Source organism: Taudactylus pleione, unplaced genomic scaffold (assembly GCF_031769625.1).
Source record: "Taudactylus pleione unplaced genomic scaffold, aTauple2 ptg000497l, whole genome shotgun sequence".
Taxonomy (NCBI): domain Eukaryota; kingdom Metazoa; phylum Chordata; class Amphibia; order Anura; family Myobatrachidae; genus Taudactylus; species Taudactylus pleione.
This window is the reverse complement of record NW_028284899.1, coordinates 2,162,049-2,428,305: the sequence shown is the minus strand read 5'-3', so window position 1 is coordinate 2,428,305 and position 266,257 is coordinate 2,162,049. Positions and strand designations below refer to the sequence as shown.

Genomic DNA, 266,257 nt, shown 5'->3' with positions numbered 1-266,257 from the left:
TGTGTATCATTACAGTGAACGGACCTTACTCGGGTATGTGTTGTACAGGTCACAAATTAGAAGAAAGGTAAAGTCACGTCTGCTGTTTGTATATAATGTTAGCCGACCCATTCCCTGATACTTCTGCATTGCAGGGAGTACTGTCGGACCGAATGAGAGAGTGATGAATAGGTACAGAGTTTGAGAAATAGAGAAATATGTATACATATGGGTAAACGCAAATCTTAATTCTTATTTTTTTATAATTTTTTTGGATGAAGTAAAATGGCATTATAGTTATTAAATGATCCCACATGATTTGTTCAAAAACCAGAGAATATAGATGATAGTGATTAAGGATAGAAACGAGTAGAAATCCTGTAGCCACAGAGCCCTTTCAGTCTGTGTGTGCAATCACATTGAACAGATCTAACTCAGGTATGTGTTGTATAGGACATCAAGAAGAAGGAAGATAAAGTCACTTCTGCTTTTCGTGTTTAGTTAACCGACTAATCCCTGATGAAATATCACCTACTGTACCTGGTATTCCTAGGTGGTCTCCCATCCAAGTACTGACCAGGCCCAACACTGCATAGCTTCCAAAATCAAACGAGATCGGGCATATCCGGGATGGTATAGCTGTAGATATGAAACATTGCAAGGTATACAGTCGGACCGAATGAGAGAGTGATTATTGGTGAATTATATCAGATCTCAGGATATAGATACCCTTTAGGCCGAGGACCTACCTAACATTTATAATAAATTCAGTACAGTAGAATTGGATAGCAATTCCTTCAAAATTAATTATTCATTTGAGTCCATATGACATTGTTCTCATAGAAGGATATCTTTGCAAAAATCTATTTTTATGTATAGAGCAGAAGAGAGAAGGATAATAGAATTAAATAGTAGTTCCTTCAAATCTGATTATTCCTTTTAGTCCATATAAAGCAGTTCTAATAAAAGGACTATTTTGGAATAGTCAATTTCAACAATTGTATAGAACAGAAGGGAGAGGAATAAACACTTATACTTTCATAGTACCATAAAGACCTGATGCATCTATCCATGATTGAATAAATATTTTGAAAAATAATAATATTGTACCATTGGAGCAGAACATAGGCTCACAAACACTCTTAGGATATACATGTGTCAGTAAGAATGTGTGACTAATATCGGGATTATTTGTCCCTACATATATAAGTGACTTGTGAATGAAACAAAATTCAAATAAAAATATGTTAGATGATGTGAAATGTGATAATGAAAGTGAAAATATCTAATAAACATACGTAGACCTTTGATATGAAAAAATATACATAAAACAATTGTAGTTATTTATTGATGACCTATCAGAAGGTGACAAATATTAAGTGAACATAAGAGAAGAAGAAATGTGATGCAATCAAACCCACATAAGAATCATAAAAGATAAAAAAGTCCATGTGTAGTGAATAAAATGTGAGAGTAAAGAAATTAAGTGAAATAAACTAGAGTCAAGTATATCCTATAATAATTAAGTCTTCTCTCATGATGGTAAAAAAATTCCATAATTGATTTGTTCATTCAAACCTCTGGGTGCTACGGAGCTAACCTAACGATCCATTGACATTCTTTTTTCAAAAGTTCTCTTGTAATGTCTCCCCCTCTGATGCCCAGTCTTATTCTCTCCAGGCCAAAGAATCTCATGGCCTTACTTCTCTCTGGATGTTTAGTATAGAAGTGTCTTGTCTTTTTTCTCTATTTGTATCCTCTGTCTATATGTCCATTATATGATCAGATTTATTTATATATATTTTTATATTTTTCTTTTTTTATATTCAATACAGAGAACAATAGAATCATATAATCATGATGTTATATGTTGATGTGCAATAACTCTACATTTAAACTACCACTCTGTGTTCTATAAGGTGTGCCTGTGACTTATTAAGTATGACAGGAGAATTCCTCCCCATGGTAATAGGGGATTCCCGATGATGCACGGGGTAAACAGGAACTGTCCCCTTGACAACCCTTCCTTTTACTACTCCCACTTCACGATCTTAAGTGAGGGGCGGAGGTTACCATAATATGCAGCCTATAAAGGAGCTGCAATCGGATAGCTCTTACACTTGGCCCCCTGTTGGACAAAGCCTGCATGGTGAAACGCGCGTCACAGGACACGTGAGTATCGGCTATGCCTAGCTGATCTTCCGGCCGGCGTCTGTATAGCCCCGCTATACCTCGCGGTGACAAGGACATGTGAGTATCAGCTGTTCCCAGCTGACCTCCCGGTTGTGACACAACTCTGGAGCACATTGCGGTTACACCATACAGACATTACACATGCTTCCCCTTGTTAATTAATAGTTCACTCCTCCTGTGTACATTGCGGCCACTCCGCACAAACACTATACATACTTCATATGGAAAAATGGTTTTAAAATATGCGCAAATGACGCTGCAGTCACTGATACCTATAGAAACTCCCTACACGTCTCTTAATAACAAACAATACATAAATTTATATAGGATCTCAGTCCAGCGCTGTCAAAGATGGTATAAAGGAAAGACTCTTACATCAGGCTTGAGCCTGGGAGCCTCTGACATTCTTCTGCTAACAGAGGAGGGAGGCTTGAAGAGTTAATTTCTGGTTGAAGTTCAGGATTGTCCATAAAATCGTCACTGTAAAAGAAAACAGAATCTGGTTTAAGGATATTTTCAAGTGATGAGAAGAAAAGATTGAACTATATTTGGGATTATTTAATTTTGAACACCCCATCAGAGCCTTTGATGTAAGAGTCTTTCCTTTATACCATCTTTGACAGCGCTGGACTGAGATCCTATATATATTTATGTATTGGACGATACATACTTCCCCTTGTTGTTGAACAGTCTGTTCCTTTTTTGACATCTGTGACTCTTGTCTCATTATTGGACGAGCCAGAATTGGTCTGGCTAATATATGAATACAATTCTCTGTCACTTGAGGGGTTCTCTTTTCCTTGAGCTATACATCTGTATATATACCTTTTAAATTACTCCAAGTGTGCATTGTGGGAAGAATTGTATATGCAAGGTCTGGAGCTACAATAAGCTGGGGCTAAGTTACAATACTATTAGAATTACAGAGGACCAACAAGTGAGGGAATTAGTGCTGATTGTAATCTGTTTGGTACATTAAGTTTAGTAACTCACACCCAGGTATTAATATTACAAACCATGCAATTATAGGTATTAAATAAATGATGCTAATTACTATCTGCAAAAGGGTTTAGTAAATGTAATTTAGGGTTATGATATCAGACGCCGTTTACCAGACATAGCTTGTATATATAGACTATTAAGATTGTTAAATACTATCATTTATTATCACAAGCATATCCAATATTTCGCCTCTCCCCTTCACTGCTAACAACAGGGTAGGAGATATACCAGATATAAAAGGGTGATTACATTTCTGCATATACTGCGGTTATATTCTGGTTTATTTAAACCGCAGCGCGGATATCCTTTATCATTATTTTTAATTTTACTATGCTACAGTTATATATGATACACAATACTGTGGTGCTGAGTATTTTATAATGTAAGTGTTGTGGTCTGTGTCTTTTGTCTGTTGTTGGTCTTTTTAAGTGCATAATAAAATTAAAAGTTATGTTTTAATTTAAATTTGAGGAACATTTATCAAGAGTGCCCCCACAAAGGAGTGTCTTTCTGTTATCCTACTTTATAGGATAATTTTCTCTAGATATATACTGTTGTACTCTAGGGGAGCACCACCAACCGTGTTATGGGATAGGGAGATTTCCTCTTTTTTTCTCCCGTAAACTAATGAGTATTAGATGTTGGTTTTCTGAATCTTATGGAAATTATGATATCCTGTGCGGAGTCCTCTGTGTTTTTTGTAAGAAAATCATTCATAAAATCGTCCAGAAAATCATTGGTAACAAAATCGTTGTGTGTGTATGCACCTAAAGTGTTATGGTGCATACACAAGGTCAGATTTTTCTTCAGATCTGAACGATAACGATTTAAAAAATTGTTCAATCGTTCATATCTGAAGGAAAATCTGCCATATCTGATATGTCTGAACGATAAACGATGCGCTTTCCGGATGGTCAGATAACGATATCTGACATCTGATGTGTTTGCAGTCAGATTTGGACGATTCCATTCATTTTACTGCAGTCAATAATCGTTCATAGTTCAAATCGTTCATCAAATCATTCAGATCGTTCAATCGTTTAAATCGTTCAATCGTTCATCTGACACATCTGACAAATCTGACCGTGTGTATGCTCCATTAGGGATCCAAAGGAAACCTCATTGGCAGCAGGAGGAGTGGTATAAACAGGTAAAGTGAGCCAGGTTAAAAATCGGATATGTTTTTGGCTACTAATGTAAAGCTAGGGTGAATCACTACTTTGTTGTGCCAACCATGGTTCTTTTTTGCTTACAGACAAATTTGTGTTTCAGATTTCAGACCTGTCTTTTGTTGCTGTTTTATAGTGATCTTTTGGTCTTTTCTCTCCCCACCTTCTCACCTCTCTCTCCCTGTTCTTCCCCTTCCTCCCATCACCCCTGTTCTGTTCCCTCTCCTTCCATCCCCTGTTCTTTTGCCTTTCCTCTGGTCTGTCTTCCCCTGCTTTCCACCTGTCTCCCCCTGTCCTTCCCCATATACCTCCCTTGTGACGCACCCAGGGAGGGTTTTTGAGTATCCAACCCCCCCTCCCCCCGATGGAGCAATGTTTTATTTCTGAGGCGGAGACAGCTTTGTCCTTGTCTCTACACTGTATGCGATTGGAAGCCTCAATATACCCTTCCACCCTTTCTTGTGGAGCACACTGGAGGGAAGACGGGGGTGTACACGGGGGAGTACACAGAGACCCCCTCCAGATGGATTTTTTTTCTTCTTGGATGGAGACAGCCTTGTCTCTATACTGGCCACGATTGGAGCCCCAATATGACATGATTCCTCCTGTCCTTCCCCCAGTTACTCCCATTGCCCCCTGTACTTTCAATAGCATTGTCCTCCTTACCCTATGTTTCATGTCTGCACTTAGTCTGTTGTTCTATTTCCATATATGATTTGTTTTTTTATATAATTTATTATACTAAATATTCAGCACTGTACAGTAGAGACTGGTGGAGCTTTATGTATGGTTAAGAACTCTCTGTGTGGCTTAATAGTCACTCTCACATTCCACTGTGCACCTATTGTGACCAGCACCAATAGCAATACCAATATCTTATAAACAAACAATGATTATGATGATGATAATGGTGATAAAGAACTTGGTCCATAGGGACAGTGAAGTCTGTACTCCAATGTCACTGAAGATAGGCAGAGAAGTCGTTCAGTCAGATACTCCTCCCCCGGCTCTGGAATTTGCTGCAATCATTGTCTGTTTTTACGGTATGCAATCAATCACTATGTTGACATTCATAATGTCGGCACCACGATGGTTAAAAAGTCGACATCTGGCAAATGTCAACATGAGCAGAATGTCGACATATGAAATGACAGAGAAAATATTGACTTTAGTATTAGAGGTTGAGGTTAGGGTTAGCTGAAAAAGATATTGCTGACATTCTGACCATGTCGACATTATAGCAGTGGAAAATGACATTGCAGTAAGCAGACGTCTTGATGACCGATTAGCTCCTCTGTACTCCCATCATGGATGTGCCTATGACCTGTGCCATTTGCAGAATAGGAACCAACAGAAGACCAGCTGATGCGGTTACCCACATTCACCCCACGTCTGCTCATTGAGGCACAATCCGTAGGCTACATTTTAATTTAGATTCCACCTGTAGATTGATTAATATTTATTGTCATCCACTTCAAATAAACAAAATATATTTCCTCTCATATTCGATACTAAAGGTTGTGACGTGATATCTAAAGAACCAGGATAGAGGTCACAATGGCTGAAACTTCCACTGTATCCATCTGCCCACTAGTGGGAATCCTGCTGCCAGAGTCGCCGCTTGACTACTTTTATTGTCTGGAGCCACGGAGCAGTAGAGTGGGGCCCCGTTGGAATACATCACATAAGAGAGCCTGCCTATCATGGTACGAAATACGCCTAGATTCCTGTAGCGCCTGTCTGTGTACCCCATGCGCATTTCTGAAGACTGCTCACTCACTACCCAGGCAACCGGCGGTCCTACGCCTCCTTTTCTGGCACACACGCTGGGGAATGTTTGGATGCACCGTCTCACGTAGCGTTCACTGCGTTCATTTCCACCGAGTGCCCAGACTGCATTAACATGGCATGCTTCATCAGGCTGGAGTGTGGAAAACTGCAACTCGCTGTGTAAACACAGAGATCAAACATGAAGAATTTAAATTAATAGTCAGCAGTGATAATCGAACTCGGGAGATGCATGAGTATTTTGACGTATCCTTGGCTCCATACAAAAAGCATATAAATCACTATCTACCAGTGGCGGCTCCAGAGGTGAGCCTGCAGTGAGGTCCAAAATTCAAACAGGGGAGCCACACCAACTGCCACTCCAAATGCTTCCAAACATTGCCGGTCAGGACTAACTGGCAGTTGGTGTGGCTCCCCTTTTTGAACTTTGGACCTCACTGCAGTCCCACATCTGGAGCCTTCACTGATACCTACATATATCCAAATATTACATACTATGGATTTGAAAGAGAAATATAGTTGTATACAGCGGGCGGCTTCTATCGATAAGTACCGGGGGGCTGCCATCATGAAATGTGCGCGTGTACGGGATCGCGATCCCATACATGTGCACAAATCAACCATACTTCTAGGGTCTGCATTAGCTTCAGGCACTAGAAGCCAGATAGAGCTGCCACTATAGCTGGGTAGTGGCATCCCATTGCAAGCGATCTCTCTGCTAATTGCAGTCTGGACTAGCAGTACCAGGGGGAGAAAACACCTCCCCTTTGGACTGATTGTCTGGCCATGATTAGCAGGGACCGCTGCTTATAGGAAGCTACTTCCACTGCTAGCCAATCCCTTTGGGTGGCGGATTTTACTATCAGGGGCTGCATATCAGTAACAACAGAAACAGGAAATGAGAGAGAAGGACTGATATTCTATAGCTTTAGGATAAAAGAAAACTCTGAGATACTCTTGTTTGTGTAGGGTATCTTGTGTGCATTTCAACAGAAGATTGTACTGCACAAAGCGAATTCCAAGTGTCTATGGATATGAAGACCAACATAGATCAAACCTTACGACCAGACAGGTAGAATGGGGAGGAAAGCTCTTTTTTGGTGCTTGTCTACCTTAAACTGATACATATATATTATATATATATATACGAGGGTGAGTCAAAAATATCCACACTCCACTTATATTAAAACTTTTGCTGGCCGCACTGTCTTATCAACGCTTTCCGTACTAGGACGTTGTCTCCTCAGCAGGTTTGAACGTGTTACGTAAGTTCATTTGTGACTGCAGTGAAAGAAAAAATGGCTGCCCCACATGTGATTTCTACAAAAGACGAGCAGCGTGCAGTGATTCGTTTTTTTTGTGGTCTGAGGGTGTGGCTGGTGCTGATATTTATCGAAGACTTATAGGGGAATTCAATATGAAACGTAAACTTCGCTGTCGAAGTATCGGGCGCGCGCCCGCTTATCCCCGTATTCAATATGAAACTAACGAAAACGGGACCTGGCGAAGTGGGATTTGCGTAAAGTTACGAAATTTTAATTCAAAAAATTGTAGGACCCCCCTAAAGTTGTAAAAACATGGGGGATCACTATGGGTACCCCCGTTTTAGCCTGTAAATGAAAGTCGGGGATTTAAATAGCCGCAGCAGGTGTTGTTTTTTACCCGACATTGAAGAAGTGATGCAGAAGAGCACTTAGGTTATTTTTTTCATTTTTTTAAGTGGTCCCATCAAATTTGGGGTACATGAAAATGGGTACTAGCATATTTTGATGTCCCTAAAGTAAGTTTTTAAAAATTCTGCATTTGTGCACCTGCCGCTATAATTCTATTCTAGAAAACACCTGTCGCATACTTGCAGAATAGCCCTGAACCTATTTCCCTATTGTTAAACATTTTTTTCCCATTTTTTTTTTTCACCCCAATTTTTAAAATAATTTTTTGGGGTGTCCCTGTTTTTTTTTTTTTACTTTTTTTGACACAGTTATTTTTTAAATGTCATTCCCAGGGGTGCAGGCTATTTTGTTTAAGCCTGCACCCCTAAACCCCAATTCTGCACTTTTTTTCGCCACCTATTCAGTGGTGAAAAGTTATCCCCGTTTTTTTTCAGACTTTTCGAACCTGCGAAAAGTCATTGAAATTGAGGGCCTGATTCAGAGCCGGACGCTATTTGCGGACAGTTCTGAAAAAGGGGCCGGATATTTAAATTAAGCGCTCGCTCTTTGCGGTCTGTTGACGCCTCTATGTCTGAACGAGCGAACGAAACATGCACTCGCTATTTTGAAAAAAACGCCCCCTGGCCGCTCGCATCATACGTCATCTCCGCTATTTATTAGATTAATCGAGTACATCGAAAGGCGTATGAACTGCTCGCTATTCTTGTGGTAGCATTTTCGTACCGCAATCATGCGAGCAGTTCAGGCTAAAGACAACCAAGTGACGTGGCCGATGACGCTGCTTTGTTAATTATGCACACCCTTAAAACACCCGTTTTGACCGTTTGGCACGCCTGCGTTCGGATCTCCACTCCCCGTTTTCAAGCACCTTCCCCTGTTACCACCCACAAACTCCTCATTCTGTCACTCAAATTAGCAGGCATTCGCTATATTGCAAGCACACGATTTCCGACCGCACTGACTGGTTGGCGCATGCGCATTATTATAACCCATACGCATGCGCAGATGTGCGAACATCGCTCAGAGCGAACGAGCGGCCGCTTACGAGCGGCTCTGAATCAGGCCCTGAATACGGTGTAAAACCAAAACCTGCGATAATGACGTCATAGGTGCGATAATGACGTCATAGGTGCGATATTAACGCAAAAAACTGAGTTTTCGCTCCATATTGAATTCCCCTATTAGTGCACAGTATGGAGAAAGTGTTTTGTCGTGAAGAAGGGTGTATGAATGGATAGAGAAGTTCAAAGAAAGTCGCACAAGTGTCAGCCATGAAAAAGGAGGGGGATGCCTGTCCACATCGTTTTGAGGAGGGTAAAGCATCCTTCCTAGAGTCCTGATCTTGCCCCAATGGACTATAAACTGTTTGGTTCCCTTAAAGAAGCCCTAAGAGGATGAAGATTCACGCCTGATGAAGAGGTGAAGACAGCGGTGCATTCGTGGCTCGCAGCTCAAACGTTTTTTAATGAAAGCTTGTTGACAGATGGACAAGGGCCCTCATTCAGAGCCGTACACTCTGAGCAGAGCGCACGCTCTGAATGAGGGCCGGGCTCCATTTTCATGGAGCGTCCTCCTGGACGCTCGTATAGCTGTGGGTCACCACCCACAGGCTATACGAGCGTGCTTTGTGATGGCCGCGTTGGTCGAGACCATCGCGACCATCGAAATTGCGAGCCGGAGCCTGCGGTTGAGGTTTTCAACCGCAAGCTCCGGAGTGATTTTGGCTCTATCAGAGCCAAAATCACTCCCACTGACATCACTAGTGATGTCAGTGGGCCGGCTTCTGACGGGAGGCGTTCCCGTGGGAACGCCCCCGTCAGGGAGGCACGCCCCCGGCACGCCCACCAAAGGGGGCGTGCTGTCAATCAACATTGACAGCACGCCCCCTTTGATCGGACACAACGAGCGAAGGACTTTCCTTCGCTCGTCGCGTCTGGCGCATGCGCACGATGGAGCTCCCTCCGTCGTGCGCATGCTCAGTGCATAACATCGACCCACTTGCGAGCGGACAGCCGCTCGCGAGTGGGTCTGAATCAGGCCCAAAGTGTATTGAGTATTGAGTCTGTTTAAATGATATATTGCTAGTATATACACTTTAGTTTACATGCTTTGGTTTTAAGCAACCTGGGTTCAAGCATATGAGCCACAGTATATTGTAAAATGTTTATATTATCATTAGGACTGACATTGTACCCTCAGTTTATATAAGATGTTGCTCTATGATATATACTAGTTTGATGATATTGGTATAAGTGTATACTTATGTGTTTTCTATTTATATACTGTCTGATATTGTTTGGAATTGCTTTAGATAGTTATGCACTCTGGGTGCTTTGTCATATAAGATGGTGTTTATTTGTTTGGCACACATATATGTGTGTTTGAATATATGAACACCTGTTTGGTAGATATATAGGTTCATGTATTTTCAGATTCACATCAGGTGCTTGCATGACCATGTATGTATGTGTTCACATATATGGGTATATACATGTACATTTATATTTGCATATATCTTCATTTGTTCTTTATAGGTGATGTTAACACGTCCATATCCTCATTGTGCCAGGCAGCGATTCTGATACAGTATGTTGAACATACATATGATTTTGACGTATGTAATGATTATTTGCTCATTATCTTGTAGGATGGGGCCAGATAGACATTGTCACCATTTCACTTATTATGTTTTTTTGTTTATTCATTTGTAGATCTATAAACTTGTGATTTGAAAGACACTAGTCTTGAAAAAGGTCATAAATTGGACCGAAACGTCGACACAACCAAATATGGTGTCTGACTTTAACGTCTAAAAGTTTTTTGAAGAAAAATGTCTCAATAAAATCAATAATTTTTAAGTGAGTGCCTTCATCTGAGAAATTCACAGATATTTCTTATATTTTGGAACCCAAGGGTTTGGAGAGCACCCTGAACATATAACTTTTTAAGGTGCTAGTGCAGTATATTGGACTATATATATATATTATATATATATGGAGGCTGGAGTGAAACCTGTGTGTTCTGCATTAGTAGTGGAGGTATGGAATTCCAGGTTTTCACAATTATACAGACCCAGCTGGAATAATCACTGGAGCACAGGAAGGGTTTAAAACTCTCACACACCTGATGCTCCTTGCTCCTGATGCTGGATAAACTGGCCAGGCGATAGGCCGGGAGTGGTGGTTAGTATTAGGGTGCCAGGACCTGGAAGGTCCACAGATATTGTGACTGCTGACCAGGGCTGCCATCAGAAATTATGGGGCCCGAGACTGGCAAAATAGACATGGCCCCCACCGGGTAGGGGGGGAGGGCGTGGCAGAGGTGGGTGGAGCTACAACAGGGGCTGGTACACCAATTTGTTTAAAAAGCCAGTGAAAAAATGCTGTAAAGCAACGTTGATTTCTGATTTTATATTAAATATATATATATATAAATACACATACAGTATATGCCAGAACCACATAATACATTGAAAAAGTCAGATCCTGGATCCACATATCATGCCAGAGAGGGCTGGCAGGACTAGGAGGGAGACATAGAAGGCTGGCTGGACTAATGGGGGAAGCACAGTGTAGAGAAGGCTGGCAGGCTGGACAGGGAAGGCTGGCAGGACTAGGAGTGAGACAGGGAAGGTTAGCTGGACTAAGGGGGAAAGCACTGGAAAGGGAAGGATGGCTGAAAAGGAGGGGGAGAGGGAAGGGACTGCTGGCTGGACTGGGAGGGAGCACTGGGCTAGTGTACCTGTAGAATTTCTTCAACTGGCTGCACCAGCGCAGCCAGCCAACCAGGATCAGAGCCGAGAGAGAGCCTGGGTGGATCTGGCAGCAGTGTTACATCGGTGACGGCATTTCAAATATGGCGCCTGCTGCGAGCCAATCACAGCTCGCGGACGGGCAGCCAATCAGGAACGGCCGCTTCTGATAGGCTGCCGTCCCGCAAGCTCTGGCCAGCTCGCGGCTGGCACCATAATTGACATGCCGCCGGCGGCCCTGTAATTATCAAATCAATTCTAGGTTGCTGCCAGCGCAGCACCGCTGCGTCCGGGCCCCCCTCTCCTTCAGTTCTCTCCGGGCCCGGGACTCGAGGCCCGGCGGTCCCCCCCTGATGGCGGCCCTGCTGCTGACTGTTAAGCACAAGGAGTGCTAGGACATTTACTTTTATGTTTATTTGCTTATTTTCTTTTATGTGCCTGTGTGCATCTAGGTAGAGCCGTAGCTAGACTTTTTGGTGCCCTGTGCCAGAGACAGCATTGGAGCCCCCCTCCCCCCCTTTTTTAAATGGGGACATAAGATAGTGCACCTGTAAAAGGGCCATGGCCTAATGGGGAAGGGCCAGGGAAGAGATATGGGAGGACAGGAGATGCTGGGGATAAAAGAAGAGGAAGCTACAAGTGAAAATGATAATAAACAGGAAAATTGGCAGCCCAAACAGCGCCCCCTGCCCTGTGGTGCCCTGTGCCATGGCACTGGACGCACTACCCTAGTTACGGCCCAGTATTGTAGGCCTATGCTCACGTATGCTAAGGTGCAGTGTTTGCTGCTATTAAAAGACACTGCTTTACCAAGTACCTGCCTGTCTGGAGTCCTCGTTTCTATACCCCGTGTTACAATATATAATCCAAAAAGTCCGGCACTCAAGCAGTACAATATGAAGTAAATGCCCAGGTGCCTTCCTTGAATAAGCATACAGACAGACTTTTAGCCAAACACAGCACACAATGTCACAGCATGTACTGGACCATGATGATTGGTGATCATCGATGTCCCCGATGTGATCCATTCAATTCTGGGATTGTAATAGTTGCCACAAGTACATGTTTTTTTTCGACTATTAATAATGTCCATTCTGCTGCCGACACCAGTAAAAGGAAACACCGTGCAATGGCAGTAACAAACAAGCAATGGTTAAATCATTGGTTACTTTGCAATGGCTACATGCCATCATTAGGCATATTACTATGACTACAACACCACTATGGATCATTATTTATATATTTATTACCAGTTATTTATATAGCGCACACATATCCCACAGCGCTTTACAGAGATCAGGGATCCATGTAACAATGACCACACCATATCAGGCTTGCCTACCCTCCCGATTTGGCCGGGAGCCTCCCGATTTTCGGGTGCCGCTCCCGGCCCCCCGGAAAGGCAGGCAAGCCTCCCGGAAGTCCCTGACCCTCCCTACCTCCCTCCTGAAACAACTAGAAACCCCCGCAGCGAGGGGGCCGGTGACGCGATTCGCGCTGAATCACGTCATCGTGGCCCCGCCCCCTGCTTCACAACACTGAAAATAACGGCATTGTGAAGAGGGGGCGGAGCCACGATGACGCGATCATGCGGCCCCGCCCTGGCTCCACCCCCAATGGGAAAAACCTGACCAGCCGTGCCCCGGCTCCGCCCCCAATGGCCGGCCCCGCCCCACGCTGTTAGCCGACAATCAGCTCCCTCCCAGAAGGCTGGAGCTGATTGTCGGCAAGTATGCACCATATATTAGATCAAATAGGCACTTTATTAAAACTTCTAAGGGTATTATTGTCAAAAGATGCAGACTGGGAGATCATTCTGAAAGACTTGTATTATGGACGCCATCCCTTTCATTGAATGTGGTGTAGTAAAATGTATTAGTTGAATGTATGAGCCATTATGGTTGCATTTCATTTAAAATCAAATGAAACTTGAGATACACTGGTTAGAGGTCACCGAGGCCAGGGGAATACACAGGGTTTTAGAGAGGGACATTCAAATGCTTAATTTAGGAATAATGCAAATAAATAAAAAAAATTAAATATGGTTGCGACAAAAAAAAAAAAGCATGACTAATAATTTGTGATACAATACCACACTGCAATCTTACAAATACTTAAAATTGGTAGTATAGGCAGCACAGACATAAAAATATATCCAGAGGATACAGGCAGGATGAGCATTACGATGGGGAGGTTCCTACCTGTATGTCACCTGATAACTACTTTGGCCTGAGGGATATTCATAATTTCATATATGCACATGAGCTTGTTTTAGAGTTGGACATAAAACATGTGACTTGTGTAATACATTGAGCATTTGCTTTAGTTGTGGCGGTATTTGCAGTCATTAACGCCCCATATATGGGCCTGATTCAGCTTGGATCGCAGTTGCTAATGTGCATACAATCGGACGAATGTTGCGTACTGTGCATGCATCGCAGTGCGCTTGTGCGGACCGGCCACTGCAATAGGGACTGTGGGCCTGATTCAGACCCGCTCGCGAGCGCACAGCGCTCGCAAGTGGATCGATGGTCTCCCACTGTGCATGTGCACGCCGGAGCCGGCTTCGGCGTGCGCATGCGCGAGACCCGGCCCTACCACAAGGGTCTCGTCGCAAGCCCCGATGGTCGTGATGGTCGTGACCATCGCGACCATCACCTGGCCGCTCGCTAGAGCTGTGGGTGGTCACCCACAGCTTAGCGAGCGGCCCGGAGGCCGCCTTTAAAAAAAAACAGGAACGCCCTGATTCAGAGCGACAATCGCGATCATCACCTGGTCGCCCGCTAAAGCTGTGGGTGGTCACCCACAGCTTAGCGAGCGGCCAGGAGGCCGGGTTTAAAAAAAAAAAAAGCAGACACCCTGATTCAGAGTGAGCGCTCGCTATTTGCGAGCGCCTCTGAATCAGGCCCTCATATCGTGCAACTGAAGTAAGCAATTCCTGAGTGAGGTCTGACCTGCCTTAACTGCATATGGGTCCGATGTTACTCGATGTTACCGATTGTTTAGTTGTTGTCAAAGTATACGGATGTGAGTAAGGGGAAGTTGGCTGCGATCGCGATGTCCGGGAGTGTGCAGGAGTTCAAGGGAAATCGTTAATGAGATTGCATCGTTAACTACATCGTACCATGTGTACCCACCTTAGGAGATGCATCCAATTTTGGAAGCTTATCTTTGTGTGTCCGTTAGATCTGGTGTAAGTCTCCATGTAGATGATGATGTTGACGAGAGCCAAATTGGACCAGTTCAACATCACCTGAAGGACATCATTTTTCCTTACTTACGCACCAACAGACCAGGGTGGAAAGTAGTGGTATGGGCACCCTCTAAGGGAGCAGGGACCAGCCAGGAAGACACAATACAGGATGGCTTAGCACAGCCTCTGTAAAGGGCCCATGTATTAAAAATGTGGCGTTGTCATGCCCCCACATATATTGTTACACCCCATCACCTTTGTACAGGGGCTAACAGATCTCTTAGTGAGCCTGAGAACTAATCATGTAATTGAAGGACGAAAAGGGATACTGTCCAAACAGGACGTCCCCTCTGTACATGGCTGCACATATATAAAAGTTGCCAAAATGTTACAGTTAAACTATAACTATATGAAAAAGAGAGATTTCATTTATACTTGTGACATCATTCTGTGAACCCCTTTGTTCTGTTTTATCCAACTTAGTATAGTCTTGTATGTCTTGTAGGGATTATTATACCTTATTGTGAAGTTCTTCAGTTCCTCTTTGTCTATCCCATCCCTCATGTATAACAGGATATTTCTTGTATGCATTTCACTTCCGTAAGTGGAACTGACCTCTTCAAGCACCTTCCCCAATTGTGGCTGGCAGCCTAGGATAGGTATATTGATAAATCAGTAAGAGGAATACACTAAGTTATTTACATTAATAAGTATTATTATTAGGGCTGTGCAGTTTCCTAATCATTATCCCACTTCCGCAATGATCATGGATGGGATGGATAATCGCAAAATGTTCAGAGACATAAACGATATTGCCTGATACCTGTATGTACGTCTATGAAAAGTGGGTAAGGTAGTGGTCTTTCTATTCAACTTCCTATTCATCTAACCCTCTGCTGTTATTGGCTGAGGAATTCTAGTACTCTCTACCATGCAGCTGTCTTCAGTATATCAGAATTGGGCAGATATAATATGTCATGAACACAGGGGTGTGTTAAGAAAGGAGGGGGCCTGTGTACAGTCTCCATCTGGGCCCCCCTCCCAGTGCCGGCCCTAACCAGTTTGATGCCCTAGGCAAGATTTTGGGTGGTGCCCCTAGCACCATCATTAGTTCCGCCTCTAACCCAGCACCCCTCTCCCATCACAGCACCCATCAACCAGTAGTACAGATCACAGCAGCAGCCAGCAACATCCATCACCCCTCACCCATTGCAATCCACATCCACAGAGCTGTAACTACACATTTTAGTGCCCTGTGCCAGCAAGAGCATTGGCGCTCCCATTCCCCCTGTTTTTCTCCCTGTAGACAGGCCCAGGTTCCTGGACTCCACAAAGGTCCATGGGTGGAGGAGCTGCTGTGGCTGGTTATGCCCAGCAGCCCTCCTCCAGCGGCTGCCAGCTGTATGAGCTGCTACCCGATCAGAGCTGAGCTAGAAGCTCCAATCGCATTAGGACATCAAGAGCAGAGGTGTGTCCACCTGTCCTGGTCCCATCATTGCCCACTGTCAACCTGAGTTGGCCCTAGGCTTGGAATGCATGCCCCTTGGCATTTGAAATGCCCTAGGCATTTGCCTAATTTGTCTATGCCTAGGGCCGGCTCTGCCCCCTCCTCTCTATCCGGCGGCCAGCAGCACACTGAGCGCAGTACCGCAGCAGTAGACTCTGGGCACTAATCTGTGCCCAGAGTCTACTGCGCATGTGTAGGTCACCGGAAAAATGATGCGGCAGCCATTTTTCCGGCGACTTCCCTACTGCACATGCACAAAACACAGGGAAAGCGGCCGTGGTGGCCATCTTCTGGGTGATTTTCACAGCGCTGATAGTGTCGACGTGGGATTCCGGAGAGGTAAGTATTAGAAATATGGGTGCAGTGTGGGCCGTCCTGGAAGCAGGGGCCCATGTGCCCTGCACACAATCACAATAGATATGCCCTTGCATGAACATCTCATTACTGTAGCAGAAGGTCTGGCAACATGAACATTCTAAATTAATGGTTTCTTAAATGGCAAGTGAAGAAAAGAGACATTAGTTGATGACCACTAACTGTAATTGACAAGGAATAGGGAACAACAGATAGAAGTGGTGGTAAGGGGTAAATAGGTCAAAACCTTTCTTGAAACATTAAAACACCCCCCCAATTTACCAAAACCACACCGATCAACCCAAATCCCAATGGTGAGTATTAGGGTTAGGTTTAGCGTTAGGGATTGGGGGAAAAGTTAGGGTTAGGCTGTAGTAGGGGACGGTGAGGGTTAGACTGCCAAAGAGGATGGTTAGGGTTAGACTGCGGAATGGGTGGGTTAGGGTAAACTTGTCGGGATCGTGCTGTCAGGATGGTCACCATCGGGATATCGTACCCAACCGGTTAACTGGCCTGGTCTTAGTACAACTCTGGATTCATTACTTTTCAAAAACTACTGTCCATGGAGCACTAAAAAATGGTTTGAATAGTCTCTTGGGTAACAAGTATTATTACATGTGATAATGAATAAGGATGAGGGGTGTATTAGTCCCTACAGTGTACTGCAAAACAAGACTGAATCTCTACCTTAAAAAGACTTTCACATAGAAAAATGACTCTGGGTATAGCCACGCAGATAATTCACATGTTTAGTGGACAATGACCAACTATGGAAGGAGGGGGGGGGGTTCTCCCTCTTTCCATAGTTGAAAAACTAACAGTAGGCCGAAGCCCTGTACACACTGTGCCAATGCATCTTCCAACGGGCAGATCTGTCGACACAGCGGCCGATCAGGTAGGCTATACAGGCTTACCAGTCGGTCACTTTATGTGCATTCCATGACATCACAACTGGAATTGAATTCACATGCCCACCAAATTTAACTGTCAGTCACCAGCAGCAAGTGTATGGGCGTTTGGCAGACTGCCTGTACACACAGCCAGATGCACCATAAATCAGCAGATATATCAACCTTCTGCTGTGCTGCAGAGCTGATGCTATATGTCTGTCATTGACGTCTTTCACAAAGATATCGGTGTGCTCGTGGTATATCGGCCATTCGATTGAACGGCTGATATATCGCCCAGTATGTACCCAACTTTAGAGTGACTTTATGTATATCTCATCATCATAAGGCAATAGATGAGATTTAGTGGCGGCTCCAGAGGTGGGTTTGCAGCACAGTCCAAAATTCAAATAGGGGAGCTACACCAACTGGCACCCCAAACGTTGCCACAGCAGCAACAGTACCCAGAAACAATGGCAAAGAGATAAGAAGGTCAGCAGAAATCAGTGTCTGGACTATTTTCCTCTTGGCTGGATCTGTTCTCCACCTGTTTCTCTGCTGATGAAAGAGTCCCACTGGGACGAGAAATTTGCTCTGATAGCCTGGCGGTTAGCTCTACCAATCTTGTAGCTCTCCCTGTTTCATTGGCAGCTTTTTTTTTTAAAAATAAACTGGCAGCTTTGTCTGTAAAATTTGTATCTCTGCCAATATACTTATTAGTATTTGATTTTCTGGGACCTGTATTTTAATGGATGGTGGCAGGAAAGTACAGGCGTAAAGGTTTTATGGTTACTTGGGCACCCAATGTTAGTGTGACACTATTATGCTGTTAGACTTCCTGAACTTGATCTACGGCCCACTTTGCTGAAGCCACACCAGTTGTAAGAATTCTACCCAATGAACTGATGACAAGGTCTTTGTTAACAAACAGCTATTTACCTAAATGTTATGTTTTTGGTACCAGGAGAGGAGGCCACGTTTTCAAGCATCAGTAATATGTATTTCTTTTTGCTGTACCCATCTCACCTAGTATCTGTAACTCCTGCTTCCAGTTTACAGCCTGGGGATTTTGCAGCATCTGGTGTAGACTCAGTGGGTCCTTACTGAAGAGAAAGTACGTATTGGTGTAAGGATCCAGGGGATCTGTCATTTCCTAGGGAGAGATTCAGTTTTTAAATGATCACTAAAGCCCCCAAATAAAAATCATCCAATATAAACCATGCTGCCTGTATACATTGTTTAGACTGACTTCCCACTGCAATTCTGCTAAAAAGTATGGTATTACCACTCTACTCCATTATAATAGCTGAAGCTCCTCACATGTCTTTAGGACAGTATCCTATATAGGTCAAAAAGCTGACAGGATTATGAGACACTGAGGGCCTGATTCAGAGCTGAACGCTCTGACCAGAGCGCTCGCTCTGAATCAGGGCCCTCCTACCTGTCTTTGGAGCGGCCTCATGGACGCTCGCATAGCTGTGGGTTACCACCCACAGCTTATGCGAGCGTCCATGATGATGGTCGCGATGGTCAAAGACTATTAGAGCCAAAATCAATCCCACTGACATCATTACTGATGTCAGTGGGGCCGGACTCAGACAGTAGGCGGTCCCATGGGAACGCCTCCGTCTGGCAGCCACGCCCCCGGCACGCCCACCAAAGGGGGCGTGCTGTCACTCACCATCGACAGCATGCCCCCTTTGGTGTGAGACCCCGAGCGACGTATTTCTCGTCGCTCGCTGGGTCTCGCGCATGCGCACGACGGAGCTCCCTCCATCGCGCGCATGCGCATTCGCCAAACATCGACCCGCTTGCGAGCGAACTTCCCTCGCGAGCGGGTCTGAATGACCCCCTGAGTTCACTGTCGCTGTGTATGAATCCACCAGTGTATGCAGTGCACTGCTGCAAAACACATTACAGAGCTATCACTAACTGCCTGCTTTAGGAGAATATTTACCAAGGTGAGAGTTTTTAGAAGTGGATATTTTGGCCATAGCAAATCAGATTATGGCTATTATCTTCTAGAAGGTGCTAGTTAAATGTTAAGTAGAATCTGAATGGTTGCTATATGTAATATCTCCACTTCTAAAAACTTTCACTTTAGTAAATAATATATACTTTAGCATCACTATGATACTGCCTTGTGCAGGTACTAATGGAAACCATTGATATTTTTGGTTCATGGTTTCCTGCCATCAATGTAAAATACTGAAGACACAATAGATGGAGGCCATCGATTGCGAACTGTTCGATGGCCATCCCTACTGGATGGTACTGAATTAATGAACCATTGATACAAACCTCTTCCTTTTTTTCGACTTACCTCTAGTGGGGGGCGACATATGACAGAAGTGAACTCTGGCCACTGGTCCACCAGAACCTGTAGCCTGAAAGGGTTATCGTGGATGACATGATGCAAAGCCCCACACACCTGTGTGATGGACACAATGAGAAGACATGCAGATAGGAATCATTTGCTGTATTGTTACATACATATACTCCACAGAGCTTTAACATTTGGAAAACACAGTAATAAATCAAGTCGGAGTATTACTAGACAGATATGAAGTAAAATGATCCTGCTCCCTAGGATTCTATGCGTACTCCTTGGATAGGTCTTTTGAAAGTGTTACCGGTTTACAGCATTTGGTGAATTTCCAATGAAACTACTGCTTGTAAACCTGCTTTTTCTTAATTGCTTCTCTCTACGTCCAGATTTTGTTCTCCGTCTTTCAGTGGTAACTATCAGGAGGCATGTGCGCATCCCGATGTCATAAAGAAGTTGGATGATGCGACTTTACCATGGATAATACGAGCATGGTTGCACCAGGGATAGAACCTGTCAGTCTCCCCTGAAGAACGTAAGGAATCTGCAGCTTTAACATTACCTTTAATGACTCTGGAAAGCTGCTGACCAGTAGTCTTCTCAGAGTGGCAAGCTTTGAGGAACAGGTCAGGTAAAGCATTCTAGAAACAAAATAAAGCATGTTAAGTTTAAAAAGTTACATTGAATCAGCAAAGAGATGTACTTTTGAGATCAATGAAACTTGACGTATGTTCTCCTATGCACCATGGGTCAGTGTTAGCCTACAGGAGAAATGATTCACTTGGGTTACTACAAGAGATCTAGGGTGTGCACCTTGGCTCCATCTGATATTCACGGTTTTGAGATGGTCTGCATTATAAGGCAATCATAAATCTGGAGTATAGTCATGCTTGCAGACATTTTGGATGTCTTCTCTGGGAGGGGGGTGACAGGTGGGAGGTCATGGGACGTGGTGCCATGACCTCATCATCATAGCCCCAACCCCCTGCTAGACAAAGTCATAGTTCTTGGTATTGTAAAGTGTGTGTGTGTGTGGGGGGGAGGGGAGAGTCTTTGGTGGAGGAGCAGGGCCACAATGATGCAATTCAGTGAAAATTGTATAATCAAGCCACATAGTCCATCCACTTTGTTTGGGAAGGAAGTGGCAAGGGACCTCCGGGAGACTTGCCAAAGTCCATCCTAGTTTTGAGACTACCCCTGGATGTTCCCCGAAATTAGGTTAATGTGGGTATAGTAAAGCCCAAGAGTTTTGGGGTGGTTTGTATTATAAAGCCATCAGAAGTTTTAGGGGTTTGCACTCTATTACCATTAGAAATTGAGGGGGCTACATTGTAAAACCACCAAAAATTTTTGCAACCTGCATTGAAAAGCCAACAGAGAATTGTGGGTCAATGTTTTTTAGTGATCACAAAGAATTGCAAAAAATAAGAGTCACTAGTGTTGTGTTTTGAGTAGTGATCACGATAATGTTCTCTGTATTGAAGAGGTCCATTAAATGTTCTCTGTATAGTATATTGCTTATAAAGATGCTCTCTGTATTGTGTATCAACTTTTAAAATGCTCACTGTAAATCATCCCTGTATTCTATAGTCAATCGAAATCATTTCAATGTTGTCTGTACATATCTGTTGTATAATGATCACTAAAATGTTCTTTTTATGTTAGTATAAAATTAATATAATACTTTATAAATTGTATAGAGGGCCTGATTCAGACCCGCTCTCCGAGCACTATGCGGGTCGATGGTGGCACAGTGCGCATGCGCACGACGGAGCCGGCTCAATTGTGCGCATGCGTGAGACCCGGATAGCGTCGGGCAAACCGTCGCTCCGGGTCTCGTACCAAAGGGGGCGTGCTGTCACTCAACATCGACAGCAAGCCCCCTTTGGGACGAGACCTTTTTGTGGGCGGGCCGGGGGAGTGGCTGCCCACATGTGAACGCCTCCGTTTGGGGGCGGCCCCACTTACATCACGAGTGATGTCAGTGGGAGAGATTTCGGCTCTGTCAGAGCCGAAATCTCTCTGGGGCTTGCGGCAACGAGACCCTACCACAAGGGTCTCGTCGCAAGCCCGATGGTCGCGATGGTCTTGACCGTCGCGACCATCTTCCTGGTCACCCACAGCTATGCGAGTGGCCAGGAGGCCGCTCTAAAAAACAAAAAGGCCGGCCCTGATTCAGAGCGAGCACTCTGTCAGAGCGTCCGGCTCTGAATCAGGGCCAGAAGTCACCATAATGATCTTTGTTTTGTATTGTATATTGTATAAATGTTCTGTGGTAACTAGAAAAGACTACTTTTTTAAATTAGAGATGAGTGGTTCAGTTTATACAAAAACCAAACACACCCAAACTTAGGGGATCTGAGTGTATCCAAGTACCGGCTCGGGTGTCTCTGCCAAGCTTTGGATACCAGAACAAAGCAAAACATAATTTTCCCATAGTCGGATCTCGAGTATTTTGGATTGCATATTTCACTCAAAGTGCTATTTCAGTGAAAGCGGAGGGAGAAAGTGTGGGTCTGTGGGCTCTGAAAAAAACACACCAATTTCCTACCATTAGGGTGGCATTAGGATGAGATTAGGAAGAAAGAGAGTTTTATTATAATAGTAATATTAGGTAGATAGAGTAGGTGTCTGGAAAGGGTGACTGTAGGCATCATTGCCAGTGTGTTTGTTTTGTTTGTCACACAGACTGCACACTCACACACTGCCAGGCCCGGCGACAGGAGGGGACACCAGTACTGTGCCCCGACGTCCAGGGGGCCTCAAGGTCCAGACGCAGTGGCGTAACTATAGATGGTGTGTGCAGTGGGTGTGATTGCTATGGGGACCGGCGGCTTAGGGGGCCCACCGAGCAACCACCCTGCACCCTTCTGATTTTAACTTTTAAACTTCCCCGGGTGGCCAGGCAAGCGTTCAGGGGAAAGGGGGGAGAGGACGGAGGGCTCCTTACTGATGTTAGATGCTCAGGCTCCGCCCCCGGTACTCCCTCCTCACCTCGTGCAGCCCATGCGCCCTGTTCGATTCCCAGCAGCGCCTGGCCAACATCAGCAGAGTTCCCGGCAGCGGAAGCCTGACAGCGCTGGAAATACCGATCATGGATAGGTAAGTATTCTCTAACCTAACCTAACCCCCTAACCCTCCTTAGGGGTGCCTAACCCTAACCACCCCCCCAAGTGCCTAACCCTAAACCCCCCTCCCCCGCTGCCTAAACCTAAGTCCCCCGAGGGGGGTGCCCAACCCTAAGTCTCCCCGGGGGTGCCTAACCCTCCCTCCCCCTAGCCTAACCCTAACCCTCCCGGGGGGGTGCCTAACCCTAAGTCCTCCCCGGGTGGCCTAAACCAAACCCTCCCCCCCCCGTGGCTGTCCACTCGCGGTGCCCGGCATCCCTTCGATCGGGATGCCGGGCGCCGGTCTCCCTGCGTCGGGGAAATGCCGGGATATGACAGTTGGGAAGCTGGCTGCCGGTATTAAGGCAGCCGGCTTCCCGATTGTATACGCTACAGTCTGCATTATCAGTGACAGAGAAACAGTGTGGTAAGTCATAGTGTATTTTTACTTTATTTAAAGTCTGGCGTATCTTTTAGTTAACATATCAAGCTTCGCATATCATTCATGCAGGGTAGGGATGTGCGGGATCGGGGATGGTGGCGAGAAGGTGGGGCCCACAGAGACATCAGTGTACTGGGCCCCGAGATTTCTGTTGCCGGCCCTGCACACTGCAAGCAAGTGGTGCTGCAAATAAAATAGATTTAGTGAACCTGCACTTTATTTTTTTCTCAAGGAAATCTGAAATATTTTGCAGACAAGATTATCTGTCCGAAAAATACTCTGCATTGTCTGCCCCGCACCCCAGGAATATCTATTTTGAATGTCTTCCTGTTATAAAGGTGAGCTGTTCCATTCCCGGTGTGTGACAACTAGGGATGTGCAGGCTCAGATTAGTTTGAATTTTCCCGCCAAGTTCGGATTTTTCCAGCCAAAAATCGGGTCTTAGAAAGAGGCAAAACATCATCTTTCATGGACAAACATCATCTTTCATGGAAATTAGAGATGTGCATGTCCGAATTTGTGAAATCCGAACACACCCGAACTTAAAGGTTCCGAGTAGGTCAAGCACCCGCGCACGCAGGGGGGGTTTCCGAGTACCTAAAAACCCCTACCTGCCCGTTGCTCCATCATCGCCGGCCCGGCGAGCATCTGAACAAAATAACTTAGATAGATAGATAGGTATGAGATAGATAGATAGATAGATAGATAGATAGATAAATAAAAAGTTAGTGTACCCCATGTTATTTTTTTTACTATTCACCTATACAGTATAATAAAATCAAAATATTCAATACATAAAAAACAAAACACACATAAAATTGATATCCTAAAACTGCCTTTTTCATTGTACCCTTAGGTGACAGTTTAGGCATATGAGCTCCCTGGAGTAATCCACAGTTTCTGAAGGGGAAATATACCTTTTCAATCCGTGATGAGCAGGCAGACACTGCCAGCCGAAGCCATGCTGCAGCCCTGACGCCCCCATTCCTGGTGTGATCCGCCGCGGGGGGAGGGGTTGGGTATTGGACGGCCACTCACAGCCTGCTAGGGGGGATGCTCGTATCCCACAGTCGTTGGGGGCGGGTCTTCGGACCCCACTCTAGACAGACACTCTCAGCCTTCTGGGGGGGTGCCTGTGTGTCGCGGTCGGAGGGGCGGGGCATCGGACGGCCCCTCGAGACAGCCACTCGCAGTTTGCTAGGGGGAGGTGTGAGTGTGCTGCTGGCAGAGTGGCGGGGCATCGGACGGCCACTCGAGACAGCCACTCGCAGCCTGCTGGGGGGCGTGGGGGGGTGTTCACCTCCCGCGGATGGGGGGTTGGCATCTGATGGCCACTCGCAGCCTGCTGTAGCAGCTTTAATTAAATCCTGGCTACAGCAGCAAAGCACATATGCCATGGACCTATTTTGACAGGGGGCCTGGAGCTGTAGCTCCATCCGCCCCATTGTTAATCCGGCCCTGCATACAGTACAGAACACCCAGTATGACATGCACAGGAGACCACCACATACAGTACAGAACACCGAGGATGACACGCACAGGAGATCACATACAGTACAGAACACCCAGGATGACACGCACAGGAGATCACATGCAGTACAGAACACCCAGGATGACATGCACAGGAGATCGCATACAGTACAGAACACCCAGGATGACACGCACAGGAGATCACATGCAGTACAAAACACCCAGGATGGCACGCACAGGAGGTCACATACAGTACAGAACACCCAGGATGACACGCACAGGAGATCACATGCAGTACAGAACACCCAGGATGACATGCACAGGAGACCACATACAGTACAGAACACCCAGGATGACACACACAGTAGATCACATACAGTACAGAACACATAGGATGACATGCACAGGAGATCACATACAGTACAGAACACATAGGATGACATGCACAGGAGATCACATACAGTACAGAACACATAGGATGACATGCACAGGAGATCACATACAGTACAGAACACCCAGGATGACATGCACAGGAGATCACATACAGTACAGAACACACAGGATGACATGCATAGGAGATCACATACAGTACAGAACACCCAGGAAGACATGCACAGGAGACCACATACAGTACAGAACACACAGGATGACACGCACAGGAGATCACATACAGTACAGAACACCCAGGATGACACACACAGGAGATCACATACAGTACAGAACACATAGGATGACATGCACAGGAGGTCACATACAGTACAGAACACCCAGGATGACACGCACAGGAGATCACATGCAGTACAGAACACCCAGGATGACATGCACAGGAGACCACATACAGTACAGAACACCCAGGATGACACACACAGTAGATCACATACAGTACAGAACACATAGGATGACATGCACAGGAGATCACATACAGTACAGAACACATAGGATGACATGCACAGGAGATCACATACAGTACAGAACACACAGGATGATATGCACAGGAGATCACATACAGTACAGAACACCCAGGATGACACACACAGGAGATCACATACAGTACAGAACACATAGGATGACATGCACAGGAGGTCACATACAGTACAGAACACCCAGGATGACACGCACAGGAGATCACATGCAGTACAGAACACCCAGGATGACATGCACAGGAGACCACATACAGTACAGAACACCCAGGATGACACACACAGTAGATCACATACAGTACAGAACACATAGGATGACATGCACAGGAGATCACATACAGTACAGAACACATAGGATGACATGCACAGGAGATCACATACAGTACAGAACACATAGGATGACATGCACAGGAGATCACATACAGTACAGAACACCCAGGATGACATGCACAGGAGATCACATACAGTACAGAACACACAGGATGACATGCATAGGAGATCACATACAGTACAGAACACCCAGGAAGACATGCACAGGAGACCACATACAGTACAGAACACACAGGATGACACGCACAGGAGATCACATACAGTACAGAACACCCAGGATGACATGCACAGGAGATCACATACAGTACAGAACACATAGGATGACATGCACAGGAGATCATATACAGTACAGAACACATAGGATGACATGCACAGGAGATCACATACAGTACAGAACACACAGGATGATATGCACAGGAGATCACATAAGTACAGAACACCCAGGATGACACGCACAGGAGACAACATACAGTATAGAACACACAGAGTGACATGCACAGGAGACCACATACAGTACAGAACACCCAGGATGACACGCACAGTAGATCACATACAGTACAGAACACATAGGATGACATGCACAGGAGATCACATACAGTACAGAACACATAGGATGACACGTACAGGAGATTACGTACAGTACCGAACACACAGAATGACATGCACAGGAGACCACATACAGTACAGAACACATAGGATGACATGCACAGGAGATTACGTACAGTACAGAACACACAGGAAGACACGCACAGGAGATCACATACAGTACAGAACACCCAGGATGACACGCGCAGGAGATCACATACAGTACAGAACACCCAGGATGACACGCACAGGAGACAACATACAGTATAGAACACACAGAGTGACAAGCACAGGAGATCACATACAGTATAGAACACATAGAGTAACATGCACAGGAGACAACATACAGTATAGAACACACAGAGTGACACGCACAAGAGATCACATACAGTATAGAATGACATGTCCAGGATGCCACATGCAGGGCAGAAGATATAGCAATATGCACAGCACAAAACATAGAAAACCCATATGGACAGGATACTACACATAAAATGACAAGCAGGACACCAAACAGGAGAGACCACACAGGATGACATTCAGAGAACAGCAGAAAAACATGGGCAAATACAAATCACAGCATTTTCACGTTACCTCTGCCACTTCAACTTTACACCAGGTCACTTCGGAATTGATCTAGATTATATTCCACCAGTGTTAATAACATGCTGAATTGATATCAGTTGTGGTAAACCGTTCAGGGAAGATTGTTGAATAATTATTAATTTCCAAAAACACTTATAAAATATTAAACCACTTTCAGGATTACGAAATAACAAACACGGGATTAATTCAACTCTGTGCTGGCAGCCAGACTGTAATCTAAGTAAAGCTATGGGAAAATTAACTTGCTGATGTGTGTTCTATGGTTAATTTTTACTGTTACTTGGAATAATACCAGAGTTTTTTACCTTACTTTTAATGTCTTAGGCAATTATCCACAGTTTCTTTTTGATCTCAGGGGTCGATTCAGACCCAGACGCTAAGCTGCGCTCTCTCGCTGCCAAAAGGGGCCGGGTATGCAAATTTCGCAATCGCACTGTCTTGTGTAAGGACGCCCTCTATGTCTTAGAGAGAGTCGGCAGAGCGAACGCACGCCTGTATAAAGACGCCCACTTTTCTATCTTAGCACATGTCATCTCCAGGAGGTGTATGATTAATCAGAACCATCGAGAGCCATCGGAGCTGCAGGCAGCGCTTGAGGTAGACCCTACTCCACTGCAAGCACTGCGATCACTGCAGGCTGACATACAGCCAAGTGACGTGTACAATGACGCTTCCATGCTAATTATGCCCACCCATAAAACTCAGTTTTTACAGCCAGACACGCCTGCGTTCGCAGCACCACTCCCCCGTTCACAAGCACCTTCCCCTGTTACCACCCACAAACAATCTGTCACTCAAAATAGCGTTCAGTCTTTGTGTTAAGAGCGCACGATTCCTGATTGCAATAGCTGGTTCATGCACGCGCATTGCAATGCATACGCATGCGCAGACGGACGGCATTCGCCCATAGCGTGCATCCGCGGCTTAGCGTCCTGGTCTGAATCGGGCCCTCAGTGCCCACATTTTCTAACAGACTGTGTCATGGGAAGGCTTAAAAGGGTATAAATCACAGTGGATAACTGAACAATCCTCTGTATTTTTACACTTTTCTTCTTCTTTGACCAGGAAACCCCCCTCCTGTGTGCCATCAATAAAGCTGGGTACACACCTGACAGATATATCTGCAGATTGATTGATTGATGGTTGCTCATACACACTGAACAACCATCATCTGTTATCTGGCCACGGGTCCTGCTGGCCGGGCCGTGGGCTGGTCGCACCCCCTTCCTCGCGGCCTCTACAGCAAGTGTACAGAAGGTCGGCAGACCACTCGAGCACACAGCACGATGTGCAGCTATATCTGCCATCGGTTGTGCAGCACAGCCTATGCGATATGTTTATGAATTACGTCATTCACAGATATGTTTGTGAATGACGGCATTCATCGTCTGTACACACATTATAATGACCGTTCAATTGAATGGCCGATATGTCATTTGTGCTATTTCTATTATATATTTGAATTTTGTATTATATTTTTGTATTTTTCATATTTTGTGGGGTTTTTTTTTACATTGTCTATACTCATTAAATTAAATAATTTATATTTTAGCATACCTGCAGCATATTTATTTATTACCTTGTTTTTGTCTTTTATTGCACAGATCACCGGAACTCATTATACTTACCAGTGTGTATACTCGCAGAGCTGTTTTCCCTTTTGTTCATTTTTATCAATTGGCTTGCATCCATCAAACAGCAGCTTGGTTCATATGGTGCATTTTTTATTTTTACTTCTTTCCATTATAAATAGCTGTATGTATATATATATATATATATATATATATATATATATATATATATAGGTTCATTCCAGCGACTTGGGTTATTTTTGCTATTTTTTGTTAACCCAGATGGGTAAATTTACTAAGAATCAAGTCTGATAGATTTTTCATTTTTTCAACGCAATTAGCATCGCCGAAACTCGGGTGATTTGAGGCTCCTGAAACTCACAAATGAGATTGCCGATGGTGAAGCAGATCGAGATATCTCCCCTGAGTAGCACGTTTTGTAGGAGATTACTCATCCGAGATTGCAGTATTTTCTCTCTGCAGAACTCTCCCAAGCAAGTAGCCTGCACATATCAGTGAGATATGTAAAGGCTTCTTGTGTGTTGTAGCTATAAAAAATTACGTAGGGCTCCCCCCCCCCAAAAGCATAACCAGCCCCGGACTGCACAGCCAGTCCTGGTTCCTAAAATTACAGGGAACAAAATGTGGAGGGTTCCCCTGTAATTTAGGAACCAGAACCTGGCTGCAGGGCCTGTCCTGGTTTTAAATATAGGTGGAAAAAATGCATAGGGGTACCCCTATATTTAAAACCAGCACCGGACTGGACTAGAACTGACAAGGGAAGTAACTAGACAATGATGTAAAGGAAAAAAGATTATGTCAGTGATTAGGTACACATTTGTTTATTTTATCTTTATCATAAAAACAAAAAAGACTTAGGGGTCCCCTGTATTTTCATTAACCAGCACCAGGCTCAGTGAGCCAGTCATGGTTCTGGACATATGGAGAACAAAATGAATAGGGGTCCACCGTATTAGCCACCTCCAGTAACGGACTCTTTCTAGCGGAGGTGTAATTCCATAGCGGTGGGACCTGCCTCATAGGGTCCCCCGGCTAAAACATTATCAACCCCTGCTAGTCAGCTGGGAACCCCTGGGGATCCACAAGTACCAGCATGTGGGGCATTAAGGTGTTGGTGCTTCTAGTGCACCTGCAAATAAATATAAAAAAAAGACAGGACACAGATATGTAAGATTTTATTATTTTATTAGACATGCACTCACTCACTCACTCACTCACTCACTCACATTCACATTACATACTTTATCCCTAGCGCTGGTCTGTCCCCTTGTTCAGTAGAATCCTGATCGGTACCTGCAAAAAAACCCCCTAAAAAAACCATGCTCACCTACCCCTTGGTTCCGGTCCTCTTTGTTCCATGTAGGCATCCTTGGTCCTCTAAGGACGGCACTTCATGAATGTAATGACAGCCACTGCATTTCACATAGAAATGCATTGGCTGAGAGAGGCGACCTTCGTCCTCTCTTAGCTAATGAGCGGTTCCCACCATTGTCTTCAATGGTGGAAACCGCTAAGTTGCTAGAGTGCATTCACAGACTGAGGGATATGGTCTATCATGTGAAAGGTCTATCAAGTGAGGGGTAATCATGTTCTTAAATGAATTCAATGTTAAGATGGATTTTCTGGCTTGATGTTACATACCCTAAGGGGTTGATTGAGTAACTAGCTTTATCAAGTTTACCAATTGAATGGGATGTAGTTTTCTATATGTTTCTTATATGTTAATCTTTTATTGCTATGTCTTTGTATTTACTATTTTTTTATACTGTATAAGACATGTTTTCTATTATGAGATCGTTATCTCTGGTTTGTATATTGTTCTGCTCCGTATGGTTATGTTGTTATATAAATATTGTGATGGTTTCCACAGCAATCATCATCAAGCGGGTGCATGATGATGTTGTTTGACCGCAACGCCGGGTGGGTGTTTGGTCCCGGACCGGGAAGAGTCAGCATCTCACGTGGTGGGCCTTATGGATATAAGGTGTGTTCTTGAACTGTTCTGTTATCCTGATGACAATATGACTTGAATATTGAAATGTTTCTGACTATATTAGTCTCCTCAGTAATCATTATGGCTTGAATGCCGCACCATGCTTGCTTCTATATATATATATATATATATTTATATATATATATATTTGGGGGGTTATGTACTAGGCTGTGAGTTTACAGAACCAGCATGATTTTGACGACTTTGCTGTTAAATATAAGGTGCCAATCAGTTATAAGGCTGGTTTTTAAGCACTTTTTGAACCTCAACTGGTTCCTCATGGGGGGTTTACAAGACATAGCTTTTCTACTCGATCAAAATAGTTATTGTATAAAGATAGATCTACAAGATTCCTTTCTAATTCATCCAAACCACAAAATTACAGTTTTATTGGAATTGTCAACATTACCAATGGTAAAATATGGTAAAATGGTAAATGGTAAAATAACCTATATTACAAAAGGATCCCGTTACATCATCCCCAAGAAACCCAAATGCATATATAAAAAGCTCCCAACTTAGCTAACAAGGTAGTTAGGAGTACCTTGCCACCCAGCAAACCCCTTAGTAACATCATATGTTAGTAAAACATTAGTGATAAGCCACAATTGGAAGAACTGGAGATCAATGGGTTGAAATATACCACAGATGACTTTGGCCGGGATATACTAAGGTTGCGGTGTACTTACCGCCAGTCATTGCAACCTTACTAATCACATATGTACTAACATATGCGATTAGTATCGCAAAGTACAGCTCTTGCGATAAGAGCTGCCCTTTGCGAAGCAGTCAACGCCGGGTGAGGGGTCTCCGTGGGACCGAGCCCCCTCCGAGTCCCGGGAACTTCCTGCTGGTGACCTGTGCAGGTAGTCCCGGGCTCCTCCTCCTCCTCCCTGCACCCAGTAGAAGATTAGAAGGAGGCAGAGGACCCAGGTGGAGCACGGCTAGCAACTAAGGAGAGTCAGGTGAGTGGGGGCCATTGCTGGGCGACGAAGCATAGGGTGTGGGATGCGGTAAGAAGACCATAGGCTTCTATAGGGTAATGCCAGGTTTTTCTGATAAAAGGGCGGCCGGGACTTAGTACATATGAAAATGCGGTAAAACCCCCCCAAAACTGGGGTTTTTTACATTTTTACTTTAGTACATCCCGGCCTTTATTACATGTAATGTTAAGAATGTTATCTATATAGTGAAATGCACTTACAATTTGTTTCATGTTAGCCACACTTCAAGACCATTGAAGGTCCACTTAGGAGAACATAAAAGAAACATAAAAAAATGCCTGGAGAATTATGCACTTTCATATAATTTTTAAATGGTCCATAATTGTTCAACTACTTGTATAAAACAGTTTGCAGGCATTAAATTAGTTAAGGGAGATTTTAGAATAAAAAAGCATCTGGCTGCACAGCTGCCCAGAAGTGCGCCAAATGCAATAGGGTGAGAGTTTAGAAAATGTGAGAGTTTAACAGTAAACTCTCACACTATTACATTGGTTGAGTTGTATTTTCAAAATGGGAAAACATCTGGATGAGAGTTTAAATCGTGAGAGTTTTTTGAGTCTGAAAAACACGCAAGTTTGAATGCTCTCATACTCTATTACATTGGCCAAGTTTGCATGTTCTCATGCTCTATTACATTGGCCGAGTTTGCCTGTTCACGTACTCTATTACATTGGCCGAGTTTGCCTGTTCATGTACTCTATTACATTGGCTGAGTTTGCCTGTTCACGTACTCTATTACATTGGCCGAGTTTGCCTGTTCATGTACTCTATTACATTGGCTGAGTTTGCCTGTTCACGTACTCTATTACATTGGCCGAGTTTGCCTGTTCACGTACTCTATTACATTGGCCGAGTTTGCCTGTTTATGTACTCTATTACATTGGCCGAGTTTGCCTGTTCACGTACTCTATTACATTGGCCGAGTTTGCCTGTTTATGTACTCTATTACATAGGCCGAGTTTGCCTGTTCACGTACTCTATTACATTGGCCGAGTTTGCCTGTTCACGTACTCTATTACATTGGCTGAGTTTGCATGTTCTCATGCTCTATTACATTGGCCGAGTTTGCCTGTTCACGTACTCTATTACATTGGCCGAGTTTGCCTGTTCACGTACTCTATTACATTGGCCGAGTTTGCCTGTTCACGTACTCTATTACATTGGCCGAGTTTGCCTGTTCATGTACTCTATTACATTGGCCGAGTTTTCCTGTTTATGTACTCTATTACATTGGCCGAGTTTGCCTGTTCACGTACTCTATTACATTGGCCGAGTTTGCCTGTTCACGTACTCTATTACATTGGCCGAGTTTGCCTGTTTATGTACTCTATTACATTGGCCGAGTTTGCCTGTTCACGTACTCTATTACATTGGCCAAGTTTGCATGTTCTCATGCTCTATTACATTGGCCGAGTTTGCCTGTTCACGTACTCTATTACATTGGCCGAGTTTGCCTGTTCATGTACTCTATTACATTGGCTGAGTTTGCCTGTTCACGTACTCTATTACATTGGCCAAGTTTGCATATTCTCATGCTCTATTACATTGGCCGAGTTTGCCTGTTCACGTACTCTATTACATTGGCCGAGTTTGCCTGTTCATGTACTCTATTACATTGGCTGAGTTTGCCTGTTCACGTACTCTATTACATTGGCCGAGTTTGCCTGTTCACGTACTCTATTACATTGGCCGAGTTTGCCTGTTTATGTACTCTATTACATTGGCCGAGTTTGCCTGTTCACGTACTCTATTACATTGGCCGAGTTTGCCTGTTTATGTACTCTATTACATTGGCCGAGTTTGCCTGTTCACGTACTCTATTACATTGGCTGAGTTTGCATGTTCTCATGCTCTATTACATTGGCCGAGTTTGCCTGTTCACGTACTCTATTACATTGGCCGAGTTTGCCTGTTCACGTACTCTATTACATTGGCCGAGTTTGCCTATTCACGTACTCTATTACATTGGCCGAGTTTGCCTGTTCATGTACTCTATTACATTGGCCGAGTTTTCCTGTTTATGTACTCTATTACATTGGCCGAGTTTGCCTGTTCACGTACTCTATTACATTGGCCGAGTTTGCCTGTTCACGTACTCTATTACATTGGCCGAGTTTGCCTGTTTATGTACTCTATTACATTGGCCGAGTTTGCCTGTTCACGTACTCTATTACATTGGCCGAGTTTGCCTGTTCACGTACTCTATTACATTGGCTGAGTTTGCCTGTTCACGTACTCTATTACATTGGCCGAGTTTGCCTGTTCACGTACTCTATTACATTGGCTGAGTTTGCCTGTTCTCGTACTCTGTTACATTGGCCGAGTTTGCCTGTTCTCATGATTGGCCCGAAGTGGGAGGAAAGGACAAATAGTTAGGTGGACTCTGTATAGCTAGGTTGAAATATGAACTGCCACTGATTGGTCAATTTGTGCTATAAAAGGGCAGCATTAAGATGACACACTTACTTACCTGCTAGGCCTTGAAAAAGACCCAAAGTTTTTGGTGGAAACGCATTGGTAATATATTTGGAGATATCCTGAGTGGTGGTGTAGACCTTTGACGGTGGAGGTATGCAGTGGAACCAGGGGATTCCTGGAACTCCATAGGATTTATACATCATGCTTAACAGAACTGGTGTTTACGATTCTGAAAGCACAGCCGGTAATTGTTTTGCTCTGCCAAATAAGGCCTAGTCATTTTTGTGTCATTTTCTATGTAACATCTTGTTTTTAATCTGCCTGTTTGGATTTTACCTTATTAAAAAAAAGAATTACACTATGTATTTACTTTCCATGCTTTTCTTGAGATACACAGTCATTGAGCATTTAAGGCATGAAAGTGTAAAATAAGAGACAGGACAGCAAGATACCAGTTATTCGTTTACACGAATTGGGGACTTTTATTCACGGTTTTGGTAGAAGACTCGGACATAGTAGATATTCATTACATTTATCCTTGTGTAACAAGGGAGGTAATTCTATTCATTTGTTTCATCTAATAGTTTTATTGAGCATCAGTGGGTAATTTTTACCTTATTTTCTTTTGTTAATTGTTTAAAACAGAGGTGTGGGGAGCACCCCAAAATGGTTTATGTGACTTATAGGCTGCTCTATGCACTTGGAAATTGACCAACAATCAGTACTATAAAGAACCAGAATAGATTATTTATTCAACAGCTGAAACTTCCACTGTATCCATCTGCCCACGAGTGGGAATCCTGCTGCAATAGTCGCCGCTTGACTTCTTTTATTGTCTGGAGCCACGGAGCAGTAGAGTGGGGCCCCCTTGGAATGCATCATAGAAGCAAGCCTAACTATCATGGTACGAAATACTCCGAGGTTCCTGTAGCGGCTGTCTGTGTACCCTATACGCTGTTCTGAAGACTGGTCACTCACTATCCAGGCAACCGGCTGTCCTACGCCTTCTTTTCTGGCACAAATGTTGGGGAATGTCTGGATCCATCGTTTCACTAAGCGTTCGCTGCGCTCATTTCCACCATACATCCAGGTTGCATTAACATGGCATGCTTCTTCAGGCTGGAGTGTGGAGAACTGCAACTCGCTGTGTAAACACAGAAAACAGGAGGGAATTAAGTTAATAGTGAGCAGTTTGAGTGTTGTGATATACCCTTGGCTACATACAAAAAGCATATAAATCATTACCTAAATATATCCGAATATTACATACTATACATTTGAAACTAAACTATAGTTGTACTCAGTGGTGGCTCCAAGTCCTGGGGGGGCTGACAGTCTGAAGTGTGTGCATGCTCAGGACCGCGATAGCACACGTGCACCAACAACCAGGCTTCTAGGGTCTGCGTTGGTTGCAGGCCTTAAGGCTCATACACACTAGATGATAAATTGAACGATATAGATGATAACAATATCGTTATCGTTCATATGTGTTCAGATCGTCCAGTGTGTATACACAATATCGTTAACGATGCGCTCTCCTGCGGATCTTTAACAATGTCTTTCATCGCCCATACTTGCAGGGCAACCTGATGATGTAGTCAGGTTCTGCAAGTAAGGGTATGAGGGAGGGTGCCGTCACTGAACGGTATCGTTCAGTGTGTATGCTCAATGTCGGGAATGACACTGAGCCCCGGAGTTTAAACACTTCACGATATTGCTCATGGAGCATATCGTTAAGTGTGTATGTGGCTTTAGAAGCAAGATAGGGCTCCAGTTATAGCAGGAGAGTAGCTTCCCATTGGAAGCGCTCTCTCTGCTAATTGCAGTCTGGACTAGCAGTCCCAGGGGAAGAATGCACCTCCCCCTTGGACTGCCTGTCCAGCCATGATTTGCAAGGAGCACTTCTGGGGCCACTGCGCAATAGCTTTATGTAACCAGGAATGGTTAAACCATTGAACAGTTACTTTGCAATGGCTACATTGGCATGTTGCTATGACTACAACACTATGGATCCATGTAACAATGGCCATGCCATATTTTAGATAAAATAGGGACTTTCTTTAACTTCTAACGGTATTCTTGCCAAAAGTTGCCGACTGGGAGATCAATCTGAAAGAAATGTATTAAGGCTCCTGATTGGCTGCTGGTCCTGGAGCTGTGATTGGCTCGTGGCCGGCTTATGAAACGCCGTCAGAGCTGTTTATGAATTCTCCTGGACTGCTGTTCCTGGCTGTCATTGCAGCACCGCTGCCACCCGGGCTCCCATCTCTGAAAAGCAGCCAGCGCTAATCCTACCTGGCTAGCTGCACCAGCACCAGTGGCATAACTAGGGCAGGGCGAGCGGGCCACGGTACCAGCCCACCCTAGTTATCCAGTGTAGTGCCGACCGCAGTGTGTGTGGTCAGCACTACACATTTACACAGGACCGGCGCTAGGCTTCCCAGCGTCGGTCCTGTGCTGCACAGCTGAGCCCCTTCCCTCCCCCTGAGCGCTTGCCCAATAGCGCCAGGAGGAGGGTGGCAGGCGGGCGGGCTCAGGCTGTGCTGACACACACATCGCTGCCAGCACTGGCGGGGATGTGTGTGCTACCCAGCAGCCAATGAGAGTCAGACGACTCTCATTGGCTGCTGCTACTGCACACACATCACCGCCGAGCGTCAGCAATGTGAGTGTGAATCAGCAGCCAATGAGGTCAGACACAGTCTCATTGGCTGCTGCTGCTGCACACACATCACCGCCAGTGCTGGCGGCGATGTGTGTATTAAACAGCAGTCACTGAGAGTCAGATAGACTCTCATTGACTGCTGCAGCCGCAGCACCCACTGCAAGAGCCGGCTCCCCTCCAGCTCCTGCAGTGGGTAATGGGAGAGACGTCATGACATCATGACGTCTCTCCCATAATGCAGAGTGCGCCAGCCCGGGAGGACTGACGTGCGGACGGCAGTGTGGATTCAGGTAAGAATTTTTCCTTTATTTATTGTTTCATTTCAGTGTGTATTTATCGGGGAGGGGACTACTACTGGGGGCACTGCTTTTTGGCGGGTTCCACTACTGGGGACTACTACTGGGGGCACTGCTTCGGGGGGGGACTGTTACTGAGGAGGTGACTACTACTGGGGGCACTGCTTCGGGGGGGGACCACTACTGGGGGCTACTACTGGGGGGGACCACTACTGGGGTCTACTACAAGGGGCACTGCATTAAGGAGGATTTCTACTGGGGCCACTATAAAGGGCACTGTATAAGGGGGACTACTACTGGGGGCACTGCATTGGGGGGGACCACTACTGGGGACTACTACTGGGGGGGACCACTACTGGGGGGGGACTACTATTGGGGGCACTGCATCAAGGGGGACTCCTACTGGGGCACTATATAAGGGGCTTACTACTGGGGGCACTGCACAGGGGGACCACTACAGGGGGCACTGAAAAGGGAGACCAGTGGAAGGGGGTACTGCATAGGGGGGATAACTACTGGGGGCCTGCATAAGGGGGACAACTACTGGGGGCACTACTGGGAGGCTGCATATGGGGGATCACTACAGGGGGAACTGTGTAAGGGGCACTGCATATGGGGGATCACTACCGGGGGCCTGTATAAGGGGCAATAATCATGGGCTGCATAAGGGGGACCACTACTGGGGGTACTGTATAAGGGGCACTACTGGGGGCCTGCATAAGAGGGACCACTACTGGGGGTATTGTATACTGGGGCTACTATATAAGGGGGACCACTACTAGGGGCACTGCATAGGGGGGACTGTATAAGGGGCACTGCATTAAGGTGCAAATGGACAGAAATGTTCCCAGTGACAAGAAAGGGGTGTGTGTCATGTTGACACGCCCCATATTTCAGTGGCCACGCCCCTTGCGACCACGCCTATTTTTCAACGTCCGCGCCTGCGGCGAGTGCACATAGTGGGGGGGCTTCATTTTCAAATTTACCCTGGGCTCCAAATACCTTAGTTATGCCACTGACCAGCACAACCAGCTGAAAAGACAGGTACTCCCTGACCTTGCCCTGTGCTCTTCCCCCTGTTCCAGCCAGCCTTCTCTGTCCACCCGTTGTTTCAACCAGCCTTCCCTGCCTTGCCCCCTCTCTGTTACAGCCTTCGTTGCCCTGTGCTTACCCCCAAGTCCAGCAAGCCTTCCTTGTCCCCCCCTAGTCAGCCAGCCTTCCCTGTACACCCCCTAGTCAGCCAGTCTTCCCTGCCCTGTCCCTACCCCCTAGTTAAGCCAGCCTTCCCTGTCCCCCCCAGTCAGACAGCCTTCCCTGTCTCCCCAGTCAGACAGCCTTCCCTGTCTGCCCCCTAGTCCAGCCATCCTTCCCTGTCTCCCCCATAATCAGCCAGCCTTCCATGCCCCCCTAGTCAGCCAGCCTTCTCTGCCCAGTCCCCCCCCAGTCCAGTCAGCCTTCTCTGCCCTGTGCCTCCCACCCTAGTCCAGCCAGCCTTCCGTCCCCCCTAATCAGCCAGCCTTCCATGCCTTGTGCCTCTCTCCCTAGTGAAGGCAGCCTTCCCTGCCCTGTATTCTACACTTACCCTTCTTCTAGCTTTTTCTGTGGATCCAGCTTTTTCAGTGTAATATATATATACTGTATATATATATATATATATATATATAAATATATTTTATAGCATGTCGATCTAACAACAACCACAGCACAAAGTTTGTGAATTCTTAAAGGCACCAATTGATGTCCCACCCCCCCAGTGTAGCTCTGCCCCCCTCACCCCCGGGGGAGCTGCCTATCTTGTCAGTACCGGGCCCCGCAATTTCTGATGGCAGCCCTGCTTGCAATTGGTGGTATAAGCAGCACAGGCATAAAAATCCAGATGATACAGGTACTAGTACTATGATGTGGAGGTTCCTAACTGTATGTCGCCTGATAACTACTTTGGCCTGAGGGATATTCATAACTGGATAACACAAGCTTGTTTTAGAGTTGGACATAAAGATGTGACTTGTGTAAAACATTGAGCATTTACTCCAGTTGTGCCTGTATTTGCATTGAGCATAACCTATAGTGTCATTCACTTTGACTTGTAGAGGAAGACTGAACAAAAGAAGAAAGAAATTCCTTTAGTGGGGCACTCACGGATCAGGATTTATTATCAACGATGTGCATACTGCAGCTAAATAGGGGAGCCATCTAATGAATAAATAAAATATAACTTTTATTGTTTCATGTTTAAAATAAAAATTGCGAAATTTAAATAAAATTTAAAATGTGCGAATAAAATTGTGTGACCACTGTTATTTATGTTATATTAAATCATTAATTAGGTACTCATCATCATGTAGCGTAGTAGCTTTTTATGAGTTTATCATGGTAGGGTGTCTGTATTCTAAGGGACAAAAACACACTTTCACTTTATCCAGATTACTGAGATGTAATATATCATAGACATTAAATTCACAGAGTTAGGAGAGTAGGGAATACATTGGGCGGAATTCAATTGTTTCTACCCCCCAACGTGCCCAACGCAGCTATTCAATTGTTGCTTCTGTCAGGCGCGATCAGCTGCCAGCGCTCCATTTCAGCTCGCAGCCCCAGAGGGGTGACAGCTGAAATGTGTGAAAAGTGACCTGTTTGGGCGCCCAAACATCACTTTTCGTGGTCGCGCCCAGCACTTTGGTCGGGGGTAGCGTAGCTGCTTTACGCGGCTACCCCCGACCACTTTGGGCGCGATTAGCGCGAAAAATGGCAGCAATTGAATAGCGGCCCGCGATCTCCTGTCACTTTAGACAGGAGATCCGGACCGCGTAAACAATTGAATTCCGCCCATTGTGTCAGCATAAATGTGACAGGGATGCCTTAGGATACACTGTTTGGTGTGATTTGATTTGAACAAACAGATTGCCTGTTAAGGCTTATTCTTACCCCTGGATGGAATAGGGGGAATATATTCAATATATAAGCTACAAATATTGAACAACGGGGCATTATACCCATATCCATCTAATAGTATCCTCTTTCTCTTGACAGTGATAGTGAAAATACACTTTGATTACATCACACTGTGGGCTTCATTCAGAGCCGCTCGTAAGCGGCCGCTCGTTCGTTATGAGCGATGTTCGCACATCTGCGCATGCATATGGATTGTAATACGCATGCGCGAACCAGTCAGTGCGGCCGAAAATCGTTTGTTCGCTAAATAGCGAGTGCCTGCTATTTTGAGTGACAGGAGGAGGCGTAAGTGGGTGGTAACAGGGGAAGGTGCTTGAAAACGGGGAGTGGAATTCAGAACGCAGGCGTGCTTAAAGGTCAAAACGGGCGTTTTAAGGGTGTGCATAATTAATACAGCAGCGTCATTGACCACGTCACTTGGTTATTTTATAGTCAGAACTGCTCGCAAGATTGCGGTAGGAAAAACCAACTCCAAGAATAGCGAGCAGTTCATACGCTGTTCGATGTACTCGATTAATCTAATAAATAGCGGACATGACGTTTGATGCGAGCGGCCAGGGGGCGTTTTTACTAAAATTACGACCGCAAGTTTTGTTCGCTCGTTCAGACATAGAGGCGTCAACAGACCGCAAAGAGTGAACGGTTAATTTGAATAGCCACCCCCTTTTTCTGAACGAGCGAGCGCAAATAGCGTCCGGCTCTGCATCAGGCCCTGTGTTAAAATAAAGGGCATTTTCTGACATCTTTAATCTCATATGATATCACTGTGATTGGCCATATCTATTTGTATTATCAAGTGGTGAGTTAATAGAGTTGTTCTCTTATATCTTGAATTTAATGTCTATGATATATTACATCTCAGTAATCTGGATAAAGTGAAAGTGTGTTTTTGTCCCTAAGAATACAGACACCCTACCATGATAAACTCATAAAAAGCTACTACGCTACATGATGATGAGTACCTAATGAATGATTTAATATAACATAAATAACAGTGGTCACACAATTTTATTTGCACATTTTTTTTTTTATATTTCTCAATTTTTATATTAAACATGAAACAATAAAAGTTATATTTTATTTATTCATTAGATGGCTCCCCTATTTAGCTGCAGTATGCACATCGTTGATACTAAATCCTGATCCGTGACTGCCCCACTTAAGGAATTTCTTTCTTCTTTTGTTTAGTGTTCATATGATCTATTCCAGGGTGCACCTCCTTTGATATATTATAATATATTACAAAAGGAAAGATTAGGAAGGATAAACAATTTAATTAATCTCTGTGCGGGTCATCGTGCCTCCTTAACTTGTAGAGGAAGGTCAGGAGTGTTCAATACAGGAATGGCACTGAGACGCAAGTCAAGCATGTACTTAGAGATGCTTCCATTTTCGGAAGCTTATCTTTTTGTGTCAGGTAGATCTGGTGCAAGTTTCCAGTTCAACATCACCTAAAGGACATAATTCTACTTAGATGCATGGCGTCCCAACAGACAGGGATGGTGAGTAGTGGCATGGGCACAAGGAATCCGCCCCTTTGAGGGGGCAAGGTCCGGTCAGGAAGCCATGGTCACATTGCAGGATAGCTTGGTACAGGGCCCTTGTATTCAAAATGTGGCATGGTCAAGCCCCTACATATATTGTTACACCCCCATCCCCCTAGTACTGGGCCGGACAGATCTCTTAGTGAGCCTGACAGCTAATCATATTTTTGAAGGATGGATGGGGAATCTGTCCAGACAGGACAGGGTGCCCTGCCCCTTCTGTACATATATAAAAGTAGGCAAAATGTTACTGTTAAATAACAAGTTGCTGTAGTAATTGAAGTGAAATTATATATATTGTAAGTAATAAACACGTTCTTCTTTACATGATGAGCTGGATCCCCACACCTGACCTACAGATAGAGAAGGAAGATGGGTCCACGCAAACGGTTATTCAGCAGAGGACTAGTTTATTGAGGAGGTCTGCAATCTCAGGAGGTTCACAACTAGTATCTAAACACAAGCTATTTACTAACACATTCACTTGACAATAGCCTGGTTCACATCAAATTACTCAAACAATAGCCTATGCAAAGATATCACCACAACAAATGCAAGTACAGTCGTTCAAGTAAATCTCAATTACTAATTTTTCAGCAAGTAAGGTAAACATTCATGTACTACAGTTAATTTCTATATGAAAGACAGTTACCATAACGATCAGTGCTTCAGAACACAATACATAAGCACCTATAAATGAAAGTTTCATATGATATATTATTGCATCATATAGCTGGCAAGAAGCACTATGGGGCTGATTCAGAGCCGCTCGCAAGTGCACAGCACTCGCAAGCAGCTCGGTGTTATCGCTCTGCGTATGCGCCACCTCCGGCGTGCGCATGCGCGAGCCCCAATGTGCGACTGAGCTTCAGTCGCTGCGGGGCTTGCTAAAAGATGGGGCGGCTGTCAATGGTGAGTGACAGCTTGCCCCCTACCACAGGGTCTCGTCGCATGCCCGATGATCGCGATAATCGCGACGGACTCCAGGCCACTCACACAAGCTGTGGGTGGTCACCCACAGCTTTGCGAGCGGGCTGGATAAAAAAAAAAAAACACGCCCTGATTCAGAGCGAGTGCTCGCCAGCAGCGAGCGGCTCTGAATCAGGCCCTATGTCGCTACTTAGTGAGTCCAGAAAAAGTGTCTCTAATCGTCACTGATCAGTACTTAAGACAACCCGGGTATTAAACTGTACTTAAGTCCTTGAAATGGTTACAGTCTTTGCAGAACACCCACTTCCTTTAAGATCAGTCTCTATAAATGTGCAGTCCTTCACCTGACATGTATTACAATGCAAATGGTACCTGTCCAGATGCCAGCACTTGTCTTTTAGCATGCAGCACTTGACTTGCACAGCTTCTCCTCTCCCTTGGTGCTGTGGTAAGTTCACTGAAAACTGACCACTTTCCACCTCACAGCCACTGTTACCCCGATCAGCTACTGATCCCCACTCTCTGAGCCCTCAGTCACGGCACACTGCAGCACACACACACTCCTTGCAGCTGCTTCTCTCCATCACCGTCGGCGTACACCACACCACTCCTGTTATGCTCCACATGGCAGCCTGCATCTCCTCTGCCTTCTCTAGTTTCACTTTCAATCCTGAGCTGTGAAGTGCTGCTCATAGTTGGCTGCTCCTGGGTCCTAGAGTCCCTCCTCACTGGAATTCACTTGAGAGGTGAAAGGGAGGTTAACTAGGGATAGGCGACGGTGTTATATAGCAAGTGGCAATCGATAGTTACCAACTATGCAATGGATGATCCTCGATTGTTTCACCAACCGATGGTCATCCCTGTTCTTTTACTGACTGGCACGGGGGGTGGGGCTTGGCAGGTGTCATGGGCGGAGCTATGCTCCACACCCTGGCATCTTGTAAAAAAACCCCATTTGATTATGCCGTGCCATTGATAGAAGGAAACCATCTGGTTCTACCCCATTGATGGTAAAAGCCTTTGACATCGGCCATAAACCATCTATGATTATGAATCATCGATGGTCAATGGCCATCCCTAAGGTTAACTCCTCCAGTCCCAGAACATTCTCCAGCACAGTGCAGCACATAAAAGTCCACATATATGGGGGTCCTTATGGGGTATCACACTTGCTGCAATACATATTTAGAACGGGGGCACATTTTATAGTACAAAGTGAATGCAAAAGTGTGGCAACCACTATGTGTTGCGAGGCTGAAATTTTATGAAACATGGAAGTGGGTTTTCATTTATACTTTTTTGTGACATCATTCTGTGAACCCTTTTGTTCAGAGTCTGTTTTATCCAACTTAACCATTGTATTGTCTTGTACAGTATGGGTTATTATACCTTATTGTGCAGTTCTTCAGTTCCTCTTCCTCTATCCCATCCCTCATGTATAACAGGTTATTTATTGTATGCATTTCGCTTCCATAAGTGGAACTGACCTCTTGTAGCACCTTCCCCAACTGTGGCTGGCAGCCTAGGATACACATAGTAACACTCAATTATTTACATTGATAAGTATTATTATTGAGTACAAAGTGCCCTCATTCAGAGCCGTACGCTCTGAGCAGAGCGCACGCTCTGAATGAGGGCCGGCCTCCATAACTAAGGAGCGTCCTCCTGGACGCTCGTATAGCTGTGGGTCACCACCCACAGCCTATACGAGCGTGCAGTTTGATGGCCGCGATGGTCGTGACCATCGCGACCATCGAAACTGCGAGCCGGAGCCTGCGGTTGAGGTTTTCAACCGCAAGGCCCGGAGTGATTTTGGCTCTATCAGAGCCAAAATCACTCCCACTGACATCACTAGTGATGTCAGTGGGCCGGCTTCTGACGGTAGGCGTTCCCTTAGGAACGCCCCCGTCAGGGAGGCACGCCCCCGGCACGCCCACCAAAGGGGGCGTGCTGTCAATCAACATCGACAGCACGCCCCCTTTGATCAGACACAACGAGCGAAGGACTTTCCTTCGCTTGTCGCGTCTGGCGCATGCGCACGACGGAGCTCCCTCCGTCGTGCGCATGCTCAGTGCAGAACATCGACCCACTTGCGAGCGGACAGCTGCTTGCGAGTGGGTCTGAATCAGGCCCAAAGTGCGGTTTCCTAAGCATTATCATACTATAGCAATGATCATCAGTAGGGACAAGTATGAGGGGACCGAAATACAGTTTGCAAGAGGCAAAAAAAGACAAAAACACTTATTGGGGGGCACTCGTATCGTAGATGAAAATTATTAATGGCAAATGATGGGTATGACTATTATAAACTTAACCTTTATTAAGGAAACCCTAGGATAAAAAGAGTAATATTAGGTGTAATCTATATGTTAGAAAGAATCACTTATAGATTCAACGTAAAAGTTGTGTCCAATCACAAAAATAATTGCTTCATTGCAAATATATTGTGGCCAAAATTTCTGAATCTCTTATTGGAGGTCAAAGGTGTGAGGGGGCCATATGTTCCAGCATGATATGCCAGGGGGTGTGAGGGAACTGTAAGTCCTAGAATGATGTTCTAGGGGGTGTGAGAGGATCATCAGACCCAGCACGACGTGCCAGGGGACCATAAGTACCAGCATGACGGGCCGACTCTGTGATGTTACAATACAGGTTAGGGGTTAGGGTTAGCCACTAGGGGGAGAGTTAGGGTTAGGCACTAAGGAGCAGGTTAGGTTTAGGCACCAGGGAGGGAGTGTTAGGGTTAGGCTAAGTAATCTTACCTCGAGCCATCAGGATGTTAACCTAGTCAGGATGCTGGTGTCGGGATTCTGACCGCCGGGATCCCGAACGCCGGCATCCTGTACCCAACCCGTCAGGACAACTCCCTCCATGGAACATGCGCATTAGAAAATGGACAGAATAGTCTCGTGGGTAAAAGCATTATTAAATGTATATGACAATGAATAAGGATGAGGGGAGTATTAATTGCTACAATTGAGTGCAAAAGCTGCATCTCTGCCTCAGACAGACTATCACATGGGAAAATGGCTCCGAGTATAGTGCTAGGCAGATAATTCACAGATTTAGTGATCACTGACTAACTATGGATAAAGGAAGGCCTCTCTAGCCATAGGCTTAAGCTGGGTATACAAAAGAAAATGCGTAAGGCTGCGCTTAACCTGTTAGTCTAATGGTAGCTGCTAGGAAAAATAGAACAGGGATCCACCTACCCTATTAATATAGAAATAATATTAGAAACAAGGGGGTATGTTTCAGCGCTCACCTTTAGAACTATATAGTTCCCAGTATAGGAAAAAAAATAAAAATAAACGTCTCTGACACATTTAAAACGGTGACATTAATTTATTCTAAAATCAATTAAATACAGATTAATAGTTCTATAAGACAATTTTATAAATAAATATATGGTTCCTAATACCGGTATACTAACATGACATTACAAACAAACAACATAGAAAGTTTGTATTCCAACTGATTGATAGATTTTAGTTGGAATACAAACTTTCTATGTTGTTTGTTTGCAATGTCATGTTAGTATACCGGTATTAGGAACCAAAGTTCTAAAGGTGAGCGCTGGAACATACCCCCTTGTTTTTAAGCTGGGTATACACCTATCAGATGTATCTGCAGATAATGGTTGTTCATACACACTGAACAACCATCATCTGTCATCTGGTCGAGGGTCCCGCTGGCCGGAAGGTGTGTCGCGCCCCCCTCCCTGTGGCCTCTGCTGCAAGTGTACGGGTGGTCGGCTGACCGCCCATACACACAGCACGTTGCCAATATATCTGCATATATATTAGGCATCGACTGTGCAGCACAGCTAACATGATATGTCTCTGAACGATGTCGTTCACAGACATATCGCTGGTACACACTGGCCGATGCACACCGATCAATTGAAAGGCCAATATATATGCCAATGTGTAGCCAGCATTAGAGTGACCTAAAGTATATCTCACCATCATAAGGTAACAGCGCACACTGTCGGCCATTTGTTGCATACTGCACATGCGGATGCATTGCAGTGTGCATGTGCGACCAGTGAACTGCGATCACGCATGGAAAACCATCGCAGAGTTAGTGACAGGCAGAGAGCATTTGGGAGTGATGACGTGGGGGGTGGTCAGAGAAATGCAGGCATGCCTGACCATTTGAACGCCGTTACATGGGCGTGCATAAATCAGCCACTGCGATGGCATAAGCAGCTTGTGTACTCACTAAGGTTAGCGATTTCTGAGTAAGGTCTGACCTGCTGTAATTGTGCATGAGGATCCGATGTTACTGTTTTTGTGGAATTGCAAGGTATTATGGATGTGAGATAGGGGAAGTGGGCATCTTTATGTTGACCAGCAACGGCTTTACAATTGCAGACATTAGTATATTTTTGCAGCATAACTGCGTGCGTAATTTCAGCCGCGATCACAATAGCAATCCATGCTGAATCAGGCCCATAGATATTAGTAATTGATTTCCTGGGAACACTGGACCTGATTCAGACACGGTCGCAAGGCTGCGTTCGTACATAGCCTGATGTTTGCAATCTGCGCATGCGTACAAAATGCAGTGGCGTGCGCAAACCAGTCAATGCAATCGCGAAGCGTTTGCAGCCTGTACACAAAGTATGAGTGACAGGATGGGCCATTTGTGGGTGGTGACTGGGGTTGTCTATGGTAACGTTGGTGTGGTGGTGCGAACGCAGGCATGTCTGTACTTTGGAACGCCATTTCAGGGGCATGCATAATTAAGATGCATCGTCAGCATACACGTCACATGGCTGAATTAAACACAGCAGCACTCGCAGTACTTGCGGTAGGGTATGGTCAGCCACAAGTGCTGTGTATGGGTCCGATGTCACCTGATGTTACCAATTGTTTAATACACTTCCTGGAGATGACGTATGTTACTAAGGGAAAGTGGGCGTCTTGTGTCAGGCTAGTGGGCGTCTAAATACATACCGCGATCGCACGGCGAGACATAGTGGGCGTGCTAATGTACTGCTAGCGATCGCGGGATTTGCATACTTTGGCTGCTGATGGCTGCGTGCGAATGCAGCTTAGCAACCGGGTCTGTATCAGGCCCCGTATTTTAATGGCTGGTGGCAGGAAAGTACAGGTGTAAAGGTTTTATGGTTACGTGAGTACCTAATACTAGCTTGATACTATCAGACTGATAGACTTCCTGGGCCTGACCTAGTGAAGTCACAGAACTAGTTCTGCACATGCGTAGATCCCACAACATCGAAGAAGTACGTTTACCATCGGGTTTGCATACATTTCTGAATCAGGCCCAAAGTGCAGTCATTTCTAGGAGTTTCCACCACAAAATGATGCAGTTTTCATGAAAATCTGTTCATTAGTTTTTGCGTCAACAGTCAGACAGAATCAATGAGTCCTCTTTCACCATGACTTTTCCTGGAGGGCTGAAAGTACCATATATACACTAATATAGGGTCTGACTCAGAGTTGTACGCTATTGCATTTTCAGCTTCAATCGCAATTGCAATTTTTGTGACAGACTCACCACCTGACATAGGGCCTGATTCAGAGCCACTCGTAAGCGGCAGCTCGTTCGCTCCGAGCGATGTTTGCCCAACTGCGCATGCGTACGGATCGTTATACGCATGCGCGAACCAGTCAGTGCGGCCGAAATTCATGTGCTCGCAAAATAGCGAATGCCTGCTAATTTGAGTGACAGGATGAGGCGTATGTGGGTGGTAACAGGGGAAGGTGCTTGAAAACGGGGAGTGGAGATCAGAACGCAGGCGTGCTTAAAGGTCAAAAGGGGCGTTTTATGGGTGTGCATATTTAAAACAGTAGTGTCATTGACCACGTCACTGGGTTTTTTTTTAGCCAGAACTGCTCGCAAAATTGTGGTAGGAAAAAGCAACCACAAGAATAGCGAGCAGCTCATACCCTGTTCGATGTACTCGATTAATCTAATAAATAACAGACATGACGTAGGATGCGAGCGGCCAGGGGGCGTAGTTTCCCAAAAAACGACCGCAAGTTTTGTTCGCTCTTTCAGACCTAGAGGCGTGAACAGACCGCAAACAGCGAACGGTTCATTTGAATAGCCACCCCTATTTTCAGGACGAGCGAGCGCTAATTGCGTCCGGCTCTGAATCAGGCCCATAGTGTGCAACGGACTGAACAACTGTTGCCATGCCCACTTCCTCTATCTGCATTGTGTGCAGATCCTTTGAGGGTTGAGAACACACCACCATCGACACATCAGATGCTCTGATTCCAGGTCAACTTTCTATAAAAATTTACTCTAAAGCCGCATACACATTAGGCGATTTTTTTGAACGATATCTACGATAACAAAATCATTGTGTATGCAGTGAAAGACCAACGATGCACGTTCCCGCGGGTCGTTAACGATGTTTGCTGTCATGCAAACATACAGGCCAATCTGACGATATCGTCAGAAAGTGCCTGTTCAGGGATGTGGCAGGATGACATCACTGAAATTTATCATTAACGATATCGTTCAGTGTGTACACTCAATATCTTTCACCAATATCTTTCAGCACATTGTCTAGTGTGTATGCCCCTTAAGACTGTGATTGGGAATGCAGACGCGATCGCAGACACATCCTTGGAACTCTTCTCAGGACCTTGCGATCACAGAGACATTGCGAATGCCATTTAAAACTACAGCTCGCACGTGAGCATAAAGACTATCATTGGCGTTTTGTGCATGTACAGTAACAAAAAGTTGCTTAACTGCCAAGACTTCCGCATAAGGAACAACTATAAATCAGGCACATAGGGCCTGATTCAGACCCACTCGCGAGCGGCTGTCCGCTCGCAAGTGGGTCGATGTTATGGACTGAGCATGCGCACGACGGAGGGAGCTCCGTCGTGCGCATGCGCCAGACGCGACGAGCGAAGGAAAGTCCTTCGCTCGTTGTGTCCGATCAAAGGGGGCGTGCTGTCAATGTTGATTGACAGCACGCCCCTTTTGGTGGGCGTGCCGGGGGCATGCCTCCCTGATGGGGGCGTTCCCACGGGAACGCCTCCCGTCAGAAGCCGGCCCACTGACATCACTAGTGATGTCAGTGGGAGTGATTTTGGCTCTGATAGAGCCAAAATCACTCCGGAGTTTGCGGTTGAAAACCTCAACCGCAGGCTCCGGCTCGCAATTTCGATGGTCGCGATGGTCTCGACCATCGCGGCCATCACAATGCACGCTCGTATAGCCTGTGGGTGGTGACCCACAGCTATACGAGCGTCCAGGAGGACGCTCCATGAAAATGGAGCCCGGCCCTCATTCAGAGCGTGCGCTCTGCTCAGAGCGTACGGCTCTGAATGAGGGCCATAGTGTATTGTTTCCTGTGAGTATTCTGATAGAGAATGAGAGGAAAGAGTAGAAATTGCTTATAGTTTAGGTTAGTAAATAAAATCAATTACTGTCAGGGAGAGAGAATCCTGGAGCAAGTGAGGGGAAAATAAGGATGAAATAAATACATTCATAAACAAATAAAGGAACCATTTAGGAAACAGCAGAAATTGACATCTTCTAGGCTGACGCATTTCGTAGTAAACCGTTCACTTGGTCCTCCTGACTGGTATCTCTCGGAGAGGTCCATAAAGTAGTTAAGTACGAACTGGAGGCTTTGTAAAACCTCTACCCAATGGGCTGATGACACTTCATTGTTAACAAACTATTTAGCTAAATTTTATTTTTTGGGTACCAGAAGCAGAGGACACATTTTCAGGCCCCTCATTAATATGTATTTCTTGCTGTATCCTACTCACCTAGTATCTGTAACTCCTGCTTCCAGTTTACAGCCTGGGGATTTTGAAGCATCTGGTGTAGACTCTGTGGGTCCTTACTGAAGAGAAAGTACGTATTGGTGTAAGGATCCAAGGGATCTGTCATTTCCTAGGGAGAGATTCAGTTTTTAAATGACCACTAAAGCCCCAAATCGTCAAACATAAACCATGCAGCCATTATACATTGTTGAGGCTGACCTCCCACTTCAAATCTGCTAAAATGTACAGATGTGCGGGTCTGGTTCTCAGTAGAGATGTGTGCAGAACCCCATGTTTTGGTTTTGGTTCTGTATTAACTTCGTACTTTGGTTTTGGCAAAAACGCCCTCACAGGTTTTGGATCTGTATTTTTTTTTTAGATCATGAAAACTGCTAAAATCACATAATTTGGGCCTGTTTTTGTTCCTACAGTATTATTAATCTCAATAACATTCATTTCCAGTCAATTTTGAACACATCACAGCTCACACTATTGTTTTAATTCAGTTTAGGCCAAAAGGTTGCACCGAGCTAGCTAGCTGACTAAGCTAAGCAACAGCAGTGGGCGGTACAAACACGTGGCAGTTCAACTTACAACATGGCACTGCAGTGGCAGACAGGATGGCAGTGTAATAAAGTATACGACCCCATAGAAAGAACCCAAGTATGTTTTCATTATCAAGAACTAGATCAGAGGCCCAAGGGAGATGGGGTATGTACTGTATGTAGTTAAAGGCACGGAAAGAAAGGAAGGATTTATCTGTAGTCAATTTGATTACATTTTTGGATTCCAAATCAAATTTAAAGGGAGGAGGGGGGTAGTATGGCCAGCGGGTCAGCCTCTTAAATTATTTGATATATAATCTATATTACACAGACAGTGTAATTGTTAGCATTACTGCCTCACAGCATTGAGGTCATGGGTTCAATTCCCACCATGGCCTTAACTGTGTGGAGTTTGTATATTCTCTCTGTGCTTGTGTGGGCTTCCTCCAACACTCCAAAAACATACTGGTAGGTTAATTGGCTCCCAACAAAAATAACCCTAGTGTGTGTGTGAGCATGAGGTAGGGAATATAGATTGTAAGCTTCACTGTGAGCAGGGACTGACATGAATGGCCAAATATTCTCTGTAAAGCACTGTGGAATATGTGTGCGCTATATAAATAACATGTAATGATATTACGTTAATTTTGTATGTGAGATAGACTGATTTGAAGTCTCTAGCTCTGCAGTGCAACAATTAATTTTCTTGACTTCTTGTCAACCCTTGTAAAGATTCCTTGGCTATTAGCAATGTTTTCTTTTCTGGTTAAAAAGTGGGCCGCACAAAGATGTAGCAGTTCAAGATCCAACATGGCACATCTAGGAAAGACAATGGCACTGCAGTGGCAGACAGGATGGCAGTTTAATAAACTATATGACCCCAAAGAAAGAACCCAAGAATGTTTTCATTAATCAAGAACTAGATCAGAGGCCCAAGGGAGATGGAATATGTATGTAGTTGAAGGCAGGGAAAGGAATGAAGGATAGCTTGGCAGTAAATTTAATACAAATTTTGAATTCCAAAGCAAATTTATGAGGGAGGAGGGGAGAGCAGTTATAATTATAAGAAAAATCAGATCAGAGAAGTGGAAAGGATTGTTAAAAAGCAAAAATCCCAAATCTCAATAAATATTGATTGTTGATTGATTATTGCGACTGGACGAACATGCCCCATATTTTGCCCACAAAATTAACTTGGTGGTTCATAATTAAAAATGAAATAAAAAAATTAAGGGGGCATGCAGGAGATGCTATCTGTGGGCAGAAACATTTCTGATAATTTTCTGCATTCATTAACCGCATGTAGAAGTTTTCAGCTGCTGTAGTAGTTCAACTTCAAACATGGCACATCTAGAAAACATAATGGCACTGCAGTGGCAGACAGGATGGCAGTTTAATAAATTCTAAAAAGGTATCTCATCTATGCAAAGACATTTAGCAATGCCACAACCAGCATACAGTATAATGCAAAGAAAAGAGGTGCAAGATGACATTGTCCTTGGGAACATGTTGTATATTAAACAGGACATGCACATTTTAGCCAACCAATCACAAGGACTGCCACTTGTGGCTGGAGTGATTGGTTTGTTTGGGCCCAGACAAAGTAGCTACTAATAGGCAGCTGGCAATGATCTCTACGTACAAAATGGTTTTACAGAGGCAAGATGTTGTTGCCATTATCATCCTTATCATTATTATTCTTCTTCACACAATATTAATTAGTCCCCGCTGGAATCCACCATTACAGGTGCCTCTGGACTTTGTCGTAATTGCCGGTAAAGGTCTTCCTAATGGAATTTGTAGTTCATTTTAATGAAAATCATCTTTTCCACATTTTGAGGAAGTAGCCTCCTACGCCAATTGCTGACAAGGTTCCCGGCTGTGCTGAAAACTCTTTCTTAGTACACACTGGAGGGTGGCCAGGTTAAGTAAAGGAAAGTCAGTTCATGCAAGGGCCTCCAAATTGCCTGTTTTACCTGCCAGTAGACAAACGGACTGTGTGACATGCCTATTTGGATGCTATGATTAAAAATATCTTCAACCATTCTTTGAATGGTGACCGTATCAGATGTAGTCGCGGTAGCGGTGACTGTGTCAATAATTTCAGGCAATTCTTTTAGAACTGACCAGATGTCAAAATGTTGAGTTTTTCCTGGCAGCCGCAGTTGCCAGAGAAACTGAAGGAGGAGATGTTGCCGTATCATGTGCGCTTGAGCTGACAACTTGCTTACTATCAGCTCTTTGCATCTCTTCAGATCTGTGTCTATTGGAAAAAAAGACACAACGTAGAATTTAAACCTAAGAGCAAGCACGGTCGCCAAAATGTATTGATCCAATTTTAAGATGCTGACAACACTTGGATCCCAGTGAAGCGAATAAAGGACTTGATCTACAAGTCCGACATACTTAGCGGAATCGCTTAGTTTCAGCTCCTCCTTCAGTTTCTCGAGCTGCTTTTCCAAAAGTCTAATTAGGGGAATCACCTGACTCAAGCTGGCAGTGTCTGAACTCACTTCACAGGTGACAACTTTGAAGGGTTTCAGCACCTTGCACAACGCAGAAACTATTCTTCACTTCGCTGGAGTAAGGTACATTCTCCCAATGTCATGGCTAGTTGTGTAGCTATGGATGGCTTTTTGCTGTTCCTTCATTCACTTCAGTTGGTAGCAGGGCAAATGAAACTGTTCAGTTGCTGCTATCTTCTACATGCAGCTGCTTAATGCTGAAAATGTCCCAAATTTTTTTGGGCCACAGATAGCATCTCCTGCATGGCCCTGTCATTTTTCTAAAATTCTGCACCACCAAACTGATTGTGTGAGCAAAACATGGGACATGTTCAAAATCATCAAGCTGTAATGCTCTCACAATATTTGTGGCATTTTCAGAGTCCAAGTGGGGTAAGCCAATTTGGATTGACTTCCCTGAGTTTTTCTAATACGTTAACATCTCTATGCTTTTTAATGAAGCCGGTGATATAGAGAGTAGCCTGCCTCTGAATGAGCTGCGTTTGTTAGATGTTAGATGTTGGTGCTGCTGAAGGCATTACATCCACCCAGAGGGCTGACACAGTCATGTAATCATTAGTTTTACCTGTACTGCTTGTCCATATACCTGTGTTTAAGTGGACAGTGGGTACAACGGCATTTTGGAGGTCACTAATTAAGTTCTTTTTAACCTACATATACAGGCAAGGAATTGCTTTTCTAGTGAAGTGGAAACTAGATGGGACACAGGACCTCATATAACTGTCTAAACCCCACTGCATTAATGGCAGATATTGGATGCAGATCTAATATTAGCAGAGCTGTTATAGTGTAAGTGATCCACTGTGCATCTGGGTGACAGCTGTCGTACTTGCTTCCTCTATCAAAGGATTGTTTTATTGTTTTACAGTAAAACATTTTTTAAACTACTAGTAGTAATCTTCTTGGTCCCCTTCTGGGATGAAGATCCTCCTCCAGCAACAGGCCGAGCGCTCAATGATTCTTTGGAAGAATCCAGGATAGGGGAGGACTGAGGGCCTGATTCAGATCCGCTTGCGAGCGCTGGGTGCTCGCAAGTGGGTCGATGTTGGCCCAGTGCGCATGCACACGACGGAGGTGGCTCCGTCGTGCGCATGCATGAGACCCGGATAGCGACGGGCAAGCCGTCGCTCTGGGTCTCGCTACAAAGGGGGCGTGCTGTCGATGGTGATTGACAGCACACCCCCTTTTTTGGGCGTGGCTGCCCAGATGGAGGCGTTCCCATGGGAACGCCTACCGTCTAGGGCCGGCCCCACTGACATCCCAAGTGATGTCAGTGGGTGGACTTCTTGCTCTGTAAGAGCAAGAAGTCCACTGGGACTTGCGGCAACGACACCCTACCACAAGGGTCTCGTCGCAAGTCCGATGGTCGTGATGGTCTTGACCATCGCGACCATCATCCTGGCCACTAGCACTAGCTGTGGGTGGTCACCCACAGCTATGCGAATGGCCAGGAGGCCGCTCTAAAAATACAATAGGCGGGCACTGATTCAGAGCGAGCGCTCTGAAAGAGCGTCCGGCTCTGAATCAGGCCCTGAGTTAGCCTTATCAAATTGGATGCAGTCTCGATCACAGTGGCCGGTTCGCGCACGTGCACTGTGATGGATACGCATGCGCAGAACACAACAATTGGCCGTTTGTGTGCGTATAAGCAACTGCGATCCTTGCTGAATCAGGCCCATAGTACAAACAAGAATAGAATTTTCTTTTTTCAACTACAATTTGCAGCTCAGCTCACATTGCGTGGAGAGACAAAGCGCTTTTATGTGTAGGTGAACAAATGTACTTGGGGACAGCACACACAGGGCCTGATTCAGACCCGGTCGCAAGCGCTGAGCGCTCGCAACCGGGTCGATGGTGGCCCAGAGCGCATGCGCACGACAGAGCCGGCTCCGTCGTGCGCATGTGCGAGACCCGGATAAAGACGGGCAATCCGTCGCTCTGGGTCTCGCACCAAAGGGGGCGTGCTGTCGATGTTGAATGACAGCACACCCCCTTTGGTGGGCGGGCTGGGGGGGTGGCTGCCCAGAGAGAACGCCTACCATCTGGGGGCGGCCCCACTGACATCACAAGTGATGTCAATGGGAGAGCTTTCAGCTCAGTTTGAGCCGAAAGCTCTCTGGGGCTTGCGGCCACGAGACCCTACCACAAGGGTCTCGTCGTAAGCCCGATGGTCGCGATGGTCTTGACCATCGCGACCATCATCCTGGCCGCTCGCATTAGCTGTGGGTGGCAACCTACAGCAATCCGAGCGGCCTGGAGGCCGCTCCATAAAAAAAAAAAGATGCCCTAATTCAGAGCGAGCGGTCTGTCAGAGCGTCCGGCTCTGAATCAGGGCCACAGGTTGTATAAAGAAAAACATTTTTTTTTTCTTATTAACTTTTTACGCAAATGACAACTGCAGAGTCACACTGCTTATATCACAGTGGGGTATGGCCTGCCGAGTCACAGTGCAGCACTAGTAAGTAACACTATAATTATTCCTGCAATATAAAAAGAATAAACAATGATTTGCTATCTGCCTGTACTGTAAATCTAGCTTGGTCAATATTAACAGTTTAACACTAAGGAGACTGGATTGGAGAAAGCACAACAGCAGCCACTTGAGGTGGAGAGGATGGATACAACACAGCAACCACTGGACACAGGGAGTGGATTGACACAGCAGCAGCCACTGGACACAGGGGCCGTCATTTAGAGGTGGTCGCAAGAAGCGATCGCTCTCTCTGAATGAGGACGGCCGCTTGATTTTTTAAGTGCGGCCTCCTGGTCGCTAGCTAAGCTATGGGTTACCACCCACAGCTTTAGCGACCGACCACGTTGATGGTCGCGATGGTCAAGACCATCTCGACCATCGGGGCTTGCGACGAGACCCTAAGGTTGGGTCTCGGCAGCCGCAAGCCCCTGGGAGCTTCCTGCTCTGATCGAGCAAGAAGCTCTCCACTGACATCACTGCTGATGTCAGTGCGGCCACCCACAAAACGGCAAGCGTTCCGTCATTTGTGTAGCCACGCCCCCGCCCCGCCTATAAAACGGGGCGAGCTGTCGATCACCATCGACAGCCGCCCCTTTTGTAGTGAGCTCCGGAGCGAGAGAAATTCTCGCTCGCTCCGGGGCTTGCACACGTGCAGTGCGGCCGCTGTGCGTGCGCAGGGCCTTAACATCGACCCGATTGCGAGCGCTCAGCACTTGCGGCTGGGTCTGAATGAGGGCCAGGGAGTGGATTGACACAGCAGTAGCCACTGGACACAGGGACTGGAGTGGACACGGCACAGCAGCAGCCATTGTAGGTGGAGAGGATGGACACACCAGCAAAGCAGCCAATGGGCACAGGGAGTGAATGGACACAGCAGCAGTGACTGGACACAGCACAGCAGCAGCCACTGGAGGTGGAGAGGATGGACACAGCACAGCAGCCACTGGACACATTAGCATAGACTGGAGTCAGTGTGAAATGGTGCCTGAATCACCGTGGGAGGGACCTATATAGAAACCAAAACCCAGGAGAGTCTGACTCTGGGATGATGACGTTTTGCCTCAATTTGGAATCCGAGCAAGGTAGGAACACCCGAGTCGCCGCTTGGAGTGCACAGGGATTGAGGAAGTTTGGGTGGGCTCGGTTTTCAGAAAACCGAACCCACAAATCTCTAGTTCTCAGAGTGCCAACAACAACCGAATATTTAGGGGCTCTGAGTCGAACTGAGTCCAGGTTTGGATCTTCCCACGGTTCGGAACTCGGATTTAAAAACTTGGGGTTTGGACTGCATACTAACAGGTCAAAATTACAGAATTTAACTGTTTTTTATATTTATTTAAATAAAAAAAAATGTAGATCCAAAACCAAAACCAAAACACGGAGATGAATCCGGATCCCAAACCAAAACCAAAACACAGGGGTCAGCGCACATCTCTATTAAAAAGTAAAGTACTACCACCCCACTCTACTATAATAGCTGAAGCTCCTCCCACTTATTTAGGACAGGGGAGCTCATTCAGACCTGCCCGCTAAGATGCAAACGCTCGCTGCTGCCGATGGTATGCATTGTGTATGCATTGTGTGCATGCATCGCAGTGCGCATGCGCATACCTTAGCGAAAGTTCACAATGCATTCGCTCGCTGCACATAGACAGCCCAGCAGAGTGAGTGACAGGGGAAGCCGTTTGGAGGTGGTAACAGGGGCTGACCATTAAAAACGGGGGAGTGGAGGTGTAAACGCAGGCGTGCCTGAGCATCTCATCGGTGTGTTAGAGGTGTGCAGCAAGACCGCATCATAGTACACGTCACCTGGCTTGTTTTTACACTGAAGTGCTTGCAGTGCTTGCAGCAGGGTATGGTCAACCTCAAGCGCTGCGATAGCATCCGATGTACCGATGGTTGCATACACTTCCTGGACATGATGTGCACAAGTGGGCGTCTTAAAACAGGCTGGTGGGTGTCTGCATACACTAAGTGATCGCTCTCTAAGAAATACTGGGCATGTTAATGCATTGCTGTGCGGTAGCACTGTCTACGCAAATTGCATACACATTGTGTGAGCTATCGCATCTAGTGAGTGGCTCTAAATCAGCTCCAGTATCCAATATAGCTGTTCCACCTACTTCCTCCCCACAGCCTTTCTCTGCCTGTCTTCCTTTCCGCTCCACCTAGCTCTGACTCCTACAGAGTCTAGTAGCTGCAGGATGGCCCCTCCTCTGGGACCAAAATGTATATACACACACTGCAAATGGGGGGCATTTGCATATATATATTGTGATAGGATCACTGGTAAAGTGGTTCTGTGGCAGGGACATTTATCCCAGATTCCTGTCCTATGTGTTTAAAATCCCCAGGAGAAAGTCTGCAGTGTAGCAGGCTTGAGTCTCGGCTTTTTGAAAAGCCGGTTTGGGACCTGGGGGAAGTGGGTGAGAGGAGAGGGAGGGCTCCACCCACGGCCACTCCAGGTTTTGGTTCTCGCAGCCTGGTAACAGGCTTGTTAGGGTTTCCACCTGAGAGTGGCCAATATAAGCCTAGTGTGTTGAGGGCTGATTGTCTCACCTGGGAGAGCAGACAGGGAGTTTGCTCAGAGACACTTGAAAACCTAACTGTAAGTGTTGTGCTGTGCTTTTGTTGCTGGTGAGGGCATTAGGCCCTGCCAGGTTCTGGTAGTGAGGGAACTACCTGTGAAGTTAGTGCCCCAACAGGGCTAGGATTTATGTTTATGTTTTCTTTGTGTTATTTCTGACATTGCACAATAAAGACTGGCGCCGACCAGCTTGTACTTGCATCCAGTCTGGCGTACTGTTTCCCAGCTGCTGTGTGTGAAAGGAAGGAGTCCTCTACCCAGGAGAGGGACCCCCTAACCTAACTGTGTCACAATATATATATATATATATATATATATATATATATATATATATTCCAAAGAAAAAGTTGGAAGCTCTCACCAGGGACTTCTGCATTAGGTAGAAATGTTATTACTCACAAAGGAGACACGTGCATGTGCAGTATGGGTCTGTAATACCGCAGACAGTTCGGCAGCACATCAGTTATTGATAGTCTGCGGCAGTTCCTGGACGGGGAAGGGTAGCTATGGCCTTCGTTTCCTGAAATGGAGGCATGTTGCCGCCGTTGGGGGGAAGTGGAGAGGCCTGGATCTCTGTCGGCTGATGGAGATTTCCTGGCCTCATTTACTCATATTCGACAGCCGGCTTGCGTGACCCCATCGTCACTCAGCTGCCCGATGGAGATGCAGATGATCCAATGCTGCATCCAGGAACGCAGCTCGGATCAGTAATGCATGCAGGAGACATGACGCCTACTGCTGCATTACCATATTAGTGCTATCGCAGCTGCTACCATATAAGCAGATGCGATAGCAAATGTGTCCGCAGCAGAATCACCACCATTATTGCAAAATTATGTATACAACAATAAAAATCTTTATAAAATTGTTCCGTAAAGATTTTAATAAGCAGTGAGTTGTTTAGTATAAGCTTCCCTAAAGTAAAGTAAGGAGAAGACTATCTCAGGATGATCATAGCAGAGGATTTTCATATATATTCAAATAAGCATTTATGCTATTTGGGAATAGCAGAACAATGTATTTTTTAAATATTTTGTAGATATTGCTTTTACATTTTATTTTTTTATATTTTGTTTTTTCGCATAGGGGATTTGAAAGCCCATGTCAGTTGTTCTAGTTCCACTGTGCATATGTGATAGTGTCAAGTAGGGTCAGAAGACTGTCTGGAGAAGCATTAACGCTAGGTCTACACGAGATGCAATTTATTGTCAGATATATTGTCCGTAATGGATCAGAACGACAATCGTATAGTGTGTACCCTGAATCTTCCCATCGTATGAACTGCACATCAGATGGGACGATGCCGTGGATGATGCGGGTTAGTTACGTTACACATATAACTATATATTGCACTGTCATACAGCTGATCGTGCAGTGTGTATTGTGATGCAATTTATTGTTACGTCGCTGGGTTGCTTGGTAATCCAGATGTGTCTAAGGTTATCTAGACACTCAAGAGCTCCAGCAATATTCTGGATAAATAGGTGGCTAAATCGGAGGAGTGAGGCCCCAAACTTAGGGCCCCATGGGCTCTTAATCTGACCCTGGACAGTTAATTCCACATTTTTGGTAAATTAGTGTTGAATCGTGCAAATTAACCTTTAGTACATTCCTGCCTATAAACCTCTAAGATTCACCTGCCTAGAACCTCTAAGACAAAACCTGCCTATACCTCCTAAAACCATAAGGTGTCGCTATTTAGCGCTGTGTTTTAAATATACCATTAATAAGACTCTAAGACAGTGGAATAGCGGTCCAACGCGCTAAAGATTATTATTCAGGTAAAAGTACAGATGTTACCACGCTATGATCTAACAATGAGCGCAAACTAAATTGTACAACATTTAGGTCATAAGGTACAGTCAATACATACGCGTGCGCTCTGGGACCAGATACCGGCATCAGTAATGAAACCTTCGTCGAAACAGCATAACAGGACCACCGCAGACTGGCATCTCGTTTCAGAGCACTCACATATATACCCGTACTGGGATAAGCAATACAATAGAATACGTTGGCAGGTTCTCATTGGTTCTTCTTCTTGCTTCTTCCGTTACGGTACAATTCATAGGTCAGTGCAAAGACTCAAACCAGCCTCCAACAGCCTGATTGTGTCCACTTTCCCGCTGCATAATAAATCTAGTCTAAACTATGGCATACAACATTTCAAGGAGTTATTCTCTCTATCATTCATATGTCATAGCCGCATGTTCTGATCTCCTCACCGATGCCACCGGAATGCTGTGGGAAAAGAGTAGATCAGTACGGCACCAATCACGGTCCATTTGCCATTTACTAAACCATAGTTACAGAAAACATTCATTTCTTCATATGCTGACATTGCGATTAAACCAAATAATAATCATTCCTTTCGTGCTGCGGGACCATTGCTTTTAAATGTGTATGCGGGGAGAAATGACATTAAATTGTGTTGTGCGTTTGACGGTCTGTGGGGCACTTAGCGACCAGCACTAAGTTGGAAAGGCTTCTGTGTATGTGTGTGAGCATGCCAGTATGGGTTTGGGAAAGATCACTAAAAAGCTGGCTGTGCGTCTAAATAGCTATTTTGCGTTGTCCTATGTTTAACATGAAGTGCAGGGAAAACACCACTAATTTGCTACTTTTCAAATATAAGTCTGTGATGATTTTAATGTGTTGGAAAGTTATTTTATGTCTGCTAAACACCGTCGGTAGGTGTTTGGGGAAGATTGTGAAAAAGCTGTTCGTACTACTTTTGTAGCAACTTTGCGTTGTGAGTAGCAAAATTGCTACTTTTAGCAATTTTGCACTGTGGATTGTGTACTATGGATTTTTGACAAAATGGCGCTTGTGTAAGCTTTCTTTTCTAAAATGGAGTCTTACTGCCATTCACAAGATGGTGTCTTGAGGCCAGTCGCAAAATGGCGTCATCGCGATTAAATTTTAAACTGAACTTGTCTCAGCCAATTATTCAGCTTCGACAGTCCACCCTTTGATAGCAAACAACATGCTATCACAATCTGCTATTAGCATTTAATTTAGGCTTACATTTATATATTATTTAGTGTTATTATGGGATGGCACAAGGTGGTTCTTAATCCATTAATAATGTGTCTCTGGGTGGGGACATAAAACTACTATTATACGCACACCGCGGATCTTGGGAGATCATGTGACAGGTGTGGGAATGCACCAGTCTTATAACAGCAGTCTTGAAGGGGAATTTGAGACTTTACATTTTCAGGGTGTTCTATAAATAACATTTCAATAATATCCTCTATGCATGTCTAAATATTACACATTTAAATGATGGTACTTCCTAGCTCAGGGTTATAATGCAGTTCTGTATCTACCTCGGTATACATATTATCATTTCTAACCACCATCACAGTTTCATTCCTTCATTTCACTCTGTTTTTACATTTTCCACACTTCAACACAATAGGAACACACCGGATGCATATGCCAATTACTATGATGACAATCAGTATAAGGATCAAGAATTTGCCTATGCTGGCGATCACTTCCTGGACCCATTCCCCTAGACCCGAGAACCATTTCACTGGGTTCAGCCATGACACCCATCCTTCTATCTTTTCCCCTACTTCAGCCACTGAATCATTATGGTTCTTGCGAAATTCCCACTTGAGCTGCAGAATTTCATCCATCTTCCGGTCTATCACCTCCTTAGGGTCGCTGGTATCATTGGTGACATAGGTGCAACATTTTACTCCAAATTGAGTGGCCAATGTTATGCAATACCCTCCAGTAACAGCTGTTAAATAATTCAACACTAGCCTGTGTTGCACCAGTTTTTTCTTGTACGCTTGCAATTCTCTCCCTGTGTACCTGAATGTGTCATCGTACATCTCGGTGATATTATCTATTAATTTAGCAAGTTCTTGGATATATCTAAAATTTAATGTACCCCTCGCAATTCTGGTGGGATCCAGGGCGACTAAAACTTGGAAGCCAGTTGTCTCACTGATTAACTGAGCGGCTTTATGCATATCACCAGGTATCATATTTCTCTTGCCTCTGTGTTCATATTGAGTGTGAAGATATGGTGACGGTGTGTTTTTATGTATACTCAGCATTTCAACATGTGTGAGGGTCATAACTTCTGGGACTACTCTTCCCAGGTAACACAAACCATCGGAACTCGGGGAGAGCCATTTATACGCTTTTCTTCCACATATAAAATATACATTATCAGGGAGAACATAAGGAATGGTATGCATCATTATCATTAAACACATTTCTCTTGCAAACAATCCTATCTCAGGCTCTTCCATCTGGTATATGCAAGTTTCTGGCTGTATTATTTTAGCACAATAACCATCTGGTACTTTACCAATCATTTCTTTGGTGGAACTCAATGTATACCGGTACCTAAAATGTTTCCCACTTGATTTAATTGAGCGTAGCAGATCATAGTTTATGGACTCATTATCAGCTCTTTGTGCGAAGGTCATCGTCTGATTATTCCCCGTCACTTCCCAACCTCCGGGTTTATTGGGGTTGGGTATGTTCAAACACAAAAGTGATCTATCTACTTGGAATTGATAGAGTTTGAAATGAGGTGGTTTGGATGAGAGGAATTTTCCATCCAATGTTTTCCCCTTTTGTAATTCTAAAATTTCCGTGATATTCAGCAGAAATGGCACCAACCCTACATTATGCTGTCCCTGTGGCACATGTGAACACACCCAGCAATCGGTTTGATTTAACACTTTGCCTACCATGCTGTGATAATCCTCTAAAGGATACCCTCCCCAGTACGGATTATATTTTGGTTGGCACCGTTGGATACAGTTCTCATCAACTAGGGACCCACAAAGCTCACAAATACAGGAATCCTCAGACGATAACCCTCCACACCTTCCCTGAGTATCCGGAATGATAGCTCTTTTAACAATAACAGTACTAAGATTGGAAAGACACTCCCCTGATTGGCATTGCACTCCTCCTGTCTCCACTCCATCAGCACTGCCATCAGCTCCCGTTTCCTCAATCGGTCCCCCATCACAGACACTGGATATCCCTGGACTGACCAGAATGGTGAACACTCTAAAAGAGAATATGAAAATGAACACAGCAGGCCTGTCCATTTTAACAACATGTCCTGCAAAAATTTTCTCTCGGTTCAGGTATCTCACTACGACCTTTTCAATCCTCCAGGAACAAGCTCGCGAGTGACAGGTTCACACTATCAGCCTTGTCTCCTACTTGTTTCTCCACCGGTTGATTGACCTTTTTGCAGTGAGTCGAATGGACCCAGGTATCTCTCTCGGCCACCTTCAAAGATGTAGTACTCGTCAGCAGCACCTGGTATGGACCTTCCCACCGGTCAGTCAAACAACCTGAACGCAAGAAATTTCTGATCATTACATATTCTCCTGGTTCAACATCATGACAGTTAGTTTCAGGCATATCAGTAGACAACAATTTCAGTTTCTGCTGCTGTTGCTTTAACTGCCTACTCATTGATATAAGATACTTTACAGTTACCTCGTTGTTACCCTTTAGATCTTCCTGTGGACTTATAATCAAATGAGGTTGTCTACCGAACAATATTTCAAATGGGGACAGATTCAGAGGAGGTCTAGGAGTGGTCCTTATGCTATGTAGGACCAAGGGTAATGCTTCTGGCCATCCTAGTCCAGTCTCTGCCATGATTTTACTTAGCTTATTTTTAATAGTCCCGTTCATCCTCTCTACCTTGGCACTGGCTTGCGGTCGGTAGGGGGTGTGAAGTCGGCTATTAATACCCATCAGCTTACACATATTTTGGAAAACATCACCTGTGAAATGGGTACCCCTATCACTCTCGATGATTCTAGGGATACCATACCTGCATACAAATTCCTGAACTATTTTCTTGGCAGTAAATGCAGCAGTATTAGTGGCCGCTGGGTAGGCCTCAACCCAGTTAGAAAATACGTCTGTGCACACTAGTACATACTTAAGGTTCCTGCAGGGTGGTAATTGGATGAAATCAATTTGTATCACCTGGAAAGGTCCATCAGTCGGTGGAATGTGGGACGGTTCGGTAGGGATCGCTTTCCCTATGTTCTTTCTCAAGCAGGTCAGACAGGACATTGCTATCTTCTCTGCTTGTGAAGAAAAACCTGGTGCGCACCAGTATGCCCTCACCAACTTGCACATACCCTGTTTACCCAGGTGAGTCAGACCGTGTGCTGCCTCAGCCATGCTGGGGTAATATGCCTTGGGGGCTACTGGTTTACCATGTCCGTCCCTCCAGAGCCCAGAGGACTCTTGCCCACACCCCTTGGACTTCCAAATGGATTTTTCCTGAATTGAACTCAAATTTTGCATCTCAATTAATTTTAGCATGTCAACGGTTTGGAATGACATAATTGTTTCAGTTGGAGAAAACTTTTTTAATCCTGCTGCCCATTTTGCAGCTTCATCGGCTCTGTTGTTGCCCAGTGACACCGGGTCATCCTCACATGTGTGGGCTTTACATTTAATTACTGCCACTGCCTTGGGCAGTTGGATTGCTTCTAAGAGATGTTTTATGTGTCGGGAGTGTGCAACTGGTGTGCCTGCTGCTGTCATAAAATTTCTCAGACGCCATAGAGCCCCAAAATCATGCACTACCCCGAACGCGTACCTCGAATCAGTGTAAATGTTAGCAGATTTGCCTGCTGCCAGTTCACATGCTCTAGTCAGTGCTACTAACTCTGCCACCTGGGCCGAATGAGGAGGACCGAGAGGTTTAGCTTCCATGATGTCTGTGTCATTTACAACAGCATAACCTGTACATAACTCACCTGTGTCTGTTTGTCTATGACAACTCCCATCCGTATAAAAAGTTACATCCACATTCTCTAAAGGTGTGTCATGTATGTCAGGTCTAGCAGTAAAGGTCTGATTCAGATATGTCATACAATCGTGCGTATCATTATGTCTGCCGAACTCACCTCCCGCCAGCAACTCTTCTCCTTCCACCCTTTGTACATCATGTTGTACATATGGTAGGTATGTTGCTGGATTCAGCGTACTGCAACGTTTAACAGTAACATTTGCAGGAGCGATTAGGGCTAGTTCCAATTTGGTGAACCTAGCTGAGGAGACGTGTCTGGTTTGAGCTGAGTTCAACAGAGCATATACAGCATGGGGAGTGTAGACAATCATATCATGGCCCAATACTACGTCCTCACTTTTACTCACCAATAGAGCGGAAGCTGCTACACTTCTCAAACAAGTGGGGAGTGATCTTGCTACCGTGTCCAATTGGGCACTGTAGTATGCTACGGGCCTACTGGCATCACCATGTTTTTGTGTAAGGACACCTGCAGCACAACCATCGGCTTCCGTACAATACAAATCAAAAGGTTTTTCATAATCAGGTATTCCCAATGCAGGAGCTCTTGTCAGACTATCCTTAAGATTAAGGAAAGCCTGTTCTGATTCCTCTGTGTGTATGACACGATCGGGCTTTGAGGAAGAGACTAATTCCTGTAAAGGTAAGGCCAAAATAGAAAAACCTGGGATCCACATTCGGCAATATACACACATTCCTAAGAAGGTACGAATTTGCTGTTGATTCTGCGGCAGTGTCATGTTTTGTATGGCTTGTATTCTATCTGTTGTAAGGTGTCGTAACCCCCGGGGTTAGGCAGTGTCCCAAATATTTTACTCTGGATTGGCACAGCTGTAGTTTGTCCTTAGCCACCTTGTGTCCTGTTTGTGAGAGATGAAGTAATAAAAGTTTAGTATCATTCAAACATGACATAAACGAGTCAGAACATAGCAATAAATCATCCACATATTGAAATAGAACAGATCCATTGGCAGGTTGAAAAGATTGTAAACAGTCGTGCAATGCCTGGGAGAAGATACTGGGGCTGTCTATGAAACCTTGGGGTAATCGTGTCCATGTGTATTGTAAACATCTGTATGTAAATGCGAATAGATACTGACAGTCAGGATGGAGAGGCACAGAGAAGAAAGCAGAACAGAGGTCAATGACAGTGAAATGGGTTGCATTTGGTGGGATCTGCATCAAAATGACAGCTGTATTTGGCACTATGGGGAATTGGCTCTCTACTACCTTATTAACACCTCTAAGGTCTTGTACCAGCCTATAGCCCCTCCCACCACTCTTCTTTACTGGAAAGATGGGACTGTTGGCTACACTAGCTGTACGGACTAAAATTCCTTGTTGTAACAGTCGCTCAATTATTGGAAACACCCCTAATTCTACCTCCTGTTTTAGTGGGTACTGGGGAATTTTTGGAGCTTGCCTACCGTTTTTTAAGTTTACCATTACAGGGCTTACATTTGCCATTAATCCAGTGTCCTGTCCATCCTTAGTCCAAAGGGAATCTGGAATTAGGGACAACATTTCGTCTACTTGTGATGGGGTTTCATTTACAACTGTAGAGTGATACATTATCCTTTGAGGAGTATCTAACATATCCCGCACCTCGTATACCATTCTCTCTGGGATATCTAAATATACCCCATCAGGGGTGCAATATATAACACATCCCATCTTACATAACAAGTCTCTGCCCAGTAGGTTAGTAGGAGCCGCAGCAGCCAGAAGGAACGAATGTCTGGTATGCAACGGCCCAATAGTAACCTCTGTGGACTTTGTTAAAGGATAACGTTCCACTCTACCTGTTACACCCATTGTTGGTACTGTCTCATTGGTCACCTGTAAATTAACGGGAGATTTCATCACTGACCTGGTCGCCCCTGTGTCTCCAAGAAAAGGATATTCAGTACCAGCTACATCAACCATCATGACCGGTTCTTCCCTAGTACTTCCCGTTAACCTGACTATCTGTAGACTACAGGTATGACCTGACCCCTAGCGTTGGCTACCGTTCTCCAATAAAGCATTTACGGCTACAATTGGAGCTGATGCCTGTTGAACATTTGCTGGCCTTTGTGCATATCCTTTATGGGGATATCTAAATTTTCCCTGATGTGGGATTCCTACTCCTTTTACTGTGCAGTTTCTACTTAAGTGTCCTGTTTGTTTACAGTTAAAGCATGTTCGCGTTTCGGGTGAAGACATGTGGTGTTGTGAGGTTTGCGCAGAGGGTAAAGGTGGTGGATATGGGTAAGGATAGGGAGGGTAAGGGTATTGTGGGGGATGAGAAGTTGGTGGATAGCCTGGGACCTGTGGTTGCATCGGGTTAGTGGGATAGAGTTGCGTTTGTTGTTGAGTGGGGTTAGTGAGAGTGGGTGTGTGTGCAAGTGCAAGCGTGTCTGTTGGCTGTGATGTTACCGTCATTCCCTCCAGAGCTTGTATACTGACAGCCATCAGTTTCTTGCTCTGGGCTTCTCTCTTTTTGGAGATGTTCTTATCATGTTCAATGGCGGTTTCTATGAGGGTATCTATTGTAAGTCCCCGCCAGCCAGGCTGTGAGGTCTGTACCCGAGTTTTCAAACTCTCTTTCAGACCGTCCACAAGTACTGTGACTATCATTCCCCGGTGGTGAGTGCTATCTTTAATATCCTCTATCCCAGTGTACTGGGTGATAGCCTGCAGAGCCCGATCGCAGTAATCTTCTGCAGTCTCACTCTCTTTCTGTTTAATTGTGAAAATTTTGTTCCAGTTAACTACTACTGGAAAATATATACCCAATTGAGTTACTATGCGGGAAATGTTACCTTGGTTTACTTGATCTGTTAAGGGGACGTCACCATCCAATACACAATCCGTGAGAAATTTTGTCACATCGGTATTGCGTGGCAGACAGGCCCTTAACACCACACGCCAATCTTTATTAGTGGGCTCATGTGAACTACCCAAATTTCTCAAAAATCTTTGACATTTGGCTAATTCCTTTTTGGGATCGGGGAAATCATTTATGATGGAATTTAGTTCTGCTCTTGTCCAAGGACAATGCATTACTACTTCCCTCGTGGGCACTATACCATTTGCGTCTGCATTTCCATTTGGAACAGTTATTGTCCGAATGGGATGCAGACCGGTAGCGCTGCTACCTTTGACCTGGTTACCTGGCTGGGGGTTTTAGCGTCACCGGCGCATTGCCCGAGACTGTGCCCGCAACGCCTGCTTGCGTCGCGGGTACCTCCTTCAGCCACATTTCCCCCTCGTGCTGCCACAGTCTTAAACATTCAAAATATTTAATCTTTTTCTCTCGGGATCGCATCAAACTGATGTGATCCCGGACATTATCTAACACATTTTTATCAAAACTACCAATTCTGGGAAACGGTCTGACACTCTTCCTCGTCATATTAAACCATAAATCACAATACCTTATTGCATAAGTACCGTATTTGGTATGCATGATACGACGGGCCGATCCGATCGGCGCCTCCATTAGCAGCACATCATTGCCTAACATTTCTACTGTTTGCATGGCTCCCATTCTGGGACAACTCCTACGCTTTCCAATAAAAATTTAAACCGGTGAAAGACAATCAAGATACTTTCACTTACCTGCGGACGATTTAAGTCGGCGGTGCCCACACACCTGGATAAGATTTAGTAAGGCAACTTCCACACCTGGATAAGATTTGAAACAGGCAACTTCCACACCCGGATAAGCTTTAGTAAGGTAACTTCCAAACCTATGAGAGTTTGTATGTCGGCCACTCTCACGCACCTCTATACAACAAAGACAACATGTACACCTGCTACTGTGTTTAGAACGGTAAAGCTGCTTACCAAGCGACTAGGCTAACCCTTGCACCTAGCCCTTAAGGATCATATGATACCCTTAACTTTAGGGAATAAATTACCCCTATCAACAATACACACACTGTTACACACTTTTTCCTGCGCAGAAAAATACACGTTTAACCCAGATATTGGTAATAGAAAAAAAAATGTAAACCTCAATGGCTTTGTTCAAACACGTGGCAGCACAACCGGAATTATGTGTACACAATTGTGCGACTAGTCGCATACACAGTGATGCGACAAGACTCACGTGTTATTACCTTAATGCTATTATGCTACTCCCTCTAAACTTTTATCAACGAGAGAAAATAACTTTTCTCTCCTTGTCCCTGGATTCTGATCAGCGCTTCCTCTACACAATAACCAGCAGTACGCTCTCAGCAACACTGTGGTAATGAAAGACTAATGCGTCTCTCAAAAGGCGCCTCCACCCTTTTGCTGAGAGGGAACTGACCGAGTGTTACCGTGTATCAGATAACGTGATAAACCTACGAGCCCCCAACTGTTGAATCGTGCAACTGAACCTTTAGTACATTCCTGCCTATAAACCTCTAAGATTCACCTGCCTAGAACCTCTAAGACAAAACCTGCCTATACCTCCTAAAACCATAAGGTGTCGCTATTTAGCGCTGTGTTTTAAATATACCATTAATAAGACTCTAAGACAGTGGAATAGCGGTCCAACGCGCTAAAGATTATTATTCAGGTAAAAGTACAGATGTTACCACGCTATGATCTAACAATGAGCGCAAACTAAATTGTACAACATTTAGGTCATAAGGTACAGTCAATACATACGCGTGCGCTCTGGGACCAGATACCGGCATCAGTAATGAAACCTTCGTCGAAACAGCATAACAGGACCACCGCAGACTGGCATCTCGTTTCAGAGCACTCACATATATACCCGTACTGGGATAAGCAATACAATAGAATACGTTGGCAGGTTCTCATTGGTTCTTCTTCTTGCTTCTTCCGTTACGGTACAATTCATAGGTCAGTGCAAAGACTCAAACCAGCCTCCAACAGCCTGATTGTGTCCACTTTCCCGCTGCATAATAAATCTAGTCTAAACTATGGCATACAACATTTCAAGGAGTTATTCTCTCTATCATTCATATGTCATAGCCGCATGTTCTGATCTCCTCACCGATGCCACCAGAACGCTGTGGGAAAAGAGTAGATCAGTACGGCACCAATCACGGTCCATTTGCCATTTACTAAACCATAGTTACAGAAAACATTCATTTCTTCATATGCTGACATTGCGATTAAACCAAATAATAATCATTCCTTTCGTGCTGCGGGACCATTGCTTTTAAATGTGTATGCGGGGAGAAATGACATTAAATTGTGTTGTGCGTTTGACGGTCTGTGGGGCACTTAGCGACCAGCACTAAGTTGGAAAGGCTTCTGTGTATGTGTGTGAGCATGCCAGTATGGGTTTGGGAAAGATCACTAAAAAGCTGGCTGTGCATCTAAATAGCTATTTTGCGTTGTCCTATGTTTAACATGAAGTGCAGGGAAAACACCACTAATTTGCTACTTTTCAAATATAAGTCTGTGATGATTTTAATGTGTTGGAAAGTTATTTTATGTCTGCTAAACACCGTCGGTATGTGTTTGGGGAAGATTGTGAAAAAGCGGTTCGTGCTACTTTTTAGCAACTTTGTGTTGTGAGTAGCAAAATTGCTACTTTTAGCAATTTTGCACTGTGGATTGTGTACTATGGATTTTTGACAAAATGGTGCTTGTGTAAGCTTTCTTTTCTAAAATGGAGTCTTACTGCCATTCACAAGATGGTGTCTTGAGGCCGGTCGCAAAATGGCGTCGTCGCGATTAAATTTTAAACTGAACTTGTCTCAGCCAATTATTCAGCTTCGACATTAGATAAAAAATCCCAATTTAAACTCACTTCAGGATAACAGGTGGCAAGAACGAGTTGTAAGCTTTGTTTGATAGCTCACAGATACAGGGGCCTATTTATTTATAATGATTTAAGTCCCCAGAGAATAACATTCCATATAGCTGCAATGTAGAATGTTTTAGATAATGTCTATATCACAGTGGCGGTTTTCTCCCACTCAATGGCAGCCTAACTACTGGGGAGCAGTGCCTTGAGTATGAGCAAACGCAGCAGCGGGTTGCTTATGTGGAAGCATGTTCTACCGGAGAGGGATCCAAAGAGTTCATCTCTGAAAAATGTAGTCTATAGGCCAGAGGTTCCCAAACACTGTCCTCAAGTCACCCTAATAGTCCGGGTTTTAAGGATTGTCATGCTTGAGCAGTTAATTTAATTAGCCCCTCAGTCAATCACTGGAGATCCTTAAAGCCTGGACTGTTAGGGTGCCTTGAGGACCGAGTTTGGGGACCACTGCTATAGGCTATAATGGAAGTAACTAATGGGACCAAGCAACAAAAAGCTAAAGCTTTTTATAGCTTGGTAAAAAGGCTCAGACTGCAGTCACCATTGAGATTGTGGTCATGCCTGACACTGCAAGGCTTTGACTTGTGATCACATTGTCAGATATTTGTGCATGCATATATACATGCATAATTATAAAGGAAAAAATAGTACATTCCATCTAGAACTTCAATAAGGTACATACAACGTTGGCATAAATATAATATCCAAGTTTTTCACTTAGTATGTTTAAAAGAGTGGTGATATTTTGTAATGATGGCTCCACAGTCTAATGATGCAAATCAAGCCCCTGGCCACATCACTAAGGGAAGTGAGCGGGACCCAGGTTCATTTGCCACTGATGGTTGATGGTTTTGACATTGATGGCAGAGGTCTAATGTTTCTCTGCTGCGCTGTACTTAGCTTCACCTTAAATGAATGCCACTCAACTCTGCCTCTTTCCTGTTTGGCCTATTGCTTTCCTCTTGTTAGGAAAGTGAGGGTAATTAAGTCTGGATAGAGTCTGGTGATGGCCTTGAGGGCTGATTCACCTGGACTAGTGGTGGCCTGTGGGGTAAGTTTTAGATGCAGCCTTTTGGGCTGTGTAGCAGCCTGGAGGGCTGGAATGCCTTGGCTTGCTGCATCCTGAGGGCTGAGGATGAGATGCAGCCTTTGGGCTGTGTGGCAGCCTTGAGGGCCGGTTAGCTGCAGCCTGAGGGCAGAGGAAGAGATGTAGCCTTTGGGCTGGTGAAGCGATCTTGAGGGCTGATTGGCCTTGGCTAGTTGTGGCCTGGGGGCCAAAGATGAGATGCAGCCTTTGGGCTGGTGAAGCAGCCTTGAGGGCTGATTGGCCTTGGCTAGTTGTGGCCTGGGGGCCAAAGGTGAGATACAGCCCTTGGGCTGGTGAAGCAGCTTTGAGGGCTGGTTAGTTTCTAATGGAGTGTGCACACTGACTTTATGAGATTTCCCAGTGTCGCCGGGTTTACACTGGTGGTGGTGTGCAGGGTGACGCACTTTGGACGCTGAGTTGCTACCAGCGCCATCGGATTGACACTGGCATTGGTGCTCCAGATGGTGCACTTTGGACGCTAAGTTGCTACCAGAGCCACCAGGTTGACACTGGCGTCGGTGCGCAGGATGACACACTTTGGAAGCTGAGTTGCTACCAGTGCCGCCCAGGTTGACACTGGCGTCGATGCACTGGATTTCACAGTAGGAACACAAGGATGTGACCAGTGTCACCGGGTTGAGACAAGCCGCCTGATGCTGACCTGCATCTAGGATGGTAGTGGACTCCTAACCGCTGAGATGACACATGCGGCTGTGGCTGGAGTGCACACTGTCCTGCCTCGATGACACCAGCAGCACACGGCAGATGAAAGGCAAAGCGTGCCACTTGGATGGAGCAAATGGCAGAGAAATAACACAACAGACTGGACTCTGGAACTCGACTGTAGAACAGGAGACTGACACAACCGGAAGCACGAGTAACTCTATCACCGGCAAGGAGTGAAGGGCTGGCTGGAATTTAACAGAAACAGGGCTCAACCACAGCAAGTTTCCATAATGATAGAATATTGAGCACCTTGGCTGTGTTCAGACTGGAGAATCAATCAGTGTGCACCTGATAGTGCACACAGACAGGCAGTAATTAGTGCAGAGGCTCAGCAGCAACCAAAACTGGAACTGCAACAATTTGCTGCTAACCACAGATCCTAACAGGAGGAAGAAGGAGACTTCAGCGAACGCTTGTCCCGCGTTCACCCGGCACAGCATTGGCAGCACGGCGGCTTGTGACACAGCTGCCCATCAATAGTAATGCCCATCCCTGGTTCAAATCATTGATATTTTTGGTTGATGGTTGCTTGCCATCAATGTAAAGTACTGAAGACACCATTGATTGAGGCAATCGATGGTGAACCGTTTGAAGGCCATCCCTACTGGATGGTACTGAATTAATGAACCTATGATACAAATCTCTTTTTTTTTCAACTTACCTCTAGTGGGGGGCGACATATAACAGAAGTGAATTCTGGCCACTGGTCCACCAGAACCTGTAGCCTAAAAGGGTTATCGTGGATGACGTGATGCAAAGCCCCAGACACCTGTGTGATGGACACAATGAGAAGACATTCAGATAGGAATCATTTTGCTGTATTGTTATATACATATAGGGCCTGATTCAGACCCGCTCGCGAGCGCTATGCGCTCGCAAGCTGTCGATGGTAGCCCAGTGTGCATGCGCACAACAGAGCCGGCTCCATCGTGCGCATGCGCGAGACCCGGATAGCAACGGCCAAGCCGTCGCTCCGGGTCTCGTACCAAAGGGGGCGTGCTGTCGATGTTGAGTGACAGCATGCCCCCTTTGGTGGGCGGGTCGGGGGCGTGGCTGCCCAGACGGAGGCGTTCCCATGGGAACGCTTACCGTCTGGGGCCGGCCCCACTGACATCACAAGTGATGTCAGTGGGAGTGCTTTTGGCTCTGTTAGAGCCAAAAGCACTCTTGGGCTTGTGGCAATGAGACCCTACCGCAGGGTCTTGTTGCAAGCCCGATGGTCGCGATGATCTTGACCATCGCGACCATCATCATGGCCGCTCGCATAAGCTGTGGGTGGTAACCCACAGCTATGCGAGCGCCCAAGAGGCCGCAACAATTAAAAAAAAACGCCCTGATTCAGAGCGGGCGCTCGTTCAGAGCGTCTGGCTCTGAATCAGGCCCATACTCCAGAGTTTTAAAATTTGGAAAACACAGTAATAAATCAAAACTGAGTATTACTAGACAGATATGAGGTAAAATGACCCTGCTCCCTAGGATTATATACATACTCCTGAGATAGGTCTTTTGAAAGTATTACCGGTTTACAACTTGGCGCATTTCCAATGAAACTACTGCTTGTAAACCTGCTTTTTCTTAATTGCCTCTCTCTACGTCCAAATTTGTTCTTTGTTTTTAGGTGGTAACTATGAGGTGGCATGCGAGCATCCCTACGTCATAAAAAAGGTGGATGATGCAGCTTTGCCATGGAAAAGTTATGTGTGGTTGCGACCAGTGTAGAATCTGTCAGTCTTCCCAGAAGAACTTAAGGTAAATGTAATCCTGCTGTAGGAATTGCAGTCTTATGTTACCTTTAGTGACTCTGGAAAGCTGCTGACCAGTAGTCTTCTCAGAGTGGCAAGCTTTGAGGAACAGGTCAGGTAAAGCATTCTATAAACAAAATAAAGCATGTTAAGTTTAAAGATTTACATTGAATCAACAAAGAGATGTACTTTTAAGGTCAATGAAACTTGACGCATGTTCTCCTGTACACCAAGGGACAGTATTAGACTACAGGAGAAATAATGAATTTGGGTTACCACAAGAGATCATGGTTGTGCACCTTGGCTCCAACTAAAACCTGCGGGGTATGGGGTGGTCTGCATTATAAGGCGATCATAAGTCTGGGGTATAGTCATGTTTGCTGACATCTTGGATGTCCCCTCTGGGAGGGAGGTGACAGGTGGGAGGTCAGGGGGTTTGGTGCCATGATCTCATCATCATAGTCCCACCCCCCTGCTAGACAGAGTCTATTGCAAAAACTATTGGGTATTGCAGAGTGTGTGTGTGCATGGGGGAGGTGGAAGGGCCACAATAACTCAATTTAGTGTGAATTGCATAAACAAGTCACACAGACTGTCCACTTTGTTCAGTAAGTTGGTGGCAGGGAGTCTCCAGGAGACTTGCCTACTTTTCCATACGTCCATTATAGTTTTGGGAGTCCCCCTGGATGTGCCTGGAGATTAGGTGGGTATGGGTATAGTAAAGCCACAAGAGATTTGGGGTGGTCCGTATTATAAAGCAATCAGAGGTTTTAGGGGTTTGCACTCTAACACCATTAGAAATTTAGAGGGCTATGTTATAAAACCACCAAAGATGTTTACAACCTGCATTGTAAAGCTACCAGAGAATATTTTTTTTTTGGGTGGGGAGGGGTCAACATTTTATAGGGACAACCAAGAACGGCAAAAAATGATAGTCACTAGTCACTAGTGATCACGGTAATGGTCTCTGCGTTGTACAGTGGTCCATAAAATGTTCTCTGTATTGTATATTGTTAATAAAGATGCTCTCTGTATTGTGTATCAACTAATAAAATGCTCTCTGTACTGTACATCATCTCTGTATTCTATATTCTGTATTCAATATAAATCACTTGAATGTTGCCTGTATCGTACACAGGTCACTAGAATGCCCTATCTGTTGTATAACAATCACTAACATTTTCTTTGTTTTTGTAGTATAACGATGAATATAATACTTTCTATATTGTATAGAGGTCACTATAATGAGATCTGTATATTGTATAAATGTTCTATGGTAACTAGGAAAGACTGCTTTAAATTAAAGATGAGCTGATTGGTTTTTACAAAAACCGAACACACCCAGATTTAAGGGATCAGAGTGTATCCGAATCCCGGCTCCAGTCTTCCCACCCAACTTGGATCCCAGAACGAAGGAAATATCCTTTTCCGCCTGATCTTGCGTATTTTGAATTGCATATAAAAGTCCCGCCCCTGTGATTTCACTCAAGAGATCGGAGGAGAGGGTGTGGGACTGTGGGCTCTGACAACCCCCCACCCCAATTTTCATGCCATTAGGAGGAGTTTAGGAAGACGAAAGTGTTTTATTATTATAATAGTAGTAGTATTAGGTAAATAGAGCAGGTGCCTTGCAAGGGTGACTCTTACTCCCTGTATGCTTTCCTTTGTGTGTGATCACTTGCGTCTCTCTCTCCTTTATTTACCCCCTCACCTCTCACTCTCTGCATCTCTCACTGACCTCTCTCACCTCCAACAATGCTCACTGCCTGCTTCCCTCTCACTCCTGCCCCTCTCTCTAATTTATCCTGTCTCATTCCCAGCACCATTGCATGATTACCTCTCTCACTCCCTGCCCCTCTCTCTAACTGATTCCCTCTCACCCCCTGCACCATTGCCTGTTTACCTCTCTCACCCCCTCCCCTCTCTATCTGCACTGATATGGAGCCGGGAGCATCGGGGGTGGCACAGGGATGGAGCTGGAGCTACATATTAGTGCAGTTTAAACTTAGGACTGGCCACCAGCCAATCCTAGCTTGTGGACCGGCTGCAAATTAAACTAAAGGACGGCTTATTATATCCTGCGCCGGCTGCAAGCCAATGAGAAGCTGCCACTTGGCAACTTTTCATTGGCTGGTGGCCCGCGATCCGGGATTGGCTCGCAGCTGGTACCAGATTAAAAAAGCCGGAGTGGCTTTTTCTTTTATTTGTCTGGCGGCTGGTGCTTACTGTAGTGTAAGCAGGACACATCTCCCCGCAATGCCACTGCTGTTCCAGCACTGGCATCCCATACGTGATCCTAGTGCTGGTAAATTCTCTAATGTGGCAAAAATGAAGTGGTGGCGAGAAGTGGCGGTTTGTCCAGAGCCGGCCCTAGGCATAGGCATTCTAAGCAAATGCCTAGGGCGACTGGAATGCATAGGGGCATCCACGTCTCTAACCCCCCCACGCTACCGCGATCGGAGCTTAGCTCTGATCGGGCAGCACAGCGGCCAGCTGGTCAGGTTGACTGCTGAGCCAGATCGCCGTTAGAATGAGCTTCTGCACAGAAGCTCATCCTTGCCTGGCTGCAGGAGGAGACAATGAAGATGGCTGCGGGAGGGCATGCTGAGCATACCCACACCCGCAGCCACTCCTCCCATGAGCCTTTGCGGAGCAGAGCCATGAGCGGCGATGTGTGTGTTAACCAGCAGCCAAAGAGAGTCAGACAGACTCTCATTGGCTGCCGCACACACATCACCGTCGAGCGGCGGCGATGTGTGTGTTAACCGGCAGCCAATGAGAGTCAGACAGACTCTCATTGGCTGCTGTGCCCACTGCAAGAGCCGGGCTGGAGGTCACTCATGAGCTCCGCCTTCCGGGTCCTGCAATGGGTAATGGGAGAGACGTCATGACGTCTCTCCCATAATGCAGAGCGCGCCAGCCCGGGAGGACTAAGGCGGCAGAGGAAGTAGCCGGAGCGGGGATTCAGTTTTTTTTCTTTCTTTTTTATACTTGTATTTGTCTGCACTGCATCGGAGGGAGGGGAGGGGGGGCTACTACTGAGGGCACTGCATCAGAGGGAGGGGGGAACTACTACTACTGGGGGGGACTACTACTGGGGGCACTGCATCTGGAGCACTGCATAGGGGGTACCACTACTGGGGGCACTGCATAGGGGGGACTACTACTGGGGGCATTATATAAAGGGCACTGCATAGGGGGTACCACTACTGGGGGCACTGCATGGGGGTGGAGTACTACTGGGGGAACTATATAAGGGGCACTGCATAAGGGGGACCACTACTGGGGGCACTGTATAAGGGGAACTAATGGGGAGCTGCATTAGGATGACCACTGCTGGGGGTAATGTATAAGGGACACTACTATGGGCCTGCATAAGAGGGACCACTACTGGGAACATTGTATACTGGGGGTACTGTATAAGGGGCACTACTGGGGTTAAGGTGCATATGGAAAGGAATGTTCAGAGTGACGAGAAAGGGGTGTGTGTCATGTTGACATGCCCCATTTTTAAGTGACTAAGCCCATTTTTTTTTCCGAGCGCGCACATAGGGTGGAGGGGGACTCCATTTTGAAATTTGCCCTGGGCTCCAAATACCCTAGTTACGCCACTGCATATAAGGTAGGACACCTGCACTGTTATGTTTGTTTGTTGTTGATATCTTGTGGGATACATCCTGAAAAAAAAGTCTAAGGACTTTGAAACGTCGATGATATTCTTATCACTGTAATGCTTTCAATACAACACTTTTTATACATTTAAATTTCGAGTGCCGCCTTGTTCTTTACCAGGACTTTGGACATTTGCATGATTTTTTCAGGAAGACACCCATAACGCTGTACAAATCACCCGGAGTGCCAGGCTCTTCAGGTATATACATAGGTGTGGTGAGTGTTTTAACCACACGTGTGCCAGGGCACTGAAATCTTGCACTTGGAATGATTTGGGATTGCTTTTGTTGATCTACCAAACAATTTGTGCAGTCAGCTGCCTATCTATTTTTGGGATATATTATCTTGTGGTACACAATACGAACTGAGGCACAGAGAGCTGAAATCCCCAGTTCATACCTGGCACTCTTAAACCATATGATTGAATGGTAAATGATAAATCAATTAAAAAGTGATCTGTTGCACAAAATACAGCGCTGCAAAACCTTATTTGTCAGTTGCTAGTCTGACATATAAAACAGGGAACCAAAAATACTATATATAAGTTGCGCTGCTGTAATGGAAGTGCAATTAACCAAAATTGATCCACATTAGAAACTTTCCCTGAATCATGAACACATTTAATAACACATACAATAATTGACACTCATAAATAACTATAGTTGTGGTCATAAAACTCTCTACAGAGAATAGTAGCAATTAATAGATGAAACAGTATCTAAGATTGCTCTTGAAATTCTGGGGTCATTCAGACCCGCTCGCGAGCAAAGTTCGGTCGCAAGCGGGTCGATGTTGTGAGAATGCGCATGCGCGAGACCCGGCGAGCGACGAGGTCTCGCACCAAAGGGGGCGTGCTGTCGATGGTGACTGACAGCACGCCCCCTTTGGTGGGCGTGCCGGGGGCGTGGTGGCCAGACGGAGGCGTTCCCATGGGAACGCTTACCGTCTGAGTCCGGCCCCACTGACATCAGTAATGATGTCAGTGGGAGTGACTTTGGCTCTGATAGAGCCAAAATCACTCCTGGGCTTGCGGCAATGAGACCCTACCGCAGGGTCTCGTCGCAAGCCCGATGGTCGCGATGGTCTTGACCATCGCGACCATCATCATGGACGCTCGCTATAGCTGTGGGTGGTAACCCACAGCTATGCAAGCGTCCATAAGGCTGCTCCACATTTAAATAGGACGGCCCTTATTCAGAACGAGCGTTCTGCTCAGAGCGTTCAGCTCTGAATCAGGGCCTCTGATACTTGTATCCAATGCTGGTTTAGTTCAATTCAATTGCTCATCGCTGAATGTAAAGTTACAGTTGTAATGTCCCAAATGATGAGCTGAACAAGAATTTCCCTCTTGCATTTGAGTTACATGTGTATCAGCGCTGGGCTGGGACTTGTGGTGCGCCGGAGCTCCTTTGTATTTAGCCCACTTAGTATCGTGGGGGAGAGTGTGTAATGCAAACACTCCACACACAACTGACATGAATGGTAGTCACTTCATAGTAGCAGGGCCGGGGTGGCAGCTATGAGTGAGACACGTACCTGGCCGTCAACGCAGTCTGACAGCGGCCTCGTGTTTCTACTGCTGGGTTGTCTGCCGCACTCCTCCGCGTCCTGATTACCGGCTGGCTGTGCTCTGGTGAGCGGCACCTTGCTCATGTGAAAAAAGTTCAAAGCGGAGTTGGATATTGGCAATTGAAGAATGAATACAATCCAAATGTATATCAGCACTGGTCACAGTTACAAAATCCCCTTCGATGCATTTCGCTCCCCTCTTGGAGCTACTATTCTCTATAGAGCGTTTTATGACCACAACTATAGTTATTTATGAGTGTCAATTATTGTATGTGTTATTAAATGTGTTCATGATTCAGATAAGTTTCTAATGTGGATCAATTTTGGTTAATTGCACTTCCATTACAGCAGCGCAACTTATATATAGTATTTTTAATTCCATATTATCTTGTGGTACTCACGTGGTCTGCTAGGATTAATTGTTAATAATCTATATTGAATGCAGCATGGAGACACCAGGAACAACATGTGATCCCACCTCATTTATAGGCTTACAGCAGTACATTGGCGAAACCCTCAATTTTACTGAGGATCAAGCCTCTGCAATTTTATTCCAGACTATCCCTCATACTGATAGTGATACCTGTTCAGTCGATGATTTATACCACAGGTTCTCAAACTCGGTCCTCAGGACCCCAAACAGTGCATATTTTCCAGGTCTCCACACTGAATCAAGTGAAATAATTAGCACCGCCTGTGGAACTTTTAAAATGTGTCAGTGAGTAATGATTACACCTGTGCACCTTCTGAGTGACCTGCAAAACATGAACTGTGTGGGCTCCTGAGGACCGAGTTTGAGAACCACTGATTTATACCAACAACTGCTGAAATGGAGAAGGAGGAAAATCGATTTTTTTTCAGCATGGCACTTCCTTGTCTGACTATTACCGTGCAAAGCTCAGTCTTTGTGGATTTTGTGTCCGAAACAAACCAACGATTGGCCGCAATAGCGCAGAATTTTGCTGACAATGGATCAGCATCTTAAACAAGTGCAGCTTCGATTTGATGCTCATGGTTATCCAGGAAGCGGGCAGGGAACTACTAATTTCAGAAACAAAGATCACTGATTTAAATATACAACACAAACCCCTTCTGGATGACAAAAAACATAAAGCAGTTGGGGAGAAATTGGAAGCACTATGTGAGCAACACAGGTTGGAATACACAAAATTCAAAAAGAATAAATTACGCACAGTCCAGGCCCACTACGAAGACCAGAGATTCTATAGTTGGCTGTCGGGATCCATGCCACGGGGGAATCAAGAACAGAGCCAACCACGCAATTCATGGCGGCAAAACAACAACAGAGGAAAGAGTTATTTAAACACAACAGCGACAGTGACTTCGTGATCAATGACTCTGATGAGTCTAGTTCTACATCCATGGCCCCTGCAGGACATGTAACAAGGTCAAAAAATGACAATCCTGTGTCAAGCCCACTAGGCGGGGTGGACAGAATAAAAGGATCCGTAAAACCACCAACCAACCGGAGAAGAAATTAATCTTTAATTTGTCATCTCGGACTTTGAGTGATATTGAAATTTCTGTCTTGGATAAGGGTTTATCCTTTATTCCCAGCAATCCTCACCAGGATCTACATAAATTTGGCCGCACTTTATGCATCAAAGAATTCTTTCAGCATAAACCAGCAGTGTTGCCAGATCCTTTTGAATATTTTTTCCGATTACATTCACATTCAAATTTCGATCCCATGTCGTCTAATGCTTCCTTAAAAACGTTCTCCCACCTTCTTGACGAATCTGTTTCTAAGTTTGAAAAGGTGTCTCAGAATCATCATCACAATCTAACACGGGAACAGAAAAAAGCCTTGCAGAATCTTGCCAAATGTGAAGATATCGTTATAAGCCCCGCCGATAAGGGCGGGGCCATTGCTATTATGGATTCTATTAAATGTCTCACGGAGATTGACCAACAACTTGCGGATGCTAGTACCTACAAAAGTCTAGCCCAGGAGCCTTAGATAATATTCTGAATATGGCTTTACAGAGTAAATTAATAAACAAAAAATTAGTTGATGCATTAACAAATGAGTTTCCCTTAGTGCCTGTAATATATACTATTCCCTAGGTGCACAAGGATGCCAAAGATCCGCCTGGCAGACCCATTATATCTGCCCGCGGATTTTTGTTGCAACCTATTTCACAGTTTTTAGATTTTTTGTTGCAGCCATTAGTTATGTATCAATCAACTTTCCTAAAGGATACTACTCAGTTTTTGTTAAAACTAAAAGAGTTAGGGAATATACCGGCTGACACTATCCTGTCTACTCTTGATGTAAAGAATTTGTACACCATCATTCCCCATGATTTGGGATTAAATTCTATGCGATGTTTTGTTACAGGTGAATAATTTCACTGATCTGGATATAGATCTGTTCCTGGAATTGCTGGAATTCATGTTGACAAAAAAAAATTTCTGCACAACAATACATTTTTTACAGTGCGCGGGCTGTGCGATGGGGTCCAATGTGGCCCCATCGTACGCCAATGTTTTTATGTTCTATCAAGAGCGACAATTTGTCTTTCTTGACTCCAGCATTTCCAGGCACATAATGCAATATATCCAGATACAAAAACGACTTGTTTCTTCTATGCACAAGTTCTGAGGCCAAACTCATTGAGGTTATTGATTCTATTAATACTCAAGATAATTCAGTAAAATTTTCTTTCATGATTAGCACATCATAAATTAATTATTTGGATGTAAAGGTTAAAATCAGTTAAGGCCGGATTTGCACTGAAGTCTTTCACAAACAAACAGACAGCAACACCCTCTTACATTTTAGTAGTTGTCACCTACCTTCCTTAAAGAAAGCCCTCCCGAAATCTCAGATGTATAGGGCCACTAGAATTACTTCAGAAATTAGGGCAGTGGCCCCTGCCTTGGACCAAGTGTCCAAACAATTTGCAGAATGAGGCTACCCGGAGAGTATCCTTAGAGATGCTAAGGAACAAGTACTTAAGATCCCTCGTGAAAACCTTTTAAGGCATAAAAGAACAGGGTCTAAAATCAATAAAATTCCATTTGTGTTGGAATACACTATGGCTAGTCAGGTACTCCCTCGTGCCACTCGAGCACTATGGCCAATAGTGTCCGGTGACCGAGAATTACCTTTTTTAAAAATAAGAAAATCATGCCCCGTTATAAATGAGGACACAATCTTAGGGATATTTTGGTTAAATCCAGATTACTACTCCCCCTATTATTCCTAAGGCACCATTCTCTATTCAAACTAAGAAACCAGGGTGTTACAGATGTGCTTCCTGCATCACCTGCAGGTATTTAGAACCAGGTAGCTATTTTTAGGACCCTCACATGGGCCGTAAGTTGGACATTAGACACATTTTGACGTGTCAAACGCAATATATCGTGTACATCATAATGTGCCCCCGTGCGCTCTACTATGTGGGCCAAACACAGTTACTGTGGAAAATTATTTTTTAGCATAAGGTATAAGTCGTTTATCAACATACCTTTAATGAGATTAGACAGTTAATATGTATCATTGAAGTATAGTCTAATACCAGGATATATTCCCTACTTGTTTTTATATGTATTAGTCAATTAAATAACACTATTTTCCATGTGATTGTCTCACATGGGGCTCTATTTACTACAATCCGCATTTTGAATGCAGATTGTAGTGTAATATTACCGACTGAATTCGCTGACATCCCATTCTGCACTGGGACCCGGTCAGGTGATGACTGGGCCCCAACGCAGGATGGGAGACCAACTGACTGGAGGGAGGACATCACTGGAGTGTGTGGTCTGTTTAGACTACACATCTGATCACTGGGGCTAGCTCCGGGCTCGGCTCTGCCTGTTAGAGCAGGAGTCCGGTAACCGGGGAAGACCCTGGATAATGCCACCTCCAGGTGGCGTTATTATCACAGGGCTCTCCCCGGTATTTTTTCACAATTTATTTTTAGTAACTTTGGCCAGATCACATTCCTTATTACAATTATGGGAAATGCGATCTGCTTACTAAAAATAAGTGATGATTAGGGGTTGGAGTAAAATTTTATGAATTCTATTCCAATTGCCCTTTAGTAAATTTAGGTGATACTAAAATAATGTGATCACTTTTGTTATTGTATGTCTAGGGCTGTCCACCGGTGATTTCATACCTGCATCTTGACTGTTTTTTAGTGCCGCCGATCTGTACATATTGTGAATAGTTGCTAGTGCTAACAGAGGACACCAGGGACATTATTGTATATCTATTGGGAGTGCTGCCACACGTGGACTTGTTATATATATATATATATACACACGACTTTGTAAGATGTGGCACTCCACGCAATAAACACACAGGAAACGGCTTGTGTTTATTGCGTGGAGTGCCACACCTTACAAAGTCGTATAGCTCATCAGTTCAGTGGGGGAAACCAGCTAAGTAATCATACTATTTTGAGTTCCGGACCTTTGGAATGTATATATATATATATATATATATATATATATATATACAGACACACACAGGACCGGCATGAAAATAAACCAAAACATTGGTGTACTGTGCAGTTTTTTTTATTTGCAAGTCCTGGAGTGCCTCATGGAATTTATATATATAAATATAGATGAGCGGTCCGGATTTCAAGGAATCCGAACCACTCAGAACACTGGGGATCTGAGACCAGACTCAGATCCCACTTTAAGGCTGCACGTCATCCTCCCGGCATTGGATTCTGGCAGGACTTTGATTCTATATAAAGTGCTGCGGCCGAACTCTGCGCCATTTCACCGTGATGCATAAACTTCATAGATCTCTGAGGAGAGTCTAATGGTGTCCACGAGTGCTATGTGTGAGCCTTACATTTCTGACACTGTAGTTGTAGAGATGCATCATTCCACCATTTCTGCATCCTCTGCAAATGTGAGGATTACTAGTAGTAAAAGTAATGATTATGAAACGGGGGATGCTACTGTGGAAGTGCATTTAGATGAGGAGGATATTTGTGTATCTGAGGCTAATGAAAATGTTGTTGGTGAATGTGTTGGACAAGAAGTAGTAGATAAATTCAGGAGGAGGATGTGTTTTGTATCAAAGTAAAAAACACAAAGTATCCCAGCGCCTGAATCAGACCTATGGGGAAATCACCTTCTGCAATCATTTAAAAAAGGGGAGTTTCATCAACAACTGTGGATTTTTTCAAGCTGAATTTTTTCCTTTTGTCGGCTAAATAAGGAGCAAGTAAGCCATGAAGCTTTTTTCCAAACACAAATTCTATTTTTTATGAGGTTCCTTAATATGTATGTGCTGAACTCAGTAATCTGATTATTAGTGTATACGTAGTGTATAGACTGATGATAGCCGCCATCCCGTTGCACAGCGGATCACTGAAGCCATGAGGGCTATGTTACAATTAGATCTGCGTCCAATATCTGGCATCAATGCATCTGGTTTTAGACAGTTAGTTGAGGTCCTGTGTCCTTGTGACTATCTCGATTCCATTTTACCAGAACAGCAATTCCTCACCTATACCAGGACATTGAAAACAATCGACCAATTCCTGGCCTGGCCTGCCATTGTACGCACTATCACTTAAATACAGATATGTGGACAAGCAGTAGTGGTTAAACTAAAGATTACATGACTGTAACAGCCCACTGAGTGGGTGAATCACCTCTAGCAGTAGCTACAGTATTTTCCACACAACGCCAACTCATTCACAGACAGGCTACTCTCTGTATCACCATCTTCACTAAGAGGCATACTGGTGTCAATCTGTTGGAAAAACTCAGGAATGTGATAACAAAATAGCTTACCCTGCTAATACTCTCGCTAAGATTTGTCATTTACGATAACGCAAATAACATTGTATGAGCATTACAACTGGGTGATTTTAAACACGTACCATTTTTGTGCACACAATAAACTTGGGGGTTCATAATAACATGCTGACATTCTGGACATTTTTGGCATTCGGCAACTGTGTGTAGAATTTGCAGCTGCAGTACCATTTGCCATACCACCAACTGAAGCAAGTGGAAGTAACCAGGTTTCTCCAGCGACTGGGGAAACAGCAACAAGCTATCCAATGTACACAACAAGCCATGATATAAAGACTGGGAGAGAGAGGCCATTTTACCTAAGTCCAGCACAGTTGTACACAACAAGCCATGATATAAAGACTGGGAGAGAGAGGACATTTTACCTAAGCCCAGCACAGTGGCAAATACTCTCCTTTTTATGCTTGATACTGAAACCATTTGAAATGGTAACCAATGAAGTGAGTTCAGACACTGTCATGTGATTCCCTTAATTAAACTACTGAAAAAGCAGCTAGAGAACCTGAAGGAGGCGATGAAACATAGCAATTCCACTATGTACGTTGGACTTGTAGATCAAATTCTTTATTCACTTTACCAGGACCAAAGGGGGATGTAGTTATTAGACTGGTGGACACAATGCCGCCGGTCTAAATACCGACACTTCCTGCCCGACACAGGACTTAACATAGGTGTGGAAATGTTGACACCTATGTTAATCCCGACGCCGGAAGACCAACACCACGATCCTGATCGTCATCTGATGGTTAAGTAGAACACTTTGCCCAGAGAGGGGGGGTCAGGTTTAGGGACCCCCGGGGAACTTAGGATTAGGAACCCCCCCAGGAAAGGTTAGGGTTAGGCTAGGGAAAGGGGGGGTCAGGCACCACTAGGGAGAGGTTAGGGTCAGGCACCCCCCAGTAGGGTTAGGGGTACGGGGTTTAGGCACCCCTGGGGGGAGGTTAGGGTTAGGCACTAGGGGGGAGGTTAGGGTTAGGCACCCCTAAAGAAGAGTTAAGGTTAGGGGGAGAGGGGAGGGTTAGGATACTTACCTCCGCCCGTCAGGATCTCCTACCTTCGGGTTTTCACTGTCGGCCGCCGGTATTTCAATCCCATTCCACCAAAGGGTTTGCAACATCTTATAATTGGATCAACACCTTTTGGCAACCATGTCTGATCTTAGGTTTAAATCATACATAAAGTCTTTCTTTCCAACTGACAGATCGTGAAAGATTGCAATACTAGTGTTTTCTTAGATCAACCTAATAGTTTTTCACAGGTGCTTGTAAAGGGAGGAGTTGATCTGAGCAACTATTTGGTTGACCTGAGCAACCACTATTGTGTATTGCTGTTTTGAGAGACATGGATGGGACCTACATATTGGGAGGGTGTGCTGGTTCCTGTAGTGCTATTTGGAGGTCTATGGGTACTTTCAGATGAGAGTGCTCTCAACTTAGATACAGTATATCAATATATGTGCTATTATCATGTGGCAAAACAGTATGCAATTATATGACCCAGAGTGGGTATTATTATTATGTAGCCTTAGGGATGCAGGTATAGAGAAGCCTTGACGTGACCCAGTGCTTAACCATATATTTGCAAACATATGCAACAAAGATCTCTGAATTTCTATTATCATGTAGTATTCAAGTCTTTTTTGCAGGTTTTTTGCAGTGTGCTGGGGAACATTTTTTTCTATTTATTTCTTTTTTACTAGATCTTAAAAAATGCAAAGAGCTCCCTGTGAGCAAGTTGTCAGCTCAATTGGCAAATGACATGACAATGTCTCATGCTTCAGCTTCTCCTACAAATGCTGCTGCCAGGAAAAAAAAAATACATTTTCCAAGAGACCCACTGGTGATGAGGATGAGTCAACTTAGAGCACCAGAGTGAGACATTATGACATCTGGTCATGCTTAAAATAATTGCCCACAATTTTTTACACTGCTATCATGACTCAATCTGATAAAGTAAGCATCAATAGAATGGCATGGAATACAATCAATGGAATCATGGAGGATTATTTTAATGACAATGTACAAATCAGCATGTCACACAGTCCCTTTGAATACTGGGAGGAAAAAAAGGGAATTTGAAGCCCCTTGTACAAACTTGCTTTGCTTTATTTAAGCTGCCCACCCTCCATTGTGTACGCGGAAAGAGTGTTTAGCTCAACCTTGTGAATGATTTGTGTAGGAGGCTTCTTCCAAAATATTTGGAAAAACTGATGTTTATAAAAATGAACTACAATTTCTATGAGGAAGACTTTTGCCACCAATTCCAACAAAGTACAGAGACTTATTTATTGGTGGATTCCAGTGCGGATAACCTAATATTGTGTGATGATGATATTAACACTGATGAGAGTGAGGGTGAGGATGATAATGATGTCTTCCAATGTGATGATTAACAACACTGTTAGCTGCCTTAAGCTCATTGGAAGCTTGGTTTGTGGGGGCCCAAACAAACCAAGCACTTCATCCTCAAAAGCATCAGTCACCATAACTGAAGTGCTTGGTTTGTTAAACTGTGCATGTCCTTTTTAACATATAACATAAGGGTGGGTGGAAGGGCCCAAGGACAATTCAATCGTGCACTACTCTTCATTATAGGATTTGCCAAGATTGTGTGTGTTTGACAGGCAGTGTACTGTATATTACTGTACTTTACTGGGGCACTCATGTCCTTTTGTATCTTTCCATGTCATCCATCACCAACTTCTAATCCAGATGTATAGGCCCCATTTCCTGCAGCTTCTTAGCAGATACAGACTAGTATCATCAAATCATATAATTGATATTCTGCCTTGAATCCTGAGACCTACCGTGTTTCCCCGATAATAAGACCTACCCCAAAAATAAGCCCTACCCTTACTTTTGAAAAATTGTCCAAAATAAGCCCTACCCCGAAAATAAGCCCTAACAAAAAAGGAGGAAAAAAAATAATGGTAAGTAAAGAATTGTAAAGCAGGACTGAGGCCATGATGGGGATAAAAGCAGGACTGAGGGCATGATGGGGATAAAAGCAGGACTGAGGCCATGATGGGGATAAAAGCAGGTCTGAGGGCATGATGCTGTCAATGTTAATTAAAATAAACCCTACCCCGAAAATAAGCCCTATGGAGTATTTTTGACCAAAAAAAAAAATAAGACAGTGTCTTATTATCGGGGAAACACGGTATTTGCTGTTTGGCACTTTTTCCACATTAAAAACCTCATTATGATTTTGTAAGCATGTTTTTAAGTGTTTTCATGATTCCAATTTGTTTTTGTTTTCTATACTTATATTAGTACTGTAATCCATCAATCAATCAATCAATTTTAACCTGGCTTCCACTAAATAATACGTCTATTTACCTGTGCTGGCCTCGGGCCTCTGAACTAGTTCTTGATTAATGAAAACATTCATATAGCATCGTATAGCTTATATTAAACTGCCATCCTGACTGGTATTGCAATGCTACTATGTACCCTAGATGATGCCTTTGGCCAATATGGGTGAAAACAATATTGTAAGTTGTGGTGTTTCAAATTGACGGGAAATTAATGTTATTTATGTTAATAATACTGTAGGAACAAAAACAGGCCCAAATTACTTTAGCTGTTTTCATCGATATTAAAATAATACAAAACACTTGAGGGTGATTTTGCTAAAACCAAACAAGGGTGGTCCGCGCACATCTCTACTTTAAATAGTAGACCAGTGGTTCTCAAACTCGGTTCTCAGGACCCCACACAGGTCACATTTTCCAGGTCACCCAGCAGGTGCACAGGTGTGTTCATTATTCACTGACACATTTTAAAAGATCCACAGGTAGAGCTAATTATATCACTTGTGATTCTGTGAGGAGACATGGAAAACATGCACCTTTTAGGGTCCTGAGGACGAAGTTTGAGAACCTGTGTAGTAGACAAATGTTGCTGGTAGGTGCATTTATTATACCTATTTGGCATGATAATATTCACACCTCACCCTCATTAAACAAACTTCATAGTAAATTCCCACTAAAATTGTAGTATTAGTAATCATTTAAACAACATAGATATATAAATACAGGTTGAGTTTCCCATATCCAAAATGCTTGGGAACAGGAGTATTTTGCATATCGGAAAATTCCGTATTTTGGTATATTTGCATAAAATAATTAAATATCTTGGGAATGAGCCCCAAATCTAATCACATAATGCATTTATGGTTTATATACACCTTATACACACAGGGGCATATTCAATGAGGAGCGAAAAGTCCATTGCCGGAATTTTCGTCGCCATCGCCGCTTTTCAGAGTGAAAATGTATCACGCTTGTCCCCGCGTATACCCGTATTCAATTCCAAATCAGCGAAAACAGCACCCGGCGAAAATGAAATGAGCGAAAAGTGCTGTTATTTTTGGGGAAATCAGCCTGACACCCCCCAAAAGATGATCTGACATGGGGTTTCACTATGGGTACCCCAGAATAGCCCTGCTGCAGGTATTTTGGGTCTTTAAATGGTCTACGACTTTGAATAAGTGGTGAAGAATAGTATTTAGCAAGTTTTTGGGGAAAAATAAGTAGTCCCATCAAATTTGGGGTACCTGAAAATGGGTGCAAGCATATTTTTAAAGTGGGTAATGTGAACTTTTAAAAAACTTTAAAAATCCACCTTCCGCAACCACCTGCAAACTACAGAACACCTGGCATCTATTTAGCTGGTTTAGAAGTTTGTCCCCCAAATTTTCTTTTTTTCACCCCCAAAACAAAAGTAGTTTTTTGGTGTGTCCCGTAGTACTTTTATATATTTTTTTCTACACAGAATACCTTTGGGGGACTGTCCAATGGGTGCAGGTTGGTTTTTGGAAGTGTGTACCCCAAAACCCCAATTCTGCACTTTTTCTCCCCACCTATTCATAGGTGATACTTTTTCGCAGATCCCGATGCATTGACTTTTCGCACCGGCAAAAAGTCAGTCCAATTGAATATGGGGATAACTGAAAAGCGGCGAAAATGATGTCATCGGCGAAGAAAACACGGCGAAAACGGCTTTTCGCCGCTAATTGAATATGGCCTACAGTCTGAAGGTCATTTTATACATTATAGATCATTTTGTGGCTCAAACAAAGTTTGTGTACATACATGAAATTCATTTGTTTTATATACATCTTATACACACAGCCGGAAGGTAATTTTATACAACAGTTTTAATAATTTTGTGCCTTAAACAAAGTTTGTTTACATTGAACCATCAAAAAGCAAAGGTTTCATTATCTCAGTCATGCTAAAAATATTCTGTATTTCGGAAAATATTCCGTATTTTGGAATATTTGGATATGGAAGACTCAACCTGTACTAGTTCTTGTAGGAAAATGATATGGAAAACATGTAAATTTCACTTAAAAAGAAAAGGAAAAAATTAAAAATAAATAAATACCTCTGTGATTAAAATGGTTCAAAGATTTCAGTCCGAAACTGTAAGGTGAAAAGTAAATGTCAAACAAAATTTATACATAAAATTGTTTTGATACCCTAAATGTACCTATATATATCAAACAAACCTATTTATTTTCAAAAGGGGGTGATCAAACAATTACATTACAAATAAATTAACATCAAATTGTAAATTACCACCCAAAATGAGAGCTGTATCAAATAACAACTAATTAGCTTCTAGCTATCATTTTTTTAGCAGATTCTCTAATATAATAGGTAGAATCTGATTGGTTGCTATGGGCAACTTCTCAACTACTTCTCCACTATATTTTAGCAGAGTAGCATGGTGACAGCAGATAATAGTAGCAGAATAGTATGGTGGCAGTAGACAGTAATAGCAGCAGAGTAGCATGGTTACAGCATACAGTAGTAGCAGAGTAGCATGGTGACAGCAGATAGTAGTAGCAGAGTAGTATGGTGGTAGCAGACAGTAGTAGCAGCAGAGTAGCATGGTTACAGCATACAGTAGTAGCAGAGTAGTATGGTGACAGCAGATAGCAGTAGCAGAGTAGCATGGTTACAGCATACAGTAGTAGCAGAGTAGTATGATGACAGCAGATAGTAGTAGCAGAGTAGTATGATGACAGCAGATAGTAGTAGCAGAGTAGTATGGTGACAGCAGATAGCAGTAGCAGAGTAGCATGGTTACAGCATACAGTAGTATCAGAGTAGTATGATGACAGCAGATAGTAGTAGCAGAGTAGTATGATGACAGCAGATAGTAGTAGCAGAGTAGTATGGTGACAGCAGATAGTAGTAGCAGAGTAGTATGGTGATAGCAGACAGTAGTAGCAGAGTAGTATGGTGACAGCAGATATTAGTAGCAGAGTAGTATGGTGACAGCAGATAGTAGTAGCAGAGTAGTATGATGACAGCAGATAGCAGTAGCAGAGTAATATGGTGATAGCAGACAGTAGTAGCAGAGTAGTATGGTAACAGCAGATAGTAGTAGCAGAGTAGTATGGTGACAGTAGCAGAGTAGTATGGTGATAGCAGACAGTAGTAGTAGAATAGTATAGTGACAGCAGATAGTAGTAGCAGAGTAGTATGATGACAGCAGATAGTAGTAGCAGAGTAGTATGGTGACAGCAGATAGTAGTAGCAGAGTAGTATGGTGGCAGCAGATAGTAGCAGAATAGTACTTATTATTACTTTTTTTTCTGAGAGGTGTCTCATCTGGTCACTGCTTTAGCTCCACAGGCGCAATGCCGGGCTGTGATCAGAGCAGCTTCTGGGGAGCTGCTGCAGCTCGGTACAGACAGTAGTAGCAGAGTATATATATAAATATACATAAAGATATGCAGTTGCTTTTTTTTAAATCAACCTTTTGGACACCCCCCTTGAAAATCCTGTGTTTGCCCCTGGTATGGTGACAGCAGACAGCAGTAGCAGAGTAGTATGGTGACAGCAGATAGTAGTAGCAGAGTTGTATGGTGACAGCAGATAGTATTAGCAGAGTAGTAAGTGACAGCAGATAGTAGTAGCAGAGTAGTATGTTAACAGCAGACAGTAGTAGCAGAGTAGTATGGTGACAGCAGATAGTAGTAGCAGAGTAGTATGGTGACAGCAGATAGTAGTAGCAGAGTAGTATGGTGACAGCAGATAGTAGTAGCAGAGTAGTATGTTAACAGCAGATAGTAGTATAGTTGTATGATGACAGCAGACACTAGTAGCAGAGTAGTATGGTAACAGCAGAGTAGTATGGTGACAGCAGATAGTAGTAACAGTAGTATGGTAACAGCAGACAGTATTATCAAAGTAGCATGGTGATAGCAGATAGTAGTAGCAGAGCAGTATGATGACAGCAGATAGTAGTATCAGAGCAGTATGGTGACAGCAGACACTAGTAGCAGAGTAGTATGCTAACAGCAGACAGTTATAATAGAGTAGCATGGTGACAGCAGATAGTAGTAAAAAAGTAGTATGGTGACAGCAGATAGTGGTATGGTAACAGCAGATAGTAGTAGCAGAGTAGTATGGTGACAGCAGATAGTAGTAGCAGAGTAGTATGGTGACAGCAGATAGTAGTAGCAGAATAGTATGGTGACAGCAGATAGTAATATGGTGACAGCAGATAGTAGTAGCAGAGTAGTATGGTGACAGCAGATAGTAGTATGGTGACAGTAGATAGTAGTAGCAGAGTAGCATGGTGACAGCAGATAGTAGTAGCAGAGTAGTATGGTGACAGCTGACAGTAGTAGCAGCGTAGTGTGGTGACAGCAGATAGTAGTAGCAGAGTAGTATGGTGACAGCTGACAGTAGTAGCAGAGTAGTATGGTAACAGCAGATAGTAGTAGCAGAATAGTATGGTGATAGCAGATAGTAGTAGCAGAGTAATATGGTGACAACAGATAGTAGTAACAGAATAGTATGGTGACAGCAGATAGTAGCAGAGTAGTATGGTGACAACAGATAGTAGTAGCAGAGTAGTATGGTGACAGCAAATAGTAGTAGCAGGGTAGTATGGTGTCAACAGATAGTAGTAGCAGAATAGTATGGTGACAGCAGATATTAGTAGCAAAGTAGTATGGAGACAGCAGATAGTAGTAGCAGAGTAGTATGGTGACAGCAGATAGCAGTAGCAGAGTAGTATGGTAACAGCAGATAGTAGTAGCAGAGTAGTATGGTGACAGTAGCAGAGTAGTATGGTGATAGCAGACAGTAGTAGTAGTAGAATAGTATAGTGACAGCAGATAGTAGTAGCAGAGTAGTATGATGACAGCAGATAGTAGTAGCAGAGTAGTATGGTGACAGCAGATAGTAGTAGCAGAGTAGTATGGTGGCAGCAGATAGTAGCAGAATAGTACTTATTATTACTTTTTTTTCTGAGAGGTGTCTCATCTGGTCACTGCTTTAGCTCCACAGGCGCAATGCCGGGCTGTGATCAGAGCAGCTTCTGGGGAGCTGCTGCAGCTCGGTACAGACAGTAGTAGCAGAGTATATATATAAATATACATAAAAATATGCAGTTGCTTTTTTTTAAATCAACCTTTTGGACACCCCCCTTGAAAATCCTGTGTTTGCCCCTGGTATGGTGACAGCAGACAGTAGTAGCAGAGTAGTATGGTGACAGCAGATAGTAGTAGCAGAGTAGTATGGTGACAGCAGATAGTAGTAGCAGAGTAGTATGGTGACAGCAGATAGTAGTAGCAGAGTAGTAAGTGACAGCAGATAGTATTAGCAGAGTAGTAAGTGACAGCAGATAGTAGTAGCAGAGTAGTATGTTAACAGCAGACAGTAGTAGCAGAGTAGTATGGTGACAGCAGATAGTAGTAGCAGAGTAGTATGGTGACAGCAGATAGTAGTAGCAGAGTAGTATGTTAACAGCAGATAGTAGTAGCAGAGTAGTATGGTAACAGCAGATAGTAGTATAGTTGTATGATGACAGCAGACACTAGTAGCAGAGTAGTATGGTAACAGCAGAGTAGTATGGTGACAGCAGATAGTAGTAACAGTAGTATGGTAACAGCAGACAGTATTATCAAAGTAGCATGGTGATAGCAGATAGTAGTAGCAGAGCAGTATGATGACAGCAGATAGTAGTATCAGAGCAGTATGGTGACAGCAGACACTAGTAGCAGAGTAGTATGCTAACAGCAGACAGTTATAATAGAGTAGCATGGTGACAGCAGATAGTAGTAAAAAAGTAGTATGGTGACAGCAGATAGTAGTATGGTAACAGCAGATAGTAGTAGCAGAATAGTATGGTGACAGCAGATAGTGGTATGGTAACAGCAGATAGTAGTAGCAGAGTAGTATGGTGACAGCAGATAGTAGTAGCAGAGTAGTATGGTGACAGCAGATAGTAGTAGCAGAATAGTATGGTGACAGCAGATAGTAATATGGTGACAGCAGATAGTAGTAGCAGAGTAGTATGGTGACAGTAGATAGTAGTAGCAGAGTAGCATGGTGACAGCAGATAGTAGTAGTAGAATAGTATGGTGACAGCAGATAGTAGTAGCAGAGTAATATGGTGACAACAGATAGTAGTAACAGAATAGTATGGTGACAGCAGATAGTAGCAGAGTAGTATGGTGACAACAGATAGTAGTAGCAGAGTAGTATGGTGACAGCAAATAGTAGTAGCAGGGTAGTATGGTGTCAACAGATAGTAGTAGCAGAATAGTATGGTGACAGCAGATATTAGTAGCAAAGTAGTATGGAGACAGCAGATAGTAGTAGCAGAGTAGTATGGTGACAGCAGATAGCAGTAGCAGAGTAGTATGGTAACAGCAGATAGTAGTAGCAGAATAGTATGGTGACTGCAGATATTAGTAGCAGAGTAGTATGGTGACAGCAGATAGTAGTATGGTAACAGCAGATAGTAGTAGCAGAATAGTTTGGTGACAGCAGATAGTAGTAGCAAAGTAGTATGGTGACAGCAGATAGTAGTAGCAGAGTAGTATGATGACAGCAGAAAGTAGCAGCAGAGTAGTATCGTGACAGCCGACACGAGTAGCAGAGTAGTATGGTGACAGCAGATAGTAGTATGATAACAGCAGATAGTAGTAGCAGAGTAGTATGGTAACAGCAGATAGTAGTAGCAGAATAGTATGGTGACAGCAGATAGTAATATGGTGACAGCAGATAGTAGTAGCAGAGTAGTATGGTGACAGCAGATAGTAGTAGCAGAATAGTATGGTGACAGCAGATAGTAGTAGCAGAGTAGTATGGTGACAGCTGACAGTAGTAGAGGAGTAGTATGGTGACAGCAGATAGTAGTAGCAGAGTAGTATGGTAACAGCAGATAGTAGTAGCACAGTAGTAGCAGAGTAGTATGGTGACAGCAGATAGTAGTAGCAGAGTAGTATGATGACAGCAGAAAGTAGCAGCAGAGTAGTATCGTGACAGCCGACACGAGTAGCAGAGTAGTATGGTGACAGCAGATAGTAGTATGATAACAGCAGATAGTAGTAGCAGAGTAGTATGGTAACAGCAGATAGTAGTAGCAGAATAGTATGGTGACAGCAGATAGTAATATGGTGACAGCAGATAGTAGTAGCAGAGTAGTATGGTGACAGCAGATAGTAGTAGCAGAGTAGTATGGTGACAGCTGACAGTAGTAGCAGAGTAGTATGGTGACAGCTGACAGTAGTAGCAGAGTAGTATGGTGACAGCAGATAGTAGTAGCACAGTAGTAGCAGAGTAGTATGGTGACAGCAGATAGTAGTAGCAGAGTAGTATGGTAACAGCAGATGGTAGTAGCAAAATAGTATGGTGACAGCAGATAGTAGTAGCAGAGTAGTATGGTGACAGTAGATAGTAGTAGCAGAGTAGCGTGGTGACAGCAGATAGTAGTAGCAGAGTAGTATGGTGACAGCTGACAGTAGTAGCAGAGTAGTATGGTGACAGCAGATAGTAGTAGCAGAGTAGTATGGTAACAGCAGATAGTAGTATCAGAATAGTATGGTGACAGCAGATAGTAGTAGCAGAGTAGTATGGTGACAGCAGATAGTAGTAGCAGAATAGTATGGTGACAGCAGATAGTAGTAGCAGAGTAGTATGGTGACAGCAGATAGTAGTATGGTAACAGCAGATAGTAGTAGCAAAATAGTATGGTGACAGCAGATAGTAGTAGCAAAGTAGTATGGTGACAGCAGATAGTAGTAGCAGAGTAGTATGATGACAGCAGATAGTAGTAGCAGAGTAGTATGGTGACAGCACATAGCAGTAGCAGAGTAGTATGGTAACAGCAGATAGTAGTAGCAGAATAGTATGGTGACAGCAGATATTAGTAGCAGAGTAGTATGGTGACAGCAGATAGTAGTATGGTAACAGCAGATAGTAGTAGCAAAGTAGTATGGTGACAGCAGATAGTAGTAGCAGAGTAGTATGGTGACAGCAGATAGTAGTAGCAAAGTAGTATGGTGACAGCAGATAGTAGTATGGTAACAGCAGATAGTAGTAGCAGAATAGTATGGTGACAGCAGATAGTAGTAGCAGAGTAGTATGCTAAGAGCAGACAGTTATAGTGGAGTAGTATGGTGATAGCAGTTAGTAGTAGCAAAGTAGTATGGTGACAGCAGATTGTAGTATGTAACAGCAGATAGTAGTAGCAGAATAGTATGGTGACAGCAGATAACAGTAGCAGAGTAGTGTGGTGACAGCAGATAGTAGTAGCAGAGTAGTATGATGAGAGCAGATAGTAGTAGCAGAATAGTATGGTGACAGCAGATAGTAGTAGCAGAGTAGTATGATGACAGCAGATAGTAGTAGCAGAGTAGTATGATGAGAGCAGATAGTAGTAGCAGAGTAGTATGATGAGAGCAGATAGTAGTAGCAGAGTAGTATGGTGACAGCAGATAGTAGTAGCAGAGTAGTATGGTGACAGCAGATAGTAGTAGCAGAGTAATATGGTAACAGCAGATAGTAGTAGCAGAATAGTATAGTAACAGCAGATAGTAGTAGCAGATGAGTGTAGTAGAATATGTTTAGTGCAGTATTCCTCCAAATAAGAAGATAAACCCAGGTACACATGTTTTTGCCAGTGTAGTAATGGTACTGTGGGCTTCATTCAGAGGTGGTCGGAGGATGCAATCGGTCGCTCAGAAACTTGGCGGCCACTTGCATCCAGCCCGCCTGCCTCTGTTGCGGTCGTTAGGCTGTGGGTTAACACCCACAGCTCTAACGACCGCTCGGGTGATGACCATCGCGACCATCGGGGCTTACGACGAGACCCTAGGGTAGGGTCTCACTTGTCGTAAGCCCCGGAGAGCTTCTGGCTCTGTTAGAGCCGGAAGCTCTCCACTGACATCACTATCGCACTGGCAAAACATGCGCACTGGCAAAACATCGAGGCGGCCGTGCGGTCGTAGACCGTACGGCCACCTCTGAATAAGGTCCTGTGTGTGTGTAACGCAGGTGTTGGTGCTGTGGCAGTTAGTGCACATGCGGTATGCTTAACCAGTTCTTGCATTTAGTATAATCTGGTAACACGTAACAAATGACACAGGGATATCACAGGTGTAATAGCAATAGGCAATCTAAGTATAATATAGTAGCCTGGAGCTCAGGGTAATGCTGTTCATGTGCACCGCAACCGCAATTAGGTCATAAGGAAAATGTGCAGGATGACCTACAGTACTTTAGATCAGGGTACAATTCAATAATAACTATATATATATATATTTATATATATATATATATATATATATATATATAGTGTTTAATGGAAAAAGCACTGGGGATATTGTTGATAATGGTATATATGTCCTAAGTTCTTAACTTCTGTATAGCAATTATTCAGGTAATGAGCAGCCTTGATTGCCAAGTCACCTGTGAGAGGCTGATAAAAAGGAAAAAGGTGTGTCACAGTGAGGACTGCCCCTATCTGATAAGAAGGTCAGGTGTACAGTAACCTTATTGAAGTGTGACAAGTCATTCAAGTAGGACCTCAGCAGTGTAGATGTCATCAACTGAGAAGTTTTGACACAAAACTTGCACCCCCTCCCACATAAGCTTGCAGCAGTTACCCCCCGCCATGTCCCAAACAGTGGAGAGTTTGTGGTATTAAAAAAAAACTAAAGATAACGCCTGTTGCGGGTCATGGCTTGTGAACCCTCAAGACTGTCCAGGTCACTTATATATGTACTGCCTGTACCCCCGTGATGGCAGCCCTGAATACACAGTACAGGACACAGACTACTATGCAACTGACACTGCACACAGATACCATGCATAGGACCCTGCTCGTAGGGTGACATGATAACACATCTCAAACAGGATAATGTACAAAAGACATCACTCACAGGGCAGTTTGCAAAGGACATCAAACACAGGATGACAAGTAAAGATGAGCAGTTAGTTCGCATTTGCTGAAATCCCAAACTTTGGGGATCCAAAGAACAGAGGAGCTCATTCAGACCCTCTGGCTAAGATGCAAACGCTTGTAGCTGGCCGATATTTGCAATCTGAGCATGTGCATGCATCGCAATGCGCGTGCGCGAACCACTGCAAAAGATTGGGAAGCGCTCGCTCGCCCAGCATAGACAGCCCATCTGAATGAGTGACAGGGGAGGCGTTTGTGGGTGGTAACAGGGGCAGACCACTAGAAACGGGGGAGTGGAGGTGCGAACGCAGGCGTGCCTGACTGCTTCAATGCCGTTTCAGAGGCATGCATAATTAACAGGCAGCATCATAGTACACGTCACCTGGTGGGATTTCACACTGAAGTGATCTCAGTGCTTACGGCTGGATATGGTCAACCTCAAGCGCTGCGATCACATCTGATGGTGTTCGATGTACCAATGGTTTCATGCACTTCCAGGAGATGACGTGCGCAAATGGGTCGTCTAATGTATTGCTGGTGGGCATCTGCACACACAAAGTGATCGCATGCCAAGACATAGTGGACGTGCCAATGCCTTGTCGTGTGATCTCCTGCCTTGCTGGGCGTGGGCTGGATTTGCATATGCAGGGTGCGAGCGAATGCATCTAGCTAGCGGGTCTGAGTGAGCTGCAGTGTTCTGACTAGAGTCTTCTTGCAGGTACGGAACTCAGATCTGAAAACTTAGATCTGGCTTGTTTTGGATTGCATGTAAGTCCTTCAATCATGATTTAATTTCTCACAGGAGAATATATGTAGAGGGTGTGGCTGTAGTTCATGCATGCACGCCATTAGACAGGTTGCCTAAGCCTAAACTCCCCCTCCCTACAGCATAAACCTTACTGCCTGCTCCCCGCACCCTAACCCTCTCCCTAGTTCCTAATCCCTAACCCTTACCCTAACCCTTACCCTAACTCCGCTATGTACCTTCGGGATTCCAGCGGTCAGATGCCAGCGACGGGATTCTAACATGTGTCAGGATTCCGGTGCCGGCATGCTGACTGCTTGAATTCCATGTGCTGTATTGATTGTATCCCGCTCTCTGCAGCCTTTCACCAACACTATTGTGGGCTGTAAGGTGGTCTAAATGTTATTGATGTTAATAATACTGTATGTACAAAAAAGGAACTAAATTACATGATTTTAGCTGTAATGATTAATATTAAAGACACCTAAAACAAAAATCGAACCAAAACACTTGAGAAGATTTAAAATCAAAACCAATTTATGGGGGTCTATGCAAAGAGGTAAAGTGAAGTTGCCCATACTGTAGGAACAAATAAGCATCTGTGACTTTATAGATAGTAGGGTCTATGTACTAAGCCTTGGAGAGAGATAAAGTGGACGGAGATAAAGTTCCAAGGTCACTTTACAGGCTGTATTTGCAGAATTACTGTAAGTAGCTGATTGGTTGGTACTTTATCTCCGTCCATTTTATCTCTCTTCAAGGCTTAGGGCCTGATTCAGAGCCGGACGCTCTGACCAGAGCGCTCGCTCTGAATCAGGGCCCTCCTCCATGAAAATGGAGCGGCCTCCTGGCCGCTCGCATAGCTGTGGGTGACCACCCACAGCATATGCGAGCGGCCAAAAAGATGGTCGCGATGGTCTTGACCATCGCGACCATCGGACTTGCGATGGAGACCCTGCGGTAGGGTCTCCCTGCCACAAGCCCTGCAGTGATTTTGGCTCTATCAGAGCCAAAATCACTCCCACTGACATCACTAGTGATGTCAGTGGGGCCGGCTTCAGACGGTAGGCGTTCCCATGGGAACGCCTCTGTCTGGCAGGCACGCCCCCGGCACGCCAACCAAAGGGGGCGTGCTGTCAATCAACATCAACAGCACGCCCCCTTTGGTGCGAGACCCGGAGCGATGGAAAGCCCGTCGCTCCCCGGGTCTCGCGCATGCGCACGACAGAGCTCCCTCCGTCGTGCGCATGCGCAGTGGGGAACATCGACCTGCTTGCGAGCGTACTGCCGCTCACGAGCGGGTCTGAATTACCCCCTTAGTACATAGACCCCTAAGCTAGTTAAATGATAGCTAAACACTGATTTGATACATCTCCCACTTAGAACTAAAGAAACAGCATGATATGTACAGGACACTGCATACAGGGCATGCAGAACATCCAGGATGACCCATCACAAAGAAGAGAATATATAAGATAGCAATCACAGGAGACCACAAAGTGTAAAGATCACCCAGGATGACATGCACAGGAGACCACATACAGTACAGAACACACAGGATGACACGTACAGGAGGCCACATACAGTACAGAACACATAGGATGACATGCACAGGAGATCACATACAGTACAGAACACCCAGGATGACATGCACAGGAGGCCACATACAGTACAGGACACCCAGGATAACACGTACAGGAGGCCACATACAGTACAGAACACCCAGAATGACATGCACAGGAGACCACATACAGTACAGAACACCCAGGATGACATGCACAGGAGATTACATACAGTACAGAACACACAGGATGACATGCACAGGAGATCACATACAGTACAGAACACAAAGGATGATATGCACAGGAGATCACATACAGTACAGAACACATAGGATGACACGTACAGGAGATCACATACAGTACAGAACACATAGGATGATATGCACAGGAGAACATAAACAGTACAGAAAACACAGGATGACATGCACAGGAGACCACATACAGTACAGAACACATAGGATGACACGTACAGGAGACCACATACAGTATATGATATCCAGGATGACATGCACAGGAGACCACATACAGTACAGAACACATAGGATGACATGCACAGGAGACCACATACAGTACAGAACACACAGGATGACACGCACAGGAGATCACATACAGTACAGAACACCCAGGATGATATGCACAGGAGATCACATACAGTACAGAACACCCAGGATGACACACACAGGAGATCACATACAGTACAGAACACATAGGATGACATGCACAGGAGATCACATACAGTACAGAACACCCAGGATGACATGCACAGGAGATCACATACAGTACAGAACACCCAGGATGACATGCACAGGAGGCCACATACAGTACAGAACACTCAGGATGACATGCACAGGAGACCACATACAGTACAGAACACCCAGGATGACGTGCACAGGAGATTACATACAGTACAAAACACACAGGATGACATGCACAGGAGATCACATACAGTACAGAACACACAGGATGATATGCACAGGAGATCACATACAGTACAGAACACATAGGATGACATGCACAGGAGACCACATACAGTACAGAACACATAGGATGACATGAACAGGAGATCACATGCAGTACAGAACACCCAGGATGACATGTACAGGAGGCCACATACAGTACAGAACACACAGGATGACATGCACAGGAGACCACATACAGTACAGAACACATAGGATGACATGCACAGGAGACCACATACAGTACAGAACACACAGGATGACACGCACAGGAGATCACATACAGTACAGAACACATAGGATGACACATACAGGAGATCACATACAGTACAGAACACATAGGATGACATGCACAGGAGACCACATACAGTACAGAAAACACAGGATGACATGCACAGGAGATCACATACAGTACAGAACACATAGGATGACACGTACAGGAGACCACATACAGTATATGATATCCAGGATGACATGCACAGGAGACCACATACAGTACAGAACACATAGGATGACATGCACAGGAGACCACATACAGTACAGAACACACAGGATGACATGCACAGGAGACCACATACAGTACAGAACACATAGGATGACATGCACAGGAGATCACATACAGTACAGAACACACAGGATGACACGTACAGGAGGCCACATACAGTACAGAACACATAGGATGACATGCACAGGAGATCACATACAGTACAGAACACCCAGGATGACATGCACAGGAGATCACATACAGTACAGAACACCCAGGATGACATGCACAGGAGATCACATACAGTACAGAACACCCAGGATGACATGCACAGGAGATCACATACAGTACAGAACACCCAGGATGACATGCACAGGAGATCACATACAGTACAGAACACCCAGGATGACATGCACAGGAGGCCACATACAGTACAGGACACCCAGGATAACACGTACAGGAGGCCACATACAGTACAGAACACCCAGGATGACATGCACAGGAGACCACATACAGTACAGAACACACAGGATGACATGCACAGGAGATCACATACAGTACAGAACACATAGGATGACATATACAGGAGATCAGATACAGTACAGAACACATAGGATGACATGCACAGGAGACCACATGCAGTACAGAAAACACAGGATCACATGCACAGGAGATCACATACAGTACAGAACACATAGGATGACATGCACAGGAGACCACATACACTACAGAACACACAGGATGACACGCACAGGAGATCACATACAGTACAGAACACCCAGGATGATATGCACAGGAGATCACATACAGTACAGAACACATAGGATGACATGCACAGGAGGCCACATACAGTACAGAACACCCAGGATGACATGCACAGGAGCCCACATACAGTACAGAACACATAGGATGACACGAACAGGCGATCACATGCAGTACAGAACACCCAGGATGACATGTACAGGAGGCCACATACAGTACAGAACACACAGGATGACATGCACAGGAGACCACATACAGTACAGAACACATAGGATGACATGCACGGGAGACCACATACAGTACAGAACACACAGGATGACATGCACAGGAGATCACATACAGTACAGAACACATAGGATGACACATACAGGAGATCACATACAGTACAGAACACATAGGATGACATGCACAGGAGACCACATACAGTACAGAAAACACAGGATGACATGCACAGGAGATCACATACAGTACAGAACACATAGGATGACACGTACAGGAGACCACATACAGTATATGATATCCAGGATGACATGCACAGGAGACCACATACAGTACAGAACACATAGGATGACATGCACAGGAGACCACATACAGTACAGAACACACAGGATGACATGCACAGGAGACCACATTCAGTACAGAACACATAGGATGACATGCACAGGAGATCACATACAGTACAGAACACATAGGATGACACGTACAGGAGACCACATACAGTATATGATATCTAGGATGACATGCACAGGAGACCACATACAGTACAGAACACATAGGATGACATGCACAGGAGACCACATACAGTACAGAACACATAGGATGACACGTACAGGAGACCACATACAGTATATGATATCCAGGATGACATGCACAGGAGACCACATACAGTACAGAACACCCAGGATGACACACACAGGAGATCACATACAGTACCGAACACACAGGATGACACGTACAGGAGACCACATACAGTATATGATATCCAGGATGACATGCACAGGAGACCACATACAGTACAGAACACATAGGATGACATGCACAGGAGACCACATACAGTACAGAACACATAGGATGACATGCACAGGAGATCACATACAGTATATGATATCGAGGATGACATGCACAGGAGACCACATACAGTACAGAACACCCAGGATGACACACACAGGAGATCACATACAGTACAGAACACATAGGATGACACGTACAGGAGACCACATACAGTATATGATATCCAGGATGACATGCACAGGAGATCACATACAGTACAGAACACCCAGGATGACACACACAGGAGATCACATACAGTACAGAACACACAGGATGACATGCACAGGAGATCACATACAGTACAGAACACATAGGATGACACGTACAGGAGACCACATACAGTATATGATATCCTGGATTAGATGCACAGGAGGCCACATGCAGGGCAGAAAATATAGCAATATGTAAAGTACAAAACATAGAAAATCCATATGGAGAGGATGTTACACATATAATTACATGTAGGACACCAAACAGGACAGACTGCATGGGATAACATCACAGAACAGCAGAAAAACATGTTTAAAAATCAAATCATGGAATGGGACACAATTTTCACGTTACCTCTGTCACGTCAGCTTCACACCAGGTCACTTTTGAATTGATCTAGATTATATTCCACCAGTGTTAAAAACATGCTGAATAGGTTTCAATTGTGGTAAAACATTCTGGGAAGATTGTAGGATAATTATTCAATGACGAAAACACTTATAAAATATTAAACCACTTTAAGGTTTACGAAATAACAAACACGGTATTAATTCAGCTGTGTGCTGGTATCCAGAGTAAAGCAATGGGGATATTAACTTGCTGATGTGTGTTCTATGGTTAAATTTTACTGTTAATTGGAATAATACCAGAATTTGTTACCTTTCTTTTAATGTCTTACGCAACTATCCACTATTTCTTTTTGATCTCAGTGGCCAAATTTTCTAGAAAACATGGCAAGATTCACTTATCTTTATTTGACATGGTCAGACTAAAAATGATTAAGTCACCCATTTGTTTTATTATTCCCTTTTGTTAACTTAACTTAAACCTAGAAATAACACACTGACACATGTATATGGAATTAAAAGAGGTCACAGCCAGAATTTATTGATCAAATTGAAATTTTAGAATAGGTGGCAAGAAGAAAGCAGTGCTCCGAGGCCACAGCCCAAAGGATACCAATACTAATAAAAGGGGCGGATCCCCGCCCTGCAGAGACTGACCTGGGGCAGTACCATCCTCCCCTAATTGGCGCAGCATTGGTCCCTCCCTTGGAACAATGACCGTGTCCCCCCTTTAGGCGGTGACAAACTGGCCGCTCTCAAAGGAAGAATGCTACCACAGGCACTCCTGCGCTAATAATAGGCCGCCCATGAGCACTGCTTCCCGCCAGGCTGCACCTCTACCTGTTGGAAGCAAACACAGACAAATACACAATCCAACAACAGAAAAATTTACACAAACCATCTTACACGGGTGGGTGGGGTTGAAATAAAACTGGAGAGGAAGATGGCTCCCTTCACCAGGCTATTTATATGGGACCTCTAAGCCCTCCCCTAAATCCTACCATAGGCTTATACTCCTCAAATGACCAATAACTAACCACATCCCCCTCCAGCTTTTAACCCTTAACTTACCTAACAAAATTACATATCAAACAGGATGCTTATCTATCCTCAAACTTATTCAAGTATTCGGATGCATTAAGTCACCCATTTGTTTTATTATTCCCTTTTGTTAACTTAACTTAAACCTAGAAATAACACACTGACACATGTATATGGAATTAAAAGAGGTCACAGCCAGAATTTATTGATCAAATTGAAATTTTAGAATAGGTGGCAAGAAGAAAGCAGTGCTCCGAGGCCACAGCCCAAAGGATACCAATACTAATAAAAGGGGCGGATCCCCGCCCTGCACAGACTGACCTGGGGCAGTACCATCCTCCCCTAATTGGCGCAGCATTGGTCCCTCCCTTGGAACAATGACCGTGTCCCCCCTTTAGGCGGTGACAAACTGGCCGCTCTCAAAGGAAGAATGCTACCACAGGCACTCCTGCGCTAATAATAGGCCGCCCATGAGCACTGCTTCCCGCCAAAGCCCGGTTCGCAGAACCAGGCCCGCCACCAAAAACTGTGACCTTCTTCATTAAAGTGAAAACTGCAGATGTCACTGGTCAACCGGTCTAGACGCGTACCCATGAGGTGTACCCCATCGGGCCTATGAAAAACTCTCCACCCCATAACATAAACTTGGGTATTCTATGACGTGTCCGCCAAACGCTAAATGACAAGCGTGCAAAGGCCATATCCGTTCACTACCCACGACACGCCCAAAACATTGCCTCCCAAGTCTGGCCCCAAAATTCTCCTCTGCTGCCCATGGGGCATCTAGCAGGCACTTTCAGTGCATTTCTCGTAATCCTAAGCAATGCAACTTACCCACTCACAACAAAAAATTGGGCCTGTAACTCCAAAGGGTGCTGGCTAGCCCAGTAAATATAGGAATTATCCCACACCCGGACAACCCTGTCCGAAAGTTCACCTAGACAGAATTGGCATTTATAACAGACAGATATTGGTATTTAATAGACAGAAATTGGTACGGTATGTATAAAATCAACAACAATCTAACCCCAAGGAAAGGGAAACAAATAGTTGGGTGACCCATCTGAAGATGAAAAACAGCAAAACCTCTTTGAGGGCAAAAAGCTGAAAATCCTTTCAGAATCCCTAGCGGCAGTAGGTATAAGGCCCCTGGGTTTCCCAACAAACTCGCAAGGGGCACAACTACTTAAAGCCACTTGTTTTAAATACGACTTCCACCGCCCTAGCTATAATATAATTCTGAAACACCCTCGTAAACTACGATCAGGACAAAGGGGGTTAGATTAACATGGATAACCACTGCCTGCCACCTGGAGGGCGAACCTTATTAAAGTACCCCAAAGAGCAACTGGCCAAATTCACGGGATCTGCATGCATCTGAATAGAAATCCATCGCTCCCTGGCCAGTTAGTCTGTCTTAGACCCATGTATTCAGCATAAGATCAATACTGGCTTAATAACCACCTTATTTGAACATTAAACCTGATAGCGCAGAAATCTTAGTAGCAGCAACTAGCTCGCCCATTCTAAAAGCACTTAAGTAAGCTAATGAAAATGCTAACAAAGGGGGGGGGGGCGCCTCCCACTTGACCAAAGCAAACCCCTTTACTATCCCAATTAAATCTTGTAATAGGACTGCGTTGATGGGGCTCCGCGCAATGCCTGTGTTAGGATGCTCCCTTGCCCACCCTATTAATACCTTGGTTAATACTCTTTTGCCCACCCTATTAATACCTTGGTTAATACTCTTTTGCCCACCCTATTAAATGCCTTGGTTAATACAAATAATTTGTCAGAATCCGCCAAACGTGCAACTTGGAAAATTATACTGGGTAACGCTGGAGACAAAGCCTCCTTGGAATGACCCCTGTCATAGCAGCTACAGACAAACTCTGCCATACAATCATCAACCGTCTGAAAACTCCCGCTCTTGGAAGCTAAAAACCTTGCCAATCTCACAAAACTAGCGTGTAGGTCTTAATGTACTTGGAGCCAATGACTTCAGTGTGAGGCCCTTGATGCCGGCGCGACGACCCGCCAGGCATGGAAGGGGAAGGATAAACCATGTAAATTAGCAGGAGGCGCGAGCGAATGAAACCTGTCCCACTGAACGATATAAGATGTCCGCTATCTCGTTAGCAATGCCCGAAACATGCCGTGCCCTAAACTCAATATTCCTTAAACACATAGCCGTGTAAATGCCTAACAACCGAGAGGCCGGATCTAAGTTCGTCCTTAGATCCTGCCTATACCACTCCTAAGTTAACACCAAAGCAGGATTTGCCTATTGCCAAGTTTGCTGTACCGCAGTTCGACTGCCACTACAATTGAAAAAATTCTCAATAATAAGGACGTTCCTGTCTAGGCCTTGAACCCCACAAGAAACCGGCCAAGGCTCCGTGCCACACTCCCCTTCAAATGCACCACTTAAAGAACAGGACGCATCTGTAACAGCCTAAGTTCGAACTTGGCTACAGGTGACGCGTGCAGAATTGTACTCTTTTGAATTTGCGCATAACAACCAAACAAATGCGCAGCATCTCCACTCCGCTGCAGAGGGACGCATATGAGGTGACGAGGCTTCCTAACCCCTGCTGCGGCTCCTTCTAGCCATCTACTGAAAAACCGACTCCTATGTATGACTCTAAATGCCAAACTGAGGGGGCCCAACAGCGATTGCAACTGTACTAGCTAAACCTTTTTCCGCCAAAATTAAATGCTTCTAGCAACTCCCCATAAATGCCATCTTTCGCCATAGGCAAGCGGCATAATCCTATCAAGGTATCGATTTCTATCCCCAATTAAGATATGCGCATAACTGAACCCTCCATCTTGCCATGAACTACCGGGGATCCCATAACGACGCAACACGTAAGGAAAGTAAATAAATACTCGCAAACTCAGGTATCTTCTTGCCCCTTAACATGAAAAAACTCCAGGTACCGGGACACAACAGTATGTCCTATACCCACCTGGACACCACTGCAAATAGTAACTAAAAACACTCAAAGAAGTACACGAAATGGAAAGGCCCATCGGCCGGCATGTAAAACAGTCATCTTAACTACAAGGCCATAAGGGCTTTCTATCTGTCTAACGTAAATTGAGCCCTGCAACTCCAAACCCCATATATTTAAAGGACTCGGGGTGACATGGGCAGCAGTTGAATAGCAGATTTGACATTTGCCTTAGCTAGTAGAGCCCTCCCCCCGAAACCTCACGCCATTTCCAGTGCATGTCTGCAAGACTGGAAAACGACGCAGTGATCTGACAGATATTTTGCACGGTTGCGCAACCCTTCCATTTGGGTAAGAGAGACCCTGTGTCAACCCAAATTTACCTAATTCCTTCCACGACGCCTCCTAGAAGGCGACGCCCCTAAACCCTCTAAAAAAGGGGGGGAGCAAAAGGGGGCGCACATGCGCCCCCACCTGACTTCCACCTCCACTTTACTCCTAACGACTTCTGGATGGTTATGTGCCGCTTTCAGATTCCTCTTAGAAACCCCGGATAACTCCCGTGTCAAAGGTAAATGCAAACTCACGCCAAAAAGCCCCAAATTAATCAGTGACGGTGCTTTTTTGAATACCTCCACGCTGCTCGTTTCAATATTCCCCTTGACCTGCCCCTGTGCCGCAGACCAGCGCGCACACCTTGGCTGGATGACCGCTGTACCTTCAGATGACGCATGCCTGTTCCATGTGTTTGTATTTTAGCACATTCATAATAATCCCCATGTCTGGGCTCAAGGTAGGGCTCTGCAAAACGTACCTACCTGCCGCTTAATTCAGGTACGAACTACGGGCATCCTCCGCAACTATCCCAGCTAGTAGCCTGATCTAAACCCTATTAACATCGGCCGAAATCGCCAACATATCTACAATTTTACCCTTCCTGATCCTCTCTAATTTAGATCTTAAGTCCCTAAGGATAGCCGTAATCGCGCAGTGAAACCATACCTCCCCCTGCATACGGCACCTTTAGTTGCCGACACTACGATAGACCTCTTAGTGCTCCCCTGCTTCCCTTTAATTTTGCGCGCTAAGTAATGTATGCGCTTGCGCAGCCTTTCGGATGAGCTGGAAGCATCGTTAGAAACAGTGTATGCGGGAAGCGCACTGCGTGATGGAGTAAGACCATGCTCACCGGATCCTGACGTAGAAGAACCAGCCACATCCTCCTGTGTGTTCGCCAACAGTCCCTCGCTGCGCGGTGCGCCCACCACGACTTGAGTCGACGTCATCACCATACCATTCAACCACGGGACATCGACAATAAGCCTGGAATGCTCCGAAACTGTGACCTGGGGGCTCGAGACACTAACCGGTGAGTCCAATGCAACAGCAACACCTGCTGCAAGAGGAGGGGCCGGGGTTGCTGCGGGCGGCAGGGGTACGGGGGCAGGGGCTGGCGGGGGGTAGCAAGGGGGGGGGAGTGGGTGTTGTGGCATGTGGGCGGTGTGGGAATATGCAACTGTGGGGGCATGCGGCCGAGGAAGGGGCAGCCGCTGTGCCTGGTAGTGAGGCAAAAACCCCTGGCAAAGGGAGTCAGGGCTCGGGGGTTGCGGCGGGGGGGTGTAATGGACCATAGTGGGGGAGGGGGCAGGGGATGGTGGGGGGGAAGGAGATTGTAACGGCAATGTGTGCGGGGGCCTGATGGCAGGAAATTAAGGGGGGAACTGAGTGCTGCGCAATTAAAAGATAGTGCGGGCAAGAGTTATATGCTGCATGCCAGACGCCCCCCAAAGGCAAGGGGGGGTGTAACCCCCCTCAATGGGGGCGGGTGAAATGGGGGGGGGGCAAAAAGCTGGATGGTGCACTTGGGGCCCCGGTGATGTGGAATCCCCAGCGAGTGCTGTACCAAGGAGGGGGGGCTCTGGGACTGTGGAGCAGCAGTGGGTTATGCAGGGAGGGACCCCCCTGCTGCCAAAGCAGCGGGGTCGCAGGGGGCTGGGCAGGATGCCGTGCTGAGGCTGGTGCTACTTAAAATGGCCGCCACGACCCTGTGGGCGGGGCCAACAGCCGCTGCAGGGCACGAGCTGGCCGCTTGCTGAGGAAGGGGGGCCGGGGAGCGGGAGCCGCCTGGGCTGCTCACGGCACTGCTGCAGAGCCAGGCGGTCAGGACAGGAGGGAAACTGCAGAGGTTCCTGGCGCACTGGTGCTGGAAGCGGGGCCGCGAGGGGGTGTGACATCGCGGCCTGCATCGGGCCACGGCCCTCGCGGCTGGGGGTGAATGCGTAGTGTTGCAGGCCTGTCGGCCTAATGAAGTAACGGGGGAGGGTGTCGGCGCCGGGGTCGGGGCATTCTGTCACTAGCTGGGAGAAAAAAGGGGGGGGGAGATAACGGGGAATGGTGATGGCAGAAACAGGGGGGGTGGGGGAGGAAAAAGGGGGAACAGGTGCCGGGAGGAAGGGGAGAGAAGGAAACATGGAAACAATGAAGGCAGGAAAGCAGGCTTAAAGGAGACAGAGAGGATGGAAGGAAAGATGGAATGATATGGGAATGAAACAAGAGAAATACAGAGAGAGAAAAAACAAACAAACAAAAAAACAAAAAAAAAAACTGTAATGTCTATGAACACTTAGCCAGCCTGGTTGAAATAAAACTGGAGAGGAAGATGGCTCCCTTCACCAGGCTATTTATAAGGGACCTCTAAGCCCTCCCCTAAATCCTACCATAGGCTTATACTCCTCAAATGACCAATAACTAACTGCACCCCCCTCCAGCTTTTAACCCTTAACTTACCTAACAAAATTACATATCAAACAGGATGCTTATCTATCCTCAAACTTATTCAAGTATTCGGATGCATTAAATCCCTCAAAATAATCTCTCTCACTTAACACATGATTACTATGAAAACAAAGGTTTAATGTGAGAGCTGACTCTCTTACGAAGTTCAAAAGTTTAGTTAAGTGAAGCCTACATAGGAGGTAGTATCAGTGGCGTCCTTACCTGACATCACACCTGGTGCGAGTCGGGAGGACAGGCACCCTTCACTGCGCGCTCTGGAAAATCAGTGGCCTCACGGGTGGGTGTGGCCTTGCGGGTGGGGGCGTGGCCACACGGGCCAAACCCCCGTTTATTTTTACACCGGGGGTGCTGGAGGTGCAGGCTGTCCCCGGGGACCAGCCTGTTTGAGTGCCGGCTCCCTCACTGTGCTAGGATCCGAGTGCTGCACGTAATACCCCTTTTACACCGGAGCTAAAACTTGGGTTATTGCAGGGTTAACCCGGGCAGCTCCCTGGTGTAACAGGGGAGAGGGTTGGATCACCAGGTCGAGTGACCCGGCAATCCAACCCAGGAAAATAGCAGGGTTTAACACGGGCGTAGCCCGTGAAGCCCTCCTGTGAGAACAGCGCACTCCGGGTCACGATGACCTGGAGTGCGCTGCTAGCCGGCCGATTGGTCCGGCTTCAGTGGTGCTTGGAGATGACGTCATCTCCAAGCATCCACTTTCACGCCAGGAAAGCCGGGTCTACGCAGACCCGACTCCGGTGTGACCGGCGCCGACTCGGGAATATCCCGAGTCAGCGTTGGCTAAATTCCGGGTCTGATCCAGATAGGAACTCTGTTCCAACTCCGGGTCAGACCCAGAATTTTGGTGGAAAAGGGGTATAATACAGCACTTGGCTCCTGTCACTGAGGGGGAGCCAGCACTTTGGTGTCACTCCTCAGCTGGTAACAACCGCTGTGGCCCGCAGCCCTTGTGACGCCAGTGGGTAGTATAATACCCCTTTCACACCATAAGCCAAATACCTGGGTTTTTGCACCTGATTGTGCATTGAGCTAGGTCCAAAGTATGTTTAAAAGGTCCGACTTGGTTAACAGTCCGCTGTTCGCTGGTTACTATTAGGGTTTTTCCCGGGACTTGCAATCCCAAGCACTTATGTGTGAAAGGTGCGATCCAGGTCTTGATGACCAGGGTCATACCTAAAAGAAAGTCATTGTCTGGGGACAGTAGTCCATGGAGATGGTATCTACTCCAAACTCAGACTGAAAACTGAAAGACCCAGGTCTGGTGTGAACCGCACTAATCCGGGAATAACCTGGATAGGTACCACAGTGTGAATGGGGTCTGTCCCGGGTCTGACCCAGTTTAGAACCATGTTCCAAATTATTCTTGTTATCACTTGTTACTAATCTTAAGTGGTGCTCAAACCAATCAGCTCCTGTACTTTTTCAAACACAACAGTTAGGACTAGATCTAAGTGTTTGGAGCACTTTTTAAGATTAGTAACGAGTGATAACAAGAATATCACTTACTGATAAATGAGGCCCGCAGGGCGTACCTTTCTCAATTGAATCATATCTTATGAAGATTATTATCTCCTATGGCTTTGAGGTTTGGATCTTGCACTGAATAGTGGTAATTACAGTACTTCATATTGGTTGGAAACTAACAAAGTTTGGCTTTCCACTGGTTAGTAGTAATTATCTATAATCTAAGAGATGTCATTGATAATTATTAGGCATTTCTTAGTTCAATTGAATAACAGATATTCAGTTATACTATGGGGTACATGTACTAAGGCAGGGATGGGGAACCTCTGGAATCATTTGGTCTGGCCCTCTGAGCTTTTGTCTGCTAGCTTCATCTGGCTAGCAGGGTACCAAGAAAGGCACCCTGCAGCCAGAATCTATGCAGCAGTGCTGCCGGGAGCGTCCGTAGGGCACTTCAGATTTTCACACCGCTGCCTTTACAGCTCCCAGGAGCATCCTCAGGATGCTCTGGGCATTGCTGTAATCACCGGCAATTGTGGCCCCGCCCCCGTGTGATGTCACGCGGAGGGGTCGTGGCTGCACCAGGCCAGCAAATAATGTTATATATATTAACATGGCCCTCGGCAGAAAAAAGGTTCCCCATCCCTGTACTAAGGGATCTATGTACTAAGCCTTGGAAATATATAAAGTGGATGGAGATAAAGTACCAACCAATCAGCGCCTAACTCACTTTACAGGCTGTCTTTCAAAAAATACAGTTAGGAGCTGATTGGTTGGTACTTTATCTCCATCCGCTTTATCTCTCATCTCTCTCCTAGGCTTAGTAACTAGACCCCTTAATCTTCTAAAGAGATAAAGTACCAACCAATCAGCTCCTGTATTTTTTTAAATACAGTCTATATAGTGACAGTTAGGAGCTAATTGGTTGGTACTTTATCACTTTCCACTTTATCTTGCTCTCCAAGGCTTAGTACATCACCCCCTTTATATAATGAGATTTATCAGATTAAAATATCTCCCACAAATAAACTAATTATTGTGAATGGCCATTACTTTATGCAAGCTATTGAAAACTGGACAAAGTATTTGCACTCTACTACAATAGATGAATAAAGTGTAAGCATCACTGCATAAACTGAGTGCCCAGACAAGGAATACTGGCCCCTTTTTCTCTCTTTTGACTTCTCTTATACCCCTTTTACACCGGAGCTAAAACCCGGGTTTTTGAAGGGTTAACCCGGGCAGCTCCCTGGTGTAAAAGGGGAGAGAGTTGGATCGGGTCGAGTGACCCGGCAATCCAACCCAGGTAACTAGCAGGGTTTAACACGGGCGTAGCCCGTCAAACCCTGAGGTGAGAACAGCGCACTCCGGGTCACGATGACCTGGAGTGCGCTGCTAGCTGGCCGATTGGTCCGGCTTCAGTGGCGCTTGGAGATGACGTCATCTCCAAGCGACCACTTTCACTCCACAAAAGCCGGGTCTATGCAGACCCGACTGCGGTGTGAGCGGCGCTGACTCGGGAATATCCCGAGTCGGCGCCGGCAAAATTCCGGGTCTGATCCGGATAGGAACTTTGTTCCAACTCCGGGTCAGACCCGGAATTTAGGTGGAAAAGGGGTATTAGGAAGTTTTCAGTTAGTCCCTAGTCCCAATTCTCATAATACAGCATGAGACATGAATTCTTTAAGCCAGAGGTTCCCAAACGCGGTGCTCAAGGCTCCCCAACAGTTCAGGTTGGTTGAGCACAGGTGATTAATCAGTACCTCAGTCAATTTGATGTAACCACCAGTGCTCAACCATGGATATCTCTAAAACCTGAACTGTTGGAGGAGCCTTGAGGACCGCGTTTGGGAACCTCTGCTTTAAGCACATAAAGACAGAATATTTTATTAAATCCATTTCTTAAAATAAAACAGATAGGGGAAGATGTTTCAAAGCTCGAAGAGAGATAAAGTAGCAACTTATCAGCTTCTAACTGTAATTTATCCAATGCAGCCTGTAACGTGTCAGTTAAAAGCTGATTGGTTGATCAATTATCTCTCTCCACTTTATCCGTCTCCAAGGCTTAGTACATCTCCCCCTGAAACTGATGAACTACATACTATCACTTAGAGGCTGATTCTGACACACACTACTGCTGTGACAGTTTTGATGTCCTTTGCCGTAGTCGTGTCTGCAACTTTTTCTACTGCTAGTATCAGCCCTTCTCCTAGTCTATAAGCCTGCGTCTGGCTGTGCAAGGACTGAGGCACCCACTTTGTGCATCTTTGGATGCAACAATCCTGCTTGTGCGGCTTTAGTCAGAGTATGGCCTCCGAAGTAAGCGATTAAGCGTCTGGGTTTGAAACCACTTCAGCGAAACCCCGCAATGCTCCCATAACACAGTGCATCTCTGTGCATCTGGGGTTCCCGACTATAGATAGACAGTAATTAAACAATGTTTGGATAGACACCATATGTTAGATAGTGAATAGTTAGACAGGGACAAAAGTGCGACCGAGACAAGTCAGATCACTAAAGTTAGATATGTAAAAAATGTCGACAGGTACAAAATGTCGACAGGGTCAAAAGTTCGACATGAAAATGGTCGACACATTTACAAAAATTTTTTTTAGGTTTAGGGTTCTGCCCTTACTGGAGGGTTAGGGTTAGGCACTTACCCCCATGGTTAGGGTTAGGCAGTTACCCAGATGGATAGGGTTAGGCACCATGGGGAGGGTTATGGTTATAGTGAAGATAAGGGCTAAAAAACAAACAAAAAAATTGTCGACCATTTATGTGTCGACCATTTTCATGTCGACCTTTTGACCCTGTTGACCTTTTTACTTGTCTAACTTTAGTGTGTCTGACTTTTGTCCCTGTCGAACTTTTGTTCCTGTCTAACTATTCTCTGTTTAATATCTGGTGTCTATCTAGACATTGTCTAACTAATGACTGTCTCTCTGTTATACAACACCCGTGCATCTGGGCAGTCACTGTCCTATATTGCCCAGTACATTTTTAGTACATTTGAGACCGTGCATCTCAATTCACTACAGCACCTCTGTGCATACACACCATAGGACAAATGCACTGTGCAACTCTTTAGTGACATAGAGCCGTATTCAATTAGAGCCGAGCCGTGTTAAGTTAATGCGGCCCGGACTTAACGCTAACTTCGCCTGTTTTGGAGGCGGAAAAGTATCGCGCGCGTGCACGGTTTACCCCGTATTCAATTTGAAAGTATGCTTAAACGGGACCCGGCGATACTTTAACAAGCGGAAAGTACTGTCAGATTTGGGGAAATCAGCTTGACACCCCCCAAATGATGCTCTGACATGGGGGTTCACTATGGTACCCCCCGATTTGGCTTGCTAAAAGGTATTTGGTGTTTTTAAATGGGCTCAATAGTTGCTAAATAGCGTTTTTCTATACCTGATGCAGAATAGTATTTAGGAGTATTTTTTCCAGAAAATAACTTATCCCAGCAAATTTGGGGTACTTGAAAATGGGGGTCAGGATATTTAAAGTTGAAAAAGTGAAGTTGAAAAAATCATGAAAAATCCACCTGCCGCAAACACCTGCAATAAAAAAAACACCTGGGGCATACTTGGGGACCCCCCCAGAGTCAAGTTCGCTAGTTTTTAAGTTTGTACCCCAACATTTTTTTTTTGCCCCCTTTTTCATAGTCAATTTTTGGGGTGTCCTTAAGTTTTTTTTTTTTACACAGATATTACCTTTGGGGGACTGTCTGAAGGCTGCATGGGGGTTCCTGCAATGTTGCACCCCAAAATCCCAATTCTGCACTTTTTTCCGCTTGCCATTCATAGGCGATACTTTACCGCCTATTACATTGCATTGACTTTCCGCCTAGGCGCCAGACCCGGGCCCCCGACGGGCCCCTCTGGAAGCCCGGGCCCGGGTAAAGTGTACACACATTTTTAGACTCAAAAAACTCTCACGATTTAATCTCTCATCCAGATGTTTTCCCATTTTGAAGATAAATCTCGACCAATGTGACAGGTTACTTCTAAACTCTCACATTTTCTAATCTCTCACCCTATTACATATAAAGTTGTTCTTGGATTCATACATCATTTGTTGTTGCAGAGTGTTCCAGACCATTGTCTCCATTAAAAAAATAAATAAATATATATATATATATATATGTATATATATAAAAAAAATATTATTTTTTTTTCTATTCTATCCATACTGAATGCAGTTTATTTGATTTTTTCAGCATTTGTTCATTGGCATGGGTATTTGCTGTATTTTTAGACAAATGGATTTATTGGTTTATATGTGCACTCATTTGTGCTATTTGTATTATATATTTTATTTTTTATATTGTATATTTTTTTCTGTTTTTTTTTGTTTTTCATTTTACATTGTATATAGTATGCATGCTATATTAATATACAGCATATTTATTTATTCCCTTTTTTGTCTTTTATTGCACAGATCATCGTAGCTCATTATACTTACTGGTGTGTATACTCGCAGAGTTGTTTTCCCTTTTGCTAATTATTTCCTTTGGCTTGCACCCATCAAACAGCAGCTTGGGTCATACAGTGCATTATTAATGTTTACTTTTTTCATTATAAATAGCTGTATATAAGTTGATTGGGTTATTTTTGTTATTTTTCGTTAACCCAGAGTCTGTACACATTCATGTCATTCATGGCACAATTCAGCATTAACACATACACCCTGTGGTGAATGTGATGATTTCATGGAAGCAGAGGCCAGAGAAGTAACATTAGCTTAAACATACTGTGACATCATTGGTCCAAGGTCCGTTCCCAATAAAACATTCACAGGAATATATTCTGACACTCCCACCTTGTTCATCCCCCTTCCAGCCTCCCAGTCCAGGAAAACTTGGGCTATAGGGATTGATGGGTTCACTCCTCTGAATCCAGTAGCAGTGTCTTTCCTGGGATAATGTCCTGATGATCCACAAGTCGCACCAAGATCAGTTCTACGCCAGTGTATCTCAGTCCTACAGTGACACTTTTTCCAATGGTGACAGACTGTAGATTGTCAGAGGGAAGTGTGTTGGTCTCTGCTGCACATAAAACATTATCAGAGGTGACAGCTAGTGTTGTTGCAGGGGCAGGCTTCCTGTTGTCCAAACAATTGTAACTCTTCTGGCACACAAAATACATTGCAGGTCTCCCAGAGGAACCAGGAGGGGTTGGGTATGGGAATCCGGCTGTCAGGGTGCCAGCAGTCAGATTACTGACAGCGACATCCCGACAGTCAGACATTTATTTCTTATTCTTCTTTATTCTAAATCTCAATTCGTAGCAGTCGGCAAGTAAAAAATTGCCTTATTGACAGAATCATTTAATGTATGATTATCTTTCATATAGTGAGCTTCTACTGTAGGTAGTGATCCTTATGTAGTGATCCCCTATATAGTAAACCCTTATTGTAGGTAGTAAGCCTATATGTAGTGATCCCCTATACAGTAAACCCCTATTGTAGGTAGTGAGCCGCTATGTAGTGATCCCCTATATAGTAAACCCCTATTGTAGGTAGTAAGCCTATATGTGCTGATCCTTTATGTAGTGAGCCCCTATGTGGTGAGCATCTACTGTACATAGGCCCTCATTCAGAGCCGCACGTTACCAACAGTACGCTCGTTGCGTTCCGATGTTGACTAACCGCGCATGCGTCGGTGTTACACTGCGCATGTGCGTACGGCAGATTGCGAGCTTTTTTTCTCTCGTTCCTAAAATAGCATACAGGAAGTGACATGTGAAATGTGATTGACAGAACAGGGCGTTTTTGGGTGTTGACGGGGGTGGAGATGGAAAAACGCAGGCGTGGCGAGGCGTTTTTGGGGCGTACATACATTAGCAGATGCGACCGTCAAATGTGTTCGGACCGTCACATACGTCACTGGAACATCCTCTTTCCCTTCAAAATGCTCGCACAGTTTAGGGTCTGGATTACTCGACCACATTGGCGATGGCCTTCTCCTCCGTCCCGGGACTCCATGATGTTGCAGCGATTAATCGCGGGTGGTCACAAAAGCAATTAGTGTTGTATTGAAAACCGGCTTGGTATGTGTTTGGAAAGCAGTTTATTGGGATAGCACAAAACCGTACGCAGGTGGAAATCATACCTGCTAATGTCAGGATTACACAATCAATTGGCGTACATTTTTGGGGTTTTTTTTTGGCCTCAATTTGTTGTTTATGGCCTATTGTGACAATAATGTCATCATGTTTTAATTAGCTCCCCTTTTTTTTTTACTGTGGAATTTGCATCGTTATGTGATTTTTTAAACGTTCCTTCAAGAGGCCTTTTTAAAAAAAAAATGAAATGGTTTTTTGTGTCAGTTTTTGCCTTTAGGGCCAGGATTAAATGTAACCCATTTGTACAATAATGTCACAATACAATGTCAGATTTTTATCATAAATTTATTGTTTAAACACAAACCAATTGGCATAATATTTTGTTTTCTTTTTTTCTGGCAAAGATACTTTTTAACAAAAATAAATAATCAATAACTGCTAACATAAACGTACAAAAATAAATTAAAAACATTTCACAAGAAAGGAGAGGGAAGTTTTGACCAGAAAGGAATATGAGCCAAGCACAGAAGGAGTGTGGGAAAAGTCGCCATTGCTGTCACCGTTTTTTCGCCCGTTTGGATGGGGGAGGGTGGGCGCCAGACCGGGTCCGGGATGCCATCGGGCTGGCCTGTCCAGAGGCAGATGTTGTGGCCTCTGGACTAGGCACAGGGCTAGGCACATTTGGAGGATTGGCTGATGTTGTGCCAGAGGTGGAGGATCCTGATGTTCCAGCAGGAAGGGAGGTCGGCTCCACCATGTGCTGGCGAACGAGCTGCTCCAGGGCATCGGCGATGCGGATGTTGGCCCTGGTATTTTCCGCCAGGGCCTGACCAATGGTCACGTTGGCCGCAGCATTTTGCTCCAGGGCCTCAGCCACCCGTATCAGACTGGCGTCCATCCTCTGCAGAATCTGCGTATGGAAATCCGATTTGAAATTGAGTTCTGTGAGGAGGCCCACTGCCTGCGAGGGGGCACGCCCTGGACTGGCTTCTGCAGGGTCCTCAGCCCGGATGTACTGGTTCCTCCCCTGCAGAGCCAGCAGAAATTCTGCGGCCAAGGCTTCCCTCTGGAGCAGACTCATCCGCCTGTGTCTCTGTTGGAAAAATGAGAAAAGAGTCACATTAGAATCTACATATTGGCACAATAGCATTTCAGAGTTGGTGACATCACAATACTTACCTGGGCCAACATGAGGAGCCGCAAAGTCTGGCATGTCCGTATCCATGTTGGACACGCCAAACACCTCCACAGGCTGCACACACCCCTGTGCCAGCTCTTCTAAATCCATCAACTCCAATGACACAGGGGTGGGACCCCCACCTGTCCCCCTTGCATGCCTAGCCCTGTCCGTGAGTTTTTGCTTTAGGCGATATTTGAAGTCGCCCCATCTGTGGGGAAAAATGGAAGCCATTATCCTTTGGTTTAAAATGGGGTTTGTTTTTAGGGGGGGCAAGGGTTTTCTTACTGCCGTTTGACATCCCAGGCTAGACGGACATAATCACCCACCCTATTGACAGCAACGGCTACCTCTTCCCACATTCTCCACTTCTGGCTTAGACTCATATTCCTGTCTGCCTGTGGCAGGATGTCCACACACTTCTGGATCAAAACCTCCATCTCCTTTCTTGTGAAATGTGGCTGCCTTTTTTTTTTGGCCGCTTTGGCCGGAATACTGGGCCCAGCAGCCTCTTCCATGTCATCCTCCTCACCTATTTGTGTAAATTTACAGAATTCACAAAATCACAACTTGCCTAATCTTATGTTTCAAATTAATCATTGATAGAAAATGCATGAAAGACTTACCGCCTGACTCTTGGGCATTTTTTCCCTGGTCTGTCGCCATGTCTGAGGTCCAAACAAGAAATACACCAGAATTTTAATGTGTTTTCGTGACGTATTTATACATGCGTCCTTATTTTGCGGCCGCATCATTGATTGTGCGGCCCTATGATCCCTCCTTAATTTGTGTGGGAAACGAAACACTATTTATGGCTTGGTGTGTCTCAAGTCGAGGTGGCGTTTTTGGATTGTTGGAGGTTATCTTGGCTGGAGTTTATTGATTGCGTAGAAAGGAGTTGACGGTTGGAGATTCGTTTGTTGGTTAGATTTGCGGGTTTTTTTTCCGTTATCTTTGTTGGTTTATATTTTTGGGACCTCGTTTCTTGATTTGGTAAGTTTTGTGAAGTCTAACTTTTGTTCAATTGTTGTTTCATTGTGTTTCATATATTTTGTAATTTTGGGATCCATAATTTCTTCTATTTTAGATTTTGTTTATTTTCGACCCCAAAGACCTTTTGATTTTGAATCTTAGATATTTGCTCTTGGTAAGTCCATTTTTTATCTTGTATTAGCGAACTAATTAGCGCATTTTTAGTAGTTACTCTTGTGACTTGTATTAGCGAACTAATTAGCGCATTTTTAGTAGTTACTCTTGTGACTTGTATTAGCGAACTAATTAGCGCATTTTTAGTAGTTACTCTTGTGACTTGTATTAGCGAACTAATTAGCGCATTTTAAACAGCTTAATAATCATTCTAACTTTTTGGTGGTTTATCTTTCGCTTTTTGAGCCAACATTTCGACCCGTTTTGATGTACTGTGTTAAATGTCGCTTTGCGGTTTTGCTAAATGGGTGTTTGGCATATTTTAACTTTGGTCTAGCACAAAATTTATAAACAAAAATGCACAGAGTGAAATGTGTCAAGTAATTTTGGTGTTTATTTTCAGTTTGGACGTATCATGACAATACCCCGGCATGTAAGCAGCAATGGATGGTATCATCAAGCTAAGTTGTTTTAATATAGTTTTGGGGTGGGTCAAAAGCCTTACTTTGAAATCTTTGAATTTCAGGTTGATCTGGGGCGGATTGTTCTGGCCATGCTCCCGGAAGCCGACCAACCTCAATCTCATCCCAGGCGTAGGCATCGTAGGCATGCAAGGCCCCAGATATTTCGAACACGTGTCACCCTTTTTGGAATGCCCGATGATGAGGTTTTAAGACGCTACCGTCTACCTCCCAAAATCATCATAGACACTCTCTCATTAATAGAAAGTGATCTTGAGCGGCAAATTGACAGTCCAACAGCAATACCACCACTGATGCAATTTATGGCGGTGTTACATTTCTGTGCCTCAGGATCATTTCAAACAACGGTGGGAATAGTGGCGGGCATCTCCCAATCCTCCTTTTCCCGGATCCTGAGGGCAGTGATGGAGGCACTTTTCAAGCACCTCCATCATTTTATTCAAATGCCTTTGGATATGGGTGCCCTTAGTGTGGCCAAGGACAATTTTTACCAAATAGCTGGCTTCCCACACATCATAGGGGTTGTGGATGGTACTCACATACCACTTCAGCCTCCAGCACGGCTGGAGGCAATATTTAGAAACAGGAAACACTATCACTCCCTGAATGTAATGGTGGTATGTGATGCCTCCCTCCAGATCCTGTCCCTGAATGCTAAATTACCAGGAAGTGCACATGACTCCTTCGTCATCCGGCAATCAGGGATATGGCAGAAATTAACCAACCTACAAGCTGGTGATGCGTGGCTTCTGGGTAAGTGGAGACCTTTAGTACATAACAATGTTAAGCTTGATACACAGTGTTCCTGATGTTGTCTCTTATTTTTCACAGGAGACAGTGGATACCCTTGCATGTCCTGGCTGCTCACTCCTTATTTGGCTCCCACACCAGGCCCACAAAGTGAGTATAATTCCGCACTTACAGCCACCAGGCAAGTGGTGGAGCGCTGTATCGGCCTTTTAAAAGGCCGATTCAGATGCCTCCACCGCTCTGGTGGCGAGCTCATGTATTTGCCGGATATGGTGTCGAAAATTGTGGTCCTGTGTGGGATATTTCACAACATCGCCATAAGGAGTGGTGTCCCAATGCAGCCAGAGGATGCCTTACCTGAGGATGGCCCCCCCGAGGTTGGTCGGAGGTCAGTATGTGGGGGGGCCATACGCGATGATGTGGTGGCCAGATTTTTTAGGTAAGTTTGACCCAAACTACAGTGTTTATACCTAATGTGTTTGTGTTTGTTTGCGAACATCTAATTTATTTGTATTTTTTTCTCCATCTTCTGTTTGTTCACATAATCTTTGGCACTCCAACGCTCACTACTTCCTGCTACCCTTACCAAACCTGGATCTGGTGATTTGGGGCATATATTCTGGAACCCATATCGCAACGCCATGTTTGTGGAATCATGTTGGCATGGTCCTTCGTCAACCAGTTCTTGATTGTTTTTTTAATTTAAATATTTTATTTGTATGTGTTGTATTTGAGTTTATCACTGTGTTTTTTTTTGAGGGAGTGACCACTTTGATTTCTCATTTATGTTGTGAATAAATGTTTGGAGAGTGAAATGGTCTTCCTTTTTTTGGACGTTAACAGCAAGTGTAACCAGGTTAACACACCTTACATTTGACTAAGGGGTAATCCAGTACTGACACCAGTTGATGTAAACTGAAATATGTTTTCAGGTTCCCAACCCACACCAAAAGGAAGCCTGTCCAAACCTTTGGATTTGGAAGATTGGCCTAAGCAGCTTGCACACCAACTAGGAACCTGTAATATGTAGAAATATCTAATTGACACTACACCCAAAAAGGGAAATGACATTGTTACTGTTCTGTGTTTCTTGTGGCTGTTTTACATACAAATACAAAACACAATCTAACTTTTAAAAAAGGGAAATCCTTGCAGGAACAGTCAACTTATGTCAGAGAAATTTTTTTTTTTTTTGGAAAAAAAGAATGAGCCAGAACGTATATTCGAAATCAACAATTTATTTATAAAACGAAAAAAAACAAAAAAAACTACTGGCGAAGGATGCCAGACAGCCGGTCAAGGCCCACAAGAACGCCAATGACATGTTGGCGCATCTGGCCAACACATTCGACCACCTCTTGCCGACGCCTCTGTTCCTCTGTGGGTGAGAAAAGTGTGTGGATTAATAAAACAATAGGGAAGCCACATTAAAAAAAAAACAACACAACGAAATCACTCCTAAACCTAAAAAAAAGAAACCAAAACAAAAAGGGGGTGCTGCCAAAAATATAAGGCCTATGTACAAATTCCCACAGGTGTGATATGTGTATGTTGAAACCAGCAGGAAGAGGTAAAGGCAAACTGCTAAATCACCAAAAGTAAACCCAAAAATCACGAATAAAGGCACGACACATGATTACATACAAACAGTTTGTGCTTAAAAAAAAATGCGAAAGAAAAACATACCGGGAGCCAAAACGGGAGCTCCGGAAGTCCCTCCATGTTCTTCCTCGGAGGAGCCTTCATTCCCCAAAGAACGGGGAGGGGTAATTGGAAGAGGGGTGGGTGGAGGAGAGGGGGAAGTGGGACGGAGGGGAATGAGGCCCGACAGTTCCGGGAGAGGGTCTGGGAAGGCTGGGGAGGAGTGGGGTATAGGGGAAATATTTGGGGTGGAGTGTTGGCTGGGGGTTGGGGATAGTGGCCGGGAACACCGTCTGGCCAGACGGTGATGGCGTAGTCTTGGCTGTCCACCTAAAATATGTCAAACAAATTGAGGTTAGTTTCTGGCCAAATCCGGGGCCCAAATAAAAAAAGAAAAACCACCAACAAAAAACATGCAAATAGGAGTAGAATGAAAAAAACAGAAATAGAGGGAAAACATGCACACGCAGATATGAGGACAAATAATAAATAGGACAGACAGGAAAACATGCACACGCAGATATGAGGACAAATAATAAATAGGACAGACAGGAAAACATGCACACGCAGATATGAGGACAAATAATAAATAGGACAGACAGGAAAACATGCACAGGCAGATATGAGGACAAATAATAAATAGGACAGACAGGAAAACATGCACACGCAGTTTGCCCCACAAACACAAACATGAAAACCACAATACATAACACTTACTTTCCAGTATCTGCATGCGAAAGCATGCCAGCAAGCGGGGCGTTCGCCGTTGCAGGTCTGACCACCTGCGCTCCAGCTGCCCGATGTTGCGGCGTGAACCTAAGGACCGCAGGCGGGACCGTGCCTCCGCATACGCGGAGCGCTTCTGCCGGTTGGTGATGGGTGGAGGCTGGCTGGTGATACGGCGATCCATCACCTCCGTAAGCACCAGCAGCTCGCGCCTGGTGAATGCGGAGGCTCTCATGATGGCAATGGAGTTTTTCATACAAAACATTTTTGATAAAGTGTGCAAAAAATTTCTGATTGGCTAATGTATTTTGGAAATTAACAGGAGCAATTTTATTGGTTAGTGTATGAGTCATGTGTTCAACAGGGCCAGAAATCTCTGGAGAGTTATGATAGGCTTGATGCAGTGACATGCGTTTGCAAATTTAAAAAAAGAAATGAACCCCGGGAAATATGCGGGGATCCACAGCAATAGAACAATTGTTTAATTGTGGTTCACATGTTTTTTGAACAATAAAAGCGAATGTTCCACCCGTACGTATTCTGCGGGTAAACACAAACACGGACAAGAGTAAAGTTTCTTGCATTGTGTTGAAAAAAAACAAACAATTAAGCTAATTGATACATTGATTGGCATGATACGATTGAGGGAGGTAGGCAGAATAAAGGAGCAGGTAATCGACATCTGACAAGGCCACTTCCGGTTTCACTTGTGCGTGCGTTTCCTTCAAGCCATTTCGGGGATGTACGCTCGCTATTTCGCACGCTCGTTAGTTAGAGGAGGGGTCGCCTGAGTTTAGGGAGGAATTTTAGATGTGAACAAAAATACGAGCGAGCCATTGAATTTAAATAATTTTGTACGTACGCCTAACGTACGTGCGCCCGCTTGCGAGTGGGTCTGAATGAGGGCCATAGTGAACTTCTATGTGGTAAGCCCCTATGTAATGAGCCTCTATGTGCTGAGCCTCTATGTAGTGAGCTCCTATGTAGTGAGCCCCTATGTATGTAGTGAGCCCCTATGTATGTAGTGAGTCCCTATGTAGTAAGCCCCTACTGTTAGTAGTGAGCATTTATGTGATGAGCCTCTACTATACATAGAGAGCCTATAGTGAGCCTTTACTGTAGGTAGTGAGCCCCTATGTGGTGAGCCTCTATGTATGTAGTGATCCCCTATGTGGTGAGCATCTACTGTACATAGTGAACCTCTATGTGGTAAGCCCCTATGTAGTGAGCCTATATGTATGTAGTGATCCCCTATGTGGTGAGTATCTATGTATGTAGTGATACACCGATAAAGTGGTTCCAACATCTCAGTTCAGGTGCCCATTCTCCATGACCATTGGGCTACTTAGATGGCTAATTGTGGAATGATCTGTGATGTCGTCCCCATATTTATACGCACTTGCTTGGATCTGCTAAGCTGCCAGGGTGCATCACAATACATTTCCAGCTGGGAACAGCAGCAGTGGCATCACAAGGAGGGTGCGGGGGGTGCAGTCCGTACCTGGGTGACACCAAAGTGCAGACTCCCCCTTACTGACAGGAGCCGGGTGCTGCACTGTAGCATTAAGTGCAGCAATCAGCTCCTGTAACTGAGGGAGCCGGCTGGCACTCCACACAGGGACCTGCACCCCCCTTCCTCCCAAGTAATAGGCACGGGAGTTCGGGCCTCGTTGTCATGCCCCTTCCCGCGTGGCCACACACCCATTTCAGCGCCACGTGCACATCGTCCCTCCCCGCACCGGGTGATACCGCGGGGAGGGACGCAACCGTACAGTGGTATACACAGAATGGAATGTCAAGATGTTTACTTTAGCAATCACAATGACATGAAAAACATAGCAATATACTTTTTACATTTCCATGCTTTAATGATTTTAGTTTTTTTTGGGGGGTGCTTTTTTATTGTTAGCCATAGCAACAAAATCAGTACTGTTTTTAGAATTTTAAATGCAATTCAAGGATTGTCAGTGAAAAGTTTTCCATGGATTGTGAAGTATAGAACAATTTCTATGGACCATTTGTTGTATCTTAGTTAGTATTGTATATTAAAAAGAAGTATTTTTCTTAATCTTGTTAGTGTTACTACTATGGGGCTGATTTATGAACATCCGCATTTTTGCCTCAATAAATTCCATTTCATTGGGCTGCAGGCCGCGAAAATAGGAAATGATTTATTCGGACAATTTAAAAACAGTTTCTTGTCGGGACACCGGCTGCGATAAGAGCCCTTCCTGGTGAAGATTAATATATAGTTTTGATAAATAGGCTCCTTAATTATTACAGTTTCCAATGTATTTATTTTTCTTGATTAAGATTATACTGGTTGCATTCATTATTGTCCTGAATGATTTAATTATCAAAAAACATTTTGGCCAAATAAAGAGTATATCCTAAACATATCTCATAAATGTGCAGAACCTCAGAGTTATAATGATTAGGTAGGGAGGTATTATTTATGTTCTCCACTACTAGGGCAGCATGTAGAGGTGCAAATGACGACCCCATACAAGTACCTTGGAGGTGTATGTAAAACTTTTATTGAAAATGACAAAACAAAATTCATGGTAAGAGGTATTTGGAATAGTTTAATAATTAATAAAGGGATTAATCGCAGAAGAATTCAGTAATTTCTGCAATTGTTATTACTACTGTTAAGCGCTACATACACATGTTTATCTATTTTCTTAAAAAAATGATTGCTAGACATTATTTGTTGGACTTTACGTGACAATTTGTAATTATGCGAGTCACAGCCAGATGGCCTAGATTAAGTCAAAATTTTCATAAAATTCACTTAAGCGTTCATAAATTCTTAATATAAAATATAATATAACGTGGATTTAATAAAATAAACTATTTTTGTGAAACTGGTATAGAAATCATTAAATGGCTCATGATATCCAATATGTTCCTAATAAGCTGTAATAAAAAATATATATATTTTTTTCTAAAACAAAATGCGCAACTTTCTGTAATTTTATAACCTTAACTCACCTGATAACAATTTTGCATTTATAGTCAAGTAGTCAAGAGAGTCACATTTACAATGAATTGAAGCCTCAGACTGTAACATCATTCAAGTTTCTTTTACTTAGCATTTAATACTTGGTGCTGGAACCTCCACTGTAAACATCTACCACTCAGTCTGAATCCCGATTTATTAAGTGCAGCTTGGCCTATCTCATTATCAGGAGCAACACTAACATAGATGGGTGCCCCTCTCGTGTGGTTAACAGCAGCAAACTTAAGAAGTACTATACGTGCAATCCCCATATTCCTGTAGGCTGGTTCTATATAGCCCATGCGTATCTCTGCAGATTGCTCCGTCACTGACCAGGCAATAGGCTGATCCAATCCTTTTTTCCGGACACAGATAGACGGGAAGTTCTTGATGCAGCGCTCTATGTAGTTAATGGTAAGCTTGTAGTTGCGAGCCACTGCCTGGCCATGAACAAGGTGAGCTTCATGGGTCAAGAGTGGGGTAAACTGCCACTCATCTGAACTGTATAAGCAGAGAAGAAGAGACAATAAAAGACGGATCTCGGTCTTCAACAGAAACCTCTTACTCTCTACATTTACAATTAGACCATCCCCTGTCAGTATCAGTAATCATCTGCAATCTACGTTTTCTATGACCATTTCAATAATTTACTGCTACTTCTTTAACTAGTTCAATCCGATCTGCCTTTTCATGGATATTAAGTCACTTCATATATTCACTTGTATGTCCCTCTAGGGCCCTATAATCACATGATACAAGACAATCAATGTACCAGACACAAATTAACCAGTCTGTTGCTTCCACAGATTTCTTTGTTACCCATAGCAAAGTACATAGCAATAGAGATTTCTACTACCCTGACTCTAGACTTTAATTATTCACTCCCTCCTGACTCTACAGATCATTTTTCTCTTGACTGAATCAGATCTATAGGACCCTATTTCCTCTTCTCTGCTAACTGCTCTTTTGACCCCAGTCCTTCCAAAGCTTCATCTCAAACTTGAGTCCTTGGCTCTACCACATCTTTAGTTGTTCCACAGCATCTGCTGTTCTCCCCTCTTCTTTTCTACCTACACTTTGAAAACAAGGCAGAAACAAAATAAAGCAAAGAGACAGGTCTATACGAAGTGTCAAATAACTTTATTTTTAAAATCAAAAGGTCACTTCTTTCAATCTTAGTGCTGCTGTCAATAACATACTTCTGATCATTATCTCTTCATGGAGAGTCTACAGTTTGCATGTTAAAGTTAGCAGCGCTTTATGGCTTTCAAAAACCCCTTCTCTGGATCCCAACTACTTCTCAAACAACCGTCCCATCTGTCTTCTCTTATTTGCCTCCAAACTCTTGGGGTGACTCATTTCCCAACACCTTTCCATTTTCAGTTTTTAATACTCCCTTCTCGATACACTTCAATCTGTCTTTCACTTTCTTCATCACATGGAAACTGCCCTTACCAAGGTCACCAATGACTTTCTCACCATTAATTCTAAGGGTCACTTTTCCTTTCTACCCTTCTTGACATGCCAGCTGACTTTAACACTGTTTCGCCAACATTGTCCCCTTATTCAATGCCGTCCCCTTATCGTGCTGTCAACATTGTCGTGCTTTCCCATTGCCATTGTCCCTTTCCCATTGCCATTCTATACCTTAAATATTGTTCTGACTACTCTTTAACTGTGGAATGCTAATATTCCTGACCTATATAAACATTGGTCTTCAGCCCTAATTTGAAGTTCTATAGCTCTGAAGGCTAGGATCTTGGGGGGGGGGGGTACAAGGCATAGGTTGGGCAGAAAGTAGGGATTGTTATTTGGAAACCGATGGTTAACAGCCATCAATGTCCCTGATGTGATGAAAAAGCTTTTTCCATTTAATTCAAGGATTGCAATAGTTGCCACTATGATATGCTTCTTTCCGTTTATTGATAATGTCCATTCTCTTGTGGACACCAGGAAAAAAAACATCCGGAGTCTAATGCACAATGGCTCTAACAAACTAGTGATGGTTAAACCATTATTTTGCAGTGGCTTCATGCTGTCATAAGGCATGTCGCTATGACTACAACACTACCACTAAGGATCCTTCTGAAAATAACCACATCATGGTGTATTTTTGTGAAAGTTCGATTTTGCATTTGACTTCTCACCTGAAATCGATAAAAATCTGAATTAAATTTCACTGTCACAATCCCACATTTACTAAAATTCAATTTTGAATTCACATTCAAAATCGAATTTGATGTTGTTCAATTATCAATAATGATTTCTCGTTAGGTTTTGAATGTCTATTTCAGAGACGAACATAAATTCACCTATAAGATCCCACACAAAATCTCCAAAATAATAGACCTGCTTCATGATGGCAATTTTAGCAGGTTTCTTGTGTGTTATGTGTATGAAAGTGTTTAAAAAAGAAAACAAATGATGTGCCCCCCCCCCCCCCCTCCAAGCACAAGCAGGACCAGGTTATATGAGCGTGTCCTGGATGTGAAAATATGGGGGAAAAAGTCATAGGAGTCCCCTGTGTTTTCTACAACCAGCACCAGGTTCCTATTACTAGCGGTGGTGTAATGCCACAGCAGGGGGACATGCTTCATGAGGTCCCCTAGCCAAAGTATTTTTCATTCCATACTAGTAAGCTGAGGCCGGCGATTCCAGGGGAAGTGAGTATCCCCAATTCAATTGGCCCTCCTTTCCAGGTATCCCAAGCCCTTGGCTGTGGGGCTGATGGCTGTGGGGCTGATGGTAGTTAGGTAAAAGAGTTACAGTGATATTGTCCTTTACAGGGGGAATATAGATCCAAGCAAGCCATCCCCACATTCTGGCACTTGGAGAACCACAAGTGCCAGCATGTAGGGTATTAAGGGGCCACTGGTACTTATAGTCCCCTGTAAAGAAAATATTAAAATAAAGACAGTACTTACACACTGTTGAAAGTAAACATTTATTGCATACACTCACAATATACTCACCCCCAGTGTTCGGTTCTCTTCTCAAGTAAAATTCTGCTGTTTGTTAAAAAAACTACTCACGGGGGGCGTGGCCTGGCGGGCAAACGGAGAAGACGCTCGTGTGTGAGCTCCTGCCCGGATTAAATAAAAGCCCCAAATATAACCCATGGGGGACCACCTGAAGACCTCTGCCTTGTTGCACCTGAGGTATAGGGGGTGGAGCCGGGAGGTATAGTACCTCCGCAGGTTGTGACTTACCCGCCTTGCTGCAGTCGGGACCTGAGGCCGAGGACGCCGCTGTGTCTGCATGTGGCCCACCTGTCTCTGCTACTCTTCTCTTTGTCTGGGTAGCGCCCGTTGTTCTTCCCTGCCTGCACACGCGCCGCTGACTCCCGGAGGAGCGGGTGATTGGGTTGCTAAGTTGTGCACACTGGTGTGGCCACTGGCTTCCGGCGGCCATTGTTGGCATTTAAGGGGAGGAGGGGAGAAGCTGCCAGAACAGAACATAGCCCAGTTTGGTGGGATGCAGTTCATCAATTATTGAGAAATACACTTCTCTGGGAGTCGAGTGACATTTGCAAGGTACTGAGTGACATTGTGTGGGTGCTGACGGCCTGTCAGTACACTGCTATTGAAAATATACTACTTTAAAACACTGATCCCTCACTATCAAATATAAAGCTCTGATTCCTAGAGCTTTGGCTCCCTCTTGTGGCAGTTCGCTGTAACTCTACTTTATAAACTCCCATTCTGAGCCGATGTACTATTATTTCCAGTACTGTATTTCACCTGGGCTTTATTATTATATCTGATGCATACCCGTACACCTTCATGCTCCAATTTGGAGGTGTATTTTTGCCTGGCAAGATGTGGCCAACTTGATGAGAAAAATGCCCGTTAGACCATGATAACATTGTGTTGAGGGGAACCTGTATCATGATACCGCCTATATAAGTTTATCTCAATTGGAAAATCACACAGCATTACCTTATGGGGAGACGCAGCACTACTAAAAAATCATCTGCCACTCCAGCTAAATCTACTAAGACCATAGCTTTTCACACTTTATTTGGAGCTACATCTTCCTCTACGTCAGACCCTATTACAACCAGGTCTTCACCAATGGCTTCAACTAGCTTGGAGGGCTGTCAGACTCCTGAACTTCATTCTCCTCATCTGTCGCCCTCTTCAGAAATTAGTGACATCTTAACTCATCTACGTTCTCTGCCGACACGACAGGATATCCAACAAGATTTGCAATCGTTGGAACAACGTCTGCAGGAGTCTGTTAAGACTCATTTAGCAGCTTTCCAATCGGACCTGACGCAAGTGGCGGAACGAGTTGAATCACTAGAAGGGCATCGAGATGAGGTTGTTGATAAAATTGCTGACCTGGATGCTGTTTGTCACCGCCAATCTAGAGCGTTGATTGATATGCAGCGCCAATTAGATGACATTGATAATAGGGGATGCCGGAATAATTTAAGAGTTAGAGGTGTTCCAGAGGATATCCCACAACAAGGTCTAGTAGATGTACTGACAAAAATCTTTAACGAGTTGTTGGAGGTGGCGCCAGACTCCCAGATTCACTTTGATCGAGCACATCGAGCGCTACGCCCTAAAGGCATGCCTTTGGAGAAACCACCAGATATTATATGTCGACTGCATTATTACACGGTCAAGGAGGATATATTGAAAAAGGCCCGATCAGCCGACACTATTGAATTTAATGGTCATTCCATACAAATATATCAGGACTTAACTTGGAATACGCTACACCAGAGGCGACTACTCCGACCGCTCCTTGAAGAATTGCGGAAAAAGAATATTAGGTTTCGTTGGGGATTCCCTCTGAGTATTCAAGTGTTTCATGAAGGAGTTCTTTGTATTCTTAAAGATCATGAGGATGTACCGCAGTTCTGTTCGACGTTGGGTCTCCCTACAATATCCGTTCCAAACTAGTGCGATCCTGTGGAACCGTCTGTCGCTCCCGTTGCTAAGAAGGAACCTTGGCAGAAGAGTAACTCTTCCAGGCGCAGGACACGTCACTCTCCTGATGAAGATACATTGACAGCCACTTGAGTTAAACCATTTCATTAGTTAGCTATGTGCTTTATAGTATTTGTTGATGTGCATACTACATTCGCCATGTCCTAATATGGTTGTCTTCTTCTTATCTTATTTGATTGCTATAGTTTTGGAACTGTTTCCTATGCTGTGTATTATATTATACTGAATATTTTAGACAGAAATTTTTGTTTGAGATCCATGTTGTGTTTAAACGAGATTATATATTGGTGTCATGGGCACTAGTACCCTCAATTCCCCCTTTCTCTGCTGTATATATGTTGACCATGTCCCCATATGGGCCTTACACGGCTTCTTATGCAGAGAGTTATACATGTTTGCTTGTTAAATGTGTATTAATACTAGGTTTGCTCAGTAATGCGAGCACTACCATATTGCTGTTATTTGTTTATGTGTTTATGTCTCTTTCTTTGTCTGATCCCCTATCCCAATGTTTTTTTCCGTACCCACTTCTTTCCCCTCTCCTTCAGAAGTCGGTGTGCTTGTCTCGGACAAGTGAGACAACCAATATGAAACAGATGCTTCGCCTGTGGGTCTGTAACCGTTATTTTATCTATGGCTATTTTATTCTTATTTTCCAATAATGTAAAAGGCCTTAACATTCAGGAGAAACGATCCAGTCTCCTTCATTTACTTCATGTAGATAAGGTTGATGTAGCTTTTCTGCAGGAGACACACTTTAAAAGGGATGCTGCTCCCAATTTACTCTCCCGTCATTACACTTCTGGGTTTTTTAATAATTATTCTGGTGCCAAGGCTAGGGGGGTTGCTATCTTGTTCTCCAAAGTTTTGAATTTATCTGATGCTCAAGAGATACCTATAGGTGATGGTAGGGGTTTGCTTGTCAAAGTAACAATAGCTGGACAGCGGTACACTTTTGTAAATTTATACTTCCCTAATACGGGCTAATCACGTTTTTTACGTGAATCCTTGGAAGCCATTGAAAGCCATATAGAGGGTATATTTATTGTGGGGGGTGATTTTAATTGGGCTCTGGAACCCCAGTTAGATACCTCTTCTGGTGCTCCCAGATCATCTCGCAAGGAGTCTCGTAAGTTTAGAATGATCTTATATGAATTTCAGTTAATAGATACCTGGCGGTTGCAGCACCCTGCCGATAGAGATTATACATTTTATTCTCCTCCTCATAGGTCATATTCTCGAATTTACTATTTTTTTATCAGTCACTCCTATTTAGATTTAATAGTAGATGCGGAAATTGGCCAGATAACGGGCACAGATCACGCTCCTATTTCCTTGCGATTAAGAATTAGACATCCATCGCATCGTCACTGGCGCTGGACATTAAATGAGCAATTTCTCAGAGACACTAATTGCCGAGCTCAATTGCTAGAGGCTATTGAGCAATATATAGAGTCCAACGTGACTGACGACGTCTCCCCGATTTCGACTTTCCAAAATTAAAACACTAGAAGAGACGCATAAGGGAACTCTTGCTCCTGATGTATACGTAGAATTACAAAAAGCTAGAGAATCTCTTAATGCTTTATTGAATGAGGGAGTTAGGAAAGCTTTTAGATGTTGTCGCCATAAATATTATCAATGGGGGAATAAACCAGGGAAGATACTGGCGAGAGCTCTTCGGGAACAGAGGTCTCAAACATATATTCAAAAAATTAAAAATGCGTTGGGTACTCTTTGCTCCTCTGACTCGGAGATTGCAAATATATTTCAAAAATATTATTCTGATCTCTATAATCTGACTTCGACTCGCTCTCAATCTGAGTGTTTGCGTCACGAGATAGATGTGCGGGGATATCTGAATGGCATTCAGTTTTCAGCTCTCTCTCCTGAGGTGCTCCAGGCTTTAGACGTACCTTTCACGGAGGTTGAATTGTTGGACACTCTTAAAGCGACCCCAAGTGGAAAAAGCCCTGGTCCTGATGGGTTCCCAGTTACTTATTATAAGGCCTTTCAGGATCATTTGATCCCCCTTCTTTTACATGCCTGTAATGCTGTCTCAGCTGAGGCCCCGTTTTCTGGCCAGTCCTTGGGCGCTCATATCACAGTTATACCTAAAGAAGGGAAAGATCCGTGTCTCCCTGAAAGCTATAGACCTATCTCTCTCCTTAATGTGGATATTAAGTTACATGCTAAGCTTATAGCCAACCGACTCAAACAGTGGCTGCCCAGCATAGTTCATTCTGACCAGGTCGGCTTCGTGACAGGGAGAGAAGCCAAAGATAATACTATTAAAGTCATCGATTTGATAGAATATGCCACCACTACTAAGATACCGATGGTACTTCTCTCCACGGATGCAGAAAAAGCCTTCGATCTTTTGGACTGGTGTTTTATGTTAGCAGTTTTGAGGCGGTTGGGCTTGGGTGAAGTCTTCCTTCAAAAAATTATATCACTATACAGAGCGCCCTCGGCACGGGTCAGGGTCAATGGGGTTTTGTCGGACACCATACATATTACCAATGGTACGAGACAGGGTTGCCCACTTTCGCCCTTACTTTTTGTAATTTTTATGGAAGTGCTGGCGAGGGCGATCAGGAGTAACCCTAATATTACTGGCCCTCAGGTTGGTTCACAAGAATATCGTCTTGCTCTTTTTATGGATGATCTGCTGGCAGTAGTAACAAATCCTGTGACCTCTCTTCCCAATTTGATGGAGGAGTTCCTTAGATTCAGTAGGCTTTCAAATTTCAAAATAAATTACGAAGTCCCCAGCACTGAATATTACCGCTTCAATAGAAACTGTTTCGGCTCTTCAGGCCTCATTTCCATTCACTTGGCATCCCACGCAGCTGAAATATTTGGGGATATTAATACCTTGCAGACTGTCTAACTTATATGATTTAAATTATATCCCCCTTCTTAATAAGATTTGCTCCGATTTCTCTAGATGGCTTCCACAGAAAGTGTCGTGGTTAGGTAGAATGAATGTGGTAAAAATGAATGTACTTCCCAGATTATTATATTTATTTCAAACTATACCTACAGCTTTACCGCCCCGCTTTCTTTCAATAGTTCACAATGTTTTAAGGGATTTTGTATGAAATGGTAGAAAACCGAGGTTTAAGCACCAGGTTTTGTTTAGACGAAAATCGCAAGGAGGTAGACAACTCCCTATGGTTACAGCATACTCCCAGGCCACAGTCCTTAATAGAATTGTAGATTGGTTTCGTAATTCGCAAGAGAAATAATGGGTTGCTATTGAATCTGCCTCTATGAATTTACATTTATCAGCTATTCCGTGGTGCAATAAAGTTGTCGGTTCCGATCATCTTACGGTGTGTCCGACTCTTAAGTTGTGGTGGAAACTGCGGGTACTGACTGGTGACTCTTCCTTAATCTCTCCCCTTACTCCTTTTATACACAATCCCTTTTTTACACCCGGAACTTCAGGTCATGTAGCGGCCAAATGGTTAGCGTTAGGTGTCAATAGGTTGGGAGGGTTGATCTCTGAGGGGGTATTTAAATCTTATACCACCTTAGCAAATGAGCTGAAGTTGACTAAACAAGATTACTGGTTTTATCTGCAAATACATTCTTTTACTTCCTCTTTAGGTGGGAGTGCCCAAATGGGGAGAGCTTTGACTCCTTTTGAGTCTTTATGCACGGTTGCTACAGCCCCTAAACATGTTATCTCCATTATTTACCAAATTCTTCTAGCCACTTATTTTCCAACTACTTCGACATACCAGGATGCTTGGGATAAAGATATGGCTTCTAGGGGCATACAATTAAACTGGGAAAAAAGTTTTTCAATACATTAATGTTTGTTCTACTAGTTTAGAAATTATGGAAACGCAATTTAAGGTGTTGACGAGGTGGTACCGTTGTCCAGATGTTTTACATAAGTTTTTCCCAGGAGTATCTGCTCTTTGTTGGAGATGTAAGAAGGATAAAGGATCATTATTTCACATCTGGTGGGAATGTCAGTCAATTGCCCCATTTTGGGCGGCAGTCATAGCTTTGGCATCAGAAATTCTTGGTTTTTCTGTTCCTGCTGGTCCAGATTTTTGGTTGCTATCCCACTCGGACATTCCTATTTTTCAATATAAAAAATCCCTGCTGAGACATATGAACAATGCGGCGAGAGCTGTACTCCCAGTTAGATGGCGTTCCCACCTTCCACCCACTATATGGGGGGACTGGTGTCAAAAATTAGATTTTTATATATACATTGATGACATATTTCACTCTACCCCAGAAAAACATTTTACTACCAGGTGGTTTAATTGGTTAGAATTGGTTAGAATTCAAACTCTCTCCGTCATATAAGGATCTCATCCCTCAGACTCCAGGATTTATATTTATATTTTTTATACCTTTATTTTTATATTTTATATCTTTATTTTTTGTTACATAAGAAGCTAATTGATACTTGATTTTGAGTGGATGCTGTGCTGTTACGCATTTGCTCTATTAACAAGAAGTAACCTGTGTATACCTCTGACTTGTTCCGTTTGCACATCTCCTCACTTCAGCTCTTCCTGCCCCTTCTTCCCTTGTCTTCCCTTCCCCCTTCTGTATTGTCTTTACATTGATTTTTGTTTTGACTATTTTGCTTTTTGAATATTATTATTACAATCTAAAATGTAAGAGCAATTATTTCTCAATATAAGTATATATGTTGGAAATGCAAATATTTCTTTCATTGAAAATTTAAATAAAGAATTTATAAAAAAACCCAAAAAAACTACTCACCTAATAATTGATGCAGGTCGGTCCTCTTCACCAGTAGCATCCCTGGGCATTAAAAATAACATACTGCATTCTCCCGATCCATGCCAGACACAGAAGAGCTCTTCATACAACTCTTCTCTGCAAGTGACAGGACTCACAAGGTTTCTTGCACTTGTAGGGCCTCCAGCCAATCAGCAGCCACCAGGGCCGGATTAAGGCTTTTGGGAGCCCCGGGGCAACTAAATTATGGGGGCCCCCTCCAAGTCACACGGTGTCTGTGCTACTAATCTTTCTCTCCCCCCCGCAAGTCACACGGTGTCTGTGCTACTAATCTTTCTCTCCGCCCCGCAAGTCACACGGTGTCTGTGCCAATAATCTCTCTCTCCCCTCCCACAAGCCACATGGCGTCTGTGTTTACTAATCTCTCCCCCCCCCGCAAGCAACACAGCCCCCCCCTCCCTCTCAGCCTGTTACTACTTCCGGTTCCGCACCCTCCAGCCCCATAAGGAGCCTCTCTTACCTTAAGTGTCCCAGCCGGCAGACCGGGCAGAGCTGCTCCTGGGTTTCCTCCTCAGCTTCACGGACATGTGTCACATGATGCTGATCAGGGGAATCGGGAGCCGTATACAGCAGCACATACAAAAGAACAGCCATGGCTTCTAAGCCTGGCCCCCATTCGGGAACAGGTTCCGCTGGACACCTGTTCTCGGCAGGGTCACATCGACCCTGTGTGGGGGCCCCTCTATGTGTGGGGGCCCAGGGACGACCGCCCCTGTTGCCCCCCCCTTAATCTGGCCCTGGCAGCCACTACTGTAGTAACTGATGATTGGTTGTGAGTGGCCTAGCTGTCAATCAGATTGCTTATTGGCTAACATACAGGCCAATCAACGGCCTGGCTGTAGATTAGCTGGCAGCCCTACAAGTATAGGACACCTCGTGGGTCCTGTCACTTGCGGAGAAGAGCTGCACAAAGAATTGCTCTTCCAGATATTGCGCCAAGGAGATATACTTTCACATCACATCAGACTCAAACAGGAACAGTAGTTCTTGCACCAAAGTACAAGATATACTTAATGTGTCTCAACAGTAATCTCTATTTTTCATGGCTATATATATATATATATATATATATACATAGGACTATTTGTTAGTATGGTATTAACTTCTAGACATTAACCAATTGGTACCAATTTAGTAAGGGTTCACCATTAAGAGTATTACAAATAAGGAAGAGTAGATGTAGTGAATAATACTGAATTGGGATATTACTCAAACAGGAAATTATATGTTCTAAATTTGGTTTTGTTTGGAATTTTGATCCTGATAATCTCCGAAGCAGTTAAGTAGACCATAACTTTATACTAAGTGTTGAATACATATATTTTAGAATATAATATATTATTGCTAATTATATGCATGAGAAGATCCAGAACAAGAGTTCCAGTCTAATAAAGTGAAAGTTATTTAATTGATTTTGTCAACTATTGTGTTACGTGGGAAGGAAGAAGCACCAGGAACAACTAGCCCGGTGAGAAATTCCACACTACATATCCCTAAACAAACATGGGTGTTACAACCAGAGGCGTATTAAGAGAGGAAGGGGCCCATGTGCAGTATCCATTCAGGACCCACTCCCCCCTACCCAGCATCCGGCAGCACACTAAGTGCAGCAGTAGACTCTGGGCACTAGTAGACTCTAGCACTGTACCAGAATCTTCTACACATGGTACGGCAGCCATTTTCCCAGCGTTTTCCCCACTGCGTATGTTTTGCCATTTGCCATTTTGCTGGTGATTTGTACAATGCTGCTATTGCTGGTGTGGGACTCCGGAGAGGTACGAATTGAAGAAATGGGTGCATGGTGTTCAGTGTGGGACTCCCTGGACCCAGGGGCCCATGTGCACTGCACAACCTGCACCCATTATAGATACGCTACTGGTTACAAACATATGGTGAAAGGTTGAAATGATATTGAACATGGAAGTGAGATTTTGTTTATACTTTTTTGTGACCCTTTTGTTTGGGGTCTGTTTTATCCAACTTGCCCATTTTTATGGTTTTGTGTGGTTTATTATACCTTGTTGTGCAGTTCTTCAGTTCCTCTTCCTCTATCCCATCCCTCATGTATAACAGGATATTTGTTGTATGCATTTCTCTTCCATAAGTGGAACTGACCTCTTGAAGCACCTTCCCTACTGTGGCTGGCAGCCTAGAACAGGTATATTAATAAATCTGTAATAGGAATACACTAAGTTATTTACATTAATAGGAACAAGAGGATGGGATGGATGACCACAGAATGTCCTGAGACAAAAATGATATTGCCTGATAGCTCTATGTTAGTCTATGACAGGGGTAGTCAACAGTGTATGTTTTCCTCTCCTCACAGAATCACAAATGAAATAATTAGCTCCTACTGTGGATCTTTTTAAAATGTGTTAGTGAGTAATGACTACACCTGTGCACCAGCTAGGTGGTCTGGAAAACATGAACTGTTAGTAGCTCTCGAGAATCTGGTTGGCTAACCCTGGTCTATGAAAAGTGGGTAATCTCTCTCATTTTTCTGTTCATCTTACCCTCTGCTACTATTGGTTGAGTAATTTTAGTACTCTCTACCATGCAGCTGCCTGCATTAGAGTAATGACGCAGTATCGCCTGTGACAAAAGATGCAGCATGCAACTGCAATAGTGTCCACCTCTGTGTGAGTGATTGTGCATCTTTAGACCCAGCCACTGTCAGCAACACATCTGCATCTCATAGGCAAACGCAGGGGGGGTTTCCGTCTGCCTGGAAACCCCCCTCCCCAGCCCACACCATGACCACAATAGATATAGTAATAGAATAGAATTTTACTAGTGCTACATGTTCTTCACAGTATCACAAATTAAATAATTAGCACCACCTGTGGATCTTTTAACATGTGTCATGTATCAGTCAGTAATAAATAACCTGTGCACCAACTAGGAGATCTGGAAAACATACACTGTTAGGGATATGCTGCTATAGAGCCCAATATATACATATATGTCCAGGGCAGTGCTAGGTTATTCTGCTGCTCCCCCAGACTCCCGGACTTCCTCTAATGATCTGGAATGGAGCCCACATCTGAAATAAAAACATTTGGCTCAGGCAGGATGGCTCTACTGCCACATATAATGGTTTACTGTAATTGCTGGTCCTCTATATGCTGGAATTATGACACACAATATACTTTGTACAAAGCATATTCAAGCTGGTTAACTTTTAATTATGCCCTCTTCATGGACTGGCCACACTCACTCTAACATCAAGCATTTGGAAACCCCCCTGTAGAAATCCTGCGTTTGCCACTGCATCTATCTGTCTGCCCCACTGCTACCTTCCAGGAGTGCACACTAAAATCCACACTCTCTGCATTCAAAAGCGTCTCCATGCGGTTCAGGGGGCACATGCACAGTACAACTCAGATACATGCGCAGTGTTTAAAACATTGTCCAGCTGTGTGCACATCAGCTTAGTATGCAACCCAGAATTAGACCCATAGTGTATTGTATTCTGTGAGTGTTCTGTTAGAGAATGAGCGGAAAGAGTAACATTGCTCATCATTTAGGTTAGCAAATAAATACGGTTATTGTCAGGGAGAAAGAATCCTGGAGCAAGTGAGTGGAAAAGGAGGATAAAATAAATACATTCATAAACGGATAAATTAACCATTTAGGGAAAAAAATTGACATCTTCTAACTGACGCGTTTCGTAGTGAATCATTCACTTGACTTGGACTGATGACATTTCTTTGTTAACAATTTACCTAAATGGAATGTCTTTGGTACCAGTAGTGGTGAGTTTTCATGCACAATGTTACAATATATTTCCCCCTGTACCCTACTCACCATGTATCTGTAACTCCTGCTTCCAGTTTACAGCCTGAGGATTTTGCAGCATCTGGTGTAGACTCTGTGGGTCTTTACTGAAGAGAAAGTACGTATTGGTGTATATGTCCAAGGGATCTGTCATTTCCTAGGGACAGAGCACCGAATAGAAAGACCTTTAATACTTTGTTGAGGCTGACTTCCCCCTGCAGTTCTGCTAAAAGTAAAATATTACCACCCTCTCCAATATAACAGCTGAAGCTCCACCCACATATTTAGGACAGTATCCAATATACTGTATGTCAAGAAGCTGCTACAGCGTCTTTCTGGAAATGCCATGGCTGATGGATGTCCTATTGAGACACCAAATGGCTACAATGTGGTTCAGGCGATATGTGTACAAAGACGCTTTGTTGTTTGTATAGCATAAAGATGCACAAATGGCTACAGCAAAAGACGCAGCCATGTACAACTCAGGTTCAAGCCCATAGAGGGTTAAAGCCCTGGTGATCTTATTATTGTAGTCATTGCTCCAAGGTCTAGAGATGTGAATCAAACCCCTGCTCACGTTACTAGGGAAGGCTCCCTGTTCTCATGGGAGTCAGACAAAATTCCATGAAATATGGGAGTCTGGTGGACATTTTGTGTGGGTAGCAAGTATAGTTATGTAACAGAGGGGTCCATGCAGGCTTAAACTCCCTGATGGTGCTAGCCAAGCCAATATCATCCTCCAGAGAAGAAAACTGCCTGCATTTAATCTGATACATTTTTCATAATACATGCTTACTCTTTCAGTACAACCGGGGGCTCACAAAAATTGGGTGGTGCTTCTGGCCGTCCAGAAGAGTGGGCACATCTCCCAGCCGGCTGCACACCCCTGAACACCGCCCCCCACATACACACATTAAGCGGGGGATCTGATAACACAATTCACGCCATCATGTCCTTGCCCCCTGCTTCACAATGCTGGTAATCTTGGCATTGTGTAACTGGAGTGGGGCCAAGAGGATGCAATCACACAGTCAAGCCCCCGCTGCACCAGAATGTTGGAAAGTATGTTCATAATTTAAAACATGTACGTCTACCTACTTTTTTTAACTGGGTGATTCTTTTAAGCTATTTACATCTGTATTATTGAAGCCCTTATTGACCCTCATTTCATAAGAGCTTTGGAGTATCAATAACTGATATACATACTAAAACAAATATAAATCATGATATATAAGTCTGAGGTTAAATATAACAATATATATTTGTAATAAATATAAGTGTATATAACAATGTATATAACTTACATTGTGAGCTTCCAGAAGGAAAAATATGCCCCCCCCCCCCAGAGTACTAAATTCATTATTATATAGTAATAGGGGGGGGGGGGCAGAGGGACTTGTGCAGTGCTGGGAAGGTTCTAGAAGGGTATCTTGAGCCGCAGGTAAGGTTTTTAGGTGGGAAGCTGAGGGGTCTCGTGGACATCAGCTGGACCCTATAGGGTCCTTTAGCCAGCAGTCTTCGGACTCCAGATCCCCTTCGAGAGCTAATTTCCCCCCCCCCCAGCGCTGACTAAGCATTAGAGCAGTGTGAGAGCAGCTGCTGAGAGACAGGAGGAGTGAAGCCAGGGTTGCTGCTAGATCCTAGTTGGAGAAAGGACCTCTCAGACATTGAAACCATGTGACCGCTTTGGCAGCGCCGGACTGCTTCAGTGTTACCAGCCACCTGGGCATAGAGGGGGAATATATGAAGGCTGAGGAGGCGGCGTTTACCTTGCTGGGAGGTGAAGGAGGTAGCGGCTGACAGCGGGACCAGGGAGCAGAGGTGTCAGTGCTGCAGCCCAGCCAAACAGTACATGAGGCAGCCAGTGTTGGTATAATGCAGTGGTTCCTGTGAGACGCTGGAGGGTTGTCATAGTAACCAAGCCTGTCAGCTTGCACAGCCCCACTGACGGAGCGCCTGACACTGACACTAAGATTCCATGCTTGGACAGCGGAGGGTTCCAAATACCCAGGAGGTGGTGAGAACTCATTTGGGTGATAAACTATCTGCTGTACACAAGCTAACACTATAATTGCCCATAAATTATCCCTTCATGTTAGAAGTGGGGCTGAAGGGGCTAGGGACAAATAAGAAGGCTCTCAGGGCTAACTATAACTAGAATAGCCCATGGACATCAGGACGCTAAAGCAGTCTCCCTTGCAAAGGGTTAAGAGGAAGTAGTTGGGGGAGGAATAAAGACAAACATGCTGGCCATACACTAGTGGGATTTCGGGCCGATTGCCCGATTTTCGATGTGTTGTACGATGAAACATGTGGAAATCATGTAGTTTCTAAGGTAGGGTATGATGCAATGCATGCTCCCGCAGCTCTTAAAACGTATCGTATGATCAGATGTGCAGGCCATATTATCCGTCCTAATCGTATGCTGATCGTGCCTTGTATTTCAGCATGTGGGGATAGCCCCGGGCAATCAGCTGGGCCGGGGTGCCCAGCTGATAGCCCGGGGAGGGGGGGACCCCTTTATTGGGGGGTCCCCAGCTCCCCACAGATCCCCGGCCTGGGCTGACTAGCGGGCAGTGTTAATGCTTTGGCTGGGAGGCCCGGTGAAAGGGCTTACCTGGCTGTGGTATTAGCCCCCCACTACAAAAAGTCTGATTTTGGTTCTGAAAAATACAGGGGGACCCTATGCATTTTTTCCTCCTGTATTTCCAGAACCAGGACTGAATCAGAGCCCAGTGCTGGTTGCGCAGAATATGGGGGACCCCTACGTCGTTTGTCCTCTGTATTTTGGCAACCAGGGCTTATTCTGACTAGCAGAGTGCTGGCAGGGCCAGATTAACAATGGGGCGGATGGAGCTACAGCTCCACATAAAAATAGGCCACTCATCATGACAGCATGATGTTAACTGGCCATCTGCTGTCCACAAGGTCAGCCATAAATCATAAGTAGTAAAATTGTATTTCTAGGTACCTCACAAAAGTAAGCTTTTTTTTCTTTTACACACTTAGGGAGACATTGGGGCTGATAGTGTAGTGTGTGTACACTCCCAGATGGCACTGGCCACACCCATACAGGACTGGTCACACCTCCTCTGATTTTCATAATAGGCCCTTGATCATTTTCAGCTCCAGGCCCATGTGGCCCTCAATCCGGCCCTGGGTGCTGGTTGTGCTCACATAAGGGGGACCCCTACATCATTTGTCCCCCGTATGGTGCCCAACCAGCACTAGGTCTCTAAAAGCCCGGGGTTGGTTGCTCTTTGGGGGGGGGGGTTATATATATATATATATATATAATATATATATATATCTATGCTCCTTGAGAATGTGTGGGGCAATAACCAGTTATTTGTAAGAGTATATAGGGTATATTGACTTAACATACCTAACACATATATTACCGCATTAGTATGATATGTATGGGTATGTAACATACATATGTTACTAACATAGACCAGAGTTAGGTTTACTATTCTGGGAACCTAATAAGTAATATTCAATTTAAAAAGGAATCTGAAATTCTATATACAATATACATATGTACTTAAGAAAGAAGCAGTTGTTATTGTTCTGTAGGTAAATTGTGGGTTTTATTTATTGTAAGATATAATCTATATTGGAATGTATGCAAATGTAACAATAGAGGTGTACTCATTGCATGATAAATTATTTAACCAACACGCTAGCAGTTTAACGCATAAAGTATAAACAAGGTTCACAACATTATCTGGTGTGTTTATTGTTCTAACTTTACTGTTTGCATTATTACACGGGTGATAATTACTTAATAGGAGCGCTGCAAATCACACATGGTAAGGGTTTAATAAACCCCCTTGTCTGGTAAAATTTAGTACATCACGCTAAACACCATTTTATATTACCCACCCACTATATAATATATATATATATATATATATTTTATATATATATATATATATATATATATTCTTTATATCTAGCAAAGCTTGGGTGGAGGCACTGAAATCTTTTATCCCTGTATAGAGATGGATACATTATTAAGATACTATACAATTAAATACATATCACTAATGCTGGCCATACACGCTACAATCCGCCCGATATCCACGGATCGCCCCGATAATTGTAGCATGTGTGCGGGTGGCCGATGGTTAAATATTACTCAGTTGGGCATGCTGGATTGTCCAGCATGCCCGTCCGATGCGATAATTATGGGGTAAACTGTCGGCCGCATTGGGCAGTGTATGCCCAGCCGCGGCCAACAGACAGACATTTCCTGTGTTCCTTCCCATGGAAGGAAAAGGGAAATGTCTCCTCCCCCGGGGGCGGAGCGCAGATGTCGGGCTGATACACTGTGATAAATCTCACATTGTATACCGCGGACATCTGGCGGCTTGCAGGCTGCCAGATAAAATGTCTGTCGGTGTGACAGCCATTTTATCTGGACGTGTATGACCAGCTTTAGAATGCCAGACCATTTTTTTAGTGCAAATTGTATTTTATTGGAAGAAAAAAAATCAATAGAATAACAGTACAAATACTTATAAACAATATCCGGGTCATTGCAGAAAGACATAATGCAGAAATAGCAAGACACTGGAAAACGTGAATAATCAAGAACAAAAATTGCCAGTGACATCATAAAATATCAAAACAAGCCCTTATATATGGAAAAATATAAAATAAAAATAAAATAATAAAAAGGAGAAAAGAAAGAGAAAAAAACACAGACAAAGACATAACTAGACAACACGGTAAGAAGGGGGGAGGGAAGAAGGGGAAAGTAATAGATATAATAGATTGGGGAAAGAGAGAACAGTCACCACGGTTCAAGTAGTATAGTCTCGGGTTCATCAGTACCCATTAAAAAGGGTTGAGAGAAAAATAATGAGAAAAGTTAAGTATAGCTGTTATTGAACTTTTGAGCCAAATACAAGGGCGTAGTTTTTATCACTATTTGGGACAGGTCTATGAAATTGAAGGACGGGAAGAGGATAAGATATTTTTGAAGATCACAGAGTCTTTGAAATCTATCCAGTGAAGCCAAGTATTCCTGAAAGACTCATAATCGCCATCAGCAGAGGACAGTATATCATCCATTTCCATATATAGATCCAGCCTAGTGAACCATTCCATAACTGTTGGAGGAGAGGAGGAGCGCCATTTCACCGGAATAACTGCTTTAGCAGCATTATTCAAATGACATAACAAAGTTTTCTTATATTTCGAGAGGGGTCTGGATGAAAGATGAAACAACCAAAACTTTGGATCTGTAGGGACCGGTTCATCTAAAATTTTAGCAGAAAGGTCGAGGACTTCGTTACAAAAGGGCTGAAGGATAGGGCATTGCCACCAGATATGTAGTGGGTTACCTGGGGCCCCAGAGCAGCGCCAACATATATTCGGAACCCCAATCCCCATCTTAGAAAGGGTATCGGGCATCTATACCAACGTGATAACAATTTATATTGGGTTTCCCTGACGCCAACACTAGGAGAGCAAGCATGGGCCAACTTAAATATTTTCTCCCACTCATCATCAGTTAGGCTGACTCCAAGCTCCTGGTCTCAAGCCTTAGTAAAATTGGGGAGAGAGAGGCTAGCGTCCGCCGACAAGAAATTATAAATCAGCGAGATAGTGTGGGTCGGAGGGATAGGGCTAATACATAATTGTTCAAATGGAGTATAAGGCAAACAGAGAGTCTTAAGGGGACCAAGAGATTGCAAAAAGTGACACAACTGAAGGTAGTGCCAGTATTCTCGTGAAGGTAAATTCCTCTTCCTACAAACCTCATCAAAGGGCATAAAGCTACCGCCACTCACCAGCTGTCCGAACCTAAAAAGTCCTACCACTAACCAGGGGTGGAAAATCTTAACATCCATACCTAGAAGAAATTGTTTGTTAAAAAGGAATGAGGTGAGAGAGGAATGAGATGAAGATATTGAGGGGGACTTCCGTAATGTTTTCCAAGAACTTAAGGTAGGGCCAATGGTAGGATGAGAAATTTTGGGAAGGACAGGAAGCCATGGAGCTATTGATAAGGGGATCGTCAGCATCTGGTTCTCAATTTGCACCCATTGTTTAGGGGTGTCAGGTCTGGACCTGGACAAAATTCTGTGGAGGATACAGGCCTGATAGTAACCTTTAATATTTGGGACGCGTAAACCCCCTCGATCTTTATGACGAAACATAATATCTAATTTCAAACCGGGCCTGCCACCTCCCCATACAAATTCTCTAATAAGAGCCTGGACTTCCAAAAACCATCTAGGAGGCAATTTAATTGGGAGGGTTTGTAACAAGTATAGGATCTTAGGGAGAGAATTCATTTTGAGGATGCCCAGCCTCCCAAACCATGAGAAGGGTCCTGATTTCCATAATCTCAAGTCTGAGCGTATCTTGTTTAGGAGGGGAGTAAAATTGGCCTCAAACAGGTGGCAGAGGTCTCTAGTAAGATTAACTCCCAGATATGTAAGCTGGGAAGAATGCCAGGTAAAAGGGAATGCTGATTTAAGGCCTGTAACCATCTGTGGAGGTGCCGGAATATTCAAGGCCACCGATTTAGAATAATTAACTTTAAAATTGGAGAGATCTCCAAAAATCTGGAATTACTCTAGTAGATTCGGTAGTGAAATAATGGGATTTGTAATTGTGGCCAATAAATCATCGGCAAATAGGGCTAATTTGTATTCGTCACTATGTAACCTAAAGCCAGATATGTTCGGATTCAGCCTGATCGACCTTGCCAGAGCCTCCATACAAATAATAAAAATCAGGGGGGATAAGGGACAACCTTGTCTAGTTCCATTGTTAATGGAGAAGGAGTCAGAAAGGGAACTGTTAACCCTAATGCGGGCAGAGGGGGAACGATAAAGAGCAAGGATGCATTGAAGGCAAACAGGGCCCAGTCCCAGGTGTCTCAGTATTCCAGACATAAAACCCCAATCTACCCTATCAAACGACTTCTCAGCATCAGTAGACAGCAGGATAGCTGGGGTATCTGTAGATGAGATATAATGAATGAGGGCTATGATTTTGGAGGTATTGTCCCTAGCTTCACGGCCCGGGACAAACCCTACCTGATCATTATGAATCAGAGAAGGTAAGAAATGCTTTAATCTGTTTGCGAGAAGTTTTGCATACAATTTAACGTCTATGTTGAGAAGGGAGATTGGACGGTAACTGGGACAGAGGGAAGGGTCCTTGCCTTTGTTAGGGATGACCATTATATGGGCTTCTAAGGATTGGCATGAAAAAGGAGTCTTCTCAGAAACCGAATTAAATGCCACCAACAATGGAGGAGCCAATTTGTCCTGAAAAACTTTATAATAATTTATAAAGAATCCATCAGGGCCAGGACTTTTCCCAGAAGGGGTGGATTTAATAGCCTCCAACAACTCAGGCAGAGTGAAGGGTCTCTCCAAGTCCTCACTGGCAAGGTCGTCCAGCCTGGGAAATCCAATTCTAGTGAGATAGGCTTCAATAGCCTGTTGTTTCCCAAGAACATCAGGAAAGGCCGAGGGGGCAGGTAAATTATACAAAGATGAATAATAGGAACAGAAAGCTTCTGCAATCTTGCAAGTATCATGGGAGACCAATCCCACCCGATCTTTAATAGAAGGGATAAAGGAGCGAGCTCTTTGAATTTGTAGAGCTCTAGCCAGCATTTTTCTGGGTTTATTACCCCAGCGATAATATCGACTACGACATTTTCGAAAAGAATGTTTGACCTTTTCCAATAAAGTTTGTTCAAGGCTGAGCGGGCTTGGACTAAGTCCACATAAACATCAAAGGAAAGGGAGGTTTTGTGGGAAGACTCCAAAACCTGTATTCTCTGCAATAAGTCCTCTATCTGTCCCATCCTCTGTTTCTTTAAGTAGGAACCAAGTTGGATACATTTTCCTCTAAGGACACATTTGTGGGTTTCCCATATAGTGAGGCTAGATACATCCGGGGTGGTATTACATTCTAGATATATATCAATAGCCTCTTCCAACTGAGATCTACACTAAGGGTCGGACAGAAGGGACTCATTAAAACGCCAAGATCTAGTGATAGGATCAGAAAATCCAAGAGCGATGTCTACCCTCACTGGGGCATGATCAGACCAGGTTGTCACTCCTATAGAGGTGTCCTGTACCAGGTGAAGAAATCTATGGCCAACTAATATATAGTCTATCCTGGAGTATGACTGATGGGAGCTAGAATAATATGAATAATCTCTATATGAGGGATGTGAAATACGCCAGACGTCGGACAGCTGATGAGTATAAAGCAACCGTCTTACCTTCCTTGATGTTTGAGAAGGGACTGTTGAGGAGCCCGATGAGGTGTCCAGGAGATGATCCAGGGCCCAGTTGAAGTCTCCACCTACTATCAAGATCCCCTGTTGGAGTATGTCAATTTTATCCAGAACCCTCTTAAGAAAAGTTGGCTGGCCCTGGTTTGGGGCATAAATATTAACAAATGTGAAAGGTTGATTAAAAATGGAGCATTTAACCAGTAGGCATCTCCCCTCCTCCAAATTATGTACTTCAGAGTGTGTGACTGGCAAACGTTTAGTGAATAAAATAGCAACTCCCTTAGATTTCGATTGGGGATAGTTACTATAATGTGTTATGGGGTAAAATTGATTGCTAAGTCGTGGAGCAGAGGGGGACTGGCGGAAGTGGGTTTCCTGAACAAAGACGATATCTGCTCTATCACCATGGAAAGAGCGAAGGGTCTGGGTTCTCTTTTCTGGGACATTTAGCCCTCTAGCATTAATAGAGACTATACGAAGTGAAGCAGCCATAGGTGAAAAGTAGAGTTAAAGTTACACGGTGCAGTAGAATAGATCCGAGAAAACATTAAAAGAAAGGAAAAAAATACATATAAAATTAATAGAGGGACTAAACAGAAGAAAAAATAGAGAAGAGGGGAAAAGGAAAAAACAAGAAGGGATGGGGGGGAGACACAAAATACAAAAATTATAATGATACAACAAAACATTAATGAGAGGGAAAAAGAACCGCTGCTGGACAATATGGGGACCACCAGGGAACCCATGTCACGGAAAAAATTAGCGGTAGGGGGCACACAGGGGTGGAGTGACCCCGCCATCTTTATAGAAAAAAAAAATCACTATATAATAGAAAACACAATATTAATAATATAAATTGAATAAACATAATCACATAACTCCTCATAAAATTTTTTAAATGTAATTGGAATATCCACATAAGCAGACAAAAAGACAAATGGCAATCAACAGAAAAAATTGTAGTGAGGGCAACTTAATTTATCTAATACATCTGACTATAAATGGACCTTGAGAGAAAAAGAAGTAATTAAATAAAATAAGGCTAATAAGCCTCTAGTAACTTAGGAGGTCCAAGAGGCCTAATTCCAAAAATTTCTCTAAACAATTAGAAGTAAGTACAACTAATGAATACAACCTCAATCAAGGAAAACCTCAAACACAAACTGAGCATATATCAAGTGGGATCAGGTGCTAGAGGGGGGTCAGCTCCTTTAGGTTTCTTTTTATGGTACTGTACTTGTTGCCAATTGTCTCTCCTCGGACGGCCAGGAGGTACAGGTAGAGGAAGTGAAAAGGCCTGCCAATCGGGAAGTGTAATAAGCTCCATGTCCAGAGCAAAACAGAAATCAGGTAAATTCTCGGGAGACTGGAGTACCAGGTGTTTACCGGCATGTGTGACCTGGAGAGAGAACGGGAACCCCCATCTATATTTGATTTCTTGTTTACGCAAGGAGTCTGTTAGGGGTTTCAATAATCGTCGCTGTTGGAGGGCCCACCAAGAAAGGTCCTGGAAAATTTCCAGCGGACTTTACGGAAGGAGCTCCTCTTTTTGTGAGAAATAATGGACCCGGCAAATAACGTCTCTTGGACGATCAGTTGCAAGACCCTTCGGACGGAGAGCCCTGTGAACACGATCGAATTCAATAGGGTCATTGAGGTCAAGCTCCAGGATTTCTCCAAAAATTTTATTCAGGGCATCAGACAGACCAGATGGAGGGACATCCTCAGGAAGCCCCCGAACACGAATATTATTCCTGTGGCCTCTGTTGTCTAGGTCGTCCAGTCTGTTTTGCATTGTCCTCATATCTAAGGCTTGTTGGGAGATTAACTCATGAAGATGAGATAACTGGTTGTCAACTGACTCTTTCTCTTCCTCAAGGGCAACCATGCGGGATCCCAAATGTTTAACATCAGCTTGTACTAAAGAGATCAGAGTCTGCATAGAATCCTGGATTCGCGACTCCAGAGCCTGCATGTCTTGTTTAGAGGGGAGAGATCGAACATGGGTTAAAACTTCCGTAACTTCCCCTCGCAATTGGGACAATTGAGCATGAAGGTCGCCAGATGAAGGAGAGAGAGCCATAGTGGGAGAGGTGGTCGGCAAAGGTGTGGAACCAGTTACAGGGGAGTCAGCAATGTGTGAGATGGATAAATATGAACGAAGGTTAGGTTGAGATGAATTGGCCTTTGGTGTCCAAGGATCCTTTTTCTGCGTAACTCTCTTGGTCTTGCCCATCAGGAATAGACTTGAGGGGGGGTCAAGAGGTCATGTATTGTGTTAGATAAATGGATGGCGGATGACACATTCCCCTGTTAGTGAGGCTACATAGCAAGCATGAAATGGTCACAGCGAGCCTCAAGTTTCACATTATAACCCTACCGACAAGGGGGATAGAGAACGCTGCCAGCCTTTAATGGGTGGGTAAAAAAAAAAAACAGGTAGTTCCAAAAATTATGTAGTGACAGGGACTTTCCACAGGAGGGAGCAAAACCCACACAGATAAGATTTTTTTTTATCTTGTAAGTTAAGGACTGTGTACCAAATTTGTAGATGTGCTGTAACCCCTAGAAACCACTTCAAAGGGCATAATATGGTAACCTGTAATCATAGTGAAGGAGTGGGCTGTGTAACAACCCCCAAGGCATACAGGATGTGAGCAGTATAATGGGGACTGAGCTGATGGAGCTACACACAAGCTCACCACTTCCAGACCAGGCACCTTGGCACAGAGGAGGCACCAGCAGGACCCCGCAGAGCCGCAGTCATGACCCCCAGAGCAGGAGCCAGCAGTCAGCAGGCCGGTCAGCTGCCTCTTGCAGCACAGAGCTCCAGTCAGATCGCGTCAGCTGCAGAAGGGCGGGAGTAGAGCGCGGAGTCTCCGGCGGATGAGGACGGCACTTCAAGCAGCCGGAGGTAGGAGTGAGTAGGTCCTCTAGATGTCCCCAACGTGGGAGGGGGTTCAGGAATCAGCGAGTGGAGCGGAGGGACCAGACACCGCGACCCAGAAGTACCGCGGCGGGCAGTGTACAAATAAAGTCCCCGGCTTCAGGAGGGTGGGAAGGCCGCAATCCACAAAGGCAATATGAAATGCCTTCCGATTCTGCGGATCTTATCCCTCAGTGTGGGCTGGTAGAGAGAAGATGTGAGGGCAGACAGGAAGGCTACAGGAAGGGCTGTGAAAGACGTCTTTCAAGGTGGTCAGGCAGGAGCTGCCATAAAACACGTCTTGCTTCAATGCCTGCCAGGCCACACCCCCCCCACACCATTTTTTTAAATAAGTAATCAGACCATCTTAGCTATCAGAAAAGGAAAGATGGTGCACTGTAATTGAAATGTTGTCCAGTATGGGAACCAGCTGCTGACACCTGAGGGATCTTGCACAAACCCTCACAAAAAAACCCACAAAATGTAAAAGAGGTGTCTGGGCTAGTTCCAATACAAAATAACCTAAGATTGTATAATAATTATAAAAATATATTAAACATATATTGGTTAAACATGTTTAAGAGAACTGTAGTTCAAACTAAAAACATACATACATTAAACATTAATACACAATATAAATGTGCCTCCAATCAATATGGCCTGTTGCAAAAAATAACTAACACAATGTTGCTATTACCGAACTACACAATGTGTCTATGCAACGCTTCAATAGAATATTTGAGACCAGTGTAAAATTCAATCCCCTCTATATACCTTATATGGAATAGATCACATATACATAAGGAAAAGAGGCTTTAGATGTGAAACGATATATTGATGTATAGTCACCATACGAGATTATTTGTGGAATGAGCCCCTTGTCCAAAGCAAAAGTTCATGCATATATTGTATGACCACAATGCGTTAACTCCGTATCATAAGAAAATCAGGAATCAACCTGACTATTGCACAATCCTGCGTTACGTTCTGGATCACAGAGCTCCAGCTTATGAGCCGTATTCAATTAGAGCGGACCCGCGATACTTTTCCACCTTCCAGACTTTTTGCCTACATCGCGTCTTTTGTAGGCGGAAAAGTATTGCGGTCATGCCGGCTTTACCTCGTATTCAATATTGAAGTACGCGAAAACGGGACCCGGCGAAACTTGAACAGGTGGAAAGTACTGTCAGATTTGGGGAAATTAGCCTAACACCCCTCAAAAGATGCTCTGACATGGGGGTTCACTATGGTACCCCCCGATTTGGCTTGCTGAAGGCATTTGGTGTTTTTAATAGCTGCTAAATAGCGTTTTTGTATAAGTGGTGAAGAATAGTATTCAGTATTTTTTGCAGAAAATAACTTATCCCAGCAAATTTGGGGTACTTCAAAATGGGGCTAGCATATTTAAAAGTTGCTAAAGTTAAGTTGAAAAAATTGTGAAAAATCCACCTGACGCAAGCACCTGCAATCAAAAAAACACTTGGGGCATAATTGGGGACCCCCCCAGAGTCAAGCTCGCTAGTTTTTAACTTTGTCCCCCTACATTTTTTTTTCCGACCCCAAATTCGAAGTCATATTTATTTAATTTTTTTGACACAGTTTACCTTTGGGGGGCTGTCTGAAGGCTGCACTGGGGGTTCCCGCAACGTTGCAACTTAAAATCCCAATTCTGCACTTTTTTCCGCCTCCCATTCATAGGCGAAACTTTTCCGCCTATTACATTGCATTGACTTTCCGCCTAGGCGGAAAGTCTTTCAAATTGAATACGGAGTAAAATCAAAACAGGCAAAAATGACGTCATCGGCAAAAAGTTTCCGCCAAAAACACGAAGAAACAGCTTTTCGCCTCAAATTGAATACGGCCCTATGTGTTAAGTTGCTCACAATAGATCCACGTTCTGGCATCTCCTTATGGTGGCACCGCTCCAGCGGCACCCAAGCAGGTCAGGGAAATAAAATGTGACAGTGTATTATCAATACTAATCATTTTGAAGATAACTTATTGCCCTGCTGCAACGCGCTGTGCAGTGATTCCTCTACTGCTGAGCAAGAAGGCTGCTCTTCCACTGGCAGGAAATGGGTTTCTTTGATTTACCCATGATGCATTCAGTTCCCAGTACATCCCGAATTGTCCTGCTGCAAAAAACTAGCTTTTAAAATGTACTGGAGTAGAACCTAGTAAACCAACCACAGTGACTAAGTACAGTAGTTTATTCTTTCTTAAGTTGCCTATATTTAGCTATACCAAAATATAAATGAAAAAAAAGAGGCATGATTACTCCCCCCTTTCTTCTCTATTGTGATCTTGAACTGGTACTGGCATTAACAATTATTTGACTTAAGCCCTTGTAATACTGTACTATGATCTTTTTGGCAAAAAAACGCCATCAGTATTTATTACTGTATAGTAATGATGCCATCGATGGTTATCAACCATTAATGGTTTTGCCATCAACAGCAGAGGTCGATCTCTCTCTGCCGCACTGTACTTAGCCCCATCCCTTCCCCGATTGGCTTGCTGCTTTCCAATGTCCCACAGTAATGATAAGCATCCATGGTTAAAACTATTGAGGTTTCCATTGATTTTTTCCTGTCATCAATGTAAAGTACGATGACACCATTGATGCAGACCATCTATTGTGAACCATTCAATGGCAATCCCTACAAGATGGTACTGAATTAACAAACTATTCATACAAAACTCTTCCATTTTTGTTCAACTTACCTCCAGTGGGGGGCGACATATAACAGAAGTGAACTCTGGCCACTGGTCCACCAGAACCTGTAGCTTGAAAGGGTTATCGTGGTGGATGACATGATGCACAGCCCCACACACCTGTGTGATGGACACGATGAGAACATTCAGATAGGAAACATTTTGCTGTATTGTTATATATACTGTACTTAGGAAGGCCAATCCCGGGAACGGTGGGATCCCGTTATTTGGGGCTAAAAATGGCCAGGATTGAATCACAGGATTGGAAGCCTCCAATCACGTTCCCACAATTGGCCATAATTGTTTATTTTTAAAATGCTGGGCTGCTCTGAGCAGCTCCAATGGAGTGATCAGGTGTTTCCTGGCTCTCCTTTCCACCGGCTGGCACTGTGCGCAGCATGACGTGAGGTCATGCTGCACAGTCCGATGCCGGCTGGACCAGACCCATCACAAGCCCCACCGGTAAGTAACTGTGGGGGCTGGGGGGGGGCTTTTGTTTAAAACCAGGCCAATCCCGGGATTGTTTTTTATTTTTCAATCCCAAAACCCGGGATTGAAAAAAAGCCCCGGGATTGGCCTCTCTACATATACTCCACAGAGCTTTAACATTTGGAAGACCCAATAATAAAACAAGACTGAGTATTACTAGACAGATATGAGATAAACTTACACTGCTCCATAGGATTCTATGGGATAGGTCCTGGGATAGGTCTTTTGAAAGTGTTACAGGTTTACAGCTTGGTGCATGTCCAATTAAACCACTACTTGTAAACCTGCTTTTTCTTGCCTGTGTCTTTTCCTATGTATGAATGAAGAACCATGAGAGGCTTCTTTTTTAGTATCAAACCTGTATGTTTATGTGAATTGGAATGTCTGCTGATTGATGGCCAGCTCATCATAGACAACAGTCTAAATCAATAAAACATAATGTATATAGCAGATATTTCAGGCAATAATCACTTTCTAAATCTCCCCCCAAGATTTGGGCTACATTTTGCATATTATTAAGAGTTGTGATTCCAGCAGAAATACGACTTGGTGTTTTGATATCCCAACCCTCAGCATAGTTCCATGATAATGCCATATAAGGAGTTTATTTACTAAAGTGCGGGTTTGTAGAAGTGGAACTGTTGCCCAGGAGCAACCAATCAGATTCTAGCATTATCTTCTAGAAGGTACTAGATAAATGATAAGTAGATTCTGATTGGTTGTTATGGGCAACACCTCCACTTCTGAAAACGTATTTTAGTAAATATACCCCTAAGAGCGGGGCCCCAAATCAACAGATGTTCTTAACTCTTCGTATCTTCTCATAAAAGCCCAAATGTCATAAAAAAGGTGGTTCATGTAACTTTACCATAGTTAATTTATGTGTGGGTGCTTAGAGTGTAGAATTTGTCAGTCTCCCCTGAAGAATACATGTAATTCTGCTGTAGGAATTTGGAGCCTTATGTTACCTTCAGTGACTCTGGAAAGCTGCTGACCAGTATTCTTCTCAGAGCAGCAAGTTTTGAGGAACAGGTCAGGTAAAGCATTCTATATGCAAAATAAAGTATGTCCAATTAAAAACTTTACAAAGAATCAACATAGGATTGGTAATGATAGCAGTTACAGTAGTAGGCCTGATTCTGAGTTGCAGTGCAACATGGTTTTGCCGGAATGGGTATGGGATGCCAGTGCTTGGGATCCCGGAGATCAAAATCCCAATGCCAGCATTCCGACAGGGTTAGGATACTATCAAGAGCCAGTCGGTATCCTAGCCTCTCCCTTCCCCTAGCCCTCCTTTTCATACTGCCTAACCATAACCCCGCCCTAGTGCCTGATCCCTAACCCTCCCCCTAACCGCGCTATCTACCAATCACGGTGCTGGGAGCAGTCTAATGGGTATGATAACATCCTAGCACAGTGTAACTTCTTTTCCAGTGTGCTCCACATGGACACAAATAGTGTGTGTGTGTGTGTGTATATATATATATATATATATATATTACGAAATGCCCAATCAACAAATATGAAAAATTATAAAACCCAACGCACACGCAGTCACGGAGGTTTCCACTGTGAGATTTCTTTAAGTGTGGTCATATAACTAGTTATACACTGGGATTCATCTAGATCTTACACCATAATTGTGATTTACCCCTGAGGAAGTCCTTATTAGAATGAAACGCATTGAGTTTTATCATTTTTCATATTTGTTGATTGGTCGGGATCCATCATTGTGAGCTGTAACCATATGGTGTAACAGTTGATGTAAAAGCTTACCTGACCTTGGATAGAGTGTTTCATCTATTCTATGTAAGAAAAATTCTACAGTTGTTTTACTATTGACCATTCTTTTTAATAAATATTTAAATATTAATGGTGGCCTTTTGGCCTGATTTGTGCGTGTGATTCTCTGGTGTGAGGGTGTATTTCAGTACATCCTGAATGAAGTGATCAGAAACTTAGAGAAAATTATTTTCGAGTTCTCACTCTGTAGGGAAGAAGTCCTCGAAAACCTTTGGAATTCATCTTATGAAAGGACTTTTCCATCATTCTACTATCCATCCAGGACTGATCTGTTTTGAAAGTTTTAAATTTCTAAATTAAATTTTATGGTTTTTTCACTTAGTTGAATGTCTTCATATTACTAGGTGGTTCACTTAATAAGGTGATCCCTTTAGAATTAAAGGTGAGCACCCTCTCTCTTTCACGTTCACAATATATATAATGGGTTGGGTATGAAATCCCGGCTGTCGGGATGCCGATGGTCAGAATATCAAAATAGGGAAAGTGGCACCCCGATACTTACCTTCGGTATGTTGGTGGTCGGGATACTGTTGCCGGGATCCCGCCCTGCTGGGATTTTGGTGCCGGTATTCAGACTGTCGGCATCTTGCATGCTGAAATGCCAACTACATCTATATTTTTATATATATATATATATATATATAGTTGAAAAATACATTTTCTTTTCAGATATGGAGATAACAAAACAAATTTTGCTGTTTGTACGATACATAGATGATGTGCTTATCTTATGGTCAGACCCTCAGGAAATGTTGAGTAACATTATAGAAGCTCATAATAATACCCCACACCTGGTCAAGTTTACATATGAAATTAGTACAGAAGCAATTCACTATCTAGACGTACTCATTATAAAAACTGACATGGGCCTAAACACTTCCATTTATTCAAAACCAACTGACCGTAACAACTACCTACACAAACACAGCCATCATCTTCCTAGTTTATTAAACAGTCTTCCATATTCTCAATTCATCCACAGCTGCAGAATCAACAATAATCCAACCCAAGCGGAAGAGAATATTGATTTAATGATCTCTAAATTTGTAAAAAGAGGTTATGATCTTAAGTCACTTTTAAAACATAAGCAAAAAGCTTTATCCGCTACACGTAATTTGTTACTATTACCATCAAATAAAGTGTTAAAAGCTGAACGTCTACCATGGACCACACAATTTAACACTGGAAGTTCCTTGGTCAAACAACAGGTCCGTAAATTTTGACCCATTATTTCTTCTGATGCTGAACTTCCAGCTTTAACTCACAACTCCATACTTCACTGTCCTACCCGGGGTGGAAATTTGAAAGACATGTTAGTAGTCAAATCTGACATCACCTTACGTGATCAATCAAATCTGGCTTTTGATTTAGACCCCCTAAGCCTGGATGTTTTAAATGTCCTAACTGTATGATCTGTAGATATATGGTAAGTGGAGATAGCTTTAATCATCCTCAGACTGGGAAAAATTTTTTGATCAGACACTATGTCACATGTACGAGCAAATATGTAGTTTACATGATCATGTGTCCATGTAGCAAATGCTACATTGGAAAAATTGAAAGAATGTTTAAAGAACGCATGGCCCTTCACAGGAGTGCTATTAGGTTGGCACTAGAAAAGGGCCATGCTGAACAGCCTGTGGCCAAACATTTCCTAGAGGCAAGACACAGTCTCGCCTCACTGAAATATAGAATCATAGATTTCATACCTCCCTTGGCTAGAGGAGGTGATAGATCTCTTCGCCTACTACAGACGGAATCACGTTGGATACATAGGTTAGACACTCTTGCCCCTAAAGGGCTTAATGAGCAATTGGGTCTTCATTGCTTTTTATAGGTATTAACAATACTTTGCCCTTCCTCTTTTTGATATAACGTTATCCTTATTGACATTATTTATGTATTTTTTTATTTTTTTTTACTAGTTGAGTTTCTCATACCATTATTCAATTAACAGTTAATAAGGTACAGCCAGGTGAATTACAAGGACATTTCTACATGACAGTTTAAATTTACTTTAATTAACTAATACATACACAAACTTTACATCTAAAAATCTTATACATTTTTTCTACCAATTTATATAAATTCATAACTATTTAAAAAAGAGTTTATAGCAACCTTATTTTTATAATAAAAAATAAAGTGATTACAATATATATGAGGCGATCAATAAATGGAAGTAATCGCTAAGGATAATAACAATAATTTAAGACCAATGATAACATTAAAAAGCTTCAATGTGGGTAATGCACGTTGGTAATAAGGTCTTTGTAGTAGATTACAGGTCAAGGTAGATATGACAATATAACAAAATGACGATATATACGAAAATAGCAATAAAAGTATACATATAAATAGAAGAAGAAAAGAGAAGAAATAATTATTAATCATTTCCATTTCATTGTTATGCAGTTTTGATTTGTGATAGCTACTTAGCAAATTATTATTACTTTTATCTATTATAAAATAGTAACTTGCATAGCAACATATTTCCATCATATATGTTACATTCCACCATCTGTATTTCATATCAGCTAGATGCGACTTAAATATCTCTGCATTAACTAGACGAAGCTATGACATCAAGGTCCTGCACTCTAACCACATAATGTAACCGTATCAGAGAGCGTTTGGGATATCATCCAACAACAATCGCGCTCATAGGTCACACTTCTGTAAGTCAGTCATGGAGGAAAGGTGTGATGTCATAATTCTAGTTCAGACCATATGGTGCCAAACTATTGAGGGTGTAAATCCAATATGTTTCACGCCTCGATAGTTGTTTTAAAGTATCCCCCCTTCAGTCATCCATTTTAATTTCTTCAATCACTTTAAAGTTAAATCCCTTTAAATCAGAGTTGCAACAGTCTGCGAAGTGTCAGGGTACACTATGATTTTCCAATTTATGTACAATATTTTGTGTGTGCTCTAATATTCTCAACTTTAATTGGCGCTTTGTTTTGCCAAGGTATATTTTGTTGCATTTGCATATAAGCATGTAGATTACGTGGGTAGTTTGGCAACTTAATTTACCTCAAAGGAAAAAAGAGAGAGGGAATAAAATGTCCAAAATTGGTGCACTAACTCAAAAAATATTATTGTTAAAAGTAAAACATAACTTTTATTGTTATATATCAAATAAAATATATACCTGAATTACAACAGGAAAAGCAGCGAAAATTATTTAAAATACAGGTAAATAGTGTCAAAAGATAAGAAATAAGTGATTAATAAATTGTTCCAATAGGAACATAAATAACGGCGCCTCTACACTGTCATATAATTCCGTGTATACACTGATAGTGATTAATCTATATGTATATATATATAGTGTCCCCACATTACTATATAGTGTCAATTCAGTCAAAAATCCTGCTTACAACTGAGCAATATTAACTACAGTTGGATCACCACTGAGTTCTAATATCATTCAATGTGTTGCACACCAACAAGCAATATAAATATCCTCATCAGCATGTTCATCTAATGCATGATCAACATCATCCTAAGATTGGCTGACAGTGTATTTTCTAATACAGATAAAACCATAGGTTTCTGATTTTATGTACAACCAGTTGTTATTTAACCACAAGGGGGTGACTCTCAGAGAACGCTAGTATAATTAAGGTCACTAATATAATTCACTGCGTATGACATTTAGTTCCTCCTTGAGATATCCCCATACATTGGTAAGTGTGATTCAGGTAGTGAAATTATATTAAATCTTTATTTCAGATGTATTTAATCACATAATCCTCATTCATTTATGAAAGTGCTTCCTGGGAAATATGCAAATTAAATGATTCATCTATAGTAATGAAAGTCTGCAGACTTATGCTGTTCAAGCAACATAGTCTCTAACTACTGTGTAATTCAGCACTCTAATTCACACTGGTATGTACATAGATTATCATGGATTTGCTCAGAAAATGATTATAACAACATGTAAATGAGTAGTAGAGGCGCCGTGAAACCGACGCAGCGTTTCGCTATAGAGCTTTTTAAAGGTCAAGACCTTGAAAAAGCTCTATAGTGAAACGCTGCGTCGGTTTCACGGCGCCTCTACTACTCATTTACATGTTGTTATAATCATTTTCTGAGCAAATCCTGTTTAATCATTTTCACACCTCTTTCCTCTCCTGTATATTCCTTTTTTCTTTTCAAATTAATTCCTGGACTTTCCAGGTATCGTTCTTTCTGAGAATCTTTTCTGTCCCTCCAGTTCTCCTTTCTCTGAAAAAATTTTGATTTATTTGTTCTCACTTCTGGGGAAAGAAGTGTTTCATATCTATTTTGTGTTGGTATCCTTTTATCCATATTGATTAGCGGCCTTTTACTATTATATGAAACTTTATGCCAATTTTCATTTCTCTGATATTTGTTCTCCTAACTTTCCCTATATTATATTCTTTTCTAAATTTCGGCCAGTTTCTTTCATGTTAATTTTTATAGTCTAAGGCTCTCCTTTGAATTTATTAATTTTAGTCGTTATTACTTCTAGTTCTAATTTTTTTATTTTTTCATCATTTTCAGCTTTCATCTCCATAAATTCTGGTAATAATTTAATTGGTTCTATTTTCTCCTCAAGATTTGTTATTTCCAACATCTCTCTCTTTCTTTCACAAATAATTAATCTCATTAGTTCCAAAGAGCAATTTTCTAAAATCTCATTCCATTTATCTAAAAATGCTTTTCTTTCATTGCAAAATGTAGGATTTTTCATAATTCTTAGTCCTCTTGGGACTCTTTTTACTCCTAAATAATTTTCTAATGTAATGTTCTCCCAGCTTAGTTTCATTTCTTTGCTGGACAGTTTTTCTGATTGTATGCAAATGCTGTCTAAATCCGAATCATTACAATTAGTATCTTCATTAGTATGCAAATTGGTAGCTAAACAGTCATTAAATCTCCTATGGCAATCCTCATATCTCCTAATCCTTATTTCAGCTTTAAACATAGTAAAACTTAGAGTTAAAACCAACCACACAGATACTGTATGTGAATACAGTTACCACCAGTATTTATATGAGATGTCACTCTCCACTGTATTTTTCAGGATTACTGCTGCAGGTGCATATATAAGCAGAAATGTTTCTCATATGCAAAATGATGCACTTCAGAGCAAAACAATGCATAGACTATCCAGATAGTTATCCAATATGTATTGGCTGCTTAATCACAAAATTCCTGTTGCCAGGGGAATCAAAAATTTTCTATGGCCGGTGGGCGGGGCATCTGAAATGGCCGCTTCTTAGCTATCCTCTCGGCAGAGATCCTTACAATCTATCAACATCCTCACTTTTTCATGCTCTATCAGGCACATTATCTACACCACTGCTCTCAACAACAAAAGAGGATTTGACTGAGGTCTCTATTTGGTCGGGACAGTGACATTCTGCCGGAGTCTAGCTGCTGATAGTGGCAACCTACCCGAATGCCACACTTTTGGCGCGAAAACTAGCGTGGTGCTCACGGGGACTGATCCTGCGCCTTTCCTTGTGTTCCCCTGCTGTAGTGCAGTACCATAGCCCTGTTTACAGGCGGTGTCCGAAGTTACCTTTCTGCCTGGGTATTGGGGTGTGTCGTGGTGTCCGAAGTTTGGACTGTGCCCATTATTGTTGCCCCTGCGGCCATCTCCTGGACGCTGACCCCCTCTAACGAAACATCTTGTCTGACAAACAAGGAGAAGTGTAAGTCGACTCATTACTTACCTTACCTGTGTTCCACTGCCAGCTGGTGGTGGATGATGGAGGGAGTCTGGTGAACCTTGGGAGGCCCTGGCTGCTGTGGTCTCGGAGTGGCCCCTGTAAATTGCTGACCTCACCAGCTGAGTTGCAGTCGCTGTGTCTCTTGTGGATTGACTGGGGCCGGAACTGCTGGTCTGCTGGGTGTCGCTGGACTGTCGATTCCTGTGGACTCTCCGCTGGATGATCGTGGCTGAGGTCCGTCCAGAGCTGTCCCTGCTGAACTTTTGTGCTGAAGCCTGTGATCTCCTCCTTTAGTGGGGCTGCCTCTCTGGGGTGCCCGTCCTGTGCCCTACCTGGCTCCTTCTGGCTGGCTGAGCTACATGGAGGTTTGCTGGAGGGATGATTGGATTCGTGGTGTGTAAGTGACTGCTGTGACCAGCGTTGACAGCATCGGCTGCTTTGGAATCTTCAGCGGCTGCTGCCTGCAACACATCCCTCCTTGGTATCAACTTTGTGCTATTTTTACTCTCCCTAACACTTCTTTAACTGTTCTTTATTCCCTACTTGGTTCCCTTCCCTCCTGGTGTGTTCTCCCTGCCCCTCGTCAACTCCTCTTCCTTGCGCCCCACCCCTATTCCCTTATACCTCCGTTTGCCCTCTCTTCCATTTCTCCCACCTCAGTTCTATGGTGCTCTGTTGATCCTAGACATCTCCAGTGGGCTGTGAATTATAACTGCCTGTGTTCATAGACTGTTGTGCAAGACGTTGTTCCACAGTCCTGTTATCAGGAGCCCATTCTAAATATTGTTACAGGTGTTCTTGTCCACTTTACAGGTAGCTCCTAGATTTGGAACTGGGACCCTTTTTTTTCTTTTACAAGTAAATTTTTTTTTCCCTCTTTCCCAGTAATATATATTACATTGTCTATATTGCCATTTATTAAATTGTTGTCTCTTACTGCCACCTAGTGGCTATTTTCAGTAATTATTGGTGATGTACTATTATTGTTAAATTGTGTTTAATATTACTGCTTTTACCGATTATTTACATTTGCCTGTCACACGCTGTTATACCCATTACCTTTTCATTGCTGCCTGGTGTAACTTGTTGTCCAACCCGTGTGGCTAATTTGCTCTGAAGTAACATGTAAAATATTTTTTTTTTACTATTTTTGAAGTGGCCTCTCCACATCTGCACTCATTTGCCATATATTAGACGTGACAGTGGTATCTTATTTTCTTATTCAGTATTCTGATATTATTTTGGAAGACATTCTCCATTATATTGGGGTGCCGTGAGGTATGGACAAATATTGTCAAAGGTCATCCTCTCACAGATCCCAGACTTCTGCTAACACATCCAAAATGGGGAAGGCTAAACAAAATGTGGGTCGCTCTAACCCTCCATCCCACCCCATACGTGATCCTTCTGAGGACAACTCCCTGAGCGCACCCTCCTCCCCTGATATTTCTGCTAGACAACCTTCTGCTACTGAAACTGCCCAAGAAATTTCAAAAATTCTCATGCCATTAATTGATAAAAAGTTGGAGGCATTACAATCTGCATTTGATGCTGCACTATCTAAAATTGATACTAACACATCCCGCATTACCTCTTTAGAACAGAGGACCAGTGATTCTGAGGATCGTACTAATTCCTTACAAAATCTGGTAGACGCACAGGCCACCTCTATGCAATCTCTCCAGGCTAAGGTTGACAACCTAGAAAATCGTCATAGGCGTAATAACCTCCGATTTATTGGCATACCCAAAACAGTTAAGGGACCTCAACTTATTGAATTCCTTACGACTGCCCTCCCTAGAGAACTGCAGATTTTGGGTAACTCCTCTTTACCGCATATTGAACGGGCTCATCGCATTGGCCCTGAAAGGCCTAATTCTGCTACTAGACCCCGCCCAGTGATAGCAAAATTTCTTGACTATCGCATGAAAGAGGATATTTTGAGTGCCAATCGTAAAGCCCAAAAATTGGAGGTTGAAGGATCTCGCATTTTGATCTTACAGGATTTTTCGGCCTCTGTTTCGCAAAAGCAAAAAGAATTTGCCGACATATGTAAATTGCTCCATAACAATAACAAACGCTTTCAACTCATGTACCCTGCCAAGCTACGGGTGCAAGAGAATGGCCAAACCCTTTATTTTTCTGACCCAACTGTGGCCAGAACCCACTTCACCCGGGTCCTCAATGTAGCTGATTCACCTCATCACTGAGATGTCTCTAATTAGAATATTGCTTGATTGTCATGTTGTCAATATAGTTAGGCCACTACAATTGTTCTTATTTTTCTATTAAACATGATTCTCTATGTTTGTTTATTTTTGGGTGTTTACTCACTGTCCGTAATACTCACCCTAAATCTGTTTGGTATTGGAAAATTTCGAAAATATATTTTGAAGTGTTTTGTGTCGATTGCTCATGTACTGTTGGTGCTTTCTCCCCCCCCCCTACTCCCCATGTTTTTTATCTCTATTTGCTGCAATTGGTCAACCCCTTCTGCTGGCTGGGACAGAAGGGTCATTTACTTGTGGTTTACATCCTTGTTTCCAAAATTCGCTAAGTTGGGTATAGGATAAATGCCATCAAGCCCTAATAATAATCCTGTTTCCACTGCCTCAACCCATTTTAAACTGATTTCCTGGAACGTGGGGGGTCTCAACTCCCTTGTTAAAAGAAAGCGGGTAGTCACTCATTTGCGTAAGTTCCGCCCTGAGGTCATATTCCTACAAGAGACTCACTGGGAAGCTGGAGGCGATTCTACGCTACGGGCCCCTTGGCTGGGTGAATGTATTTCCTCTAAATTTCAGAGAAAGGCAAGGGGAGTCTCCATTCTATTTCACAAAGACGTTCAATATACTATTACTTCCATGGTGTCAGACCCGGAGGGGCGTTATTTAATATTAGATGCGACAATTTGGGGTACAAATTACACTTTAGTCAACTTATACGCACCAAATGTGTCCACCTCTGAGTTTTTACGTGCCATCACACAGCTCCTGGCTCAACGACAAAATGGCTTCCTGATCGTGGGGGGTGACTTTAACTCGGTAGATAACCCTTCTTTGGACAAACAACCTCCTTCTAGACACCCTACCTTGCCCTTATACAGACAGATGCAATTTTTAAAACTACCCTTCAGCTTACTGATATCTGGTGCCTTCTTAATTCCTCTGATCGTTCCTTTACTTTCTTCTCTGCAGTACATAGTTCCTGGTCACATATTGATGCATTTCTAATAGGAGATGCATTGGTTTCGCATACACACCAGACTGACATACATAATATAGTCATATCCGACCATGCTCCAATCTCCCTCACGCTCAATAGGCCTGCTCTTACAGGGGGATCCGTCCATGGTGTTTTCCGTCTTATCTCTACACATCAGATGACTTTCGTAATTATCTTATTCAATGTTGGATGACTTACTCTGATGATAACATTGATTTCTGGGATAGGCCTTCTACATTTTGGGGGGCTTCCAAGACTACAATGAGGGGACACATTATTGACTATGTTTCTCGACAGATAAAGAAATCTTCCTCTCAATACCAAAGTCTACATAGTTATCTGACTACTGCAATGCGTGCTTATTTGGAGACTCCCTCTCATGACACACAATTGGCGTATACCCAGACACGGCAGTCGCTGGATGACTTTTTGCTGGCACAGGCGAAGCGTGATTTGACTTTCTCAAAGTATAAATATTTTCGCTGGGGCAATAAAACAGGCCGATTATTGGCCAATATGTCTAAAACAGGGACTCCGAGGAAACTGATCACTGCAATTAAAGATCCCAATTCCACCCTTGTTGATACCTCTACTTCCCGTATTCTTCAACATTTTGAGGCCTACTATTCCAATTTATATGATGCCTATCCATTTGATAACACTCTTCATGACTATTTAATGTCTGAGGCGGCCCTCCCCCCATTATCTATTTCTAATAGTGAATCACTGCAACAAGAAATCACATTGGATGAATTAACACACGTAATTTCCACTTTAAAATTACATAAATCCCCGGGTCCGGATGGACTCACAAATGAATATTATAAAATACTAAAAGGACATATAGCTCCTGCTTTACGTGAACTATTTAACAGTATTCTTGGCAGCTGCATAGCTTTCCCATATTTTAATGATGCGTATACAGTATTGATCCCTAAGCCTCAACGAGATCCCAAATCAATAGACTCCTACAGACCCATAACGTTATTAAATACCGATATTAAGATACTTGCTAAAATCATGGCTGACAGGCTTCAGCTTTTGTTGCCTCAGTTACTCACAGAACACCAGCTTGGTTTTGTCAAAAACAAACAACTGGTAAAAGGGATTAGAACGGCTGTGGCAGCGGTGGTGGCGTCTCATGGTGAAAGTCGCACACAAAACGTACTTCTTAGTCTGGACACAACGAAAGCCTTTGATACGGTCCTGTGGCCGCATCTATTTACCGTCCTTCACTTGAGACAATTTCATACATCATTTATTAATTTTATCAGGTATCTTTACTCCAGTCCTTCCACTTCCTTATTGATCAATGGATACTGCAGCAATCCCATTACTATGTATAGAGGTACTCGGCAAGGATGTCCACTCTCGCCCCTTTTATTCAACCTCGCCCTTGATCCCCTGCTTAGACTTTTACAATCTGGTACTTTTTTCCAAGGTATCAATATAGGCAACAAGGAAATTAAGCTCACAGCTTTCGCAGATGATATTCTGCTATATGTGTCGGATCTCTCGGTGTCCCTTGATCGTATTTTTGCTGTTTTAGCTGGCTTTGGCTCCATATCAGGCTTTTTGGTTAATATTACTAAGTCGGTGGTGCTTCGTCTGGGTCAGCCCTCCTCTCGCATCCCTTTTCCTTCCAATATCCCTATTATGTGGGCTACGCAAAGTTTCACGTATTTAGGTGTTCAGATTTCAAGTAATCCCCATCTTCTCTATGACTTAATTTTTTCCTCAGTAATTAGATCTGTTTCAATGGAGCTGGATGGTTGGAAAAACTTACTATTATCTTACTTAGGCAGGGCCAACCTGATTAAAATGATGTTGTTTCCTAAGCTAATGTACCCTATTCAAGTTCTTCCCTTCCTTCTTACTAACAAAGACGCACAATTGGTCAATTATAATTTCAGGAAGTTCATTTGGAAGGGAAAGTGCCCACGAATTGGTTTAAATAAGTTGCAACAACCCAGGTCAAACGGGGGAATTAATTTTCCTAGTGTACAATTGTATTCTTACGCTGCTCATGTTAGATATGTTAAGGACTGGCTGTGCAGCAGGGACCTACATGCTAATACTTCCCTTGAAAGGGAATTTTTGGAGGGTGGTGATCTTATTAGTTTTCTTCACGCTCACGATCAGGAGGTTAACCAGGAGTTGCGGGATAACCCGTTGCTTTGGCAGACCAGGAAAACATGGCACATTCTTAGACACAAATTTGGACTGAATGCGTATGTCTTTGTACCTCCCCTTTCTTTCCAACCCAGACTTTCAATAAGGTAGGGCATCCTATCCATTTAACATATGGCGTGCTCAGGGGGTGGGTGATATAGGGACACTTGTTAATAAATCCACCAAAAAGCCCCTCACATTCCAGGAGTCTAGGGAAAGTTATTCCACATCAGCAGCTAACCCTCTTGCATTTTTGCAAGCGCAACACTACATTAGCTCAGTTATACGAGTTTTTTCAGACTTAGATTGGAATAACCCACTGGATACCCTCATACAAACCCAATCTCTGACAACGAAAGCCATTTCCATAATTTATACTCTTCTTTGTCCCATATTTGTACCTGACAATTCTCACACAAACCTGGCACCTTGGCTAGCCCGATTTCCTCATCTGACAGCAGATGATTTAATTCGATCTCATGATAAAGTCTGCACATTGATGCCTTACTCCCCTTATACTGCAATGTTTTTAAATATCCTACATAGAGCCTATTTATCTCCCCATAGGAGTTTCTTGATGGGATCCTCACCAAACTCAAATTGTTATAAGTGTGGAGCTCAGTCAGCAGATTTGTATCATTGCCTTTGGGCATGCCCCATAATTCGTGGTTTTTGGCTTCAAGTGCATGCCTACTCCACTGCTGATTTGGTTAATTATGTCCCTTTTATGCCGGAATGGGCCTTGTTTGGTATAACTCCCCCCAATTTTCATATTACTCAAGGTAGCAGACGCCTCTTATTGGTATTAAGTGCAGCAGCATGTAAGACTATTCTACAAACGTGGATAAACCCCCTCCCGCCCTCACTTTCTCTTTTTAAAGCCAAGTTACATTACCTGTTTAGAATGAATTGGGTTGAAGTCATCTTAGATAAGGACCTTAAAACTGAGAAATTCTTCCTTGTGGGAAAGTTATATAGACACACTTTCCACCTCTATGCGTTCCCAAATCCATAATAGTTTACAGAACTCGTCCTGGTACCTGTTACAACTTGCAGCTAATGACCTCCGATAAGATTGCAGTATTGATTTTTTCTTTTCAATAACTTTTTTTATGTACCTTTGGTGGAGTACGGGGGGGTGGGGGGGTTGGCGAGCTATTTAGTTTATTTCTATTTCTATTTCTATTATGTCATTACAATGATTTGTTGTACTATTCTAATTTATTTTTTTCCTTATGTATAGCAATTATCCCATATGTAAAGTGAATATACAGTATGGGTTATTCTCTTTGCTGTTCAGACAATAGTATACACCACTTGCACTACTATAGAACTATTGTGTTCATTGCATTTGTATCATTGTTAATTGTGATATCTATAAATGTGACACTTGACGCTTCAATAAAAAAATTTGTTTAAAAAAATTTTTTTTTTCTATGACATGCAAATAAAATAGGAATAGCGCACTCGTGAGAAAAGTATCAGACAGTAGTTTACTTGTAATAAATGCTCACATACATCGAAAAAAGAAACTTTGTACATAGCCCGGTCAGTAGCTCTTATCAGCTGGAGGATATTTTCAACCTCCGTCGCCGCAGGAGCCTCCGGACAAAACACTGCTTCTGTATGTAGCAGGTGACCAGCGTCTCACATCCGTATTGGCCACGCCCAACAGGTTTCGATGATGACTTTGTCAGGGGGTGTGACTAACTCATCTTGGCTCCCTTTTATACTAGTTGAGTTTCTCATACCATTATTCAGTTAACAGTTAATAAGGTACAGCCAGGTGTATTGCAAGGACATTTCTACATTACAGTATAAATTTACTTTAATTAACTAATACATACACAAACTTTACATCTAAAAATCTTATACATTTTTTCTACCAATTTATATAAATTCATAACTTATAGAAGAATTTATATAAATTCACAATCTTATAAAAGAGACTTGATTAAATTTAAAAAAGAGAAACGCCTCAAGGTTGATGCAGATTATGAATTGCACATGGTGTATCAATTGACTAACAACTCTTATCCCAGGAGTGAATCCAGAAAACCATTCTTCAGAAGAAACAGGCGCTGGAACTTTGAATCGGATTCATCTAATGAACAATGAACAAAAAACTTCAGGCAGTGAAACTGATAGAGCAAGGCCTAGGAGACAAATAAAACAATTTTTTCCCCTTTACGAATTACAACCAGATGAAAAGAAGGAGACAGTACACGAGACGTGGAGGACAGAACCAGAGGAAGAGGACGTGGCAGAAAGCCACCACTACCACGGAAAATATAGTGGTAAATCTGTCCTCAGATACTGATTTACGAGTTTTGGGTAAGGGTTTATCATTTGTGCCCACAACTAAATTTGATTCTTTTCAGTGGTAGGTGGAATTACACAATTTAAACAGACAGTTAAAATTAAAAGAATTTTTAATTGCTAAACCAACTGCGATGGTCAGTGATAACTGTGATGAATTACCCATACAACTTCGTAAACTACAACCACGATGCTCTTTTGATCCTCAATCATTCAACCCTTCAATCAGGACTTTCTTGAGAATGTTAGAAACTGAGGTTAATTCTGAAATTAAACATTTACCTCCTCCAAGACACAACCTAAGCAAAATTGAATACATGTTTCTACAGGCACTTGCAAATAATCAAAACCTAATTTGTCGTCCAGCAGATAAAGGGGGTGCCCTGGTAGTTCAACATTTTTGTGACTATAAAACACAAATAGATACATTGCTTAGTGACAATAACATATATCGTCGTCTTCCATCTGATCCTACGAAATTATTCAAAAATGAACTCATTAATCTTTTACAAAACGCAGTGGACCAAGGAGTATTAACTGAGAAAATATATAAAGCACTAATACCATAATTTCCAGTTGTGCCCTTCATATATACGATTCCCAAAATCCACAAATCGATGATCAACCCACCGGGCAGACCCATCATTAGTGCATGAGGATCACTTTATCAACCCACAGCGGTCTATCTAGAATCTCTTCTTCAACCCTGCATTAGAGAGCATCAACATTATTTAATGGATACTACATCGCTCCTTAAAAAATTACAAGCATTACCACCGTTGGAGGGAGAGGTCTGGATTGCAAGCCTTGATGTAGGCAGTTTTTATACTGTCATCCCACATGCAGCAGGACTTAATTCTGTTCATCGTTTTTTACTTAATCATCCAGCATACAAAGGACCTAATTCATCATTAATCATGGAACTACTTGAATTAACTCTTACTAAAAATTACTTTTTGCATGACAATAAATTCTTTTTGCAACTAATTGGCTGCGCTATGGGGTCCAGTGTGGCCCCATCCTTTGCTAATATCTTCATGTTTGAGTTAGAGGATTCCCTCTTTTTTCGTAGCCCCATGATTTCAGATAGAATTTTATTCTACATGCGGTACATTGATGATCTGCTTCTTATCTGGAGAGGCCCCAAACAGGATCTTATAGATCTTATTAATGTGATTGTCAAATTCACTATTTAGATGTTTGTATTTCAATTGAACAGGGTAAGATCAATACCAGCCTATATACTAAAGAATCTGATAGGAATCATTTACTATCTTCCAGCAGTTGTCACCCTAAACCTCTTATCCATGGCCTCCCGTACTCTCCATTGTTGAGAGTCAAACGAATCACCTCAGATCCCATACTAATGAACACCCAGATGGATGCAATGATTTGTCAATTTATATCAAGAGGTTATAATATTACCCATTTGCAAGGGGTTAAAAAACATGTAATGAGTTTGGATAGGGATCAATTATTATCTAATCAAGATGATAAGGATAAACCTAAAATGATTCCGTGGGTCAATAAATTTTCACCTGCCAGTAGGTATATTAATAATGCCTCAAAAAAACTTTGGCCTATTATCCAGTCCAACCCTGACCTTAAACTAAATGACACCAAACTTATATCTTGTTATACCAGGGGACGAAACCTCAGAGATATCCTGGTTAAGATGAATATTTCAAGTCTTGGTCCCGAGACGGAACCATTCACCAACCTTAAAACTGGATGTTTTAGGTGCACATGCACCACCTGTCGTTATTTAATCCCAGGGCATATTTTTTGCCATCCCCATTTGGGTAAACAGTATTCAATTAGACATAAATTTACATGTAATTCCAATTTTGTAGTATATCAAATCGTGTGCCCATGCGGCCTTTCATATATAGGCAAAATGGAAAGAACCTTTAAAGAAAGAATGGCGGGACATCGATCAGCTATCAGATTGGCACTTAATTCTGGACATAGTGACCAGCCTGTAGCACGCCACTTTCTTAGAGCCCCACATTCTTTATCTAGCCTCAAATATCGTATGATTGACCACGTACCCCTGTCCATTAGAGGTGGGAATAGACCCCTGCAACTTTTGTGGTGTGAATCAAGATGGATTCACCGCTTAGGGACTTTAGCCCGAAGAGGATTAAATGAACAAATTGGTTTTAGTTTATTTTAGTCCTTTTTTTCCCAAGCGTTGTATATATACATTTTTCTTGATTTATTGACCTTTTTGGTTCTCTTTCTTGATTAGTCCATTTCATATATATATATAAAAAACTAACCAAATATGAATTATATTATATTAATAAGTTAGTTTTCTTTTTTTAGGTAAAATTCTTTTTTTAGGTAAAATTTTTTGTGCATTGGCACAGGGCCCCGCAGGGCAGGGGGCACTGTTCGGGCCTGTCAATTTTCTGTTGATCATCATTCTCACTTGTAGCTTTCTCTTCTTTTATCCCCAGCATCTCCTGTCCGCTCCTATCTCTTCCCTGGCCCTTCCCCATGAGACTATGGCCCTTTTTTGGATGTGTGTCTTATGTCCCAATTTGAAAATAGGGGAGGGGGGGCATCCAATGCTCTTTCTGGCACCAGAAAGTCTAGTTATGGCTCTGCTTCCACCTAATGCACCCACAAAAGGCCCACGGCAAATCATTGGATAAAATACCAATTCTTTAATGCAATTCTTAGACGGGATCCGGTCTAAAGATGTACAGTAAAAAGGTAGACAATGTCTAGATAGACACCAGATGTTAGGCAGGGAATAGGTCAACAGGTCAAAAGGTCAGCACACTAAAGATCGACGTGTAAGAAGGTCGCCATGTACAAATGGTCGTCATGGTCAAAAGGTCGACATGCAAATGGTCGACATGAAAATGGTTGACATGATTTTTTACTTTTTTTAGAGTTAGGTTCAGGGTTAGGCACTTACCAGAGGGTTAGGGTTAGGCACTTACCCCAACGGTTAGGGTTAGGCACACCCCAATGGTTAGGGTTAGGCACCAGGATGGAGGGTTAGGCACATACCGGAGGGCTAGGGTTAGGCACTAGAAGGGATGGTTAGGTTCAGACACCTACTCCGATGGTTAGGATTAGGCACCAGGAGACAGAGTTAGGGTTAGGCAACACCGGGAGGGTTAGAGCTAAGGTTATGGTGAAGATTAGGGCTAGAAAAAAAAATGTGTCGACCATTTTCATGTCGGCCATATATATGTCGACATCTGACCATGTTGACCTTTTATACCTGTCGACCTTCTTACATGTTGAATTTAGTGTGTTGACCTTTTGTCCCTGTCGACCTATTGCCTGTCTAACATCTGAGGTCTATCTAGACATTGTCTACCTTTTTACTGTAGACCTTTCAATCCACAGCTTTCCTAGAACAAGCTTATTTGCTCTTATTTAAAATGTTTTAAAACAATACTGAACTCGTGCAACAGCTCAAAATGTTATATGTCCACTGGGAACCCTTTTGGGATGGGCATCACTTTTGGAGCTTTTGGCTGTATGCATGAATCAGTCACCTTTGTCACCCAACACGTTTTGTTGCATCAGTGACTTCTGCAGGGGTATCAGTTAACAAGAGGTGCCTAATTTATGATACAAGTTATAGTCCTATATAGTATGATTTTTAAGCTTGCATTATAAAAAAGAGCCCACAATAATAATACATGGTGGGATATATTAATGCTAAAATGTTCTGAGTTTTGCTTCAATCCCCATATGTAATAAGCTCCGGAAAGCAAAGCTTACCAGAGCTTATATCCAATAGGCCTGTAGAAGCCAATGGGCTTCTTTACTCAGAAATCCCCTGAGAGGGATCTCAATGATCCCTCTCTGATCCCCCCCTTGCATGGCTTGCACATGTACAGGCTGATGGCCACGCATGCACAATAGGACTCCCGGATCATAAACCCAGAAGTATTTACTACGCTGAAGACAGCTCTTATCGGAAGAGCTGTCCATTGCATTTGAAATTGCAATTATTCAGCATACAGGATTTATAAATGCCACTATGCATGTGAAACAATGGCGGGATGTATCGCATGCAATACTCACATTTTGAGTAAGCTTTTGGAGTGTTTAGTATCTCAAGTGTTTAGATCTAAAGTGTTATGATCATTTAAAATCAATATTGGCGTTATAACAGCATTTTTGTTAGCTGTGAAGTGACATTGCCTTCTTATCATCCACAGGTAAATTGATCAGTGACTACTCCCATCAAATGCAACTGATCTATGTTTTTATAGCATAGCAGCAATTACATTGCATAGGTAAATTGTTATGTTGTTGTAAGTTGTTTTAAATTTGCAGTATATCAAGAAATTATAGTGAATAAATGTGGTATACTGGCCTCACAGATTGGCACTTTTTGTTGTGGGAGGAGGGTTGTTTGAGAGGGGGTTGGGGTTGAATCAGGATGCACACATGTTTGTAACATTATATATTTAGTTTAGAGTAGGCTTTTGGCGTTATACCGGTGTTAAACTGAAGGAAAACATAAAGGAAACATGCTACAAACCAACACTAAAACAGATGGACTATGTTAAAGCCACATAAGTGAGTTTCTCAAAATCTCCACAACAAACACCTGCAGTCTTCATAACCTGCCCACTCTACATTGAACTCCATGTTTTGGACACTGCAAGAACTTTCCTCTTCACCTGCAACTACTTTTACTGTATTTTTACTTTCAGACTCTGAGAAACATCTGAATGCAAATCAGAACCAATGTCATTTTGCCTTCTATGCACTTGTTAGTCCTGTCTGAATTTACCACTTACCATTTTATAATAAACTACTCTTTATTTTACTTTTAATCATCCTATATTATTCACCTACTCTCTTCCACTACCTCACTGCTTTATTACACTGCCTCATTGTCTGCCACCCCTCGAAATACCTGTATCCTCTGCCATGCTTTCCTGCCCAACACCAATTTGAACAACTTGCCATGCTTTTCTCTCTCACTCCTACCCCCACTTGCTTCTCCCAGAGTTGGCCACTATGTCTGCTTGCCCCTATCCCATACCAATTCTCCTCACTGGCTCTCACCTTCCCCCCATATCCAACGCACCCTCCCACCCACAACCCAGCCAATCTTATCCACATTTCCCTTGCCTCTCCTTCTATTCTCCTGTGCCCTTGTGAATACCAGATCTGTTTGCAATAAACTCCCCATTATGTGCTATCTCTTAATTTCCCACTCTCTTAACCTTCTCGCCATCATCAAAACCTGGCTATCCTCCTGACACTACCACCCCTGCTGCCCTCTCCTATGGGGGCTTCTCCTTCACCTACTCTGTCAGACCTGACAACCACCAAGGCGGCGGAGTGGACATCCTCTTATCCCCCAACTGCACCTTTTGCATCATCTCTCCTAAGTCCATTCTATCCATCTCTTCTACCCTATTCATCTCCATGTTGCGGTCATCTATGTCCCCCAGGCTCCTCCACCCAATTCCTTGACAACTTTGCTGCCTGGCTACCCCACTTCCTCTCTGCTGACCTTCCCTATATCAATATCATGTAGATAGGGAAAAAGGGAAAAAAGGAGAAAATACAGTTGCACAGGAGTATTTTTTATATATGATGTATTCAACAATAGGGGTAGCAAAAGAGACAGGGGGTGCTCCCTGAAGTATATATATTGGTATATAGAGGCAAGAGAAAAAGAACTCCTTGTATGAGGCACACCCCTGATGACACAGAGAAAAGAAAAGACAATACAAATAGCATGTATTCTAATAGAAAAATTAATTGTATTAAAATTTTACCTTTATTATACAACTATAAAACCTGATATTGACAAATACATAATGATAAATCTGCAACCAAAGTATACTAAGACAGCATTAAACCTGCAGATAATTCTGCATAATCAATCTTTAAATGCATGTACCAAACCAGCCTATATCTTAATATTCCTGAGCCAGTATATCAGCTACAGTAGCCGGTTGAAAAGGCATGAATTTATGCAATGATTCAGAATAATGACATATAGTAAATCATAGAGGTATACAACCTCTTATACCTTGGCTAAGATATAACATAAACAAATATGACAATACAATGTGGACAAAACACATAATTAAAAAGCTGTACACCAAACCCACATATTGCTTGGTGGCAATTCACTGGTATAAAATACTAAGAGGCGTCCCTCTATTAAGATTTTATGGAGAATATATATAATATCTATATAGATGTGAAAGGTAAAGTGTGTGTATTTATGGGTCAGATTCTGCTGTTCCACGTCATATGTATATATAGAGGACGTGGAATGAGTTTCACTGGCATCCAGCACACATGGAAACAGTGTAGCCTGCTTCTACTATTAGTGTCAATCTTGCTGTGAAAAGCCTGTTGCTATTAGCAGCGCAGGAGTTCACAGCATAGACATCTAATGAGAGAGCAGGGAAAGAAGATATTAGGACAGTACCTGTCAGAAATTTCTCCAAAGGGGTATGCGGTGAAGGGATCCCCAGTGCGCACTGGGATCCCCCAGCTGGGAGACCGACGCGCATTTCGCCGGAAGCGGGCTTTCTCAAGGAAGCTGTCATAGTACAGAGGGAAAGCCGGGTATTGTAGTCCCGGAGGCTGCATAATTGGCTTATTTTACTTGACAGACAGTAAATACCAGCCAACCAGTGTTACATCAGGCTAGAGGGCGGGATTAAGTATCGTCACAGTGTTGATGAAGTGAAAGTAAAATAAAATAAATTAAAGTCAGTTCACATCCCATTGTGAACTGTACAGTTACATCATCTTTGACATCTATCCAAATAGTAAGATAAAAGACATCCTGTTATATTTGTAGGCAGATAAATTATCCTGTGGGGCATAAAAAACAATTTTTACAATATGTCCTTAACAGAAAAATAATAAGTATATATGTGATGGATGTTTAATATACAGGGACTGGATAATAGAATATCAGAGCCAGAATACCTGTGTCATACACAATAAAAGAAGAAAAATATTTAATTATAGCCACCGATTCTGCATTAAAAAGACATGAATCCACCATAAGGCTAAAGTATCTTCTAACCAATGTATCATCCCCGGCATGTCACCAGGATCATCCACATCATGTGTGACATCAGTTAGTGAACCAATATATATTTCTCCAATGTGATCTATTAGACAGATCCATAGATCCTAATGATCAACACAATACAGCAACAGGTAAATACGTTACTGAATAAATAATGTAACACATAGGACAAGAAGGACGTGTTCTACCAAAACTGGATAGATACACTACTAAGTGAGTGATATTACATATAGATCAAAGGACCAATATTATATCATTCCCGGTATATCACCAGGATCACTTGCGTCACATGCGATATTGATTGACAAAACGAAGTATGTTTCCAATATCACATAGCAGAAGAGCAGGTAAGTATATAAATATTCCAAATAGGACAGGAACAATGGATAAATTGCTAAGTAAGTGACATTGCGTATGATGCAAGAGATCAGTATTATGTTGTCCATAAATAGAATAGGCTAGAATAAATATATATACACACCAGGCTGAATTATGTATCCTATTATTAGAACAGGAAAAATGGAGAGGAGGAAGACAAACAAGAAATGGGAACGTGATTAAGCGTTATACAAAAACATCCCATTATCCACAATTGTAGTGAATATTCAGCACTTATTGTATAGATATACCATAAATAAATATATACTAATAACAGTGACTTAAAATTATTACAAACACTTATGTGAAAATAGAAATATATGAAGAATAAATAGTATAATAATTAATAGTTTAACATCATGAAGTGCCATCAAAGTTCATGTTGAAAAATTTACTAGTATATCCTATAGTGCCATACTGTAATGATATAATCCTAAATCCCTTCATTCAAATGGGCATAAATTCCCCAATATCAATAATAATAGTGACAACATGAAGTGATCATTAGTGATCGTGCATATATTGAGTAAAGTACACTAAAAAGAATAAAAAAAGTGAAATGAGATGCACATGCCCACCCACACAGACACATGCACATATACACATATCCACCTATATACACATGTGCACATGTACGCATGCATGCGCATGAACACATACACATCCGCATATAGTGTCGACTATGTGATGTGAAAAGTATATACAATTTGTTAATAATATAGGACTAGATATAGTGAGTGATGACTAATTAAGATCGTGAATAAAACCAAAATAATGAAAAAAATGAAAAATTAGTGATAATACTAAACCAAATCAATAAGTGATAGTGTGACCACTACTTGAAATAGAAGAAGTGTTATACATAATGTGATTATTGTGCATGATAATATTATCATTAGACATATTGCCCTTGTGATTATGAAGTATATGTCCTCCAATATCTAAATAATATGGACACATTAATAAGTAGTACCTCAAAATACAATGATAAAGAAGTTAAAGAAAGATATGACATGGACGTTTTTTTAAAAATACAAAAATGGACTCATAGACAATTTTAAGTGTTCAAGAATGGACTATAGTTCATCATTTCGTTCATCCCTCGTGGACTAACCGTATCTAGTCTGAACGTCCACTCACATTCCTTTTTTAAAAGTTCTTTGGTTATGTCCCCTTGTCTAGGGCCAATAGAGATTTTTTCTAATCCAAAAGCTTTTAGATCTTTCCAGGATCCATGATGGCAAGAGGAAAAATGTTTAGCTACCGTTGTTATCTTTTTCATCCTTTGTGAATCCCTTGTCACATTTTTTATGTTCCCGATATGTTCCAGAATTCGCTGCTTTAAGGGTCTGGTAGTCATGCCGACATATCTTTTTTTGCACGAACATTCAAGACAGTATATTACAGCTGCCGTATTGCAGTTAATGTAATGCTGAAAAAGGTGCTTTCTACCAAATTTGTCCACTATCTCTTTCTTATTATTCATCATATTGGGACAGGCTTTACAATGTCCACATGCAAATGACCCTATTATTTTTGGCTTTTTTAAGGGTTCCGCATTGAAGTGGCTGCGAACACATATATCCCTTAGATTTTTGGCTCTTCGCCAACTTATTTGGGCTTTTGGACCCATACATTGTTGAAGATCAGGATCCAACATCAATATATTCCAATGCTTTTGGATAATGGTTTGTATGGATTGCCAATCCAGGCAAAAATTGCCAATGAATCAGATTCTGTCTGGAGTTTCCTCCTTCTTATTGTTGTTGGGAAAAATTAATGTGTCCCTGTCAATCCTGGAAACCAAATGATATGCTTTTTTGATAGACCTGTTGCTGTATCCCCTATTTTTCAATCTTAAGGCCAATTTTTCACTCTGTTTTTTAAACATCTGATCATTGGAGCAATTCCTCCTTAATCTCAGATATTCTCCCTTTGGCACATTAAGGATTGTTGGTGGGAAATGGCTGCTGTTATGATGTAATAAGCTATTGGTAGCAGTAGGTTTGCGATAGAGATCTGATACTAAATTACCTTGGTTGTCAACAGATAATTTAAGATCCAAAAAAGTTATTGATTCTGTACTGATCTCATATGTAAATCTCAGATTGAGGTCGTTTGTGTTCAATTTTCTCATAAATTGATGAAAATTCACTTCTGGTCCGTCCCATATGACAAAAATATCGTCAATATACCGGATCCAGAGTGATATTGATGAGTTTAGTTCTTCATTTTCATCATTGAAGACACACGTGCGCTCCCACCACCCCAAAAAAGGTTTGCATAGGTGGGAGCACACGCCGACCCCATCGCCGTTCCCCTTACTTGAAGATAGTATTTCCTATTGAACATGAAATAGTTTCTATGCATAATGAAATCAAGTAGTTCAATCAATAGATTGTGAAAGTCCGATGTGCCAGCCATATTAAGAAAGAATTGTACAGCTTGTATACCTTTATTATGATGTATGCATGTGTAAAGTGATTCAACATCGATGCTGGCTAAGATTTGGCCTTTCTCTAATTTGATGTCATTTAATTTCCTTAAGACATCTGGAGTGTCTTGAACATACGATGGCAATGTTATTACATACTGTCTGAGATGAACATCAACAAAAGTACTGGCCTGTTCAGATAGTCCCCCTATGCCAGATACAATGGGTCATCCAGGAGGTTCCATCTGTCCCTTGTGTACCTTTGGTAATAGGTAAAAAGTTGGTGTTTTTGGACAGGCCACTTTCAAAAATTCAAACTCATGTTTTGTAATGATTCCCTCAGTTCTGGCATGTTCAATGATCCTATTATATAGGGTTACATAGTTATTAGTGGGATTGAAAAGTAGATGTTGATAACACTCACGATCATCCAATTGCCGGTATGCCTCTTTAAGATACATATCAACTGGCCATATCACCACATTACCCCCCTTATCTGAGGGTTTAATAACTACGTCCTGCCATGTTCTAATCTCTTTCAGTGCTTGTATTTCATTCACATCCAGATTTTGGTTCCTAGATGAATGTTTATTCCTTGTCTTTTTTATAAACATTTCATCCATATCTCTGGATACCAAGTCCTGAAAGATTTTAATTTCAGGACAATTGGTATTCTGAGGATAAAAAGAGGATTTTCTTCTACATATTGGTCTATTAGTTCCTATCAATAATGCTGAGTTCGTTGGCTGGTATTTACTGTCTGTCAAGTAAAATAAGCCAATTATGCAGCCTCCGGGACTACAATACCCGGCTTTCCCTCTGTACTATGACAGCTTCCTTGAGAAAGCCCGCTTCCGGCGAAACATGCGTCGGTCTTCCAGCTGGGGGATCCCAGTGCGCACTGGGGATCCCTTCACCGCATACCACTTTGGAGAAATTTCTGACAGGTACTGTCCTAATATCTTCTTTCCCTGCTCTCTCATTAGATGTCTATGCTGTGAACTCCTGCGCTGCTAATTCACCTGCCCCCTGGACCCCCTCTCTTCTTGCCTCCTCCCTTCCTCCCTGCCACTATCTTTCTCACCTCTTCAACTTGTCTGTCTCTCCACCAGCATCTTTCCCTCAGCGTTCAAACATGCTCTTGTCACACCTATTCTAAAAAAAAAAACTCTTTTCACCTTCAAACTACTTGAGCGGCTTGTCTACAACTGCCTCACCAGCTACCTCTCTTAAAACTCCATCCTTGCACCCCTCCAATCTGGCTTTCGCTCAACTGAAAATGACCTGTTTAAAGTCACCAATTACCTGCTTTTGGCCAAATCCAGGGGCCACTTCTCTCTGCTCATCCTCCTGGATCTCTCTGCAGCTTTGGATCATCCTCTCCTCCTCCACACACTTCAGACCATTGGCCTTTCTAACACTGTCCATGCTTGGTTCACCTCTTACCTCACCAAACGATCCTTCTCTTTGTCTGCCTCCAGCTCTACCTCACCCCTTTTCATCCTTACTGTAGGTGTCCTGAAGGGTTCTGTCCTAGGCCCCCTGCTCTCTACCTGTATACTTTTTCACTGGGAGAACTCATCAGTTCCTTCAGCCTCCAATACCACCTCTATGCCGATGAAACACAACTATACCGCTCCTCTCCTGACCTATCCCCTTCTGTCCTCCCCCGGGTATCCAGCCACCATCTCCTCCTGGATGTCCAACTGCTCTCTGAAGCTCAACATGGACAAAACCCAACTCACCATCTTCCCCCCCTAACAGAGTCTCCACCCCCACCAATCTCTCTATCAATGTTGACAATACCATCATCTACCTTGTTCCCCAACTTCACTGCTTGGGTGTCACCCTTGACTCCACCCTCTCTTTTGCCCATCACATTGAAACTCTGACTCAATCCTGTCAGTTTCAGCTATGCAACATCGCTCGCTTTAGGCCATTCCTCTCCCAGAATGCTACCAAACTGATTATTCACTCACTAATCATTTCTTGGCTTGACTATTGCAACCTTCTCCTCACTGGCCTCCCACATTTCCATCTCACTCCCTTCCAATGCTGCATCTAAACTTATCATTTGTTTGAAGATTGTGTTTTCCAATTTATAATAATGACCTTATGTGATCTTCAAATAGTACATGATGTTACATACTGTATGTATAAATTATTTGCTTTAAACAGCTATATTATTAATCTAATATTGCGCTAAAAATGTAATTATCAGAAAATACCCAACCTCTGCAATTGGTCATAAAAGATTTTTATTGTGTTAGCAATAAAAAAAAAATCAGTTTTTCATTCAGGATTATTAAAAGTTACTAGCAGCGGAGTTAGTATCGCTTCTTTAGGTACACTTGAGCAGACATTGAGTTAAACCATACTTATCAGTGGAAAGGGGTTGAGCAGCTGGATCCTTTTTTAGTAGGAAGCAATGAAAGTCATTTGCAAAGTCTTGTTTCCCAGCACATCCAAAAGTTATGTGTAATCCACACACTATCACACTGTATTTTATATCATCAGTATATGAGTCTCTTTAGACAATCAGACAGTGCAGGTCAAAGCCACAGTCCATTTCTCAACGGTTGGGTATGGGAAGCTGGCAGTTGGGATCCCGGCTGTCAGAATCCCGACATTGGCATCCCATCAGGGCTAGCATATCGACACTTGCTGTTCAGTATGCTAACCCTACCCCTCTCCCTACCCTAACCCTCCCTGCTAGGTGCCTAACCCTACCCCCCTTAGTGCCTGCACCTAACCTCCCCCTCCCTGCACCCTAAACCTAACCCTTCCTCCCTTAGTGCCTAACCCTAACCCCTAAACCTAACCCTCCCCCCCACATCGCTACTTACCTTTGGCATCCCGGTGGTTGGGATGCCGGCATCGGTATTGTGACAGGCATTGGGATTCCGGCTCCGGTAATATCAGCGCCGGTATCCCATTTCTCACAATTATGGCAGTAAGAAACTCTGTACAATATTCTTCCTTTGTTCACGGAAACAAACCACTGGCAGATGCCAGTAGGGTCACCAATCCCAGGCCATTTTTTCAATCCCGGGATTTAGGATTGAAAAACGCTTAATCCTGGGAATCCCAGAATAACCCAGGATTGGGTTGGTGACAAAAAAAATAATTTTAATGCCATAGGCAAGCGGCGTGGCTGGAGAAGGGTGGGTGGGCTTATACCATCAGTATATTAGTCTCTTTAAGCTGGGTGCACACTAAATGATGTGTGTACACAGCGATGTCACCAACAATTTCAGCGCTGACAGGCCAACATATTGGGTGGTCTGTAAACACTGGGCAATCTGCTGCCCGACTGCCCGATATGCTGCCTCCCCTTGCATAGCGCTACACATTTTTAACGATTTCTAATTACGATGTGTCGGAATCGGCCAATTTGTTAAAAATATTGTGTAGTGTGTAGGGGCCTTTAGACAATCAGACAGCGCAGGTCAAAAGCCACAGTCCATTTCTACCAATTATGGCAGAAGGAATACTCTGTATAGTATGCTACCTTTGTTTAGGGAATCATAGTAATCTGTGTTACTCACTTGAAACTACTGGCAGATGCAAGTGACCAGTCAGATCAGGATGAGTGGCCGGCAGTTGTTGGCTGTAGAGAAAGATGTTTACACTGTTGTTAACCAGCACATTGGTATTAAAGCTGAGCCACAGAGAATCTTGATGATAACAGTTGCAGTGGGAGACAGAATGGTAGACGGTAACTGCTGTCTGTTTCTTTAGCTGGCACTGACTACTTCCTTATGTGTGGTATTCAAATGCTGCAGTCTGCATGCTGCTTCTTGGTGCTGAGGGCTTCTGCAACCATCACAGAGGGGGGGGGACTTTGCTTAACCGGTTTCTAAGCTCTCTGGCTTAACCGGTTTCTAAACTTAGGAGCAGTAACAGCCCCTGACTCTTCACTCACATTTTTCTGGCAAATAGCTAATCAACTTTCTATTTCAATTAACCTATATTGTTCCAAAACAAAAAATGCTCCATAGAGAGGAATCACTTAAATACCAACATAACATTAGAAGAAAAGAAATACATTTACCACTTAAAACCAAAACCCGGTTACCGGGCTCCTACTTTGCTCTAAAAGGCAGAGCAGAGCCTGGAGCCGGTAACAGTGATCAGCTGTGTGGTCTAAACAGACCACACGCTGATACATTGCAAAAAAAAAAAAAGTAAAAAAAAAAATAAAAAATTCACTTACCTGACCCCAGGGACCGGTGGTTGGGGCTCTGGTGATGACTCCCCTCCGGTCAGCTGGTCTCCCATGCTGCACTGCGGCCCGGTCATCAGGTGATAGGGTCCCAGTGCAGTATGGGATATTACCTGACTGGAGGCATGGAAGACATCACGGAGCACCGATGACAGCAGGTAAGTGCTATTAAGATAGGGGGGTCGCGGGGGGTCCGCGATTGCAGGGGGTGGGGCTTAATGTCGGGGGTGGAGCTTAGCATCAGGGGGGGTAGCAGCGACTGTCGGTAGGCGCATGCGCGGGTCACTAGTCACGGTATTTTTTTGCGAAAATATTGTGACTAGAGTGCGGAGGGGATTCGCAGGGACAGAGCTTTCTCGCAAGCTCTGTCCCTGCAAGGGATTTGTAGTAAATCCCTGTGATATTGCCTGAATTCGCAATGCAAATTCAGTCGGTAATATCACACTACAATGCACTACAATCTGCATTACAAATGCGGATTGTAGGAAATAGAGCCCCATAACCCTACGGAGGGTTTCCACAGATCCAAAGAGGATTCTGATTCCCGTACCGAAAAATCAGCGAAAAGAAAAGCGGCAGCATTTTTGGAAATCTAAATTTTTAGTGTAAAATTAATATAATATAGGACTTTGTTCCAAAATGTGTCAATCTTTCTGCAATACCATAGATTGTGAGAGAGAGAAACATTTGGGCAGTTACATTTTATACATCTTCCAGTCTCTAATGGTACAAAATGTTTTCTTTGGGCAGGAGATATGCAAGTACGGTTAAGTATGCTAATGTGAATATCCTGTAACCGTGCAGACTTGAAGCATGGTAAAACATCACCTAAGTCTGAAAGAATTGACTCAAAGTTGTCTAAATCGGGTATTTCTGCCTGTTATGCCAGTGTTATAGTTGACCAAGCAGTTATGGGTAAATCAGTTAAATAACCATAAAGGTTTTTTTATCTTAAATGTAGTTGAACAACATAAAGTGAGAATACGAGATAGAGCATCTGGGGTATCTGATCTTCGTAAGGGGTCTTTCAATGATTGAATATAATGACTGGCCTGTAAGAACAAAATTGAGAGTGGGGGAAACCATATTTTTACTGCAGTTGTGTAACCGAGTATATAGTGCCACCTGGATCGAATACATCCTTAATGGACATAACACCTTTCTGTGACCATTGTTTATACAGATGGTTGTCAAGAGAGGGAGGACAGGTCGGATTACCCCACAAGGGGATGTACGGGGAAGAAGAGGGGTCTGACTTCAAATGCGGATTAACCTGCAGCCATGCGTTATAAGTATCCCAAAACAAAATGTTGGAGCGGAGGGCTGAAGGGAGTTTTGCTTTTGGAGTGTGTAGTAGAGCCGCTGGAGCGTAGGTGTGAAATAGAGCTTTCTCTAAAATAGGATTGGTGTAATGATCAGTATGAAGTAACCAGTCAGCTATATATCTAAACAAAGCCGATTTCGCAAAAGCAGCAATGTTTGGAGCATTGAAACCTCCTTTGCATTTTGGTAAATACATTCTGGAACGAGGCATCCTCGGCTTCTGGTATTTCCAAATACATTCTTAAAAAATTTGGGTATAGCGTAACATATCTGCTTTTGTTAGAGTTATAGGCAAGGATTGTAAGAAATATGCTAGCTTTGGAAATATTATATTTTTAATCACCATAACTCGGCCTAGAAGAGAAAGTTTTAGGTCTTTCCAGTCTAAAGTTGGGATTGTAATCTGTTTAGGAGTTGGGTAAAAATAACGTCATAAAGGGAAGATAGCCGAACCGATATATAAATAGCCAAATATTTAAGCTTATGTGTTGTAATTGTAAAACGAGAGGCAATGTGAGGGTGTGAGGTTAGAAAAGTAGGTGCGTCAATAGGAAGCAGTTCTGATTTGTCTATATTGATGAGGTAACCTGCAAAAGAGCTGAAGGTGGAAATTTTATCTAGAATTGCAGGAATGGTGCATAAGGGATCTGAAATGAAGATTAACATATCATCTGCAAATAAGGTTAATTTACACTCCTGGTCCCCAATAGTAATGCCTTTAACATATGTATTTTGGCGCAGCGCAATAGCTTGGGGCTCAAATGCAAATGCAAAGAGGAGTGGGGAAAGTGGACATCCCTGCCTTGTTCCTCTTTGAATACAAAAAGGGGGTGACATGTATCTGTTAGTGAGGACCCTGGTGGTAGGGGAAGTATATAATTTCATTATGGTCTCCACAAAGAAGGGGGTATGCCAAAGCAGCGTAAAGATTCAAACAAGTGATCCCAGGTCACCAAATCAAAAGCTTTTTCCGCATCAAGCGACAACAGGAACCTGGGACCACCTGTGATAGCACTCTGCGAGGATTGAAGCACACTGAGGAGTTTGCTGATGTTTGTAACGGAGCTCCTGCCCCACACAAACCCAGTTTGGTCCAAGTGTATGATCGATGGAAGTATCACCTTAAGTCTCTCAGCCAGAGTTTTTGTCAGCAATTTATAGTCTCCATTAAGTAGAGATATGGGTCTGTATGAAGAGGGCAATAGGGGATCTCTTCCTTGCTTTGGAAGGACTTTTACAGTGGCTGAGTTGAAATACTGAGCGAGAGACCCTCCATCTAGTAAAGAATTTAACATATTAGTTAAGGACTCAGTTATACGGGGACATAAGATTTTGAAGAATTTTCCACTGAGGCCATCGGGGCCTGGAGTTTTGAATGTTTTTAGGGATTTAATGGCTTGGTCAACCTCATTGGAAGTAATTTTACTAGTGAGACTTTCTGCATGCGTAGGAGAGATTTGTGGTAGAAGGTGGGTGTCCCAAAAAGCTTGTTTTTGCTGACTCGGTATTGTTTCCTGGGAATAAAGAGTTTTATAGTAAGGGAAGAAAATATCAGCTATATCATCCCCTTTGAAATGTGTATTGGAATGTTCATCCTTGAGTGCTGCTATGTTATTATGTGATCTGCTTCCTCTTAACATGTTTGAAAGAAGACGACTAGGTTTATTACCATATCTGAAAAAATGTAGTTTGCCTGAATAAATGTATTTGTCATCCATCTGAGTAAGAGTTTGGCCGAAGTACAGTTTGCATTCTGTGTATGTGGCTCTATTTAATGTAGAGGGAGAGGCTTTTAGAGCTTGAAAAGCATTTGTTAGTGAGGTTTGGGCCAATCTATATGCAGCATCTTGTTCTTTCTTATACTTTTTCATAAAGGAGATAATGGGCCTGATTCAGACCCACTCGCGAGCGGCTGTCCGCTCGCAAGTGGGTCGATGTTATGCACTGAGCATGCGCACGATGGAGGGAGCTCCGTCGTGCGCATGCGCCAGACGCGACGAGCGAAGGAAAGTCCTTCGCTCATTGTGTCTGATCAAATGTCGATGTTGACTGACAGCACGCCCCCTTTGGTGGGCGTGCCTCTCTGACGGGGGCGTTCCCACGGGAACGCCTCCCGTCAGAAGCCGGCCCACTGACATCACTAGTGATGTCAGTGGGAGTGATTTTGGCTTTGATAGAGCCAAAATCACTCCGGAGCTTGCGGTTGAAAACCTCAACCGCAGGCTCCGGCTCGCAGTTTCGATGGTCGCGATGGTCACGACCATCGCGGCCATCAAAATGCACGCTCGTATAGGCTGTGGGTGGTGACCTACAGCTATACGAGCGTCCAGGAGGACGCTCCATTTTCATGGAGGGCGGCCCTCATTCAGAGCGTGCGCTCTGCTCAGAGCGTACGGCTCTGAATGAGGGCCAATATCTCCACGTATTACAGCCTTTGCAGTGTACAGAATAAACTTGGGTTATCTTTATGGTATTGATTGCTCATTTCATAAGTAGTCCAGGCTGTTTCAAGCATTGATCTAAATTTAAGGGGGGAGGCAAGTTTTGCCGGGAATCGCCACTGAGTGTGATTCCCCAGGGTGAATTTCCCCTGTATATCCACCCAAACTGGAGCATGGTCTGATATAGATATAGGTTCAATTTTGGTGTCTATAACCAATGGGGATAGTGAGTTGGATAGGTAATAATAATCAAGTCTGGAGAACGCAGTATGAGTGAGTGAGAAATATGTGTAGTCCAGTTCAGTGGGGTGTCTTGTTCTCCATATATCTAGCAAATTAAGTTCTTTAGCAATATAATTCAGCCATATTTTAGGCTGTTTAGGTGAGGAACGAGAGGAGATTTTTCTATCTAAGACTGAAGAAGCGACCGAATTAAAATCTCCGCCTAGTATGATTTGGGAGTCGGTGAAGGGGTATAGCTTATTAATCAGACCCAGGAGAAATGATTTGTCATATGCATTAGGTCCATAAACATTGCATTGCCAATATCTGGAGCCATCTATTGTGGCGTCCATAATAATAAATCGGCCATGTTGGTCCGCTTCGGTAGAATGTATAGTATATTGGATACCCTTACGTAGCAATATTGCTACTCCACGAGCTCTAGAGGTGTAGCAGGAAAAGGCTATTACTTGGTAGTGGAGCATATTAAGTTTAACATGTTCTGCAGGGGTTAGATGAGTTTCCTGTAAATAAGTAACATCAGATTTAATCTTGTTAAGATATGTTAATATACGTCTTCTCTTAACTGGAGTATGTATCCCCCTAACATTCCACGTACAAAATCTAAGGTGGGAGGTCATCACATGATGCAAAAATTAGATAGTGTGAATAGTGGAAAATCAGGAGATGGTGAAATGAGATCTCTTAAGGGTATCTGTACTTAACGGTTGTAGTCAGAGCATCAGAGGTATACAAATCATTATAGAATGCGAGTGAGTACTGCAAGGCAGAATTCTTTTGGTGCACGTACTGCCCATATTTAAACATAAAAAACACAATTAAGGAAAACCAAAGATAAATTGAAGAATATTGTGAATTACTATATAACATCTTATAAGAGGCCACGCTGTAATCACAGCCATCATAGTAACTAGTATAACTGAAAACTGGCAAACAGTAAGTTATCACTATAAATGGAAAAACAGAATTATACAAACAAGCAGGCGCATCAGTATTAATGAAAAGAAAAGGAGAAAACCTGATCTGTTCAATGGAGCATATGAAAGGAGTCGTCATAATGTCAGTCATTATGGTCCATCTCAGAAGCACCAGGCGCCTCAGTCTCCTCATCAAGGAATGCCTGAGCATCAGCCACTTCCGTGAAATCTTTAGCTCCTTGAGGGGTATATATGCGGAGTCTAGCCGGGTATATGAGGGCAAATCGGGTTCCGAGCTTGATGAGTTGTGAGCACACAGGAGACATGTTTCTATGAGCTCTGGCTACCTCTGCTGAGTAGTCTTGGAATAGAAAGACACGCTGTCCATCCCACTGAATTGAACCTTATTGTCGGGTTGTTGACCAAATGAGGTCTTTGTGACGGAAGTTCAGACATTGAATATAACAGCTCTGGGGCGGGTATTGTTAGAGTCTCGGTAAGGACCCAGACGGTGAGCACGTTCTATTTCCAAGGTTTGTAATTCGGCGGAGATGCCGAGTATTTCCGGGAAATTTGTCTGTAGAAATTTAGTCAGATCCACTCCTTTAACTGATTCCTTGAGGCCCAGGAGTCGTAGGTTGTTGCGTCTGGATCTATTTTCTAGATTGTCTACTTTAGATAGCAATTGGAATTGGGTGGATGTCAGAGATGAAACTTGCTGTTTCAATTCCGAGAGTTCATGGAAGTTGGCTCCTATTCTATTCTCATTTTCTGACACTAGTTGGGAAATGGTTGACATTCTTGATTTAATATCAGTCAGTGCTCCCATAAATGTATCTGCTTGTTTTTGTAAGAGTGGTTCTACAGTCTCTTGTTTTGCTCTGACAATCTCTGTATATGAGAGAGGAGCAGGGGTTGGATCTGCTGTATTGCGTGGAAGCAGAGTGCGTGTCATCTGCGTTTTCCATGTTTTGGTCAGTACATTTATTGCTTCCCCTAGCTCGTGGTGTTTTAGGAGTAGGCAGCAGGGCCATGTGTTTATCCATGGGAGAGAGAGACCGCAGGTGTTTTCAATATAATCACTTAAGGTAGAAAAGAGATGTCTTGTCGATGGCTATGACTACAAAGGCTAAAAGCTTCACATTTCAGTTAGAAAGATGTGCAAAAGAAAAATATGGTAATAGCACCACCTTGTGGGAAGAGTCCAGTATTGCAGGAGATCTTCAAAGGGTCAAAAAATGATAGATCCAAGCATATATAAGAAGGGTAAAAAAGCCTTTGGTGTGCTATGTACAGTAATGAACTTTGTTACTGTATAGTGTATTTCATTTTATCATATTTCCAGAAGATATCTGGTGTATGAGACAGTACCTGGTTCCCTATGAGGTGAGAGGCAGACCACAAAATGGATCCAGTGTTCTGCGCACTTGAATACTGCGATGGCCACACAGGCTGTCCTGCCCTGTATGACTCCTGGCTGCAGAGTGTGGCTCCGGAGACCTGGCCAGCAGTATCTCAATGTGTCCCAGCTAGCGGTCACAGTCACGGGACCTGCAGTAGCAGGTTCAGTGTGTCAGTGTGTGGGGCCGGGGCTCTCAGTGCAGGGGGAGCCCGGCTCCGGTGACGGCGTGTCGCATCCTCGCTAGGCCTCGGGTCCTGATTGCCGATGTCCAGGCATCGGAGGGCCCATCAAGTACTGGGAACACCTGCCTTGGGGGGGTGAAGATGTTATCCTATGGCAGAGCTGCAGCGGGGAGAGGAAACAATCTGGCATTCAGCAGTGGTTTGGCTCTGTATTAACAGAGCTCTGGCGCCATGCTGCCTTCTTCCTTTACATCCAAGCCCTACATTTTTTTAAATTGATTGAGAATATTAAATGGAAATTGAGCTACTATTTTGTAAGCTGTGATGTAAAATCTCTATATTCAAATATTGTTCATGAACTAGGTATAAAAGCTACAGAATATTATGTATTACTGGATAAGTCTATCACAAAGGATGAGAGGGATTTTGTTTTACAGGTTCCATATTATAACACAATTCTTTTATTTTTAATTCACAATTTTTTTCTTCAAACATGGGTACTGCTATGGGGACCGGATTTGCCCCCAGCTATGCTAACCTATTCATTGGCAGGTTTGAAGACCAAAATGTATGGGGGAGCAGGCTGGGGGCAGGTCTGGTCCTGTATGGCCGGTATATTGACGATTTATTTTTTGTTTGGGATAGTGAACTTTCTTGCATCAACTTACTTTTGGAAAGTTTGAATAATAATCACTTTGGTATTAAAATCACAAGCACTATTCACCCCACTGAGATTAATTTTCTGGATATTACGCTCACTGTCCGAGACAATGTGATAATTCCAGAAATTTAAATAAATTAGGTTGATCAGAATAGATATATAAATTATAGGAGTGGCCATTATAAATAATGGAAACATAATGTACTAAAAGGCCAATATTTTTAGATTGTACTACTATGGAGGCTTTTCCTAAATAGGCAATAAAGCTGTATCAATCATTTTTAGAACAAGGCTATCCTACTGATGTTTTAGATAGAGCTCCAGAAGGGATAAAAGATGTAGATAGATCTTCTCTGTTAAATGGTAAGGTGACTAAGAAAACTACTGGTAAAGATAGGTCCATGATGTTTGTGACTAAATTAAATATAGAAGCCTATGAGATTAAAGATAGGTCCATGATGTTTGTGACTAAATTAAATATAGAAGCCTATGAGATTAAAACAAATATTAAAATAAATTTTCCTCTATTAAAATTAGATGAAACATTAAATAATCTGACAGAGTTGAGTGATCATGTCATTATTAGGAAAGCAGATAATTTGAAATTGAAACTAGCCCCAAGTCTATTTAAATTTAAAAAAACAAAAACAGAGAAAGAGAGTTCCTGGATTTCTCAAAAGCTAAAGGGTTTCCAGAAGTTTTGGAAAAACGATTGTGATACTTACAAACACACAGGATGGACAACAGTGGAATTCGAGTCTAAAATATCTTCTGAAAAATGTCAGATTACTTTTATTAACTGCAGATCCATATTTGTGATTTACATATTACAATTAAAGATGAGCAGTCTGGATTACCTGGAATCCGGACCGCTCTGAACACAGGCAATCGAGCTGCATCTGAGCCATGGCTCAGAGCTTTCTGTCTGACTCAGATCTGACATCGGGGCAGAACTTCATCTTCCTGGCATTGGATTCTCATGGTACTTGGCTTCTATATAAAGAGCCACGCCCGGGACTTGGCACCCTTTCACTGCACACTGGCTGTTAGCTGAGCTGCTCTATAGCGGCTGTGCGACTTTGTACTGCTGCTGTATCCACTAAGGGACTGTGTCCATCAAAGGGCTGTGTCCACTTAGGGGCTGTGTCCACTAAGGTGAAGTGTCCACTAAGGTGGCTGTGTCCACTAAGGGGCTGTGTCCATCAAAGGGATGTGTCCATCAAGGGCTGTGTCCATCTAAAGTTACTGTTCTGCTGCTGTGACTCCATACAATTGATGTTACTTAGGTTAATATTACTCTAGGAACAAAAAAAGGCCCAAATTATGAGATTTTAGCTTTTTTTGTCAATTTTTGAAAAAAATGCATATCCAAATCCAAAACCAGAAAAATCTCCGATGTGGAGCGAAAAGTCCAGCACGGACTTTTCGCTCCCATATTGAATACCCCATGAAGAGGGGTATTCAATATGGGAGCGAAAAGTCCGTGCTGGACTTTTCGCTCCACATCGGAGAATTTTCAGGGATAAAGTATCGGGCGTGTGCCCGTTTTATTCCCGTATTCAATATAAAAACGTCGAAACGGGAACCTGCGAAGCAGGATTTGCGTAAAAAAATGAATTTTGCCTGAAATAAATTGTAGGACCCCCGTAAAGGTGTAAAAACATGGGGGATCACTATGGGTACCCCCATTTTAGCCTGCAAATGAAAGTCTGGGATTTAAACAGCTGCGGCAGGTGCTTTTTTCCCGACATTGAAGAAGTGATGCAGAAGAGCACTTAGGTTATTTTTTTCAATTTTTTAAGTGGTCCCATCAAATTTGGGGTACATGAAAATGGGTACTAGCATATTTTTATGTCCCTAAAGTAAGTTTTTAAAAATTCTGCAATTGTGCACCTGCCGCTATAAATCTATTCTAGAAAACACCTGCCGCATACTTGCAGAATGGCCCTGATCCTATTTCCCTAGTTTTTAACAATTTTTTCCCATTTTTTTTTTCATCCCAATTTTGAATTCATTTTTTGGGCTGTCCCAATTTTTTTTTAAAACTTTTTTGGACACAATTATTTTTAAAATGTCATTCCCAGGGGTGCAAGCTATTTTTTTTAAGCCTGCACCCCTAAACCCCAATTCTGCACTTTTTTTCGACACCTATTCAATGGTGAAAAGTTATCCCCGTTTTTTATCAAAGACTTTTCGAACCTCCGAAAAGTCTTTGAAATTGAATACAGTGTAAAACTAAAACCTGCGATAATGACGTCATAGGTGCGAAATTAACGCAAAAACTCAGTTTTCGCACCCATATTGAATTCCCCTATAAAGCTGCATACACACACAACGATTTTGTTACCAACGATATTATGAACGATTTTATGAACGATTTTCTGTCAGATTATCTGTCAGATTTTTTAAAGTGTAATGAACGATTTTTTGAACTACAAACGATTTTTGTAACTTCCCTTAATGAAAATCGTTCAGTTGGTCAGTCAGAATGAGCTACAAACTACAAACTACAAATGGGAACACGCATGAATGATAATCGTTCATCGTTATAACTCAGAAACTGAACAATTTTTTCAACGATTGAACGATAACGACGTCGTTATAGTTAAATCATTCAAAAAATCGTTACGTGTGTATGCACCTTTAGGGATAAAGCTTCTAAAACAGATGAGTGGTGGTGTTACCCATACCAACCAATTAGATTCTGTCTATCATTTTCTAGGATGCAATAGAGCAGTGGTTCTCAAACTCGGTCCTCAGGACCCCACACAGGTCACGTTTTCAAGGTCACCCAGCAGGTTCACAGGTGTGTTCATTACTCAGTGACACATTTTAAAAGATCCACAGGTGGAGCTAATTTCACTTGTGATTTTGTCAGGAGACCTGCAAAACATGCACCGCTTGGGGTCCCGAGGACCGAGTTTGAGAACCTGTGCAATAGAGCAATGATAACTAAATTTGGATTAATTAATAAGGTCAACACCACCACTTTTCTTTTTAGAAGCTGTAATGAAACTACCCCAGGTGTCTGACATGGTTGGCTCTACTGTTTTTCTCTTGTATATGAACCATTCATTCATAATACTTTTGATATTTCCCTTTAAAGATAAGAGTTTTGCAGCAGTGGAGCTGGTCACGCTCAACATCTACAACCAGTGGAATTCATACATCATTTGTTGTTACAGAATGTTCCGGACCATTGGCTCCATTATTATTATATATATATATATATATATATATATATATATATATATATATATATAGTTTTTATTATATACATACTGAGTGCAGTTTGTTGGATTTTTTTTAGAATTTGTTCATTGCCACAGTTATTTGCTGTATTTTAGATAAGTGGATTTATTGGTTTATACGTGAATTCATTTGTGCTATTTGTATTATATATTTTATTTTGTATATTTTGTATTTTTTTCTATTTTTGTCATTTTACATTGTATATAATATACATGCTATATTAATATGCATCATATTGATTTATTCCCTTTTTTTGTCTTTTATTGCACAGATCATCGGAACTCATTATACTTACTAGTGTGTATACTCGCAGAGTTGTTTTCCCTTTTGTTTATTTTTATTCTTTGTCTTGCACCCATCAAACAGCAGCTTGGTTCATACAGTGCATTTTTAATGATTACTTTATATTATAAATATCTGTATATATAAGTTCATTCCAGCACCTTGGGTTATTATTGGTTAACCAAGAGTCTGTTCACACATTCATGTCATGGCACTATTCAGCATTAACACATGCAACCTGTGGTGAGTGTGATGATTTTATGGAACCAGAGGCCACAGGAGCAACATTAGCTTAAACATACTGTGACACCATTAGTCCAAGGTCCGTTTCCAATAAAAGATTCACAGGAATATATTTTGACACTCCCATCTTGTTCATCCCACTTCCAGCCTCCCAGTCCAAGAAAACTTGGGCTATAGGGATTGATGGGTTCACTCCTCTGAATCCAGTAGCAGTGACTTTCCTGGGATAATGTCCTGATGATCCACAAGTCGCACCAAGATCAGTTCTACGCCATTGTGTCTCAGTCCTATAGTGACACTTTTTCTAATGGTGACAGACTGTAGATTGTCAGAGGGAAGTGTGTTGGTCCCTGCCGCACATAAGACATTATCAGAGGTGACAGCTAGTGTTGTTGCAGGGGCAGGCTTCCTGTTGTCCAAACAATTGTAACTCTTATGGCACACAAAATACATTGCAGGTCTCCCAGAGGAACCAGGAGGGGTTGGGTATGGGAATCCGACTGTCGGGGTGCCAGCAGTCAGATTACTGACAGCGACATCCCGACAGTCAGACATTTATTTTTTATTCTTCTTTATTCTAAATCTCAATTCGTAGCAGTCGGCAAGTAATAAAATTGGCATATTGTCAGAATCATTTAATGTATGATTAACTTATATGTAGTGAGCTTCTACTGTAGGTAGTGAGCCCCTATGTAGTGATCCTCTATGTAGTGATCCCCTATTGTAGGTAGTAAGCCTCTATGTGGTGAGCTCCCATGTGCTGATCCTTTATGTTTAAGCCTCTATGTAGTGAGGCCCTATGTGGTGAGCCCCCATGTGCTGATCCTTTATGTAGTAAGCCTCTATGTAATGAGCCTCTATGTAGTGAGCCCCTATGTCGTGAGCCTATATGTATGTAGTGATCCCCTATGTGGTGATCCTCTACTGTACTTAGTGAGCCTATATATAGTGATCCTTTAATGTAGGTAGTGATCCCCTATGTGGTAAGCCCCTATGTAATGAGCCTCTATGTAGTGAACCTCTAAGTATGTACTGTACTCCTATGTAGTAAGCCCCTACTGCTAGTAGTGAGCATCTATGTGATGAGCCTCTACTGTACATAGTGAGCCCCTATGTAGTGTGCCCCTCTGTGGTGAGCCTCTATGTATGTAGTGATCCCCTATGTGGTGAGCATCTACTGTCCACAGTGAACCTCTATGTGGTAAGCCCCTATGTGCTGAGCCTTTATGTGCTGAGCCTCTGTGCTGAGCCCCTATGTAGTGAGCCCCTATGTAGTAAGCCCCTACTGTTAGTAGTGAGCCTTTATGTGATGAGCCTCTACTGTACATAGTGAGCCAATAGTGAGCCTTTACTGTAGGTAGTGAGCCCCTATGTAGTGAGCTCCTATGTGGGGAGCCCCTATGTAGCGAGCCTCTATGTATGTAGTGATCCCCTATGTGGTGAGCCTCTATGTATGTAGTGATCCCCTATGTGGTGAGCCCCTATGTAGTGAGCCTCTATGTATGTAGTGATCCCCTATGTGGTGAGCATCTACTGTACACAGTGAACCTCTATGTGGTAAGCCCCTATGTAATGAGCCTCTATGTGCTGAGCCTCTATGTAGTGAGCCCCTATGTAGTGAGCCCCTATGTATGTAGTGAGCCCCTATGTAGTAAGCCCCTACTGTTAGTAGTGAGCCTTTATGTGATGAACCTCTACTGTACATAGTGAGCCTATAGTGAGCCTTTACTGTAGGTAGTGAGCCCCTATGTAGTGAGCCCCTATGTGGTGAGCCCCTATGTAGTGAGCCTCTATGTATGTAGTGATCCCCTATGTGGTGAACATCTACTGTACATAGTGAGCCTCTATGTGGTAAGCCCTTATGTAATGAGCCCCTATGTAATGAGCCTCTATGTAGTGAGCCCTATGTAGTGAGCCTCTATGTAGTGATCCCCTATTGTAGGTAGTAAGCCTCTATGTGGTGAGCCCCCATGTGCTGATCCTTTATGTAGTAAGCCTCTATGTAATGAACCTCTATGTAGTGAGGCCCTATGTGGTGAGCCTGTATGTATGTAGTGATCCCCTATGTGGTGATCCTCTACTATACATAGTGAGCCTATATATAGTGATCCTTTACTGTAGGTAGTGATCCCCTATGTGGTAAGCCCCTATGTAATGAGCCTCTATGTAGTGAGCCCCTATGTGGTGAGCCTCTATGTATGTACTGTACTCCTATGTAGTAAGCCCCTACTGTTAGTAGTGAGCATCTATGAGCCTCTACTATACATAGTGAGCCTATAGTGAGCCTTTACTGTAGGTAGTGAGCCCCTATGTAGTGAGCCCCTCTGTGGTGAGCCTCTATGTATGTAGTGATCCCCTGTGGTGAGCATCTACTGTACACAGTGAACCTCTATGTGGTATGCCCCTATGTAATGAGCCTCTATGTGCTAAGCCTCTATGTAGTGAGCCCCTATGTATGTAGTGAGCCCCTATGTAGTAAGCCCCTACTGTTAGTAGTGAGCCTTTATGTGATGAGCCTCTACAGTACATAGTGAGCCTATAGTGAGCCTTTACTGTAAGTAGTGAGCCCCTATGTGGTGAGCCCCTATGTAGTGAGCCTCTATGTATGTAGTGATCCCCTATGTGGTGAGCCCCTATGTATGTAGTGATCCCCTATGTGGTGAGCCCCTATGTATGTAGTGATCCCCTATGTGGTGAGCCCCTATGTATGTAGTGATCCCCTATGTAGTAAGCTCCTACTGTTAGTAGTGAGCCTCTATGTGATGAGCCTCTACTGTACATAGTGAGCCTATAGTGAGCCTTTACTGTAGGTAGTGAGCCCCTATGTAGTGAGCCCCTATATAGTGAGCCTCTAATGTATGTAGTGGTCCCCTATGTGGTGAGCATCTACTGTACATAGTGAGCCTCTATGTGGTAATCCCTTATGTAATGAGCCCCTATGTAATGAGCCTCTATGTAGTGAGCCCCTCTGTGGTGAGCCTCTATGTATGTAGTGATCCCCTATGTGGTGAGCATCTACTGTACATAGTGAGCCTCTATGTGGTAATCCCTTATGTAATGAGCCCCTATGTAATGAGCCTCTATGTAGTGAGCCCCTCTGTGGTGAGCCTCTATGTATGTAGTGATCCCCTATGTGGTGAGCATCTACTGTACATAGTGAGCCTCTATGTGGTAATCCCTTTTGTAATGAGCCCCTATGTAATGAGCCTCTATGTGCTGAGCCTCTATGTAGTGAGCCTCTATGTAGTGAGCCCCTATGTGGTGAGCCTCTATGTATGTAGTGATCCCCTATGTGGTGAGCATCTACTGTACATAGTGAGCCTCTATATGGTAATCCGTTATGTATTGAGCCTCTATGTGCTGAGCCCGTATGTGGTGAGCCTATATGTAGTGAGTCTATATGTAGTGCGCCTATATGTAGTGAGCCCCTATGTGGTGAGCCTCTATGTATGTAGTGATCCCCTATGTGGTGAGCCTCTATGTATGTAGTGATCCCCTATGTAGTGAGCCTCTATGTATGTAGTGATCCCCTATGTAGTAAGCCCCTACTGTTAGTAGTGAGCCTCTATGTATGTAGTGAGCCCCTATGTGGTGAGCCTCGATGTATGTAGTGATCCCCTATGTGGTGAGCCTCTATGTATGTAGTGATCCCCTATGTAGTGAGCCTCTATGTATGTAGTGATCCCCTATGTAGTAAGCCCCTACTGTTAGTAGTGAGCCTCTATGTATGTAGTGATCCCCTATGTGGTGAGCCTCTATGTATGTAGTGATCCCCTATGTAGTAAGCCCCTACTGTTAGTAGTGAGCCTCTATGTAATTAGCCTTTTTTATAGTTAAGTCCACTCTATTAGCAGATTTTACTGTTCTGGCTGGTATGACCGAAAAATCATTCAGAGATGTGAGCTACTCCGATATTTACGCAGTTGAGTGAATATGGGTCATCTGCGCATACATCACAGTCATACTGCGACTGTCCCAAGGTTCCTTTGCGATGCTGCTTTCACGTGAGAAGTACTTCACAAAGTGAATCAGTCAGGGAAAATTTGGGGTATTGACGACAATGAGGAGTGGGGACTAAAAACGCAGGAGTGTCCCGGCTGTTTTTCCTGAGACATGTTGTAGCCGTGGTCTGCGATCCCATATACCGATAATGTGATTCCAACGTCTCAGTTCATGCGGCCACTCTCCATGACCATTGGGCTACTTGTGGAATGATCTGCGATGGCGTCTGTGTATTTAGACGCACTTGCTTGGTACTGCTAAGCTGCCAGGGTGCATCACAGTACATTTCCAGCCGGGAACAGCATTTGCATTTTTTTGCACAGCGATTGCGTGCTAGATTGCAGATGCGAATGCTTTAGCGTACATAGCTGAATCAGGCCCATAAACCACAGGCACATTTAAGATAATATATAAAAATCCATGAGTTAATCTGAAGTAAGGCAATACAGTAGTATACACAGAATGGAATGTCAAGATGTTTACTTTAACAATGGCAATGACATGAAAAACATGGCAATATACTTTTTACATTTCCATGTTTTAATGGGTTTATATTTTTGGGGGTGCTTTTTATTTGTTACCCATAGCTACAAAATCAGTACTGTTTTTAGCATTTTAAATGCAATTCAAGGATTGTTAGTGATAAGTTTTCCATGGATTGTGAAGTATAGGACAATTTCTATGGACCATTTGTTGTATCTTGTTAGTAATGTATATTAATGTGCAAGAAGTGTTTTTCTTAATCTTGTTAGTATATACAGGTTGAGTCTCCCATATCCAAATATTCCGCAATACGGAATATTCAGAAATACGGAATATTTTTGGCATGACTGAGATAATGACACCTTTGATTTTTGATGGTTCAATGTACACAAACTTTGTCTAAGGCACAAATTATTAAAAATATTGTATAAAATAACCTTCAGGCTGTGTATAAGGTGTATATGACACACAACTGAATTTCATGTATGTACGCAAACTTTGTCTAAGGCACAAATTATTACATATATTGTATAAAATAACCTTCAGGCTGTGTGTATAAGGTGTATATAACACATAAATGCATTATGTGTGTATATTTGGGTCCCATTCCCAAGATATTTCATTATGATATGCAAATATTCCAAAATACGGAATATTCCGTTATCCAAAATACCCCTGGTCCCAAGCATTTTGGATATCGGAGACTCAACCTGTACTACTATGGGGCTGATATATGAACATCCGCATCTATGCCTCAATAAATTCCATTTCATTGGGCCACATGTCGCGAAAATAAGAAATGTTTTATTGGAACAATTTAACAACATAAGAGCCTTCCCTGGTGAAGATTAAAATATATATTTTGATAAATAGGCTCCTTAATTATTACAGTTTCCAATGTATTTAATTTTCTTGATTAAGAGTATACTGGTTGCATTCATCATTGTACTGAATTATTTAATTATCAAAAAACATTTTGCCCAAATTAAGAGTATATCCTAAACATATCTCAAAAATGTGCAGAACCTCAGAGTTATAATGATTAGGTAGGGAGGTATTATTTATATTCACAACTAAAAGGGCAGGATGTAGAGGTGCGTATGACGACCCAATACAAGTACCTTGGAAGTGCATTTAAAATGAAAATTAATAAACAAATTTAATGGCAAGAGGTTTTTGTAATAGTTTAATAATAAATTAATAAAGTGATTAATCCAAGAAGAATTCAGTCATATCTGAAATTGTTATTACTACTGTTAAACGCTACATACAAATGTTTATTTAAAAAAAAAAAAATGTTGGACTTTACATGACAGTTTGTAATTATATGTGTGTCAGGATGCGGCCTGGGATCAGCCTCTGCTCACCTCCGTGCCAGCGTCCTTGGGCTTAGGTGTTCAGTTGCTGGGAGTGGTGGTGAGTGGTGACTGAGTATTCTCCCTGGGGTCTGCTAGGGCTTCCGTGCATGGGTCCTGGTTTCCGGGGTGCTGGGCATGGGCGCAGCCATATTGGTCCATATCACCTGACTAGTCTCTCCCAATGGTAGTCCCGTGGTCACTCAGCTGATCCTCTGATCCAATGATCAGCTACCCAGGGGTATTTTAGTTTGACTCCAGGAACAGCAAACTGCTGTTCAACTTCGCTGTTCCAGTGACTGTGAGACTTACCAGTGTTGCTCTGTGTTAATCCTTTCAGAGTGTTGCTTCAGCCTACTCACAGTTTTACAGTGTTACCTGTATTAGCTTCCATGACAACTTTCAATCTGAGTCTTTAGCTCTCTCTCAGAACTCCAGTGTTTTATGTTGTTATTCCTGTGTGTCTTGTAGTGTGCTGCAGTGTTCTATTGCAGCTTCCCTGTGTTACTGTGGAGTCAGCTTTCCTGCTAATTATTAGTTACTCTCAGCTGGACTTTTAGCAATCCCCAGTACATGCCTGTGTACACTTCTCTCTGTCTCTCTCTGTGCAAATCAGCACCTGAATCTGTAGCAAATCCCAGTACATTTCCCTGTGTTCTCAAGCCAGCATGCAACTAGGATCTCTAACATTCTCAAGTTCATCACCAGTGTTCAAGTATTAAGTTAATCACATCAACAATGTTCAAGTATTCCGTTCATCACCAGTGTTCAAGTATTTAGTTCATCTCCAGTATCCAAGTATTCAGTGCATCTCCAGTGTTCTAGTATTAATTTCTACTCCTGTGTTCCAGTATTATCTCTACTCCAGTGTCCAAGTATTAATTCATTTAATATAGTTCCCTTCTTTCTGCTATTCCCAGTACCTGTCCAGAGGGCCACGACCTGCCCCCTTGGTGCAGCGAAACCCAAATCCCGAATGGAGTGGTCATTGGTGAAGACCACAAAGTGGGTTAGACTCCGCGCCTCTGGGCAGGTCTAGCCACACCTGGGTTTGGCTGCAATAGGGAGACCTAACTGTCATTCACCTGCTTATTCCCTAGCCACCCTATCCCCTGGCTTCTCCTTTATGGTTCCTGACAACGAGTCATAGCCAGACGGCCTAAATTAAGTCAAAATTTGGATAAAAGTCTATTAAACATTCATGAATTCTTAATATAAAATATAATATAACATGGATTTAATAAAAGAAACAATCTTTGTGAAACTGGTATAGAAATCATTAAGTGGTTCATGATGTCCAATATGTTCCTAATAAGCTGTAAAAATATATATACTGTATATATTTTTATAACCTTATCTCACCTGATGTTGTAGTAAAAAGATTTTAGGGTAACGATTTTGCATTTATAGTAAAGAGAGTCCCATATACAATGAATTGAAGCCTCAGACTGTAACATCATTCAAGTTTCTTTTATTTAGCACTTAATATTTGTTGCTGGAACCTCCACTGTAACCATCTACCACTTAGTCTGAATCCTGACTTCTTAATTGCAGCTTGGCCTATCTCATTATCAGGAAGAACACTAACATAGATGGGTGCCCCTCTCATGTTGTTAATGGCAGCAAGCTTAAGAAGTATTGTACGTACAATCCCCAGATTCCTGTAGGCTGGTTTTGTGTAGCCCATGCGTATCTCTGCAGATTGCTCTGTCACTGACCAGGCAATAGGCTGATCCAATCCTTTTTTCCGGACACAGATGGATGGGAAGTTCTTGATGCAGCGCTCTATGTAGTTAACAGTAAGCTTGTAGTTGTGAGCCACTGCCTGGCCATGAACAAGGGGAGCTTCATGGGTCAAGAGTGGGGTAAACTGCCACTCATCTGAACTGTATAAGCAGAGAAGAGACAATAAAAGATGGATCTCAGTCTTCAACAGAAACCTCTTACCCTCTACTTTTACATTTAGACCATCCCCTGTTTCTTATCAGTAATCATATGCAATCTAAGTCTTCCTATGACCATTTCAGTAATTTACTCTGCTCCTCCTTTAACTAGTTCAATCCGATCTGCCTTTTCATGGATATTAAGTCACTTCATATATTCACTTGTATGTCCCTCTATGGCCCTATAATCACATGATGCAAAACAATCATTGTAACCAGACACATATTAACCAGTCTTTTGCTTCCACACTTTTCTTTGTCACCCATATCAAAGTACATAGAGATTTCTACTACCCTGACTCTAGACTTTAATTATTCACTCCCTCTTGACTCAACTTATCATTTATCTCATGACTGAATCAGAACTGTAAGACCCGCTGTCCTCTTCTCTGCTAATTGCTCTTTTGACCCCAGTCCTTCCCAAGCTTCATCTCAAACTTGAGTCATTGGCTCAACAACATCATTAGTTGTTCTCCAGTATCTGCTGTTCTAACCTCTTCCTTTCTATCTACACTTTGAAAACAAGGCAGAAACTAATTAAAGCAATGAGACAGGTCTATACAAAGTGCCACATGACTTTATTTTTTAAATCAAAAGGTCACTTCTTTAATTCTTAGTGCTGCTTTTGATAACATACTGCTGATCATTATCTCTTTATTGAGATTCTACAGTTTGCATGTTAAAGTTAGCAGTGCTTCATGGCTTTCAAAAACCCCTTCTCTGGCTCCTAACTACTCCTCAAATAACTGTCCCATCTGTCTTCTCTTATTTGCCTCCAAACTCTTGAGGTGACTAATTTCCCAACACCTTTCAATTTTAGTTACTCACACTCCCTTCTCGATAGATTGAAGTGTGTCTTTCCTTTCCTTCATTCCATGGAAACTGCCCTTACCAAGGTCACCAAAGACCATCTTACCATTAATTCTAAAGATCAGTTTTCCTTTATCACCCTTCTCGACATGCCAGCTGACTTTAACACTGTTTGGCCAACATTGTCCCCTTATTCAAACTTTCCTCTCCTTTGGGCTCCATGACACAACCCTCTCACAGCTGTCCTCCTAACATCTCATTCTCTGTCTATCTCAAACCCTACCTCATCCTCTATTTCCCTTTCTGTTGTTTGTCTCCATGGCATTGTCCTTGGTCCCTATCTCTTCTATCTTTACAATACCACCTGTATGCTGACCTCTCTCCTTCCAACCTCTGCCTCATCTCCAATGGACTATCTTCTCTCTTCTATTTTATATTGCATGTCCCAGCACTTTCTTAATCTCAATATGTCTAAGACTGAGCTTATTGTCCCAACCTATTGCCCCACCAGGGTCCTTTTTATCTCCTACTACATTCTCTTTCTTGCTGACTCTAGCATCTCTTGTTCTTCAAGTCAATGCCTGGATGTCATCCTTGACTCCTTCGCCCACCCATTCATGCCTCCACCCTCTTAGTTCCCATTGCGCCCCAACTCACAGTGACTCTGATCCATTTTGTCATCTCTTCTCAGGGCACTGAGTCATTGAGTGCTGTTAATAACCGTAATTAATTTAGTTGTATCATCTCACGGTTTGATTTTTGAACCTGAACTGCCTGAACTTTATATTTTGTTGTTTGTTTTTATTATTGTAAGTCTCTCATTACATTGGTACAGTCACTGTGTGGTACCATATAAAGAAAAAAATATATAATTATTAGTACGACTTCCTTCCTTCAAAATAAGCTTATATATATTAGGGATGTGCAGGCTCGGATAGGTTCGAGTTTGCACGCCGAGTTTGGATTTTTCCCTCCAAAAAAATGGAACTCAGAACGAGGCAAAACGTCATCTTGCATGGACAAACATCATCATTCCTGGACAAAGTCCTGGAATGATGATGTTTGTCCATGCAAGATGACGTTTTGCCTCGTTCTGAGTTCCGTTTTTTTGGAGGGAAAAATCCGAACTCGGCGTGCAAACTTGAACCTATCCGAGCCTGCACATCCCTAATATATATATAAGCAAACTTGGGACATTTTTACCCAAGTCTTGCCCAAAATCTGAACTGAAGATCTCTGCTGTAAACATCTGTGGACTTCCTTTATCACTTCATTATAAATCTGCATTACCATCTAGTAAAAGATGACGGTGAAGACCCAGTCATAACCCCGGGTCTACATGTAGCCGTTATGAAGTTCCTCTCAGAGTCATGCCTGATAACTAGAGAGGTTGGGGTGTAAGGGTATGAGTGGTAGAACTAATCATGAGCTTTGATCAAGAGATTAGACATGGAAGTGAAATTTCATTAATTTATACTTTTTTGTGACATCATTCTGTGAACCCTTTTGTTCTAGGTCTGTTTTATCCAACTGCCCATTAGTATGGTCTTGTAGGGATTATTATACCTTATTGTGCAGTTCTTCAGTTCCTCTTCCTCTATGCCATCCCTCATGTATAACAGGATATTTGTTGTATCCATTTCACTTCCATAAGTGTAACTGACCTCTTGAAGCACCTTCCCCAACTGTGGCTGGCAGCCTAGGATAGGTATATTAATAAATCAATAGGAATACAGTAAGTTATTTATATGAATAATTATTATTATTAGGGACCTGCAGCTTCCTAAGCATTGTCTCGCTTCTGCAGTGATCATCAGTAGGGACAAGTGGATGGGATGGATGATGACCACAAAATGTTCATAGACAAAAAAAAGTCTATTGCCCTATACCTGTATGTAAGTCTATGAAAAGTGGGTAAGGTAGTAGTCTTTCATTTTTCTATTAATCTAACCCTCTGCTGCTATTGGCTGAGGGACTTTAATACTCTCTACCATGCAGCTGCCTGCAGTTTATCAGCATTGGGCAGATATTATATATCATGAACATCTCATCACTGTATCAGCAATGGTTTGTTAAACAGCAAATGAAAAATAGAAGCATTAGTCGATGACCACTGACAGTAACTGGCATGGAATAAGGAGCAACAGTGATAGATAGAATAGTTGGTAAGAAATATACATGGCCAAATCTAAAAAAATAAATAAAAAAATGGGGTGACATTAGCCACACTTCCAATGTATCCAAACCACACCCCTGACCAATCCAGATCACACCATGGGGGAAACAGCTCTGTAATATATGTTAGGGTTTGCACCCTCATTGTGACATTACCTTATTGAGGTTCATTGCTACAATATAATACATGTTATCATCATCTAGATAAATTAGCATTGTAATTCTAATTTTATTGTTATTATGAGGACAATGTGGTGGTAAACATGCCCACTGCTGATTGGTTAGTGCTAGGACACAACTGTGGATTCATCACACACCAAAATATACTGTCTATGGAACATGTGCATTAAAAAATGGGTGGAATAGTCTCTTGGGTAACAAGCATTATTAAATGTATATGACAAGGAATAAGGATAAGGATGAGGGCATTCTAGTGCCAACAAGGTTGCATCTCTAACTAAAACAGACTATCACACAGTAAAATAGCTCTGGATGTAGTGCTAGGTAGTTTACTCACAGATTTAGTGGACACTCACTTTAGAAACCATGAGGGTTCTTTATAAACTAATCATAGTCTTAAAGTGACCTCAAGTGACCTCTCATCATTGTAAGGCAAAGGATAATATAGCAGCCACAGCAGCAACAGGAACTTGAAACAAATAGATAAGAATCAGCAGACAATGGGGTCTGGACTCTGTATTTTCCTATTTGCTGGACCTGTACTTCACCTGCTTCTCTGCCTGCAAAAAAATGTCACTGGGACTGGAAATTCCCACTGATAGTCTGGCAGTTAGCTTTGGCATTCTAGTAGCTCTCCTTGTTTCATTGGCAGCTTTTATGAATAAACTGGCAGCCCTGTCTGCCATTATTGCAGCTTCGTCTCTGAGAATTGTAACTTGTGCTCTCTATGCAAACCCTGTTCTTTTGCCTGGGTCTAAGGAGTTTCCTCTTCTCAAGATAGCAGTTGCTACTACTGTATGTCCCCTCAGTATATTGCTTTTCCTTCATCTTTTTCCAAAAGCCTTGATCTTGTTGGGTTTTAACATCAGATCCTGAGCCCTAGCAGCTCAGGCATACTGGCAACTGTAGTTTCCAGCTCCCAAGGCTGCGTGGAATGGCCCTCTACTGATGGAAACTCCTTGTCTCATGTCACTTAATACCAGAGCCCACTCCATACTTCCCTACAGTAGAGCACATTGTCACAAATATAATTAGTACTTTTTTTCCTGGGAACTGGATTTTAATGGCTGGTGGCAGAAATGTACTGGTGCAAAGGTTTTATGGTTCAGTAGGTACAAATTGTTTGTTTGACATCATTAGCCTGCTAGACTTCCTGGTCCCGATCTACCTCACACCTTGCTGAAGCCATGCCAGGAATAAAAGAAGAAACTGTCTCACCAACAGAAGTGTTCCGCACTTATGGAGGTGGTAACTATCGCTTGACCCAGGATTTCACCATACACAAATCAGATCTGATCCATTTGTACAGGTATCCTCCGTTTGGTTAAATTGATCACTCCACAGTTGTGAGCAGCTTTATATATTATTTTTATTGGTTTTAATAATAAATGATAGTTGGCGTGTTCTGTGTGAAATTGAGCAAACCCAAAAACAATTCATACTAAGCCATGCTATGCACTTTTTTATTTGGAGACTCAGCCATCAGCATTCTTTTCTCGGAGGGCTGAAAGTAATAAATAAATATATTTATTTTTTATTTTTTATTTATTTGGGATGTGCAGGCTCGGATAGGTTCGAGTTTGCATGTTGAGTTCGGATTTTTCCCTCCAAAAAAACGGAACTCAGAAAGAGGCAAAACGTCATCTTACATGGACGAACATCATCATTCCTGGACAAAAGTCCAGGAATGATGATGTTCGTCCATGTAAGATGACGTTTTGCCTCTTTCTGAGTTCCGTTTTTTTGGAGGGAAAAATCCGAACTCAACGTGCAAACTCGAACCTATCTGAGCCTGCACATCCCTAATATATATATATATATATATATATATATATATATATACACATAATATATGGGCTGATTCACATGCAGACGCAGCTGCATCTTGATGCTAATGTGTCGCCCGCTTGCAGTGCCTTGCGCCTGTCCAAATTCACCTCATTGGATGCAACATCAAAACTTACACCAGCCCTATGGCAGTTTTTCAATCTGAGTAAGGCATACTGAGGGTGATTCAGAAGTGGATCAAGGGAAGACATCGGGTGCAAGTGACTGACTGTTTCCCTCTGCGCATGCTTCTCGATGGTTACTACACAGAGACGCAGATCAAAATTGCATGTAGATCCATGCAATTTTGAAGGGCATTTCTCAGTGGTAACTGGGGGTATAGGGTGGCTACCAAATTTCGGACATGTTGGTGTCAGCGACTGCGTCTAAAGACACAGTTGCACTGACACTGGTGGCCATGTTCAGTCGCACATTCTGCGCCTGCCATAGCACCGGGGCAGTGTCTGATGATGTGGCCAATGGTGCATCGATAGTTCTTCTTTGTAGGCTCATCGGCGGATTTGCACCACAGTAGGTGAGAACCTCAATATGATGCCCATCAGCCACAGCATTAGACTAAAAATGGAGTACTTAGCCAATATGAACGCAGTTGGACAATGTTTTAATGTTCTAAGTATGCAACTCAGAATTATGCCCATAGTGTCTTGTATTCTGTGAGTTGAGGAAAGAGTAGAAATGGCTCAAAGTTTAGGTTAACAAATAAAATCAGCTACTTTCAGGGAGAGTGAAACATGAAGCAAGTGAGTGAAAATGGAGGATACAATAAATTCATAAAAGGGATAAATTAACCATTTAGAAAAAATAAAAATTGACCTTTTAACTGACGCGTTTCATGGTTTCACTTGACCTCCCGGCCTGGTATCTCTCCGATGAGAGGTCCATAAAGTAGATGAGTATTAATTGGAGGCTTTGTAGGAACTCTACTTAATGGATTGATGAAATTTCTTTGTTAACAAATTACCTAAATTTAATTTCTCTGGTACCAGTAGCACTGAGGTTATCAAGCACATTGTTACAATATAATTCCCCCTGTACCCTATTCACCTTGTATCTGTAGCTCCTGCTTCCAGTTCACAGTCTGGGGATTTTGCAGCATCTGGTGTAGACTCTGTGGGTCTTTACTGAAGAGAAAGTATGTATTGGTGTATGGGTCCAAGGGATCTGTCATTTCCTGGGGAGAGTTTCAGTTTTTAAAAGACTACTAAAGCCCCAAATGAAAATCATCAAATTTAAACCATGCAGCCATTAAGGCTGACTTCCCACTGCAGTCCTGCTAAAAAGTAAAGTACAGTATTACCACTCTACTTCACTATAATAGTTGAAGCTCCTCCCACATATTTAGGACAGTATCCAATATACTGTAGGACAAAAAGCTACAGGGTCTACATGGTAATGCAGTGGCTGATGAATGTCCTATTTAGAGCCCAATGGCTGCAGCGTGGTTCCGGCAATATGTGTACAAAGACATTTTGTTGTTTGCATAGCATAAAGATGCACACATGCCTGCGGCAAAAGACACAGCCACGTCCAACTCAGGTTCACGCCCCCATAGAGGGTTAAAGACCTTGGGCGGGATACACTAACATAGGGCCTGATTCAGAGATGGACGGAATTGCACAGTCGCACACAAGCAGCTGTGTAATTCCAGTAATTAAAAATGCAAATGGAGAAGGAGGTGTCACTCACCTCCTTGCTGCATTTGCGTGATCCCAGCACTGCGACTGAGGTCGCAGCCTGGGGTCACCATCGGAACAATTGCAACACGCCCCCATTTCCGGGAACGCTGCCAGGGAACTCCCCCGCTCTGCCTCCCAAATGCTGCAGCCTGTCAATCAGGCTGCGGCTGGGAGACACTGGGAGCGGACTCGCAATACACCTCCCGCGCATGCACAGTCCTCCCACCATCGGAGATGAGCACTAACCATCGGGTGAGCACACATCTCTGAATCAGGACCATAGTGCGGTACATACGCCAGACATCGCATTCGCACTGATCGCATATGCACTAACATATGTGGTCAGTACCACAAAGGACAGCTCATCCGATAAGAGCTGTCTTTGGTGATCAGCGCTGCACCTTGGACTTCTGGGTTTATGACCCGGGAGTCCATCTGCGCATGCGCAGAGTGACTAGTGATGTGAATCAAACCCCAGCCCATGTCACTAGGGAAGTGTGTGGGACCCAGGGGGGTCCCACACACGTGGGTGTCAGATAGGATTCTGTGAAATATGGGAGTCTGGTGGATATTTGTGTGGGTAGGCAAGTATAGTTATGTGACAGTTGGGTACGTGCAAGTTTATTGGTGCTAGCCATGCCAATATCGACCTCCAGAGAAGAAGGGTTGGGTATTGGATCAGGATGCTGGCAGTCATAATCCCAACACATAGGGCCTGATTCAGACCCGGACGCTAAGATGCATACTTTCGCTGCTACCGATGGTATGCAGTGTGTATGCATCGCAGTGCGCATACCTTAGCGAAAGTTCACAATGCATTAGCTCGCTGCGCATAGACAGCCCAGCAGAGCCGTTTGTAGGTGGTAACAGGGGCTGGCCATTAAAAACGGGGGAGTGGAGGTGCAAACGCAGAACGTGCCTCAGCATCTCAATGGCGTTTTAGAGGTGTGTATAATTATAAGACAGTATCATAGTACACGTCACCTGGCTTGTTTCCCATTCCCTACAAGGTGGTACTGAATTAACAAACCATTCAATCGAACATCTTCCATTTTTCCAACTCACCTCCAATGGGGGGCGACATATGACAGAAGTGAACTCTGGCCACTTGTCCACCAGAACCTGTAGCCTGAAAGGGTTGTCGTGGATGACATGATGCAAAGCCCCAGCCACCTGTGTGATGGACCCAATGAGAAGACATTCAGATAGGAAACATTTGCTGTATTGTTACATACATATACTACACAGAGCTTTAACATTTGGAAAACACAGTAATAACTCAAGACTGAGTATTACTAGACAGATATGAAGTAAAATGGCTCTGCTCCCTAGGATTCTATACATACTCCTGGGATAGGTCTTTTGAAAGTGTTACAGGTTTACAGCTTGGCGCATGTCCAATTAAACCACTGCTTGTAAACCTGCTTTTTCTGTGTCTTTTCCTATGTACAGTATGAGTGGGGAGCAAATGCGGCTACCACTAAATGAGCCCCAAAATACCATGAGAGGCTTTTTTCTTATTATTAGATCTGTATGTATTGATTATATGAAGTGGAATGTCTGCTGATTGATGGCCAGCTTATCATAGACAACAGTATAAAACAATAACACATTTTGTATATAGCATATATTTCAGGCAATAATCACTTTTTTAATCTTAATCCAAGGTTTGGGCTACATTTTGCAGATTATTACAGTTGTGATTTCAGCAGAAATACATTTTGTTACTTCTATATTCCAACTAGGGGTGTGCACCGGCCACTTTTCGTGTTTTGTGTTTTGGATCTGGATCTTTCTTCGTGTTTTGGATCTGGATTGGTTTTTCCAAAACCACCCTTCTGTGTTTTGGGTTCTGGGTTTTGTGTTTTGGATCTGTATTTTTTGGAAAAAAGCATAAAAACAGCTAAAATCACAGAATTTGTGGGTTTTTTTGTTCCTACGCTATTATTAACCTCAATAACATTAATTTCCACTCATTTCCAGTCTATTCTGAACACCTCACAATATTGTTTTTAGGCCAAAAGGTTGCACCGAAAAACACGTGGCCCATCTAGGAGTGACACTGCAGTGGCAGTCATGATGGCAGTTTGAAAAACTAGGCCCCAAACAGTACATAATGCAAAAAAAAAAAAAGAGGTGCAAGATGGAATTGTCCTTGGGCCCTCCCACACACCCTTATGTTGTATAAACAGGACATGCACACTTTAACAAACCATTCATTTCAGCGTCAGGGTCTGCCACACGACTGTGGCTGAAATGATTGGTTCGTTTGGGCCCCCACAAAACAAGCTGGCAATTAATCTGTCCCTGCACAAACTGGCTCTAAGGAGGCAAGATGTCGTCCTCATCCTCCTCATCAACTGATTCCTCACCCTCTTCAGTGTTGTGTACATCCTCATCCTCACAGAGTATTAATTCGTCCCCGCTGGAATCCACCACCACAGGTCCCCTCTCTACGTTCTGGAGGCTGGTCTCCCTGGAAGAATTGATAATTCATTTTGATGAACATCATCTTCTCCACATTTTGTGGAAGCAACCTCCTACGCCTTTCGCTGACAAGGTTCCCGGCTGCACTAAACACTCTTTCGGAGTACACACTGGAGGGGGGGGGCAACTTAGGCAAATAGAGCCAGTTTGTACAGAGGCCTCCAAATTGCCTCTTTTTCCTGCCAGTACAGGTACGGACTGTCTGACATGCCTACTTGGATGCTGTCACCGATGTAATCCTCCACCATTCTGTCAATGGTGACTGTATCATATGCAGTGACAGCAGACATGTCAGAAATTGTTACCAGGTACTTCAGTCTGGACCAGATGTCCAAACTTGGTCCTGCCTGCATCACTGCCAGCGGGTTGCTTAGGATACCTAAGTTTTTTCCTGGCAGCCCCAGTTTCGGAAAAAAATGAAGAAGGAGCTGTTGACGTGTCATGTTCCGCTTCAGCTGACAGTGTTTTCACTAGCAGGTCTTTGCAGCTCTACAGGCTTGTGTCGGCCGGAAAGAGAGACACCACATAGGCTTTAAACCTAGGATCGAGCATGGTGGCCAAAATGTAGTGTTCTGATTTCAACAGATTGACCACCCTGGAATCCTGGCAAAGCGAATGAAGGGCTTCATCCACAAGTCCCGCATGCTGAGCGGAATCGCTCCGTCTAAGCTCCTCCTCCATTTTCTCCAGCTGCTTCTTCAAAAGCCTGATGAGGGGAATGACCTGACTCAAGCTGGCAGTGTCTGTACTGACTTCACGTGTAGCAAGTTCAAAGGGCTGGAGAACCTTGCACAACACGGAAATCATTCTCCACTGTGCTTGAGTCAGGTGCATACCCCCTCCTTTGCCTGTGTCATAGGTGGGTGTATAGGCTTGAATGGCCTTTTGCTGCTCATCCATCCTCTGAAGCATATAGAGGGTTGAGTTCCACTGCGTCACAACCTCTTGCTTCAGGTGATGGCAGGGCAGGTTCAAGACTGTGCTCATGCTCCAGTCTTCGGCACGCAGTCGCTGAATGGCGAAAGCGCCACCCAAAGCATCTCCTGCATGTCCTTGTTGTGTTTCAGAAAATTCTGCACCACCAAATTTATTGTGTGAGCAATACAAGGGACATGCTGGAATTTGCCCAGATGTAATGCCCACACAGTATTGGTGGTGTTGTCAGATATCACAAATCCCCAGGAGAGTCTAAGTGGGGTAAGCCATTGGGCGATGATTTCTCTCAGTTTCTCTAAGAGGTTGTCGGCGGTGTGCCTCTTACTGAAATCGGTGATACACAGCGTAGCCTGTCTTGGAACGAGCTGGCGTTTCTGAGCTGCTGCTACTGGTGACGCTGCTGTTGTTGCTGCGTAAGGCGATACATCTACCTAGTGGGCTGTCACAGTCATATAGTCCTTAGTCTGCTCTGTTCCACTTGTCCACATATCCGTGGTGTGGACATTGGGTACAACTGCATTTTTTAGGACACTGAGGACACTTTTTCTGACGTCTCTGTACATTCTCGGTATTGCCTGCTTAGTGAAGTGAATCTAGATGTGATTTGGTACCGGGGACACACTACCTAAATCCCACTGCACTAATGGCGGATACCGGATGCACGTCTAACACCAACCTAGCAGTCAGGGCCTCAGTTATCCGCTTTGATTCAGGATGACTGCTGTCGTACTTCATCCTCCTTGCTAAGGACTGTTGGAGGGTCAATTGCTTAGTAAAAGTAGTGGTGTTCCTACTTCCTCTCTGGGATGATGAACGACTCCCAGCAGCAGCAACAGCAGCAGCGGCAGCAGTAGGCGTAGCAATGCAGGATCCTCCGGAGGAATCCCGGATAGGAGAGTCAGTCATGCCAGTGACATGGCCTGCAGGACTACTTCCGTCCTGACTAAGGAGGAAATTGATGAGGAGGGAGTTGACTGGGTGGTTTGCAGGCACTTGGATACAACAGGACAAAGGGATTTAGGTGTCCCTGGACTGCTTACGGTCTTAGCCAAAGTTTCTGAACAGTAACTTTTTATGAATGCGCTGCAGGTGACGTATAAGGGAGGATGTTCCTAGGTGGTTAACGTCCCTACCCAGGGCCGGCTCCAGGGTTCTGAGCACCCTGTGCCGGCTCTTGAGAGAGCGGCGAGCGACTGAATTTGGGGCGTAGCCTAATTAACATAGGCCATGCCCCTTGTGTGACTTTATTTGGAAGCGTGCCCGCATGGCACGCCTCCAAATAACATCAGGCTGGGGGTAAAGCTCAGCACTCCATCACTGGCTGGGCCTCTCCCAGCCCTCTCCAGTCAGTGAATAGTTGCCGCGCGCATGCGTGCAGCATCCATTCACTCTGTGGGGGTCCGGCACCACCGCACAGCTGCGGCGGTGGGGGTCCCCAGCCTCCCGATTTGACCACCCGTGGGCCACTTCGGCCCGCGGGTGGAACAGCGGGACAGTACTGTCCAGCTGAAATCGGGATGCTGGGGAGGGGTGCCGCCCTCTATGGGTGGCTCCCCTGTGCGACCGCACTAGTCGAACACCCCTAGAGCCGGCCCTGCCCTTCCCCTACTTATTTCACCTTTACATATCGTACATATGGCAAGACAGTTGTTGTCCGGATTTGGATAGAAATATTGCCAGACCAAAGAGGTGGAATGTTTGGTCTTCTGCCCAGGCATGACCGTGATGGGCTTTTTCATCCCACGGACAACAACTGTCTCCCCCGGAGCCTGATTTAAACAAACCACATCACCATCAGAATCCTCCTCGCCAACTTCCTTCTTATCGCCAGCTACATCAGTATCCTCATCCTGTTGTACTTCAACAGTGACATCTTCAATTTGAATATCAGCAACTGGACTGTGGGTGCTCCTTTCAGCACTTGCAGAGGGCATGCAAATGGTGGAAAGAGCCACCTCTTCCCGTCCAGTGTTGGGAAGGTCGGCCATCGCAACCGCCACCACAATTGGACTCTCCTTGGGGATTTGTGATATCTTCTTAGAACACACAGGCCCTGATTCAGAGGCGCTCACAAAAAGCGAGCGCTCGCTCTGAATCAGGGCGGGCGCTTTTTTTTAGTTGCGGCCTCTTGGCCGCTTGCATATCTGTGGGTTACCACCCACAGCTTATGCGAGCGGCCAGGTGATGGTGGCGATGGTCAGGCTTGCGACGAGACCCTTGCGGTATGGTCTCGTTGCCGCAACCCCCAGTGGACTTCCTGCTCTAACAGAGCAGGAAGTCCACCTACTGACATCAGTAGGGCCGCCCACAAATGACAGGCGTTCCTGTAGGAACACCTCCGTTTGCCCAGCCACCCCCCCGCAACATAGACAGCCGCCCCTTTTGGATGCGAGCGCCGGAGCGAGTGCTTTTTGCGCTCGCTCCGGGACTCGCGCCTGCGCAGTGCGTATGCCATGCGTGCGCACTGCCTAACAATCGACCCACTTGTGAGCGCATAGGGCTTGCGAGCGGGTCTGAATCAGGCCCATAGTTCTCATTTGATTTTTGTAGTGGGAGGAGGGCTTCCATCGTCATGTGAAGCTGAACCACTAGTCATGAACATAGGGAAAGACCTTAGCCGTTCCTTGCCACTCTGTGTCATAAATGGCATATTGGCAAGTTTGCATTTCTCCTCAGATGATTTCAATGTATTTAAGGTCATTTTCCTGAACTTTGTCATTTGGGATTTTATATGCCCTCTACTATGACTTTGGGCATCGGCCTTGGCAGACTATGTTGATGGCATTTTATCGTCTATATCATGAGTAGTGGCAGCAGCTTCAGCACTAGGAGGAAGTGGTCCTTTCCCTATTTTAGTTTTATCGGACACATTTTTGTCCTCCATTTACGTCATATTGATATATACGTGGGGCTAAGGCGCACACAAACACAGAAAAATATTTTTTTATTTTTTTGGAGTGCACTTTAGGGGTTACACCACCCTTTAACAGATATATGACACAGGTTCATGCTTGGCACTGCTACTTTGTTGATGCACGTGCGGCTACTGCGCACATAATTCACAAACACAGAAAAAACAACAACTTTTTTTTGCACTTGCGGGGGAGCACCCCTGATGGACAGATCACCCCCTGGACAACACTACAGCATCCCTTTAGGACTACAGCCTTTATGGGACACTGCACAACACAACCCAGCCAGCCCCTATAGACTTTGGAGTGGACACAGCCCCTATGGACAACTGACTGTACAACACAGCCCAGCCAGCCCCTATGACAGCAGCACAACACAGCCCAGCCAGCCCCTATGGACAACAGCAGCACAACACAGCCCAGCCTGAGCCCGCCCCTATGGACAGCAGCAGCACAACACAGCCCAGCCAGCCCCAACTCTCACCCTCCCTCTTCACTGTTGACAGCCGGAGTGAAAAATGACGCCAACGAGGGGACCTTTTATAGAATCCAAAACCCGCGAGATGCGGACAGTGGGATGATGACGTTTTGCCTCGATTTCAGATACAAGTCAGGCGGGAAAACTCGAGCCTGACTCGGATCCGACTCGGTTCGGGGGGGCTCGGATTTCAGAAACCACCGTTTATCGTCACTCTGGTAACATTTCTTTCCATTCCATATGCACCTTAATGCCCCCAGTAGTAGTGCCCCTCTTGCAATGTCCACTGTAGTAGTGCTCCTTATGCAATGTCCCCAGTAGCAGTGAACCCTCTAGTAGTGCCCCTTATTCAGTGCCCCCAGTAGTGCCCCTTATACTGCGCCCCTTATTCAGTGCCCCCAGTAGTGCTTCTTATACAGTGCCCCAGTATTGCCCCTTATACAGTGCCGCTATTAGTGGCCCTCCTATGCAGAGCCCCCAGTAGTGCCCCTTATACATTGCCCCCAGTAGTAGCCCTCCCTATGCGGTGCCCCTTATACAGTCCCCCCAGTAGTGGTCCCCCTTATGCAGTGTCCCCAGTAGTTCCCCTTTTACAGTGCCCACAGTAGAGGTCCCCCCTATGCAGTGCCTCTTATACAGTGCCCTCAGTAGTGGTCTCCCCTATGCTGTGCCCCTTACACACATAGTACAAAAGACACACACAAAAAACAAATCACTTACCTGAATCCCCGCTCCTGTGCCTGCCACCGTCTTCTCCTCCGTTCTCCCGCTCAGCACTATGGGAGAGACGTCATGACATCTCTCCCTTCACACAGTGCAGGAGCCGGAAGGCAGGGCTCATGAGTGAGCTCCAGTCCGGCTCTGACCCTGAGTGCAGCAGCCAATGAGAGCCTGTCTGACTCTCACTGGCTATTAAAACAAATACACCGCCGGTGGCGTTGTGTTTGTTACTGTGTAGTGCGACGTGTTACACCCTTACCAATCATCGGGCTGATGTGTCATAACTGATGTCACAACTGGGCAGGCATTTACATAGAGTATGCCCACCAGCAGTGGTGTAACTAGGGTATTTGGAGCCCAGGGCAAATGTTAAAATGGACACCCCCCCCCTATGTGCCCCCCAGGGCAAAAAATGGGCGTGACCACTTAAAAATTGGACTTGTCAACATGACACACCCCTTTATCATCACTCTGAACATTCCTTTCCATATACACCTTAACTCCAGTAGTGTCCCTTATACAGTACCCCCAGTATGCAATGTCCCCAGTTGTGGTCCCTCTTATGCAGGCCCATAGTAGTGGCCTTTATACAGTACCCCCAGTAGTGGTCCCCCTTATGCAGCCACCAAATAGTTCCCCTTATACAGTACCCCCAGTATGCAATGCCACCAGTAATGGTCCCCCTTATGCAGCCCCTCATTAGTTCCCCTTATTTTGTACCCCAGTAGTGGTCCCCCTTATGCAGTGCTCCTTTATATAGTGCCCCCAGCAGTGATTCCCCCTATCCAGTGCCCCTTATACAGTGCCCCCTGTAATTTTCCTCCCAATTTAGTGCCCCTAATGGTCCCCCCAATGCAGTGCCCCTAGTAGTAAGACCCTTAAATAGTGCCCACAGCAGTATCCCCCCCTTATGCAGTGCCCCCAGTAGTGATCCCCCTTATGCAGTGCCCCTTATACAGTGCCCCCCTGTAGTTTTCCTCCCTATTTAGTGCCCCCAGTAGTAGTCCCCTAGTAGTAAGCCCCTTATATAGTGCGCCCAGTAGTAGTCCCCCCCCTTCCCGATGCAGTGCCCCCAGTTGTAGTCCCCAGTAGTGCTCCCCCCCTGTAATGGTGCCCCCAGTAGTGCTCCCCCCCTGTCATGGTGCCCCCAGTAGTGCTCCCCCCTGTAATGGTGCCCCCAGTAGTGCTCCCCCCCTGTAATGGTGCCCCCAGTAGTGCTCCCCCTATAATGGTGCCCCCAGTAGTGCTCCCCCCCTATAATGGTGCCCCCAGTAGTGCTCCCCCCTGTAATGGTGCCCCCAGTAGTGCTCCCCCCCTATAATGGTGCCCCCAGTAGTGCTCCCCCCCTGTAATGGTGCCCCCAGTAGTGTTCCCCCCTGTAATGGTGTCCCCAGTAGTGCTCCCCCCCTGTAATGGTGCCCCCAGTAGTGCTCCCCCCCTGTAATGGTGCCCCCAGTAGTGCTCCCCCCCTGTAATGGTGCCCCCCCCGATATGCAAACACAAACTAGTAAAAAAAAAAAATACACTTACCTGAATCCACGCTCCTGCTCTGGACAACGCTCCCGGCACCGCATGTCAGTCCTCCCGGGCTGGCGCGCTCTGCATTATGGAAGAGACGTCATGACATCATGACGTCTCTCCCATTACCCACTGCAGGAGCCAGAAGGGAGCCGGCTCTTGCAGTGGGAGCTCAGCAGTCAATGAGATTCTGTCTGACTCTCATTGGCTGCTGGGTAACACACACATCGCTGCCGAACTGGCGACGATGTGTGTGTTACTGCACAGCCTGAGACCGCCCGCCTCCCACCCTCCTCCTGGCGCTATTGGGAAAAGCACTCAGGAGGAGGGAAGGTCTCGGCTGTGCAGCAAAGGACCGGAGCTGGGCGCAGGGAAGCCTAGTGCTGGTCCTTTGTAAATGTGTAGCGCTGACCACACACACTGCGGTTGGCACTACACTGCCTAACTAGGGTGGGTCGGAACCATGGCCGGCAGCGCCCAGGGCACGCACCCTGATCGACCCCCCTTAGTTACGCCACTGCCACCAGTGTTGATATCAGTCACCAGCAGCCTCTGCAGCAAGTGTAAGGGTGGTCTGCTGAGCACCTGTACACACAGCACGATGTGCCAATATATCTTCAGATATACCGGCCATCTGCTTTGCTGCTCAGCCGACCAGATATGTCTGTGAACGTTGTTCACTGACATATCGCTGGTACACACCCACCAACGCACCCACAATATAGCAATTGAATGGCTTATATATTGGCCAGTGTGCACCCAGGATAAGTAAGGAGTGTGAGGTAGATGGAGGATAGGGGGTTATAGTTCTGTAATTAAGGAAGGGATGGTGGTAGGGTGGGTTTAGTTCGGGATAGTAGGTGGTGGATTAGGATAGAATAGGGGTGGATAAGGTGACGTATGTTGCTCTAATTTGCAATATTTTATGTAGCTTTTATGTATTAATTATGTAATGTTGCAAGTTTTTTTAAACAAAACAAAACCATATAAGACCGGGCAGGGTCGAAACTAGGATACCTGTCACCCGGTGAAAGGCAGAAATTTTGTGCCCCCTCCCTTCCTGTACCTGGATTTTGTCCTTGCTCCTCCATAAGGCAGTGCACTACTCAGACGTCCCTGGTATAGTGACATTATTCCACACACCATAATGCCCATTACACATTACGCCACACACTGTAATGCCTATTACCAAAGTGCCACTTACATATTTGCCCAACACCATTTTATATCCCACAGTAAGGCTTCTAATTACTTTAAAATTACCTGCTCATTGCCAGGGGGTTTATGCTCGTTGCCATGGGGGTTTCATGCTTATTGTCAGGGGATTTATGCTCGTTGCCAGGGGGTTACATGCTTCGTTGCCAGGGGGTTACATGCTTCGTTGCCAGGGGGTTACATGCTTCGTTGCCAGGGGATTTCACGGGAGAAGATGCAGCTTTCAACATCTTCTCCCGGCAGTGCCAGCGTTCCCGGCACTTCCGGGAACGCTGTGTGCATTTTGCTCTGCTAACAGACACTAGAGGGACCTCTAGCATCTGTCTCTTCCTTGGTGGCAGCCATTTTTGGATGGCCGTTTTCAGCAGAGTCCATGCGGACGGCTAGTCCGCATGGAACTGCTGAAAACGGCCATCCAAAAATGGTCGCTGCCAAGGAAGAGACAGACACTATAGATCCAGTAAGAACCTCTAGCATTTGTCTCCCTCTTTAGCGGTGGCCATTTTCAGATGGCTGAGTCAGCTTTTTTCACCCCCCCCCCCGCAATCCCCACCCGGTACACGTGCACCTCTAGCCCCCCAGTTGCGGCCCTGGACTGGGGCTACCAGGTTATCAGATGTTCCGTACTCTTCGTTCCTTCTTATAAAAGCCAAAATTTATTAAATTACGGTGGATGATGCCACTTTATCATGGATAATTTATGCGTGGTTGTGCCCGGTGTAGACTCTGGGCCTGATTCAGACCCACTCGCAAGCGCTATGCGCTCGCGAGTGGGTCGATGTTGTTCGCAAGTGGGTCGATGTTTGGCCACTGCGCATGCGCACGCCGGAGCCGGCTCTGACGTGTGCATGCGTGAGACCTGGCTAGCAACGGGCGCTCCGTCACTACGGGTCTCGCACCAAAGCGGGGCAGCTGTCGATTTTGATTGACAGCTTGCCCCATTTTGGAGGCGGGCAGGGGGGGTGGCTGGCCAAACGGAGGTGTTCCCGAAGGAATACCTGCCGTTTGTGGGTGGTCCTACTGACGTCACGAGTGATGTCAGTGGGTGAACTTCCGACTCTAATAGAGTGATGTCAGTGGGTGAGCTTCCGGCTCTAATAGAGTGATGTCAGTGGGTGAGCTTCCGGCTCTAATAGAGCCGAAAGCTCACTGGGGCTTGCGGGAACGAGACCCTACCACAAGGGTCTCGTCACAAGCCCCGATGGTCGCGATGGTCTCGCAATAGCTGTGGGTGGTCACCCACAGCTAAACGAGCAGCCAGGAGGCTGCACAAATAAAAATGCCCTGATTCAGAGCGAGCGCTCTTTCAGAGCGTCCGGCTCTGAATCAGGCCCTCTGTCAGTATCACCTGAAGAACTTACAGTAAATGTAATTCAGCTCTAGGAATCTGCAGCCTTATGTTACCTTCAGTGACTCTGGAAAGCTGCTGACCAGTAGTCTTCTCAGAGCGGCAAGTTTTGAGGAACATGTCAGGTAAAGCATTCTATATGCAAAATAAAGCATGTTCAAGTTAAAGCTTTACAAAGATCAACAGAGTTTTACTTTTGACAACAAGGATTGGTAATGGTAGCAATTAGTGGGGCTGATTCTGAGTTGGGAGCAAAAAAAATGCAAGTAACTGGGTATCTGAAACAAACCATGATGTAATGCAAGGAGAGCAAATACATACATAAATACAAAAAACCGACAGCGGCATCTCGATGCTCAGTATCCTGACCGGGGTTCCGTGAGTATGCTAACCCTCTAACCCTCACCCCTTCTCTCCCTAATCCTAACCCTCTGTTCCCTAACCCGATCCCCCTTCCTAACCCTAATCCTCCCCGTTAGTGCCTAAACCTAACCCTCACCCCTTGGTGCCTGAACCTAACACTTCCCCCTTAGTGCTTAACCCTCACCCCCCCCCTCCGAGGCACTTAAATCTAACCCTCCCGATCCGTAGCCTAACCCTAACCTCCCCCCCGTAGCTTAAGTTGGTAAAGTAAACAATTTTCAACTGAAGCTCCCACAAGTTAGAAAGTCATGAAATATATTTTTTGGAAAAGGGGCTAAAATACGCACCATCCTCTAAACTTAATGATGTTGACTTTTTTAGATCTACAAAAGTTCATAAAAAAGTTAACTGTAAAAAAAGCTCTTCATATTGAAGGAGGGAAATGAGAAGGCTGATAAAGCGGAGGAAGGGACCACTTCCACGTTTAAGCTAAAAATCTACCTTCTTTCCAACACATATGAAGGGTGGTATGAAGGAATCCTTTGGGGCCCAAGTATTGGAGGACCTAAAATATGCAGGAGAGAGAAAATCAAACTTAATCTGAGTTACAAAGAGAAGACAGCATTAAAAAAGAATTAAAGAAATGATGAGACACTTGAGTGATAACATCATTAATCATTCCCAACTAGTGATGACACTTGCTGCGTATGATAAGGGTGCTCCAGCCAATCAGCTCCCAACTGTCCCAACTGTCATCTGTTTGAAAAATGACAGATGGGAGCTGATTGGCTGGAGCACCATTTATCATATGCAACGAGTTTTATTGCTCGTTGTGAATGATAAAACTCGTTGATAAATGAGGCCCCAAGAAAGGATTCAACGGATACCTTTATGAAAGAAGGGCTCTTATATCTGTGTATGTATGTAATGGCACCCCTCCTTCTATCACTAAATGGGTTACCAGATTTCCAGCCCCTTAAAGTCTATCATATGCAATGTCTTTTTATCTGATCGATGCCTCCACTTAAGTATTTGAGGTCTATGTGGGTCTATTTGGGAAAACCCAATGGATGATGTAGTGTATTAACACAATGTACAAACACAGTTTACAATAATATCAATGACTAACGTTCCTCCTATTTTTTTTCTTTCCAGGGTCCACCTCTGGTACGGTGATACTTCAGGAATAACAGGTAAGTAGCAATATGCACACAATATAACTTTTCTTTTGTTTCTTTATGTATTTAAGGTTGACAATATACACACTTCGTACAATAACATGTGAGAGTAAGGTTATCACCAAGAGCACAGTAATAACATTAACCTTTATCTATCGTTGTAACATATAATGACAAATTGAAATCTAATTTTTCCCTTTTCTTCTAACTATACCATATAAACAATCTGCTCTTTTTTTGTTGGATATTTTGTTTGATGTCAAAGTGTGATAAGTTCCGAACAGTTTCTCGGAATTCAAAAGAGATGTCTTTATAGATAAACTGGAGAAAGTTAGCAAATACTCAAGTAGCAGAAGTGGCGTAGGTTTAAAATCCTTTTTTTTTTAGCTGTTTTAGGTCCCTAGACCGTAGATGGTGTTAAAGAGTCTTATGTTTTCCGATGGTGGCTACATCTGGAAGTTTTAAGTTTAATAACTCTCGCGATACTTGCTAGATGATTAGAATATCTGTTCCCGACGTATTTATTGATCCTGAGGTTATGTGAAGGTCAGTTGCAATTGACAGGGTAATGGGTTGACCTTCACCTCTAATATGGCTATACTCTTTTCACACGCTTAAGCACAGTTACTTTTAAATGAGAGTTGCTTCTGAGATCATAGTCATCAGTGATCATTTAAGTGAAGGCAATCCTCCCATATACAGTATGCTCTGTGATGTCTTCAGTTAGGCTACCGGTCTTATTTTCCTTGCACATTAACCCTCACATAGGATATATGAAAGGTGCACCATATAGTTGTGCAAAGGAATGTGCTCTCCCACTAACTGGCTTCATGGATAGGGATTACTCAAGACGCCTGCCACCTAAAGAGTACAGTTCTTCCTGCGCTGTTAATTTAGTGCCTTGCTGTGGTGTATACTATGATGAACTGAGTTTCTTATTTTGGGTCTCCTTTAATACAGCTGGGGTATAATATTATTGTAAATGGTCTGATCCTAGCAATAACCACTCCAGTTGTGTGCTATACAGAATGAAGCATGATTGTGCAAGCAGTCATTAATAGGGGCACATCGTTTCAATGGGCTCACCACCTCCTGCAGACTGTCACGCTGGGAGGCGGTTTTCTGGAAGCTGAGGCCTGAGGCTGCGGGAGGAAATGGAGGCGAGGAGCCTGAATGTACGACCTCCGCATCCACGGGTCTTGGTCGTTGGCGAGACCTAGTCAAAGGTGCGGAATCTAACCCACGAGATGGTGTTCGCCAGTGATCCCACCAATCGGGATATGGGCTTGAGCTGCACCTCGTAAGCAGGTCGCGGTCCTTTGACTAGGTGACCAAAGCCTGCGGGAAAAAGGAGAGACGAACACTCGTGGCCCAAAGGGTCGGTGCCAGTAAGGGGCACGTAGGGACACTGTACTTGAGGTACAAGGAAGTGTGCACTGTGGACACACTCTACCGGGTTGCCGGTCAGAAAGAGTGCACCACGGTGCAATACTGTAACACGTAGGTAGGGACCACAGAGTCCAGTAACGAGGTGGGTAGTAGTACTGGAGCCAGCCAGAGATTATAACACTGGAGATTTTGGTATGTATAACTACACTCAGGCTGTGAAATGTACTGCACACAGGCGGCGGTGGTAACGCACTGGTGGAATGGAGGTATACTGCACACAGGCGAGGTGGTAACGCACTGATGAGATGAATGATATAGCTGCACACAGGCTGAGGTGGTAAAACACTGTTGAGATGAATGATATAGCTGCACACAGGAATAGATCACTGGAAGCAAGGGAACCTGGAACGAGAGACCACTAATAACACTAGCAGCGACAATGGTTGTTCAGGCAACTACCTGATACACAGGAGCCGGATATATACCCCTGGAAGCCCACTGATTGGTCCACAGCATCAGCTGACCGGCCAGACTGTCAGGGAAGGAAGGACAGTCAGAAAAGGAAGTGTCATGGCCAGAGCCGGATTTACCATTATGTAAACTAGGCACCCGCCTAGGGCCCGTCGGGTTCCAAGGGGCCCGTGGCCGGGTCCCCCACCCCTCAAAATCAGGAGCCGCAAAGTCAGAGTGAGCTGCTGCATTCACACCAGTGTAGCCGGTCTCTTCCGCGCACCCCCCTCCTCTAAGGTGTAGCGTAGCCAGTGCCTCCTCTTAGCAGCATCTAGCCAGCGGTGCCCCTTCCTGCCAATCCGCAAGCAGCCAGCCCCACCCGTAATCGTCCCTCTCCATTACAGCCCCCTCCCTCTGGCCCTGAACACCTACCTCCCGCAGTGTAGCAAGCAGCCTCCGCCCTCCGGCTCTGACCACCTCCAACCCCCAGAGCCAGAGGAACAGCATCCTCCGGTTCTGACCACCTGCCCCCGCCGGCAGGTCCGCCATCAGGGGGTAAGGGCAGCAATCCAGTCCCGGAGAGAGATGGGGCCCTGGTGGTAGTGGTGCACAATGCAGTGCACTGGGTGGCCAGGCTGACAGTCACAGGAGACAGTGCTGAGGCTGCGCTTGAATGAAATAGTGAGCCATCCGAGAGCCAATCACAGCTCGCAGAACAGCAGCCAATCAGGAGCGGATGCTCTTGTTTGGCTGCCGTTCCGCAGCTGTAATTGGCCAGCGGCTGGCTACATATTTCCAAATGCTGCGGCGCCGATGCTCTGACTCTGCCTGCTGCACGGTGCATCCTGTACTGCTTCTACCCAAGCCCCCTCTCTCTCTAAGCAAGGTATGCAAACCCTGCCTTTGCATCCCCACTCCAGTCCAGTCAGCCAGCTTTGCCTGCTCGCCTCCCTCCCCCCAGTCCAGTCAGCCAGATTTCCCTGCTCTCCTCCCTCCCCCTAAGTCCAGTAAGCCCTCTAGTCCGGCCAGTCTACCATTCCTGCGCCTAACACCAATCCAGCCAGCCATCCACCCTTTCTTCCCTGCCCCAGTCCAGTCAGCCTTCCCTGCTCCCCACTGACAGTCCATCTAGCATTTCCTGTGCCCCCCAATCTAGCCTGTAACCCGGCATCTCAGGACCGGTGAAATCCAATATGTTGGAATTAACTGATTTGCTGATCACGATCAAAATATGATTATGATTTGCAAATCGGTGATATTTAACATATATAATGTCATCGATCCTCAAACGGATCAAAAAACATCAATGATTGGCGGATTGGAGTTTCCGATCCCATCGCAGGATCCGGCAATACGTCGGTAGGTGTATGGGGGCCTTTATGCGCATGTTTTCTAAATTAGTGCTTACACTGTGCACTTGATTACACCTAATATAATAACTACATATATTATAGTAGTGTCATTGATTAGAGCACATTAACCACATCATCATTATATATATATATATATATATATATATATATATAGAAATCCAAAAGAAATTGGCACTCAGAGTAATTGAAAATGCAAATATAGAAATGTATTAAATTCGGTCTACAGCCGTTTCTGGGCCGAAGCCCCGTCTTCAGGACCACAATACAAACAAAACACATAAAATAACCACATAACCCCCCATATGTACCTTACCATCAACCGGCGCGCGCCTCCAGCCGTCCGTCAGGAACCATCCGCCGGAAGCACGTGACCGTCACACTTCCGGAAACTACAGCCGACATCGTCATGGGGACCGCAGAGTGCGTTCCACAGACCAGAGAGCCTGCGTTCCACAGTCGTGAACCGGCCCCGCCCCCCAGCAGTGGCACCTAAAGACACAGCAAGACACCCACCGATTGGTGTATGTACATCACAAGCCCAACAACATTACATAAACATTAACAAAAAATGACAAACATCATAAAAACTGAGCAAATAAGCACATACCCCGTTAGGACCCCCACAATCCATAATCCCACACTCCAGAATCCCAATCGCAAACATAGCAATACAAAGTGAAAATAAAAGATCACCATCACAATACCAAATCAATCATATGAGGCTATTCCAATTAATTTTTTCATTTAAGCCATGTGGGGCAATGGTATTAAGTCTTAAAATCCACTTGGATTCCTTGATAAGTAACTGCTTAGCCCTATCACCCCGTCTCAGAGTGACGGGCACATGGTCAATCATAAAGTATCTAAGTGATGCCAGCGTGTGCCCGACCTCTTTGAAGTGTCGAGCAACTGGCTGATCAATAAGCCTCCCTTGTAATGACAGCCTGATAGCGGACCTATGCGCTGCCATACGCTCTGAGAATTTACGTGTAGTCTGCCCCACGTAATATAGCTTGCATGGACAGATAACAATGTATACAACATGATCAGTAGAACAAGTCAACACATAACTTATGTCAAAAATGTTGTTCGTATGTGGGTGTTTGAAAGATTGACATGTATGCAAAAAAGAACATGTTGTGCAATTACTGCACCTGTAACATCCTGGCTGTTTTCTCTGTGTATTCACTGTCACAGGGACAGCTTTACCCGTGATGTCTGTTTTAACAAGTCTATCTCTCAAATTTCTACCTCGTCGCAGTGCAGCTATGGGTCTACTATTTCTGAAGATAGGAAGATCCCTATCCGATGAGACCACTGGCCATAACGCCTGCGTGGCTCTCCTAATGATAGGACTGGCAGTAGAAAAATCACTAGTCCAAGGTATTATTTTAGATGAGTCCCTAGCCTTGGGACACAATAGATCATTGCGTGACATAAGCATTACTTTGATTTTTTGTTCTCTTAAAGTTTGGGGATTATAACCTCTATTAATGAACTTGTCAATAAGTACATCCAACTCCCCAGCAACCTTACTCGAATCACTCGTGATGCGAGCTATCCTCATCATCTGGGACAAAGGTAGACCCTGTTTCAGGGGTTCTGGGTGATGGCTAGAGGCTAATAGAAAAGTGTTTCTATCTGTTGGTTTATGAAAGACATCTGTTTGAAAAGCCCCATTAATGAACTTAACCGTAACATCTAAAAAATGCACCTCACTTTCGTGATACAGAAACGTGAACTTAATAGGAGAATCAGACCTATCGATAGTCTCCATAAGATGAATAAATCTGTCGGTACCCCCAGTCCACAGAAGAAAAATGTCATCAATGTACCAGGTGTACCACAGAATATCATTCGAAACCTCCTCATCCTGGAAAAACACCTGCTGTTCAAGGTCAAACATAAAAACATTAGCATACGAGGGTGCCACAGATGACCCCATGGCACACCCTCGTAGCTGTAGATAGAACCCACCATCATGGAGGAAATAATTACGACATAAGGTGAGCTCCAAGAGCTTCAAAAATAAACCATGGTCAAACAACGATTCATGCAGATTAATACCCAAAAACTTCTTCATGGCCAGCATGCCACCAACATGTGGAATGGAGGTATATAGACTGCATATGTCCAAACAACATAATAGGGTGTGTGATGGAATATTCTTCAAGTCCGCGAGTTTTTGTAAAAACATAGAGGTATCCTTGAGGAATGTAGATTGTCTGCCCACCAGTGGTTGCAGAATAGAATCCAGCAACTGAGACACCGGTTGCAGCAATGAGTCTCTCGCCGATATAATCGGCCGTCCCGGGGGATTAATGCTGTCTTTGTGCACCTTAGGTAAGGTGTACAGTACAGGAACCCTAGGATACTGAACTAATAGGGCTTTGTACACTTTCAGAGGAATTAATGACTGGTCCTTAGCTGTCGTCAAGATCTCTGCCAATTCCCTCTGATACTCAATGGTAGGGTCTCTTGACAGTTTTTGGTACACTGCCGTGTCTGATAATTGGGACTCAATCTCAGCCCTGTAAGTTCCAATATCCTGTATCACGATGGCACCGCCCTTGTCGGCAGGCCTGATGACAATGTCTTCATATGACTCCAAATTTTTAAGTGCCCGCAACTCTGAGTTAGACAGGTTGGGGTGAACCTTACCAGGTGCCTCGACAAATTTAGTGACTGCCTCATCAAGTAGACGACCAAAAGTCCGCAAAGATGCATTATTGGAAATAGGATCATAATTGGACCTAGAGGATCGATGCAAAAATACCTAAAAAATCGTAGGAGCAGCACTTAAATTCTCATGCTGAAAATGCTCCTTGAGCCTCAATTTTCTCGCAAACTTATGAGAATCACACCTCCACTTAAACTCATCAAAACGATTTGTAGGAACAAAACTTAATCCTCGGTTTAAGACCTGAATCTCCAATGCAGATAGTTGTCTTTGAGACAGATTAAAAATTAGATTTTCTTCTTGGTGGGAGGTCTTCCTCTGCCTCTTATTTTGCCCGCCTCTGCGGGTAGTTGATCTGACCTGGTTTCCACTAAGGGTACAGGGGCCTGCCCTAAAGGGCCTCTCTGTGACCTACTAGAATCGTCGCTTTCTGAGACTTGAAAATCACTGTCACTATTACTGTTTGAAATGTTCCTGCCACTTCGTTTATCAAAATTTTTTTTGTGCCAAGGTCTACGTCTGACAACCCTCTCCTGCTGAAACCGAGAGGGGGCGCCCCCAGATAGCCATTTGTAAACACGGTTGTCATCATAATCAGCATCCACCGTGTATTTCTTATTTTTCTTGAACTTGATTAAGTTACGCTTGTACGTATCACATTGTTCCTCCATCTTACTGAGCCAATCATGGCTAGGTTCATCTTTTTAGGTTTTCATATGGGATTTTTCAAAGAGAGCAATCTTCTCTTTAGTGATGGTTAATTCACGATTGGACTCCTCAATAACTGCAACCATCAAATCGAACGCACATTTATTTAAAATGGCGATCCACTTGTGTACAAATTCTGGGTTGTTCCGCCCAATTGTGGGAACATTATGCACACGGAAGCCACGGGGAATTTTGTGCTCCCTATAATACTCGGATAATGAAATCCCGTGCAATGAATAATCAATGTCACGGCGTTTTAATTTCATCAATTGATAAAATAAATCCTCAGCTTTATGCACTGGATCATTCAGCATTAAGACTTCTTTGGATAAAATTTGCTCAATGTCACTAGCAGAGTAGCTGAATGTAGCACCTGCATCTTGGTTAAATAATCCTCGACATCCTGTCTGTTCACTAGGAAGGCTGGTATGCTCCATTATGCCACGCTGAGATCCTCACACATGCATTAAAGTGAGCTGGCTTGTTTCAGAAGAAAGGTGGTTCCTATGTCTACACGAAAGACATGGGTGCCATGCAACAGGTACAACAAATGTACAAAAAATAATCCAAAGTCTGCCGGCACTCACAACACCAACACAGCTGCCTCCGGTGCGCAATTTAAATCAATCCACAGAAATCCAAAAGAAATTGGCACTCAGAGTAATTGAAAATGCAAATATAGAAATGTATTAAATTCGGTCTACAGCCGTTTCTGGGCCGAAGCCCCGTCTTCAGGACCACAATACAAACAAAACACATAAAATAACCACATAACCCCCCATATGTACCTTACCATCAACCGGCGCGCGCCTCCAGCCGTCCGTCAGGAACCATCCGCCGGAAGCACGTGACCGTCACACTTCCGGAAACTACAGCCGACATCGTCATGGGGACCGCAGAGTGCGTTCCACAGACCAGAGAGCCTGCGTTCCACAGTCGTGAACCGGCCCCGCCCCCCAGCAGTGGCACCTAAAGACACAGCAAGACACCCACCGATTGGTGTATGTACATCACAAGCCCAACAACATTACATAAACATTAACAAAAAATTACAAGCATCATAAAAACCGAGCAAATAAGCACATACCCCGTTAGGACCCCCACAATCCATAATCCCACACTCCAGAATCCCAATCGCAAACATAGCAATACAAAGTGAAAATAAAAGATCACCATCACAATACCAAATCAATCATATGAGGCTATTCCAATTAATTTTTTCATTTAAGCCATGTGGGGCAATGGTATTAAGTCTTAAAATCCACTTGGATTCCTTGATAAGTAACTGCTTAGCCCTATCACCCCGTCTCAGAGTGACGGGCACATGGTCAATCATAAAGTATCTAAGTGATGCCAGCGTGTGCCCAACCTCTTTGAAGTGTCGAGCAACTGGCTGATCAATAAGCCTCCCTTGTAATGACAGCCTGATAGCGGACCTATGCGCTGCCATACGCTCTGAGGCTGTCATTACAAGGGAGGCTTATTGATCAGCCAGTTGCTCGACACTTCAAAGAGGTCGGGCACATGCTGGCATCACTTAGATACTTTATGATTGACCATGTGCCCGTCACTCTGAGACGGGGTGATAGGGCTAAGCAGTTACTTATCAAGGAATCCAAGTGGATTTTAAGACTTAACACCATTGCCCCACATGGCTTAAATGAAAAAATTAATTGGAATAGCCTCATATGATTGATTTGGTATTGTGATGGTGATCTTTTATTTTCACTTTGTATTGCTATGTTTGCGATTGGGATTCTGGAGTGTGGGATTATGGATTGTGGGGGTCCTAACGGGGTATGTGCTTATTTGCTCGGTTTTTATGATGTTTGTAATTTTTTGTTAATGTTTATGTAATGTTGTTGGGCTTGTGATGTACATACACCAATCGGTGGGTGTCTTGCTGTGCCTTTAGGTGCCACTGCTGGGGGGCGGGGCCGGTTCACGACTGTGGAACGCAGGCTCTCTGGTCTGTGGAACGCACTCTGCGGTCCCCATGACGATGTCGGCTGTAGTTTCCGGAAGTGTGACGGTCACGTGCTTCCGGCGGATGGTTCCTGACGGACGGCTGGAGGCGCGCGCCGGTTGATGGTAAGGTACATATGGGGGGTTATGTGGTTATTTTATGTGTTTTGTTTGTATTGTGGTCCTGAAGACGGGGCTTCGGCCCAGAAACGGCTGTAGACCGAATTTAATACATTTCTATATTTGCATTTTCAATTACTCTGAGTGCCAATTTCTTTTGGATTTCTGTGGATTGATTTAAATTGCGCACCGGAGGCAGCTGTGTTGGTGTTGTGAGTGCCGGCAGACTTTGGATTATTTTTTGTACATTTGTTATACCTGTTGCATGGCACCCATGTCTTTCGTGTAGACATAGGAACCACCTTTCTTCTGAAACAAGCCAGCTCACTTTAATGCATGTGTGAGGATCTCAGCGTGGCATAATGGAGCATACCAGCCTTCCTAGTGAACAGACAGGATGTCGAGGATTATTTAACCAAGATGCAGGTGCTACATTCAGCTACTCTGCTAGTGACATTGAGCAAATTTTATCCAAAGAAGTCTTAATGCTGAATGATCCAGTGCATAAAGCTGAGGATTTATTTTATCAATTGATGAAATTAAAACGCCGTGAGATTGATTATTCATTGCACGGGATTTCATTATCCGAGTATTATAGGGAGCACAAAATTCCCCGTGGCTTCCGTGTGCATAATGTTCCCACAATTGGGCGGAACAACCCAGAATTTGTACACAAGTGGATCGCCATTTTAAATGAATGTGCGTTCGATTTGATGGTTGCAGTTATTGAGGAGTCCAATCGTGAATTAACCATCACTAAAGAGAAGATTGCTCTCTTTGAAAAATCCCATATGAAAACCTTAAAAGATGAACCTAGCCATGATTGGCTCAGTAAGATGGAGGAACAATGTGATACGTACAAGCGTAACTTAATCAAGTTCAAGAAAAATAAGAAATACACGGTGGATGCTGATTATGATGACAACCGTGTTTACAAATGGCTATCTGGGGGCGCCCCCTCTCGGTTTCAGCAGGAGAGGGTTGTCAGACGTAGACCTTGGCACAAAAAAATTTTTGATAAACGAAGTGGCAGGAACATTTCAAACAGTAATAGTGACAGTGATTTTCAAGTCTCAGAAAGCGACGATTCTAGTAGGTCACAGAGAGGCCCTTTAGGGCAGGCCCCTGTACCCTTAGTGGAAACCAGGTCAGATCAACTACCCGCAGAGGCGGGCAAAATAAGAGGCAGAGGAAGACCTCCCACCAAGAAGAAAATCTAATTTTTAATCTGTCTCAAAGACAACTATCTGCATTGGAGATTCAGGTCTTAAACCGAGGATTAAGTTTTGTTCCTACAAATCGTTTTGATGAGTTTAAGTGGAGGTGTGATTCTCATAAGTTTGCGAGAAAATTGAGGCTCAAGGAGCATTTTCAGCATGAGAATTTAAGTGCTGCTCCTACGATTTTTGAGGTATTTTTGCATCGATCCTCTAGGTCCAATTATGATCCTATTTCCAATAATGCATCTTTGCGGACTTTTGGTCGTCTACTTGATGAGGCAGTCACTAAATTTGTCGCGGCACCTGGTAAGGTTCACCCCAACCTGTCTAACTCAGAGTTGCGGGCACTTAAAAATTTGGAGTCATATGAAGACATTGTCATCAGGCCTGCCGAAAAGGGCGGTGCCATCGTGATACAGGATATTGGAATTTACAGGGCTGAGATTGAGTCCCAATTATCAGACACGGCAGTGTACCAAAAACTGTCAAGAGACCCTACCATTGAGTATCAGAGGGAATTGGCAGAGATCTTGACGACAGCTAAGGACCAGTCATTAATTCCTCTGAAAGTGTACAAAGCCCTATTAGTTCAGTATCCTAGGGTTCCTGTACTGTACACCTTACCTAAGGTGCACAAAGACAGCATTAATCCCCCGGGACGGCCGATTATATCGGCGAGAGACTCATTGCTGCAACCGGTGTCTCAGTTGCTGGATTCTATTCTGCAACCACTGGTGGGCAGACAATCTACATTCCTCAAGGATACCTCTATGTTTTTACAAAAACTCGCGGACTTGAAGAATATTCCATCACACACCCTATTATGTTGTTTGGACATATGCAGTCTATATACCTCCATTCCACATGTTGGTGGCATGCTGGCCATGAAAAAGTTTTTGGGTATTAATCTGCATGAATCGTTGTTTGACCATGGTTTATTTTTGAAGCTCTTGGAGCTCACCTTATGTCGTAATTATTTCCTCCATGATGGTGGGTTCTATCTACAGCTACGAGGGTGTGCCATGGGGTCATCTGTGGCACCCTCGTATGCTAATGTTTTTATGTTTGACCTTGAACAGCAGTTGTTTTTCCAGGATGAGGAGGTGTCGAATGATATTCTGTGGTACACCCGGTACATTGATGACATTTTTCTTCTGTGGACTGGGGGTACCGACAGATTTATTCATCTTATGGAGACTATCGATAGGTCTGATTCTCCTATTAAGTTCACGTTTCTGTATCACGAAAGTGAGGTGCATTTTTTAGATGTTACGGTTAAGTTCATTAATGGGGCTTTTTAAACAGATGTCTTTCATAAACCAACAGATAGAAACACTTTTCTATTAGCCTCTAGCCATCACCCAGAACCCCTGAAACAGGGTCTACCTTTGTCCCAGATGATGAGGATAGCTCGCATCACGAGTGATTCGAGTAAGGTTGCTGGGGAGTTGGATGTACTTATTGACAAGTTCATTAATAGAGGTTATAATCCCCAAACTTTAAGAGAACAAAAAATCAAAGTAATGCTTATGTCACGCAATGATCTATTGTGTCCCAAGGCTAGGGACTCATCTAAAATAATACCTTGGACTAGTGATTTTTCTACTGCCAGTCCTATCATTAGGAGAGCCACGCAGGCGTTATGGCCAGTGGTCTCATCGGATAGGGATCTTCCTATCTTCAGAAATAGTAGACCCATAGCTTCACTGCGATGAGGTAGAAATTTGAGAGATAGACTTGTTAAAACAGACATCACGGGTAAAGCTGTCCCTGTGACAGTGAATACACAGAGAAAACAGCCAGGATGTTACAGGTGCAGTAATTGCACAACATGTTCTTTTTTGCATACATGTCAATCTTTCAAACACCCACATACGAACAAAATTTTTGACATAAGATATGTGTTGACTTGTTCTACTGATCATGTTGTATACATTGTTATCTGTCCATGCAAGCTATATTACGTGGGGCAGACTACACGTAAATTCTCAGAGCGTATGGCAGCGCATAGGTCCGCTATCAGGCTGTCATTACAAGGGAGGCTTATTGATCAGCCAGTTGCTCGACACTTCAAAGAGGTCGGGCACACGCTGGCATCACTTAGATACTTTATGATTGACCATGTGCCCGTCACTCTGAGACTGGGTGATAGGGCTAAGCAGTTACTTATCAAGGAATCCAAGTGGATTTTAAGACTTAATACCATTGCCCCACATGGCTTAAATGAAAAAATTAATTGGAATAGCCTCATATGATTGATTTGGTATTGTGATGGTGATCTTTTATTTTCACTTTGTATTGCTATGTTTGCGATTGGGATTCTGGAGTGTGGGATTATGGATTGTGGGGGTCCTAACGGGGTATGTGCTTATTTGCTCGGTTTTTATGATGTTTGTCATTTTTTGTTAATGTTTATGTAATGTTGTTGGGCTTGTGATGTACATACACCAATCGGTGGGTGTCTTGCTGTGTCTTTAGGTGCCACTGCTGGGGGGCGGGGCCGGTTCACGACTGTGGAACGCAGGCTCTCTGGTCTGTGGAACGCACTCTGCGGTCCCCATGACGATGTCGGCTGTAGTTTCCGGAAGTGTGACGGTCACGTGCTTCCGGCGGATGGTTCCTGACGGACGGCTGGAGGCGCGCGCCGGTTGATGGTAAGGTACATAAGGGGGGTTATGTGGTTATGTTATGTGTTTTGTTTGTATTGTGGTCCTGAAGACGGGGCTTCGGCCCAGAAACGGCTGTAGACCGAATTTAATACATTTCTATATTTGCATTTTCAATTACTCTGAGTGCCAATTTCTTTTGGATTTCTGTGGATTGATTTAAATTGCGCACCGGAGGCAGCTGTGTTGGTGTTGTGAGTGCCGGCAGACTTTGGATTATATATATATATATATATATATATATATATATAACTATGATGTGTGTATATAATTTGATGTGTGTATCTTGCTCCAGCTACACCTACTGTAATATATGCTCAGGTTTGTTTGAGGATGGGGGCCACAAACCAGTATTTTACCTAGGGCCCCATGAGGTCTAAAGCCAGCTCTGGTCATGGCGGCGCCCATGACAGGGACTCCGATCCCCGCGCACCAGGCCGCCTGAGACACCAGCATCAGGGAGAATGCTCAGCACCTCCCACGTCGCCGCACCAGCCGCCCGACTGCTCGGGAAGTCAGAGGAAGCCGGCGGGATGATAAGGGACGGCCAATCCCCGGCTGAACTCTGACACAGACTCTCCTGCTGTGGTGCAGCAATCCTTTTACACCGCCCGCCTCCTTCCCAGCTGTTCTTCTTAGCTGCTGGGGTGTGTCACTGCGGCCCGCCCCTTCAGTTCACTGGAGGCTTCCACTCATCGGACACAACCGCCTTCACTCTCACAGCCGCGCGGACATTGGCTGAGACCTAGCCGCCTTTCCTTCTCGCAGGTACCTTTCCCACAAGTCATTCCTGCCCTGTCCAACCCACACTGGCTCCTCAGACTATATCATGCAGCCACCGCTGTTCCCGCTTGAATCACCTTGGCACAGCGCTGCGGACACAGAACCGTGGGCTCACGAGGGGGAACTGCCGTCTGCCAGCTGACGCTGACTCTCTTATTTATAGCCTTCCTCTCAGCCTGCCGCGAGTCCCTCTCTTCTCCCGCTTAGTGCGCGAGCCTCACTAGCGCGTACAGCCTCTGGAATGTTCTGTGAGTCCCATCACACTTTGAAGCCCCACCAGTTCCCTTACTTCATTCACCTATGTATCCGTGTGGTGTTGTCAGCACTTATATAGGGGAATTGCCTCCACTGTGTCTATAAATCCCATATTCATTTCTTCACCATAGAGAGGGATCAATTTAATAATTTCCCTCTTGCAACAAAAATAGACTGTTCCCTACAATGACGTGATGTAACCACAGATACATATTACATTTATATACACAAATTATTATAACAACTTTTACTACACGAATGATATATATTATATATATATATATACACATATACACACACACATACACCATCTCCTGTGCGAATAATGCTTCTGTGTCATGCAAATGTATGACTTTTTTTTGTTTTATGCATGGTGTTACACTACCAAAGATTCAGAAGGACCCCATCTACCCACCGAGGACACCTATAGGGGGTGAATCATTGACAGCTAACCTTTCTCAGTTTATGTATTTTCACCTTTAGCCTTTGGTAACAAAAAACAGGTTTCACTTAAAAGATATTCTTAATAAGCTATCTCATATCAAATGGGAGGAAGATTATATATTAGTTAGTACTGATGTAAGTTCCCTGTATACAATCATTAACCACTCACTAGGAATTGAAGCTATCTATTTACTAAGCAGTGTTAGGAGACAGAGTGAAAAGTGATAAGAAAGTGATAAGGTACCAGCCAATCAGCTCCCAAATGTCATCTCACAGGCTGTGTTTGAAATATGAAAGTTGGGATCTGATTGGCACCTTATCACTTTTCACTCTGTCTCCTAACACTGCTTAATAAATAGACCCCTAAGTGTCTAGTGGGATTGGAGAAAATTGCAGAATTACAGGAGTTCTTAATCAAAAGGAATATACTTTATTTTGCAACACAATTACTTCCTATTTAAGGATGAGTTCTATATCCAACAGGTAGGGACCGAGATGGACACTAGGTTTACCCAGAGTTAAGCGAAAATTTTAATGGGCCTCTGGGAGGAGGAAAATATACGGCATAACAACCCTCATGGGGCAAACCTAGTGTCCTGGTCACGATTTATAGATGATATCCCATTTATTTGGATAAGAGATCATACTTCACTTGAAAGTTTTTATAACTTTTTAATTACCAATGTTTATAACATCACGTTAACTTTTGAGATATGGATCCAGAGTATTATTTTTTTGGACATTACTGTTTATATTAAGAACAATGAATTGCACACTAAAACATATTAGAAACCAATGGATTCCTCAGCATACATGCAAATATATGTCACCATGCCAATTGGCTGAATTCCATCCCAGGGGTCATTTCAAAAGGCTTAAACTGTACAGACCCTAAGGTTTTCAAGAACAGGCCCTAATTTGAAAGATGCTGTTATAGCCAGTGGTTATGAAATAAAAAGCATTGAGCAAGATCTGGAAAAGACATAAAATATATAGAGAAAAGACCTACTTACCCAAAAACAAAAAGCCAACAGGTAATAATAAATGTCTCTGGGTGTTCATTACAAACTGTAATTCTCAACATAAAAACAAAAACACTATTATAGGGCAATTCGTTTCTGAGAAACCTGTACGTATTTATAGAAAATTGGTCAATTTTAAGACCCAATTGGTCAGGAGTTTTCATCCAGGTTCATATATAAAACGTCATGTAAATAAAGTCAGATCAAATTCACAGGTTTTTATAGATGCGGCTTATGCATAGGGGGTCAAAACATTAAAAATCACACAGTTAATTTTAGGAAGTAAATATTAATGAGGATTTTAAAACATGCAACTCAAAAAATTTAATCTACGCTAGTGAATGTAGCTGTAACCAATATTATATTGGACGGACAACAAGATCACTGAAGTTACGAATCAGTGAGCACCTTAGAAAGTATTACAAAGGCTATGAACTGCATTCATTGTCGGCCCATTTTAAAAAGATTCATGCGCCGTCAATTATATTCTACAATTTTATGGAATTAAATTGGTCAAAGGATCAGACAGATCCAAAGATACCGACAGTGCATTAGCCAGATTGGAGATGAAATACATTTACTCTAATAAAAGCGACCACTGGCTATAATAAGGATTTTAAATCAAATTGGTTTTTATTGATTTTTATATATTGGTTTTAGACCGTATATTCTATATCAAGTTGATAGTACATATTTTAAATGCTGATTGTTTTGTTTGCATGTTTGTATATGCATTCATATGGACACTGATGCATGGGTTTCAACCGATATGCTTCTTTATTCAGCCATTTGCAAACTATAGACATACTGTACACAAGACTACACCCACTTCCCAGCATTCCCCATGGTCCTTGGGACCGTCTTTGAAGATCCAGGCTTCCACATACAAGTTAGGGAGTGTCTACAAACATTAGGCATATCTAATGCAATAACATCACATCCTCTTTTCTTTGAAGATAAGCCCTGTATCCTTCAGTGCAACAATTCAACAATGTAATATGTTAAGAATATCATCTAACATGTTTCAATAAGTCTCTCAGGTCTGCGAATTTCTCTTTTGGATCTTCATACACAGTCTGTGTTTCATCAACCATGTTGGACTTTTCTTGAATCATGGTTTGTTCACCATTATCCAGATTATCATACAGGTCAGATGAAGGATATTCTTCAGTCATGCTGTCTTCATGTTGGTTAGGCTGAGATCTTAAATCCACCCGATTTCTTCTTACTTCTGTTCCACGCTCTGTGCGTATAGTATAAGATCTTGGTACTACTTGTGCTTGCACAGTATCTTTCTGCATCCAAATGCCTCTCTCAGTCTCTGAGATGGACTTGGTCACCCGATCTAAGAACAGACAAGCTTTTTGCTCGTCTATCATTGAACAGTTTTTGCTTCACCTGTTGTCGTTCCTTACTCAATCTGATGAATGTTGAACTATGCGTTTTAAGCAGTTCATCATGTATTGGAAGATTTGCTCTAATTCTCTTTCCCATCAACATTTGTGTTGGAGAGAATCCATTCTGCAGAGGTGTACTGCGGTAGATTAAGAGACTTTTGTAGATATCTTCTTTACCTTCCTGTGCTTTTTTCATGAGACTCTACAGTTTTTACTGAACTTTCCACCAATCCATTTGACCGTGGGTAGTGGGGACTTGACGTAGTATGGATAAATTCCCAATCAGCAAATTGTTTGAATTTACCACAGGAAAACTGAGGACCATTGTCAGCGAACACCTCCATAGGAACACCATGCCTTGCAAAGATTTACTTCATGCAATTGATTACAGATTTACTAGTAGTTGTATGTAGTGTCTTCACTTCAGGATAATTAGAATAATAATCAGTCACGACAATGTACGTCTTCCCATTACAATCAAACAAATCTGCGCCTACCCTCTGGTATGGTCTCTCTGGCACTGCATGAGGACTCAGCGGTTCGGCTTGTTGCTTTGGTCTATACATAAGACATAACTCACATGTAGCTGTTGTCTGTGCTATGTCTTGGTTCATTCTTGGCCAATACATGACTTCACGTGCCCTCCGCTCACGTTTTTCTTCTCCTAAGTGGCCTTCATGTATCTTGCACAGCATAGTTTTTCTTAGTCGTGCAGGTATGACAAACCTATTGCCTTTGTAAATGATGTCATTGACAATATTAAGGTCACTGTGGTACATCCAATAATCATGAATTGACAGCGGACAAGCATTTTTTTCTGCTGGCCATCCTTTCAGAATGATGTCTTTTAACACTTTCCATAGTGTCATCTGTCTCTGTTTCTTTTCTAATCTGTTCTTGTCTTACAAGAGACACTGGGAGAGGAGCTACAATCAAATCCACATATGTTTCGATCTTTGTCCATCAGACTTCTGGAACCTTCACTTTTGTCCACAGCACGAGAAAGTGTGTCAGCAATGTACATGTATTTACCGGGACAGTACAGCAATTGTACATCATATTTCTTTAGTCTTATAAGCGTTTGATGAATTCTCATGGGACAGTCATCCAACGATTTAGTCATGATAGCTAAAAATGGCTTGTGGTCAGTTTCTACTGTAAACGCTTGACCATACACAAATTGATGAAATCTCTCACATGCATAAGTGATTGCTAGAAGTTATTTTTCTATCTGAGCATACCTTGTTTCAGCACTTGTCAACGCTCTAGATGCATAGATTACAGGTTGCCATGTATCTTCATGTTCTTGCAACAATACAGATCCTAGGCCAAATTGAGAAGCATCTGCTGAAATTCTTATTCTTTTTGCAGGATCGAAGAATATTAGTACCGGTTGCTCTGTAATGATCGATTTCAGTTTTTGCCAACTTTCTGCTTGTTCATGTGACCACATCCACTCATTATCTTTGTCCAATAACCATCTAAGAGGAGCTGATAGGAAAATGTATTTCTCAACTTTCAAAACTAAGTAAGTAATCATTCCTAGGAATCTTCTGACGTCATCTTTGTTGTTAGGACGTTCCATATTCGCTATGTCTGATATTTTCCTTGGGTCAGGCTTCACACCTTGATCTGAGACTACGTCACCCATAAAGGTGTTTTCACGCCAAATTCACATTTGTCCTTGTTTAGCTTTAGATTCACTTTTCTGGTAAGTTCCATAAACTTGTCTCAATCTAGAATCATGTTCTTCCTTTGTAGAACCCCAGATAATAATGTCATCCATCATTGTTTCAACACGTGGAATATGTTCAAAAGTCATGTGTATTCTTTTGTGGTATACTTCTGGAGTGGACTGTATCCCATATGGTTGTCCAAGAAATCTGTATCGACCTTCTGGTGTATTATATGTACACAGCTTTGAGCTGGTTTCATCTAGCTTCATTTGCCAGAATCCTAAAGATGCGTCCTATTTACTCAACTATTTTGCTCTTTCGCAAATTGCGACATGATTTCATCTCTGGTTGGTAATTTGAAATGTTCTCTTTTAATAGCTTTGTTTAATCTCTTGGATCTAGACATTCTGAATTGTCCATTTTTCTTTTCCACAATTACTAAGGAGCTCACCCATTCAGTAGGCTCATCAACTTTTTCTATCACCCAAAGCTTCCATGTGGTTTAACTCTTTTTGAAGTTTTTCCTCTCAGTGCAAATGGCACTTTTCTACAGGGGGGTATCACTGGAGGAACTTGCGTGTTTATATTTATCTTATGCTCACCAGGCAGACAACCAAAGCCTTCAAATACGGCACTGTATTCTGTAAACACTGATTTGCACTTATCTTCTACTTGTGACGTCACCATAAAAACTCTCTCTATCAAGTTAAGTTTCTCACAGGAACTTAGGGCCTGATTCAGAGCCGGACGCTATTTGCGCTCACTCGTTCAGAAAAAGGGGCCGGATATTTTAATAGAGCGCTCACTCTTTGCGGTCTGTTGACGCCTGTATGTCTGAGCGAGTGAACAAAATATGCGCTCGCTATTTTGTAAAGACGCCCCCTGGCTGTTCGCATCATACGTCATCTCCGCTATTTATTAGATTAATCGAGTACATCGAAAGGCGTCTGAACTGCTCGCAGTGCTTGTGGTCGGATTTTCCTACCGCAATCATGCGAACAGTTCAGGCTAAGAGACAACCAAGTGACGTGGCCGATGACGCTGCTTTGTTAATTATGCACACCCTTAAAACGCCCGTTTTGACCGTTTGGCACGCCTGCGTTCGGATCTCCACTCCCCGTTTTCAAGTACCTTCCCCCTGTTACCACCCACAAACGACTCATCCTGTCACTAAATTTAGCAGGCACTCGCTATTTTGCGAACACACGATTTCCGACCGCACTGGCGCATGCGCATTACGACCCATACGCATATGTGCAAACATCGCTCGGAGCAAACGAGCGGCCGCTTACGAGCGGCTCTGAATCAGGCCCTTAGTCCCAAGATCGGTTGCACATCTCTATCCACAATCAGTAGAGAGGTTTTAAACTTTTGTCCTGTGTATTTCAGTGTTACTAGGCATGTACCTTTTACAGGAATTTTCTCACCAGTATACCCTGCAACTTTCACATTGGCTGGATGAATTTTAGGTTTTACTCTAAAAGTCTTATAGTCTTGAAACAATGTTAGATTAACCTGTGCGCCTGTATCAAGCTTAAAGGGAATGACAATCTCGTTCACTGTTAAAGGAACAATCCATTTCTTCTTATCTGCACTGCACAGTTCAATGGAATCCACAAAAAACTTTTCAGTCTCAGCTTGTGTAACAGTGTGCACTGTGTTTGCTTCACTTTTGGTTTTACAGCATTTGGCAAAGTGATTCCTTCTACCACTTTTCATGCAGGTTTTACCATAAGCTGGGCACATTTTAGGATTGTGATTATTTCCACATCTATTACACATTTCTCTGTTAGTCTGTGACTTATACTGCTTCATTTTAGAGAATGGTGTTCTGTTTGGCGCTGTTTTCTTCACAACATGTATAGCACCATCAGTTACCTCGTGTAGGGTTTTAGCTTGAAGCTTTGTCATTTCTGCAGATCTGCACATATTCACTGCCTTATCTAGTGTTAAATCTTGCTCTCTCAGCAATCTCTCAGGTTTTCCACATACAATACGATCTCTAATCAGTGAATCCTTTAAATCACCAAACTCATAGGTTTTGCTGAGTGTTTGCAGCTCTGTAAAATACTGATCAAATTTATCTCCATTCTTCTGATCACAAGTGAAAAACTTATATCTATCATATGTCACATTTTTTCTTGGTACAAACAAAGTAGTCTTCAAAATTTTGCATTATATAGTTTAAAACCATATTCTGCCCTTCAGCAAACTGAAAACTATTATAAATGTCCAGCACATCCTCTCCTATCACATGGAGGAAAATGGATGCCTTGGTGTTATCTTCCTCATTATCTGCTCCACATGCAGTAAGGTAAATATTAAACCTTCGTTTAAATATTTTCCAGTTGTCAGACAAGTTACCAGACATTTGCATGCCTGTTGGAGGAGATAGCTTATCCATTGCTACTCACAGTTTGATGTGACAAGAGCATAAGGCAGAGTTTTCACACACTGAGTATCACAACTTTGCAGACTTTTGCAGGATCATCTCACACTATAAGCACTAGCAGAGTCCACTTCTTCTGACACCATGTTTTGTTTGCATGTTTGTATATGCATTCATATGGACACTGATGCATGGGTTTCAACTGCTATGCTTCTTTATTCAGCCATTTTCAAACTATAGACATACTGTACACAAGACTACACCCACTTCCCAGCATTAACCATGGTCCTAGGGACCATCACTGAAGATCCAGGCTTTCACATACAAGTTAGGGAGTGTCTACAAACATTAGGCATGTCTAATGCAACAACATCACACTGATAATTATTTAAAAATTTTAAACTGATTACTACAGATGCTGCATTTTTTTGTCAGATCAGGGTTACTATGGAAATCAAATCTACACAACTGATGTCAAGTTTGTGTTCACACCAGGATTTTAATGGAGATACTGGGATTCATATGGAGATGCAGCAGAACTACAATTGCATAAGGAACTATGGGCCTGATTCACCACCGATCGCAACTGCAATTACGCACACAATCGGCTGATTGTTGCATTCTGCACATGTGTATGCATTGCAGTTCGCGTTTATGAGCAGGCCACTGCGATCGGGACTGTGACCGCAGTGACTACGCAGACCCATCGCAGAGTGATTGACAGGAGGTGCTGTTTGTGGGTGGTGATGGGGGGGGGTGGTCGGAGAAACGCAGGCGTTCCAGTATTCCTCAACGCAGTTGCATGGGCGTGCATAAATTAGCCACTGCGATGCCTTATGCAGCTTAAGGACTTATAGCATTCGATGAACTTAGCAATTCCTGAGTAAAGTCAGACCTTGTGCAAGTGAGTGTGAGGCTGCGACGCTACTCGATTGTACAGATGGTTTTTGCAGTTGTGGTTAAAGATTACGGATGTGTGTAAGGTGAAGTGGGCGTCCTTATGTTATGATGCGGCGGCATAGTGATCGCAATGAATTAGCATACTATTGCAGTGGAACTTCGTGCATAATCGCTATTGCATTCGCAGTTGCGATCAGTAATGAATCGTGCCCTATATCAAGATCTATATGAATGTGACATAATGAATTTCCACTTGGATGAAATCAAATAACGTCACTTCCGGTGTGGCATGGCGATACATTAAGGAACATAACTCCATAGTGACCTCAAGGAGAAAATTATATGAACCAATAGATGTGACTTCCGGCTTGCTGCCATGTAATGAGAACTTATGCACATTGCTGGGTATTAACCACATGCCTGGCACAGTCGTATCAGATACGACCATACCAGACTGGGCTTTACCTGCTATGGTTGTATCTGATACGACCAGTCAAAATGCCCACTGTGCGGCTGCGGGAAGCTGATCTTCCAGCAGCAGCCTATATAAGAGAGACCTGCTGGTCCTTTTGCATCACCGGATTCTCCTCCTGTGCCCGCCGATCACTGTGGCCAACAGTGATCGGGCAGCGGGCGTGTCCCCCATCCCGGCGCAGCTGCCCTGCTGTGTCCCTGGCCTGGGCAGCCGGCGGGACCCCCACCTCCTAGCCCCCGCCGTGGCTTTGACTTACAGAAGCAGCAGCGGCTGCTCTGTTTCTGGGGAGCCGGCGGTTCTCCCATCCGTTCCTTCACCAGCGCTGGCTGCCGGTGACATAAGAACAACAGAAGCTGCAGCTGCGGCTCCTGTCAGCCGCAGCTGCTGCTTTGTTCCCGGGGAGCCGGCAGCTCTCCCACCTTGCCCGCCTGTAACAAAGCTACAGAAGCAGCAGCCATCGTCGGCGGCTACTACTCTGTCTCCGACCCGTGTATCCGGCAGCACCCCCTCACTCCTCCCCCGGCCAGTCGGTTACCTAGTTCCCTGTCCCTGGCCCCTCCTTCTGCAACTCCGCCCCTGTCCCGATCACTGCTGGACACAGTGATCGGGCTCTGTAAATGAATAAAAAAAAAAATCATATATATATATATATATATGCTACTTTATATTTTTTTGATGCATTTACAAAGCCCGAACACTGTGTCCAGCACAGTATATTTACTGTATGTATATATATATATATATATATATATATATATATATGTGTGTGTGTCTATAATATATATATACACATACACGCGTATATATACACACACATATATATATATACACACACAAATGTGTATATGTAAGGAATCATCGGCAGCTGTGGCCTCAAACACTCGATTGTTTCTATCGATGGTTGAACCCAACGGGCATTGATGGTACAGATGTCAATGGCCATCACTTCATTATACCATTAAAAAAATATTTTTATGGTATATGGTGTTTAAAAAAAAAATTGGGTTGGAATAGTTTTAAAAAGATGTTCTTGACCTAATTCAATCACAAAGAAACCCGACAATTTTGGAGCGGTTTTTGGAAAAAAAAAATGTGTCAGTTAAGTGGTTAAGGAAATTTCCAGCTCGGCACAAATGATTATGGGCACTGACTCCATCACTTCCGGCAGTCGGACAGAAAGATAAAGAGTATGAGTGGGATGTGTGAATTAGAAACAGCGGACTGTTTTTATAATTCTGGTGTAGTATTTGTTGTGTAGGGATTATATGTTATGCTTGGTTTGGGGTTTTGAATGCAATAGACTAATTATGGAGACTACCTAAAATATGCCAAATAAATTGTCTAAAGGATAGTCATAAAAAGCAATATTGAAAAAAATATGCCTATGCCATACACCTGAACAAGAAACCCGGAAACGTCCAGGTCCCTAGCTGTCAGAAAACCCGTAACCCGTCGTTTCTGGGTTTCTTGTTCAGGTGTATGGCATAGGCATTATTATACATGCTAACTGTCTGTGTTGGTGCCATCTTTTTTGCTATTATGGGGCACTTGTTCATTTGTGGTGTGGGTCCTCAAGAAAGGTGTAGTGTCCACCGAAATGGCAGTTGGGCCATTTGCTACTTTGACTGATATGGCTGCTTTGACATACTCGATAATGAGTATTGTATACATTTGCTGCTAAATATGTGTGTTTTTTTCTGTGATATATGTATCTGATTTATTTATAAAAAAGCCTGCACCTCCACTTCTTCTTTAAAACATTTTTTTGCACTAATTTTATTATAATTTTTTGTGGAAAACACTTTATTCATCATGGAATTGGATACCAGTTACCTATTGGGGACTAAGAGATTCCTGGATTCAGGGCCACCATCAGGGGTGGACTGCCGGGCCTGGAGTCCCGGGCTCAGAGAGAGCGGGGGTCCGGGTGACAGCAGTGCAGAATATATGAATCGACAGCCGGGGAGACAGCGCCGCCAGCGGTATGTGAAATATGGTGCCGGCCACAAGACATTACAGCTCGCGGACCGGCAGCCAATCAGGAGCAGCCATTGTGGCTGCTCCTGATTGTCTGCTGGTCCGCGAGCTCGCGGGCAGCGTCATGTTTCAAATACTGCCATCGGTGCTGTGTCTCCCTGGCTGGCGATTCATATATTCTGCACTGCTGTCACCCGGGCCCGCTGAAGAGTGCCTGCCCTGTGCCACTCCACCTAGTGCAGCAAGCCTTTCCTGCCCTGTCCCCCTCCCCAGTCCAGCCTTCCCTGCCCTGTGCCTCCCCCCTAGTGTACCTAGCCTTCCCCCCCTTGCCCAACCAGCTTTCCCTGCCCTGTGCCCCCCAATTAAGGTCCAGCCTTCCCTGCCTTGTCCACCCCAGCCTTCCCAGCCCTGTGCCCCCATGCCCATCCTGCCTTCCCCACCCCAAACTTTGAGAATTTTTAAGCTGGGTCATGCACAATTGACGTCCAACCCCCGTGTAGCTCCTCCCATATTATACATAGCTCCACCTACCTCTGCACCATCCCCCGGGGGGCCTGGCTTTCTTTGTCAGTACCGGGCCCCACGATTGACCTAATGGTGCTGGTCATCCAACAAGTAAATTCTGAGATTGAGAGTTTGGAAAAAGAAATAGCCAATTGTGAGGTCACTGGTGTTGAGATTTTGAAGGTGACACATCTACTGAATGGCTATCTAAATTGGGGAATAATATTTCTCATTTCAGATCTGACCTTTTATTAAATAAAAAAAAAAAATTAAAAAAAGTCAGGGATGATTATAAAGAAATGCAAGTCTACCCTTGGGTTATATATCAGAGGAGGACAGGGAGCTAGGAAGAAATATCATAGATCTTTTACTGATATTGAGTCACACACTTCAGATTCATATCAATCAACCTCAAACAGCACTTTTTTTTTTAAGAGACAGTATACCTGTAAATACCAGGAACAGGAAAGAACTAGGCACTGTAGGAGGGGCAAACACAAGCGGTAGAGTCCCAAGGAAACTACCGGCCAAGGGTCGCAAGATATAAGAGTGTTCAATTTATCCAACCATGCTCTATCAGAACTTGACTTGAGTGTGTTATCTAAAGGTCTTTTGTACTGTATGTCCCAACTCATAAACAGAAACCATTTCATTGTGAAGTGGAACTTTACAGATTCCACAGGCAATTGAGATTAAAAGATTTATTTTCTCGACAAGATACCACTGTGAATAAAAATGATGAGGGAACCATGCAGAGCAAACCTCTCTCAACTAAGAGTACTTTTGACCAACCCTAATTAACTCCTTCTATAGACACCTTCATGTGCCTTGTTAAGCAGGATGTCATCCCTAAAATGAGAAAGTACAAGGTATCCTACTCCAGTACTAACTGGAAGGAAAATTTGTCCATTAAAGGTCTAAAAGAGAATAAGAACATTGTTATTTGCCCCGCCGATAAAGGCAGGGGTATTGTCATAATGAATAGGGATGACTATGTAGTGGAGGTCAATAGACAGTTGACAGATTCTACTGGTTATAAAAGATGTAGGGGTCTATTTACCAAGCAGTGTTAGGAGACAGAGTGAAAAGTGATAAGGTGCCAGCCAATCAGCTCCTAACTGCCATCTCACAGGCTGTGTTTGAAAAATGACAGTTGGGAGCTAATTGGCTGGCACCTTATCACTTTCTTATCACTTTTCACTCTGTCTCCTAACACTGCTTAGTAAATAGATCCCTGAGTTATGATCCAATGTAGGGCTACAATAGAGAGATTAACAATATCATTGATCTAGATCATATTAATGGATGGTTGGATGAGAATACGATCAGCTTTTTTAAACAGAATTTTCTGATCACTCCATTATTACATATTCTCCCTAAAGTACATAAGTCTTTGACCAACCCCCCGGATAGACCGATCATCTCTTCCCAGTGGTCTTTGTCACAATTCCTTGACATTTTTGTAACCAGTGGTTCTTAATGCGGAAACTGTATTGAAAGATACAACAGATTTTTTGCTTAGGCTTAAGAACTTTTGTTGTCCCCTCCTAATTGTCTTTTGGTGACTTATGACATCGTTAGTTTATATACAAACATCGATCATGAAGACGACAAGCAAGCAATTAAAAAAGCTATTTCTGGGAATATGCATTATACTGGTCCTCCGATGGATTATTTTCTGCTCTTGATTGATATTATTTTACACAAATTTTTTTTTATTTGATAATTCCTATTTTTCTACATACTGGTCAAAGGTGTTCCACCGGTGATTATATATTCAAATGTTGATAACTTTTGATAATCTTTTGATATTGTTATTGACGTCTAATAATGACTAATGGAGCCATTTAATTGGGATGTGATAGGCAGAGGATATATAATTTGTTTTCTGTCTTATGGCGATCATTATTAGTGTCATATATCATATTTTGTTATGTGTTAGTTCGCTTAGGATCATGTTAATATATTGCGTAGATTTCCTCCTGAGATATTCAATATTATTGCTTGATAGATATTTTTGTTTATATTGATGATTAACAGTAATCTACGAGATGTCTTATTAACAGCAACAGCTCAAGATGTTATAAGTCCACTGGGAACCCTTTTGGGAAGGACATTTCCTTTGTAACTTTTGGCGGTATCATGAATCAGTCACCTGTATCACCCAACGCATTTTGTTACATCAGCAACTTTTTCAGGGGTGTAAGTTTACAAGGGGTGCCTAATAATTGATACAACTTACAGTCATATATAGTACCAGTTTTAAGTTTACATAATAAAAAATAACCCACAATAATGATACAGGGTGAGATGTATTAAGGGTATACTGCCAAACCTTGGATTTTGCTGCAATCCCCATATGTCTCAAGCTCCGGAATGCGAAACCTCCTGAAGCTTGTACCCAATAGGCAATGCCAACTATAGCCTGTAGAAGCCGATGGGCTACTTTACCCAGAATTTCCCTGAGATGGACCCAAAAGATCCTTCTCTGACCCTCCCCCATCCCATTGGCTTGCACAGACCGATGACCACACATGCCCAATAGGACTTCTGGGTCAAAAAATCTAGAAGTCCACATAACTAAAAATAAGAGCCCTTATTGTAAGAGCTGACCTTTGCTTTTATAATAGCATTTATATATGCTGCTATGCATGCAATAAGTGGTGGTATGTATCACATGCAATATGCGGTGCGTGATTCATCCTGCCCACAGACTTATTTGTTTGATAAAATGATCAATGTTACTTTAAAAAGTTCTTAGCTACTCTTAATCTAAACATTTCTACTTCAAGATATAAAATATACCTGGCGAACAATATTCATCTTTGTTTCACTAATTGAGAGATAATATATTTACACTGGTCCTTTAAGATAGCACATTTATTTACACTGACCCTGTAAGATGGCACATTTATTTACACTGCTCCTGTAAGATAGCACATTTATTTACACTGGCCCTTTACAATAACACATTTATTTACACTGGCCCTGTAAGATAGCACATTTAGTTACACCGGCCCTGTAAGATGGCACATTTAGTTACACCGTCCCTGTAAGATAGCACATTTAGTTACACCGGCCCTGTAAGATAGCACATTTATTTACACCGGCCCTGTAAGATAGCACATTTATTTACACTGGCCCTGTAAGATAGCACATTTATTTACACCGGCCCTGTAAGATAGCACATTTATTTACACCGGCCCTGTAAGATAGCACATTTATTTACACCGTCCCTGTAAGATAACACATTTATTTACAGATTGTTCCTTCCCTTTTATAATAATGACCTTATACAATTTTCAAAAAGTATGGTGACCATGATGTTTTATATGTATAAATGATTTGCTTTAAACAACTATATTATTAATCTAATAATGCACTACAATTTTCATTATGAGATAGAAGATACCCAAACAAACCTTTTAATAGAATAACACCTTAATTTGTGCATCTGAGGATATGATTACTATTATTATAATGTATCCAACAATAGTTTTTTTATCTGCAAATTTATCTTGCACAGCAAAAACTTAAACAAGTGTAGTACGATTTTTACCTGCACAACGTAAAACAACTGCGTCCGATCACAGGCACACCTGCCTCCTCCACAACAGGGATCTGACTGCTGATCCTGAGTTGTGTTTAAATAGGCTGTCAGCCACCTGAGCACCATCAGAGCCAATTTTTATACACATGCATTTAAATAGATTTAGATTAATATTCCTTCACCAGTGGACCAGAACATTAATAAATAACTATTTAGGGGTGAATTTAACTTGCTGCTGAAACTACTATGTGTATAATGATAAATTCCTTCTATATAGTGACTGGAAAATTTGGTTAACTATTGTTATATTACATTTATACAACCCTTAATGTGTGTATATATAAATATATATATATATATATATATATATATATATATAAATAAATAAAAAATAGATAGATAGATAGATAGATAGATAGATAGATAGATAGATAGATAGATAGATAGATAGATAGCCAGGTGTGGAAAAAATGCTGCAAAGTAAGAATGTTTTCAAAAATAGAAGTGTTAATAGTTTATTTTTATCAATGAATAAAATGCAAAGTGAATGAACAGAAGAGAAATCGAAATCTAATCAATATTTGGTGTGACCACCCGAAATACGGTTCTTTCATCAGGATCGTCAGGAATCTGTATAAGGACATGTGTAGGTGGCACTCAGACAACTTGAAATAAATTTCTGTGAGACTACAATAGACTTCAACATTTCAGAACTCTTTTACTGGGGTTCTTTCGTCAGGGTCGTCTGAGTGCCGCCTACACATCGAATTGCTAACCTCATTGCATGCAGTGAGTACACAATATTCATATGGGATCGCAGTGTCTAATTTATGCACGCCCCTGCAACGGGGTTCAAATGCACTGGAACACCTGCATTTTGCCGACCACCACCCCCAGTCACCACCCCCAACGGTACTTCCTGTCAATCACTCTGCGATGGGTCTGCGTAATCACTGTGATTACAGTCCCGACCACACGCACATACGCATGCGCAGAACGCAACTATCGGCCGATTGTGTGCGTAATCGCAGTTGCGATCGCTGCTGAATCAGGTCCAGAGAGCATTTACCAGGGACTTTTTAGGAGTTTCGTTTATTCTTATTGTAGAAAAGACATCAGTGTATGGTGGACATTTCGGTCACAGGACATGAACCTCACCAAAGACAAAAAACATGTATGAAAAGAATAGATAACACTCAGCAAAGATTGTAGAAAAATTATTCATTGACGAGAACACTTATAAAATATTAAACCACTTTAAGGCTTACGAAATAACAAACACGGGATTAATTCAGCTCTGCGCTGGCAGCCAGACTGTAATCTAAGTAAAGCAATTGGGAAATTAGCTTGCTGATGTGTGGTCTATGGTTCCATTTTACTGTTTATTGGAATAATACCAGAATTTGTTACCTTACTTTTAATGTTTTATGTAGGGATGTGCGCCGTGTTTTGGTTTTAGATCTGGATTGCAAAACTACCCTAAAGTGTTTTGGTATTGGATCTGGATTTAAAAAAAAAAAGTGATGAAAAGTAATTAAAAAAACAGCTAAAATCATGTCATTTTTCCAATCCATAACCCGAGATTCAGATTTAAAATCCAAATTCCTGACCGCAGGAAGATCAGAACCGCGACACGGATCTATCCGGACCTCCCCTGTACTGTCCCGCACTAAGGGCCTGATTCAGACCCACTCGCGAGCGCTGAGCGCTCGCAAGCGGGTCGATGTTGGCCCAGTGCGCATGTGCACGACGGAGCCGGCTCTGTCGTGCGCATGCGCGAGACCCGGATAGCGACGGGCAAGCCGTCGCTCCGGGTCTCGTACCAAAGGGGGCGTGCTGTTGATGGTGAGTGACAGCACGCCCTCTTTGGTGGGCGTGCCGGGGGCGTGGCTGCCCAGAAGGAGGCGTCCCCATGGGAACGCCTACCGTCTGGGGCCGGCCCCACTGACATCACAAGTGATGTCAGTGGGAGTGCTTTTGGCTCTGTTTGAGCCGAAAGCACTCCAGGGCTTGCAACAATGAGACCCTACCACAAGGGTCTTGACCATCGCGACCATCTTCCTGCCCGCTCGCTATAGCTGTGGGTGGTCACCCACAGCTATGCGAGTGGGCAGGAGGCCGTTAAAAAAAAAATAGCCCGGCCCTGATTCAGAGCGAGCGGTCTGTCAGAGCATCCGTGTCTGAATCAGGGCCTAAGTGTCTGACAAATTTGGAGCAGCCAGCATAACCAATACTCTATCTTCCAATAATCCAGTCAGATGTGGTCTTAAGAACTGAGTTTATTATTCGATAGAGGAACTTGCGTAGATGTACACAGATCAATGCGTATAAACAAGTCTGCACGTGTGTTCGCATGTGTGATGATGAGTGATGATAAGTAATGGTAAAACTGTAAATAAACAATTAAAGCAATTACTATATGTACATGGGAATGCAAGGCAAACATATACATAACATGGGATATGCAAACATCATGAAATATACAATATGCAAAGTGCAGACTGCAATGTCACATAGTACAGCTAACATGCATAACATAACTGGCTAAGCAGATCTATGGCACAGTTGAAGCTTAGAACTCGCCATCGGATGCTGTACCAGGTTTAGCATATGTAATGATGACTGTCTGGGACCATGTGAAATGGAAAATGGCTGCTTACAGCTCCTTTGGCCCAGAATGCATTGCTAGATGGCTATGGAATGTTAAGAAGGACAAAATAGATCAGATTTAAACTGCTGTTGTCCTGACCACTAGGTGGGGTTGCTAATGTGAATTAGTGCAACATAACAAGCCCTATGACATCCCCAGAAGATCAGAACTGTGACTCCGATCTGTCCGGACTGACCAACCGAACCGCACATCTCTAGTGTTATGTAATTATCCACTATTTCTTTTAGATCTCAGTGCCCGCATTCCCTACAAAGCTATGGGCTTATTCAGAGGTGGACGCAGTTCATGTGCGGCTGGGATTTCTCGCAAATGTGAAAATATGCAAGTGTCATCTTGAGCCTTCCTTTCATGTACTTCTGTGCCACTGACCGATCTAATCACACAACACCCACTTTTCATATCTGAGCAATGCTCAACTGCACTGGTGGATCCGATCTCTCCACCATTGGTACACAGCCTCCCTTGCATCTTTTTGAAAATATGTCCACTGTGACTGTGGTACTGGAAAAGAGAACACAGCCGCATGCCAAAACACGCCATGACTCTCCCATAACACGCCCATGCCACCTCCTCTTTTTGCGATCACTTTAGATCACCACCCAACCTCCACCCTGAAACACCCATGGGTCGCAGATGCCGTCTCAAGTCATAGTGCTGTCATACGCAAATGTATATACCATCACATACATTGGTTCACGCGTACGCAGTAAGTGTTTACCAGACTTTTTGCGGATTTCAATAGCAAAACATCAATCGACTGTGCAAACATCGCCGCTGTGTGTACCTCTGGATCAGACCCATTTCTTACCTGTGGCAGGTTAATCATGCCCCTGTTCTCTCTTGTAGTAGCTTGTTGTTTTGCAATCCCTGACCTTTTCCATCTGCTTGACCTCCTGTACAGTGTGCTCCCTTGCTCCTTGGCCAAGTGGCTTCAGCTGCCAAAACACCAGTCATGTTACACATTGTGGCTCCCCCAGGAAAGAGGCTGTATTTAGGAAGTCAGGTCATTGGAGGTACAGTACCGATTACTGAATATATTAATGGAAATAAACAGGATGTCTACATGGTATGAGTTTAAATGTTGATATTTTAGAATATTAATATATATATATATATATTTTTTCATTTAATTCATCACAAATATACTTTTTTTGTTATGTATGCACTTCTTACTCTTGCAATCTGGCTGGACCATTATGCAATATGCAGCACTTAGGACCTTATTCAGAGTCGGTCGTAAGCGGCCGCTCGGTCGTACAAATCCGATGTTTCCAAACCACCCATGGGTACGGTTAGTTGTGCGCATGTGCGTACGAGACCTTGCGATCCAAAATGCTGTTGATCGTACAGCTTACGAGCAGGAAGTGGCTTCCGAGAGTTGATTGACATGAAAGGCCGTTTGTGGGTGTTGAATGGGGTGGTGGTCTGAAAACGCAGGCGTTCCTCACCGTTTTCAGGGCGTTTTAGGGGCGTGCATAAATTACCTGCTACGACCGACATAGAAGGCCGCAAGTAGTAAAACATCACTCTGCGAGCAGGTTCCAGGCCTCGCTGATCGTACAGCTTAAGGTTGCATACGTGCTCTCTCAAGCCCCAGAGTACAATCGATACTATCGAATGTTACTGATGTTAGGAGTGATGTTTCTATTTTGAGCCACACAATGCAAGCAGCTAATAATCGTTTGTTGTAGCTAATAACACTGCTAATTGGCATGTAATAGATTCAGCTGCGTTTGCATTAGCGAATAATAAGAATAAATATATTTCATGGGGATGGCTTATTCGTTTTTTTGGTAATTTTTGGAGTAATTTGCACACAACACAAGCGGCCGCAACCATCAGAAGAAAATTAACATACAGCGACTGACAATGACTGACAACGATTTACACGATCGCTAGCTGCTATCACTCGCTAGCTAGAGGAGGTGCATTGTTCACGTATGGGTGTCACTTTGGTTGCGACCAACCGGCCGTGTAATCGCTTTCTTTTTCAGTTTTGCGGTCATTAGGCGTACGACCGAGCGGCCGTTTACGACCGACTCTGAATGAGGTCCTTACTCTCATGTATTAAACTCCTTATTCCCTATAGCTTGTAACATTCTTGCCTACCTCTGTTGTCTCCTCTCTGGGAAAAGCCCGGAGAGGAGATGCAGATGACATATGATGGGGTGGGGACTTTGCTTCACCTATGGGAGTCATGCCATACTTGTCCAGCCTCCTCTCCGTAGACCATCGATTCCCAGCATTATCCCAATTGTTTGCATGCATTTGGAAGAACAGGTCTTTGTGAGAATTGTTTTGGGGTGCAGATTAAGGATGAGACATCACCACACACAGCATAGTAATATACGCTGCGTAACTCTACTGAATGGAACATACACTTCTTGAAATACACAATATAGGGGTCTACGCACCTCATTCAGACCCGCTCACTAAGTGCTGTGCACTCCCATCGGCCTGATGGTTTGCGAACGTGCATGCGCTTGCTTCGTTCTATGCGTGCGTGAACTACTCTGTGCGATCGCAGCCCACTCGATCACCCAGCAAAGTCAGCCCAGTGACATGAGTGACAGGAGAGGCCATTTGTGGGTGGTAACAGGGACAATACACTAATAACGGGGGTGTGGAGGTGCGAACGCAGGCGTGTCTGGGTGTTTCAATGCCGTTTTTAAGGTGTGCATAATTAACAGGAAGCGTCATAGTACACGTCACATGCCTGTATTTTACACTGAAGTCCTCGCAGTGCTTGCGGCAGGGTAAGGCAACCACAAGCGCTGTGATCATTACCGCTGGTGCTCGATGTACCAATGTTTTAAAACACTTCCTGGAGATGACGTGCGCTAGTGGGCGTCTCTACATATGCTAATGGGTGTCTGCATACACAGAGCGATCGCTCGCACAGCCAAAGTGGGTGTGCTTATGCCTTGGCGAGCGATCGCTACCCATGGCATCACTTTGACAAATTTGCATACGCTGGATGCGAGCGATCGCATCTAGCGAGCGGGTCTGAATCAGGGCCTATGTACTAAGCCTTGGATAGAGATAAAGTGGCTAGAGATAAAGTACCACCAAGTCAGCTCCTAGCTGTCACTTTACAGGCTGTGTTTGAAAAATGATAGTTAAGAGCTGATTGGTTGGTACTTTATCTCCATACACTTTGTCTCTCTCCAAAGCTTATTACATAGGGCTTGATTCAGACCCGCTCGCAAGCGGGTCGATGGTCCCCGACTGTGTATGCGCGAGACCTGTACTGCAACGGCAGCTCCGTCGCAACGGGTCTCGCTACAAGACGGGGAGGCTGTCGATGCTGATTGACAGCTCGCCCCATTTTGTAGGCGGGGAGGAGGGGTGGCTGCACAAACGCAGGTGTTCCCTTAGGAACGCCTGGCGTTTGTGGGCGGCCCTACTGACATCACTCGTGATGTCAGTAATGGTCTTCCTGCTCTATTAGAGCAGGAAGTCCACTCGGGCTTGCCAGAGCTGAGACCCTACCACAGGGTCTCTGCCAAGCCCGATGGTCGCAATAATCGCGACCATCGCCAGGCCACTTGCAAAAGCTGTGGGTGGTCACTTGGCCTGGAGCTAAAAAAAAAAAAAAAAATCCCCGCCCTGATTCAGAGCGAACGCTCTGAATCAGTTACAATGATGCCTGCAGTCACAATGACAGTGACAATGATGCCTGCAGTCACACTTCCCAGACACCTACTCCAGTGACAGGGCTGCCGGGGCTCGTACCGGCGGCAATGGGGGGGGGCACTGCCGGCCACGGTAGTGGCCCATACTAAATAGCCTTTGTAATGCAAACCGCAGTGAGTCCGTTCGCACCACACATTTACACATACTTTGCCATCAGTGTGGCGGCGATGTGTGTGTTTCAGCAGTCAATGAGAGTCAGACAGACTTTCATTGGCTGCTGCTGCGCCCAGTGCAAGATCCGGGCTGGAGCTCAATCATGAGCTCCACCTTCCGGCTCCTGCAGTGGATGAAGGGAGAGACGTTGTGACATCATGACGTCTCCCCCATAATGCAGAGTGCGCCAGCCCGGGAGGGCTGCTGTGCGGACGGCGACGGGAGCAGGAGCCAGAGCGGGGATTCAGGTAAGTGGGTTTTTTTTACTCGTGTGTTTGTCTGCACTACGGTGGGCTCTGCATTGAGGGGGGACCTCTACTGTGGGCTACTACTGGGGGCACGGAATCGGGGGGGACCTCTACTGGGGACTACTTCTGGGGGGATACTACTGTGGGCACTGCATCAGAGGGGAACTACTACTGGGGGGAACTACTACTGGGGGGTACTGCAGAGGGGGGGACTACTACTGGGGGCACTATATAAAGGGCACTGCATCGGGGAACCACTACTAGGGGCACTATATAAGGGGCACTGCATAGGGCAGACCACTACTGGGGCACTGCATAGCAGGGACTACTACTGGGGGGCACTATATAAGGGGCTTACTACTGGGGGCACATGGGGCACTGCACTGGACCACTACTGGGGGCACTGAATAGGGAGGACCACTACAAGGGGCACTGTATAAGGGGCACTGGATAGGGGTGATCACTACAGGGGGCACTGTATAAGGGGCACTGGATAGGGGGGACCACTACTGGGGGCACTCTATAAGGACACTACTGGGAGCACTGCATGGGGCGGACCACTACATGGGGCACTGCATAAGGGGGATCACTACTGGGGGCCTGCATAAGGGGGACCACTACCAGGGTCACTGTATAAGGGGAACTAATGGGGGGCTGCATAAGGGGGACCACTACTGGGGGCACTGTATAAGGGGCACTACTGGGGGCCTGCAGAAGAGCAACCACTACTGGGGACATTGCATACTGGGGGTACTGTATAAAGGGCACTACTGGGGGCCTGCATAAGGGGATCCACTGCATAGGGGCACTGCATTAAGGTGCATATAGAATGGAAAGGAATGTTCAGAGTAACAAGAAAGGGGTATTTGTCATGTTGACATGCCCCATTTTTAAGTGACCACGCCCATTTTTAGTCATGCACGCCGTCGTTGCGTGCACATAGGGGGGGTCTCCATTTTTAGATTTGCCCTGGGCTCCAAATTCCCTAATTAAGGGCATAGGAAGTATAAGGCAAAGGCATAGGCATATCTTCATAGGAGGTGATCAAGTCACCGAGTCGGCGAAACGCGCGTCCTCATCATTTGCAGTCCGGCCCACACACGGTCCGGATCCCTGTGAATCCTTTCCAGCTAACTGTATGTACAAACGGCCGGCTGACCGGCATGTCTGGTGCAGCTGCTCCATCCAACTGATGGTAACTGTATTCACGTGGAGCTATTCACGACCGCCGTGCTATCCTGAGCTGATATCCTATATATCTTGCACCGTGCAGACTTTTTTGTTAATTATAACTCGTTGCCTGCCGGGTACATCAGTTTTAAACTATAGATTTTGGTCTTGCTTATGTGATATTGTAATTGACCGCTGAGTCAACTTTAGCCAACTTATTATATCAGCAAATTTGGTTTGCACAAATAATAAATGACCATGTCGTGTCAGGTGCAGTAGCCTTATACCAACTGACATTTCCCTGGGCAGTGGTTTTCTGATCTTTGTGTCATCTCAACTTCTCTATTTAAAGCAGTGTATGACCTTTTGATTGTGTATTATTTCATCCGTTTGGAACACGCGTTCCCTGGTGTATTACAGTGCATGTTAAGTAAGATCTGGTTCTGTATATGTGGTACAGTAATTAACTGCTGAGTCAACTTTAGCCAACTTAATATATCAGTAAATTTGATTTGCACAATAATAGTTGGTTGTAGTTATAAATGACCATGCCCTGTCAGGTGCAGTAGCTTTATACCAACTGACATTGCCCCTGGCAGTGGTCTTTTGACCATTGTGTCATTTGAACTTTTCTATTTAATTCAGTGCATGATCGTTTGGTTGTTTGGTATCTCATCTGCTTTGAATACATGCTCCCTGGTTTATTACAGTGCATGCTACCCACATGTCTGAACCAGTCACTCTATGCACGATTTCTTTGATTATTATTGTGGTGTTAATATTTAATATGTATCTGCATCTGCTGTACTGAGAAGTTTTGTGGAACTTATATGTACTGAGTTCTATAACTGTGGCCAATCTATATATTTTTTTCTACTCCTTCTATAAATTTATCATAAGCCAGCCCTTGTCTGGCGCATCATTTGGATGCATATGTACCAACATATGGCACATAGGAGCATTATATACTACTACCTTCTAAATAACTGATGATATATATTTTTAAAATAATAATAAAAAAATTCTGTGGTACCATTGTATGGACTTGACCGTATATATATTCACATTACATATACTGGGACCCAGGAAAGTATGTTCATGTAAATACTTTTTCTGGAATGTTATTATCGTAATAAAGTGGACTTTTCCATTGTGATAGTCCTACAACGACCTCTTTTTGTGTTTACCTGGGCAGTCCACCTTTTTTTCCCCATAAAAATCTATTCGCCTACAACCATACCAGACTGAGGCCCTCATTCAGAGGCGCTCGCAAGAAGCGAGCGTTCGTTCTGAATGAGGGCGGCCGTTTGTATTTTTCAGTGCGGCCTCCTGGTCGCTAGCTAAGCTGTGGGTTAACACCCACAGCTTTAGAGACCGACCAGGTTGATGGTCACAATGGTCAAGACCATCTCGACCGTCGGGGCTTGCGACGAGACCCTAAGGTTGGGTCTCGGCAACCGCAAGCCCCAGGGAGCTTCCTGCTCTGATCGAGCAGGAAGCTCCACACTGACATCACTGCTGATGTCAGTGCGGCTGCTCACAAAACGGCCGGTGTTCCTTAAGGAACGCCTCCGTTTGTGAAACTACCCCCCCGCCACGCCTACAAAATGGGGCAAGCTGTCGATCAACATCGACAGCTGGTCCTTTTGTAGTGAGCTCCGGAGAAAGAGAATTTCTTGCTTCGGGGCTTGCGCACGCACAGTGCGGCCGCTGCGCGTGCGCAGGGCCTAAACATCGACCCGGTTGCGAGCGCTCAGCACTTGCGACCAGGTGTGAATGAGGGCCTGAGTGTGCCCAATCTCGTCTGATCTTGGAAGCTATACAGTCTTGGACTTGGATAGTACTTGGATGGGAGGCCACCAGGGAATACCAGGTATTGTATGGAGCACATCATGGTGTTTTGGGACACATTGGTAACACAATAGAGGTTTTCATCTTTCTCTGTCCCCTCTCTCTGTTTATTTTATATACTCACATAACATTATGCTGGAATAGGTCAGGGTAATTTTCGGGACATCATTTGGAAATATACGCAGGAGCATATTTTCAGATATGATCTTTTCAGATATGTTCGCGTTACATATAATTTAATACTTATTTTACCAATTTTTTGTTCATGTGTTGTCTCAGGTCTGTGTAGTGAATCTTTTTTCCCCTCTTTTTGTGTATCCTAGTGTGTATACTCGCAGAGTTGTTTACCCTTTTGTTAATTATTTCCTTTGGCTTGCACCCATCAAACAGCAGCTTGGGTCATACAGTGCATTATTAATGTTTACTTTTTTCATTATAAATAGCTGTATATAAGTTGATTGGGTTATTTTTGTTATTTTTCGTTAACCCAGAGTCTGTACACATTCATATCATGGCACAATTCAGCATTAACACATACACCCTGTGGTGAGTGTGATGATTTCATGGAACCAAGGCCAGAGAAGTAACATTAGCTTAAACATACTGTGACATCATTGGTCCAAGGTCCGTTCCCAATAAAACATTCACAGGATTATATTCTGACACTCCCACCTTGTTCATCCCACTTCCAGCCTCCCAGTCCAAGAAAACTTGGGCTATAGGGATTGATGGGTTCACTCCTCTGAATCCAGTAGCAGTGTCTTTCCTGGGATAATGTCCTGATGATCCACAAGTCGCACCAAGATTAGTTCAACCCAGTGTCTCTCAGTTTTATATTATAGTGACACTTTTTCTAATGATGACAGACTGTAGATTGTCACACACAGCATAGTAATATACGCTGCGTAACTCTACTGAATGGAACATACACTTCTTGAAATACACAATATAGGGGTCTATGCACCTCATTCAGACCCGCTCGCTAAGTGCTGTGCACTCCCATCGGCCTGATGGTTTGCGAACGTGCATGCGCTTGCTTCGTTCTATGCGTGCGTGAACTACTCTGTGCGATCGCAGCCCACTCGATCACCCAGCAAAGTCAGCCCAGTGACATGAGTGACAGGAGAGGCCATTTGTGGGTGGTAACAGGGACAAGACACTAATAACGGGGGTGTGGAGGTGCGAACGCAGGCGTGTCTGGGTGTTTCAATGCCGTTTTTAAGGTGTGCATAATTAACAGGCAGCGTCATAGTACACGTCACATGCCTGTATTTTACACTGAAGTCCTTGCAGTGCTTGCGGCAGGGTAAGGCAACCACAAGAGCTGTGATCATTACCGCTGGTGCTCGATGTACCAATGTTTTAAAACACTTCCTGGAGATGACGTGCGCTAGTGGGCATCTCTACATATGCTAATGGGTGTCTGCATACACAGAGGAATCGCTCGCACAGCCAAAGTGGGTGTGCTTATGCCTTGGCGAGCGATCGCTTCCCATGGTATCACTTTGACAAATTTGCATACGCTGGATGCGAGCGATCGCATCTAGCGAGCGGGTCTGAATCAGGGCCTATGTACTAAGCCTTGGATAGAGATAAAGGCCCTCATTCAGACCCGGACGCAAGTGGCTGTTCGTACGTTGGGCGAACGTAAAGAAATATTTAAATTCTAGCACACGCTCGTATTTTCGTTCGCATCAAAACATCCTCCCCAAACTCAGGTGACCCCTCCTCTAACTAATGAGCGAGCCAAATAGCGAGCGTACATCCCCGAAGTGGTTTGAAGGGAACGCACGCACTAGTACAACCCGGAAGTTGGCCTGAGACATTTCGATTAACTGCTCGTTTATTCTGCCTACCTTCCTCAATTGTAACATGCCAATCAATATATCAATTAGCTTAATTGTTTTTTTTTTTTTTTTACACAATACAATAAACTTTATTTATGTCCGTGTTTGTGTTTACCCGCAGAATACGTACGGCTTAAACATTCACTTGTATTTGTCAAAATACATGTTAACCCCTATTAAATAATTGGTCTATTTGTTTTTCGCCCCGCATATTTCATGGAGTTTATTTTTTTATGTTAATTTGCTTACGCATGTCGCTGCATTAAGCCTATCATAAGTCTCCTCATATTTCTGGCCCTGTCGAACACATGACTCATACACTAACCAATAGAATTGCTCCTGTTAATATCCTAAATACATTAGCCAATCATAAAATTTTTCAGCACTTTATCAAAAATTATTTTTTAGAAAAACTCCATTGCCATAATGAGAGCCTCCGCATTCACCAGGCGCGAGCTGCTGGTGCTTACGGAGGTGATGGATCGGCGGATAACCAGCCAGCCTCCACCCATCACCAACCGGGAGAAGCGATCCGCATATGCAGAGGTTCGGGCCCGCCTGCGCTCCTTCGGCTCACGCCGCCATATCGGGCAGCTGGAGCGCAGGTGGTCGGACCTGCAACGGCGGACGCCCCGCTTGCTGGCATGCTTTCGCATGCAGATCGCTGCGAGTAAGTTTAATGGATTGTGGTTTTCATGTTTGTCTTTGTGGCCCTAACTGCATGGCCATGTTTTCCCTGTCTTTCATATTTATTCATTCTCCTCATAACTGCATGGCCATGTTTTCCCTGTCTTTCATATTTATTCATTCTCCTCATAACTGCATGGCCATGTTTTCCCTGTCTTTCATATTTATTCATTCTCCTCATAACTGCATGGCCATGTTTTCCCTGTCTTTCATATTTATTCATTCGCCTCATAACTGCATGGCCATGTTTTCCCTGTCTTTCATATTTAATCATTCTCCTCATATCTGCCTGGCCATGTTTTCCCTGTCTTTCATATTTATTCATTCTAGTTTTTTTTTTTTTGGTTTGGTTTTGGGGGTGCATTTGAAATATTTTTTTTTGGCGGATTTGTGTTGGAACTAACCACAATTTGTTTGCCATCTTTTAGGGGCCCAGCGAAGACTACGCCATCAGCGTCCCGCCAGACGGCGAGCACGGCCACTCTCCCCCACCCCCAGCCAACACTCCAACTCCACTCCTTCCCCTATTCCCCCCTCCTCCCCAGCCTTCCTACACCCTCAGCCAGATTTTTCTGGACTCCTTCCCCTCCGTCCCAATTCCCCCTCTCCTCCAACCACCCCTCTTCGAATGACCCCCTCCCCGGAGTCGGTCATTACACCGCCCCGATCTTTGGGGAATGGACCCACCTCCGAGGAGGACGATGGAGGGCCTTCTGTAGCTGGCGTTGGGTCTTCCGGTATGTTTTTTGTTGCTGGTTGTTTTTGACACAAACTGTTTGTTTTTTTGTTTGTATATTTTTGTTTTTTGTGTGTTTAACCCAAAAATAAGTGGTTTTGGTCGATTGCCGTAACCTGTTACTGCTTTTTTCAACATACATATAGCACACCTGTCTGAATTTGGACATAGGCCTTTTATTTTTGCCCTACACCATTTTAGTGTGTAGATTTTTAATGCAGTTTTGTAATAAAGTTGTTTGTTGTTTTTTTTTTTAACAATTGATTGTTTATGTGTTTTCGCTATTGTTGTATTAATCCCCAATTTTTTCTCACCCACAGAGGAACAGAGGCTTCGGGCAAATTTAGCAGGATGTGTGGCCCAGATGCACAGCCAAATCATTGGGGTGCTGGTGGTCCTTGACCGTATGTCGGTCCTCCTTAGGGAGTAGTTTTTATTTTTTTCAACATTCTGTAAATAAATTGTTTTGTTTGAAGTTACGTTCTGGCTTATTCGTTTTGTCCCAACCACATATTGTTTACCCTGACATAAGTAGAGTGTTCATGCAAGGATTTCACATTTGGCCCAATCAGAGTGTGTGTTGTATTTTTGGGTCAAACAGCCACAAGAAACACCTAACAGTACAAATCTGATTTCCCTTTTTTGGTGTAGTCACAATTAGATATTTCACCATTTTACAGGTTCCTAGTTGGTGTGCAAGCAGCTTAGGGCAATCTTACGACGCCAAAGGATTGTACAGGCTTCCTTTTGGTGTTGGTTTGGACCCTGAATAAAGGAATCATTTTGGCTCAAATGGCATCAGTACTGGATTACCCCTTAGTCAAATGTTACGTGTGTGAACCTGCTTACACTTGGTGGTAACGTTACAAAAAAAGGGACAACATTTCACTCTCAAAAAATGTATTAACAACCTAACCGAAAATTCAAAGTGTTCACTCACAAACAAAACACACAGTGATAAGCTCAAATGCAACACATACCAAAAAAAAAACCAATAAAAAAATACAATCAAGAACTGGTTGACGAAGGACCATGCC

At 43.7% G+C, this 266,257-nt stretch overlaps 3 protein-coding genes and 1 pseudogene across 5 annotated transcripts; all 4 read right to left on the bottom strand.

The window, feature by feature from the left end:
* Positions 1 to 5,895: 5,895 nt before the first annotated feature.
* LOC148502430 (glycine N-acyltransferase-like) lies at positions 5,896 to 20,462 on the bottom strand. Its single transcript, XM_088449821.1, has 5 exons — positions 20,385 to 20,462; positions 19,820 to 19,927; positions 18,523 to 18,649; positions 15,266 to 15,398; positions 5,896 to 6,289 (listed from the first exon to the last, which is right to left on the bottom strand). Exons 1-5 carry the CDS (start codon positions 20,460 to 20,462, stop codon positions 5,896 to 5,898), a joined length of 840 nt encoding a protein of 279 aa, XP_088305947.1.
* A 14,309-nt stretch (positions 20,463 to 34,771) lies between these two features.
* Positions 34,772 to 110,382, bottom strand: LOC148502429 (glycine N-acyltransferase-like). Of its 2 annotated transcripts, XM_088449819.1 has the most exons (8): positions 110,308 to 110,382; positions 105,128 to 105,231; positions 91,178 to 91,215; positions 74,778 to 74,856; positions 73,649 to 73,756; positions 50,446 to 50,572; positions 44,066 to 44,198; positions 34,772 to 35,433 (listed from the first exon to the last, which is right to left on the bottom strand). In XM_088449819.1, the coding sequence occupies exons 4-8, from the start codon at positions 74,853 to 74,855 to the stop codon at positions 35,034 to 35,036; spliced, it is 846 nt and encodes a 281-aa protein (XP_088305945.1). In that variant the 5' UTR covers position 74,856; positions 91,178 to 91,215; positions 105,128 to 105,231; positions 110,308 to 110,382; the 3' UTR covers positions 34,772 to 35,033. The 2 variants fall into 2 exon arrangements, with proteins under 2 accessions (XP_088305945.1, XP_088305946.1); XM_088449820.1 differs by lacking the exons at positions 105,128 to 105,231; positions 110,308 to 110,382 and having other exon boundaries at positions 91,178 to 91,763.
* A 17,888-nt stretch (positions 110,383 to 128,270) lies between these two features.
* LOC148502428 (glycine N-acyltransferase-like) lies at positions 128,271 to 185,042 on the bottom strand (annotated as a pseudogene). Its single transcript, XR_015870011.1, has 6 exons — positions 184,969 to 185,042; positions 157,293 to 157,371; positions 155,845 to 155,955; positions 141,944 to 142,070; positions 140,151 to 140,282; positions 128,271 to 128,876 (listed from the first exon to the last, which is right to left on the bottom strand). The product of XR_015870011.1 is annotated as a glycine N-acyltransferase-like (transcript).
* Positions 185,043 to 203,891: 18,849 nt separating this feature from the next.
* Positions 203,892 to 252,238, bottom strand: LOC148502427 (glycine N-acyltransferase-like protein 1). Its single transcript, XM_088449853.1, has 7 exons — positions 252,171 to 252,238; positions 223,542 to 223,605; positions 222,734 to 222,812; positions 212,129 to 212,236; positions 210,432 to 210,558; positions 206,751 to 206,883; positions 203,892 to 204,317 (listed from the first exon to the last, which is right to left on the bottom strand). Exons 3-7 carry the CDS (start codon positions 222,809 to 222,811, stop codon positions 203,903 to 203,905), a joined length of 861 nt encoding a protein of 286 aa, XP_088305979.1. The 5' UTR covers position 222,812; positions 223,542 to 223,605; positions 252,171 to 252,238; the 3' UTR covers positions 203,892 to 203,902.
* Between the last annotated feature and the right edge of the window lie 14,019 nt (positions 252,239 to 266,257).

Bases quoted from the DNA above. Each gene is read 5' to 3' on its own strand.
- LOC148502430 (XM_088449821.1), bottom strand. From the start codon at position 20,462: ATGCTTTACCTGACCTGTTCCTCAAAGCTTGCCACTCTGAGAAGACTA. The intron at 19,928-20,384 runs GTAATGTTAAAG...TCCATCACACAG, and splicing joins GCTTTCCAGAGTCATTAAAG to GTGTGTGGGGCTTTGCATCA. The intron at 6,290-15,265 runs GTATAATAATCC...GTGTTTACACAG, and splicing joins CTGAAGAACTTCACAATAAG to CGAGTTGCAGTTTTCCACAC.
- LOC148502429 (XM_088449819.1), bottom strand. From the start codon at position 74,855: ATGCTTTACCTGACCTGTTCCTCAAAGCTTGCCACTCTGAGAAGACTA. The intron at 73,757-74,777 runs GTAACATAAGAC...TCCATCACACAG, and splicing joins GCTTTCCAGAGTCACTAAAG to GTGTCTGGGGCTTTGCATCA. The intron at 44,199-50,445 runs GTGAGTAGGATA...TGTGTATCCTAG, and splicing joins GCAGGAGTTACAGATACTAG to GCTGCCAGCCACAGTTGGGG.
- LOC148502427 (XM_088449853.1), bottom strand. From the start codon at position 222,811: ATGCTTTACCTGACATGTTCCTCAAAACTTGCCGCTCTGAGAAGACTA. The intron at 210,559-212,128 runs GTGAGTTGGAAA...AACTCTCCCCAG, and splicing joins TATGTCGCCCCCCATTGGAG to GAAATGACAGATCCCTTGGA. The intron at 204,318-206,750 runs GTATAATAATCC...CTGCTTATACAG, and splicing joins CTGAAGAACTGCACAATAAG to TTCAGATGAGTGGCAGTTTA.